Source organism: Eumetopias jubatus, unplaced genomic scaffold (genome assembly GCF_037043125.1).
Source record: "Eumetopias jubatus isolate StellerSeaLion01/CBP00866 unplaced genomic scaffold, mEumJub1_p1.0 scaffold_15, whole genome shotgun sequence".
Lineage (NCBI taxonomy): Eukaryota > Metazoa > Chordata > Mammalia > Carnivora > Otariidae > Eumetopias > Eumetopias jubatus.
The window spans coordinates 84,269,226-84,526,197 of NW_028274821.1; the positions used below are offsets into that span (position 1 = coordinate 84,269,226).

At 50.3% G+C, this 256,972-nt stretch overlaps 2 protein-coding genes and 2 pseudogenes across 4 annotated transcripts; 1 reads left to right on the forward strand and 3 right to left on the reverse strand.

Annotated features, from left to right (window-relative positions):
* Positions 1–43,976: 43,976 nt before the first annotated feature.
* LOC114212912 (heterogeneous nuclear ribonucleoprotein D-like pseudogene) lies at positions 43,977–95,762 on the reverse strand (annotated as a pseudogene).
* On the forward strand, positions 95,368–179,510 carry NEK6 (NIMA related kinase 6). Of its 3 annotated transcripts, none has more exons than XM_028107727.2 (10): positions 95,368–95,476; positions 134,325–134,442; positions 144,532–144,672; positions 145,802–145,864; positions 150,785–150,895; positions 155,066–155,174; positions 155,497–155,604; positions 166,511–166,605; positions 174,608–174,721; positions 177,896–179,510. In XM_028107727.2, exons 2-10 carry the CDS (start codon positions 134,353–134,355, stop codon positions 178,004–178,006), a joined length of 942 nt encoding a protein of 313 aa, XP_027963528.1. In that variant the 5' UTR covers positions 95,368–95,476; positions 134,325–134,352; the 3' UTR covers positions 178,007–179,510. The 3 variants fall into 3 exon arrangements, with proteins under 3 accessions (XP_027963528.1, XP_027963526.1, XP_027963527.1); XM_028107725.2 differs by lacking the exon at positions 95,368–95,476 and adding an exon at positions 98,299–98,332; XM_028107726.2 differs by lacking the exon at positions 95,368–95,476 and adding an exon at positions 130,943–130,959.
* On the reverse strand, positions 165,165–165,813 carry LOC114212764 (large ribosomal subunit protein uL15 pseudogene; annotated as a pseudogene).
* Positions 179,511–180,549: 1,039 nt separating the features above from the next.
* On the reverse strand, positions 180,550–241,085 carry PSMB7 (proteasome 20S subunit beta 7). Its single transcript, XM_028107729.2, has 8 exons — positions 240,977–241,085; positions 240,441–240,534; positions 239,539–239,636; positions 237,730–237,870; positions 230,117–230,232; positions 209,631–209,689; positions 183,736–183,887; positions 180,550–180,832 (listed from the first exon to the last, which is right to left on the reverse strand). Exons 1-8 carry the CDS (start codon positions 241,036–241,038, stop codon positions 180,721–180,723), a joined length of 834 nt encoding a protein of 277 aa, XP_027963530.1. The 5' UTR covers positions 241,039–241,085; the 3' UTR covers positions 180,550–180,720.
* Between the last annotated feature and the right edge of the window lie 15,887 nt (positions 241,086–256,972).

Below are 256,972 nucleotides of genomic sequence, written 5' to 3' on the forward strand. Positions count from 1 at the left end.
AAAAAGCAAGGTTCTAAGTACTCTGTTAGGTCCTTGGGTACCAAGTTAGGCTGGGCAGAGGTAGTTACTGCCCACATAGATCTTACGAGGGGTACAAACCATTTAACAGGTAATGACAATGATAAATGTTACAACAAGGGAAGGACAGGGTCCTATTAAGTGTGTTGGGGGCCAATTGGACCAGGCTTTGGGAGTCGGGGTGGAGGGATCAGGAATGACTTCCTGGAGCAAGCTAAGTGTTAGCCATGAGAAAGAGGAGGGGTATCTGGGAGATCGATACAGGCAGACAGAATAGCATGTGCAAAAGCCCAGGGGCAAGAGAGAAGAGCAAGGCCTAGGGGTTCAGGGTGATCGGAGTTTCCAGGTGAGCTGGAGCTGTAAGCATAGCCCAGAGCAGGTAGCAACGTTACCACTGTTCATGTTAAGGGGCTTGACCTTTGTCCAAAAGGAAATGGATGGGGGAAAGCAGTGAAAAGCTCCGAGGGGGGAGAGATGTAATCAGCGTGGCCTTCTGGAATTATTGGCATTCCATTCACTCCTTCTCACCAGGCTCCATCAGCAGAGCGTATCTACAGAAGAAAACTGGATTATCAACAACCAGTGAGAAGGGCAATTAAAGCCCCTACTGTGTGCAGAGCTCAGGGCTAGCAGCTGCTGGGTAACACACAGATAACTCCGACCCCGGCCCTGTCCTCTGAAAGCCCTCGGCCGTTGTGTGTTTGGGGGTGTGGGGTGGTGGGAGATCGACACAAAGAACGGGAATGTGAGGTGGATTCCGGGAGATTCAGGGAGAGCAGCCTGAAGAGAGCTCGAAATAAAAGGGGCCGAGGGAGGGATCCCATGTAGACTGGAGGTTTTGAGAGGCCTCTGTGAAGAGGAGGATGGCTGGAGGCTGGTACGAGGTCAGAGAAGAAGGGCATGGGCATTCCAGAAGGAATGGCTGAGGGTGCCCTGGGAGAGCGGTGCCTAGACCAGCATGACCCGTTAGGGAGTAAGAGGGCGGACCCAGCTCTGTCTTCAACACTACTGACCCCCAGAGCCTGACACCGTGTTGGCATATTCCATAAATGTTCGTCGAGTGACTGTTGATAGTAAGGCGGTGCTATGGACTGAATGTTTGTGTCCTCTCAACATCCACATGTTGAACCCCTAAGCCCCAGGTGTGGTATTTGGAGGTGGGGCCTTTGGGAGTTGATTAGGATTATATGAGGTCATGAGTGCGAGGCCCTCCTGATGAGATTCGTGCTCTTCTAAGGAGACCCCAGCGAGCTTGCAGTCTCTTTCTCTCCCCTAGTCACTCGAGGACACAGGAGGAAGGGCCAACTATAAGCCAGGAAGGGAGCTCTCGCCAGGAACCGAATCAACGGACACCTTGGTCCCAGCCTCCAGAACCGCAAGAAAAGAAATTTCTGTGTGGCCGCCTGAGCTGGCTGAGACGGGTGGAGTCTGAGTGTGAAGGGTTAGTTCTGCTGGCGGTCATGGCTTATTTTCAGCAGGCATCTTCCTTAGATGCAAACACTTCTCTTTGGTTGGTAAATAGTTGCTGGCCCAAATCCCTGCACAGCAACCCCTCCCCGCTCTGATACCAGCCCACCCTGGCTCTTCCCTGGAACTGCTGGATGTCTCCATTCGCCAGCAATTAAGAGGTGAATGTCCTGAATACCAGAGGACCTTGGGACTGTGCTCCAGGCCAATACCCCTGATAGGATCACAGGACCCCATTGTGATATTTGGAATCTCACTCCTGGCCACCAGTAACAGAGGCCACCTCTAGGAGACTCAAGTCCAAGACAGGGAGAGTTGGAGGGCCCGCTGGCTCCCTGAGGGCAAGGGTTGGGTGCACACAGAACCAGGCCCTGACATGTCCAATAGCCAGTCCAGGAAATGCTCTCTGTCTCATGCCCCACTCCCCTCTTCGCTTCTGTCTGCTTTCCTCCTGCTGACGCCTGGTCTTCTCTTCTCCTGGGTCATGGCAGGGCACGGCCCACAAGGATCTTAGGTTTATATCCAAAGAGCCTGACCTTTCATTTCAGCTCCAGGTCCAAAATCCCAGGCAAGGCCTCTGATTGATCCAACTTGAGTCATTTGCCCACACCTGGACCAATCAACTGTGGCTCAGAGAAGGGTCGTGTGATTCACATGGCTGCTCATGCCAGAATCCTGTGGATGGAGTGCACCCATGTGCATGTGTTTTGGGTATGGGAGATTAAGGACTTTCCAGAAAAGGGGAAGAGGCTGGGCGGCTAAATAGTAAGTGTCCACTACACTACATTAAGGAATGTGGGCTTTGTAAACAGGCCATGGGAAGCCGGGGAAGGTTTTGGAGAAACAGCATGATTGGAGTTAGGAGAGATTATGCCCCTAGTGACTCGGAGGAAGAAAGAAGGAGACAGGGAGACCAGTGGAGGCCACCACAGTTCTCCAGGAGGGAAGGGATGGGGACTGGCATTCAGGGTAATAAAGCAGGCAGAAGAGGTTCAGGATGCGGACACATAGTGTGGAATGAATGGCAGGAAGAATTGGGACGGATCCGGTCTGTGGTCCTGGCGATGTGGGGTCCATTCATTAGTGTGGAGGGTGATGCGAATGAAGTCTTCACGTTTGGAATCCACCTGAGTCCCTTCCCAGGGTGGCTGAAGAGAGGAGAGGGCCTGAGAGCAATTTTCTTTTCTTTTCAGAGCAGTTGGTATGATTCTGTTAATCTACCAAAGGGATCCCGAGCCTGATGTTTGCACAGCCACCTTTGCCAAGAGGCTCAAGGAATTTCTCAAAGGATGGACAATCTTCTATATCAGGGCTCTGCAAACTATGCCTGTCTTGTAAATATAGTTTATTTGAACACAACCCACTCGTTCATGTATTGTTTTGCCTGCAAAGCCTAAAATATTTACCATTTTGCCCTCTGCAGGGGAAGTTTTCTGATTCCTGTTCCATATCAAGTTGACTCTAGCTCCTTCTCTCTGCCATTGTCACCCAGCCCCAGAAACCAAGGACTGCCAATCTCCTCTTCTGCAGAGGGGGAGGGGACTCAGACAGCCTCTGAGATTAACAGATTAAAATCTCCGTTTTTAATTCAAAAGTGTGAGTCCTGGTTTACCTGGGCCCACCTGTCAGGTCCAAAGTCATTACCAGGTCAGATCCTCGGAGGCCTGGTGAGTTCTCATGCAAATAGGATGCCCGGGTGTTCCCAGCTGTCCCAGCATCCTGGCAGCACCGGGATCAGACTGTTCCCCGGGCTTCCACTTCCTTTGGAGGGGGGATGCCAAGCAATTCGCGGGAAGGCTGAGGCTGGTTATTAAATTGCAGGATGAGAGAGCAGAGAGGAAATTCTGACAATCCAACCACGAGGGGCTGACCAGGAAGGGAGGGGCAGCAGGAGATCTCAGCGCGAACACCCTGGGAGCGCTACCCAGCTCAGTCAGGACGGAAGGAGAAGCATAATTAAGAAGGATCCAGAGGAGCATGACAGGGTAGGAATGCAGGTTTGAGGGTTTGAAGGCTGGGGAAAAGTCAAAGCTTGTGAAAGGTATTTAGAACACGCCGAAGGTGCTCCAGGGGTGTGTCTGGAGAGAGAGACACAGGATAGAGGCTTGGTGTGAGTGTAATACTAACCAAAGACAGAACATTCTGGTTTTCTTCCTGCCCCCTCACAAAGGAGAACACTCTTCAGAAAGGAGAAGGAAGAGCTAGTCTTCATGGGAGTGGCTGCTATGTAGCAGGTGCAAATCAGGCATTAGGCAGTCTTCTGTTATTTTAAGCTTTTTTGTTGTGGTTGAGGGAACATACACAGGATAAGAAGCGTACCACTCAGCGACTTTTCACCCACATAACCTGCACCTCCCTGTCCCCCCTTCCAGGCACCGCCACCCTCCAAGGGCAGCCACTGGCCTGACTTCTAACACCGCACGTCGGTTCGGGTCCTTGTTGAACCTCCTACAAGTGGGATCACAAAGTATGTTCGCCTTTGTGTCAGGCTTCTTCTGCTCGATATTCTGCGACTCACGCGTGCTGGTGCGCGTGGTTGTGGTCTGTTCATTTTCATTGCTGTTTTGCGCACGCGCCATGTGTGTATCCACTCTATTCTTTTCTTTCTTTCTTTTCCCTCTACGCTACAGTCCACGTTCAATCAGGGTTAGTTAGGTTTCTTGAGTAAGAAGAGGTATATAAGAGAATGTCTTTGCATGAAACAAAACTGTGTGTGTGTACGTGTGTACATATATCAAGAGAGAGAGACAAGGAGAGAGAGAATCCATTCTATTCTGATGAACATTTGTGTAGTTTCCATTTTGGGGCCGTTATGAATAGCTCTGCAATGAACATTCTATAATTGTGCTTTGATGGATGTGTGTACGCATTTCTGCCGTATATACTTAGGAGTAGAATTGTTGGTCATAGGGTAGGTATAGGTTTAGCTCTAGTTGATACTGATTAGGAAAAATTCTCATTCACATTTTATTAACAAGAGGATGAAGACTCAGAGAGAAGAAGTGATTTCCCCAGGTTCCCGGGCTCCGAAACCTCCGCTGTGTCCTCGAACAGTAACAGCCTTTGGAGAAGTCTCCAGTGCTGTGCCACAGGGCTCTGCGTTGTTAACCAACATTTTCAGACAGTTGAATAAACTGGTCAAAGACACCCAACAAACCGATCCTTCCTGACTTGAAGCTGGGAGGGATGCTGTGAGTGTTGGGACTTTAAAAAGTGTCGTGGGCTTCACTTTAAGAGGAATTGCCAGTCACACCAGGTGGGGCCCGGGCAATGGCAAGATCAAGGCTGGGGAAGGGGTGGCAGATGTTAGACCCAGGCCAGGATCCAAGGGTGGAGTCCAGGGACCAGGCCCGTGTAGATGCTGTGAAAATGAACATGAGGAGGAGGTAGGACCGAGTGGGACCAGGCGCTGGAAATTCAGGAGAGGCAACAAGAGGTGGTGGACACTGGGAACAGGCTGGGTGGTGGGCTTGCTTCCAGTTTCTGAGGGTGTTTGGCTACCAGAGTGATTCTAGTGTCCGGTGTTCGCCTGTCTGACCAGGCTCTGCAGAACCTTCCAGGTAGCCCATGTACAAGGGTCTGCAAAAGGGTTGGTGAACGGACCTATGTGGTGTGTGATCTCTGAGTGTGTGCATCCAGGGGTGGATAGATGTATGTGAGCAGGTGTGGACAGACCCAAGGGTGGCCAGCTTTCACATCCGTATGATCTCCTCCCTTTGAGTGTGCTGGCACTTCTGGCTTACTTCTAACCAACAGAACATGGCAGAGGTGATGCGATGTCACTCCTGGGATTAGGTACCATACACACAACACATGCACACTCACCGCTTTGGCTGGCTAGCACACACTAGAGAAATTCTCCTTGCTGGCTCGATGAGGTAAGCGGCCATGCTGAGGATGACCACGGGACAAGGAACCGCAAGCAGCCTTCAGCCCACAGCCAGCAAAAAGCCTCCGTCCTGGGCCAAAAAGAGATTCGTTCTGCCAACAACCTGAATGAGTGGGGGGGGGATGGGCCCCCCGGTTGAGGCTCCAGGTAAGAACGCAGCCCTGCAGCTGCCTTGATAACAGTGTTGTGAGACCCAGAGCAGAGGACCCAACTCCTGACCCAGGGACACTGGGAGGTAATAAATATGTGTTGCTTTAAGCCACTGTTGGTGGTCATTTGTTACACAGCAAAAGAGCAACAACACGGCTGGGGCGCGCGTGCGCGCGTGTGTGTGTGTGTGTGTGTGAGCACGTGTCTGGGTATGTGGCTGTGTGTGTGTGTGTTTGAGCACGTGTCTGGGTGTGTGGCTGTTTGCGTGCGTGTGTGTGTGTGTGTGTTTGAGCATGTGTCTGGGTGTGACTGTGTGTGTGTGTTTGAGCACATGTCTGGGTGTGTGGCTGTTTGGGTGTGTGTGTGTGTATGTGAGCACATGTCTGGGTGTGTGGCTGTATGTGTGTGTGTGTGAGCACGTGTCTGGGTGTGTGGCTGGGGGTGTGTGTGTGAGCATGTGTCTGGGTGTGTGGCTGTTTGGGGGGGTGTGTGCGTGCATGTGTCTGGGTGAGTGGCTGTGTGTGTGTGTGTTGGCATGGCAAAGGGGTCTGCATGTGTGTGCTAGTTCATGTATGTATCTATAAGTGAGTAAGTGTGTGTGTGTGCACACGTGTGTGCAGTGCCCCTCCCCCACCCGCTTTTATTACTTCCTCCCTGGGTTTGATGTTGTGGGTGAATAAAATTTAAAGAGCTCTAAATTTTTTTAGAAGAGCCCTAAAGGGAGCGGAGCTTTCTGTGCGTGAGTCATTACCAGGAACACCTGTGAACTGTTGATTTTAATTGGGCCACAGCTGTCAGGTTGCAGAGCGGGAGGAATCGGTCCCTCGGCTTGTCTGTCCCCAGCCCCCACCTTCTGTCAGCTCTTTGGGCCGGCAGCAGGGGCAGGAGGGCAGGAGGGCCCTGTGAACCCCGGTCTGGCTCGGGTCCTCGATCTTCCCAGGAGACAGAGGGAAGGGGCTCAATGCTTTTGGGAGGGGAGCCGGGCCTGGGTCTAGCCTCAGGCTTTGGCTTCATGCCCCACCGCAGGCCTCGGGCCTCCCGTCCATCTGTCTCCGATTTCCCTGTGCCAGGAATCACTTACCTGAGACCTGGGCCTCCCACCCCTTCCCGAGGGTGTGGCACACACACACACACACACACACACACACACACACACACACACTTACACATGAATACTCACATATACAAACTCACACTTTAGGAATAACAATAGCAAACACAGACATCACGTAGCACGTGCCAGGCGCTCTCCTAGGTCTGTATCAGTGATCTCACCACAACCTGTGAGATGGGTACGAGGGATCCCCATTTCACCCATGAGGAAACTAAGGCACAGTGGGGTTAAGTAACTTGCCCAAGGTCTCACGGTGAGTAATGCACAGTCACCAGTGACCTGCGTGTGCACACACACACACACACACACACACACAGGGGCACACGTCTGCATCCTCCAGTTACACTCCATGTGCTCACACTTGCAGTTACTCATGCACATTTAACAAGAACAAATACTTGCCCCCCTCCCAGTCGGTGCTCCCGTGCTCTGGCAGAATCTCACACAAGCACACACACAAGTACACAGGCAAAGGTGCACCTTCAAGCACAGAGGTGAGTCAACCACCTACAGCCACTCGCCTTCAAACACAAATACACCACGTCCCCCTCTTGAACAGCCTCACAGCAGATACCCAGCTGCTCGAGCTAACCCCAAGCACGATGAACTATGTATGCCCACACGTGATCACGATCTCCAAACTCTCTACTGGCTGACATCTTACAATTCTTAACACAGACCATGCAAATTCTCTGTGGATCCGCACCCCATCAACCCACTTGCTGAGGGCAGAGGCGGTGTTTGCTCTTCGTGGGCCCATGGTTTGCGGCCCACAGAGGCCCACGGTGGGGCCGAGTGAGCTTTTGTGGCTCTCACAACTGCCGGTCTACAGGGGCCGGAAAGGACAGTGCCCCTCGGCCCCAGAGATGGCTGAGCCTGTCCACTGTCCACCACCCATCCAGCCCTATATCTACACCCGTGCCAGTGAGATAGGACCTCTTTTCCAACGCCACAAACGTGACATGTGACATTCATGGGAGCCGCTCGCCCACTTCCCAGCACGGGCAGGCGCTGGCTGAAATGCCCACCCTTCCTCTCCCACTCAGGAAGTCCGACAGAAAGCCGGAGAGCAGGACCGATGTCATCACGGAGATGACACCACACCATCAGGCATGTAACTTATCATTAGTGCTGTCCCCGGACCTCCAAGGCCTTCACAACCCCAGAGTCACCCTGAACCTCAATCTTTAAACAGAATGACCACCCTCATCCCATGATTAGCGGGACCTAGTCCCCTTACTGCCATGCCCCTAAAGGTCACCTTGTCATTTTCTTTATTCAGGGAAAGGGGTTGTCTCAAGGCCACACCGCGACCTGTTCCGCTGATGCCCGGCTCCCTTTCGGGCCACCACTCTCCAGGCTGTGGGCACAGCACGGCACCCTGGTGCTGCCATCCTCCATCCTCATTCCCCGAAGAACTACCTACTCAGCGTGTTCTTGAGAACAACAGCGAGTAGCTTTGCATGGAAGTGAGGGATGGTCCCTGCCCGCCGGCATCGGACCCTCCCACGGCAGGGGATTGCTCACGACGATGCTCTCTCCAGCCTCCTGGGCCACAGCAGTCCCCTCTCTGGACTCTTCTCTTCCAGGACCCCTCCCTCCCTCTCAGCACCCACAGGCAGCCAGGAACTCCCTCCTGCAGGGCAGAGCCACTGACTCTTCACTGCCTGACCCAACTGGCCCGCGAGGGTGTTTTCTTGAATCACGCCACGGAGAAATGCTGAGCGAAGTCACCTGGCCGAGGCCGCACCTCACCTGACCGAGGCCGCGCCGGGGGCTGGAGGAGAAACTGGGGCATGAACCCACACCCCGACCTGCAGGGAGGGCAAGCAGGTCTGTGTCCAGAAGGAAAATTCATGCCACCCTAGAGAGAAGGGTTCACCTCTCCCTCTCCGCTGATGGTCCACTCACTTGCTGCATTCGGCACACCCTCAGAGAGTCCTCTGTGCGGGGACAGGGGGCCAGAGAAGAACCAGAAGCCGGAAGCTGGTGGGCCCGCAGCGCACAGCCCACCTCAGGGCCACGAGGCACGGAAGAGACAGAGCTGCAGGGACCCAGAAGGCTTCACAGACGTGTGCTGACCGAGCAGGGAGGAGTCCTGCAAAGATCCTGGCACTTGTCCTAAAGCCCCTTTTTCCTCTCCTGCTCAAGAAATCGCATGAGAAGGCAAGTGAGGAGAAACTCACCATCCTGGGCACAAATGTCTTGGGATCCCTGAGGCCATCACTCTCTCCAAAGCCTGCTTGTCCTCTGTTGCCCCATTTCTGTGCAGAATTTTGGGGTAATGCCCGATACCACCTTTCACATGGCTTAGTGGGCATAACTCCAGGCTCTCTCCCACCCTCCCCTCTTCTGCCCCAGTGGAGGCAGAGTGACTGTTCTGATCGATTCCTGTCGGTAGAATGAACTGGGCTTTGTGCTTGTCTTTAACCTCCGGGAGCAAGCAGCCCGCAGGGAGTGGGAATTCTGGTCTGCTCCTGTAGGCCACCAGAACCTTCTAGGCAGGCTCCCCAGTTCAGCACTTCCCAGGGGACACATGGGCCTTATTTTGGGGTTCAAGGGCCAATTTGGTTCCCACCCAAAGCTACGCCCCCTCACCTGGCCTTCAGCAGGGGCTAAGGTGACATTTGACCTTCATCAGCCTTGGCCCTATTTCTTCAATTGGTCAGAACTCAGATGGAGAAGAGAGTGGCCCTTTATTGGACTTCATCAAGAACTCCAGCAAGAGGCACCACCGTCCACGCTTCACTTAAGTAAAAAGTCATCACCTCCGCGTCCCACATTTAACCAATGCCTATCAACGCTTTCTCTCAGACCTCACCACTGCAGTCCATCACCACGCCCTACCCTTGTCTAGAGCTCCACTACGACCCGAGCAATCACAGCCTCCTCACTGGTCTCCCCGCTGCCCCCTGTCCTCGCCTCTCCTGGCCACGTGACAGGTGCCCAGAGCGCACCTCTGTCCCATGTACTCACTTACTACTTGAGGAAACATCCACATTCTATTTAGAGAGGACCATTCCTCATGTCTCCCCCTTTTTTTTCTCACTCTCCCTCTGGACAGGGAGTCTATTTTTATTTCATTGCATGGAATTTGTCTTTTGAAATAATTAACCACCTTCTTGCAGCAATTTTTCTTCACCCAGGAATGCAAAATCACATAACACATTGGAATATTTTTTAACACCCACTTTAAATTATGCAGTTGCTGTGTTGTGATAAATATGTAGATCAGGGGAAGTTGGGGTAATATGTTCCAAGCCTGAAGCTGGACTCCATCCATCCCAGTCCACAGAGGAGGTCGGCTGGGGGTGGGCAGGGGGCGTCAGCCACTTCCTGGGGTGGCCAAAAGCAAGAACTTTTCCTTCCTGAGACCCAGATCACAGGCCATTCAGCCGGTCGACTGATCCCCTTCTCCGGGGCAGCTGCTTTATGGTCCTCACCTCACCTCGGGCTCCCAATAACCTCGGGATGGGGACTCCACAGATGTGCAGACTGAGGCTTGAGGTGGCCAGGCCAATTGCCCAGGGACGCATGGCCAGGAAGGGGGCTCTCAGCACTGCTGCACGGTCCAGAAAGGTTCCTAGGTGAGATGACCATTTTAGACTCCAGGACGACGGTTGCGTATCTTTATCTTTCTCCTCAGACCTCTAGCTCCCTTCCTCCCTCCTCCTGCTCTTTTCCCACCACCTCACCTTCTCGTTTCACTAAGAGCCTGAGACAACCTGAAGACTGCTACCTCTTTGGATTGGACGTGTTGGGAAATGGTCAGCGACCAGCTGTCTCGATAAGAAGGCCCTGATTTGTAGCACCTGCCAATTTCCATGGTGTAAATGTTCCCACTATAGCTTATTTCAAGCAGCTGTTGGTTTAATAACCAGCTCACCAAAAAACGTCTTAAATGTAACCATCTGCTCTTCCGAGTCGGGACCAGGGCACCACAGGGCTGGATGACATGCCCCAGGCCCCCCACCCTGTGTTCACTGGTGTATTCACTTGCTCTCCACCTTCCCTGCCCCTTGGTGAGGCCGGGGCCTGCATGGGAATGCCCCAGAACCCTCCCCTCTCACCAGCAAGGATCTGACCTCTGCAGTTACTTCCTCGCCTTCCTGGACCGTCAATATCTCCCTCCACTCACTCTGTCACGTTATCACACTCACATGTTTGATATCCCCCGGAAGAAACCTTCCCATGACTCTTCATCCCCTCCAGACACCAGCCGATCCATCTGATCTCCTTTGGAGCAAAACTTCTTGTAAGAGCTGGCTGGAGCTGTGCTCCCCATTCCCTCTCCCACCCATTCCTCAGCCTGCTGGGTCAGACCTTCGCCCCTACCACTCCTGAGGACACTCTGGTCAAGGCACCAAAGTTTAGGAACTGTGGCTGCTGGATCCTTGGCCTCTGCCTTCTGGAAGGGCTTGGAAGCAGCTGTAAGTCTATCTGCTACACCTGCCAAGCGTTTGCCCCTGCTTTCCCCCCACTTAGAGTGCACTTGCCCAGATTTTTGCTTGACTCAATCCCCTCCTTCCTCCAGGTGTCCGCTTCAATGTCATTTCCCTAACCACCTGATCTAAAAAAAGTGTCCCTCTCTCCATCTGTGTCCTTTTCTCGGCTTTACTTCTGTCCACAGCTCTTATCACCACCCAGCATGTTCATATTTAGTGATGTATTTGTTTATTGTATATGGCAGAATGGAAGCTCCGGGAGAACACAGGCTTCGTATTTGGGTCACTGATGTATTTCCAGTGCCTAGAACACGTAGTAGGTGCTCAGGAAATATTTGCTACCTGAGGGAATCGATGAAAGCACGGACAAAACAGCGGAGCTAAAATTCAAACCCAGATTTGTTTGACTTCAAAGCCTGTGCGCCTCCCTCTGCTGCATGGTCCGCCGCGTGGCCTGTTTCCATGAGCCAGAGGCCTCAGGGGGCCACTTCTAAGATTTGTTTGTTCTGTCATGGTCTTGTTAGGTTTTTTTTTTTTTCCTTTCCTTTTGGGTACGTGTAGTTAGAGACCTGTTTCTCTCTCGCGCCTAAAAATCTCCATGGCACTGCATGGCCTTTAGGAAAAATCTGAAATCTCGAGCCTGGGATGCCCAGCCCCCCATCTTCTGATGTTGACTCCTTCTCTAGTCTGGCCCCACGACCCCCATCAGGCAGCCCACAGCCGCCAAGCACCTGCAACTCCCCACACATGCCTCGGGCTGCCCTTACATAGTACCTCAGAATGGATGGATGGCTTGGTCAACAGAGATTTAGTTTCTTACAGTTCAGGCAGCTAGAAGTCCAAGATCATGGTGTTGGCAATGTTATAGGAAGGATCTGTTCTCTCTCCTTGGTGGGTAAACGGCCATCTTCTACCTCTGTCTTCACATTGCCTTCCCTCTACAAGGGGCTGTGTCCTAATTTCCTCGTTTTATAAGGACACAAGTCATATTGGATTAAGGTCTACTCATAGGACCTCATTTTACCTTAATTACCCCCTTGAAGACCCTACCTCCAAATACAGTTGCATTCTCAGGTACTGGGGGTGAGGACCTTAATATGAATTCCTGGGGGACCCAATTTAACCCCTAATACCTTGCCTGGCTGACTCAGCTCTATGTTACTCTCCTCCCCCAATTCCCCACCCCACAGGGTGCATTGACCACCCTTCCGTGCACTCCCACGGTCCCTTGCACTGCCCACCCTGCCCCCACAGGTCATGTTGGGTTGGAATAGATTTTCTGTCTCCATCGCCCCTTATCAGACCTCGAGGTCCTTGGGTTCAGCTAATAGACCCACTTAGGAGGCATCTTTGGCTCTAGCACACGGTGGGTATTTAGGATAGGTCTCAGTCTGAAGTGGAGGGAGGGAGGGAATAAACGGTTGGTTTCTTTTTAAGATTTTATTTATTTGACAAAGGGAGCACAAGCAGGGGGAGCAGCAGGCAGAGGGAGGGGGAGAAGCACGTTCTCCACTGAGCAAGGAGCCCAATGCTGGGCTCTATCCCAGGACCCTGGGATTATGACCTGAGCCAAAGGCAGACGCTCAACTGACTGAGCCACCCAGGCGCCCCAAGAAACAGGTTTTTGAGGAATTTTTTCCTGTTGCTAAAATCTCTCTGCTTCTAACTATCTCCTGAAACAATACCCTGTAGCAGATGAAGTGACAAACGGCCAAAGACTACATCTTACCTGATATATGGCCAGGGGGGAGAGTTTCGTCTGGCTTCCTCTAGAGGCAACTATGTTTTGAGAAACTGAGGTCACTGAGATCCCATGGATCCAATTCTGACTGCTTCACTAACTGGCTTTGTGAGCCTGGGTTGCAGCTCACTTCACCACTGTGAGCATCAGGTCCCTAATAAACGGGCATCATACCTCCTGACCTGTTATGCGAATCAGAGAAAACAATGGGTGGTTAAGTGTTTTGAAAATTTTCAGCTCTGTTCAGATGAAGGGATTATATAGTTACGTTGTTGCTATTGAATTCTAGATGGTGACATAGAAATTATTTCCCTTGAGTATCGGAGATATTGCTGTTAAATAATAGAACTTTCCTGATTTGGGATAATTGGAGGAGAGGGTGCTGGTGAATTAGTGATAAGTCTGAATTACAGAGCATTGCAAAATTTTTATTACTTTTAAATTAATGCGAATGAATGACTAACCCCGTATTGTCAAGAAAAGGTCCCTTAGGAGAGTTGCTTTAATAAACAGATAAGAATCACGGGTAATTAAGCACTCACTGTAAACAAGGGGTTTCAACCTGAGTGGTTTTAGAAGTACTGGGGAGCTTTTTCTTCAAAAAGCTAACCATCTTCCCAGTACCGCTTGTGTGCTTGGCAAATCTTTTCATAATCCCTTGCCTGGGCCAGATTATAAAAAAATCTGAGTAAGCAGGATTGTGAGTCACCGAAGCATGGATATTCCCAAAACGACAGGCTGGGAATGCTGCTCAGTGGCAGGTGCCAGCAACCAGCAACCTCGTGAATTGCCCAGGATCCCTCAAGCCTACAGATGGCTAAAGAGCTGGCACCCTGTCCAACAGCTGCACCCCCACCACACACATATGCACAACCTTACACTACCATTTCTCATTTGCACATGTTCTTATGTCCCCAATCACATGCGTACTCCATAAAAGTCACCCACAATCACATGACATGCCCATCCCTACACTCAGATATACATACACATAATCTTATGTGTGTGTGTGTGTGTGTGTGGAAAGACACACACACACACACACACACACACGCACAGATCCACCAAAGCAAAGACAACCACAAAGGCTGAACATGCCCCTTAGGATCCCAAACCTAGGTAAGAGATAAAGGATCCCAGGGGACTGAGGGCATGCTCCATGCATGTCTTCCTCCCAGAGATTAGAGTACTCCAGATGAGCTCCAAATACAGGTGATCACTCTGCTTCTGAAGAGAAGACAGCAGCTTGATACATGATTCTCTACTCTCCAGCCTGTCAGAGAGGAAGGCAGAGCATCCCTGGAAAAGAGTGGTGGAAACAAAACTCAGGAAGTCAAGAACAATAATAAGAACTGATAGGTAGGGCGCCTGGGTGGCTCAGTTGGTTAAGCGACTGCCTTCGGCTCAGGTCATGATCCTGGAGTCCCCGGATCGAGTCCCACATCGGGCTCCCTGCTCAGCAGGGAGTCTGCTTCTCCCTCTGACCCTCTTCCCTCTCATGCTCTCTATCTCTCATTCTCTCTCTCTCAAATACATAAATAAAATCTTTTAAAAAAAAAAGAACTGATAGGTATTAGGCACTTGCCGTGTGCATCTGTGCTAAGATCTTAATGCATTTTTATTTTGCTCCTTGCAACAATCTCATGAGGAAGGGAATATTACTATCACCATTTTGCAGATGAGGAAGCTGAGGGTAGGGAGCCTAAGTGATCTGCCTGAAGTGCCAGTAGGTGCTGAGCCAGGATTCAAACCCAGGGTTGCATCTGCTCAAATAGATATTAACCAAACTCTGTATGGGATTCAGAAGAGGTGGACTTGAACCAAACAAGAATTGATAAGGACAGGGAATAGGGGGTAGGAGGTTGAGGGGCAGGTGTTATACTGAATAGAAAAAGAAAAAGAAGGAAACTCTCTGGTATCCTGGGAGGCACAAAAGCCCATGGGAGTAGGAGACCTCCATGACAGCCCCCAATAGTGAGGAGTCTGCAGCTCACTTTACTGGAAAGGATACATGGTGATTGGTGTTGCCCCTTTGAGAAACTCAGAGTCAGATGTCTGAAGTAATAATAGCTACCAATTAATGGAGCACTTATTGAGACATTACTAATCATTTTAGAAGCAACATCTCTTTTGGTCCTCCCAATAACCCTATGGAGGAGGTGCAGTTACGAACTTCATTTTATAGATGAGAAAACTGTGGCTCAGAGAAATTGCCAAAGTCATAGCTAGTGAGTAACAGAGCTAGGACTCAAACCCAGGTCTGGCTGAGTCCAAATCCTATGCTCTTTTCCTGCTGTGTGTGCACTTGACTCGTCCTGCTGGATGTTGTGCTGAGAATCAAGGTTTTGACTACATCCCTGACTGCAGTAATGGGTAGGAACTAAGAGATTCAGGAGCCTAGGCATTTTTTTTTCCTAAAGATTACCAGGACTGGAAAAGAAGAAGAGTAGGCAAGGATTTTTCAAGTGTTGATCTCCAAGAACTCTGAGAATGTTACAGAGGTCAATGACGTGGAGCCAAGGGGAGAGAACAGCAGAGTATAATTTTTTTTTTATCAGAACCGTGGATAGCAGCCAAGCAGGCAAGGGTGGGGAGCTGTCCTGGGTACTAGTGCTAACAGCTGGGAAAACAGGACATTTACCAAGTCCACTATGTGCCAGGCACCATTCCAATGCTGTGCATATGTCATCTCATTTAGTACTCCCAATGGACTTGAAATGTAGATGTCATTTCCCCCATTTTGCAGGTGCAAAGACTGAAGATCAGTGATGGAGAGCATCTTGTCCACATGTGCACAGCAAGGAACAGAACTGGGATTTGAATCTACAATGATCTGCCTAGTGATCTAGTCCCTCTTTCATGCTGCTTCCACAGATCTCAGAGACCTCCTATTTCCCATTCTCACAGGGTGGGGATTCCATCCCGAATCTCTCTAGGGAAATCATCAAACCCAGGTGACCTTGGGCCTATGCTGGTGAGGGGGTGATTTGGGTCTTTTTGTGCTGGGAGCAGGATACCTGGGAAGTGGAGTGTCCCATTCACTCCCAGTCACCCCTGTCTTTCAATCAGAGCCAAGGTTTTGGTCAGGGGGAGATGGTGGCAGCCCTAGTTGATAAAGAAGATGAGGTGCAGGTCACCTAAGAGAGAGGCACAGAGATCTCCACCCACAGGCTCAGCTCTCCCATCCCAGAGCCCTTTCAGACTAGCAGAGGTTGAGACTGCATTAGCACCCTCCTGCAGTGGATGCTGCCCCATTGGCATCTAGCACCTCCTGCTCCCTGAGTACCACTGCTGAGCCCTGCCATGTTCTGTGGGAAAGATAAGGCTGAGGATCTGGGCTGAGTTCTGCTTTAGAAGAGTTTCAAATTATGAGCTATAGAATTGAGATTATTTCCCCTGGAAAATATGGAGCCCCCTAAAAAACCACCATCCATTTTTGGAGACTTTAGGAAGAGCCAGGCATGGTGTTTGGTCATTTCCATATATTTGCTCATTAAATCTCTACAGTCTTATAACGAACTACCTTGAGTCAGTTACAATCATCCCCTTTCTTACAGGTGATGAAACTAAGGCCCAGAGAGGGAAAGAGACTTGTCCGAGGTCACAGAGCTGGTTCTGGGGCAGAACCAGGATGAAAATTCTGGTCTGTGTAACCCGTAGTCCTTCACTCACCCTCTAATGGAAAGGGGTCATTGACCCCCTGTGGGCCAAGGGGCCCAGCTCAGAAGGAGGCTGAGCTGGAGGCTGGGCAGAGGGAGCTGCAGAGTTTGTCTCATTAGGAGTGTAATCACCACAGTTACAGCCATAAACCCCACTCACAGGGAAATTACTTGGGACATACAAATTAATGGAATTTTCTAGAATTCTTATATTTATTTAAGACTGTCTACATGGACATGTAGGTAGGGAGTCTCTGGACTCTCAGGGAGGGGGCTGAAGCTGGGTGTGGCATGAAGCAAAGCAAAGAGGTGCCTTTGAGGTCACTCCACAGATGGAAGACCCACTCCCACACAGAGAGTCAAGCCTCGGTCTCTGAGGTCCCTTTCCGTAGGCCCCTCAGCCCCACTAACTCTCTCTTACCCACCTCTCTTCACCCCCACCCCCACCCTCACCTGGATAACAGCACAGGCCTCCTGGGCTGCTTCCCCAACCATCCCAGAGGACTCTTTCTCCTTGTGGCTAGCTCTGGGCAGATCATTCTCTTGCTTTACAAAGTCACCCCTGCAAAGACTGTTTGCTCACTTGTAAAATGGGACTAGTAATACCCACCCAGAAGTGTCATTAGCTTGACTCATGAGTATGAGACGTGGCCATTAAATCGTCTGAGCAAGTCCGGGGCTGCCAGGCAGCCCTAGGACAGTGAGCCAGTGCTCTGGGTCCGAGAACATTCACGGCTACGCTCTGTGGTCTGGTGGCCACAGAAGGGAGGCCTGAATTACTGGCCGCTCTGGCAGCTGCCCAAGGCCTTTGTAGTTCTGAGCTCACCTCCACCCCCCAAGGGAGTCCCAGCCTTCCAGTGCACAAAACATCCTCTCATCAAGACTTTTGATCACTCTGCAATCCTTTTCATTCCCCTTCAGTCATGATGAATCAATCGCAAGTCCCCGAAGGTGTTATTCTCTCTCACTTCTGGGACTTGGCACATGCAGCCCTCTGGCTAAAGCTCTCCTCTGCTCTGACTCACCTGCTAATGCCCATTCCACCTTCAGGTTAAGAACTCAGCTTAGATACCTCTTCCTTCAGGGAGCTTTCCTTGACTTTCAGCCTGGGTAGGTATTGCTGCTCTGTGTTCCCAGGGACCCCACGTGCATTGGGGTGTGGAGTGTCTTTGGGGGGATGAATGGAAGGTGAGGCAGGAGGGTTAGGGGTCATTATCTCCATAATCCACACCTGTGGCTGGAGAGGGAGTTGCAAGCAGCAGGAGCTGTGGGTTGGGGCTGGGGAGCGCCACTGTGGCGGCCACCTGGAAGTTTCCCTGAGTTCAGCCTCTCCCAGGTGGGGCCCAGGTGTGGTGCTTTGTGATGCTGGCCCCAAGGGTGGCTCTGCTTACCCCGTAGATGGAAGCAGGAGGCATGAACCTGTCCCCAGAGGATCTGAGCCACCAACTGGCAGGGCTCCATGCGGCACTGCCCAACCCCCAAGCACTTATCTGCCAAGAGGGGGTGGGGCAGGCAAGGAGGGGTGGGAAGTCTATGCCAGAACCTAGCTAAGTCTTAGACTCAGCTCTGTGCAAACTCATGTCAGCTCAGTGTGTGTGACTGCACGTGATCTACATTAAAATACGTGGCTGGGGCACCTGCGTGGCTCAGTGGGTTAAGCGTCTGCCTTCAGCTCAGGTCATGATCTCAGGGTCCTGGGGTTGAGCCCCATGTAGGGGCTCCCTGCTCAGCAGAAAGTCTGCTTCTCCCTCTCCCTCTGTCCCTCCCACTCCCCGCATTGTGCTCTCTCGCACACACCCGAGTGCTCTCTCTCTCTCTGAAATAAATAAATAAATAAAATCTTCAAAAAAATGTGTGGCTGTGAGTCTGCTGGTATCTGACTATATGTTTGTATGTGTATGTGTGTCTTTGTGCACAAGTATGCCATATGTGGGGACCCATGTGCATCCGTGTGCCTATAGGTGTGAATCAAGGTGTCAGTACATGTGATCTATGTGAATTCACGAGTATGTGATGTACGCAGTTGTGTTAGCCAATAGTCTAATGATTATGCACTCTGGTTTCAGACTTTAACTCACTGACATTCAAATTCTGGTTCAGCCTCTTCCTAGCTCTGTGACCTTGGGAAGTGAAGCGAGAATTTTCTGAGCTTTATTTTCATCATCTGTAAAATGGGGATGAAATTTATTATGCCCATATTGGTTGATTTTTACAAAGTGATTAAGTAAAGCAGTGAATGTAAAGTACTTAGCGCCATGCCTGGATCATAGGAAACTGGCAATTATTATTTGTTTTATGTGTGTCTATGGGTATGTGGTTGTCTCTGCATTTATGTGTACATCTAAGCAGGTGTTTATGGGTGAGCCAGTGCTCTGGCTCACTGTTGTGTGTTTATGTGTATGTCAGCATGGTTGAGTGTCTAAATTGCAGCTTAAAAAAAACTTTCTATGATCCTCTGGAAGCTCAGGTGGCAGGGCCATCACTAGGAGAGAGATTTATGCTCCTACCATGATTTAAAACCTCCTACCCTGACCCTTGGTCTTTGAAAAGAGATGATCGTTCTTTCAAAAAAATCAAAATTTGAGTTATCTGGAACTCACACACACATACTGAACCCCCATACCTAGGTTACTTGTATACACATGTGTGCACAAACATGTATTAGCATCCATGATCGTCCATGGTTTGCCTGTATATCCCAGCCCACAGCCCAGGAGCCAAGGTAAGCAGAGTTAGTGGTCACCGGAAAAAGAAAGCTGAGACATAAGAGAAGTCATCTGGGGCCCCTGGCCATCTTGGGATCTCTGCCTGACCAGCACTACTTGCTCAAAGCACATTTCTTGCAGAACTTCTGGGATATGTTGAAGTTGCAGAAGAATAGACCTCAGTAGATAATGATTTTAAAGAAACAGAAGAATGTATGAGCGAGCGAACAGCCACCATCAGGCCAGGAGACACCTTAATGGTATCAGGGACAATAAATCAGTGGTAAAATGCCCAATGCTGGTTCAAAAGTAAAGATTGACCTGGTGTGCATTCTTGACTTATCTTTGCAGGATCTAAACCCCTCTGAGCACTCAGGTGCCAGACTGAATAAAGCCAGAGACCTGACCTGGACTCTGTCACCTTCAGATGACTTTTGCCCCAATTCCATGCTGACTTCCCTGTTTGAGGAGCCATGGCTTTGGCAAATATCCCCAGTGTTCTCCTTTACTTGTTGCAAGTAAAACCCTCCCTTTTCCTGTTCTTTGGTTTGGTTGTGTCTTTTGGCTCAACACCCACCAGGAGAACCCAGCTCCGGGTGAAACCTATGCAAGGCAGACAACCTAGTACTTCTTGTCTGAGTGACCCCATCTTGACCTTGGAAATGAGTGGAAGTCTCTGCAAGCCAAAAAATTCCTGAGCGTGACAGCTGCAGAGGGGCAGGCCTTGAGTTCTGCCTCTAACTCATTACTGTGTGTCCCTTACAGCAGAGAACACAAACCTGGAGCTGGTCAGATGTGGGTTCAAGCCCCGCTCCCCCACTGGCCCCCAGACAGGATTGCACCTGGCTGTAGTTTCTCTGAGTCCCTTTCCTGGGCATGACCCCAACCCCAGTGAGGGGGTAGTTAGAGGCTGCAATTAGAAGACTCAAACGGGGGCACCTGGGTGGCTCAGTGGGTTAAGCATCTGCCTTCAGCTCAGATCATGATCTCAGGGTCCTGGGATCAAGCCCTGCATCAGGCTCCCTGCTCAGTGGTGAGTCTTCTTGTCCCTCTGCCCCTCCCCCTGCTCATGCTCTCTCTCTCTCTCTCTCTCTCTCAAATAAATAAATAAATAATCTTAAAAAAAAGAAGACTCAAACCTAGTCCTACCTCAGGAAGCCCTGCATCCCAAATAGGCCATCCCAGTGGGTGTGACGCAGCCAGGAAGTTGTGGGGGATCACCGGGGGCTCAGGAAGAGTAGAGTCCAGCTGGCCCAGGGACCAGGCCAACTGTGCTACTTACAAGGCAGACTAGGGAAATGGATAACAAAATGGAGAGTAAGTGCTTAGCAGTTTTATGTCCGTTGAATCTAATAATTTTTTAAATAGGTCTTGTATCTGTACACCAATATTCGTAACAGCATTATTCACAATAGCCAAAGGGGGGAAACAACCCAAATGTCCATTGATGCGTGAATGGACAAAGAAAATGTGGTATATACACATAATGGAATATTATTCAGCCTTAAAAAGGAAAGAAATTCTGACACCCGCCTTAACATGGATGTACCTTGAGGACATTGTGCTGAGTGAAATAAGCCAGACACAAGAAGAAAAATACCGTAGGATTCTACTTATGTGAGGCACCTAGAATAGTCAGATTCATAGAGACAGAAACAGAATGGTGGTTGCCAGGGACTGAGGGAGAGGGAATGGGGAGTTGTTGTTTAATGGGGACAGAGTTTCAGTTTTGCAAGAGGAGAAAAGTTCTGGAGATGGAAGGTGGTGTTATTTGCACAACATAGTCATACGTGTGAATGAACTTGAGCACAACTGTACACTCAAAAAGGGTTAAAATGGTGAATTTTACATTGTGTAGATTTTGCCACAATAAGAAAAATGGAGTTTGAGTTTGCCTTTTTTTTTTTTAAGTCAGATCTATTGGAGCTAATGTACACACAGTAAAACCCACCCTTTTGACTGTATCGTTCTGTGAATTTTAACAAATATGTATAATCCTGTAACTACCACAACAATCAAGATATGGAACATTTCCTTCATCCCCAAAATTTCCTCCATGCTCCTTTGTCATCAGTGCCCATCTCCCCAAAACCCCACCCTGGAAACCACTGATGGGTTTTCTATCACTCTAGTTTGTTTTTTCCAGAATGTCATATAGATGGGATCGTACAGAATACAGCCTTTTGAGCTTGGCTCCTTTCACTTCGCATAATGAATCTGAAATTCATCCATGCTGTGAGTGTCAGTGGTTCTTCTCTGTTTGTTGCAGACTAGTATTCCAATGCATAGATGTACCACAGTTGACTTATCTAGTCATCATTGAGGGGCATTGGAGTTGTGTCCAGTTTGGTATGATTATAAATAAAACCACTGTAAATATGCTCATACAGGTTTTGTGTGGACGTATGTTTTCATTTCTCTTGGGTGCATACCGGGGAGTAGGGATTGTCAGGTCCCGTGGTAAGTGGATATTTAACTTTACAAAGAAACAGTTATTTCCCAAGTTGGTTATTCCTCACTTTGTTTTCTAATTTTGGTGTGTTTTGTTTTTTTTTTTGTAATGGCTCATATTTCTTGTATTTTACAAAAGCATCTCTCCATGATGGGCTGGAAGGGAAAAACCCCAACTTGATTCTATCCCACAGTTAGTTGGAGGAGCTTTCCTCTGGAAGGATTCAGTCGATGGAGTACTTGGGGTAAAGGTTTCTTGGCAGAGAGAACAGCATGTGCAAAGGCCCAGGGGAAGGAGGGGGTGAAGCACACCCAGAGAACTGGGAGCATGGGGTGGGGGAGGGGGCAGAGAGTGAGCCATGAGTCTGGGAATGGGGTCAGGGACCAGATGGTGTAAGATGGGCGGCTGAGTTGGCACTTTATCTGGAGTGGGGGGTATGAGAGTCATTGAAGGATCTTAAGCAGGAGAGGAAAACGATTTGATTTACATTTCAAAAAAAGTTCCTCTGGCTGGGAGTAGCAGCTCCCTGGAGGCAGGGAGCTACTGGGCAGGCATCCAGGCCAAAGATGAAGAGACCAGGACAAGGACTGAGGTGCTGGCAGTGGTGGGGTTTAGGAGGTAAGATGGGTAGGATTTGGGGGCGGGCTAGATGTGGGTGGAGAGTGAGGCTTTGAGAGAAGCGAGGGGCCCCAGTTCCCCTGGCCTGGGTCAGATGCCCCTGTACAGGAGTCAGTGGTACAGAAGGGGAGCCTGTTGGGGGGTTAGGAGTCAGGCAGGAGCCTGGAGACCGCCCAGCTCATTGGCTGTAGGGCCTGCCTCCAGGAGTGCCTCCCCCCACCCCAGCCCGATCTCGACCCAATTCAGCTGTCACTCAGGCAGGCCAGGCCTTGAAAGGCTCCCAAAGAGCTGATGATTTGTGCAGGCCTGGCTGGCCCATTGTCCGGCTGGGATTTGGTCTTTGCCAAGACTAACAAAGAGCTCAGCAAAGAGCTGGCTCTGGGCTTGAAGTGAGGGGTAGGGAAGGAGGCGGGAGGGGGAGAGAAAGGGGGAGGAGCTCGCCTCAGGCCTAGGCCAGGACCAGCGTGTTGCTTTCAGCCTTCTTCTCAGGCCTGTGTGGGTCCATGGCTGTTTGAGCTTCTGTGCACAGGGCGGTTAAGTGTACATGTGAACACGTGTGCATTGTGCATCTTTGTGTGTGCGTGCACCCTCATGCCCTGTGTGTGGGCATCACCATATGTGCACAGATGTCAGATATACTCTGTCCCTCTAGACTTGCTCCCCACTCTGCTTCATGCCCCCAAGAACCCTGACCCTGGGAGCACATCAGCCAGACTCCTGTCTGGCTTTTTGTTGGGTTCGGCCAATGGGAAGCCTGGCCAGCAGATCGGGGGGCAGTGGGCTGGACAGGTTGGCTCCTTCCCCACCAAGCTGCGGCTCAGCTGTAGTTGTGGTCGGAGGATCTGAACGCCGCAATTTCTTTTGGGCAGTCCTCTGCAAAGCTACAGCTCTCACCAACTCCCGCATGCCCCTGTCCCCTGACCCTTTAGGCCAGGGTTGGCAACCTGGCTCCCTGCTATTGTTAGCCCCCAGGTGCATCATTATTGCTCCGGTTTCCCTTTACCCTACCCTCACCTTTGTGAATGGCCCCTTTATTACATTTTGCTGGTTTTGTTTGAGTGTGCCACCTGCCTCTTGCTGAGATTCTGACTGAGACGACAGGTACATACAGCTGGGTAGTGTGCGCACGCGCATACTGCATCTCTTAGCGTGTACCTGGAAGGACCTGCGTGCACATTTCTATGTAGTTGTGCACACATGTACATGTGCTTTGTACATGTGGGCATCCTTATGTGTGCACATGTTACCATTTATGAATGGGGACACATGGCAGCTATGTCCATGGGGGTATGCTCACACGTGTAGTTTTTACTGTGTTTCTGTATGTTCATGGGTGTGTTCAGTCGTTTTGGGTGGCACTGATTGTGAGTGTCTATGAGTGTGTGCTGGCAGAGGCACAACAGGGAGGAGGCCTGATAGTTGCAGGTGCAGGCTCCTCCTACAGACTCCCAGGCAGCCAAGGATCCAGAGTGGCTCCTCCCAGCCTCCCCCTGGGGCCTCTTAAGAAGCTTTGTCTTTCCAGAGAGACCTGCTCCTGGGAGTTCAGCTTGTTTTGTTTAACAAACATCACGGGGGGGGGGGGGGGGGCCTCGCTGCCTCCATCATCACCCTTTGGGAAGTCCCCCTTTTTAGTGTCAGGCTAGGGGGAAGTGACCTCTTTTGGCTGCAGCCTCAGTACCGCAAGTTACATGTAGCATCAGACAAGGCTCAGAGGGCAAGACCCAGGCTTACTGAAAGGGTTAATATCCTTATCCCATAAAGGGTTTGTGCAAGAAAAACATGAAACCCAGAAATTATAAAGCAAATGATAAACAGATCCAACTCTATAAAAATAAAATTTTTGTGCAATGAAAGGGATCAAAGAAATTTAAAAGACAAACAAGTTGACTGGAAATAAGTATCTAAAATTTATATTATAGACAAAGAGTAATGTCTATGACATATAAAAAATTGCTGCAAACCAATAAGAAAATAACAGCAATCCAATGGTAAAATGGGCTAGAAAGAAATATTACCAATGGCCAGTAAATGATGAAGAAAACTTAAGCTCACTAATAACAATGAAAATTAAAACATGTGAGGAAACCACATTTTGCCCAACAGATTTACTAGACTAAAAAGCAATAGATAATCAATGATGGTGTGGGTGTGGGGAAATGACCACACTCATGTATCTATCAAAATATAAAGTATATGTATTCTACATCCCAGCAATTCCACTTGTAAAAATCCATCCTACAAAATTACTAGCACATACATGCAAAAATATATTTGTAAGTTTATTCCCTAAAGCACTACAGTCATGCAGAAATATTTAGAAACAACTTAAATGTCTTTCAGAAGAATTATGGTTGAATAAAATGTGGTATATAAGATATATACTCTGGAATACCGTAGCACTGTTGAAAAAGTAGATCTATACTGCTGACATAGAATCTGTATTTTCTAATATAAAAAGTAAAATTTAAAACAATATGTATTAGATAATCCCTCTTGTGTTTCTGAACAATTCTGTGTGTAAACTGGCTTAGTGGTTTGAAAATTATCAATGCACTTTTTTAAAAAATTCTTTTTAAAGATTTATTTATTTGAGAGACAGAGAGAGAGAGAGTGAGCGAGAGAGCACCGGGGGCTGGGAGGGACAGAGGGAGACGGAGAGGGAGAGAGAATCCCAAGCAGACTTGGTGCTGAGCATGGAGCCAGACACGGGGCTTGATGAGGAGCTCGATCTCATGACCCTGAGATCAGGACCTGAGCCGAAACCAATAGTCAGATGCTTAACCAACTGCGCCACCCAAGCACCCCGCTCTTTAAAAACATTTCTGATCTTGGCAATGGTTGGTCAGGGAACATCCATCTGCCTTGGGGGAATTAGGAATGCTCCAGAAGAAATAAAAAGAGAAAGACAAATTCAGCTTCAGACATTCAAAAATAGGATTTCACAACCACACAGTAGTCAACTTCCTGTCATTCCTATTTATCTATTAAAGATAGAGCCACATGGCTAGAGCCGGGAGGAGCAATGTGACATTGGGGAAGGCTTGCCTCAGAGATGGAGGCGGGAGAGAAAGGCAGGGAAGAGATGAGGGTCCCAGTTCCTATCTTTTGGGATCTGGTTTGGAGGAGGGGTGTCAGTTAGTTAAAGGTGTTTGTTAAAGGATGTTACCACTAATAACAAAGAGGCTATGGCTTCCACTCCCCATTTTTTGCCTCAGAAAGAGATTACTTGAGGATGCTGCTACAAAACTTGAGCTATGGTAGCCAGCCTCCAAGATGACTGTTCACCTTCTTGGGTAGTCCCTGTTGGGAGACAGTTCTCCTGGAGCTAGTTATGGACTGAATTGTGTGCCTCCAAAATTCGTATGTTAGAGCCCCAACCTCCAATGTGACTATATTTGGATATAGGGCTTTTTGGGAGTTAATTTAGGTTAAAGGAGGTCGTCAGGGTGGGGCCCTAATCCCGTAGGACCAATGGCCTTATAAGAGATTTCCCTCTCTCCTCCTCTCTCCTTCTCTCTCTCTCTGCTATGTGAGGACACAGTGGAAGGTCGCCTTCTGCAAGCCAATGGGAGAACTCTCACCAGCTACCAAATTGGCCAACACCTTGATCTTGGACTTTCCAGTCTCTGAAACTGTGAGAAATCAAGTTCTGTTGTTTAAGTCACCCAGTCTATGATATTGTGTGATGGCAGCCCCAGCTGACTAAGACAGAGATCTCACATTTTGGCATGATTTGTGAGCAAGGCACTGTCTTTTGTTCTGGGCTCCATTGTCATGGATGTTTGTGTGGCAAACCCCCTGGAAGATAGACATAGTGTCCCCCTGCAGGGTGAAGAGCAGGCATGCTACTGCCCATGATAAGAGAGTTGGGTCCCCTAATCAGAGTGGCTCTCCTATAACACAACCCAGTGCATGTGCAGGTGATTTCTAGCCCTCTTCATGCTAATCTGTGGCCATTGGGGCCCTGTTATTATAATTCTGGCTATTGCTATTGCTGTGAGTAACAAACTTCTGCTCTGTCACATGTTTTCTGCCAGCAAGAAGCAGAGGCAAGCCAACTTCTTAGCATGCAATTAGGGTAAAAATCTCAAACCCTGCACAGTTCTACATAGTCCTTCCCTATACTGAACCAAGGCTGACCCTTTTGGCCAGTAGAATACCATGGAAGTGATGCTATGTAAGTTCAAGACCAAGTCATAAAAGGCAATATAGCTTCTGCCTGGTTCTCCTGGGGTGCTCACTCTTGGATCCCAGGTCCCATGCTGTGAGGAAACTCCAGATGCCTTGAGGAGAGGCCCACATAAAGAGGAACTGACAGGTCTCACCAGCTTGTCAGAAATTTGAGTTAACCAACTTGCAAGTGGACCCTCCAGCCCCAGTCCAACCTTCAGATGAGTGCAGCCCCTCAACATCTTACTGAAAACTCAGGATCACTAAGCAGGAATTCCCAGCCCAGCCTGCCCCTCGATTCCTGACTCAGAGAAACTGTGAAAGATATTAAATGATTACTGTCATCTTAAGCCATTGCATTTGGAATGATATATTGCACAGAATAGATAACTAATACATAGGACACGGGCCTCATCCCCTCAGTGCCAGGTGATCCAGCAGAGGGGAAACTCAGGGCTTTCCTGAGCTCCCAGGTAGTGTGGACGTTGGGGTAAAAGCCAGCAGACCTGCCACAGGGCCTCTGAGCCTCAGTGTCCCCAACTATAAAAGGGGGGATGCAAATAATAGCCCCTTCCTAGGAATGTGGGAAACATTCAGTGAGATAATCACGTAAAGCACTCAACTTTAACTTTTTTATATAACAAACTCTATTACATGCACGTATTGCTTTTGTTTAATTATTTTGAGAGATTAAAAATTCAGAGAAGTCAAAAGAATAGCATAATAATCACTCAAAATCACCAGCCAGATTAACAACAAATAACTTTTTTGTCATGTCTGCTTCAATTCTTTTAAAACTCTGCTGTTAAATATACGCATGTGTTCTCCTTTGAGAAGTGAACCCAAACATTGAAGGTGAAGCTGAGAGCCTCCTGGCTGGTCCCCAAGTCCCACTTCTGCCTCCTTTCCCTCGGTGGGACTCAGCAGGACTGCAGCGTGCTTACTTCTGGCCAGCCTTTCTCCCAGCATTGGGTGGTGGGTGACCACATCTGCGGAAGCCCAGAGAGTCAGCCACGCCACCACCGTTGGCGCAGATACAGAGAGATGCCTGGGGAGCAAGGCAGCAGGAGGTAAGAGGAAGAGAACAGGAAGTATGGGCAAGAGAAACCCGAAGAAGGAGGCCCCACCAGCTGCCCAGAGAGGCAGGGAGTTAGAAGCTGGGCCAGGCTTGCCATGGGCTATGGGGGCTGCTATGGCTTCCTGACATTGGGTTAGTCACTGTCACCTGCACAGTTAGCCCCACCTCCCAGTGTCAGCATTAGAGTCACAGATTCACACAGAGTGTCACCTGCAGAGTCAGCCCCATCATCCTACGTCAAGCCAACACACACAGTGTCACCTGCCCATAGTGAAGCTCCCTATGAACAGCCACACTCGTGCATGGTGTCACCTGCACAGTCACCTGCCACCTGCCAGTCTCCAGCTCGGTCGCACACAAGCCCACAGAGTCACCTGCCTACAATAAGCCACACACAGTGATTTGTTGTCCCTCTATCAGTTGTGCCGTGGGGTGTGATGTCACATGCAATGTCACATGACACATGCAGACCCCTCCTCCCCCGGAGCCCTGCCCACAGGTCTCCCGGCACATTGTGTGCTGTTGGGGCCTAGGCTGTCTGGCTCAGTGGCCTGGGCCCTGGCCCTGCCTCTGCCAGCAGGACCACCATTCACCGTCCAACTCCAGGAGCTGGGGAGGCCGGGGTGCTGCGGAAGCAGAGCAAATCCAGAGAAAAGGCTTTGTTCTTTGTGGGCAGGTCATTAGGGGGAGCCGGAGCCCCTCTGCCAGCCCCTCCCCTCCAACAAAGGAACAAAACAGCAGCTATTTTTAGATTCTTGTCAAACTCTCCCTCAGACCCTGGGGTGGGGAGTCCCGTGAGAGAGGCATTTGTGAGGGCTCTAATGAGCGGCGGCAGACTCTCCAGGCAGCTGGCCCCCATCTCCGCCAGGGGAGGACCGAGCCCCGGATGCTCCTCAGACAAAGAGAAGACCAAGACAATGAGAACAATGCCCAGGCTCCCGGACGCTGAGCATCCCCCACTCTGGAAGGCAGTCCCATTGGATGCAGGGCATGGGCGTCCGGACACTCCCTCCCCTGCCGAACCCACTGGCACCTCCCAGGCCCTGTTTCCCAAAGAAGTCTACCTGGGATGAGAAGCTTGCCTGGGATGGGCTCTTCCTACTACACAAACCTCATGCAGTGGGAAACGTGGGAATCATCTAGATCTAAGAATGAATCCCAGCTCTGCCCCCTACAGCTATGTGGCCTCAGGTCTCAGTTTCCTTTCCTGTAAAATGGGGATTAATTCTCACCTCCCAGGATTACCGTGAAGAGTCCAGAGATAAGAACTGGGTTCATAGTAGGTCCTCGGTCAGCCCAGGAGCCCTAAGCTCCTCGCAGAGCAAGGACTTTGTCTTGTTCAGCACTAAGCAGGAGAGCACAGCACTCTGCTTGGCACACATTAGGTGCTCACTAAACTTTGTTGAAAAGGTTACGAAGAGTCTTTACCAGTCTTCCACCTTATAGGCTTGCCCCAACTTTCCAAGCCCCTCTCCCAATGTCCTCTCAAAAAGAAATTTGCCCTGCTAGGACCAAGCCACTGGTCAGCAGGTGAGTCAGCCTCCTGGACTTGGAGCCCTGTACTGCAATGACAGAGTCTGGCCACTAGGGGGCGCAGTCTCTTAAGGTTTCAGCACCAGCCCCGAGTCCTTCCCGCCACTCAGGGGCCTGCAGGGCTGGAGACGGTACCACCCACCAGGTGGGGTACCTGTCCTCTCCCTCAGGTGGAGATTGTGGGGCCATTCTCCTAAAACACTGAAGAAGCATTACCACCAAGCCTGTCATCTCACAATGCTTAGAAAGAAATGTTTCTTCCTTTGGGTCTGCCCTGCTCCTCCCGCTTGCCAGTGCCCTGTCCTCAGAGCCTATGGGGACCCATTGCTCCCCAGTGCTTGCCCCACGAGACTTCAGGATTCCTTGTTCTATCACCATCCCCTCCTCAGCCAGAGAAGCCCAGGCCATCAGGTCCTCCAGTTGATCTGTTTCCCACCCCATTTAAAGATGGGAAAGCTGAGGTCCACAGAACAGAATCCCTGTCTCAAGGGTACACAGTGAGGAGGTAGCTGGGTCCAGACCAAAACGTAGGTCTTCTTTTTCGACTTGTGCCACCTCACCCATGAATTCTTTTCCTATTGTTTCAGGGGAAGGAGACAAAGGAGAAGGAAGATGATCTTTGAGGCCTTCTTATTCTGTTCCAGATCTTTGGCTTTACACTATATCTGCATTATTCCATTGAATCCTCCACCAACCCCTTGAATAAAAAGTTCTTATTTGTATTTATGGATGAGGAAAGTGAGGCCTGATAAGTTCGCCTGGGTTTCACAGCTAAGCAAAACAGCGCTGGTGTTTGTCCCAGGACTGATCCCCAAACCCACATTCTTTCTGTTGCATTAGGTTGAACCATATAAAATTGCCATTCCCATAGGTCAAAGTTTTTCAAATATCTGGAATGCTTAAGCTTAATGTTATGCCGGGGAGACTCCCTTATCCTAAAGGAAGGAGCCATTAATTGGAACATTCTGATGGTGGGGTAAGAGGAGAATCTCTTTGGGAGCAAAACCTCTCGAGGAGATGACTGCTGCTGGAGAGATTGCCCTGCCCCCAACCCCAAAGCCCACCTCAGGACAGTGGCCAGATGGCTCTAGAGACCCAAGTTCAGTGACCTCTGGCCACAGAGGGGTCATGCACCCTGGATAGGAGGAGATTTGGGGTAGGATCTTGAAGGGGGAATATGGCTTCTCTGGCCATGTCAGGGAGGCCCCTCAGAAGAGAGACATACCGACATGGTATAAATTTAGAATGTCACAGAATGCCACAGAATATCATGGCTAGAATGCCATAGAATGCTGTTGAATGTCTAGGAATGTTGTGAAATGCTCTGGAATGTCAATGTCACAGGATATCGTGAATTCTTGTAAATGTCATAGATTGTTGTAAATGTCAAGAGATGTCACAGAATGCTGTAGATGGTTGTAAATGTCATTGAATGTCAAGGACCAACCTTCCATGTCATCGAATGCTGTAGATGGCTGTAAATGTCATGGCATGACTTAGAACGTCATCCTCAACTGTGGTTGGCGGTTATAGAGATGTCCGCATCACAGAATGTCATGGAGAGTTTGAGCCAGCTGGCAAGGACTTTGGGGATTGTCCAGGTTCAGCTGCTCATTTTGCAGGTGGGAAAACTGAGGTCCAGAGAGGGGAAAGGGCCTTGTCTCCTAGAGCTCACCCAGATAGTCATTGGCAGTTTCAGAATCGACATCTGGGTCTCTGGACTCCCAGCCCAAGCAGCCTCCCCTTGGCTGAGGCTCGTGGGGACTAATTAACCCTGTGATGGAAACAGTGGTGCCCAGTGGGTATTCAGCAAAACTCTTGAATCTGGCTGGCACTAGCCTGTCAGGATGGGGAATTAACTCCACAAGTGGGGCATTCTGGGCTGGAAAACGAAAAAATGAGTTCTTTGCTAAACTTTGCTAAAATCAACAATGGCCCTTGCTCTGCAGCAGAGAGAGGGTGGGTGTGTTGGGGGAGCCCCCAGAGGCCTCTCCCCGACCCTGTGCCAGAAAGATGCCTCCAGGCTGTCCCAGGAGCCTCTCCTTGTGGAGCCAGGGGCTCAGAGGTGACCACTCTGGTGGACAACACTTGGTGGAGGCCTTGGGGCTGGGGAGGCTCGGTGTGGGTCTGAGAGGCGGGACAACAAGAGGGGGACCTCAGAAGGAGAATATCTGATGTCACACTGGGTCTTTACAGCCAGATGTGAGGCAGGAAAGATGCCACTTTAGTTCAACTGATTGCAGCACCTGGGATGGAAGTTAGCAGAAAGAATCCAGAGTCCTTCTTGGCAGGTTTATGGAACTGGGAGCAAGATGGCGAGATGAAACCGTCTGTAGGAGGTGCTTTTCCCTTGCCTCTGCATCCGACAGGGGACTCTACCCAAAATAAGATGCTCTCTGCTTCCCTCCATTTGTCCCTAAGCCTTTCCCTTCCTCTCTCCCCCAACACACTTCTCCTCTCATGTAAAGATTCCCGGAACTAGCCCTCCCCTCCTGTCTCCTGGTGCTATGAACCACCCTACAGGTCCTCTGACCCACATGAATGAGCCGAGCCCTGGAGCGCCCTGCCCTGTAAGGGCAAGTGAAACAGGGAGAATTCCAGGACTCTGCCCACATCCTCACTGATACACAGTCCCCTTCTCCTGGATACTGGGCTAGAGACCTTTCTGGGCGCAAAGCCCAGGGCCATCCCAGGGTGTCCCCAGCCTTGAGGGGAGAGTTGGCAGCGGTGGCAAGCCAGCTTGCCAGAGAAGATCCCTCTGGCAGGCCTCGGAGCTGGTCCGGGCTGACCACAGCCACCATCTCAGCTGGACAGGGGAACCTTTGCCCCTCTAGGCTGGGCTGGCAGTGACTCTGAACATTAGCAAAGCTTTCCCTTCTCCCTGAGAATTTGCTCCCTGCAGCTGTAAAAATAACGAGGTCCCAGCAGAGCCTGGTGGCAGAGCTGAGTTCAGGACAGGGCACAATGAAAGAATGTGCAGGAGGAGAAGGGGGTGGAGGGGCTCAGGCAGGGACAGGCCATGGTGACTGGAGGGTCTGGGGGGAGTTCAGGGCCATGGAGGACCACAGGGGGAGCAGTGGGGTTAGCCTCACCCTTGTCCATATTAATGAAGATTTTCCAGTGGTGCACAGGCACGTGTGTTGCTAGAGATTATGCTTCCATGTGTGGACACGTGTGCCTGGGTATTGTGCTTGCCCCTGGGTATGCACGCACCATCCGCCTGTTGGGAGTGTATGGATGTGTGTGAATCTAGATATGTTTCTATGTGGATGGGTGTGATTGTGTGGGTATATATGTGCGTATCTTAACATGAATATGGTGGTCTCAGCATCAGCTGAAGGAAGATTCAGTTTAAAAGACAAGGAGAGTAGGGTTTAAGAGCTGTACCCAGACTCAGGAAGATCTGGATTCAAATCCTGCCAGTGGCACCTTGGGCAGGTGATTCAGCTTCTTTCAGTTTTTCTATCTGTAAAATGGGGACAATATTAGTCTCTACCTTCCCAGGGTTATCATGAATTTCTAGGGAATATAAAAGGGCTTTGTGAACTGTAAAAGGCAGGCCAGGATTTGGGAAAAGACAGGTGTGACAGGATTGCTGCAAGACCTGAGGATAAATATGGTAATGATATGCAAATTGTGCATGAGACCTGTGTCCGGAATAAAAGAATAACAGAAGAAAGTGCCAGGTCCCCTGTGTACATGTTGGGGATAGTATTTATTGATGTGCCAATGTCAGGTACATTCCCTACCCTTGACCCTGCTCTCCAACCACCATTTGTCAACCTGGTTCCCAGACCCCAAGGTTGAAGAATCAGAAGAATGGGTATAGAGGATGGGAGCAGAGAGAAGGAAGGAACGGTGAGAGATTGTCACCTCTAGACAATTCTAGACTAGAATTCTAGTCTGGATTCCTTTATTGTTCTTAAAATTCAGGTAAAGGCTGGATTTTTTTTTTTTTTTTTTTTTTTTTTTTTTTTTAGTTTATTAAGTAATCTCTGCACCAAATGTGGGACTTAAACTCATGACCCCGAGGTCAAGGGTCACATGCTCTTCTGACTAAGTCAGCCAAGCGCCCTTGGAATTCTTTTTAATTCCCTATTTAATGGCTGTATTCTGTGTCTTTGAATCTATCTGAATCTATGCTGAGACTGGACCATTGGGGGCTACCGCCTATAGTCTGATCAGCTGTGTCCAAGGAAGCTGGTCCACCACTGGACAGGAGAGCAGTCTGGAGAAAAGAGCCATTGTGAGCTGGGCAGATCCCTCCAAAAGGCATCTTCCAACGAGGGGCACTGCTGACCTTCGACGCCAAGGCTCCCTCCCTCAGCAGGTGCTTCTCTGTCCTCCAGGGAGGCAGATGGAAAGGCTGAAGAGGATCTCGGGGCCCAGGAGTAGGGCCACTTGGGACTCCCAACCTCAAACTGGGCATGGCTCATCTGCATAGGTCTCTGCCTCAGAGCTTATATTCTAGTAGAGGAGATGGAAGCCGTAACTCCACAGTGCATTGTAAGAATAACAATAAAGGCATTGCTAGGCAAGGGTGGAGGGGAGAGTGTGGGCTAATTCACCTCTAATTCACCTCGGCAGAGAAGGGGAGCCACAGAGGTGGTGATATTCAACTTGAGTCTTAAGAGCAGAGCTGGAGAGTGCCAAGCGGACCCGGTGGAGAATTGTGTTCCAGGATTCAGGAGATGCTTGTGCAGAGGAGACGGTGTGTGAGGAGTCTCAGAAGTAAGGGAGAAGGCCAGGGTGATGAAGTGTGGGATGTGAGAGGGAGAATCCAGGGCAGAAGAGGCAGAGGAGATGCACAGGGGACAGAACATCAGAAGCTACATCAGGGAGGCCTTTAATTCTGGGGTAAAGAGAGAGGACTTATCTTGTAGCAATGAGAAGCCTTGGAACCATGTGCAAGGTTTTAGCCAGGGAATAATGGGATCAAGATGGCATTATTTTTTTAAGAGCTGATTTTTTAAAAAAAGAAAAATTACTCAGCCTACTGGGTGGTGGCTGGGACTCGGGAGGAAAGATTGGAAGAGGGAAGCGCCGTAGGTGATGAGATAGTAGCTACGGTCCATCAAACTTTAAGCGCATTATTTCATCTTACCTTATCCACAACCCAAGGTAAGATCAGCATCTCCATTTTACGGATGGAAAAACCAGGACTCAGGAGACAATGTGAATTTCCTCAGGTCACACAGCCTGCAAGCTCCTGGATAAGATTCCAACTTACCTGGAAGATTCTAGGTAAGAATCTGGGAGATTCCAGCCCAGCCCTGGCTGATGCCAGAGCCCTCCTTCTCGGTCTCCACTACTGGATCCAGGCGGCCTGGGTTCGAATCCTAGCCTCACCACAGCACAGGACAGCTGCCGTAATGGGGCAATGGATGTGAGAGGTCTGGGCCTCAGTGTCCTCATCTGTAAAGTGGGACTAATAATAGCATCCACCTCATGGGGTTGTGAGGACAGAGTGCTTGGCAAGGCGCCTGCAGGCAACACACTCTCACTATGGCAGTGTCCTGGCAAAGCACGCGTCACCCACCATAGAACCACAGAGGAACCATCGGTTGAACAGAGAGGCCTGGGCAAGGAAAGCAGCCCAGGGGTGGAGAGAAATGGGGGACGTGGGAGATGTGGGTGGTGGAATGGGTGGCACCTGGGAGGGGGAGGATGAGGAAGGAAGCGCAAAGACGTGTCCTTACTCTGTCCGGGTGGGGGCGGGGCCTGGGAGGGTGGCAGTTCTGCCCACTCATTTGGGGAACCTGGAAGCTGAGCAGCTTTGGGGAGGATAATGAGTCTGTGGCTCCTGTGACCCCCCACCCCCCAACTCCAACCTCCAGGCCCCAGCAGGCTCTGCAGCCTGGGAGGAGACCCAGGGGCTTCCTCCCGACCTTGACCCTCCCTCAGATAAAGGCCTACTCTGAGCTGAGTCTCCGGGGATGCCTGACAGAATCTAGGGAGCTGGCCAGGTCTCACCAAGGCCAGCCAGAGGCTGGTGTCCCCGCTGGAGGCCGGCTCCTCGGTCCAGCCTCAGAGACTCTCCCAGGTCACTGCTGGACTCTCGGGAGAAATCCGTACTGACGGCACCTATAACTACCCTGCCAGGAAAATACTTTGCTTGTGTTTGTAGGTATGGATGGAGGCGGTACACAGCTTCCATGCCCACCCTCCCAACACCCCGGAGCTCCTGTCGGTGTAGACATGAGGAGTAGAGAAGCCAGTGCCTGAGGGGGAGGCCCTGGGTGAGTGTTCCATGAACATGGGTCACTGTGAGCTGCTGGGGGTGAGGATGTGCCTGTGAGAACCACACAACCAAGATGAGGGCTGGTTGGGACTGGGGACAGGTGGCACGGGCTTGGCATGGTGACTGTATGTGCTTTATTCTTTTCTCCCGCTAAAATAAAATCGGCTTTAAAGAACTAAAAGTAATAGTTATTGAAATGATTCATTGGAAACAAAATGTTCACTGTGTAAGATTCAGACAATACAGAAAGGTAAAAGGAAACAAAGGTTAGGGAAAAAAACCACCTTTTTATTATAAAATAAAACATAGAGACAGAAGCCACAGCAAGACAAATGCACAGCTTAATGAATTATAATAAACACCATTGTGACCACCACCTGGTTCAAGACAGAGAACTTGGCCAGCTTCCCTAATGCCTCCCTGCACCCCGCTGGGCCACAACTGCTTCCTTACACCCCAAAATAACCACTATCCTTATTTTTATGTCAATCACTCCTTTGCATTTCTCTGTGGTTTTATCACCCAAGTGGAAACACTTAGACACCATAGTTCAGTTGGCCATCAAAAAAAAATTTCCTATGTCATTTAAGTGCTTTTAATCAGGAGTCCGCTTGAGATTCTCTTTCCAGTTCCCTCTGCCCCTTCCCCCACCCCCAGAGCTGTCTCTCTCTCTCTCTCTCTCTCTCTAAAATAGATAAATAAGTCTTTGAAAAAAAATAAGTGCTTTTAATCTATAGGTTCCCCTCCTGCCTGTTCTTTTCCTTAAAATCTGGCTGTTTGGCCTGTAGAGTTTCCCACAGTCTGGATTTTGTCCAGTGCAGTTCAATTTGTCCTTTGTCTTCTGCAATTCATGCAAATTGGCTTTATTTTTAATGGCTGTATCATAATTTGTAACCAATGCCTTCTGATTGCCCAGCTTGTTTTTTCAGATTGCTCTAATAAACACCACTAAGATGAACACATCCTTGAATCCACCCCTTTGCCTGCTTGTGGATACTTCGCTCTGACGGGGCATGGTTGGGAACCCCGGTCTCTCCTTGGGGTCAGCCTATCCAGCCTTTGAGTGTTGTATCAGCAGCCTCAGCCCACCAGCAGGCAGGGCTGCAACCTGTCAAATCTGGAGCCTGGAGCTCCATGTCCTCACACCCTTTGCCCCACTCCCCATCTGAGTTTGATTCACTCTGTGCCACCTGGAGACCCTCTCCATGTGGTCCAGCTGCTAGCCCTTCCCCACCAGCCCATGTTGCTGAAGGCCCAGCAGCTTTCCGAATGGGCCTACCCAAAATACAACATGTGTATTTTTCTTAGTATGTGGTTGAGGTATTTACATATTGAAAAAATGCAACATAGCCATGCTATTTGTGGCCCACACCATATCCGCCTCACCCACCTCTAAGTTCAGCTGCAGCTATGGTGGCCACTTAGGGATTTTCCAAGGCAGCTGGGAAGTCTCAGGGAGTTAACAGTCCTGTGGTCAGCTTCTGCCAATAGGGGGAGGGGAGCCAGAGGACAAATGTCTCTGTCCACTGTCCTTTCGAGAGACAAGTTTCAGGTGCATTCCACACATTTCCTTAGAGATTTCCCAGCAGACTGCCTGTCGCTTGCCCAGTCCAACACACATCCTTCCCTGGCATTTCCTCCCCCTGTCTCCCTCCCCCTTCTCCCTTGCTCCAGTTTTGTGATATTACCTCACCATGAAACTCTTGGTTCCCAAGTCCTCGACTCGGGCTCTATTTTGGAGGGGACACAAACTAAGATATTAGAGTCATATTTTGTGAAGTCACAGCCTGGTGACTGAGCTAATGAGAATTCTCCAGAAGTGGTCAGCTTGAGAACCCCCACCAAAGGAACCAACACTCACTGGACCTCTACAGTGAAGATGGTCGCCTGTGCTTGAGAAACACACTACAAATTAGGAACACCTTCTTCCAGCCTGAACAGATTCGAACCTTCTGGAAAGAAGAAAACATAGCACTATGTTTAATTTGCCTGCTCCCAGGCAATGGCACATAAAATGGCCATGTGGAGACCCAAACTAGCAGAGAGAGACCAAGGTAAAGTGCCTGTGAATCCACCAGGAATAAGTCACCCAAGAAAAGTTACCTTACATGAGGCTCAGTGAAGTTTGTCTTTTTTTGTGTGATTTTTCTATTACTTTCTTCATTTCAGTTTTGAACTAAGGTTTTTTTTTAAAGTTCCTTTGACAAAAAAAGAATTATCTTTAAGCCTAAAAGAGTTCATTTGATCAATAAAACTCTCTAAAAAAATCAATGGAAAAATGGACCAAAGACCTGAAAAATAAATCACAGTACAATAAAGACAAATGGTCAACAGGAAATGAAAACATGTTCTTCCTTTCTAGTAAACAAAAAATGCAAATTATAATGACAAAATACTACCTTTTGCCTATCAAGCTGGTAAAGATTTTAAGATGTTCAAAATGCCTAGGGGCACCCGGGTAGCTCAGTCGGTTGAGCGTCTGACTCTCTATTTTGACTCAGGTCATGATCTCAGGGTCATGGGATCGAGGCCACATCGGGCCTCATGCTCAGCATGGAGTCTGCCTGGGAATCTCTCTCTCTCTCTCCCTCTGTCCCTTACCCCACTCACACTCTCTCTCTCTTTCTTTTTCTCTCTCAAATAAATAAATAAATAAAATCTTTAAAAAAAATAATAATTTTTTTAAAATGACTGGACAGTGGGACAGACTACTATTTACTCCCTCAAACACCTCCTTTCTTTCTGCCATTGTAGCAGAGTTTTAGGTGGGCACGTGGACACACAGCTACAGACTACATTTCCCAGGCTCCTTTGCAGCTAGGTGTGGCCATGTCACTAAGTTCTTGCCAATGGAAGTGCTAGAAGGGATGTATTTAATTTTAGTTTCATTTGTTGTCCTAGTCAGGGTGCCAGGGTCACAGTGGAGAAGAGATGGCACGCTCAAATTGGGTAAATTAAGGAGAGCTAAATATAAGGACAATTGCAAAGGTACTGACAGAATGTAATAAAGAATTTGGCTGGCCTTTGTCCTTGCTTCCTGGGAGGTGACCACCAAATCCTTGGAATTTTCTGGGTAATAAGAGTGTCTTTGTTATTCATGATAGGCCCCTCAGACCACACCTGATGGTTTATGCTAATTAGGTGACTTGTGGTAGACCCCAAGAAAGTGTATACTAACGAGATGACTCAGAATGGAGACTGACCATTCCAGCAAGTTAAGCCATATGATTAGAGGGTTGGGGCTTTGAGTCACATGACAAAGAAGTATCCATTAGCCAGCAAGGACCTTTTCAATTGAACTTAATGGAGGTCCATATAATTCTTTGTCACTCACCCTTCCCAGTGCCTGAATTTGGTTGTGATTTCCTGTCTCTGAGACCTACTTCATCCTCACTCTGTCTCAGGTGGGCTTCAGGTTGAAAACATTAGATTCTCACTTCCCCCCACCACACACCTTGACTCATGGTTTGCAAGATGCTCTAATGTTCACCACATCTTCTCTGAATCTGACTCCCCAATTACCTGGGTTCTTGTTTGGGTAGATCATGCCTCATAACAAATTCTAACACTTCCCTTTCAGAATGAGTTACTTCCAAACTGTTCTTTTCTCATCCTTAGCATAGTCTGGGTGCTGTTTTTTTTTTACAAGGTGCATCTCTGGCAGCTAAGGGAAATTTGGTTCATGTGAACAATGGTGGCAGGATGGGAAGTGGCAGGATCCAGGCACCTACAGGGAAATGCAGACTAATTTTCAGCACCAAGGAGAGCTCTGTGGAAGCTGTACTCCAGGAGGATGTGCTGACAAAACCCTTTTAACCCTGAGAAGCTCATGAATACCCCTATAGGTCACAGCCACAGGGAAGAATTGTATATCCCTGGGGCATAAGATTGTCTCATTTTTTTATGCTAAGTGTATAACGAACTGGTGGTGGCTGTCCAAAGTACTCTATTGGAGAGAACTGTAAAAACTTGTATAGGTTCAGCAGGACATTGTTCTGAGATTGATTAATGATGTCTGCCACAGGTGGAAAATCAGTAAGCCATGAGATGTTTGCTATTTGCCAATTCCAGTCTAGCCCTTAGGATACATACAGAAATTGTATATATGTTTTTCCATATCTATCTTTTTCTTTTAGGTTTACTCTTTGTTGTTTTGTGTGTGTGGGGGGGTTGTTTTTTAATGAAGGTTTTCCTGCCATGAGATTATGAAAATATTCTTTTACTTTTTCTTCTAAAACTTTTATAATTATTTTCAAAATCCCATGTGTTTCATTAGTCCATTCAAATCTTTCCTCATCAATACCATAATGTTTTAATAACTATAACTTTGTATTTGGATAGCTTATAGTTAAAGTCTCCATTGTTCTCTTTATAAAGTTTCTTGGCTGTCCATGTACATGTTTCCTCCTCCAAGGAACTTTAGAATCAGCTGGAAAAATTCCATTAGAATCTTTTTTTAGGGGTGCCTGGGTGGCTCAGTTGGTTAAGTGTCTACCTTTGGCTCAGGTCATTATACCAGAGTCCTGGGATCGAGCCCTGCATTAGGCTCCTTGCTCAGTGGGGAGCCTGCTTCTCCCTCTCCCTCTGCTGCTCCCTCTGCTTGTGTTCTCTGTCTCTCTGTTAAATAAATAAGTAAAATCTTAAAAAAAAGATTTTTGTTTTAAAGAGGGAGATATGGGGAAAGGGCAGAGGGAGAGGGAAAAAGAATCTTAAGCAGGCTCTATGCCCAGCATGGGGCCCAATGGGGGGCTCAATCTCACAACCCTGAAATCATGGCCTGAGATGAAATCCAAAATCAGACGCTTAACTGACTGAGCCACCAAGGCACCCCAAAATTCCATTAGAATTTTAATTGGGATTGCATTGGATTTACAAACTGATTTGGGGAAATTTTTTTTTTTAAGATTTTATTTTTTTATTTGACAGAGAAAGACAGCAAGAGAGGGAACACAAGCAGGGGGAGTGGGAGAGGGAGAAGCAGGCTTCCCGCGGAGCAGGGAGCCCGATGCGGGGCTCAATCCCAGGACCCTGGGATCATGACCTGAGCTGAAGGCAGACGCCTAACGACTGAGCCACCCAGGCACCCCGGGGAAAATGGATTTTTTTTGTGTGTGATATAAAGTCTTCCCCTTTCGGGATGCTGTGTGTCTTTCTTTAAGTCTTCCTTTATTTACATCAATAAAATTGTGTACTTTTCTTCATAGATGCTAACACATTTCTTGATAAGTTTATTCCTGGGCACTTTATATTTTTTGATACTATCATGAGTGGGATTTTCCCTCTGAAATGTTGTAATTGGTTAGTACCAATGGCTCAGAAAGCTATTGATTTTTGTATGTTGTTCTTATAATTGCCTCTTTACTAAATTCTCTTATTAGTTTATAATAGTTTTTCATAGTTTTCCTCTTGGATTTTCTACTTTTATTATCTTCAAAGAGGTTTAGGTTTTTTTTTAAGATTTATTTATTTATTTTACAGGGGGGAGGGGCAGAGGGAGAGGGAGAGAGAATCTTAAGCAGACTCTATGCTGAGTATAGAACCTGACATGGGGTTCAATCTCATGACCCTGAGATCATGACCTGAGCTGAAACCAAGAGTCAGGTGCTTAACTTACTGCACCAGCCAGGCGCCCCTAAAGAGGGATAGTCTTAATTTCTTCTGAATATTTGAAAGATATTTTCACCAGGTAGATAATTCCAAGTTGATAGCTATTTTTCTTTCAAAACTTTAATGATGACATTCTAAGGGCTACTGGCTTATGTAGTTTTGGGGAGAAGTCTGCCATAGTCCCATATTTGTTCTTTGGTAATGTAACATGCTTTTTATCTCTGGCTGCCTATAAGATTTATGGTTTCTCTAGTCATCTTTAATTTTCAGCAGTTTGAATATGATGTAACTCTCTCTTTTAAAAAATTGTTATCTTCCTTCCTGTGTTCTAAGCTTCTTGGATATGTGGTTTGGTGTCTTTTATTAATTTTGGGAAATTCTCAGTTGTTATCACTTCAAATATTTTTTTTGACCTGGTTTTTCTCTCTCTTTTACTTCTGGGATTTCAGTTATATATATATTAAATAATTTGATATTGTCCCTCAACTTCAGGTCTTAAGTTAGTCCTTTTGCCACTTTCTGAAAGATGTAAGAATATCACAGCAAAGGGGCGCCTGGGTGGCTCAGCTGTTAAGTGTCTGCTTTTGGCTCAGGTTATGATCCCAGGGTCCTGGGATCGAGCCCTGCGTTGGGCTCCCTGCTCGGCGGGAAGCATGCTTCTCCCTCCGCTATTCCCCCTGCTTGTGTTCCCTCTCTTGCTGTCAAATAAATAAATAAAATCTTTAAAAAAAAGAATATCACAGCAATTTAACTCTATTTACCACTTCATGATCTTTTTGGTATTGTCGTCATATATTTTACTTTTACATAATTTATAAGTTCGCAACACATTTGCCTCATTGTTCTTATAAGCAGTTTTTTGTCTTATGTTGATCTATTTTCTTCATTCTTCATTCTTTCCTGCAGTTCCATGCACCCCTCTGGGCTCATTTTTCTAATCTGAGAAAGCTTTCTTTAGACTGAAGATTTTTCTTCAGGGGTTCTTATAGTGCAAATGTTCTGGCAATGAATTTTTCAACTTTTACTTATTTTAAATGTCAGTTTTAAAGACTACTTTTTTGTGTATAGCATTCTATGTTGACAGGCTTTTTTTTTTCTTTCTACACTTTAAAGATTTCATTCCATTGCCCTCTGGCTTCTGTGGTTGCTATTGAAAAGTCAGCTGTCTTACTATAATTCTTTGATGGAAATGTGGTAATGTGTCTCTTCCCCTTCTGTGCCTCTTTCCTTAAGATGATCTCTATGCCCTTAGATGTGTTTCCTTGTTTTAATCTCCTTGTAGTTTACTGAACTTCCTGTATTTAAGGGTTACTGCCTTTCCAGTTTTGAAAAGTTCTCAGGCATTATCTCTCCAAATATCTTTTCTGCCTCATTTCTTCTTTTCTCTCCTTCTTAAACTACAGTTACACAATTATAATAGACAAAAGGGAGAGAGACTCCCTGTTTCCATTGTATCTCAGATGTCTTTGTCTCTTTTCTGTGTATTGCATTCGTTCCCTCTCTCCATGCTTCTATCTAAATATTTTCTTCTGACCTATTTTCTACTTCACTAATTACCTCTTCAGCTGTGTCTAAACTGCTGTTGAGCCCATTTAATGAGTTTTTAATTTCAATTTTCATATTTTTATTTTAATTTTTTATTTATTTGAGAGAGAGGGTGTGTGAGCAAAGGGAGGTGCAGAGGGAGAGGGACAAGCAGACTCTATACTGAGCATGTGGGGCTTGATCTCATGACCCCAAGATCATGACCTAAGCTGAAATCAAGAATCAGATGCTCAACCGACTGAGCCACCTAGATGCCCCCATATTTTTATTTTAGAATGCTCATTTGATTATTTTTATAAATTTCAGTTATCTTGAAATTCTTCATCTTTTCATTCATCTTGTCCATTTTTTCAATGATTTAGTTAAAATGTTAATCATAGCTTAATAATTCCTTGTCTTATAATTTCAGTATCTCATCAGTCTATGGGTTTTCTTCTATTGTTTATTTTTTCCTATTGATTATTGGCCACATTTCCCTGCCCCTGTACATGTTTAGCAATTTTTTAAAAATGTTATGACACATACTATGTATAAAAGAATCATAGATACTCAAGATGAAGGTTTACCCATTCCTCTGTTAGACAAATAAGATGGTAGCTGATCAGTTCAATACCATGAGGACTTGAGTTGGATGAGGGCTGAGTAGCACTTTTAAATAAGTCTCAGCCTATCTCTGATTTATTCATGTTTTTTGGATATGGCCCTTCTAGGCTTTTGATTGAGAGACTGGAAGGTTTCTGTCTCCTCATCCCTAAGTGACTGAGAGATCCCATTCCTCTCTTTGGAGGTTTGACCTCTTGATGGAGAAAGCACCAGTGCTGAGGTCATCTCCTCTCTCTAGTGGGACCATGTACTGTGAAACTACAGATTTCACATCATGTTTTAGAAGTTTCTGGTCCAGCCAGTCAGCCTCCCACACAGCCCAGACCTCAACAACTCTTCTGTGGGGACACTGCATTGTGAACTTCTACAATTTCCACCCATTACACTGGTCCTACAAGACCAGCAAAAGCTTTGCTGTGTTCTCTTTGCTTCAGTAGCACCTCTCAGCTTGAGGCAAACAAGATCCTCAGGCTAAACCTAGAAATGGGAGATGCTCCCAAGGCTGATCACCAACTCCTCTAGGAAAGGTTCCTCCTGCTCTGGATTTTAGCTCATCTACTCCTCATTACCACAGCTCTGTGATGGTTTTAATAATATGATTTTGCAATTTATCTCTTTTTTCCCCTAGTTAATGTAGTGAGGGCCTGACCTGCCATAACCGCTATATCCTACTCAGAAAGAGAAATCTCCTTTTTTTTCACATAAGGAAGCATTTATTTGAGGTTTAACATGAAATCCTACAAATAAAATTTGTATAAACACAAATCCACATCGAGTCATAACACAGATAGCAAAAGACAAAGTAAAAACAAAGAAAACTAATTGGCGGCTATATACAGTTCGACACAGTTGTGTCTTGTACACTAGAAAGTCTTTTACAAAATAATCATCTTAGATCAACAGAAGACCAATCTTCAATGTCGTCCTGCAAGATGGGCTAACTTTAGCAATCTCCTCCTGTTTTCTCCAACATCCTCCTTTAGTATGGCTGGTAATTGTTTTGGTGATTGCCACCCCCTCGAGACGCCTTGCCGTAAGCGCTCTGTTGCCCACTGTAGTCTGCACATCCCTGTCCATATCCATACTTCCCATAGTTATACCCAGTATAATCATAGCCGCCATAGCCACTATAGTTTTGATCACCACCATAGGCGCTATTGTAATTTCCATATCCTTGATCATAATAGTTATTAAATCCTTGGTTCCAGTTTTGGCCCTGACCTCGTCCACGACCCCTCGTACCACCTCGTCCACCAGCTGCAGCACCTCTTCCTCCTTTTTGTTGTTGCTGTTGCTGCCTGTATACCTCTTTGGGTTGTGCAACTTTGATTTCACACTTCCCAGAACCAATTTGATGATATCTGCTTTCTAACAATTTCTTTACTGGCTCTTCGTCTGTATATGTAATAAAACAAAATCGTCTTCTTTCATTTGTTTTTGTATCCATGGGAAGTTCAATATTTTCAATCTCTCCAAAGCCTCCAAAATATTCTTAAATTTGTTCTTCAGAAGTATCTGGGCTCAATCCACCCACAAAAACCTTTTTGGGGGGTTCTTTCCCTTTTAAAGCTTTGGCCCTTTTGGGGTCTATCAATTTGCCATCCAATTTGTGTTCTTTCAGTTCCAAAACCTTATCAACACTAGCAGCATCTTTGAAAAGCACAAATCCAAATCCTCTTGATCTTCCAGTCACTGGATCTGTTTTTATTGTACAGTCTACAACTTCCCCAAATCGAGACAAATACTCAGTCAGATCTTTCTTGCTTGTATCCCAGCTCAAGCCTCCAATAAACATTTTACCGTCATCCTGCTGATTCTTGCTCGCGTTAAGCTTGGATCCCTCTGCGAATTCCTCTATGTTGCTGCCCTTGTTCATGTCCTCCATGGTGGCAGAGTTGTCGGCCGAGGGGTGCTGGCGCGCAGCCCGGGTCGCCGCAGGAGCGGCGGCGGAGCGTTGTATGGAGCTGGATTTAAAATGGCGGCGGAAGACGAGAAATCTCCTTCTTTAAACACATATTTAAACTTGCACTTTATATGTCTAGAGATCCTCAGAATCTATATCCTCTTCTTGAACTAGTTAAAAAAAAACACTCTCGCACCCCACCCCCATTTCTGAATACATTACACATTGAGATCACCTGGAGTGTGAGTTCCTGCGTTGTTACTGCTGTCATTGCTGTTGGATTATGCATTCAAAATTTGACTTAACAACAAAGTTTTACTGTTTTGTTTTGTTTTTTTAAATCACTATTTCCCATACCCCATGTCTTTTTTGGTCTTGTATTCATTTTCTTTTTCTTTTATGACAGTACATTCTTGAGTAATTCTTTTAGAGAATCTGTGAATAATATATTCGTTCAGAGAGACTCTGTCCAAAATATCTTTGATCCCGCCCCCACTCACTCTTGAAGGCCAGTTGAGTTATGCACAGGATCTTAGGATAAAACAATTTTCTCCAGAAACTTGAAGCTCTTTTTCCATTGTTTTCCAGTGTTGCCAAATAGAAATCATTTGCAAATCTGAATCTTATTCCTCTGAGAATAAGCAGTGCCATCCCCTCTCTATCTTTTAAGACTTTTCCTTCTGAAATTTTACCACTGTGTGTCAGGAATGAATCTTTCTCCCTCTATTTATGTTGCTTAGCATTTGATTGATCCTCTCAACTTTAAGACTCTTGACTGCTTTCAGTTTTGGGAAAAGTTCTCCTATTGATTGATTGATTATCTTTCTCTCCCCATCTCTGCTTATGAAACTCCCGACTAGAAAAATGTTGAAATTTCTGTATCTAGTTTCTATATCATTTAACTACTTTTTCATTCTCCATATCTCTCAGTCATTTTACACCACAGTCTTTTTTTTTTTTTAAAGATTTTATTTATTTATTTGACAGAGAGAGTGAGAGAGCACAAGCAGGGGGAGCAGTAGAAGGAGATGGAGAAGCAGGCTTCCTGCCAAGCAAGGAGCCCAATGAGGGGCTCGATCCCAGGACCCTGGGATCATGACCTGAGCCGAAGGCAGATGCTCAACCATCTGAGCCACCCAGGCGCCCCTTACACCACAGTCTTAAGAGAATCCCTCAGCTTTTTTTTTTTTAAGATTTATTTTTTTATTTTGGAGAGAGGGAGAGAGAGAGAGATCATACTCACGAGTGGGGGGAGTGGCAGAGGGAGACAATCCTCAAGCAGATTCCCTGATGAGCACAGAGCCCACCACAGGGCTTGATCTCATGACCCATGAGATCATTACCTGAGCTGAAACCAAGAGTCAGACATTTAATCAACTGAGCCACCCAACGGAGCCACCCAGCCAACTGCCCCATCCCTCAGCTTATTTTTTTTTTTAAGATTTTATTTTTTTATTTGACAGAGAGAGAGGTAGCAAAAACAGGAACACAAGCAGGGGGAGTGGGAGAGGGAGACGCAGGCTTCCTGCTGAGCAGGGAGCCCAATGCAGGGCTCGATCCCAGGATGCTGGGATCATGACCTGAGCCAAAGGCAGACGCTTAACCAGCTGAGCCACCCAGGCGCCCCTCCCTCAGCTTATTTTTAACTCACTAATTCATTATTTCAAAAACAATTTAGAAATATTTCAACACAAAATATATTTAAAAGCATAAAGACTAAATAATATAGCAAACACACTAGTACACACTACCCAGCTTTAACATTTTGCCATATTTGCTTTATATTTCTATTTTTAAGCAATTAAATATTGTCAATAAAGTTGAAGCTCTTTGTGTTCTCTTCCCAATTCCATTCCCCTTCTTTTCTGTCCATAGGTAACAACTATGTTGAATTTGGTCTTTATGATTTTTAAATTAACTTTTTATTAAGGTATTATTTGTATACTATATAATTCACATATTTTTAAGTGTGCCATTTGATGAATTTTGGTATTTGTATGAAATTGTGTAACCACCATCACAGTCAAGATATAAAAGAATTCCATCACCCAAAAAAATTTTCACGTGCCCTTTGGCAGTTGATCACCTGCTTCTACCCTGGCCCTAGACAACAACCTCTTTCTGTCCTATAGATTTGCCTTTTTTAGAATTACATATATGGGATCAGATGTGCATATTCTTTTATGTTTGGTTTATTTCACTTAGCATATTTTTGAGATTCAGCCATGTTTTTGCATGCATTATCAATGTTTAATTACTTTTTATTGCTGAGTAGTATTCCCAAGTATGAATATACAACAATTCATTTATCCATTCACCAGTTGATGAACATTGGAATTGCTTCCAGTTTGGGGCTATTCTGAATAATGCAACTATGAACATTCGTGTTCAGATCTTTGGGTGGACATATGTTTTAATTTCTCTTGGGTAAATACATGAAAGTAAAATTGCTACATTACAGGGTAAGTATGTTCTTAACTTTATGTTAACATACTGTTTTCCAATTGGCTGTGCTGTTTTGCATGTCCACCAGCAACCTATGAGAGTTCCAGTTTCTCCATATCCTTGCCAACACTTGGTATTGCCAGTCTTTTAAACTTCAGTGTATGGTGGTTCATCATTATTATTTTACTTTGTATTTCTCTAGTGACTAATAAAGCTGGGGATCTTTAATGTGATTATTGCATTCATATATTTCCTTTTTGGAATTTCTGTTCGAATCTTTTCCCCATTATTATTGGATTGTTTGTCTTATTATCACATTGTAACAGTTCTCTATGTATTTTAGATATACATTTTCCAATTTTAATGTAAATTTTCTTGAAATATAACCATCAATGTTATACTGAATGCATAGAAAAGGTGTATACTGTTGTTTTCATGTTTTGACTTTATATAATAGATATTGTACCAATCTATCATTCTGCAATTGCGTTTTAGTCACTCAGCATTATATTTTTAAAATTGATCCCTGTGGATACATGTAGCTGTAGGTAATTTATTTTACCTGTTGCATAAGATTCTGTAATGTGACCAACCCACAATTTTTTTTATCCATTCTCCGTTAGCTTATGGGTTGTTTCCAATTTTTTCTAAATGCATCAAACAATTCTGCAGTGAACACTCACATAATTCCTTACACACATGAAAATTTTGTCGGGGCTTACACCTAGACGTGGCATAGGGGCTGCGTGTCTTTAAATTTATTCCAACTTTCCCTTTAGCTATATTTTGTACTATTCAGCCAACCTACTGAGTTTTAAATTTGAACAATTATTTTAAATTTTCAAGATCTCTTAGTGATTCATTTTAGTAACAGCCTGTTCTCAATTTATGGGTATGATAGCTTCTCCAATCTCCCTAGGGATGGTAATTATACTACTTTAAAGTCTTCTTTTTGTTTGTGTTTGCCCCCTTAAGTCTATTCCCTTGAGTTTAAGGTCTTCTGTTGGTTAAATTTGATTCCCCTCTTTCACAGTGTTGATTTTCCTGAAATGCTTTGGCATTCTTGGTTTTCTGCAGTGATTTGCTCTATCTGCCTGTCTCTGAAGGATGGTTTTGACCACAAGAGTTTGTCTCTGTTAATCACTGTGGAGGAGTGTTGTCAGTGGTATATTCCAGTGATGGAAGCTGGTCTTCTTCCCACTTCCCAGTGTGTCACTAGATTCCCCAGGGCATGTCCTTGACTCTTAGACCTAATATGTCCACTCATTGCTCTGGCTTATGGGTAAACTCCCCTGCCATTAGCTGCTCAGCATGAGCAATGAGGGGTGGGGAGGGGGAGTTGGTCAGGAATAGGCCAGCCTGGCTGCTTCAAATTCAGCTTCTCAATCGCTCACTCTCATGACTGCACTGGTCCCCTGCTGCTCTGGGTATCCTGTGGTCCTGTTGACTCTGAGCTTGGAGCTCAGCCCCATCTTGCACAGTGATGTTTTCCTTGTGTGTTTTGGGCTATGGGCTCCTCTGTCAATTCAGACCTGACTACTTTCCATCTTTCAGGAATTCCACAAAGTTTCTGATCCACTGAGAACTTTCTTGTTTTCTACAACTGTTACAATAGTTTATACACTTACATCAATACATATATATTTTTTGTTATAACTGGAGATTTGGGGAGAGAGGACTGGACCCAGTCTGTCATTTTTTTCCAATCTCCCATGCTTCTTAACATCTTTCAATTCTGTCTTCCTTGGATCTCTCTGACCTTGGGTCTCCATGGGTCTCTCTGTGTCTGTCTTTGGCTGTGGTTCTGTGTCTATGTCTGTCTGTGGCTCCATTTCTATTCACGTCTTCCTCTATCCCTGGTTTCTCTAAGCCTCTGTTCCTCATCATTCCCTATTCTTGGTGGCTGCTCCCCATCAGTGGGAGGCTCTGGCCCCCGTGGCTGGCTGGCTCTGGAGCAGTTTGTGGGTGGGGGAGCCCCAGATTGCTGCAACGTGGAACAAGGATTTCCAACACATGCTCCCTCTGGCAGCCTGCCACCACAGCTCACTGCCTGCCAACATCACACTTCAACTTAAAGAGGGAAAACTGCCAGACCAATGTTTTAGCTACAGCCCTGTGTCAGGGTTGCATGGGGAATCTCACAGCAGCCCCTGCCAGAAGCTTGAGCTGTGAGGGGATTGGGGAAGGGGCTCAGGGCTGCCTGGTGTTGGTGGGGGGTCCTGGCTGCCACCCTCCCTGGCCTCACTGGTTCTGAGTACCAGAAAGTTGCTTGGAACCTACTCTGGGTTCTTCCCTTCCTAATCCACTCCTGGGCAGGTAGGTAACCAGTGGTCCTGCTTCCTCTCTCCATTGTCTCTCCCTGCCCCATGCCACCCACAGTGTGACTGCCTCCTCCACCTCTGGACAAAGTAGCCCTGGGCTGGGAGTTGAGGGAATGGTCTGGGACTTTGGAAAAGTCAGTGGAATCACTCTGGTTTTACTGGTCAGGAGTCAGGAAATGTTAGAGATCAGTGTAGAAGTGCCCACCTTCACCAATGAAGAGACAGCCATTCCTTTCAATGCAAAAGTTCCATTCTTTTCTAGGAATTACCCCTGCCAGCATAAAAGTGCCCATCCTTGCTAATGTAGACATGCCCATCTATAGAAGCGCTTCTTCTAGCAAATGTAGGGCTTCCTATTCATGTGAGTATAGAGCGCCCCATATGTACCTGTGTGAAGCACCCTTCCCTGCCAATATAGACTCACCAGTTTTTCTTTCAAGATAATCATACCCATTCCTGTCCCTGGGGACATTCCCAGCCCAACCACTGCAGATGCTTTCGTTCTAATGGACGTAGAAGCACCCACAGCTGTAAGTAAGCTCCATTCCTGTCAATATAGAAGTGACCTCTTGCTAACTCCCACCAGGACCCAATTTAGATGTCTCTTCTTCCAGGCAGCCTTTCCATTCTTCTAGTGAGGTTGCATCCTCCCTGCATGTGCAGAGGCCCTCAATCAAGGCAAAGGGGAAATACGCTCATCTCTAGTAGAAGAGAACTTATGGTCAGTGCAGTGCTTATTATTTCTTTCAGTGTGGATTTCCTCAGTATGCCAGCAGGGATAAGCCCATTCCAGACTTGGGGCAATGCCTCCTTTTAGGAGTACAAGTGGCTCTTAGAGCTGCAAGTACAAAACGTGTAAGTGAAAAAGCATAGATGTTCCTATTCTAACTACTGTAGAAACAACCATATTTGAGAATACAGAGGTTCCCAATCCCACCAGTGTAGAAGTGCCCATCAATATGGAAGCATACACTGGTGGGGGTTGGGGGGGGCTCCCAGCCTGCCAACATGGATGCACCCATCAGCTATCAGAGGCGAGCAGGTCCCTTGAGACACCTGGCAGACCCAGAAGTTATCAATGAAGAAAGGTAGCATGAAGAGGTGGGGTGGGGAGTTGGAGCCACTTGATCAAACCGACAGCCTGGTGAAGTGCTAGCTGCCAATATAAACAGATAAGCATTAATAATCACTCTTTCTTAAAAGCCCCACTTGCATGTCCCATTTTCCTGAGGATGCCACCTGCACAGCTGCTCCTAATCAAGGACCATTTAATTCGTTCCCAGATCATTGTCTGCATTAATTGTCTTAAACAAACTGAAGTTCATCTCACCTTATTCCCCAAGGGCCTGGAGGGTTTCTAATTACCTGTAGGTGGTTCTCCACACAGCCCAGCTTCATTAAAGATCACAATATGTTCCTCTAATAGGTTTCCCATTAAAATCCAATGGGTTCCCATCAAAATGAGTTATGTCCCAGAAAAAAAAATCCACTAAAATATATTTTAATTAAAGTGAATTAAGTATTGCATATGTCTGTTTCTGCCAACAGGTTGCACTTGAGACTGATGGTGGCAGAAAGCAGAGGAGAGAGGTGGGAAAGAGGAGGAGGGGGAGGGGAGGGGGCAGGAAGGTTCACTCATGAGTGAAGAGTTTTGGAAGCAGACAGTGCCTTCACTGCTCCTGACTTTAGACAAGTTACCTCGCCTCTTTGAGCTTTAGTTTCCTGGTGTCTAAAATGGAGATAATAATCTCTAACTTCCAGTTTATTTTTGCTATGATTAGAGACAAAACATATAAATAAAATGCTTCACACATAAAAAGTCCTCAATAGATGTCACTGTTATTATATAATATTATAAATAAATATTGTATTCATCAGCTGTGCTGTGTAACAAACAAATTCCCCAAATCTCAAAGACTTATGACAACAAATCTTTATTTCTCACCAAGACAGCAAGTTAGTACTGCCTCACATGACTTCTTGTTCTGGAACCCAGGCTGAAGAAATAGCCCCTTCTCTGGGACAGGTTGTTTTCATGGCAGAGGACAGAAGTGCAAGAGATCAAGCTGAACCATGCCACTGTGTTCAAAGCTTGTGCTAGACATTTGGATGTCATGTTGCTCACTTTCCAGTGGTCAGAGCGATTCACGCTGCCAAGCCTGGCAGTGGTGCTGAAAACTAGACCCCTGCCTACCAGGAGGTAGGGCAACGGTGTGGCTGTATGATCCTCTTACAAGGAAGGGAATGAAGAATTGTCAACAACAGAAGAATTTGCCACAGTCCTATCACTAGGTGTCACAGCAGTGTTTCCCAAGCTTGCCTGACAATAAAAATCTTCTAGGGATCAAAATATAGAGAGCTGAATCCTAATTCAGAGCTACTAAACCAGGTCCCCTAAGGGAGGATCCTGGAAATCTGTATTTTTAAACAAATGTCAGATGATCATCTTTATTATCAGGAACATTTGAAAAATGGTTTTTATAGAATAATGGATAATATCATAGGCTTGAATCAGACAGATCTGAGATTGTAAACTGTCTCCACCATGTATTAGTCGTGTAATCATGGGAAAGTTTTTTTTTTTTAAGATTTTATTTATTTATTTGACAGAGAGAGGCACAGTGAGAGAGGGAACACAAGCAGGGGGAGGGGCAGAGGGAGAAGCAGGCTCCCTGTTGAGCAAGGAGCCCAATGCGGGACTCGATCCCAGGACCCTGGGATCATGACCTGAGCTGAAGGCAGACGCTTAATTTACTGAGCCACCCAGGTGCCCAATGGGAAAGTTTTTTAACTGCTCTGAACTTCAATTTCTTTATTTGTGAAATAGGGTGATGGCAAATAGCACAATGTCTGGTCTAGTACAGGCCTTTGATAAATATTAGCTCTTCTTATTTTTAAAATAACAATAACAATGATGTTGATACTGAATGTAAAGTGCCCAGCTCAATGAGTTGCAAATGGTAATTTTGAGAACAATAGTATTACATTATAATAATGATAATAATCAGATACATAATATAAATATGTAATAATATACTTGGAAGGATTCAATAAGAATAGCTATCTACAGCCACAAACACTGCCTAATGCTCTGAACTCCTTAGTATGAGTCCTTTCACCATCTTGAAATTCGTAATAATTTTTGAGCAAGGGGCTCTGCATTTACATTTTGCTGTGGGTTTTGCCCTCTACTCCTACCAAGACTCTCGAGGTGGGCAGCTCCCCAGTGGAGTGAAAAAGCTTAGGGTAAAAAATGGCAGAATAACACCCACAATAAGCTTCCCTCACATCAACTCAGTCCTTTCCCAGCTGCCCCCCCACCACCTTGGTAAATGGCGCCACCATCCGTTTTTCAGACCAACCATCTTGCCAGGATCCTTGATGATCCTTGATCCTTGTTTCTCATCCCCTACATTCACCCAGCCACCTCCGAAATATGTTTTGACTCAATCTCCCTTCTCTTCTGCTTGAGCCCCACTTGACTCTTGCTGGACATATGTAACTGGTCTCCCTAATCTTGGGGGTGGGTGGGTAATCTGATCACAGCGTCCCTCAGCTTGAAAGCTTCTAATGGCTTCTACCTACTACTCCCGGTCAACTCTCATTTTCTTCTCACTCTCCCACCAGACTGAATGACCCTCAGTCCTTCCACCTCTGGGGTCTTGGCACAGGCTGTTCCCCTGCCTGGAACCTTCTCCCTACCCCCACCCCACGCCCCTTCCTCCATGCTTCCTGCAGCCCTCAACTTACAGATCCTTCCCCTGGGCAGCCTTCCTTGATGCTTCCTCCCCACTGGGGGTTAGATGCTCCTTCTTTGAGCTCCCCAGGTCCATGTGCCCCCATTCACCCCATCCAGACCTTCTCTGCCTGTGTCCATGCCCAAGTCCTCTGTCTAACTCCAGTTTCCCAGAGGGAAGGGAAAAGCAGTGTCTGTCTTGTTCTCTGTTGCAACTCCGGTGCGGGGCACATAGCCAGAGCTCATTAACTGCTTGCTGAATGAATGAATGAATGAATGAAACCTCCCTCACCTTTGCTGCTAGTCTAGCCCTGCCCTCAGGTTAGAGTTCTGAGAAATGGGCTATCCCCTTGATGGAGGCCTCACTATTATGGTCCCCTGGGGGCACAAACACAGGCCCATGGCCCAAGGAATGGTGTCTCTCCTGGCTCCTTTAAAGGGATAGTGATACTTTGGGTGTATTGCCCTGACCCCCCTGCCCCCAAGATCTCTCCGGGCCACCTGTCCGGGCACCCATCAGCTACTCCTCATCCCCATTTACTGGTTGGCTGTGCTGGATGGAGTCGGCTCTCTTCCCAGCTTGGTCTCTTCCCAGGGACATTTGTTGGTAGTTTGAAATCAGCCATGGTGGGAATACTTACACCATGGACATTGGCAAATGCTACAGATTAGGGCTTTGCTGCTGTTGTTGATAAGGGGACTGGTTTACAGCACACCTGCCGATTCTAGGCTGACAGTAGCCCTGGCAGTCCCGGGGCTTGCTCAGACTCCTCGGGCTTTACCATCCAGATGCTGGCCCCAGCTTGCCTGGCTGCCTCCCTGTCTCCCCTTCCCTCCCCTGAGCACAGTTTCAGGTTCTCTATGATCATGTCTTTTCTCTGCCATTTTACAGAGAAAATTGAACATGTGGCTCAAATACAGCTAGTTGACCCCACTTTACGTTTCATTTCGAATAACCAGCCAAAAAGGCAGCCCAGCATTGCTGACCCCCCAGTGCTAAGCTGCAAGAGAGAGAAGCTGATTGGCTCAGCTTGAGTCAGCGTCCCCCCTTGGTGTCGTCAGCGGGGCAGAGAGGTGGGGTACTCGTAGGGCCTGTGGGGCCCCACCCTGGGGGAAGGGCAGGTCTCAGAAAAAGGATCCGGAGGCTGGAGGACCACAGAGGGGGCCTGCCACACCTGCCTGCCCAGCGGGACCCTCTCAGATGCAGCTTGAATGCCCTGTCCCTATGGCCATTGTCATTTGGATGACTGGCTGATCTCTGCATTCCAGCCCATGCTGCTTCCTTCCTCCAAGTCTCAGCTTCCTCCTCCGTGAAATGGTGGCAACCTTCAAAGCAGGGCTGTTGTAAGAGCCTCCATGAGATCACGTGGGCAGAGTGCCCAAGCTGGCCACCTGCTGTGTCACCACTACACGTCTGACTTCCCTAAAGTCCCCAAAGTTCCCCTGCTCCTCACCGGCCACCACCCTCCTCCCCCCTTGTCCTATCACCACCATGCTTCCCCACTGCCGCTGTGGCCCCTGGGTGCCTGTGGTCACACCCACTCAGACGCCCCCATCACACCGCCACACACATCTCACTAACATGGGACACGCACCAGAGTGCCTGTGATGGGCGTTGAAACCACGAACTTGACCACTCTCTTGGTCACTGAGGCTCCTGGTCAGCCTGGCTGAGCGGCCTGTGGCCCAGCCTCTCCCCCAGGGCCCCGCCTGATATCAGGTTGGGCACACCAGACCGCAAAGGGAGGGAGGCAGGAACTCACCAGGGCCTAAAAGATGTCAAATGCCCCAGGTATCTTTTAGGGTCTCCTGGGACACCCCCTACATCCTGTGAACAGAAGCAGATGTTGTTATGTTTCTTGTTGTTAGTGTTATTATTTGCCCACCCACCGAGCAAACATCCGTACCGCCTGCTCTCTTCTGACTGGGGGCTGGGTGCTGGGGGTTCAGAGACACAGCCGACGTGGGTCCTGAACTTGGGAACCTCAGTCCATGACCTGAGGCTGTCCAGGTCTCACCAGCCTATGGGTGCAAAGAGATCACACCCAACACCCCAGGCCCAGGCCCACCTCTGTGCCCAGAACTCCAATCCACCACATACTCCCCACCTGCCACAGGATAGATTCCGTTGTCCTCGAGTGGGGCCTCCTGTGGGCCCGTGAATCTGACTGGGCTGCATCCGCTTCTGTTGGTCTCTGCCCCTCAATTTGTGTGGTGGACCTCTCGGGGCCTGCTGGGCACCATGGTTGTCCTCTGTTCCACCCAGATCCTGCCTTGGCCTTGGCCCGGCTTCAGACTCTTACTGAGGGCTCCAATGCTTGGGGCCCAGGCAGCTCCTGGGTCTGTGACAAAGCACTGTAGGATCAGTCCGGAAGTCCCTGCAGTAGAGGTGTCTAGGCCCAGTTGGGATGCATATGTTGATGAAGCTCTTCTTTTACAAAGGGGGAGATTATCTTTTTTTTTTAAAGTAAGCTGTACGCCCAACATGGGGCTTGAACTCACAACCCCAAGATCAAGAATCACATATTCTACCGACTGAACCAGCCAGGCACCCCAGTGAAGGTGTTCTTTTAGTTCAAAACCACGTGATGGCTTTCTCCCTTGGGTGTGGCACGTACCTCCCAAGGACAGTGGAATGAGGGGACTTTCAGTTTCCAGCCACTGCCTCAAATCTGGGACTCTCTTTTGTGCTCAGGCCCTGTTGCCTACTCTGAATCCACATTTTCTAACAATTAATTCTCCCTAGGAGGCCATGCAGTCCCTCCCCGCACCCTGGCTTCCATTGGCCATTCTCAGGGGCAGGTAACAGAGCACCTGGCAGAATGGCCTGTGTTACCAACGGGGCAGCCCGCAGTAGGTGGGGCCATCTTCAGGTCCGTGCCTCCGTGATAGGCTGGAGTAGTAGTATTGGTCAGCAGTTGTTTACCGGCCTTCTCTCTCCTGGGCTGAACATACATCCCAGCCTGCTATGTTGGGCCCAGCCTGTGGCTTCCTTTAGCTATGGGAATGTAGCAGGCATGACTTGAGCCAAGGCCTGAAAAGTGCTTGTGCCTGTTGGTTTGGCCTTGAGCTCCTGTGATCTGCCAAGGGAAGACCTCTTCCTGGTTGCCGGGAGGACCCTTCTGCCTGGGCCCCAGAATAAACACAGGTAGAACAGACTGGAATCCAATCCACAGCCTGAAGCAGAGTGGCCCAGCCCAGCCCGGCCTAAATTAGCTGAACCACAGTCAACCTGCTGACCCGGGACCTGAGAGCATGCGAAGACATGCCTGTCGTCAGTCACTGGGTTTAGTGGCACTGTTAATAGCAATAGCTGATTAGTGCAGGAGCTCTCGGGGGCTCACTTTGTCCCCAGGCCTTAGATGGGTGCTGCAAGGTGGCAGCCATATAGACAGGCAGGCGAAGGGGACAGCTTTTCTCCATGTAGCTTTTTGTTTTCGATCAAAAGGGACATCTTTTTCCAGAAGCCTCCTTCTCCATAAACATCTCCTCCAGTCTCATGGGCAGAGTCTTGTCACCCGGGCCCTAACTGATCACTGGCAAGAAGGATGGAACCACTGTGATTTGTTCACATTAGTGAACGTTTCCTCCCTCCTTGTGGTGGGGAAGGGGTTCCATGAATCATAGGGGCACCCATTGGTCAACTGAAATGTGAGTTCCATCTGCATGGAAGGAAGCGGGCCATAGCACTTGAGTGGGAACCCACAAGGCGGCCACAGACTCTTGCTGCCCCGGGAAACCAACAATCAAATGTAGTATTTCTTACTGCAGGTATCAAATGCATAAATGTTAAAACAGCACTGTGATTCTTATTTCTCTGTGATTCTAGTAGGTCCTCTCTGAGTTTGCAAACTTCAGGCAGTGGTGGATGGCCAGATTTTTAGTAGCAGGCCCAGTAAAAAAAATTCAAGCAGAACTCAAACTATAAGACAGGTCAAGAGAGAAATACTCTGGTTTATGGGAGATATGCATGCATGGCAGTGGGAATGGGAAGGATGGTGAGGAGCTCCAAGCCCCCTTTTTTGGCCTCCTTCTTCACTCCCATCCACCCAGGACCCCTGAGATATTGTCAAAGAGCACAGGGTTCCACCAAAGTCAGCTAGGAAATCATTATACAAAGAAAATAGAACTAACATTTATTGACTGTCTCCTATATCCTAGGCAATTGTGTTAACATTTGTGTCTTGAATTCAACAACATCCTTTATGCCCACTTTAAAGAGAAATGAAGTCATTGCTTAAGTTACATACAGTAAGTTGTGGAGCCAGAATTAGAAGTCAGATGTTGGCCTCCCAAACCAGTGTTTGGTGTTAGACACAGAGCAGTGTCCCATTCCCCACCCTCCACCATAGGGGAGGAGGGGGCAGACCTCGGGACGGTGGCCCAGGTTGGCAGGTGGGGGTGGTGTTTGGAAAGAGCACCCGTTCTGGAGTTAGTGTGGTGACTTTTGGAGAGGCCTGGGTTTGAGTCCCAGCTGTGACCCCAGCTCTATGACCCAGGCAAATCTCTTGACCGCTCTCCGTCTCACTTTGTTCATCTGCAAAACAAGATATTGGGTCCTCGCAGCTTTGACATCCTAAGACCTAAATTTAGCCCACCCAGGTGGCCCGGATTGACACCTGCTGGCCATGTCCTCCCCATCAATGAGACAGAAACTGCATCGAAGGGCCTGAGCCTCCACGGCAGGAAATGGAACCGAGCCCTCTGCACCCCCACCCGCCCCCATGCGCTGCACCATCTGACCTGATTAAAACCAGGCCGGAGAGGCCTGCCAGTGACTCAGCCCCTTGCCTGATCTGATTGTCAAAGTCAATTCCTAGAAGTTGAAAGTCACTTCTCCTCTGCAGCCATTGGTACCACCTCCCACCACGAGACAAGTTCTAATTCTGTCCTTCTATCACAGAGCCGTGGCCAAGGCAGACAGTGAGGGCACAAGGGGATTTTGGGGGAAAGTCTGAGTTGGAAGTCTGGAGGCCGGGTAGTGCTGGATGGCATGAGAGGCGCAGGGGCCCGGCCTCTTCAGGGGAAGAAACGGGATGTATGAAGCAGACAGGGGGACAAGGCCTCAGCTCTGCTACGGAATGACAAGCTGTGTGATCATGGGCACACTGTGTAACCTCTCTTTGCCTCAGTTGTGTGAAAAAGCAGGAAAACCCTCCTTCCCAATTTCACTTCTCAGAGGTAACCCCGGCTGATGGTTCAGAGTGTGTCTTTGCATACTCTTGTCTTCAAGCGACCCTGGGCGCCTGCCTGGCTCAGTCCTTAGGCGTCTGCCTTCGGCTCAGGTCATGATCCCAGGGATCAAGCCCTGCTGGGGCTCCCTGCTCAGCCGGGAGCCTGCTTCTCCCTTTCCCTCTGCCACTCCCCCTGCTTGCGTTCCCTCTCTCGCTGTGTCTCTGTCAAATAAATAAATAAAATCTTAAAAAAAAAAAAAAAAGATGCAAACCCAGAAGGCGGAGAAAGATAAAAATAGAGAGATGGAAAGGCTGGGGATGGCATCGGTCAGCGTCACCACGGCAGTGAGCTCGTACTGTCCGCGGTTGCTGCGGAGAACCGGTGCTTGAAGCCCTTTCTATCGCGCTCGCTGGCCTCCAGGAGAGCACAAGCTCAGCGAGAGCAGGAACGTGTCCTGTCTTGCCCCAGCCGCAGCCCCTGGAACCGGGTCTGACACGCGGAGGGGCAGCAGGTGGAAAAGCTGGAGACGCGGCGGCCGCCCCCTGACAAAGCAAGTCAGCGCTAAGTAACCACAGGCCGGGCTGCAAGGGCGCCCCACGCCATGCACCCACCTCCCAGGCGTAAAATGAGCACTGCGGCGGCTTCAACTCCATCTTACAAAATCTCCCTTAAAGTGTTGCGCCCAGGCTATCCCAGAGCTCCGCAGGAAAGGGAATTCTGGGAAATGTAGTTTCTGTTCCGGTTAACACGGGGCAGAGCCAGCCCAGCTCGGATGATCGCGATCCCTTCAGAATACATTGTGACAGAGCGAGAGAGTTAACATAAGCTCTGGGACAGGGCGAGCAGGGCTAAAGACAGTGAAGGGACACTGCCCTCTGCCCCAGGTGAATAGGAAGTGCTTCTGCCCCCCCTTCTGTGGTGGGGGGTGGGGAGGGATGGAAGATAACATCCTGCAGATCAGTAGGCGCTTAGTTAAGAGCCAGAGGCTGCAGTGATCAGGCCCAGCGGTGAGACTGAGGCTACCACTTAGGGAAGTTGTGCTAATTCACCGTCTGCTATGACCTTTCCGGTTTTACAGGGGCTCTGAGGCTGAACGGAATGGGGATCTGATAGGAACCAGCACTCCTGCATTCTTTACCTCCTTGAGGGTGGCTCTAATCTCTGATAGCCTCCCAGGTGTGGTGTGGCTCTGATTTACTATCTTGGCTGGGATGGGGGCAGTTTTAGGGGCCTCCACCCCAGCTTCCCCCTGAGGAAGCCTTTTACACCACTGGGTTAGGAACCAAACTGAGGCTTCTGCCAGCTGTGGGGTATATCCATCCTAGTGACCCGCTCAGGGACTGGAGAAATGACCATGGGTGGGTCTGTGGGTCCACGAGGCCCACCGTAAGATGCGCTCTGGCCAGCGCTCCATTTTTTGCCTGTGTACACCAAGCATAGCACGTTGGTGAGTTCTCTGGTCTGACATAATATGTCCATTCTAACAAGTCCACCTCTCTGAGCCTCGGGTCCCTCCCCCCCATGCTTGGCCAAGGCAGTTTTGTCATCTTCCCCACACTTACTATAGACTGACTTCGTATCGAAGCCGTTGGAAGCCATTCCAACAGCACTAGGAGATGAGCTCATGTTCTGAGTCATAGCAGAGTGCTCCCCAGATCAATAATTTCCCCATTAAGCCTTAGATCCTCCCTGCCCTGATATAGAACCTTCAAGACCCACTCCCAAGGGGTGTTCTCCTAGTTCCTGCCAGGACACAGCCAGGCCCTGCACCTCTTTTGGTAGAGAATCCATTTCCTCCTACTAAAGAAACAATACTAACCCTTTCAGACCACGCTGAGACTTGATTTTAGCCATCGGTCTGGATGGCAAGTAGGAGAAGCAGGGGCTGTGGTAAAGAAGTCCTCATCGTCTCGGGGGGCATCCAGCTCAGATGAGGCCTTTGCATGGTCTCCACCCAGGGGAAGCTCTGGCAAGGATGAGGGGCCACTCTGACCAGTCCAGAGGCTCAGGTTTATCAAGCAGATGCACACGAATATTCCCATTCCAGGTTCCAGAGCCTTGGCCTTTCTCTGTCAGCTCTCCAACTTCAACATAGAAGGCTCGCTAGGGCTGAGAATTTCGCCTCCTGTGTGCCTTCTCTACTCTTTCAATCAGATCTTGGGTCTGATGTTTGGCTCAGCCTGCCCCCCAGCTTTGGGAATGAAAGGTCCAGTTAAGTGCTGTCCCAGCAGGCTTCTGGCGTTCACACTGGCCCCTGAGTTGACCGTAGGCTGACCTAAGCCTGTCATTTTCTTCCTTCGAGGGTTTCATGGCAGTTAACCCCACTTGAACAACTCTGCCATCCTTTGAGTTACCATTGGCCCCCTGCTCCTCATCTCTCAAGTGCTATAGAGCCCCTAGATAAACCCGGGCATTCTCTTCCCCCTGCGCCGCTTCCAGATCAAGTCAGGGGAGGGTCTCAGCACTCGAGGGGCTAGCACCGCTCCACTCCCACCAGGAATGTGGTCCTTGATTCAGTTCCAGAAGCCCATCCCGAGAGTCTCCTTCCTAGGACCATTTGTATTAGCAAGTCTTGGGTTGGGCTCTCCCGGAAGCAGATCCTGAGACAAGGATGGAGTGTAAGCAGCTGGTTTGCTTTAAAGCTGATCTCAGGAAATAGCAACAGGGAATGGCGAAGGGACACGGAGAAGGGAAGTCTGTCGTGTGTGTATTAATGAGCAAATTCCCACTGTGGGCCACTGAGGCTCAGTCTCAATGGGGAAATGACAGGCTAGAATACGCCCAAGAGACATCTGACCTGAGGGGCAAGGAAGGTGGGTATTTATCCTTCCCATTCGTATGCACCCTTGGCTAAATGCTGCTCCTGGATGAGTTAACCGCCCAGGGCTTCTGGCCCATGCTAACCAACTCCACAGCAGGATGAAGAAGTACTCAGGCAAAAAAAAAAAAAAAAAAATCACAGGAGCTTGCATCTGACGCCATCAGCCCAAATGGGAAAAGTGAGTGGCAAGGGACTATGGGTGGGACGGTGGTTGCTGCAGCTGAGCTGGTCTTTGAGAATTAAGGCTATACACGCATTCCAATTACTAAAGAACAAAAATAGCTAAATTACTGAGAGCACACGACGTTAAAGCTCTTTATACGCTATTAACTCATTTCATCGCCATACTAACACTGTAACGTGACTACTAGTAAGATCCCCATGTTACCGATGAGGAAACTGAGACACAAAAATTTGAAGCCAAGATCCTTGCCCGAGATCCTACAGCTAGTAAATCACTCTACTTCAAGCTCCACAGAAGTCACAACCGTGCTGGGTTTTGTTCAACACTGTACATGTTAGGGCGCCTGGGTGGCTCAGTTGGTTAGGCGACTGCCTTCGGCTCAGGTCATGATCCCGGAGTCCCGGGATCGAGTCCCGCATCGGGCTCCCTGCTCGGCGAGGAGCCTGCTTCTCCCTCTGGCCCTCCCCCGTCTCATGTACTCTCTCTCTCTCATTCTCGCTCTCTCAAATAAATAAATAAATCTTTAAAAAAAACCGATGTACATGTTAATATTTCATATACACTTGCTATATTAAGTAAGTGATGGGTTAATTTCATATGTATGAGCAGTGAATTCTTTGAGAGCAGGAATCGGATCCTTTGGCCTCAGTGTTCGGGGCACCCGACCCATAGTTGGCACTCACTGGGAGCTTATGGAATACATGAGTGAATGATGGACCCCACCACACCCCCTCTCCCCCCAACTTCTCAGAAGAGTCTCCTCCCCTCGCCTGCCTGAGCGTCTCCCCAGCCCAACCCAAAAGGCCTCCGTTCCTCCAAGCCAGGCACCCAGGGAGGTACTCCAGGGCTAGAGGCAGGAGGTGAGGAGCCTTTCTCTCCAGCCTCAGCAGCAATGTGCTCATCAGTCCCAACTGGTCTGATCCAACTTGAGCTGTGCCCAGACTCCCTGTTTGATCACCCCAAGTGGAATCTCAGCTTCTCTGCCCTTTGGGGCTCCGTGTGGGGGCACACCCCTTGACTCTAGGTTTGGGGCTAATTTCAGCCAATTGCAAGTGGTCTGAGCTGGTTTAGGACAAATGCAACCAGCTAGGACCAGCTCCAAAAGGTCTAAATCAGCTGCTTCATTTTCTGTAGCTCAGAATTCCGCTGATCCAGCCTGGCTAACGTAGGCCGCCCTGGGGTGTGGTGGACAGGTCTGATCAGGGAGCCCCAGGGGGCTGGATGTAGCCTGAACCAGTCCAAACCTGTTTGCTGGTCCCATCCGGTTTGCTCTGGTCATAGTGTGAGCTTTGGAAGTGTATTGAAGTGTATTGGGGGGCCCCATACATTTTTGCTTGGAAAAAGAAACAAAGTGTTTGGAAATCAATGGATGGAATGATGGCTAAGAGGCTTCCGGCCTGCTCTCTGCGGTGTCAAGTGCGAAGGAAAGGCCAGTGTTGACTTCTGTCCAATTTTTTAAATGAATTTTTAGAGCTTCAATTTTAATCCTCAGTTTTTATCTTTTACTTGAATTTGAAATTTTTAGACCTTGATTTTTCAGAGCAGTTGTGGGTTTAAAAAGGAGCAGAAAGTACAGAGTTCTCATATAATCCCCCCACTCACTACACTATTATTAACATCTTGTTACTGTGGTACATTTGCTACACTCGATGAGCCCATGTCAATGCACTATTGTTATCAACTGAAGTCCAGAGTTCACTACGTTAGGACTCACTCTTTGTGATGTGCATGCTGTGGGTTTTGGCAAATGTGTAATGACATGCATTCACCATTACAGAATCATGCAGTATGGCTTCAAAATCCTCTGAGCTGAGTCTGGTCAACCCTCCCTCTCCTCCCCACCCCAAACCCTGGGCAACCACTGATCTTGTTTACTGTCTTCACCATTTTGCCTTTTCCAGAACATCATACAGCTGGAATCGTACTGTATATAGCCTTTTCAGACTGGCTTCTTTCATGTAGCAATACGCATTAAAGTTCCTCCATGTCTTTTCATAGCCTGAAAGCTCATTTCTTTTTTTTTTTTCATGGTAAAATATAAATAACATAAAAAGCTTCCATTTTAAGTGCGGTTAAGCATACAGTTTGGTGATCTTAAGTACATTTACATTGTTGGGCAACCAACACTGCCACTCATCTCTAGAACTGTTTGACTCTCCCAAACTGAAACTCCACACCCATTAAACATTACTTCCCATTCCTATAGTTCATTTCTTTTTATCACTGAATAACAGTGCACTGTCTGGTTATACCACAGTTCGTGCATCCATTCCCCTCCCGAAGGACATCTTGGTTGCTTCCAAGTTTGGACAATCATGAACAAAGCTGCTATAAACTTTTTTGTGGACCTAAGTTTTCAATTCGCCTGGGTAAATACCAAGGAGTGTGATCGCTGCCTCTCTGTCTGGCTTGATTTCATGAACGTTAGTGAATACCTGGGGGATGGGGGATGGGGACAGCCAGTCCCAACGCTGTACAGATCTTATCTTATTTAATTGCCCCAATATTCCTGGAAATGGGCACTGTCATCTCTGATTTACAGATGAGCAAACCAAGGCTCAAGGACGTGAAAAAAAACTTTAGAGAAACACGCAAGACGGGGGGAGATGGGGCAAAGAGACAATTTCTAGTTTTCTTTTTCATTCAGCTTTACCTCGCTCCTTTTTTCCTTGTGACAAAGCAAACACATTTGTTTTCCGATCTGATCGTTGTTAGAGGAGTAACCTTTCTTTCCCAGTTATTCTCTGCTTAATTAGAATAGCTCTATGGCTCAGAAAGCCAAGGACCTGCGTTGGCTAATAAAGGCACCTCCTTCCCCCCAAAACACACACACACACACACACACACACACACACACACACACACGCTCCCTTGTGAAGCCTTTCTCAGGCAGCCACTGTTTGGACTCGCTTCAAAGCAACAACTCTTGGCTGTGAAAAACTAAACATCTTCAAGCGGATGGATCCCTTTCTCTTTTAGGCCCCTTCTCCCCTGGTGTCCCATGACTGTGGGGTCCCTGGGGAGACGGGAGGGGGTCGGAATGCAGGGAGCCACCCTAGGCAGCAACCTCCGTGGGTGGCTCTCAATGTGGTCAGCAGCGGACAAGAGAACCCAGGTTCGTGGGGTCATGTCGCTCTGTATCCAGTGGAAAACTCCACCAGGGAAAGGACCTGGCCCACCCATGCTCACGGCTCGGCTTCCAGGCCCCGTCCATACCCCCCAAATGGCCTCCCTTCCTTCCCCACACCTTGCCCGTTGCCTCCATCCCCAAGCCCCCTTAAGTACCAATAATGGAAGTGCTTACTAGGCCCCGCAACTATTCACCCTTATCTTTTATTTATAGCTGACAAAGCTCCAAGCAGGAAAAATATAATCACACTTTAAATAATGGAAGTTGTAGGTATTACGGCTACACGGGCAGTTACTGGAGGTGCGGCGATGTGTCCCTGCAGACTGGCCGGGGCGCATGCCGACTGCATTTTTAATTTTTAAAACATATTTCTTCCCAAATTATTCTGCGTTACAGAGGAGCCACATTTATGGGGGTGATAAATTACTGTAATAAAGTGCCTCTTCCTCAAATATATAGGACGAAGCCACGCTGAGCACAGCCCAGCACAGGCGGCCCCGAGAGAGCGGCAAGAAGTCCCACCGCCTCGCTCCTCGCTTTAATTATTTGGCCAATGTGTCCTACATTTTTAATACAGTCACAAGTTTCCTTTAAGCAAAGAATTCGAACCGACCACAAATTTGTATTTGTGTGGGCCCATGTGTGTAAGGGCATGCGCACGGGTGCAAATAAGCATGTACCGTGCGTGTGTGTGCATCTGTCTGTGAACACGCATGTGTGTCGATGCCTGCTCCCATGTGAAAACGTGTGTGTATGTGTGGTGGCCTTTGCACGTCCAGATGCATGCAAATCTCTGAGTGTGTAGACCATGCACATTTGTGCACACTTACATGCATTTAGCTAAACACATTTTTGTGTAGGCTTGTCTTTGTGTGCACATGGCATTCGTGGGTTTGTGCGTGCTAGAGCACACTAGCGTGGAAGTATGTTTACAGGCTTTTGTTTTTTTTTTTTTTTTTGGTGCCGATCTGCCTTCTCTGCCCAGACCCTCATGTGCATTTGACTCCTTTCTTCTGCATCAAACCAACTGCCCTCCCGCCTTCCCTCCTTCTGCAAACAGCAAAGCACGGAAGCTAAACCACAGGCTCTGAGGTCAGACTGCCTGGACCAAGATCTCAGCTCTGCTTCTTATTACCTATACCGCTTTGGGTGAGACTCTTGGTGCCTCACTTTCCCCATCTGGAAAACGGAGTTCGTATTAAGAGTATCAGTCCCTCCTAGGGCTGCTAGGAAGATGAATGGGCTTAATATGTGCAAAGCAGCTCAAGTGAAGTGAGCACAAGTGTTAACTATTGCTCTTCCTTCCTTCCTGCCGGACACAACACAGGCTGCTAGAAGCTTCCTTGGAAAGTTACACACCGGAGAGAGCCAAGGGTGGGGAACCACGACTGGATGAGGAAGTGGCTTAACCCAGCACTTACCTCCTCTTGCCCCAGCCCACCTGATGGAGGCTGAGGGCTCAATAGTGCCCCCACCAGGAGCCTGCATCCATCTACACAAGTTAACAGGCTCTTGAGGGCAAGGCTGTGTCCCCCTCATCTAACAAGGGGCCAGTAGAGTGGGTACCATGAATATTTGCCATCTGGACAAACGCATGAACAGGTGAATGGGAGGGGACATGGGAAGGGTGACGGGAGCAGGTGGCTTCTCTGGGAGGCGATAATCTAGGGAAGCAGGGGTGAGGGACTGGGAAGGTATGACAGGGAAGGGAGAAAAATCCAATAAGGGGTACCCATGAGCAGGTTACTCGCTGGGCACCTGGGCCTCAGTCCCGCCGGGGATCCACTGAGCCACAGTGTGCAATGTGCCTAGAGTCGCCCTCCACAGCGACTGGCAAGCTGGAGTGTTTGGTCGCTGTCCGCAATCCATCAGTGGGTGAGGGCTGCCCTTGCGGACATTCCAGCGCTGGCATTTCTGGGTGCCCTGTGGGAAATTGGCTTCTGTGGTACCAGAGAAAGTTCCAGGCAGGGATGTGGAGACGTGGGGGCTAGGGGTGGGACCAGGGGTATTCCCTCCCCCTGCAGCCAGGACAGTCACTGCAGAGCAGGGGACCTCAGGGGTGGACTGAGGGGACATGGGCAATGCATGAACAGTACTACTCCGGGTAAGCATTGCGTGTATGGACTCATGGATGGACAGAAGGGTGGACAGGGGGTCGAACAGTTGAGGAGACGAGAAGCTGGTCAGTGGGGTGACCCTACCGCCCACATCTTCCCCTGCTTCGCCTCACTGGGGAAGACTTCTGAACTGTCAAATCTAGAAGAGCAAGAGGGGAGGCAGCAAAGGGTCATGCTGGGGCCTTGCCATGGACTTCCCACCCCAAAGACTGATGTCAGGACTGCCTCTGACTGAGGTTCTGCGTCCTACACTTGTCCTGCATGCAAGCAGGCCTGCCCTTCACAGACACTTCTCCCACAGGACCAGCTGGCACCCAAGAAGGAAAACAAACCAGGGAGCTAATTCTTCAGCCTCCTCTGTACTACTGCTGGCCCCCAAACTCCCCCAAATCTACTAACTCCTGGTTCCTTCCCCTTCCCCACAAGCATCCTTCTGCCTCTTGACTTTGCACGTGTGCTGTTCCCTCTGCCTGGAATGCCCCTCCACTCTGATCAACTTGGAAAATTCCTTTAGGAATCCACAGGGCTCTGCTCCAAATGCCACATCCTACACAAAGCCTCTGGTCAAAAGGAATGGCTCCTTCCCTTCTGCTCCCTTGAGATTTCCTGCAGACCCCAAATGTTACACTTCCCGGCATCCTTCTGGGGTTCTGAAGGTGCTGACTCCTCTGAGGCCACCAGCTTTGGGATCCTCAGGACCAAAGACCATCCCCAGGTCACAGCTGCCTCTCCGATGCCCAGCCCAGAGCCTGGCATGGATGCAGGGCCTCTGTTTCCTCATCTGGAACACGGGAGCACCTATCTCATCACGTTGTTGTGAGGATTAGAAATTTAATGTTTCAGTAGATGTACTTAAAGCCATGCCTGGCACCAGGTAAACGCTAGAGTGCGGGTCAGGGAGAGGGAGACTTAGAAGATCCAGGTGAAGGCAGAAATAGAACCGCCAGGGCACCTGGGTGGCTCAGCCGTTAAGCGTCTGCCTTCGGCTCAGGTCGTGATCCTGGGGTCCTGGGATCGAGCCCCGTATCGGGCTCCCTGCTCGGTGGGAAGCCTGCTTCTCCTCTCCCACTCCCCCTGCTTGTGTTCCCTCTCTCGCTGTGTCTCTCTCTCTGTCAAATAAATAAATAAAATATTAAAAAAAAAATAGAACCGCCACGTACCAGCCGCTGCAGGGAGCCCACCACTGCTCTCCATCACCCCATCTTACAGATGAGGACACTGAGGCTCCAGAGGGGTCACACAGCTAGAAAGGGGCAGAGCTGGGATTCGGGTGAGTCTATTTGGCCACAGTCCTGTGCTGTCGCCAGAACTGCCCTGCTCTGGCTCTCAGTCTCTCTCCCTTCCTCCCTCATGCCCTCCTCACCCCAGTGGGGCTATGAGGGGCTTATGAGGGGCTAGTGAGGGTAGGGGGTAAAATGTGGGCATTGATTTCTGACAGATCTGGGTTCAAATCCTAGCTTTCCAGTCCCCAGCTATGTGACCATGTAGAGCCCATGACATCCTTTCTCTTCGCCTCAGTTTCCCCACTGTCTCCTGAGGATTCGGGAGACCCTCTCCAAAAGCAGATTTGTAGGATGCCGGAAAAAAAAAAAGTTTCAGGGCTCCTCACTTGCACAGGTCCTTTCTAAATAGAAAATTACTTTCATAAGTAAATCTGTACTTGTGATTCTGTTTTTCTTAAAGACAGACCTACAAAGTAGAAGCTTCTGCCCCCCACCCCCAACTCAATCTGCCCAAGACTCTGTCTCTGGTTCTTCCAGCCGGACAACAGGGGAGTGTGGCAACACATCCATCCCCACCCCACTTTCTGCCCGGAGGTCGAGGCCTGCCCAGTGACTGGTCCCAGAGCCCCAGTGGGGACCCAGGGCTTGGAAGGTGAAGGGACTGGGACGTCATCCAGTAAGTTAGCGTCAGAGCTGGGCTTGAACCCATGTCTTCCAGCATTGAGACTGGGCTCGGTTTGCTGCAGGGAAGGGGGGCAGGACCTGGCCCTCACCCATAAGTGCTTTGGGTGGTGACTCAGAAAAATGGCCTGATGCCTTTTCAGGGGCCCAGAGGGGCAGGGGCACTGTGGGTGGGGGTGTCCAGGGATCACTGCTAAAAAAATAGCAGCTTCCTCTGAAACGCCTCTGTGGTCTGTGCAGGGGAAGGAAGTGGAGGCCCAGAAACGGGAGGGGGCAGAGGCGTGAGAGCTGCCGGCATCTCAAATACCAAGCTGGGGCAGCCCCCGCCCACCCAGACCCAACAGTCGGCCCCAGTCAGGCCACAGCGTTGAGGCCTAAGGAGCCCAGGCCCACTCTTGGCCCGGTCCCTTCGCCTGCACCAAAGTACTCCCCACACCCTGACCGCATCGGGCCTTTCCCTTTCCCTGGAATACTTCCCCCCACTTTCTCCTCTAAGACACAACGCCAGTGTCACCTCTTCTGGGAAGCCTTCCCTGACCACCCCCTGGATAGACATGTGTACACGCACGCACACACGGGCAGGATCAGGAACCCACAGAACCTTCTGGTAAACAGTAGTATTCGCTGTGACGCTGGCCTTTACCGAGCGCTTCAGTGTTTAGAGTGCAGGTGCTCTGCGTGGAGGATCTCATTGAATTCTTGCAAAAACATGATGCTGAGGTCATCAATAGCTTCGTTTGGCTCAGGGATGACCAACTTCCTTAAGGTCCCGTGGTCAGAAAATGACCGGGAGTGTAACCCAGGTCTGACTCCACAGCATGGTCATTTAACCAGGTGCCATCCTCTTAGACTAGGAGGCTGTACAATACACCTGCCCCGAGGAGGCTTAGGGAAGCTTAATTTTTAGCCTTGCCCTTGCCTGCTCCCTGGAGCAGCTGGGAGCTATAGAGTGCTCTAAAGGGAGAGAGAAACCAGGTTGTGATGAGGAAGCATTTCTGTGTACACATAGCGGTAAACTGTGTGAAGAGATCTTAGAAGTATCTCCAAGGCTTCCCTACTGTGTTGGGTTTTCTTTAACCCCACTTGGGTTTTCTGTTTACAGATCCGCCCCTCAACCCCACTTCCCACCCCCTCAACTGGGAGCTCTTCAGGGGCAGAGAGTGAACCTGGTTTCTTGGTCCACTGGGGACTACTTGGTACACAGGAGGCCAGGACAGATTATAACAAATCTGTTAAATGAGGGAATGAAGGGAGGAAGGTATGAATGCATCCATGCATGAATGAAGAATGAATGAAGGAAGGAAGGAAGGAAGGAATGAAGATGGGTCCCTCCAATGCCATCAGTAAGTATGAGAGGCACAATTCCAGCTTAGAAATTCAAGGCCGATCTCCCGGTGTGCCAGCCTGTGTAGATGACTGGCCATTTGGAGAGAGTCTGGCCCAGGTTGGCATCTGGCAGGGAGCCCCAGGAGCCCTCCTGCCGCCCCGTGCTCTGCAGGGACAGCACTCCAGCCCCTCAGGTCTGGGCCCGGAGCCCTCAGCAGCGCCCACGGCTCTTTCTGCAGCTGCAGCAGGTCAAGAGCCTCTGACGTGAAGGAGGAAGTGAGAGCTCTGTGTGGGTGAGTCATCAAGGGCCCTGGCAGGGAGCGGCGCACCAGGCGTGGCAGGGAGCGGGGGAGAGCCTGGCAGGAAGAGGCGCAGGAATGAGGAGGAAGAGAGCTGGGAGGCCACGGGACGTGCTGGTCCCTCAGCAGACACTGGGGGCTTCCGCTGGAGAGAGCGTGCCGAGATGCCAAGCTCAGTCGGGTCTCTGAGCAGCCAGATGGAGAAGTCCCGGAGGCCACCATCGGGGCGGTCACCTGGCAGTTAGGATGGCCAACGGCAGGCGAGGCGGCGGGCAGGGAGGGCACGGGCTCTGGATCTCCACCTCCCGACTGGGAGCCCCAGCCCTGCCCCTCGCTAACTGGGGGACTGCAGGCGAATGGCTTCTCCTCTCCAGATGCCCTACTTCCGCTTCTGTCAAGTGGGGTGAGGGTTCCTAACCTGTACATTAACACAGGGAAGAGCTCCTGGTCCAAGGAATGCCACAACAAACAGTGACTATTGGACCAGGCGGGGTCTCGGCAGGAACACCGAAACGCTAGGTTTCTAAGGGAGGGAAGTTAATCCAGGGGCTGGCTAGAAGGATTAGAAGAGCTGAGAAACCCAGTGGGGGATGAGGCTGCAACCCAGAGATCAGCAACAGCAGGAAGCTGGTGGCATCCCCAAGCCTGGAGGCCGACAGGAGGAGGTGACTTAACAGAGGGGAGATGGAAGGAGAAGGAAGGGCAACTCCACATCACAGCAGGGGTGGGTTGTGTGGATCACAGAGGTAAAGAAAGAGTCTTGAGGGGGCAGACAGAGAAGGAAAGGGTGGGAGTGAGTGCCACAGAGTCGGCACAGACTCAGTCATATTCTGCTTCCTGGTGGTGCCATCTTCATTTATCTGCTCTACCTCTCAGAGCTTCAATTCCTCACCTATAAAACAGAAATAAGAATAACGCATAATAGTAGCAAACACTTATCCAACTTTCAATTCTCACACAGCCCTGTGAAGCAGGGACTACTCTCACTTTTATGCCCATTTTACATATGCAAAACTGAGGCACCCCTGGTATATGGCATAGCAGATTTGACCCGGCCTGTTGGGCCCCCAAGCCCTGCTCTTTACCACCACACTCTCTTCCCCAATCTGCCGTCCGTGGCTCTCTCCCCAGCCGGCCTCACCCCGTCCAAGGCCTCTCGGCTTCAGAGAATTTTTACCCAGCGCCTCCAACCCAGACTGATAATCAGCATCTGCTCCCAACAGTAGGGCCTGACAGCAGACTTCCCACTTGTCTCCCAGGCCCAGGGTCCCTGGAGTCACACTGAGGGGGTGTGAGCCCTGGTTCTGCCATTTTCCAGCTGCAGAGCCTGAGAGAAGCCACTTCCCTTCCGAAAGCCTCGGTTCCTCGACTACAGCACAAAGGCCTTGTCCTGAGTTCGCTGGGCTGCGGTGGGGACAGCATGAAGCCACCCTCAGGGGGCATGAGGCACCGGGAAAGGTGTGTGTGTATGTGCAGTCCATTCAACTCTTACCAAAACTTCGTCATATCCACAGTCCCGGGGACAGTGCCAAGTCTTTCTTTGCTTTTCCCGAGTTCTCAGCGCCTGCAGAGTGCGACGTGGGGAAGTGCGGGGCATTGGCCATTTGCTTTCATATGCGGCTGCCCAGCTCCTGCAAACCGCTCTTCCCAGGCTCCTTTGCCAACTGGCTTCTCGCTGGGCTGGGCCAATGGGAAGTGTTGGGAGGGGATTGGGGGTGGGAGAAGCCAGGCTATTTCTCCCCCTCTCCCTCTGCTTAGTGGGGGCAGGGTGTCATTTTTCCAGCACTGACTACTGTCTTCTTGTCTTCGCTTCTGCGGAGCCACCCGTTCCTCGGTGGTCCAGCCCCGCGGTGGCTCCGGCCGTGATTCAGCCACCCCCAGACAGAATCGTCACCGCCTCCGTGGGTCACTCGAGCCTGGAGTGGCTGTGCCCTAAGTAGACTGTCTTACCATCTGCTGTTTGGCTTTTCAGCCCTGTCCTCTCCTGTATGACCGATCCCCCATATTAAACGTCCTCTGTTCGAAATACCTAGAGTGCTTTCTGCTGCTCACACTGGCCCTGACTTTTGCGGGAGACATCTAGGACTTTCCTTTCCTTGGAATCTCCTCCCTCTTCCCCAAACCCAGAGTTCTTGCCCTGGGTGGTTGGGGTCAGAATCCAAGCCCTGTGGGCACATCACACCAGGGCTGGACCGGGCTCTAGCACCTTCGAGCTCTTTTTTTTTTTTTAAGATTCCATTTATTTTTGAGAGAGAGCATGTACAAGCAGGGGAAGCAGCAGGCAGATGGAGAGGGAGAAGCAGACTCCCCGCTCAACAGGGAGCCCTATTTGGGGCTCGATCCCAGGACCCCGGGGTCATGACCTGAGCTGAAGGCAGATGCTTAATGACTGAGCCACCCAGGCGCCCCTCCTTCAAGCTCTTTGCAGTGAAACTGCTCCCCGCAAACAGAACTTTCTAGTGCTAACTCTGCCCTTTGCAGCAAAGATGGAGTGTACCGTGATGCTTTGGTGCTGTCTCGTTACTATGCTGCACAAAGGCTTGTCTGCCCCACAGCTGGGAGGAACTGCCAGGAGTTGGCATGGAGAAAGCAGTGAGCACCCCATCCTGCCCCCCACCCCCTGCAGGGGGCCTGGACCGAGAAAGCATTCAGAAAGTGTATCTTTTCCTCCAGCTTCAGGATCATCCCTGGGACTCAGGTCAAAGCCTTGAATTTTCAAACCAGCCCTGAGGGGAATGAAGGCTCCTCCATGATAGGACAGCCACCCAGGGCCCCACTTGATAAGGAGCAAAGAAGCCAGGACAGATTCCTTGGAGTGAGTAGAGAGGTGTCGTCCTGCCTCCCCACCAGTGCCCCTGACCTGTTGGGGGCTGCTCCCAGAGGTCCCCTGGCCATGATCCCCCTACTCCCTTCTCCCATTCCAGAGCCCTGGGTCGAGGTCACCCCAGGCCAGCCCCCTGCCTCCAGGCCACAGGAGGGCCTGGTCAGATGGGAGGCTCCAGCAGGTCCCCTAGGCCCTTCCTGGGTGTACCCCATCTCAGGCTCTGGGTTCCTGGCTTCCCCTATTACTTCTCCTACTCACCTAGGGGCCAAGGTAAATCCTAGGATTTCTGGGCTCTCAATTTCCTCATATTATACATGTGCTTTAGGGGTGTTTACACAGGCCCCCACAAAGGTAGGAGGAGGCTAATAACCCTTCCCGTCCAACCTCACCCTCCATGGTACAGGTGGGGAAACAGGGGCTCAGAGTGCAGACTTACTGGAAGCATGCAGAGTCCTTGGCAGGTTTGTGTGGCACGATGGGGTGAAGCATGTGATGAGCTGGACCAGGTCCCCAGGGACACGTGTCCTACACCAGCACTTGCATGAGCATCCATACTTCACGTGCCCTCACCCGTACCAGAGGCCACATGTGTCTACAAACCATCGCACCGCCACAGAGACCACAGGCTCAGCAACCGGGGGCTCACACACGCATAAGCACATGCACTCATTTGTACCCACAGTGGGCGGACACAAGCACCCCCCAATGTGCCCACATACATGGATTTATACTCACATGCACACTCATCAGGATACTCACAGAGCCGCGCAACCCACACGTGGTCCCACGGAATCCCACCCATGTGCATAATCTCACATATATGCCATCTGCACCATGTCCCACAACGTGCATGCAGGCGAACGGCTAACACACACACACACACACACACACACACACACACACACACACACACACACAGCAGCTCACCAAGGTGCCCCCAAACACCTGGACTCCCATGCACCTCCACGGCTCAGAGCAGCATCCAGACAACCCTCCAGTATCACTCCCCCAATGACTGGGACTGTGGGGCCGACCACCCGGCTCACTCATGCTGCTACCCACTCACACGCACGGGCACACGCGCCTGCACACAGAACCTCCCCCGGCCGGCCTCCTTCACCGGCTCCCACAGCATGTGTGCTGACCCCTCTTGGTGAGACCCTCCTCACAGAACCCAGAGCCACCTGGCTGCTGTTGGGACGAAGAAAGTACCCTGTCCACTCCCCTCAGCCTTGTCCCCTAAACTGGAAGGCCTGGGCCCTGGGGGAGGGGAGAGGGCTGCCCAGAGCTCAAAGTCCAGGGGCCACAGTCTTATTTGCAGGCCTGGGGGCGGAAGTTGCGCAACCATTGTCCCAGGCGGTCAGGGTGACTCCAGCATATTGTCTGTATTTCCCCTTGGCTATAGGCCCAGGCCCAGCCAGCTGAACTATTCCTCTGGCAGAGGAAGGGAGCTTGGCTCCTCTCTCCCTGGCCTTGGGAGCTGGTGGCCAAAGAGCACTCCACCGGTCCCCAGCTATGGGTGCCACCGCCTAAGGCAGAGGTGCACAGAACTTAGAAGCCAACGTCTCCTTTCCCCAAGGGGAAGCTGAAGCCCAGGGAAGGCAGGGGGGGCCTGCCCAGGGTCACCCAGCAAGCTGGAGGCCCAGGGGGGCTTGCATCCAGGCTCAGTTTTCTTTCTACACCTGAGAAGGTCACAGTGAGGCCCCGTCGTTCAAACACAGCTGAGCAGAAGTACTCGGGGTAGAGGAGGAGGGGACCCAAGAGTCTGTGAGTACTGACCACCTTCACCCCGCAGTCCTCACCATAACTAAGTGAAGCAGAGAACCAGTTTGCCCTATCACGGACTCATGGAGCTAACCACATTCACCTCGACTTAAAGAGATGTCTTTAAATTTGTAAAGTCTTTAACAAAATGCAGGAGATGAATTGGCAAGGCCTTCGAAGGACCCAGGGAAGCCAGGGTCGGGGCCCCTCAGCCTCCCCCACCTCTGGGATCTGCAGCTCAGACTGGGTGCAGCGCACTCTCCCCGGAGTCTTCATTCCAGTTGCCTCCAGCGGCTACATCAGGGAGGTGGGGTACAGACAATGGGCGCATTCCTGAAAATCCCAGACCTCTTCTAAAGCTATAAAAACCATCCCATGCCTGGCGGCCTATTTTCTCTTGCTTTCCGTTCTCCCCCGCCTCCCCCACTCTCCCCTTTCCTTTCTTCCCGCTGCCTGCCTGCCTTTCTCAGTTCATGCAGCTGAAGTTCACTGGGCAGGTGCCGGTGGGGCGATGTGGTCACCCTTGTGAGGCCAGAGTTAAAGTTGGGTGCGACCGCGGCCTGGGGGAGGGGCGGTCAGAGGACAGATGTATGCAGGGGATGGAGTAGTTGCATCATCCACCGTGGATTAAAGGAGGCAGATTTCTCACTGACAAGGGAGGCATGGATTCCGAAAGGAGGACACTGAAGAACCCCGTGGTGCTGGGCTGAAATTGGAGCTGTCAGCGAGAATGCGTGGTTTAAAGTGTGTGTGTGTGTGTGTGTGTGTGTGTGTGTGTGTGTGTGTGTGTGTGTTTTCTCCAGCTCTGCTCATCAAGAAGGTCCGGGAGCAGCAACACACTGGTAGCAACAAGCACACCTAGCACCGAGATCTTATTTTCAAGATAGCATCCTCTCCCTAGACAGATACCAAGCTATATGGAGGAATGGCTGGCTCCCAGGCGGGACCAGAGAAAGTACAAGATGAGCCTGGTGTCACAAAGTGAAGGCATGCCCAGAGAATGAAGGGACGTGTCAAAAGGACACAAGAGCAGCAGGGGCTTCTTTTGGCCAAACCTGGTGTAATTCAAATCAACATAAAAGAGCGGTGGATCATAGCCCATCAGATAAACTAGGAATCCATGGGTCCACACTGCTATGAACAAACAAATGAATAAATGAGAAGAGAATGCTTTTCCTTACGGTAGAATGCCAAATAACAAGGGAAGAAAAAAACCACCTCTTGGCAACTGTGATGATGATGGTGATTTCAGGTAGGTGACAACGAGGGATGCTAAAACCAGGGGCGTAAGTGATATAGGGAGTGGAATTTTTACGTAGCGCTGAAGTATCTCCACCTGGAAGCTCATGCGTACAAAAGTGGCACAAGACCTTGACGATGGAGAAACCCGGTCAAATGGCGAGTTAATTGAAGTTAACACCACACATGTCAACAAGCTGATATTGAGTGGCACCTGAGAGGGGCAGGGAGAGAGCACAGCGCCTCTCCTGTGATGTCCCTGTCCCCAAAATGCACGATCCTGGCATAATTACCAGGAAACACGGATAAACCCAAATCGAGCAACCTTCTGCAAAATGACTGCCCTGTTCTCTTTAAAACATTAAGAGTGTGAAGCTCAAGGCAGGACAGAGCAACTGAAGAGGCAAGACGCGGGATACGGGGCTGTGTCACTTTCTGTCAGTGACATCATGGCAGCAACAGGTGAAACGTGAATGGGGTGTCTGATTGCAGGGCAAATGGAGTTCTTCACACCGTTCTTGCATATTTTCTGCAATTTGAAGGATCTTAAAGTTATTTTTTAATCCCATGCAACACAACTTTGTGGAAGTGTTAAAGGAGACTACTGTTGTGTATCTGTAAGAGATGGGGGAAGCAGAGGGTTGTCTGATGACACATCTCCTGGTATAGGGCTTGGGGTTAATCGGGCGGCACCGAATATAAGTGAGCAAACAAAAAGAAGATGAATAATCCCAGGAGAAACAGAAACACAGGGGCACCTGGGTGGCTCAGTCGGCTAAGCGTCTGCCTTTGGCTCAGGTCTGATCCCAGGGTCCTGGGATTGAGCCCCACATTGGGCTCCCTGCTCAGTGGGGAGCCTGCTTCTCCCTCTCCTCCCTGCTCGTGCTGTCTCTTGCTATCTCTCTCTCTCTCCTCTCTCTCAAATACATAAATAAAATATTTAAAAATTTAAAAAAAAGAAAGTAAATGTAATGATAGTACTCCATGTGTCTGGGCTGTCTATAACATTTACATTGTCACAAAATAAACCCTGAATATTTATCTAATCCAAAAGTATGATATGATCATCTAAGGAAGATTTTACCAGGAGAAGCACGAAAGGGTAGTTATTGTACAGGAAGGAAACTCTTCTTTTCTAAAGTAGGAAGGCAGCAGATTAAATCTAAAACTGAAAATCAATAAATAAAAGGGAATGGGGCGCCTGGCTGGCTCAGTCTTAAACAAACAAGCAGAAAGTATAAAAAAAAAAAGGGGGGGATGGAAGAACTCATTATTATGATTTGCATCCTGCCTTTTTAAAGATGATTGTATATATTATGCATTAAATCCCTTTGTATATACATTGATATTTTATACATTTTATTCAATAAAGAGTTTTTCAACAATAAATAATGAATTTAAATAAAATTTTAAAAAAACAGCATGAGCATGTTATTTGGGAGCACAAAAGTAAATGACAAAGAAACTGCTGTGTCTTGTTGAAAGCAGTTGTCTCTGGTGGCTGGGAATTGAGGGCAAAGAGATTAGATAGGACGCTCCATTGTAAGTCTTGCAGAACAGAGGGCATGTACAGTTTTAATAAAAATTCAAATCAAAACTGAAAAATATAATTAAAAGAAATGCATTCTGAGCAAAGCAACAAATTTGGACAATTTGTGGAGTTGCCTATTTAGCAAAATCTGCAAAAGAATCCCCCAAATGCTGAAGTGCTGAGAAGACAGAATGGGGCTTTTTAAGGGATTTGTAAAAAAATCAGTCTAAAATGAAAATTTCCCTTGCGATACAGTGAAAGAAAATATTCATAGGATATTATTTTAAAAGAAGAACAAATGCACTAGAAGAGTACATGTCTTCGCTTTGGTCAAGTTGGCCTTTGGAGGTGTGGTGGTTTCCTCTGCACCTAGACCCTCTCCAAGATGCAGGTCATTCTCGCCCCAGTCCAACCCCAGTCCAGTCCCAGTCCCACCAGCAGCGTCCCTGGAGAGGACTCACGCTCCTCACATCAGCCCTGTGTGGTGTAAATTTATAGCCCCATTTTACAGATGAGAAAATGAAAGCTTGGGAAAGTGAAAATGAAAGGAATTGACTTTGCCCAGAGCCTCATAGTCAAAAAGTAGCCTAACTGGACTTGGCACAAAGGGTGGTGAACCCCAAGGCCAAGTTTCTCTCCTTGGTTCCTTGTCCCTTGGCTCTCCCACCTGCTGACGCCAGACTTAATTGGAGCCTCGCTGGTCCCTGAGATGGGCTGGGAGGTGTCATTAGAGCATGAGATGCTGGAAGCTCCCGCCATGTGTCATTATGTCTAATTACACGAGCTCAGGCTTCTGCGTGGGCTGGTGGAGCCAGAGCCTCTCCATGCCCAAATGGCCAGGGAACTTCTTCAGCTGAGTCGTGAGGCAGGGGTTACCAAAGGCCCCCTCAACAGCCTTGGTAGCGAGGTCCATGTTCCCTGCATCTGCTGGAGAAAGCCAAGCTCCAGGCTCCTCCCTGAGGCTATGGGGAAGGCCTTGGTGGGGAGGTGTATCTATCCATGTCTCTCTGGACATTCTCTACCAGACTCCCACCTGGGCAGGGAATGGAGCAAAAGCTGTCTTCAGGGCACCTGGGTGGCTCAGTCGGTTAGGCATCTGCCTTCGGCTTGGGTCACGATCCCAGGGTCCTGGGATCGAGTCCCAAATCAGGCTCCCTGCTCAGAGGAGAGCCTGCTTCTCCCTCTCCCTCTGCCCCTCCCCACTGCTCATGCTCTCTCTCTCTCCCTCAAATAAATGAATAAAAATCTTCAAAAAAAAAAAAAAAAGAAGATGTCTACAGAAGGAGCAGAGCCCCCATTGTCCTCATCCCATCTCTAAACAGACAGACAAATGTAGGTGCAGAGACACATGCTCCACGGAACCATGGCTTTGGAATTCATATCTGAGCCCTTGAGTAGAGAGCTGCTTATGCTTTCATCGACTCCACTGTGTGTTCACTTTGGGGGAAGGGCAAAGGAGAAGGAATATGGAGTGGGGAGAAGACGGAGTCCCTCCTCTCTGGGCAGGGATGACCAGTGGAAACCGGATTTGTTCATTTAATAAACAGAGTTTATTACTGAGTTGCTTCTGGGTGCCAGACACTGTTCTAGGCACTGGCATTATAAATAAAGTCCCTGGTCTTAAGGACTTTACTTCCATGGGGTAAGAGACAATAAACATGTAAATAAATATAGAACATGCCAGATGGTGACAAGTTTGAAGACGCAGGGGGAGGGACAACACCTGTCCCAGGTGATGATCTGGCTAGAGAAACCGACAAGCCCCTCTCCCTTGACCTGCCCAGACCCAAAGTCTAAATGGAGAAACACCTTGTGGGGTAGAACAAAGGAGCCCAACACCCCAGTCGCCTCCTCCTCCTCTTCTGCCTCCTCTCCTCCTCTAATATTGCTTTCCTTGAAAAAAAACTACATATTTAAAATGTACAGGAATCATAGAAAATTACCTGACAAACACTCACGTCCCAACTACCCGGTCAAAACTCCCTTATTAGTCAGGAAAGGTTAGGTTATGCAAACAATCCCCAAACCTCAGGAGCTTTAAATAACAAAGGTCTGTTTTTCTCTCATTCTCTATATCCAGTGAGGCTTGACTGGAGAGAGCCGTATTTATTGTCTCCTGTCTCCCAGTACCCCAGGCTGATGGCTGCTCCCTCATTTTATGATGCTGTGATCTCAACACGAGACTTCAGGGCTCACCATGCAGGGAAGGGAGCACGAAGACTCACACATTCGCTCTTAGATGTTTCCATTTGGAAGTGGCATATGTCACTTCTGCTCATGTTTCATTGCCTAGAGCAAGTCGTATGTCCCTGTACAACTCCAAAGGGTCAGTGAAGTGTGATCATCTCATGTGCTCTGAAGATGAAGAGAACGGAAACGTTGGTGAGCATTGTTAATATCTACCACTCTTTCCATCCCATTTCCATCTGTCCCTCACTCCCAGGGATAAGCCCCATCTGGAGGTTGTTGTGTATCATTCTCATCTATGGATTTTGTTTTAACTTTTAACTTTTAATATACCTGTATGCATCAGCAAATAACAGGTGGAAAGAAATCACAAAGAAAATTAGAAAATATTTTGAACTGAATGACAGTGAAAACATAACATAGCAAAGTGTGTGATGCAGCTAAAGCAGCATAATAGAGGAAAAGTTATAGTATTAACAAGGAATATATGCGAAAAGAAGAAAGTTCCAAAATCAATGATCTCAGTTTTGATCTTAAGAAACTAGACAGAGCAGGGCAAATTTAAATCAAAGCACGGAGCCCTGGGTGTTATACGCAAACAATGAATCATGGAACACTACATCAAAAACTAATGATGTACCGTATGGTGACTAACATAATTAAAAATAAAAAAATCAAATCAAAGCAAGCAGAAAGAAGGAAATAGTAAAGATAAGAGTAGAAAGCAGTGAATAGAAAGCAGAAAAACAATAGAGAAAAATAAATGAAACCATAAACTGGCTCTTTGAAAATGTCAAGAAAATTGATAAACCTCTAGCCAGACAGGGGTGCCTGGGTGGCTCAGTCAGTTAAGCGCCAGACTTGGTTTTGACTCAGGTCATAATCTCGGGGTCATGAGATCGAGCCCCGAATAGGGCTCTGTGCTCAGCACAGAGTTTGCTCAATATATTTTCTCTCCCTCCCCCTCCCACTGTATTTTCAAGATTCAGCAAACCCTACACTTAGAAGGGATACGTTTATCATATGTAAAGTATATGTCAATAAACCTGACATTCAAATAGCTCAGAGAAGGAGCACCTGGCTGCCTCAGTCAGTAGAGGATGTGTGACTCTTGATCTTGGGGTTTTAAGTTTAAGAGTTTGCTTAAAAAATAAAATCTTTAGGAGTGCCTGAGTGACTCAGTTTGGTTTTGGTGCAGGTCATGATCTCAGGGTCGTGGGATTGAGCCCCGTGTCAGGCTCTATGCTCAGTGAGGAGTCTCCCTGGGATTCTCTCTCTCCCTTTCCTTCTCCCTCTACCCCTCGCTGCTCCCCACCCCCGCAAATAAGTAAAAATCTTAAAAAAAAATAAAAAATAAAATAAAATCTTTCTTTTTTATTTTTGTTTCTTAAAACATTTTTAAAAAGATTTTTATTGATTTATTTGAGAAAGAGTGAGAGTGAAAGAGATCACAGAGGGAGAGGGAGAAGCAGATTTGCCGCTGAGCAGGGAGCCTGAAGCGGGGTTTGATCCCAGGACTCCAAGACCATGAGCTGAGCTGAAGGCAGCCACTTAACTGACTGAGCCACCCAGGTGCCCCTCTTTCTTTATTTTTTAGAGAGAGAGTGCATGCAAGGGGGTAGGAAGGGGCAGAGAGAGAGGGAGAGAATCTCAAGCAAGCTCTATGCTCAGAGAGGAGCCAATGTGAGGCTTGATCTCATCACCCTAAGATCATGACCTGAGCTGAAATCAAGGGTTGGATGTTTAACCAACTGAGCCCCTCAGGCACCCCAAAAATAAACTCTTTAAAAAACAAAAACAAAGAAAACATAAATAATTCAGAGAAAAAGAATACACATATATGTATATTTGTGCACACCCAAACATGCCTCCCACATGGCTATGTATATATGTATGTATGTGTCAGACATCTATATCTGTATCATGTGTTTATATAGTGGGATAAGACATTGATAAAGCAAACATGGTAAAATGTTAACATTTGGGAATCTTGGGGTGCCTGGGTGGCTCAGTCAGTTAAGGGTCTGTCTTCGGCTCAGGTCATGATCTCCGGGTCCTGGGATCAAGCCCCATGTTGGGCTCCCTGCTCAGCAGGGAGCCTGCTTCTCCCTCTGCCTGCTGTTTCCCCTGCTTGTGATCTCTCTCTCTCTCTGTCAAATAAATAAATCTTTAAAAAAAATTAAAAACAAAAAACTGAGCCTGGCAATTCTTCTCTTTCTTCCCTCTCTCCGTGTTTTCTCTCCATAGTTTGTCTTCTCTCCAGTAAGTATTTCTTGGCTGTTCCCAAGCAATTCCTGCTCCCAATTCCCTATCTCTGCCTCTTTTTACCAAATGTTTTTATTCTGTATCAGCCCATGAACTGGACTGCCTAAGGAAGGATTCTCCAGGGTGGTGGTGGGCACAGAAGCGACAGAGCAAATGCAGAATTCTCTCTTCCATGGAGGAGGCTGTGGACACCAAGGCCAGGTTCAGGGTGCACAGCTGAGACACCCAGGGCATGAAATGGGATGAGGTGTGCATGGTCAGGGTGCGGAAGTGCAGGTCGGCACCCAAGAGTGACTTCTTCCTTACACTTTTCTTTTATTGCAGTGAAATACATACAGCATAAAATTCACCACTGAAACTATTTTAAAGTCTACAATTCAGTGGTTTTTACTACATTCACAAGGTGTGGAACAATCACTACTATCTAGTTCCAGAACATTTTCATCATTCCAAAAGGAAGGCCCCTTCTCCCACTGCCATGGCCCCTGGCAACCACTGATCTGCTTTTTGCCTCTATGGATTTGCCTCTTCTGGACATCAAGACAGTGTGTGGCCATTTGTGACTGGCTTCTTTCATTTAGCAGAATGTTTTCAAGGTTCAACCATCTTGTAGCAGGTGTCAGTATTTCCTTCCTTTTTATGGCCATAGAATATTCTGTCGGATGGATGTACCACATTTTGTTTTATCCACTCAACTGTTGATGGACCTTTTGGCTTTTGTGACCAGAGCCACTGTGGACACCGGTTTTCAGTTCTTTGGGGTGTATACCTGGGAGTGGAATTGTTGGGTCATATGCTAATTCTATGTTTAACGTATTGACAAACCATTTCCTTACACTTTGCACCGTGGGCGTCTTGATTGCTTTATCCTAGTCCAGCCCTGGTGCACACTCACCCATTCATGACTTTCTTCCCCATGTCACCACCATCCGCATCCACATTAGCAGCTTTGAAGCAGATGGTTGACTTTGGGGGCCAGGAGGGATGTCCCATGAAGCTGGAGCACACGGGGAATGCCAGCAGCTATGGGGCTGGAGAAGTCGGTAGATATCAGAACACCAGGTTGTCATTCTCAGGAGCTGGGACTTCACATTGCTGGTTGCAGGGAACCCAGAGAAGAGAAACCACTGGGGAAACTCTATGTGAGCTGAAGGAAAGGTCACAAACTCTGCCTTAAGATATGAGTTCACAGGGAAAGGGGCGGGTGACGTCACTCTAATCCTGTTCTGTCCCAGCTCCATGTGGGAGTCAGGGTGAGGTACTCCCACTGTGTGGATCTCAGTTTCTCAGACTGGAAAATGGGCATAATATGCTTCTCCTGTGAGTTTTAGGTGAGATGCTGGTGGTGAGCAGGTTTTGTGATCTGTGAAGCTCAGGGTAGAAGCTTCCACTTGAAATGCCTGCTCCGGTAGCTTCCAGAACGTGGTAGAACTTCAGGAAGACGACTATTTGACTCTGTGGAGGCATCTGAGAAGTTGTGTGTGGTTTGGAATTCTATCCAGGGAGACCCATTTACAGTACAAATGGGGGAGCAGGCTACTTCAATGAACCCAGCAGTGAATCCCCAGGTGTGACTTTTGTGTTCAATAAATTGGAATTTTCATATATCAGGTTTGCAGCTCAGCCAAATTCTGAAAAGTTTGTCCAAACCACATGGCGGTGGAGGTGGCAGGACTCTGCTTTCTGTTTTTCGGAGTACAGGGACTTTCTCCCAAGCAAAATCTCATCTAAAAGAAGCCCAGGGCCTCCCACATGGGCTTCAAAGGAGAGAGTTCTGGACAGAGGAGGAAAGAAGAGACTGTGCTTTCCCCACCCACGAGCCTGAAGGTCAAACCAGGTTATGTCAGGGAAGGGGATGTGGTGATCTGACCTGGGGAATTTGTAGATTACCGAGCCTGGCAGGGAAGGAGCCCAGGGACTTTCTCTGGAAGGACAGGGATATTTTCAGCTCCCAGTCAATCCCCATTTGTAGAGGAAACTTCAGCCCCATGCCAGGCACTTGGTACTAATTACCCCATTTAGTTTTCCCAAACACCCCTTGACTGACAAAGCCAGCAAGAGTCAGAAAGGTAAAGTGGCTTGCCAAGGTCATAGGGTAAGTTAAACACTGGCGTCAGGATTTGAAGCCAGATCTCATGGCTCAAGGCTTGGGGCTGGTTCCACCAAGCTACCTTGAAGTCCCCTTGAGAGCAACAAAGAGTTGGACACGTGGGTGGCATCTGGGACAGAAAGGATCTTCTAAGTAGTCAGTGCAAATGTGACCCTGTGGGAGGGTCATTTGTGTCTTGTCTCTCTGGTTCATCCTGGAAAGCCCCACATCTTTTGTAGAACTGCTTCCTAGAATCCTTATCTAGAATTTATGCCAAGGGCAGCCAAAGGCCAGGCTTGACCTAGAGGCTTGTAAAGGGGTGCTCAGGGCAAAGGGTCAGTCCCACTTCTGTGGCCCTCCTGGCCTGGAGCCACGGCCAGTGCGGGGAGTGAGTCTGGGCTCATCAGCTCCCCACGATCCTGAGCATGGGTCTGGAAGGCTGGGGAGAATCCCCAAAGCTGAGCCTGCCCTCGCCCAAGCAAGATGGCTTGGGATTCAGAGACTGCACGGCAAAGAGCAGGCACTTTAGGCTGAGACCAGGGTTCAAATCTCAGGCCCATCACTTACTTAGCCAAGTTTCTTTCCCTCTCTGTGCTTTGGTTTCTCCATCTGTAAAGTGGGACCAATACTTGTCAGACAGAAGGCGTGAGCCGCTATGAGAACACACAGGGTGTGGGAGCCCATAGGATGCACCTTCTATCAAAAATGGGGGCTATTCAGTGTTCTGGTGCCCTTCCAGCTCCTAGCAGTCACCTCCAAGGATCAACACTTGTACCCAAAGTGCGAGCATGGCTGCTTGGGCCCGGTGTGACTCTGGGGGGATACCGTGATGACCCGTCAGGGGCCCTGCCCTCCAGGAACCTGCTGTTTAGGGAGGAGGCAGAACCATGCCAGCCAGTGGGAGAAGGGCTGCAGCAGAGGGATGTGCAGGGACCCCGGGATAGAGAAGGATGACCCTGTCTGGGGCCAGGGAAGACGTCACAGAGGGAAAGGCTAGGGGAGAATCTAAATGTTTAAAAACCTGCTTGTCACAGTAACTGGCCAATCAGAAGGGACACTGGTTGTAAATAATCCATAGGACCCATCAGCGTGATTATTAATGCCCTGGGAAGGGGCATTTGACTTGGATCCCGACAGATGAGTAAGAGTTCTTCAGGCAGGTGGGAGAAAGGGCACTCCAGGCAGATGGAACAGCATGTGCAAAGGCCTTATGACCAGAAAAAGCAGGGTATGCTTAGAACGGTATGGCTGGAGGACAGGAGATGTACAAGGGAGAGGGTGGAAAAGAGAGGGTCTTAAATACCAAGCTAAGTTTGGGTGACATGGCCGGGACACCTCTGATGTGGCATTCCACACGGGTGACTCTGACACGTGGGCACTCCAGTGAGAGCTTCCAGGGTCTGAATACTACTCCCACTCCGGGCCTATGACACCTCCTTGGGACAGTGGGGTGGCTTGGGGTCTGGGTACAGGCTCCTTTCTCTGGGAGAGGGGCCAGCAAGGGCAGGCCAGGAGAAGAGCTCCTTCAAGGGCTTCTAGAGAGTCTACTGGACATGGAAATTAAGACAGACACTTAGTTGTACGGGTGGGACCAACACGGGGGGAGGTAGAAATATTGGTGACCCAGGCTTTCTCCCAGAGTAGCGTCAAGCCTTCTTGTCTGCTCAGGAAAAACTCAGGGATGTTTGGGGATTAAGGGGCCTGGTTCCAGCCAAGCTCTGTTGCTTATGCGCTGTGTGATCTTGAGGAAGGTGCCAACCCTCTCTGGGCCTTAGGGTCCTTGTATGTAGCATGGGGGAGCTTGTTCATTCCTCTCTTGGAAATTAAGGGTGTGCCAAGCTGATCCTCTCCTGCCAGTCACTCTACCAGGTCTCGTGGGAAACGTACAGGGTTTGGACTCAGGCAGAGCTGAGTTTGAGTCTCTGCTTTGGGATACACTGGGTGTTTGACTTTGAGCAGGTGTTAAGCTCTGGGCCTTCATTTTCTCATCAAGAGAATGTCGACTGATTGGTGAGGTCAACACTGTATGGAACAAATAAGAAGACTCTGGGGTACAGGAGATAAGACAATAGAAGTTCTCCCCTCCCCGACTTCCAAGGGTGTCTTGTGCTTGCAAGCCTGCTGGGCCGGCCACAGGGCCTTGGCTGAAGCTGGAGGTCAGCAGGGAGTGAGGAGGAAAGCCATATTACTTACTGGCCTCCCAGGGCCCTCTTGAGCATGCAAGGGGGTGCTGTTAGTAATATGCAACCGCAACCGTAAGCCAAGGTTCCCCCCCCCCACCACCACCGCAAAAAGCAGAATCCATGACCCCCTGGTGACTAGAGGCCATGCAGAAAGCAAGGACAGAGGTGAAGAGAGAGACCTCCACGGAGCTCTGAGAAGCAAACCCTAGAGAGGGAGCCTTCTATCTCCTCTGGCGCTGGCTTTAGGAAGTTTTCCTGCAGGACAGGCTGATGAGGTTTGTCTCCATCTCGGGTGTTCCAGAAGGGCTTTGGTCAAGAGCTGCTTTGCCTTGCAGCAGTTTGGGAATTGGATTTGGGTCAGATAATCTTTTTTTAATCCCATGCATTTGCTTGCTGGTTGCTTGCTTTATTTTTTTTCTTGGATGTGACTCCCTGCTGAGATGGGTCCTGGGCTGGGTTCTGCGGGTAAAGGGGCTTTCCTCCACCTGGAAAGCAATAGTTGCTCAGTAAATATTCATTCCCTGCTGTGGTCACCAACAACACCTCTGACCGGGACTCTGTTCATGGCTGTCTGGAGCCCCCAGACTAACCAATTCCTTCACTCCCTGAAAGTGGTCTGAGCCCTCCCGGCGTTCCCCCATCCCCACAGCAGAATTCTTAACCCAGAGCACAGGAACTCCTCCGAGAGCCGGCAGGATTGGCTTCCTGTCAGCTTCCTTTCTCCTCCTCCCCAGTGGGGGCTGGGCTGGGGCGCAGCTGGCCCGGTGGGGGGGCTCTCCCCAGACTGCTTCTCAGCACAGCCCCTCAACCGTCACACCCGGGTCTGCATTCCTCCATCCTTAATGCCTCCTCTGGGAACACAGGCTTTCAGAAACCTGAGAAGACCAGCCAGCCGGTGCAGGCCAGAGGGAGGTGGGCCCAGACTGGCGGGGGTGGGGAGGGGGGAGGGACTTGGCTCGGCCTTCGCTGGAAACAGAAACCTCAGGCCTTCCCCTCCACTTTCAGCTGCTCTGGGCTTCCAGGCCAGAGAGCAAAGAGCTCTGCTGTTGCTAAAATCCACTTGGGGAAAAGGGGGCTGGAGAAAAGGAGTCATGGTAGTTTGTGAAGATAGAGGACTTTTGCCACTTCTACCTGCTGCAAAGGTTTCCACACTGGGGACCCTTCGTTGCCCCTTTAGGCTTCCAGAACAACAGGGCAGACTTCTAGCAGGACCAAAAACAACCAGAGAGGTGAAGCTATGAGCCCAGGATCACACAGCCAGGAAGTGGAGGGGTTGGGGTTCAAATCCAAGTTGGTTCCACAACACCACATTGACTCCAAGTACACATGTCCCAGGGACAATTGGCAGTATGGCCTTCCTGCCACCTCTGTCCCTGGTTAACACGGGCCATTCTTTCCTTCGGGGATGCATTCATTCAGTCCCTGTGAGCTCCCACCCCCACCTCCACTAAGAACCCACTTGGAATCTTAAAACTGTGATTCATTTAGGCCTGAAACGATCATTAGGTATTGATTTGTGCAATTCCTTCTCCTTATGGATGGCATAATGGAGACTCAGAAAAGGGCCATGACTTGCTCATGTCAGACCCAGACCTCCTTGGACACAGCCTGTTTCAGTGGAAAGAGTGTAGAAAGAAAAGGAAAGGAAAGGAAAGGAAAGAAAAAAGGAGGAAGGAAAAGAAAGAAAGAGAGAGGAAGGAAGGAAGGAAGGAAGGAAGGAAGGAAGGAAGGAAGGAAGGAAGGAAGGAGGGAGGGAAGGAAGGAAGGAAGGAAGGAAGGAAGGAAGGAAGGAAGGAAGGAAGGAAGGAGGGAGGAAGAGAGGGAGGGAGGAAGAGAGGGAGGGTCTGACCAGGGTTGAATCCTGATTCTGCCATCTACTTTCTGGGTGACCTTGGCCAGTAGATGTTACTTTTTGGGGGGACCTCACTCTTCTTGCCTATTAAACAGGGATCCTGACACCTTCATTGAGGGGTTGCTGGAAAGACGAAAGCAAGTCCTAGGTATGGGTGCAATGGCATAGTTCCTAGCACACGGTAGGTGCTCAGTACAGACTGGCTGCCTTCCTTCTTCCCTAGCACAGGAAAATTGAATCTTAAAGCACTGAGACCAGGACCCCCCTTCAGAGAACCTGGGGAGGGGGATAGATTGGGCCAGTGATGTGCTAGCCAGGTTTGCACTGGCTGGCGGGTGCTGATCCTTAAGAGCTGGTGGTTAAATATTTGGGAATTGCGAAGGCTTTTGTTGGTAGCTTTATATCAGCCATGGTGGGAGTACGTTACACCATGGAAATTGGCAAACACCACAAATCAGGGATTTTTTTTTTTTTTAATAAAAGCATATAGTATGGGATTTGCCAGAAGTGGGAAGTGACTCATGATAGCATTATGCTTATTGTACAGATGAGAGTCTGGGGCTAGCTGTGCCAGCTCAATACATCTGCATATCTATTATAAATTGCAGCTTCACTATTTTGCCCCTGGCTGCATGACCTTGGGCAAGTCACTTCACCTCTCTGAGCCTTTTTTGGTCAGGCATAGAAACTGAGGTCAACAGTTTGCTGCATGGGTATCTGTAAAAGGGTGTAACACCAGCACCCACTTCACGGGCTTGTTGGGATCCTGAAATGAAATGGCACATGTAAAATGTAAAGCTCTAGGTTTTGAGTCTGATCAACAATTGATATTAATATTATTTTCAGCCAGGTGATGACTTGGTCTCCTCACCTAATCATGAACTGGTGAAAAGATATCATCACCTCCAATTGCTCTGAGGAAACGGAGACCCTGGTTCATGGCCATATGGCTAGTAGGTGGGAAGCAAGGCTTTGAACCTTGATCTGATTGGCTCCAAGGCTGGGTTTCTGCCAAGCCCCTGGGCCTCAGCCCAGCTCTGGGGGGCTAGTGCGGGGGACAGGTGGTGCTATTTGGCCCCTGGCTTTGGGCAGAAGGCATGGGGTCAACACGGTTGCCTACCCCAAGGGTCTGCCAGAGCAACTCGACTCAGAGCACAAAGCCTGCGGTTTTGAGCCAAGCAGTGCCCACACATGCCTCTTTCTTCAGGGGTTTTGGAATCCCCAGACTCACTGCCTCTCCTCTGGTGTGGGTCTGCTACCCGTGCATCCTGCCTCGGGGAATCACCCCAAAACAGCAATGGCTACCCCAGAACCAGGTCCCTCTGAATATTATAGAATGAGGGAAAATGGATTTTCTTTCCCAACCAAAAGGTTGATCCCTTGCTGCTCCCATTCCTGGTACGGAGGGCTGGTTTGAGGAGGTGGGTAGGGAGTAGCAGTGCCCAGACTCTGACAAGCATCTTCTCGAATAAACGTTATCAACCCTTTTCTGATTCCCTGCCCCTGCCTTCTTCCTCCTTGCTCCCATTCTCGTTTGCCAGTCTCCGGGCTCCATCTGGTCCCTCCTCCTCTCCTCGCCCCCAGGACAAGCCTGGCATGTCTTGATGCCTAGAAAAATTACACCTGTTCCCAGAAAACTGGGGGCAGGGCTGAGAAATGCAACAACCAAATACCCATCTCCTCCTTTGGAGCACTCCTTTCACATCTTGATGGATGCATGGTGTCATCGGCCCTAAATCCAGAGGGCCCTTTACCTCCATCTGCTCTGAGAGCAGCCAGCACTACCAGACAAGCAGGGGAGGCCTCGGGCCCAGAGGAGGCTCACCTTAGCCACATGCTCTAGGAGTTTCAGAAGGGCAATCGGGGCCTCTCCCGTGGCCCCCAAAGCCAAGTGGATGCCTGGATGCCTGGGGGAGAAAGATGGCCAGCCTGGGACCCAGCTGACTGAGTTCCGAGCAGAGAGAGCTGGAACGCAGATTGTGGAACCACCAGATGCTTCCTTAAATTTTGTTTTAGACAAACTGGTTAACCTCTGCGTGCATCCATTTTCTTATCTGTAAACGTGCTCATCGGGGACATTGATGCCTACATCACACAGTGCCTGACTCAGTCCCCGGCAGAGGTGATGATTGATTTCTTCACCTGGCCCGTAACTGTTCCATTTGACATGAATAACGGGGTGGCCTTATCATCGATTGTCTGATCTAAGTCACTTTAGAGAATCAAAGGGGGCACTGTTATTAATGATGCTGGGATGCTTGGTGCTCATCACGAGTCAGTGGCACTTGAATTTGTTCGTGGAAACAGCAGCAGGTACTGGAGGGTGCTGGAGGGAACTGCAGGGAGATGCAGGGGTGTGGCCACATCACCGGGTGCATCTCTGCTTCTGGCTGGGCTGACTTTGAACCAATTCCATCTGTCATTGAGAGTAGGACTGAAAATCCCCAGTGGCCTTCCATGCCTTCATTTAAGATGGTTCGCTTATGCTGTGTCCACATTCCGGGGCCTCTTCTGGGTGAAGGGTCTACCATGACAAGCCTGCAGCACACCCAGAGTTGGTGACTGTCACTGCCAAAGATGGAAGGAGATAACTGTAACAGCCCCTATCACAGGATCAGCAAAGCATAAAAAGCTTACAAGATGCTTCCCTCTGGGCAGGAAGAGCCATGATACCCTGCACCTAATGTACGGTTCCTTACAGTGGCATCTTAGCCTCCCCAGACCTTCTGGCCAGGGAGCGTGGCGTTTCACTCCTCACTAAGCCTTTTCAGGAACACAATCTCCTGCGACCATCACAATCCTGCAGAGAGGCCGACTGCCCCCATTTTACAGATGAGCACACTGAGGCCCAGAAGGAAGAAGTAGATTGCCTGAACTTGCACGGCTGAGTTTTCAAGTCTCAAAAGAACCCAGGGCTGGCTTCCTTCCTACAGATACCTGGAGCTGGGGAAAAAATGAGCCCCAAAGCCACACCTCACAAATGAATTTGGGGGCCACTAGAGAAATTGCTCTTCTTTGTACCGCCAGTATTTTCTGTTTTGCTTATCTCTCAACCAGACTGTAAGTCCCCAAGAGCCAGAGCCATGGCTGAAACTTTTATCTCCCACAGTGTTTAGACTGGCACACAGAGCAAGTGCCAACATAATGGGGATTAAGTGCAAATATTTTAGAATACTATACAATCATAAAAAAGCAAGTAGCTCTTAACGAAGTGATAGGAAGCAGTCTCCAAGGAGTGAAGAAAATACAAGGTATAGAGCAGTGTGGACCAATTACCATCATTTGTACAAAAAATGAGAAAACACACACACACGTACATATATACGCACCCACACAAAACACACTGTCTGGGAACAGAGTGTGTTTGGCAATGCTCGTTCCAGGGGAACAAAGAGAAAAGAAGGGGAAAGGAAGGAGGTAGCTGGAGCGATAAGGAAGAAAGGAAACTTTTCCCCACGTATCCTTCTGGCACCTTTTGAATTTTGAGCTGTGTGTATCAGCTCTTCAAAAAATAAATTCAATTAATGTTTTAAAACTTAAAATAGCTCAAAATGAGGTATGCTGTTTAAAAAAGTGAACCGTATGATGGCATGGAGGGGAGGGAGGCTCCCTGAGTTCCTGGTCCTCGCCAAAATGGTTAGTTGCTTTCCCAGCATTCATTGGGCAATGGGAAACCCTAGAAGGTCAAAGTTGACAGGACTTTTGGAGATCCACCCCTCACTTTGCCAGCTGGGAAACTGGCCCAGAGTCACATAGGGAGAACACGGCAGAGCTGGGGCGGGAGAGAGGGAGTCCTGACACACAGCCCTGACTCCTTCCCCAGCCAGCTGGGTTTGCTGCTCTTGGAAGGCTCCATAAACTCTTGCTTGGATACACAGCCATCAGGATGTGGAGAAGGCCTCTCAGACAAGAGGCCCCCATTTTGTATTGAATATAATGTAAAAACTGAAACGCCCAATACAGTGACCTTTGCACACATCCAGGGTGACCCTAAAGTTGATCACTTGAACCAAGATACTTTTGGACTGAAAAGGGATGCTGTTAATAACAATCTTGCCCCGACAATAAGCAGAAATGAGACTTCCTGGGAAAACAGAGAGTGCCCCCCCCCCCACAAAAGTCCCCATCATCGGGAAGCTGGCAAGAAGACTTTTTGTCCAAAGGGCCTGGTCTGATTCTAGTCTTTCATGCCTCCTCTCGTCCCCCACTGCTCCCTCCCCAAATACTGAAGACAATGGCAAACCCGGGCTCAAATCCTAGCTGTGTTCAAACCATTTTACTACTCTGAGCCTCAGCTTCTTCATCTGTAAAACAGAAAGCATGACCGCCATTTCAAGGGATGCTGGGAGAATGAAATGCCTCATGCAGAGCTGGGTGCAGAGAAGGTGCCGGCAATCATAGCTTCTCTTATCCCAATGCAGAGAAATAATGAAACAACACAGGCTTAATCCTGAAACTCTTGGGGGTGAACAGAGAGAGCCTTTCTCCCAGACTAGATTCACAAATGCCACTGTGGGAGGAAGTGTCAGGCAGCGAGCTCAAGGAGATGTTGATTATAATTCTGGGAGTCATTTTGCGAAGCACCTCTTCACGGTGACTCATTTGGGGACTTGCTGAAAAATCCTTTGAGTTAAAAACAAAAGTTGAATGGGGCTCAGGTTGCACCCTTTCCCCTCTACCCCGTACCCTGGCCAGGGTAGTGGGGGTAGTGCAGGGAATTCAGAGGGTCTCGGCTGAATTAGACCTGATTTTTTCCCCGCAGCGTACCACCTGGGGCTGGGACCCAGGCCAGAGGGAAGAAAGTGGGCGAGGAGGAGAAAGGCCAGGAAAACAGTGAATGCTCCACCCTGCCAGCTCCTGAATTATAGTCCAAGAGGGCAGGAAGGGGGGGGACACGAGCCTTCTTTATCCCCCTAACACTCAGCATTCATGTCTGCTCGCCCGTAGTCAGACCCATCTCTGTTGATTGCAGAGATGTGTACTGTGTGGCCTGGGGCACTTTGCTTGACCTCTCTGAGCCTCAGTTTCCTAACTGGAAAATGAGGATATTAGGAGTAGCTGTTAAAAAGGCGGCTCCATGAGGCTGGGGTAGGGCTTTGCAAACTGCAGTGGTCCCAGCGCTTCTCTTCCTGGTGGTCTGGCACTACTCTCAGTTTCCTTCAAAGGGGAATTTCAGGTTCTTGCTCTGTAGCCTACCAGGACTGTTCTTGGAACCAGGGGCCTGTCCTACATACAGAAGACCTCTCATCACTTCCCCTCTGTTCAAATGTCACCTCATCAGAGAGGCCTTCTTCCAGCACCCTCTATGAAAAATCACCCCTGGGCTCGCCTATCCCTTTCCTGTTTTATTTTCTCCACCAAACTTATTAATCTCAACCATGCCAGATATTTGCAATTGCTTCCCCACACGCCCCACCCCCAGATTGAAGCCCCAAGGGAGTCAGGGCTATATCTGGTTCACAACCATATCCCAGTGCCTAGAATATTGCGTGACCCATATAAAGTGCTCAGAGATGTGTGTCGGGTGATTGAATGGAGAAACTAATGTTTTCTGCATTGATATGGTCAAGATCACTGATCTGCTAGTAACACTGCAACACACTGTCTCAGAACTTCTATTTATTTCTATTACTTTTTGCAATGCTTATTTCTTATAGTTACCTCTTCAATCTATCTGATATTTATTGCGATGCATATCATGTGAAGTGGGATTGTAAGCAGGTCCCCAACTAAACCGCTAACCAATGTGCCGAATGACCCATTCTGTCCCCGTTGGTTTGTGGAAGGGCTGGGACTGGGCTGGGTCCTCTGGGCCAGCTGCTTCCCCACCTGTCCCCTCTTATAGTAGCAGCCCAGAGCTATGCTGTTCATGAGGTAGGACTGCCTAGATTAGGCACACGGGCACTGGAATTAGACAGTCTGTGGTCCAGCTACCTACTCAACTACTTACCAACTGGGTGACTTTGAGCAAGAGAGTGTTTCTCTCAGCTTCTGTGCTAAGCCTCATTTGTCCCATCTGTAAAATGGGCATGAATGTAGCATGATGCCTCCTGCAGAGAATGGCTGGCTGTGCAGTTGTGAGCCTGGCACACGGTGGGTATTCAACTGGTGTCATTACTGTTATCTATCACAGCCAGGCGGAGTGCTGGGCTAACCTCTCTGTGCCCGGCGCAGTGTTGTGACCAAGCTGGACAGCCGGCAGGCGGTCAGTGTCAGTCCCTGGTTCCAGTATTCCTGGGGAAACACAGCACAGTTTTGCCTGTGGAGGAGAAGTAGCCCGTGTGGAAACAGGAACTGTATGAGCCAGGCACGTCCCTTCTTGGGGGAGGGGGGGTGCGGGTTCCCTTAGAAAGTGAGGCAGGGAACTGAGCTGCAGCTTTTAGGGCCCCATGGAGACTCTGTCTCCTTAGAGGGGGCATTAAGCATTCATTAATAGAGCCTTCCAGAAACCTCTGCACATTGACTCTTACAACCTTGGGGTCCACAGGAATAGGGGAGCTCCAGATGAGGAGACACTGGCACTTTGAGGGCAGGGAGCAGCATTCACCCTATGGAGATACCCTTGGAGCCTACTTCTGAATGTGTGCCCGCACACAGTAAGCACTAGTTGACTGGCCAGTATGACCGCGGCCGTGAAGGGAGCAATGTTAGTAGATGGGTCCCCAAGGATGCAGGGGAGGGGCACACAAGTTCGCTGACTTCGGACCCTAATCCTAAGTGTCTAGAACCCGAGAAGGGGTGGAGGGGAGTCAGCTGGGTCTGAATCACTATGAAAGTTTGGGTCTCAGTTTCCCCATCCTTGAAATGGGGGGGTGGGGCTCGGCTGGGCTAAGCACCCGCGGTCCCAGAGGCTCCGGGGCGCGGAGGGGTCCGAGCGCCGTGCGGTAGCCGCGGGGCGCCCCCCGGGCCAGCGTGGCGGCAGCCCGCACGAGCGCAGGGGGCGGCGCGGCCCCGCGGTGGGGAGGGGCGGGAGCGCGCGCGGGCCCGCGCAGGCGGCGGCGGAACCGAGCGGACGGGCGTGCGGCCGCGGCGCCGCCGACTCGTGTGGGACGCGCCGCCGACTCGTGTGGGACCCTCCGCTCCGGCCGGCCGCCCGCCGGGCCGCGCGCCGCTCCTCCCGCCGGCAGCCGAGCCGCCCGCGCGCCGGTGAGTGGCCTGGGGCCGGGGCCCCGGCAGGATCGGGCCCTGGAAGGGGCGGGGGCCGGGCGGCGGGGCCGTCACCCAGAGCCGGGCCGAGGGGGTGCGCGTGCCCGCGCGCGCGGCCGCGAATCGGTGGGGGACAGCGGGCGGGGGTGTACGTGGGAGGCCGGGGCGCGAGTGAACCAGCGAGTCTCAGCGTGTCGGCGGCCGTGCGTCCGAGCGTGCGTGGGCGGCGTGTGTCTGTGTGTCCCCTGGGGTGTGCGCCCGAGTGTGTGCGTGCCGTGGCGGGCATGGTGCGTGTGCACGTCGGAGGGTCTGGGTTGCGTGGTTTGCGGTGAATGAGTGCGGGGGACACGGGCATGGCTCCCTTGTAGCCATTTATTGTTTACTGTTTGCCAGGGAGTGTGCCAAGCACTTCACGTGGGATCCCATTTTTGTGAAGGAGTTGTCTGGGTTCAGGGAGTATGTATGCGCACGTGGGTGAGTGTTCACAAGTGGTTTCCGTGTGCATTTGTGAGCCTTCGAGGACAAAAGTGTACGAATACGAAAGAGTATTTTGTGTCCGGGAGTGTGTGAGCGTGTTTATTATGGAGGCTGAGGGTCCCCCCTTGCACCCATCAGGCATCTTGATGGCCCGGATGCCAGGAAGCCCATGGAGAGAAGCAGGCCGGGGGTGGGCACCCGGTGGGTGCTGGGCCTTGTGTGGTGACTGAGAACAGAGGTCAGACCCGCAGAGCGAGGCTGGGCCTGGCAGAGGGGGAGGCCTCCGAGCCAGGCCTTGGTGGGGCCCAGTGGCAGGACCCTGCGTCCGGCTCCAGGATGCTCAGGCTGGGCTGGGGCTTTGGTGGGCCTGGCAGAGCTACTTGGCCTGGTACTAGAGGACTTGTGTTCAGTTCTTCCTAAATACCCCTCTAGGTCTCTTGGCTTTGTTCTCCCCCCTCTCTGACCCTGGCAGATTATAACTTCCCCCTGAGGCCTTGGTGCGGGGGTGGCTCGGTCCTGACCCTGGGAAGGCCAGGGGCCCCAGGACACTTGTCTGTGTATCTGAGGGTCTCTCTCTCTCTGCCCGCTCTGCTAAGTAGATATTCATCTGATTTATTCATTTGTTAAGCCTGGGCTCCAAGCATGAGCCCCCAAGACAGTAACAAATTGATCACAGCAGGCTTGGGACACTGGTTTCCAAGGTCTGTCCTGCAGCTTTGATGGACGGTTTTTGGGGGGCTTTATAAATGTTGAAAATCTCGGCCGTCAAAAGTCTTAATTGCTTTAAGGCCAACTTTAGAAACACCGAGCTCCCTCGTTTCCTCTGAGTTTTCAAAACTCAGCTTGCCTTTCTGAGGGGAAAATGTCGTGCGCAGGCAAATCTTGGAGGCACATTTAAAAAATCGTGGTGTTAATGGAAGAAGAATTTCATTGAAAAGGATGCAGAGCCGGCTGGAAGCGCCTGTTCCCAATGTAGCAGCTTACCGACTGAACTTTGGACGTCTTCTTTTAGCAAACGAAACCTGGAAGAAACAAAAAAGATCCACACTCTTTTTCTTTTTTGTCCTAAAAAAATGAGAGAGAAAAAAACACCTTCTGGGTTTGCTGGAAATGCTGCCTCTCCTTCTCCCCTCAAGGCCAGGCCCTCCCTCCATCCCCCACCCCCAAATAAAATATGCCTGTGGGGAGCTGTGGATGAGTCACTCCCTGGCAGAGAGCCCCACGGGCAAACATTTGGGAAGGTTCTTGCCTAACTTCCCAGAAGAAAAGGCCCAGGATTTAAAATGGTCCCTGTGGTTTGTCAGCCTCTGCCGTCCCGTCTGCTTCGGAAATGACTAAAAAGTAGTTTCTGTCTTCAGAAAATAAAGTCTCAGAGTGAAGCAGTGGCCCAGGTTGGTCTGGGCTTTGGGCCATTCAGATTGTTCGGGTTGCAAGAATCAAAGCTCCTGGCTTTGCCAGGTGGCATTTCCAGTGGCCCTGAGCAAGGAGGGAGCAGGGAAAGGGGACAGGAAAGCATGTTTAGGGAGCACCTACTGTGCAGAGAGACAGAGAGGTCCAGCCTGTGTCCTGGGACTGCTGAGAGGAGTTTGAGGCAGAATCCTGTCACCTGCTTGACTTCAAGCCTGTCCTCTGCATAGGGGCGTGACACTTGTCTTCTGAAGGTGCACAGACCAGGGGCTCCGTGCCTTCACACACATCTACTCCTTTAATCTTCCCCGTGAGGTAGGGGGTTGTCATCTCCATTTTACAGATGACATAACTGAGGCTCAACGAGATGAAATGCCAGGCATAGCTTTGTGAAAGTAGCACCACAGCCGATGGCCACCACTTATCGAGGACATACTGTGTGCCACGCACGGCACCAGAAGCTTTAAGGGCCTTAATTCACTCAGTGCACTCAGCAACAGGCAGACGGGAACTCTCCTGACGCCCATTTTACAGGTGAGGAAACTGGGGACACGGAGAGATGAAATCATGTGTTGGGGCTCACAGACTGCTGTGCGGTTTACCCTGGGGTTGAACTCAGGCTTGTCTGAGCGGAGCCTGCCGTCTGCCCACTGGAGCTGGAAAGTCATGGTCACTGTATTCCGAGTCCTTGTGCGGCTGGGGTCCTCACCAGGCTCCCGGCTTCCGGGAGAGGCCTTCCTGAAGGCGCTGCCCTCCTTCCTTGTCCACTCCTGTGGAGGACCCACGCCCAGGGCCAGGACTGCCCGACAGAAAGGGTTCGCAGTTCACATTTTTTTCTTTCCTCATGAAGTGCCAAAGATTGGTTTCAGAAAGGAAGTGTCAAAACAATTGTCAAAAAGAGAAGAATATCCCCTTCCTCTTCTCGGGTCAGACCAAGCAAGGGAGTCAGAGGGGGGAGAGTGGAAGACCCTGGTGAGTCATCCAAGATGAAATGCGGGTTGGCATCTCCAGGCTGGTGTGGGGAGGAAGTCCGCTGGGGCATTGCCCTCAGGAAGAGCCCAGTGTGTTCCGACCCCTGGTGATGGCGACTAACCTCCAGGGCCCTGACTCCCCGTTCTGAATATCTGACAACAGGATCATTTCTGCCTGGGCTTCTTGTCCCTTGCCCTTTTAGCCCCGTGCCTGTCTCTCTGACTCGTTCATTTCCATTCTTATCACGGGTTTCTACAATGCGGTTCTTGAAAGGAACATGGTGTGTGAGGAGTGTGTGAGGACCGGGTTTGGGGGTGTGCGGGGCCCCTGCAAGGGTCCTTTGATGTTGGAAGGAAAAGGTATTCCTTCTCCCTTCGGAGTATGCTCTGTGAATTGATGAACATTTGCAAATTGCTTTGAGATGCGTTAATTTAAGGTGTGAAATAATAGATCTTGTGCAAAGGCTCAACCGCATTTCTGGCATTGATGGATTTCTCTCCCGTCTGGCCTGTGATTTGGGGAGGTAAAAAGAGTCCTTGTTTCTCCATGTTTATCTTTATTTATTTATTTATTTATTTATTTATTTTTGCTGATGTCATTCTTCGGAAGCGGTCCTTTCCTCGGCTGTCACTTTGGATGGTTGCCAGAATGCTGGCGACCAGAACGTGCAGCTTTAGGGAGCAGGGGTGCTCCTGGAGTATGTGTGGGGAGGTCATCTGGGGTGCTCTCCCCCTGGGTGTCTGTGAAATTGCTTCACAACGAGTGGGTGCTAGATGACCAGGATTGGCCAAAGATCCTCAGTGGACTTTTTTGGTATTTGGCCATCTTATATCTGACTCTTGCTTGGGTAGTGACAGGATGGCCTTTGGGGAAAATGTTTATTTTTTATCTTTTTAGCCATTTATTTATTTATTTATTTTAAGTGAGCCCATTGCCCACTGTGGGGCTTGAACCCATGACCCCGAGATCAAGAGTCAGATGCTCCACCGACTGAGCCAGCCAGGTGCCCCGAAAATGTTTTATTTTATAAAAAGAAAAAATCAGGTCGGTTAGTGGCTGGCTTCACCCATTCCTGTCTGAGCTGGGTGACATACTCACAGCCCCTTCCTTTGGCCCAAACTGAATTAAAGCAACAGCCTTCTCAGACTCCGCTTCCAGACAGGAGCGGACATTGGGGCAGATCAGTTGGTGGTGTAATTTCCTGTGACGTTCAATTTGGGAACTTGACCGTGGAGTGTGATCTAGCATTTTGACATCTGTCCCTCTGACAGACTTGCTTGTATGGAAGCAGACCCACATACACAGCCTCTGCTGCGTTCTCTCCAATTCTGGATTTTTCCACAGACGACTCCTGCTCGGGTGGTCTGGTGGCAAAGGCCCAGTCTTCTGGCCAGGCCTCTTGGCCTTCCCAGCGGGGTCACCGCACCCCAAACCCAACCGGCCTCCTTGGCTGGGCTCTGGGGGACAGACGAGTGAGGGGCCTGCAGAACCGAAAGGTGATGCAGCCAGGATCTGAAATGCATTCAGTTCCAAGGGCCTTCATCCACATGGAGCCTCTCTTTCTTTCTCTTCAACATCTGCGTGATGGTGACCTCATAGAAAAGAAAAAGGGGCTTTATGTAGGAATTCCATAGAGTGTGAAGGAATTTCTGCGAGGGAAGGGGGAGGGAAGCTGCCATTGAGAGCCTGCCGCCCTGCATTTCCTCGAGTTGTTTAAGCCTCACACTTCAAAATTAGGCTGGGGGAGGGGCAGTGCTTGACCTTGGCGAAGGGAGCTGGCGCCTTAGAGGAGAACTCCCCAAAGTGCCCAAGTTGCAGTTGAGGGAACAGGGTGAGTCCCTTGCTGCAGGTGAGTGGCAGCGTTAGAGTTTGTCCACGACCTGTCTCCCCAGGCCAGCCCTCTCTTGTTCCTTGTCCCCAAAGTCTTTGAAACTGGGAGTTGTCAGGAAGAGATCTGCAAAGGGGCAGCAGTTACCCTGCAAATGACCTTCAGCTCTGTTGAGTCCATGCTGCCCCTGAGAAATCCAGTAGGCTCACCATCCAGAGAAGAGCCACACGCCCATTTTACAGAATGGAAACTGAGGCCCAAGGAGGGGAAGGCGCCAGCCCACATTCACATTAAGAACTTGAGCTTTGGCACCAAATGGAGGGAGGTGGGGCGTCCCAGAGCAAGTCATTCACCTCTCCGAGCCAGTTTCCCCATCTGGAAAACAGACAATATTAGGACCTCAAATGTATGAGGGAAGAACTACAGGAGATAGTGGATATGAAACCCTCCGCACATGGGTCGCACCCTGGAAGTGCTTGATGCTCACTGCCTGAGATTTTATGGGAGGTGAAGAAATTGTGATTCATCTCTTTAAGGACCTTCCCAGGGTCACTGGGCCAGGAAGGTTGTTTCCCTGTCGAGAGCATTTTCAGCGCCCCTGCGTATTGAGGCCCGAATTGGGCCGAAAAGCAGGGTCAGGATCTCTTCCAGGTGCCACTGAAGCGCTGCCCTGTGATCATGACCCTCAAAATAGCCCCGGGGAAGAGACATGGCAGTTTGGTAAAACGAGGCGGAACTTAAGTCAGGGCACTCTGGGCGGCTCAGGAAAACGTTTGGAAGTCAGTATCTTGTGCTCCTCTTGGAGTTAGAGGGTCTCGGGAGGCCCCGAGAGCGGTGTCAGCCACAGTGTGTTATTAAGCAAGGCAGATGTTTTGTTAATTATTTACACAGCGTCGGGCCCCATCAGAGGTCTGTGCTGACAGAAGCGGCTGTCGCAGACCTGGGCCTGGGGGCAGGTAGTTCTCGGTGAAAAGCGAGCAAGCGGAATCCTCCTGGAGGGTCTGAACAGCGAGGCCTGGGGGCGTCCCTGCACGTTTGTGTGGGGTTCTGGCCGGTTGGCTTGTTGTCCCTGAGGGAGAGGCGAGGTCCCACGGAAGCGGCTGCCCTTCCAGGGGCCACTTCTGTGGGCATTTGGCCAGGTCTTCCCACCTGAGACCCCACCATGGTGTGTGTGGTGAGTGGGGAGCATCAGCGGGCGCTGGAGGCAACTTTGAACCCAGCACCTCTACTCCCTCACCTGGAAAATGGGCCAGTAGCCCCAGGCTCGAGGCCCTTGATTCTTGGACACTATTTGGGGGCTGGGGTGATTTGCCTTAGAAACCCAACTTTAGGCCTAGAATTGTCAAAAGGAAGGGGCCTGGGATGAAAGCATTCCCTGGAAGGTCACCGAGGGTGAAGGATGCTGGCTGGGGCAGGGCAGACCTAACCCTGTCTTCCCACAGCACTAACCCCGTTATGTGTTTTCTAGAAGGAGGGTTTGCATGGGAGTCATTTTAAGAAAAGTTTCTTATATGAAATATCCATAATCTGTAAGTCTGTGGAGACAGAAAGCAGGTTGGTGTTTACCAGGGGCTGAGGGAGGAGGCATGAGGAGCAACCGCTCAATGGGTGTGGGGTTTCCTTTGGAGTGATGAAACTGTTTCGGGACCAGAGAGGTGGTGAATGTGCTAAACGACACCGCATTGTTCACTTTAAAATGGTTAATTTTATGTCATGTGGAAAAATTTTTTTCAAGGTTCTGATGCTTAAAAATACAAGGCACGAAGTCCTCTCATTTTACAGATGGGGAGACTGAGGCCCAGGGAGGTAGTGACCAGCTTCCAAGGTTGTGGCTGATCAGAACACTTCCCCACCTGTCAGGCCAAGGCTCTGGTCATGGTGCGTGGGCCTGGACTGTGTGCAAAGAGTCGGATGCCGAAACACAGACCCATTCATAGTTGTGTGGGTGGAGGGGACTTTGGTTAACCAGATCCACCCGCACTGGCTGGTATGTGGCCGTCCGTTCACTCATTCGTTGGAGAAATATCTCCCAGCGTTGTGGGTCAGGTGTTATTCTGGGAGCTGGCCCGGAGACCCTCTGACGGCCCCACTCCACACCTCTAACCACCTGGTGAGGCCAGGAGTTGTGTCGTAAACCCCTGCGGGTGCTTGCAGTTGGCAGCTCCTGGGACTTGCTCCCTGGGGTAGCAGCAGGGCTTTCCAGGAGGGAGGGGCTTCTGAGCAGGCTGGGTGTTAGGAGGTCTGGAGGTCTGAGAGGGCTGGGGTGAAGGGCCGGTGGACCGCAGGGTGAGTGGGTGGGTGGGGCTGCGGGGTGAGGCGTTGGGGGCGAGGCTGGGGTCCTAGGCTGTGGGCAGCCCCCCAGCAGTGTGAAGCCAGAAATTTCTGCCCCTTCCTCAGCTTTTGACCCCTTCGGTGGATTCTTTGTACCAGGCACCTACTGTGTATTACATTCCGTTCTAACCCTTCACGTGGATTAGCTCCCTTCATCCCCCAGCAATTCTCCGATGCAGGTATCCTTATGCCCATTTTATGGACAAAGAAACAGACACAGAGACTCTAGGATGTATGGTGCTTAATTAATTGCTGCAGCATCGGGGTCTGGTCAGTAGGGTCGGGGGACAGAGGCTGCCATCTGGAAATGCCTGTCGTATGGGCTGTGAGTTGGTGCCCAGGCGCAGGGCCTGGGAGAGGGTCTCCCAGGCAGCTGAAGGAACAGCCCCTACCAAGGAGCAAGTGGTGGGAGAAGAGGCCGCCCAGGCCTGCGGGGATCTGGGGGAGATTTGGTCTTTCTCTCTCTCTCTCTCTCTCTTTTTTTTAAAGATTTTGTTTATTTAATTGACAGAGAGAGACGCAGCGAGAGCAGGAACACAAGCAGGGGGAGTGGGAGAGGGAGAAGCAGGCTTCAACACGAGGAGGGGCAGAGGGAGAGGGGGAAGCAGGCTTCCCGCGGAGCAGGGAGCCCGATGCGGGGCTCGATCCCAGGACCCTGGGATCATGACCTGAGCCGAAGGCAGACGCTTAACGACTGAGCCACCCAGGCGCCCCAGATTTGGTCTTTCTTACAAGAGCAGAGGGGCTCCTGCTACCTCCGCACCCCACTTCTAAAGGATCTTTCTCTTGCTCACTCCACTCCAGCCATGTGGCCTCCTTACTGTTCCTCAAGCATATACTCCCCAGTGTCCCCTCTTCCTGAAATCCTTTCCCCCCTCAGTGTTCCCATGACTTGCCCCCAGCCTTCATTCAGGACACCACAAAAATCACTTCTCCAGAGAGGCCCTGTTAACCCCCCATCCTATTGAAATCAGTCCCTCACTCCATCACTCCCCATTCCCTGACTTGGCCTTACTTTTCTTCAGGACCCTTCCCCATTCCTGATTCCGTATGTTATCTCCCTCCCGGACTAGAACGGAAGCGCTCTGTGAGGATAAGACTTGGTCCGCAGACCACCACCGGGTCCCCGGTGCTCAGCACGGTGCCTGGCACATAGCAGGTGCTTAGTTAATACTTAGTGAATGAACGGAAGGTTTCAAGTGGGCAAGTGGCAGGATCCTTGAGGAATGTCTCTGTGGACTTACTGAATCGGTTAGCAAACGTTGCCTGTCCCAGTGGGCAGTGAAAGGCTGAGTTGTGCCCAACTGACCCGCCTCTATCCAGAGGAGGTTTCCTAGATAAAAGCTCAAATTATTCCAGGGGAGGAGCCTACACTTATAGAAGGGCTTATACCTCCGAGCGTTATCAAGGTCTTTTCGTTTGCTTCTTTCCTGTGGAGGGGGCTCCTGATGCCTGTGTGGCAGTGGCTTTGGGTTGGAATGGGTGGGTGTGTGTCTTTAAGCTACACTTTCTGTCAGGTATACTATTTTTTTTAGAGGGCGAATCTTTTGAGGGTTGCTTAGGGAAAGGGAGGTGTTTAACTCTCCCAAGTGACTCCAGAGACTACCCCACCCAGAAAATGGGGAGTTGTGGGTTGAAAGGGGCAGGGATTCCCTAGCTGGTGTGGCCTTGGCAGGCCACCAGGGTGGGTGCCCAGATGGCAGGACCATTGGGGACCACATGGCAGACAGACGGGGAGCCGGGGGCAGGGAGCCCACCCATACGTTTGGCGGGTCCTGCGGAGTCCAGCCGGATTTAGTTACACCAGGATCTCAAGTGTGAACTTGGTGTGCCTGAGTCAGTGTGTGTGCATTTCCTTTGTTCATCTCCCCCAGGAATTTTAGCGGCCTTTTGTGTTTGTTTTAAATGCCAGCCTCCTCAGCTCACCCAAGAGGAAATGAGGAATGGATTTTTGTCTGTGCAGAGGCTGAGGACAAGGGTGAGAGCTGCCCACTCTTGATGGTGACAGCACAGCATTTGGGAACTATGCGAAGAACATACTTTTACTCCAAGCTAACAACTTTTGTTTGCACATGCTTCTATGACATCCCAGGCCTTCCGATATCACCCATCTATCGGTTAGGCACGTGATGACCACAGTTTCCAAACTCTCAAAAGGGCAGTGGTCTGTAAAAGCATTTTAGTGACATTTGGGGACAGGAGAGGCTGTTTGGAAGATGCTTGTTTGGTTGCTAGTATATAAGATGTTCTGGATGCTCGAATGGCTTATGGGCGGCATCTTTGAAATTGCACAGTGCTGAAAATTCTGGGACATATGGTCACTGTGATGTGCTAATGTTAGCAATCGAGATATTTAATTACCCAGAAAAACCCCTTTGCCTATCCACTACGGGTTACTGGAGAGCCTTTATTTCTCAGGAGGAAGGTCTCACACTGTGTAATCCGGACCAGCAGACAGGGAGTCATTATCCCTCATTAATTTATTAGCTAATTAAGTGATTTATTTGGTCACGCATTTATTCCTTCCATTGCTGTTCACTGGCAACATTTGCTGGGTCCTACTCTGTGCCTGGACTGGTGCTGGACACTGGGGATGGAATGAAACAGAAGAGCAGGTATTACTGAATCCCCACTGGGTGCCAGCCCATCGGGTGCTGCTGTGGGCTACAGGTGAATTCATTTCCCTGTGCACATTTACTGAGCACCTACTATGCGTAGGCCCATGGAGATGCCAAATGAAAATGACACAGTACTTGTGGTTTGAACTCTCCCTGCATTTTGATGGCATCTTTTGGTCCCGGCCCTCTGCGTGCTGTGGCAAACCCAGCCAGCCACCGTTCACAGGCCCTGGAATGAACCAGAAACAATCCAGATGCCCCAGGAACCGACGTGAGAACAAGGCATCCCCTTCACACGTTGCGTCTCAGCTCCGCGTCTTGCCGCCACCCAGCATTTTGAGACAGAATGTGAGATCTCGTGGTTGGCTAAATACATAAATATTTTATGTTTCGATATTCTGAAAGCGAAGCCCAAATGCGCAGAACTGCAGCACATCAGTGCTATAGATCATATGTTATAATAATCTGATGACATGTTGTTTAAATATTTATGGACTGATGCGCCATGACAATGGGGGAAGAGAGTAGTCTTGGAGCAGAGTCGGGGCAGATGCTAGAAAGGAGGGAGCAGACCCACGCGATCCTGGGAAGTGCCACACGACGCTCAGGTTTTGGATTTGAGGTTTTGGGGTTTCGGGACAATAGCAACGGGCCATGCCCTTGACCGATGTCATTTCATCTCATCCTCACATCCATCCTGCGAGGATGTGACTCTTAATGATCCCAAGTGACAGAGGGGACACTGAGGCCCAGGGCAGGTTAGATCTGCCCTAGACCCCACAGCTGGGATGGCCCAGGGTCAAACCCGGGTCGGCTGCCTTCTGAGCTCGTATTCACAGTGTGTTCTGCTCGATCCGTGACCAGTCCTATTGGAAAAGCTGCCGCTGCCACCTGGTACTAACTGGACTTTGTAAATCACAGAAAGAAAGGCGGCATCTGTGAAATGTCGGGCAGGCATAGAAACCACAGGAACAAGTCTCTAACCCAGGACCACGCCACATGCCTGGCACGCGGTGGGGGCTCTGGAAGTGACACTTCCGCCCCTCGGCCATTCTTTTCGCTGCTGGTTTTGTGGTTGTTCGGGGAGCTGTCTGCAGACTGTCCCTGAGTTAGTACCCAGGCCCCCCGCCTTTCCGTGTGCCTTCCCTCCTCCCTGCCGTGCGACACCGCAGAGCTCAGACGTGGTAGCCCCCCAGCCTCCGACAGCCCTGCAAGGAAGCCCTTGTGTCTCCGCCTTACAGATGAGGGACTCCTGCCCACTCCCACTCCCTCCGTGTGGGGAGCCGTTCCTTCCACGCTCTCCCAGAGGCTCTGCTGGGTCAGCCTCCCCCCGTTGGCTGTGCCACCGCCGCCGTCAGTCCTGCCTGTTTCATCACTGCTCAGTGTCCGACCGATCGGCACGTCCCGAGCACGGGGAATGGGGCCTGGTCCACGAGATGACAGTAAGTGAGCAGCGGTAGGAATTCAAAAAAGAAGCTCCGTGGACAGGGGTGAGGGGAGGGCTGAGTTCTGAGAAGCTTTTCGGCCAGTGACTGTCTCAGACCGCATGGTGCCTTCTAGTTCTGCAGAGGCCTAGGGATGTCCCTTGGGGCCTCCAAGCCAGGGGATGGGGGTCAGAAGGTCATATAAACAGAAAGTAGGGCCGGCTATGTGATTTGTGCGTCCCAGCACAAAGTAAAAATGCAGGTCCCCTTGTTTAAAAAGAGGAGAAAAGCTTTTTCCTTTGCCATCTCTTTCTACCTGTCGTGGTGGTTTTTCTTAGCGATTAAATGCCATGCTGCCTTGGGCACAGGGACACTCACGGGGTGAGTGCAGACCCGCGCAGTTATCCCGTGGCGCACCTGCCCCTGTGGCTGCACCCAGGCCCCCGCCAAGGGTGGAGGGTGGCAGAGGTCACTGGGGTAGGGGGTCAGGAGCAGGACCACCTATGAGCTCAGGCTCCAAGCGCCCAGCACATGCATCATTGTCCCACCGGACTTCACTTAGTTGGCACAAATTCAAAGATGAAGTGAAGGCTTTAAGACAGTGGACACAGAGCATGAAGCCCCAAGCACTGGGCTCCCTCCGGAGGGCAGGGCAGGGTGAGACGAAGCCACTGGTCACATGCCCGTGAAGCTGGCCCTGATGGGAGGGCTGTAGCCTCTTCCCACCAGTGCGCACATTGCAGAGAGCTTGGGGCCAGATCTTACTTGGGGGAAGAGCTCTGCTGTGAGGTACTCTCTGCAGACCACCAGCCTGGGCTGTGAATGCAGTGGTTGACCAGCTGGTCTCCCTCCTCACCCCAGGCCTGTCTTGCCAAGGACACACCGTGGATGTGGGTCTCCTTGGAAATGCCCCCTGCCGCCCGATTTCATTCTTCATGTAGTTGCCTGATGTTATTGCATCGACAAACCAATCTCTTCTGACTTCTTGTCCTTGGGTGACTAGGGTCAGAAATCAAATGATGAGGTTGCTGACCCGCTCACTCGGGAAGAACGCTAAGCAGGTGGTGCCCTGGGGATCAGAGAGGGTGGGAAGCTCAGATTTCGCCAGCCTTCCCACGCTGTTCCTAGCTCTGAACTGGGGCCGGGGGCGGGGGGCTGGCAGCCACAGGATGTGGACATCTGTTACTCTCGAAAACATGAATGAGGGAGACTCAGGAAAGTTAACTATTATTTAGCACCTACTGTGTGCCAGCGATGTGGCCAAGTGCTTTATCCGGGTTGCCTTTGTCAATCCCCACAACAACTTTGGACTGGCCCCATTTTTCAGATGAGGATAACTGAGGTTCAGAGATTGAAGCCGCCAGCCCAAAGCTATAAGCCACATGGTTTGGAAACTGAAATTTGAACCCGGGCCTCGCCCAAAGCCAGTGCTGGGACCACCGCCTGGCTGAGTCTTCTGCCTCCACTATCCGTTGCACGTGCATGGGGACGGGACAGGAGCCAGACCTTAGCTGCTGCTGCTTGTCGGCCCCTGCCTCAGAGCAAACACCCTCCTTGGCAGGGAGCAGGTCCCGAGGCTCTAGCTGCAGCTCCCCCCACCCCTCCTCAGACCAGCCAGCCCTGTGGCCGGTCTCAGGCCGAGATATAGAGGGAGGAGGTGGTGGGTTAACCTGGACACCCTGCAGGCCAGCCACGCCCCTTACCTTCTGCTCATCACTCTCCTTGGCTTGTTGCTTCCCACTGGGGGACTCACTTTTCTCCCTTGCAAAGCGAGGGGGAAATCTCAGTTCCTGTCTCTGGGGGAGTTTTCATGACCCAGTGAGGGAAGCACGCGCTTAGCAGCCATTCAGCAATAGGTACCTGTTATTGTACAGACAACGACACTGTGTGGGGTGAGGACTGCAGCTTGGTGGCACCTGTGGCGCTCAGGTGCTCCTCTCCACACTCAGCTCAGAGCTGCCCCCTGGGACTCTTCCCTTGCTTGCTTTGTTTGGTCATTCATTGATCCAGCAGAGCCAGGCACGGTTCTAAGAGGCATAATGAACAGAAGAGGCAAAACGGAGCTGGCCTTCTGGCTGGGGAGAGCTGGCGTAAACAAGACAGGAGTAAAGTATGTCCGGTGTTGCTGGTCTGAGTATTGGAGACAGATGCAGGGGAGTTGGGGTGTGGGGGTCCCTCCTGGGGTGATACTCCCACAGCCTCCTGAGAGTTCACATGATGCCTGTTCTAGATCCCAGCTCCTCGGGTAGGGGGGTGGCTGGGTTGGCACCGTGGGGCTTGCTTTGCCTCAATTGTCTTTGACAAAGTGGTTTTCCCAACTGGATTGTGGGAATCTTCCCTCAGGCTCTCCCAAGACTTTGAACTGCTCCTTCTCAGGGCTGCTGGTTACCAGGGCCAACCTGGGCAGGTCCTGGCCACGTATTCTTGCACTGACTCCTCCTGGTGACCCTGTGAGTCAGGTTCTTTAGTCCCATTTTACAAACAAGGAAAGCGAGGCTGAGTGAAGCTGAGTTGGTAGCCCAAGGGCACACAGTGAGTCTGTGACTGAGTCAGGATTTGAACCCAGGCCTTTGGCTTCCAGAGCACACACCCCCTAAACCATTCTGTCCTAGTGTGGATGGACGTTTTTGTGTTTCCAGCATCAAAAGAAGCCATGTGTCCTGCTCAAAGGAGCAGATGCTCAGCAAGCACCTACTGTGTGTCGGGGCAGTGCTGGGCGCTGCAGGGGGGTGTGGTGGAGAGGAATGCTCAGATTGGTCTGGAGGTCTTTCCTCCAGGGCTGTGAGGGGGTAGGGTTAGCTCCATGGCAGGGAGCAGGGTGCCCAGAGAGTTTCCACAGCTTGCAAGATCACACAGCCCCGGACAGCCTGTCATCAACCACGGCTATCTCAGGCCAGCTTCACCATCCACCCTCATTTTGTCCTTGGACCACCCGAAGCCCAAAGAACAATTCAGTGGCTCGACTTCAGATTGGAGAGGGGGGGGAGCCCTTTGCGTAACTTTGGAAATGGACGCCATATCCACAGTGAAATTGCTTTAGAGATGCCACTGATTCTCAGCGGTGAGGGCCTGTGGGCATGGGACTGGAGAAGGGACTGGCCAAGGGTTCCTCCCCGGACTGACACCAGGGCGTTAGGGTTTCCTGACATGGGGACGGGGGGGAGGCGGCGCACAGACAAGCTGTTTAAAATAAAATGTTTCCAGAATTGTCCCATCCTACCATCAGCAAACAGTCCTTAAGCAGCAAGGAAACTGCGTGTTCCTTGTTCACAAAATGGTGAGCTGGCCATCAGACCTATTTATTTAAACCCAGAGTCGATGAGGCTAAAGACTTCAGCTCTGAGCGGGCACGCTGCCTCGCTGTAGCAGGGGAGCCTAATCTTCAGGGTTTTCTTCCCATTTACGGGTTTTTGTTGTTGTTGTATATTTGTAAAATGAGGCTTCTGCTGGCAAAAGCAGGTTTTAGCGAGTGCGGCAGCTCTTTCAAAACCTAATAAGGCCCCAAAGGAGGGTGTGTTCCGGCAACACTTTTCTTCTCCCTCCGGGGGCGGCCCGATTTGGCTTGCCTCCTGCACTTTGGGCACCGTGGACCATCCGTCTTGCTTCCCATTAACAGAATTACCGCCATCACTTCTGCAGGGACGAGATGGGCCCCTTGGAACTGCCTTGGGGACAGAGGCAGAAGTCGCCACGCAGTTTTGCTTAGAGGGGAAAGGAAGGAAAAAGAGAAAAACCAAACTCTCACAAATGGATGGTTCTTTGGATCTGAAGGGCCTGGGCCCTGGAGGAAAGGGGCCTCGGGGCGGGTCCAGCCCTGCTTCCTGCTCACAGCCCCAGGCGGGACGTGCCTGACACCTTTCACAGGAGAGCGGACCACACAGGCGATGGGGCCTGGGGTCAGCAATCTGGGATTCTACCTGGAGACCCCTGTGTCAGGGAGCAAAGAAGGTGGGGCTGCAGGTTAGAAAGAATGTTTCTGCTTTTGCTTGAACTGCGTCAGGATGTCGGGAGGGATTTCCCGATGGGCAGCTGGGGGGTGGCGTGGGGTGGGCCCAGTCTCTCTGTCCTCATAGGTAAGGGAGGGACCATGAGCTCTCTGCCCTTTGAGTCTCCTTGGTTGGCCCTCGATACCTGGTTTTGGGGGGAGGCCAAGGCCACAGAAGCCATAGGATCGGCCTAACAGCAGGATGGAAAGCGGGAAGAATCCCAAAGCAACACTGACTTCCAGCAGTGCACTGTTGAAGCACCCCCTCACTCCCCAGTGGCCCAGTCCTGGGGTATGTCCCAAGGGGAAAGTCCTGAGTCTAGACCTTCCACCTTGCCAGGGCTAGAGGCTCCCCACCCCATGCCCAGCACCTCCTTCACCAGTGCCAGTGCTCTTAATAGGGTTATTCTTTGTGTAGAATTACCCGCTATCTTTTTAAAAACAGCTCCTCCTCTTATTGCTATGAGTACTTTTTCATCAGAGTGTCCATCAGGGGTTTACACATGCTAGCATCAGCTAGGCTTCACCTTGAAACAGCTCCATTTTATAAGTGAATCCCAGGCTCAGAGAAGTAAAATGACTTATCCAGGGCCATACAGCAACGCTTTGAACCCAGATCCGTCTCCCCTGGAAGCCCCTGCACTGGTACCTGTAAGGTTCCACTGGAGAGAGCCAGGTGGAGAGGGCGTGCCGGTGGAGCACTGGGAGGTGAGAAGCAGGAGTTGCAGGACCCCACAAGAGGCTTTCTGGAGCTGACATGGTTGGTGACAGGTGTCACCTGGGATTGGGGTCAGGCAGGTAAGGTGGCCTTGGACGCTGAGCTCTGGGAGTGATGACTTGATCTGGAAGCTTTGAAGGCTGACACGGGAAGGGCCGTGTTTCTGGTGGCTTGTATGGAAAATGGTTCGGTGAGGGTGGTGGTGAGACTGGGAGGCTGGTGAGGAGGCGCCTGTGTGGACGTGTCATGGTGTGAACTGTCTTGGAGCCTCTCAGCGGCCTGAGGCCACAGTTTCACCAGAAAGGACCTTTGGCTCCACACCCCAGCCCCCAACTCTCCCACCCCCACCCCAGCCCTTCCTGCTGGGCGTCTGGCAGGAGGCCCCTCACCTCTGAACCCCAGCCTCCCTCACAGCTTTCTTGTGAAAGGCAAGGCCCACACGCCTACGACTTGCTGGGGACAACGTGAGAATAAATGATAAAATATGTAAAGCTCGCAGCGCTGCTTCGGGAAGGGGGGAGGGTGCCATGGATGTGTTGTTTTCCCTGAATCCGATTTCTGCTTGTCCTTTCTGCCCTCCCTATCAGAGAAGCTGTTTTGATTGCTGGGGACGAGAGAAGTCGGGGTTAATGGGAGTGCATCAGCCGAGGCCTGGCCTGTTCAAGGGGTCTGTCGCCAAATACCTTCATTTCCCAATTTCCAGGCCATCTCACGAATCTGCAGGAGCCCTGGTTCTGACGCACTTCCCAGGGATTGAATTATGTTGTCACTGTGATTGAGTTCTGATTCTCCCTTGATCGACTGATCGATTGAGCTGGCCAAGTCAGAGGCAAAGCCGTGAAAGTGACCAGCTCTGAGTTCTAATGTATGTCTCTGTGTGTTGGGGGGTGGGCTGGGATCAGAGTTTCCCCTGCCCACCAGGAGTCGGCCCGTCTGGCAGCTGACGTTGGCCATGCCGTGAGGGGGTGGCTCACAGCCTCGGGTTTGGTGTGTGGTGGTGTGGCGCCATGGGTGTGCCCCCCCGGATAAGCTGGCTGTTCCCAGGATCTGTCCAGGCCAAGTTTTCCACGGAGGCAAGATTCTCAGGAGGGTGAGCCTAGGCTAGCCCAGGAACTGCTTTGCACCCTCCCATAGAGCCAGGTGGTTCTAAAGCAGATGGGGTTCTGCCCGGCATTAACAGGCTCAGCCCCCTGCCCACCACAGGGCCTAGCACCTGCTGGGGATGCAGCCCGGATATTTTTGTGTTGAATGGACGGATGAGGGTAAGGAGATAAACGTGTTCCATACTGGCTGGGGGACTTCATGTATCTGGGGTCTCATTTTTACCCTCACCAGAACCCATATTTCGGCTGGGGATGCTGGGATTCAGAGAGGTGAGGACTGTGGCCGAGACATTCAGCAGACAAGGCTTGGGGCTGGTCTGCCCATGTGTGTGACCTTCCACTCCCGTTACAGCTCTGGGCCCTTGGCCTGGTCTTTCCTTCCAGATGCTGAGCTCCCCCAGGGCTGGACGTGGCCTGCCCAGACCAGGTCTGCGCTCCTGCTCCCGCCCCAGGGCCGATCCCTCCTCTAGAGCCCCCCCTCCCCTCAGTGCTGGGCCGAGATGGGGGTGGGGGGTGCTCCCTGTGTGCCGGGCACTTGGCCTACACAACCTTATTGAACAAGCGAGCCTTTAGGTAGGTCTTCTCCCCATGTCCACATCATGAAAGCGAGGCTCAGAGAGATGAGTGAAACTTGGCCAGGGTTTCCCAGCGAATAAGGGAAGGAGCCCAGATTCAGATTCAGGAAGGCCAGTCACCTCCTGGCTGGAGAGCAGGTGGCTGGGACCCGTTATCAGCAGGGGCATAATGTTGGAGCCAGAGCTTTGCCATGCAGAAAAAGCAGGGAGTCTGCCAGAGTTGGGAGGCCCCTTGGTTCCCCAGGAAACGGGCTAGATTGGGCCCCAAACCCACTCAGTCCCCGTGTGGCCACCCCAGCCCGTCCCTTTCTGGCTTCCGTTGCTCCCGGGTGGTGGGAGGACAGGGGAGGACCCGAGTTCCCCAAGTGCCGAGCACGTGCTAAGCAGTTTGCTACACAGTCTGAACTAATTGTCGCAGTGACCATGGGAAGCCGGATCTGCTTATCTGCACAGGCCGCTCAGCTCCATTTCCCTCCTAGCACTTATTGCTGTCCAATGTCTGTATCCACCTCCCCACCACTCGACACCTCTGGGGGGTGGGCAGGACCTCCTCCGCCTTGCGCCTCAGACAGCGCTGGGCTCTGTGGGCCTTTCGAGAAAGGTCTGATGATTGACGACGGGGTGAAGAGGAAACTGAGGCAGCAGGCAGAGCCCCGGGCCCGTCCAGTGCCAGCACGGGGCCTCGCTCACAGACTGGCTCTCAGCCCGGAGCTCCAGGTGCGCCTGTCTGTGTCCCCGAAGGTTCACACTGCCCAAAGAAACTTCTAGTCTGCGCCTGTGGCTTTGGATCAGCTCTGAAAAAGCGTGTCCTGTGACTGCTCAAGGAATCTGGGCCTTTCGCCCAGAAAAGAGTGTGTTTCCTGGCTTCCTGAGAACTGGGGCCCACCCTGCCCCTGGCCTGAGTGTACAGAATGGGAGGGAGGGAGAGATGGACTCCGGCCCGGAAAGCGACAGCATCAGACCTTACCATCCGTCTGAGGTTGGCTGCCGTGTGCCCGAGACTGTCCCAGCGAGGCCGCCCCGGCTCGGCCATTAACCCTAGTGCTCCAGGCAAAAGTTTCTCCGGTGTCTGGGGCTTCCTCTGAGGGGGGATCAGCGCTCCCGAGTTACTGGAAAAGGAGCCTTCCTCACGCTCAGGCAGAGTTTTGTCCCCTGGACGGCTCTCCCAGCACACCTCACTGGTTACCATGTGGCAGACGTGGGGGCGACACGGGGCTGACCTTCATGTGCCCAGGGCCACGGGCTTCCGGTGGGTGCACCTGGCATCTGGCCGTTCCCTCCAAGGCCGGGCACGGGTTTACGAGGTGTCTTTGAAGAGAGCCAGAGTCACCAGGCCCGTGATGTCTGTACATCGAGTCATTTCACGATTTGGTTTCCTTTTCAAGAGAAGGGTCTGCGCTTCTCTCTCCTTGCCCTGCTGTTCCCTTGTATTTTCCTTTCCTGGTGACCCTCCCTCATTGACTGGCCTGGAAGGCGTCCTCCCTGGGGCAGGGAGATCATCCAGCCCTCGGAGGGTATTAGCTGCAATTGCCCACAGGTTAACTAGAATAGACTGGGCACATTTCTGAGAGGGAGAAAACCTTTTTCGTACACCTAGGAGCGTGGGGGAGGCCAGCCTCATTTCTCCTCGGCCAGGACTGGGGAAAACAAACAAACAAACAAACAAACAAAAAACCAAATCACCCAGCAGAGCACGGTAGCTTGAGTTTGCTGGTTCCCGAATGCCAGACCCCGGCCAGGCCCAGGGCTATGTGAAACCCTTACCCGTCCATGGTGAAATGAGAAAATTTAAGGACAGGCCTTTCTTACATCAGGTGTCCTCTTTTATGCAGAATGGTGATAAGAGATGGAAATTTTACTGTAGATGCCAGAAAAAGTTGGCGGCCTTATATCCATCTTCGGAATTTAGGGGAAACATTACAGGCCTGTGAAATCTCCAGACCTGGGAACCGCTGGTTTACTTCCTCTGCAGCATGAGAAGCACAAGTTGAGCCTGGAGCCTTCGATGAAGCCTGCAGTGCCTGGGGAACCCGGGGCGCTGGGGGCGTGTGCGCGCCGGCCACGCCCCGGGTGGGGTGGGAGCGTGTTGTTTCCACAAACCAGGTGGCTTACGACAGCGGTTTATTCTCTCAAGCTCCTGGAGCCACAAGTCTAAAATCAAGGTGTTGGCAGGGTCGGTTCTGGAGGCTCCGAGGGAGGGCGTGCTTCACGTCTCTCTCCTTGTTTCTGGCGGCCGCCGGCAAGGCTTGGCGTCCCTCAGTTTGTAAACGCAGGACTCCAGTCTCAGCCTCTGTCATCACATGGCCTTCTCCCCGTGTGTCTTCTCTTCTTATGAAGACACCAGTCATTAGATTCGGGTCCCCCGAATCCTGCGTGATCTCCTCTTCACTTGATTACATCTGCGGAGAGCCGATTCCCAAATAAGGCCACAGTCCCAGGTTCCAAATAGACATGAGCTTTGTGGGGACTCGGGGACAGCGACCTGGGCGGGGGAGGAACGCCTGTCTGCATCAGGCATGGCCAAGTGTTAGTACTTTGGAGTGTCTGCAGCTGTTTGAGTTAAAACAGGGTTCCCAAGAGGGACTGCTGTGGCCGCCTGGGATTGCAGGGCACTGGTGGCCCCAAGGTCCCTGCTGACATTCCTGCTGAAGGAGACAGATGCACACAAGGACCCAGGTCCAGGGTGGGAGAGCCTTCATCCCAGCCAGGGCCAGGTCGTGTGACTCAGGGGAGGTGACCTAGCCACCCTACACTCTGACTCCAGTCTTTGCTCTGCATCCTAGACTTGTTTATATATCCTTTAATGCAGGTGCCAGAGATGAGGGGATTAGCCCACTTGAGCATTTTGAAAGACAGGCCATCAGCATTTAGTCTTTTGGTGGCACTGGCTAGGACTCCTCAGAACCCAGAGAGAGCCCCTCAGTGCTCAACACCAGCCACCAGCCCTGGCTGCGCTCCTGCCTGGAGTGTGCCCCTCCCGGTAATGACAGGCCCCGCAGTTCTGGGCAGTACCGCCGGCGCAGCCTCCGCCTGCCTGTGTGGCAGGAAGGAAGGATCTAGGCTCTTCTCTTCCTCCAGGGACCCTTATCTATTTTGGCAAAAAGGCTCTGTGGTCAGATGTTTCTGGGTTAGCATCCCAGCCCTGACACCTCCTAGCCAGTGATCTTGCTCAAGCAAGTCGCAGGGCCTCTCTGAGCCCGGCAGCTCCCCTCCTGTGAAATCGGAGTAGTGATTCTAGCCTGGAAAGATGAGGGGACGGCTGTGGGGCTTAGAGGTTGTCACGCGCTTTTGTGAATCCTTCCAGTGCCTAGCACGGAGCCTGGCACACAATAGGTGCTCAATAAATACAAGCCAGTTAAGCGAGGGTATCTTGGAGCCTGGAATGTAAACTTCACAGCACTCATGAGACAGGGTCCCAGCGTAGTCCCTCGAGAGGGAGGTGGTATAGGCATTTCCTTCCTTCTGTGTGTCGACAGTTACCTGAGCTGACCAGGGCAGGCGTGGGGAGGTCAAGTGCGGTGCAGGTAGCTTTGGAACTGCATCTGAGGCTCTGATTCCTCCCATGATGCATTCAGTAAAATTAGACCTGGGCTTGGCACCGTGGGCGGCAGAGTGGTGTGTAGAAGAACACAGGAAGGGGTGTCTGGCTTGGCAGCCCTTACCAGCCCTGTGTGCAGATGCTCACCGCCCCTCGTCATGCTGCCAAAACTCCCTCTCTGCCGTAGACCTGAGGCCACTGCTGTCGTTTGGGCCTCTGCCCCACAAGTGATGCTGGGTGTGCCAGCCTTCAGGCCTCTGCACCCCCTGTACCCTCTGCCTGGCATGTCCTCGCCCTGCTCCTCTGCTCAGAGCGGCTTCCTCTTCTGAGACAGGCCAGACGCTTGCACATTGCTTTCGCTGTGTTTCCACACCCTGGGCGTACAAAGCAGTGATCACACTGGGTTGTAAGTTCTGCTCTGAGACTCCTATCGCTAAACGAGCCCCATTGAGGACAGAGGCTGGTCTGCGTATGTGTTTGAAAATTGACTGAACAGACGATTGAATGTCCTTGGACACATCACTTCTCTGCTTCGGTCCTTGGTTTCCTGTCTCTGAGATACAGGATGTGGACCGGTGGGTTACCTGGGGCCTTTCCGAAGTCTCTGGTGAGACATGCACTTTTAAATGAGTGGCTTCAGAGTTCCTCCTGCTCCCAGGAACAGAGCAGGAACGTGGCAACAACTGCACACGTGTGCCAAATGGCCATGCTATACCCAGAGCATATGCACAGAGCATGGGGGATTTTCTGGGTGCTCAGCGCAACGCTCCCAGTTAATGGATTCTGGTGTCTTTGGAAAGGCAGCACCGAGGCAGCCTCAATGGTTATTTTAACTGTAGTCGGGCCAACCCTTCCCCACCTGTCCCTCTGTGGGAATTCTCCCCAGGCCAGTGGAGGGAAGAATGTTTGCACCTGCCCGCCCCCCCCCCCCCAACACACACACACACACACACAGCGCTCTCTCTCTGTGCTTCGTGTCTGGCCAGGGCTCCTCCTGAGGATGCATACAGCAGGTTCTGCTGGGGTCTGTCCCCCACTTTCTATGCTCCAGGCTGCTGCCAGATTTCAAACCTTCCCAGCTGGGCAGACTTGCCCCTCTCTGAGCCTTAGTCTACTGATCTGCAAAATGGAGACAGTAATTCCTCATGGGAACGAACAAGTGGACCCAAGTATTGGGCACAGTGTGTGGCCTGGGGCAGGGGCACATGATACGGTGGCTGTTCTTCTTGGCATGAGTAGTCCTTACTCTAGAGATGGGGGTGAAACCGATCAGCAGCCTGCTTGCTTAAGCCAAAAAAATGTCTGTTGCCTGAAGAATTTTGTTTTGGAAGACAGGTTTTGGGTCAGAACCTTATTCCCTTAGGAATTTCACGGTTGAGCATGCAGGCATATTTTATAAGCTTGGTGGCCACCCAAGCCTTAGAGCCTTCCACGTGGATGTTCCCAGGTCAGGCTTTTCGGGAATCTCTTACACAGCTGGGCTGCCTGTCGCGTCGGTAGCATCGTTTCCACAGAGCGGTCTCTGTCTGGCTATGAATAGATGTTTTTTCCCCTCTTTCTTGGACGCCTGAATAGCAGTCTCCCTCCTGCGGTCCCAGAGGCCGACCTGCGTGGAAAACTCTAAAATGGACATCAGAGCGGGGCCGTCCACTCCTGCTCGGACTCCCGGCACCCAGCGAGGCTCAAAGAGGTGGGTCGATGGCCGCGGTGACCTGGGAGCCTCCCGAGGCCCCAGGCTGTGGCTATCAAGGCTGCTGAGCCAACAGAAGAAGTCAGGGGTCACAGAAAAGACAACAGTGCAGAGTGGTAGCCGAGATTGAGGAGGATGGCCCAGTGTCTCCAGAAACAGGCCTGCTGGCAAGCCAAGCCCCAGATGCAAAGCCCCTGAAAGTAGGATGGTCGCTGGAGATGAGCACACAGCAGGCTAGAGGGCCTTGTGGTTGGGAGTGTGGGCTCTGGAACTCGCTACCTAGCTCCACATCCCAGCCCTTCCACCAGCACAGCGGGCCTGATCTTCTTATGCCTCAGTTTACCCCTTCTGTAAGTAGAGATGGTAAAGTACTGTGAGGGGTGGGATGATTGACATCACTTAAGTGCATTAGAACAAGGCTTGGCAAATAAATAAGGGTAAACTGAGGCCCAGAGAGGGCAAAGGACCTGTCTGTGGTCACCCAGCAAGTCACTCGGGCAGCCAGGCTGAAGCTCATGACTTCTAGTCTCGTGGACATGTCCCTCCTCCCCCTTCACCCTCAGTCAGATTTTTTCAACTCTGCCTTCTGCAAAGCAAATCGCGTGACCCTTCAGCCCGCAAAAATTCAGACTGCACAGAATTTCGGAAACCTCTTTGGGCTGGCTGGGGGCCTTGCTGCAATTCCATTCGGCTGCGAGTTCTTTTTTCTCCCTTTTTTTTTTTTTCCTTTTAAAGCTCCAGAGGGTTTCTCCTTTCCTGTCTCCCCAAATAGAAAAATTAAGCTTTTGGTAAAGGAGTTTGAAGACTTAGATCCCTACTGTGTGTCCCTGACCCAACCCGCTCCCCACTCCCCAGCCTGTTTCCCCATCTGTGAAATGGAAAAGTTCCCTCCCTTGACAGGTGGACAGCTCCCACCTGTCAGCCTGTGAGGGCTCCGGGGACAGGCGAGCCAGGAGGTGCCACCCTGGTGCCACCAGGTTGACGGTCGTGTGAGCACTGACTAAGTAAAAGCTGGTGACGCATCCTTCTAGGAAGTGAGGTAAAATCCACCAGAAATGCCACCCACTTCCGCCCACCTCCTAGTTTCAAAGGGTACTTGAATCATCTGAGTTGCTTGCGTTTTTCTCGGTCTCCTATTTCAGCAAAGTGCTCCCCAGCCCCTTCGGGTTGAGCCCATGGTGGCCAGGAGCATCCCATCTGTGAGCCTCCAGGGTGTCAGAACTGAGGGGCTTGGTGGCTTCCTGATCTCTGCTGGGGACCCCAGCCATGGGCCCTGGATGCCGCCAGCCTGGGGTCAGCCCTCTGAACTTAACTCTCCTCATCTGTGAAATGGGTGGATGAGCCCTGCCCAGCAGGGTAGGATAGCAAGCCCAGCATGCCTGGATCGGGGTCCTGCCCCTTCTCATTCCCCTCGTCCTTCCCACCCACAAGGCGCTGGCTTACCTGGGACCCAGCTGGGGCATGGGGGGTGCTGATATGCCTGAGTCCTCTCTGTCTGTGGACAACAGGGGGATACTTGGCCAAGCCAAGAAGCCCGGAGACAGATGCTGGCCCGTGAGGACCAACAGTATGCTTACTGCAGCCCTCCCAGCCTTTTGAGGGGGAACCTGGGGCCCAGAAGGGGAGGGCTTGGAGCAAGGAGGCTGTGGTGCCAAGACTAACATCCAAGCTGCTAGACTGGAGGATGTTGCTTCACCCCCTAGTCCTCCTGCCCGCTGTGTGTGTGCTCACTCTGAGGTCAGCCTGGCACCATCAGGGGCCCAGTCCGCCTGGGCCTGGGAATTCAGAGATGGGTGCCATGGTGGGCGCAGAGCAGGAGGTAGGGCTTCAGGGCTGAGCCCTACCTTGCTACCCCCTGACAGGGGCCTTGGATAAGTAATGCCCACCCTGAGCCCCCATCTCAAAAATGCTGCTCTGCCTGCCTCTGAAAGTTGTCATGCGGCTTCGTGAGATGGTATAGGTAGAAACTCCTCTCCAGATACTCAAGAACTGTCCAGATGGGAAGAACTTGATATTTGTCACCTGCTGGGACATTTATGTATCCCTTTCTCTCAGATAGTGTCAGGCACCGAGTAGGTGCTGGCCCATACGAGCCGGTGGCGGCGGGGGGACAAGTGAGTGTTGAATGAATAGGTGACAAAAGTTATTATTTGTGAAGCACCTGATACATATCAGGCCCCACACAGGGAATTTTCCATAAGGTGCTCTGAGCCTACAGTGGCCCTGGGAATTCAGGTGTGTCCCCGTTTTACAGATAAGGAAACCGAGGCTCAAAATGTGAAATAACTTACCTAAGGTCACACGGCCAGTGGTTGAGGAAGTTAGGATTCACACCTGACTCCCATGTTCATATGTCCCCCAGTGGCTCACTGGGTGCCCCCCTCCCCGGGGATGCTGGTAAGTCTTTAACAAACGGTTCCCTGGGAGGAGGTGCAGGGAGGGACTTGTCCAAAGCCCTGACTTGGTAGTATTTGCCAAATTCCATGGTGTAAATCTTCCTCCCGTTTTTTGATTTCAAGCAACCAAAGTGATACCAACTGTCTCACAAAATCCCTGAGAATGTAGCAAGTGGCCCTCTGAGCCAGTAACGGCTCCAGTGCAGCCCCCCCACCCCACACCCCCACCCCTACCCGCTGCCAACCCTTTGCAAGCCCAAGGAAGGCCACGGCGTTAGCCGTGGCCCCGGCCCGGGACAGCAGCCCGGAACCAGGCAAATGGCTTGGTGGGGATACGTGTGCCTCCAGACACATCCCCAGCCCTGTCCCACTGGCGTCTCTGGAGCGTTCCTGGGTTCTCCGTGTCACACAGAGACTTGGGCAGGACGGATGAGACCTGGAGATACCCATGCGGTACGGCGCCTGGAATATTAAGGCCTGCCAGTCCCGCCGTGTGCGATATTCCTGCCAGGCCTGGAGTGGAGCCCTGTAAACGCCAGGATATAATGGACAATAAAAGTCGCCGGAAAATAGTGAGTCTCCTAGGACCACTGGCGTCCCTGCCACACGAAGCCTGCTGGAACCACGAGCCCTGTGATCATGAGGCACGATCATCATGTAAATATATAGGGTCTCTCACCAGCCACGGGCCAAGATTTATTTTATTGAGACAGCTGGGGGAGGGGGACAGCTCAGGTTCATTGTCCTGGTAACTTGGTGAAATGCTTTGCCGTCACTTCCCAGCTTCCGAGAGAATGCAGCGGAGGCCAGTGTGGCCTCTCCCACCCTTCTGAAAGGGGGGATCCCCCAGAGGCCATGGGTGCCTCCCTGCCACATCCGCAGGCCCAAGGGCCTGGTTGGCCCTGAGACAGGGGGCCCCGGCCTTATTGTGAACAGTCAGTTTGTAGAGTGGGCTGCCAGAAATATTTGCTGTTGAATGAGCACTGTTTTTACGATGATAATGGTAATCATTGAGCTCTTGTGTGTACCTGGGTCCTGATAGTCCTAGGCTGGCATTTTGCCTGCAAGTCCCTGCCCAACAATCCTAAGAGGTGGGTCCTACCTGGCCCCCTGTTTACAGAAGAGGGAACGGCAAAGAGGTGACTTCGGGACTGGCCTTGAGCTCGTGTGGTCCGGCGGAGGCAATGCAGGACTTGAACTTTGGGCTCTCTGACTCCAGAGCCTACCAGAGCCTGTGCTGGGCTGCCTCCACCTCCTTACTGCCTGGCCGTCTGGTCCCAGGGGGACCCAGAGCCACCACCTTCCCAAAGCCCCCTTGATTAGCTCAAGTTAGAAGCAATGGCCCCTTTTGTGATTTTGCAACAGAGAAGCACTTTGCTCTGGTCCCCCCTCCTCCACCACATTTGCTTTTTCCCCCGAGGGCAGGAACCCAGTGTGTGCACTGCAGAGGATGTCCAGGTGAGCAAGGACTCAGGCCTGTGTTTTCATCCAGGGGCTGCCTGCCTCCAGCTGGTACTCCTCCGGCAAGTCACAGGCCTCTGAGCCTCAGTCTCCTCAACTGTCAAATGGACGCACTGTCTGCCTCGCAGTGTTGCTTCATGAGTGCACAAGCTGCCAATGCTTCTGAGGGATCTGGCCCAGGCCCCGGCACATAGGGGTACTCTATGAGGGACCCCCCACATACGTATGTCGCCTCGGTGGTTGCTTGTCTGGGAGCCGGGGAGGCCTCTGAGCCACGCCCCCATATGCTGTGGCTTGTTGTGAAGGGGGTGGGTGGTGTTCAGGGGGCTTCTGAAAGTCTTCTAAAGCCAGACAGAGTGTCCCCTCTGTAATTCCAGACCCAGAAGATCTGGTTTTCTTCCCAGGAATGCGCACATGATTAGATACGGGATCTCTGAGCTCAGCTGTGGGGCACCAGCAAGTTCTGCGTCAGCCGCCTACAAAAGGTCAGCGCAGAAAGAGCCGCTCTTCCCCCAGCCCCCGTGGGTGCTGTGGCGCTGACCCACTGTGCTGTAGGTGGGGAAACTGAGGTCCAGACACACGCTCTCATTTCCCCAGGGTCACGTGGTCCTGTGAGAGTCCCTGAGGGGCCCTGAGGACTCCCTCCCCCCCCTCCAGCGACCACACCACACGCCGCAGCTCAGAGCAGAAATCCTACAGCAGTTACAAATGGCCTTGCACTTCCCAGGCCCTGCTTGGGTCCGTGAGGGTCCTGGGGGACACAACGCAGGAAGATACAGGCACCGCCCTGGTGGGGCCCCAGAAGCTGTGCTTGCCTGCTGGCCAGTCACTCCGCCCCAGGGGGCAGGACTGGCTGGAGAAGTGGAACGCGGCCTCGTGGACATGGTGCTGGAGGCGCGTGCTGGTTCGGGAGGCCCCGAGGGTCCTGCAGCAGACGGAGGGGTGGGGATGCCTGTCTGTGGCCCTCTGCGCTGCTCTGGCCTCTCGTCCACGTCCGGACAGCCAGGCAGTGACCAGCAGTGACCGTGAGTGCTGGAGGGCCTGGAGGCTGACCAGAGCTGACTTAGACTTCTGGAAGTTTCTTGCCCCCCCTCAGGCCGAGGAGGAAGTGGAAGGCTCCCTGGGGTTGGCTCGCCGGCGTGAATCTGTTTTCCCTGGGTGCTGTGCTGCGTCCCAAGGGGCAGGAGCCCACGAGCCCCTAGAGGCAGGTCTCTGCCCTGAAGAGAATTCCTCTCCAACAGGCAGGAGCCCAGAAGCAGAAGAAAAACAAGGTTTAGACAGAAGGCACCCAACTCGGACGCCTGACCCAGCTGGTCGGGAGCTTCCTCTGTGAGTCAAGGCTGATGACACCCACCTAGCTGGGTCATAAAGGACCGTCCTCGAGGCGTGCTGCACGCACCAGGGCCTGGGTGGGGAGTCCACCCCGCAGGCCCGGGGAAGGCTGGCCTGGGCCCAGCAGCGGCCACCCAGGGGGCCAGCACCTGGCATATGCCTGACAGTTGGCCCCGGCCGGCAGGGAAGGTATGCTGGCAGGTGGCCGAGCCGCGGTGCCAGGATCTGGCTCGGTGTGTCCTCTGGGGCCTCAGCTGCCATATGCCTGTGTCAGTCCCAGCGCTCGGGCTGCAGATGGGGCACTGAGGGGAGGGGGCTGTTCGCCTAGGGTAGAGGTGGCTCTTGTTTTGGAGGAGGCGGCAGGTGTTGGCCATGGGACTGCTTTTCGGAGACCGAGGGCTGGGGCCAGCCTGGAGCCTTCCCCGTGCCCAGGTCCGCGGGTCTCCCTGGCTTTGATCCTGCTGTGTCATCCGCCAGAGTTCTGTTCCCCTCTGCTCCTAAACCTGCCCGTCCACGTAGGCCATCTCAGCCTCTACCTGTTGTAAGAAGCTGTCCGGGACCTTGCCTGGCCCGAAGTGAGAATCCGTCAGTCCTTTTCCTGTGGGCACATTTCATGTTCTTTTCTGGTTTCTGGATCTGTCTCTGTGTTCGGGGGTTCTCTCCTGGGGAGATGAGAAGAGCAAGAGGGGTTTTGTCTGCGTCATCTCAGGCTTAGTGGCCATCAGCCCAGGCCCTGCACGGAGAGCAGCTGGGAAGACCTATGGAAGGAAGGGAAGGTAGGAAGATGCTGAGTCCTAGTTCCTGGATGTGGTCTTGTTGGGAGAGTATGGGGCCTGAATGAGGATGTAATAATAATCAACAGCAACTCCACTGGTTGGGTGTCCGTTATGTGCCAGGCCTACGGCTACATACTTTTGATTCATGAGATGTCACAGCCCCGACTAGCAGCCCAGGGTGGTAACACGAGGCTCAGGAGCTGGGACATGGCAGAGCCAGGACTCGAACCCACAGCGGTCGCCTACCACAGCTCTCATCTGTCAGGCAACAAATATCTGCGGCTCAGCTTACAAAGGAAGAGACTAGAAAGGGTTAGGCTTTTAAAGGGACAGCAAGAACTTTTATACTTCTTAGCATTTGCTGGGGCCCCAGTAGGGATGGACGGGGATAGAGTACAAGGGACACGGGAAGGACACCGTGCCACTCCCAAAGCCCAGGCTGGCTTAATCCTGCCATCTGTTGTCAGGGTACCTGCTTCCGGGTTGGGGGCAAGCGGTTCATAAAGAGCCTGAACAGCAAACCCCTTTGCCTGAGCAGCGTGGGGTATGGGATGGGTTAAGGAGGCTGGGTCCTGGCCAAATGCTGCCACGGCTGTGCTCACGGCCCTAGCAAGTCTCTAATCCTCCAGCCTCAGTTTCCTGGAAGGTAGAATGGGGGAGCAGGACTGGGCAAACCCAGAGTGGATTCTGATGGCATTCCACGCCTGCTGGTGTGGGGCACACCTATGTTTTCTCCTAGACTGGTGGCTGCTGCCGTCAGATTCCCGTCCCTGGTGAGCATAGGGCTCCCTGGTGGCTGTGACAAGTTCCAGTCACCACAGAGTTGACAGTGGAGCTATTTTTGGGGCAGCGCGTGGTGGGGGAGTTTCCTTTTGGCAGTGACTGGGGATGGGAGTCTTGGGCAGGGGAAGTCTCGTACCGAGACAGGGCTGGCCCCTCTTCCTTCAGCCGCCCTGGCACACGGAGGCCACCCAGGTTCCCAGAGGCCCCTGCACCGCACATCCACCCTCTACCCCGAGCTGAGCAGCCCTTCTCCCGAGCCTCTCAGGAGCCACTTTGCAAGGTACTGACCTTTGTCCTGCCTCTGGCTGCGAGGAACCCCTCACTCTTTCCTGCCACCACCTTCGCCCTGAGGGTGTGCCGGCGAGTGGCCGGGAGACCAGTGAGAGAAGCTTCTGGAGCCTGGGCTCCTGGGGCACCTGACCTGGCTGAGCCTCTGCCGCCGCTGCCCCCTCGATCGTCTGCCTGGTGGGAGTTGCCAGCGGGTCAGTGCCGTCAGCCTGGCATGACATTTGTCGCTGCCCAGGTCGGGGGGTGCGGGCCATTGCCAACAACGGGTTTCACACTGAGTGATCACGGGCTTCGCCAGAACTCCTGAGGTTATGAGGGAAGCAGAAAAGGCAATTTTTTTTTTCCCCTTCTGGGATGAATCTTAGCTGCCTGGGCTCGTTTCGGATGTCTGAGCAGCGAGCTCTCCACGGAAGACTCTCCCACCAGGCGTAGCTATGTCCAGGATTATGGTCGTTCATCCTCCTGGGGCCTGGGGCGAACTTTTTACCAACCCTGAAGCTGGGGGCTGTTACACTGGCTTTCCTCCTTCCGTTACTGGTTGTCAGGGCTCTAGCCATGGTCTGAGGCAGGATATGGGGGTAGAGGAATTTCTCCCTGAAACTGCCCGTTCCTTGTGGCCCCGGAATGAGCTGGCCTGGGGGCCCCCAGGCTTCTCCTTCCCGGCCTCTGGTGTTTACAAGACTGGGTCAGCAGCCTTCTACCTGGCCTTCCCTTTGAGGCCTGCTGGGGCCACAGAGCCGAGTAGTTTGGTCTCTACCTTCAAGGAAATCTCCAGCTGGGGAGAGACAAACAAGAGCAGGCAGTGACAACACGGGAACAAACACTGTGGAGCCAGGGAGTCACTGACTGGGGGCGTCCAGGAAGACCACGTGGAGGAGGTCCCCCAGGTTGGGCTCTGAAGGAGGAGCCAGGTTTGCCTGGAGGCACGTCATTCCGGGGAGGGGGAGTAGAGTCTGCTAAGGCCTTGAGGAGAGAATGAGTTCATTTATCTGAGGGGTAGGGCTCCTCCGCATGGTGGGACTGACTAAAGGGTCTGAAGCTCCTAGCGGAGTGAGATGCCAGCTTCCTCTGGCTTCAGTCTCCAAGGCTTGCCCCAAGCACATGAGATTAAAACCCAGACTTTGGAGAGAGTTAGATCTGGGTTCAAACACAGGGCTTACCATCTACTCGAGCCAGGGGCTTGGTGGGTCACTTGTCTGTGCCTCGGTTTCTTCTTCTGTAAAATGGGGTCATGGCAGACATCCCGGCAGGGGTGTGCCAAGGCGCTGCATTTAAGTCCTTCGCACAGAGGAAGTGCTGGGTATCTTCCTCTTCCAAGTGGGTGGGATGAAGCATGGCCTTCACCGGGTCCTGGAGCCAGACACCTTCCCGACAGAAACCAATGGCCTCATTGCTCCTTTACCTAAAAGATGAGATGTTTACAGCTTCTCCATTTTTTTTTCTTCCAGAATTGAGTTTTATTATCCGAGCAGGAGGAAATGAAAGGTGCTTAGGAACCTTCTCAGTTTTAAAAAAGGCTGTGGGAGGGGCGCCTGGGTGGCTCAGTCGTTAAGCATCTGCCTTGGGCTCGGGTCATGATCCCAGGGTCCTGGGATCGAGCCCCGCATCGGGCTCCCTGCTCTGCAGGAAGGCTGCTTTCTCCCTCTCCCACTCCCCCTGCTTGTGTTCCGTCTCTAGCTGTGTCTCTCTCTGTCAAATAAATAAATAAAATCTTTAAAAAAAATAAAATAATAAAATAAAAAAGGCTCTGGGCAGCCGTGCAGTGGGAGGGGGGGTGTGTTTTGAATGGCTTGGTGATTTCTGCCCGAGCTGAGACCGTGGGAACCCTGCGACATGAGGGTGCGCGTTCCTTGCTTGGGGCTCCAGGCGCAGGGGAGGAACCACCGGCCCTCTACCCCTGACTGATCAGAAGTGTATGCAGTCAGCTCCCCCTGCCAGGCCCCGGGCGAGACATTGACGGTTTAGAGATGACCGCAGAGATGGGCTCCTGCTCAGAAGGCCCGCGGAGGAGGAAGAGGGGATGATCTAGGAAGCAGTTGGTGCCCAAACAGTGGGCTTCAGGAAGAACCCCACTGTGCGGACACCAGCAGATGGGGGAGGGGGGAGCCTGGGTACTGCCCGACTGCCCCCGCATGCCCACTCTTTGGGGTCTGTTTCTCCTTTATGGAGGGAGACAGCCCAGGTGGGACTTGCCCAGGACCCCACAGGAAGCGTCGAGCCTGAGCAGGACCCAGGATCCGGTCCTGATGTATGTGTGCGACTTTGCCCGTGACAGTCCGAGGATCCCCGCAAGGGTGTGTGGTTGGGAAGGGGAGGGCCCTCCGCTCAGGGGCCTGGGGTGGGGTGGAGGAGTTGGGAAATGCAGGAGGGCAGGCCCATGCCGGCTGGGCAGAACTTGGAGTGCCTTGTGCAGGCACATGGGCCTTGTCCTGGGCAGCTTTGGGCAGGGAGCGGCAGATTGGGATTCGTGCCCACCCTGTGAAGAGGCCCTGGAAGGACGGGGCTGCTCCTGGTCCCGTGTCTTAGAGAAGACAGGCTCCTGCTGGTCCTGAAGCTGAGGAATCTGAGCAGCCTGTGTGGCTTCGGGGGTGGGGAGTGAGGGGAAGTAGGCCCAGCCCGGAAACCAGACACCATCTGTGGCTCATCCCCTATGGCTCCCAGGCCCCCATGACTCTGGCCTGAGATCCGGCTGCTGCTTGTCCAGTGATGAATGGGTAACGTCTGCTTATCCTCAGACCAGAAGAGAAGTGGGGCCTGGGTGGGGGGAGGACCCAGCAGCCAGAGCCAAACCTCTGGGCCCGAATTCATTCATTCATTCACTCTTCCAAGGCAGTATGGACCAGGGGAGTCCGACAGACTTGGTTTCAAGTGGCAGTTCTGCCCGTGGCCTGCTGTGTGACCTTGGGCCTGTCCCTTAGCCAGTCTGAACGCCTGTACTCTCTTCTAGCCTTGTGGATCATAGCAGCCCCCACCTACAGTGGCCACCAGCGAACAAGGCCTGCCCAGCCCCTGGCGCGAGCCTGCTGCGTACGCGGTATGTCCTGCTTGAGGGCTGGTACCCTGCCCTCCCCACCAGCCCGTCTGCACCGGCAGGACATTCCTTCCAGCCGCAGGCCCTTGTACTGGGACATGAAATCGGTGGAGTTTCTTTGGTTTGCTCACAGCCTTGCTGGTCCAGGAAGCAGGTTTAAATGGCAGCGTTCTCTGATGGGTAGACTCTGGCAAGTCCCGTTTCTCCTCAGGGCCTCTTGCCTCACCTGCGGAATGGGACTGATGGCACCTCTTGGGCTGCTGGGGAGGCCCTCCAATCACTCAGCTCAGGGAAAGCGCTTGATGTGAATGTCGTGTGAGGCCGAAGCTGGTGCAGCCTTGACCCCGCCAGTAGCCGGGCACCAGGAGCCGCGGCGTCTCCTTGCCGGGCCTCAGATCTCCACACACGAGGGGGCCGGAAGGGGTGCGTTGGGCAGGGCTGGCCTGCGGCCCCTGTCCTAGGCTTCTGCCACCAGGGGCCTGCTGGCCAAACGGAAATAGCCCCTGGTGCCCACACCTGGTGCCAGTATTGGGTCACTCACTCAGGGAGGAGAGAGAACCGCAGGGGGAGGGCATCAAGTCACCGAGCTAGTTTCCTGCTTTGGGAAAACAACCCAGAAAGCTGTTCACTGCCCTGGAAGGACTGAGAAGGGGCCTTCCTCAGGCAAACTGGCCCAGGCTGCAGCGTCCGGTGGAGGCAGGGGCGGCGGCACGCCTGCCTTGGTTGACAGGTTGACGGAGCGACAGTGTGGCCGGGCTCAAAGCCTGCGGTCACCGCACGCGGACGTGCGCGCACACACCTGGGAGAGGGCAGGCAGGACACGCCGTTTCCACCTCAGGGTTGAGAACAAAGTGAGACCTGAACAAATACTTGCCCCCCCACACAATATGAACGCACCACCACCACGAGACCCGCAACATACAGAGCCTCGTGTCCATAGACCCCCCCAAACCTGCCCCAAGCCAGGTCCTTGCCCTGAGCCTTCCTGGGGTCTTGAGTCGTTTTTCAGGGAGAGGGTAGGGGCCTCCGTGGGCTGCCAGCCTCCACGAGGTGTGTCATTTGGCAGTAGGGAAAGGGGGGACACGACTCCTCTAGATGAAGTTTCCAGAAATTGGGAGGCAAGGGCCAGGGGACAGAAAGGCCACTGGAGAAACCTCCTTGCCCAGCCCAGCCCAGGAGCGAGTCCCTTCCAGCGAGTGCTCGGGTGAAACCCAAGCCCCGCATTAGTAGGAGCTTCGCCTGAAGTGTCAGGGGGCTTTGCAAAGAAAGGTAGCCATAGTTCACATTAGCGATGAAGGCATTTGTTCCAGAGTGGTCCCAAAGAGGACATGCATTGAGGCAGATGGAGCGTGATCCGGGGGCCAACAGCCCGGGCTCTGTCACTTACCAGCTGTGTGACCCTGGGCAAGTCCCCACTCTGAGCACCAGTCCCCGTGTCTGCCGCTCGTCCACCCAGTGAGGGTGAGTGCTAATGACAGAGTCTCCAAGGACCTTCACTTGTGTCAGGCTCTGCTGTAAGGAGTGTTCATCTGTAAACACATTCAGTCCTTTCAGTGACCCTAAAAGGAACATCTATATTAGCCCCGTTTTCCAGATGAGGAAACTGAGTCACTGCATGGTTAAATGAAGCCAGGCCAGGATTTGAACCGAAGCACCTGGCTCCCCAGCAGGCCTCGCTGAACCCTTAGGCACATCCTGATGTGGTCCCTGGGCACCTGATGGACATGCATGCATGGGGAACCCAGGCTGGGAGCCGCACTGTGCACCCGCAGTGCCTCAGAAACGCAGGGCCCTTGCTCCCCACAGAAGAAAGGCCCTCTTTTAGGTGGCCCTCAGTGTGGCCTCTGCCCGGGTCTCACATTCCATGCATTTTTGGCCCCTGACTTGGGCTTGGCAGCCTGGGCCTCATTGTTCTTTGACTTGGCAGGAGCCACCAGGCACAGGCTGCTAGCTCCCTGTGCTACCCGGGGATGCGCATGTGTGCTAAAGGGCTTTCCCTGCGCTCTGTCAGTCTGAATCTCTGCCTTGGTCTTTCTGCATCCACATCCACTAAGAAGCAGTTTGGGGCAGGAATCTCTAGTAAAGGGGTTGGGCTTCCATGGAGGTATAGACAGACAGAATGCAAAGTCTCTGAAAATGCAGCACCCCTGGAGAGCAAGAGGCAGGGACTACCTTGGACCCAGGAGGGGCTTTGGAGTCATTGAGAGCAAATCTAGCCCCATGACCTTGAGCTTCCCCTCTCTGAGCCTGTTTCCTCATCTATAAAATGGGTCTACCAAGAGCCCCAGGATGCATGGGAAAGATCTGGCCCACTGGAAATGTTCAGAGAACCTTCATTGCCTTCCTCCCAACCATCCCCCCTTCCCTTTCTGCCTCCCTCCCTCCCCCCCTCCCCCCACCACGCTCCTTCCGTCCTCCCGCCTCCTCATCTCCGCCCTTCCTCTCCCCTCCTCCTTCCCCTCCCTGCCTCCTTCCCCTTTGCAGTGTCCCTCTCTGACACTCAGGAGCCTGTGACTTGCAGAATCCTCCTTGGCTGCTGCTTTCCTGGAACAAAGGCCCCTCTTCCTCACTGGGGAGGACATGGTGCTGCCCTTCCATTAGGTTCTGGATAGAACAGCTCTTAGGAACAGTCATTTACCAAAGCTCCAGGGCATCGGCAGAAAAGGTACCATGGACAGCAGAGCTGCATCACCGTCGTGCCGTCCCAAAGGGCACGGACTCTGGGGGCTCCTGTCCTTGGGGCCCTTGCGGTGGGTAATGGCCCCTTGTGGCCCTCCATCCTTGGGATCACCCCTGCCCACTCCCTGTTTTTGAGGGAAGGGGCTTGTTCAGTGGGGAGATGACGTAGGAAGTTCTCCACCTTGTGTATAAGGAAAGGAAGATGAGGAATTGCCACTGAGAGCCTGTGAGGAGTGCAGGGAGGTGGTTTTGGGCAAAGATGCCACCAGGGGTTTGAGTCCTGGCTCCACTGCCACGGATCCGGGCAAATCTCTTAACCTCCTTGTGCCTCGGTTTTCTGTTCTGTAAAATGGGACAATAATAGCCCCTATCCCTTGAGAGACAGGGTCTGTTAAATGAGATGGGCTAAGAGGTGAAGTGTACAGAGCGAGGCCTAGCATAAGCAGAGCACACAACTGTTGACTTATCATTATCATTACTGTTATTTCTGATGAGACCAGGGACCCCTCGGCAGTGCTCCTGGAGCCCTGTGTGAGGTCTGGGGTGGGCTCCTGAGTGTGTAGTCTGCTGCTTCTGGGCGCAGATGTTGGGAGGGTGCCGCTAATACCGCACAGGGCAAGTGGGGATGACCTTGGCAGACACCTGCTAAGCCTCTGCCCAGTGTGACTTGCCCAGGCTCCCAGCTGCTGAGTGACAGGGCCAAGATGCAAACCCAGGCCCACTGGCCCCAAAAGGCTGGGTGGGGTCGGATGCAGGGAGGGAGATGTAGAGATGCACATGCCGTGGTCAGCAGTCCACGTGAAGTCTGTTGGCAGGTGGGCAGGGGGGCAGGTGCACGTGTGGGCCTGGCCTCTGGGCCATTCTGGCGCTTACAGAGATAAAGACAGAACCTTCTTGCTGAAGACAGTTCTTCTCCAACCTTTCCCTGGAGGTCTCCCTAAGGGCAGAGGATGGTGAACATGTCACCCCGAGGGGTCTGGGCGTGCAGCCCGCAGCAGCTGCTGAGCCTGCAGGAGTCTCCGGTTTTATCTTAAAATGCATGCGCATTTTACATTCTGTTCCCTCCGAATCCGGTTCATCGGCACACACGTTTCCCCCCTGAGTAACAGTGCTGCCTCGGGAAGCCGCTCGTGTTTGTGTGTTTATCCTGGGGCTTTTCCTATCAGTCCTCACTGTGTCACCCTGGGGGTGTGCGCTCCGGTGTGGGAGCTCAGGCACAGATGGTGGCGAGACGCTGAGGGGGTCGTGGTCCCATGTGCATTTCAGGACGCCTCGGTGGCACACACGGAGGAGGGCTGGTGAGCAGGGCACGGGCACTGGGGGGCCCAGGTGGGAGGGGAGTCCCACACTGAGACAGAGTCGGGGGGGGGTGGGGGGAGAGGGCTCAGAAGTACGGACACTACCCCCACAGCGCCCTCCTCCTGCGGCCGATTCAAGACAAGAGAAAAAAGAGAGCAAAAAATCTCTACATAAAATGCCATGTTTGGGGGTCGAACCTGGCTCAGTGTTGGCAGCTTCACAGCCAGGGGATAGCACGGGCCGTGTTTGGCAGGACACGGCCCTCGCCCTGCACGACTCCCCGCTGCGGAGGGCTCCCCTGCGAGCCTGAGTCCGGTCTGTCTGCTCCACGTGGCCTCGCTCCTAGGGAGGCACAACTGGAGAGTCAAGCTCAGTGGGTCATTTAGGGCTTGGTGGACATGCTTGGATAGCTCAAAAGGCATCGCAGACATCCCTGAGCCTGGGAGGGCTGGATGCTCACCCCCCGGAGCTGGAAAAATCTACAGTGGGGAGGAAGGAAGAGATTCCTTTCCCACCGCCCGGACACCGCTGTGTTAACGAGGGCGGGTGTTGACTTGGGAGCTGTGTGCAACGGAGCTTCCTGAGCCACTGGACCAGGGGAGGGCTCTCAGTGTGGGGTTTGGCTGGCGGGTGTAGATGACCAGGTTAAAGACAGAGACGCAGAGTCCGTCTAGAGAGAAAGTGATGTCTCGGGTTGGTTCTCCAGACGCTGACCCCGAGAGTGAGAAAACCGTAAAGGAGTGGGGGAGGCCGACGAGCAGGGCTGTGATCTCGGGCCCGCTGGCTCCACCCAGGGCTCCGGAGTGTGAGTCACACCTCGGACTGCCCGAGTGTCCTGACACAGGCAAGGGCACTTTCATACTGGACCCCTTGGTCATTGATTAAGGGCTGTCCAGGGGGCCACCAATTCCTAGGGACTCTGGGCTCTGGCTCCGGAGGGCATAGACAGAGCCACAGCAACAGCCTGGGCTGGTCCTGAGGGGCGGGCTCTGTTTGGAGTGTGTGGAGTCCGGGGCACAGCCGGGGCAGGGGCTGGCAGAAGTAGCACAGCCAGATTCGGGGACCCTCCCCACATGCCTGCGCTACGACAGGGACCTGCCTCCCGTGCATCAGGCCCTGTCATTCTCCGCAGTGCTGTGGGAGCCCCGGCCTGGCCCTGGGCATAGAAGCTGCTACAGAAATGCTTGTGGCCGCAGGAAAGGCTTTCCTCCCAAGGGGGAGGGCTTTTCCCCTTGCGTCCAGGAGGGTCGTGGTGGCCAGGTGCCGGCTCTCACCTCCGCTGTACCTCGCTATGCCTTGGGCCGTGCTCCAGAGGCAGCCCTCCACTAGGGAGGCCGGCAGAGGCTGCCTGTGACACCAGGCGAAGTGGTGTTGGGAGTACTTCTTAGATGACATTTAGCTCAGGCCCAGGGAACATAGTGGGTGCTTTATCAGGGACTGCTGCTGTGGTTACCATGACAACTGGTGGCTGGCATTCTTGACTCTCCTAGGGGCCTCTGACGTGGCAGCCCAAACCCTAGGGGGTATAGGGGACTGCTCCCTTTGGTGCAGAGGGCTCTGTGCCTGCCTGGAGGTCTACACAGCGCTGTGAGGGGAACCCATGGCCTTGGCCTTCCCCGGGTTTGGTGCACCAGGGCCCAGCAAGGATGGAAATGTTGGGCCCTTCCTGAAGCTGCTGCATGCAGGCTGACACAGGGTCTCTCTCCTGACCACCCAGGCGGTCAATCTGGGTTTTTGTGGGAGTGACTACGGGGGACAGGGCTTTGTAACTGCCCCTGGGAGGCGTGGAGGAAAGTAATGTGGAAAGGACAAGGCTTTGGAGCCTAGCTCCTGTGGAGCGGAATCCAGCACCTCCTTTGTTGGCTGGGGGGGCCGCCTTTAGACTTTTCCCTGCGCAGAGCCCGTTTCCCCCTCTATCCAGTGGGGATGATCCTCGCAACCTTGTCGGACAGGGAAATGGAGGGAAGGTGTGTCCTGTGGGGAATGGAGTCCTAGCCCTGTGGCTTCTGAGCTGGGTGATTGCTCTGTACCCCCGCTGGAAGATGGGGTCAACAGAAGTGCCTCGTCCAGCCTGGTGACGTGGAGGGGAGAAGGTGAACGGGCGTGTGTGTAAGAAAGCCCGCGTTTTCTTTTGCAGCCCGTGCCCCGGGAGGCTGGCATGCAGGATGGCCGGACAGCCCAGCCACATGGCCCACGGAGGAAGCCCGAACAGCCTCTGCCACAGCCCAGGGCCTGCACACCCCCCGGACCCACAGGTGAGCCCTTTGTCTTTGCAGAGCACTGGGGACTCAGCAGGGAGCTGGGTCCCTGAGGCTGCTTCGTCCCAGCCACTGGAGGAAGCCCTCCCCGCCCCCTCACCCCCCACGGAGTCACTTCTTGAATGCTTTCAGGGGTGGGAGTGGGGCTCACTACCAACCTGGTCAGCCCTGGTTTCACTCAGCAGCACTCGGAGAAGCCTTCTCAGTGCCAGACTCCAGGATTTCCGTGTGAATGGAACAGCTCTTTGTCTGCAGGATCAGGGCTGGTTAGAAAGGCCATGTGAGAGGAGAGAGGAGAGAGTGAGGGGCTCCGGGGGGCACGGGCAGCCTGTGCATGTGGTCACAAAGTGCTCCCTTACTCTCAGCTGAAGCTGGCTTCCCTTTTTGGTTTTAGCTGCGTCCTGGCCCTCTTCAGCCTCTTATCCAGAACCCGCAGAGCCTCAGGACACTGGTTTCCTTACACCTGCCTCTCTCTGTGCAGATCCTTAGAGAGCCAGGCAGCCTCCTGCAGCTTTTCTAAAGGTGGCTTCTGGGGTTCCCAGCTGCCTGCATACTCTGTGCCTTTGCATATGCTGTTCCCTGGGCCTGGGACTCCTCGTCCAGGCTTCCGTCCAAATGCTGCTCCTTCTAGGGAGCCTCCCTGTCCCACCCCACTCCCCCCACTGTGTGGCCCAGGCACTGGGCTCTGGCCATGGCATCCCGCTGGGGAACTGGTTCCCGAGTCTGCCTCCCTTCCTAAACAGAAGATGTGGGGGTGGGGCTTTACCGGTCCCATCATCCCAGGCCAGGCCCAGAGGAGCCCCTCAATGCCAGGGGAGTCAGTGAACTGCAGATACATGTAATACACCCCGACGTGGCTGTGTGTGAGACAGACGCAGGTCCACTCTTAAGAAAGCACAGAGCCTCATGGGAGAAAAAGGTAGGAAACAGGGCAGAAGAAACTCAGGGGCCCATGGAGCTCCAGAAGGCACATGAGCCAAACAGGATGGCCAGAGAGGCCTTGTTTAGGAACTGGCATGCAGAGGCCTGGAGGGGGCAGGCTGGGCAGGTCACCTGGGCCAGGTGCTGCAGGGCCTTATGGACAGCCTGGTATGATGCAAAGTCATGTCCAGGGTTGGCTTTGTCCCCAAAGCTATGAGACCCGAATCAAGGGGAGCCTCAGAGACAGCCACCTTCTCGAGCCCCAGAAGGCTTGTCGCAGCCTCTAAGTGCCTACTTCCTGTTGGAGGACATCAGGTGGACTCTGCTGTTTGACCTGCTTGGCCAGGGCTTCCATGTGCAGTTGTGCGGGTGTGTACTGCACAAAGGTGCCTGGCCAAGGAGGCCGATGAGTCTGAGATCAGTCTCCTACACCTGAGTTCTCATCAAGCCATGCTCCCTGTGTGGGGCTCCATCAGCCCAAGGGAAGGAGCAATTTTATAGATTCACGAAGAGGTGAGACATGTGAACTAGTAGACATGGTGTCTACTAGTGTGTGTGTGTGTGCGTGTGCATGCACACGCGTGTGTCTGCACGCACATGCGCGCACACACACACATAGAGTCCTAGGGCATCTGCACTATTTGTACTCTCCACTCCCGTTACTGGATGGGACACGGGCCCATTTCCCAGGTGGAATTTGGGGAGGCAGATCCCAGAAAGCCCCAAGGCCCGTGGCCACTGCTGGTGCCGAGTCCACCAGGACAGCTCACTGATGGCTGGGGGCAGTGGGGCCTCCTCGGGTAATGTAGCAATTTGTCATATTAAGTCATTCACTAACAATTGAGTCCCCCTTGATTAATCTCCCAGAATTAGCCAGTTGCATTTTGAGCAATTAGGGTTAATTACAGCCTCATTTGGCAGAAGAGAGAGCCCCGTAATTATTTCACGAACAAGGCGAGGCGGCTGCGGTGTCCGGGCGTCTGGTCACACGTGTTGGAGTGGATGAGACACGATCACTCATCGTTGGGCAGTGGCCGTCGGCAAAGGGGCCTCCGTCCCGCCAGCGTCTGGCCGGGGATGCCAGCCGTGTAGACACCAGCGCTGCCCCAGGTCAGGGCGGGAATGAGGCCAGGCAGGCGCATCCTCTCTCCTCCGCTCATGAAGCGCTGGTATTTAAACACCACCTGGGGAGACATCGCGGCCCAAATCTTGCCCTTTTCGGGACATAGAAACACCTGAAATTGACAGCAGACCCATATTCCTTGATGGCAGGAGGCCCTGCCGTTGCCCTGAAATCATCCTTAGGAGAAGGAGCCAGGGCCCGCGATGGCGAGAATACTGTGCCCTAGACCAGGCAGGGCTCCGATCCCGACTCCAGCCCTCACCAGCCAGGCAACGACGGGTAAATGAGCTGAGCCTCCGCTTCCTCATCTGTAAAATGGGGCTGTGAAGACTAAGTGAGATGGAATACTTTAAACCCCCAGCATGGCATCTGACATCATGGGTATTAAGGAAATGTGTGTCACGGATTTCATTCTTCTCTTTTAACCTTCATTTTTGTGTTCATGGCTCAGGAGCCCAGAGGTGAAATACCCGCAGTGTAGAAGGAACAACTTAGCAACCACTCCAACTGGTTTTGTTAAGTTTCTGTGCCCCAAGGCTAGTGGTTTGTCATTTCAGGGAGCTTTCTAGCTGTGAGAGCTGTTCTCTTATTAAAATACGTTTGCTGAACGAGGTGGAGTCACATGTGAAATTATTGAGGTTTCAAATGAATGAATGAATGCATGCATGCAATCGAGAGAAAGAGTTCTAATGCCCCCATGCTTTATGATTTTACCAGTTTGCTGCTAAGTGTTTTCATCAGGAATGAAACAGAGCTGACCCATTAAGAACCACGTGAATTTCCAAGAAGGAGAAAGGTGCTGTTGTCTGAGAAAGCCCTGGTTAATGTGTCTTCCATCTGGAAAGTCTTTGCAAACCTGCTTGGGGCGTGCCAAGTTCAATTATATTGGGCCCTATTCAGAGAAAGAGGAATGCGCCTTGCTTTCCAGGGGGTGGGACGGCTGCTTCCAGATCTGAATCACACAGGCCAAAATCTTTATGAAAATCTTCCCAAAGCAATGTTGATAGTTAGGTAAGATTTAATGACCAAATATAAACAGCTATTAAAATTCAAGAAGTGTTTGCTGACGTGTTGTAAATTCAGCAAATGCTTGTCTCGTTTCTGCCTTGGGTCCACTGAGGAGCCCCACGCAGAAGTAGGTATAGACCGTGTGCGAGGTGGAAGGCCCCACGGAGGGACGGGCGGACGCTGAGGGAGCCCAGAGGGTGGGGTGGGACAGGGAAAGTTCTAGAGAGATGACAGGTGGGCTGGCCATGATTTAGGGCAGGACAGGGAGAGGAGGGTGTCCCAGGAAGAGGAAGGAGCCAGGCCTGAAGGTGCAGGACTCGTCAGGTTAGGCAAGTGTTTAACTACCAGTGTTTGGATGGGAGAACGGCTGGTGCTTATGAAAGGCTGCGTTATCTGGAACTGAGTCTATAGTGAGTGATGGGTGAGCCCATTTGTGGTTTTAGGTGGACAAGGGAGCTTGCGTTTTAGAAAGATCACTGGTTGCTGGTGCTCAAGGCACAGGTGGGGTGCAAATAGGAGGAGACGAGGAGGCCACTGCCTTCCCCCAGGTGAGATGGTGCCGTGGTCTTAAACAAGGCTGGGCATGGGGACAGAAGATTCCAGAGACTTGCAGGAAGAAAACCAACTGCACTTGGTAACTGAAGGGATGAGGGAGAGCCGAGTAGAGGATGTATCCGGACTTCTGGCGGCATGGCTGGTGCTCTTTACGGCTTTCACCTTTCAAGTCTTGGCTTGCTAGTCATTGGAGTTGGTTCCAGATTCTCTTACGTATGTTTAAGCTCAGCTTCCTCTGAGCTCAGCGGGAATTGTCCTGAGGGACCCACTGCAATTGAGGCGATCCTGTGCTTTGTTATCAGGTGCCTCCTGTGTTTTGGGCATCTTGCTCACTATTCCCATGTGCTGATGGCCCTGGGAGCTGAGTGTAGACTTCCAGGTTGGGACAGTCATGGCGGTGGTCATGCCAACAGTGCAATACCTGGCACTTAACCTCATCCCATCCTCCTACCAACTGGGAACTAGGTCTTATTCAGAACTCGATGCTGCAGGGGAGGAAACCAAGATAAATACCGCATATGTTTTGCTCTTGAGGGGCAGAGCTAGGAGTCTCTCCACGTCCTGTGGCCCCACAGCACCCCTTCCTGCCATCAGGTCTGCAAGAGGGAAGATGAGCTTTGGGTTTGAAATTAGCCAGATTGTGGAGACCTGAGCAGGGTCGCCCTCGTAAAGAGCCTGACAATATGGACTCTCTGTAAACCCTGCCCTTCTTTTGTGTAACACAGATTTAAAACACATCACTGTATACACATACACCGAATCCATTAGAACTCCCCACACACGGTGTCAGATGTCTTTAAAGGTGAAATTCGTTTACAGGAAATGTCATTCTGATCAAGTGTGCTTTTTAAAATCACAGAAACAGTTGCTTTAAAATTAATGATGCATTGCAAATATCAGGGAAAAAAGGACCCATTCAGTGTAAAGATGATTAAAATTCAGGTCAGAACTCTGACTTAGTCAGGCTAAATTTTTTAATGAGATTTCAGAAAATTAATTGGGCGGATGCATTTTTATTCTTTTAACATGTAATTTTATGCTCCTGTTTTTTTTTTTAAAGGGGGATTTGTCGATGGCTGAGGCTTATTGTGGTTCAAACATTTTAAACTCAAATTAGCACAGGGTGGGAGGTGTTTGTGGCCTAATTTGATCTGACTTGGAGAAGAGAGCCTGGGTTTCTCGGAGCTTTCTGGGGTGGTTCACCAGCACCCCCCACATGTCCAGCCTTGACCTGAGAAGCCTGGCAGAATTTCTTGGTGGGGGGGTGGGATTGGGGATAGGGGTGACTTGGGGACCTTGGCCCTCTCCTTGGTCCCTCATTCTGCCAAGCCTCTGCTGTCCAGGGAGTTGCTCCCCAAGGCTCCTCCTCTCGCTGAGATGGCCTCCCCACCCACCGGGGCAGTGCGGACCCCCTCCTTCACCCCACTGTGGCTGGCAGCAGAGTGGGGTCAGCATCCCTCCCGCCGCCTCCCAGCTTCTCCACCCACCTGCTCCTCCTCGGGGGGAGAACTGAGGGGCTCCCACCCTGGAGAAGGGGGCTGAGGAGTCAGAAATGGCTTCCAGCAGCATTTGCCCTGCAAGTGGCCCACAGCATAGCCCTAGACGGGGAGGCGAGGTGAGCCTGTTGTCTAGCGCAGTCCCTTGGCAAACAGTCCTGGATGACCTGTGCAGAGGAGAGTGACGTCAGAAGGCTACAGGGGCTTTACTGCAGTCAGGTGACGGGTCGATGACCTCTCTGAACCTCCGCTTCCTCATCTGTAAAATGGGGCTGTGAAGACTAAGCGAGATGGAATATGTCAAACCCCCAACATGGCATCTGACGTCATGGGTGTCATCGGTCTTACTCTTTGACTTCAAAGTTCATTTTATTTTTCACAGCCAAAGAGCCCAGAGCTGGCAAGAGCCCCAGTGCAGACCCTCAGTGGGGTGGGGATGGTGGGGTTGGTGGTACAGCCGCTGAGAACTCCCTGCCTCGGCTCGTCCCCAGCCCCCTGGGAGGTAGGTGCAGCCCCAGTCCTCGCTCAGCAGACTGAGCGACGCCGACACCCCTAATGACAGTAACACCATATAGCGTCTCCCAGGTGCCTTCATTCAGTAACTTACTTACCCCCCAGCAGCCCTCGGGAGGAGGCCCTGTGATCACCTTAATTGTACATGTGAGGAAACTGAGGCCCAGAGTGCTTGTCCACAACCCCCAGCCAGCACGTGGCAGATCTGGGATTTGAACCCAGGCCTCTGCAGCCCCGTGTCAGTGTCTCAGCTGAGGGAGCTGGAGCGGCGGTCACCCCTCCGCTCCCCCCCGGACTGATGCTAATTTTCCTAGGAGCTGGCATGGGGTTCCAGACAGAACAGGGGCCAGTGAGGACTATGAGATGAGCAGTTTTCAGAAAGGCCATCAGGATTACTGCCTTTGAGCCGGCGTCGTGTGAGCTGCTTCGGGCCAGCCTCGAGTTTGCCCGGCAGCTCAGAGCTCCCGGGACCCTTGGCACCAGCATCACATCCTGGAATCCTCAGAGAAATCCCAGGGCTGATATTGCTAACGTCCCCCTGTTGTGGACAGACTCACTCGGCTGCAGGGGCCAGAGTGGAGCTCGCTGAGGGCTGACCCGGGAGGGGAGGAAGCCCTTGGAGGTGGCAGTGGAGAGAGGCCTGGCCTTAGGGACCAGAACTCCGTTCACCTTTTCCTCTTGCACTCACAACCCCTGAATTACTTCGGAGTCTGGGCCCTCCTGGCTCAGGCACTGTGCCTTGTGTCCTGTGCTGCCCCCTGCCTGAACAGAGGGCATCGAGGGGGACAGGACCCCATGCCGACCCCTGTGAGGGTGCTGGTGTCCCCAAGCCTGCCCAGGCTGTCCCCCTCCCACGTGGTGCTGCTGCCAGAGGAACCTGCCCCCCCACCCCCACCCCAGGAGCTCATTCCTCTAATTAGGTCGAATGGGTTGTGACAGGAAATGCAAATCTGGGTCATCGCATATGCAGAAGTGCCACTGAAGTCTCAGGATGCCAGCTGGGATGTCGCCCCCCATCCTCCGCCCATCCTCGGGAGCAGCGTGGCCTTTGGGGGCACATCTCTGGGGTGGACAAGGGACTTCAGCCACTAGTGACGGTGAAAAACCAGTGTCTGCACAGCAGGGACCCTAGGAGAGCACGTCCTCCAAACGCTTCACTGTCCCGGGGGGGAAACTGAGGCCCTGAGAGGGGAGGGGCCCTTGCCCAGGGCGCCTCTCAGCACAGCTGGCTTGAGATCGGCAGGGAGTTCAGGTCTCAGCTCCCCACGGACCAGCTGTGCGACTGTGCCTCAGTTCCCTTCCTTGTGATGTGGGATGAAAAGCCTTGCTTTACAAGGCTGTTAGGAGATTGCAGTCGCAAAACCCGTGTAAGCAGGTGACTGCTGCATGGTGGGCGCCTACTAGCCCACGGGCGTGCTGTCAGCTTCACCGGCATGTGCGATCCCTGCAGGTGTGAGAAGTCACCTTCTGAGGGGGTGGGATTTCGGCTGCACTCGGAAGGGACAGTGGCTGCATCCCAAAGGGCCACAGCACACCAGGCTGTTGGGAGCACGTTCCTTCGTGTCATTTGACAAACAAGTCCCGAGCTCCTGCTCGGGGCAGGTCAGAGCCCCCGCTCAGGGGACACGGAGGGGAAAAGGCAGGGGCGTGCTTTTGGAGAGGCCCATGTTTGGGGGGGGCGGGGTCTCAGGTGCCTGAAAGACAGAAGCTAGCTGAATCAGAAAGCATAGACCTGGCTAGTCATGGGGTCTTGAAGGAAAAGCGGAGGAAGAATCTGAGTTGGGAGACCACCTGGTAGAACTCAATGGGTGGAGACTCCAGAGTCCCCAGTCCCGGGTTCAGATCCCTCCCATTACTCACTGTGAGGTTTGGAGCCGGTCACTGCCTCCCCTCCGAGCCTCAGTTTCCTGAAATATGGGGATAATGGTGATGCCTACTCACAGGGTCATGGGAAGCGTTCTGCACGGTGCCCGGCACACAGTAAGTGCTCAATAAATGCTCGCTCTTCTTACATGGGTGCTTAGTATATAGGGAGGTTAATTGCCGTTACTAAGGAACTTACTTGACAGACGCTGGTATGCGGTGGATGAGAATGTGGTCTTCCTTCTCCACCAGCCCTCCCTCCTGCTCAGCCCCCAGTAGGGAGCGGCTTCAAGTCCCTCCCCAGGGGATGTAATTATGCCTCAAGACTTCAGAGTCAAGGTTGGCCTGACCGTTACCTTGCTGAGGGAAGGAGGCAGCAGGCTGTGAGGCTCAGACTTCCATCGCTCACTCCTGGCAGGGGGGTTTCCTTGGCCCAGGGCTGGGTCTGGGCAGGTTCAGAAAGGCCGAGAGTGGGAGTGAGGAGCAGCTGCTCAGGGCCCCTTCTCCTCCTCCAAACCCCGCCTGTCAGTCATAAGGACCACTGAGCACCTACTGTATGTGTGGTGGGGGGGGGGAAGCTCAGCAATCTCACGTGATCCTTACAGCGACCATATGAAACAAGCACGCTTCTATACCTCTCTGCCTTGCAGACAGGAAAATGGGGCAGAGTGGCTTGGGTAACTGCCCCAGATCACCAGCCAGGGACCCAGGAAATACGCATAAGGAAATATATATAAGGATGCTTATTGCAACATTATTTATAGTGACAACAGATGGGAAACAAGCTTACTGTGGCATATAGTCTGGGGTTATTTAAATCCCTGTCAATTGACAATGTCCATCAGTTACTGAGAGGGGGAAAAGCAAGTTTCAGAGTAATGTGTTCACACAATTCTGGGTGTTTAAAAAGGACGCCATCTCCATAGATGTGAATATTTACTCACTCAACAAATGTTTATTGAGTACCTGCCACATACCAGATACCATGTTGCCGGGCGTACCTGCCGGTGGTCGGGAGACGGACAGGTAACGAAGTAAAATAGGGAATTTGGAATGCTGGACGGTTAGCAATGAAGAAGGAAGACGAGCCGGAAGTGTGGGAGGGACAGAAACGGTGAGGCTTCAAGGGACGTTCCAGGCGGCAGGCCCGGTGAGAGCAAAAGAGGTTGGTCGGTGTGGAAGGAGCAAAGTGCGCGGGAGAAAGTAATAAAGCAGCAGGATCGCAGAGGTGCGAGGAGCCTGGGTGGGCGGATCACGTGGGGTCTTAAAGGCTTCGTAGGTGGTCATGGGTGAGGACTTTAGTTACTGGGTTTTTAACTTTACTGAACCTTACCGTGATGGCGCGTGTTTTCCCTCATCTTTGCCTGTCTCACGGTTTAAACTGAACAAAGAAGGAAAACATGGAAGTTGATTAAAAACAGACATCCTGAATAGGATGCCAGTCACACAGGGCTCCCCAGGCTCCTGCCAGGGCTTCTTTGTCTGCAGGTTGGTATTCGGGTGAGGGAGAGTTCCAGAACGCAGCCCAATAAAATACCTCATCTTTCAGCCCCGTGCGTGCTTCCGGCCCAAGTCTGGAAGAGGCCTTTTCACATTGGGAAATTCACATTATCCCTTCCTGCTTCAGTGGGGCCCTCGGTGTTTCTCGTCCCACCGCCACTTCCCCCAATGAACTCCGCAGATGTTTCTGTACCCATACTACACGCAAGACCCTGTCCTCGCACCAGCACCCAGCCCGGAGGGTCCCCAGCGGCAGCGATCCCCTGCCCCGGTGTGGGGGGTGGGGGCTGTAGCAGGAGGAGGGCCCGCTTTGCCGGGCTGACGCGGGGCAGACCAGAGCCGTGGCCTCCTCCCCACCTCCCCGACGTTCCAGGGCCCGAGTGGGCACCCCTTCCTCTCCTTCTTCCCAGAGCACACTGCACGTGTGTTGTGGGGACGGTAAGGGGGTACCTCACCGGGCAGCTCCGTCCCGGGGCAGGCCCTACTCTCCGTGGTGGGTTTCAGTGTTGGCCCCTGGAGAGTCAGCGTGAAGTGTCTGGATTCCTCATGTCACCGTGAAGGGGGCTGTTTATCCAAACAAGGGCTCAGAATGGTAAGGCTGCAGATGGATGCTCAGTTTTCTCAAGTTCGAGATGGGAGCCCCAGGAGGGGAAGTTGCCACACCTGACGATGACTTGCAGGGGGAGGGTTGGGGCCAGGAAGACCCAGCAGGGCCTCCCCCTCACTGTGTGACCTTGACGGGTCACTTCAGCCCTTAATTGCACCTGCTCTATTTGCTGGCTCCGACCTTGGCATAAGGGATTCAGAAGTGAGCAAGGTGGGCAAGGCCCTGGCCCCGGGGAGCCACCTTTCTGGGAGTAGGAGATAGAAACAAGCAGACTAACAAACGATCAGGTAATGAGGGATGGTGGAAACCCGGGGCGTCGGTTTCCCATCTGCAGAGTTGGGGTGTTGTGGCGTGGAGTCTCTGACAGTGAGGTTGGCAGTCACAGTCCCTCCTTCACCTTGGAGGAGCGCGCTGGAGTTGCCAGGTTCTGGAAGGGGCCACATCCTGGCCCCTCACTGCAGCCTGGCTGGCCACTGATGTCCTCTGTCCCCCTTCTCCAGAGGCACCCAAACACCCTGTCTTTTCGCTGCTCACTGGCCGACTTCCAGATCGAGAAGAAGATCGGCCGAGGACAGTTCAGCGAGGTGTACAAGGCCACCTGCCTGCTAGACAGGAAGACGGTGGCTCTGAAGAAGGTGCAGGTGAGCCAGCTCCCCCGTGGGGTCAGAGCCTTCTGTGTCTAAACACTGTGGCCCCGGGCCAGTTCCTGCCGCTTCCTTCTCCACCCCTTCCTCTGCAATCAGGACCCAGCTCTCTGGGCCGTGGGAAGGATTAGGTGGGTCCTGATGACAAAAGCTCATGCAGGCCATAAAGGAAAAGGAAAATGAGCATGCATTGAACACCACTGTATACTGGGTCGTGCCTGGAGAACGGTCCTGTGGGTGAGGGTGGTCACCCCATTTGTCAGATCAGGAAAGCTGCAGAGGCATGAGTATCTATCTCACTGGGCCCACCGAATGAGCTGAGGGGGAGCTCAGACTTAGACCTGCACCCACTCACCCTGGGCCCTGCACTTGCTGGTCGCCTCTGGGCTTGAGAGCCTTTTCTGGCCTCCGTGTTCCTCCTAAACGAAGGAAGGGGCTCAAGCAGGTGAGTCATCAGCCGCAGAGTCCAGCCAGGAAGCGTTTCAGTGAGAGCCACTGGGCCCATTTAAACGGGGCTTTGCCTCAGGAAGTAGCTTTAAATCCTCCCGCAGAGCTTCCCGAGACCTCAGTTTGCTCATTTGTCCTTTTAAGAGTGAGATGAACAGCCTGGGCTGAGGAGGCCAGGGAGAGAGAAGGTGCAGACGCAGCCACGGGTGGGGAGCCAGGCAGCGGACCCGCACGATGGTTTCCTTGCTGGTCTGCAAACCGCACGGGCGGGTCCAGGTCGCTGGAGGAGAGACGGGCCCCTCTGCTGGGCCCCATTTGTCTTGCAAGGAGGGGCTCGCCTGGCTTTCTTTGCCCTGCCTTTTTTTTTTTTTTCCCAAGATTTTATTTATTTATTTGACAGAGAGAGATACAGCGAGAGAGGGAACACGAGCAGGGGGAGCGGGAGAGGGAGAAGCAGGCTTCCCACGGAGCGGGGAGCCCTATGCGGGGCTCGATCCCACGACCCTGGGATCATGACCCGAGCCGAAGGCAGACGCCTAACGAATGAGCCACACAGGCGCCCCTTTGTCCTGCCTTTTTGTGCCATGATGGGTTTTGGGAGTTCCGGTCCTTGTGGCTCCCGGTGGGGGCTCTGGGAGCTGGGTTTTAACCACTCTTTCTCTTTTTCCTCTCACCCAAGATATTTGAGATGATGGACGCCAAAGCCAGGCAGGACTGCGTCAAGGAGATTGGCCTCCTGAAGGTGAGCGCCCTGGACTGAGCAGGAGCCCCCCGCTTCCTTGAGGTGGCCTTCACAGCCCGTAGCCTGTTAGATTCAGAAACAACAGCCTTTTGAGGGCAGTGGCTCATTTGTTTTCTCGTGGTTGGGTGGGCGTGGACCCCACCTCACGTCCGCCCGGCCCTCATGGCACCCCCAGACTGCCTGTCCTGGCCCCACGTTGATTGTGTTTACGGACAGCAGTGCCTGGCACCAAAGTCCTTCCCCTGAGGGCACCAAGTCACTGCCACCCAGGAGATGCTCCACTCATCTGGGTGACTCAGCAAGGCCAGCCTGGGACGCTGAGAGGATGCACAGCCAGGTATGCGGCCCAGGTTCCTGGTGCCCAAGGGACCCGGGTTGTCATCCTGTTGGGCTCTTCCCAGGCCTCCCCAAAGAGGAGGCAGGCTGCACAACTGGAGGGGGCTTGCACAAAGGACAGACCTACCAGGGCACCTTGGGGTGGGCGATGGTCTTTCCTTCCCCCTCCCTGCCAGCTTCCGCACCAGTCTTCCCAGAGTCAGAGACAACAGACCTTTCTGGACTAGGTTCAGCCCCAGCCTCGGGCCGCTCCCTCCTGGAGATCCCTCCCTGTTCCCCAGGCTTGGGATTCTGGCTGGGGTCTCAGAGGTGATGGAGGAGGGGGAATGGTATGGGTTTCGGAGGCCCAGGAGCCTGAGTTCAAATCCTCATGTCTTCATTTACAAGCCGTGTGACCTTAAGCTAGTGACTGAGCCTCCCGGAGCCTCCGTTTGCCCATCTGCTTGGTGGTGAGAGTACCTGCCACATGGGATACGGGCAGTTAGAGAAGATTAAATAGTATCTGAAGAGATGAAATAGTACCTGGCACAGTAAGAGAGCCCAGCAGGCACTCACTCGGTGTTCGCCCTTTCCATGAGGCAGAGGGCTGGCTCTGCAGCTTCCGGCACAGTGAGGCTGCTGGTGGCGAGGACACAGACCCCTACCGCAGGATTCCAGATGAGCGGTTTGCACTGCCAGGTCCGCCCTGGGCTCTCAGGCCCGGTGCCCTCCGAGGCAGTGAGGAGCAGGCCAGCAGCCCGGCCTGGGGCACTGTGGGAGTGAGGCTGGCCGACCCGGGCCCAGGTCGGAGAAGCCCCACAGAGGCCAGGGTCCCGTCCCAGAATCTGGAAGGCTGACAGGAGCCTGCTGCAGGGGTCCTGATGGTGTGCAATTAGGGGGGCCAGGTGGTGGCGGCCTCGGACGCCACACTCGGGAGGTAGGACTTGAATGTGGGAACAACAGGGGAGCCCCTGAAGGGGCTGAGAGCAGGGGCGATGGGGTCCCATGTGACTCGTGAGCACTTGCTGGGAGGGGACCCTGGCCACGAGGGCTCACAGGGAGGATTATCAGGAAGTGTCCTCAACTCTAACCATCATAGGTCCAAAAATTCCCTTCAAATAACATTTTTAAAATTTTATGGGATGGTCAACTTTGGGCCCCAGATGTGATCTCAGGACTCCCGATTACCCAGCCCTGCGGACTGGCTGTCCCAGTCACCCACCCTCTCTCCCCTCTGGTGGCCAAGAACGCACGTGTGCCGATCACAGTGTGTGCACGTTCCGAGCCAGCTTGTTCCTGGGCTCTGGGCTCCAGTGAAGGGGGCCAGGCCTGGTGTGACCTGGGCCTGCCAGCGGGGGGGTGCACTCTGTCCCTTCCTCGGGCTGCTGTGTAGCCACGTGCCGTTGACCATGGCTTGAGAGGTGGGCACACTCCTCACTCTCTAGCTGTGTGGTGTGGGCCAGCTGTTGACCGCTCGGGGCTTCTGTTTCCTCGTCCGTAAAAGGGGGTGACGATATCAGTCCTGGCCTCAGCTGTCGGGGGGATTCGTGAGGAGTTGGGTTGGAAGGGCTCAGTGTCGCATCTGGCGTGTGGTACGTGCTCGTCACGGGCAGCCCTTGTCGTCACGGTTATAACGTCTGCCGCTCGACGCCAGCCCTTACCCAGCTCCCCAGCCTGCCCACGGGAGGTCAGCAGGTTGTTCCCCAGGCACGAGGTGTTTCCGGCAAAACACAGGGAAACACAGTTCTCGGAGGGGTCACGAGGCGACACCGTTTCACATCATTCACGCCAGGACCCAAACCCCAAAACCTCCCCATGCAGAGGCCACCAGACGTGGGGCAGGGAGGTGGGCCCTGTCGGAAGACAGGCAGAGATCCTGTATTCACACGGTCAGCACAGCCGTGAGCACCCCTGAGCCCTGGACTCAAGGACGGCGCAGCCAGCAGGGGAGACACGTCCTAGACAGACTGCTGTAGCAGGTCCCAGAGGGGCCACAAGTGGGACAGAGATTCGAAGAGGGAACCTGAGCCCATTACTGTCACCTCTGCCTTCCTTCCCTCCGGCCATCGTCCAGCCCCCGGCAGCCACCACCACCGTCAGGCCTGGCCTGAAGCTGCAGGGACAGCTCCACTCTGTGGAGCTCTGGACTGTGGGAGAGAGGGATGTTTGTGGATCGTGAGGACACAGGAGAGCGGGAGGCTGGCCGAGGCCGCCAGGGGAAGCTGCACTGGAGATGAGTCTAGAGGTGTGGCTTCCCCAAACCCCAGATCCACGAAGCCAAAGCAGCCACCCCTCCCCCACTCACAAACCGCAGAACCCAACCGCTCCGCATCTTTGGAGCACTTCTTACATTTTGGCCCAAGTGTGTCCACTTTAAGACACACCCGAGGGGCACGTGGGTGGCTCAGTTGGTTAAGCATCTGAGTCTCGGTCTCAGCTCAGGTTGTGAGATCGAACCCTGAATGGGGCACTGTGCTTGAGATTCTCTCTCCCTCTCCCTCTGCCCCTCCTGCTTGTGTGTGTGCACGCTCGCTCCCTCTCTCTCTCTTGCTCAAATAAACAAATCTTAAAAAAAAAAAAAAAAGACACACCTGGGCTCACCAACAGACTACAGGCTGAGAAGGGGACTCTGGGTGGACAGCGGTCTGTGGTTACTAGACTGGCTCGGGGGCCAGCCTGGTCCCAGAGTCAACCCCTTCCCTCGCCAGGCTTTGGGGGTTTCCCCCAGCTGACTTTTTTGCCCCCGTCTGTGCCTTTGTACCCTGGCCAGATATTCGAGGGAGCCTTTGCTTCGCCTCTCCTCCTCAGAGTTGCCCTAAGAGCAGGGAGAGAAGCCTCCCCCTCTTCTCCCCAGGAGCCCGCACCTGGAGGGAACAGCCCCCTCGACTGAAGCTTTAATTCCCACCCAAACCCCCTCCAATTTTTCCAAGTCATCTGCAAAACAGTGATGCCCAGCCTGCTGGTGACCTTGGCCGGTCTCTGGGAGCTCTCCCTGAGAAGGGTGTGAGGTTTCCCGGGGAAGTCGTGAGGTGAGGTCCAGGGAGGAGGGTGAAAGGCGGCGGAGGACTTGTGTTTATAACAACAACAACGCTGACACTTCATAACGTGCATTCACGACTGTAAAGCATCTTCAACTTTATGAAGTGCCGGCATTCCATTTGCTTCGATATCTTGTAAATGAAAAATATATTTGGAACGTGACTTGGGCTGAGGGCAGCTGGTGTGATGAGCAGTGTTAGCTCCAGGGAGACCTCAAAACAAAATGTGGGCTAGGTGATTTTTTTGACAAAGGCACCAAAACAATTCAGTGGACGAAAGAAAGACTTTCAATTCCAGATGCTGGGAACACTGGACGTCCAAATGGACGGAAGTGAGCCTTGACCCCTACCTCACACTGAACATAAAGATGTATTTGAAATGGATCATAGACCTAAACGTAGAAGCTGAAACTAGAATAATAACGTTTGCTGGGCAGCCCAGCAGGACAGCCCTTCGAGATGGGCTGGTGCTGGCGGGGGCCGGGGGGGGGGGGAGCGGTGGAAGCCAGTGAACCCACACCGGGGCCAGGGGCTGGCCCAGAGCAGGGGCCTGAGGACTTGGGCAGGTAGGGTGGAGCTGAAGGAGACACGTGGCCAGTGACAGGCCATCTGTGGCTCCTGGGGGTCTGATTGAGGGGTGCCTGCCATCCAGAGCAGGCTTGGGGAAAAGAATAAATGGGGGAAGGCATAGCCACGTGATCTCTGCCAAGGTCCCCCCTCATTTTAGAATCCAGAGACGGGCATAGGTCGGCACAGCATAAACACACATCCCCCTCAGAGTAACTTCCAGGCCTTCTAGAAAGTGTGCACTAGAGTGACCTCTGCTTGTCGGCTGACGCGCGCCCCTGTGGACTTGGCCGACCAAGCTCTGGCAGAATGTTTGAATCCCCTCTGCTTTCCCAGACCCTGGAATCGTTTTGGTGGAAACAGTCTGCATTATAAGCAGTTGCCAGGGTCTGTCCCCTCTCAGCCAGGCGGGGGCTGACTTCCAGCCGGTGGGGTGCTGTCCCTCCTGGCAAACACACGCGCCATGGTGGTCGGGCCAGAGGCCGGGCTTTGGCGCCGAGCAGAGCCCTCAGGGCGGCTTTCGTGCCAGAAATGCTTGGGGTCTTTCCAGATTTCACAAGGATGTGTCAAATTGAGGGCGGGGAAGAAGAGGGAGATGGACACACTGGGGAGCCCCAGCTGCAGGCCAGCTGAGCACAGCACCAGAGTGGCGGGGGCCCGGCCCTACCCTCGAGGGTCACGGGTGGTGAGGGAGGGCAGGAGCAGGGTCGTGTCCCACGGAGTCTCAGCTCAGGGCAGTCTCCACATTAGACATTTCAGAGGTCTCGGCCCATCCAGTGTGCCCTTCAACACATTACGCCCATTGTACAGATGAGGACACTGAGACCCAGAGATGCAGAAGGGCTTTCCCAGTGTGGCCCAGACCTGCCTGACTCCCAGGTGACACTGCCCTCTGCAGTGTTAGCCCACTAACAGGGGACAGCTGGGAGCCAGCACGGCGCGGGTGTGGGGCTGAACTGTCCCTCACTGGTTCTGCCTCCCTGTCTTTCTCTTTGGACAGCAACTGAACCATCCCAACATCATCAAGTATTTGGACTCGTTTATTGAGGACAACGAGCTGAACATTGTACTGGAGCTGGCCGATGCGGGGGATCTCTCGCAGATGATCAAGGTGAGTGTGCCTGGCAGGCAGGCCAGTTCTGGGGGGGGTGGTGCGAGGACCCAGGGAACCCAGGGTCAGGCAGCCCCTCAGCCTGGCGAGTGCCCCCTCGAGCTCCAGCCCCATTTTCTGGGAGAGGTCCAGCCATGGACAGAAAGCACCCCTCTGGCGTCCCCAGCGCCCCAGACTGCCCACAGTCTGTCACTTCTGCCTCACAGAAGGAACGGGGACAGAACCCTGTGTTAGGTCAGAACCCCAGCTCACAGAATCTGGGAAAATGTGTCGTGCATCCAACTTCCCAAAGGAAAAACTGATCCCAGAAAGGCTAAGAGACTTACCCAAGGATACCCAGTAACCTGGGGGACAGAGCCGTATCTGTGTGGCCCAGCTCTGTTTCCCGGCCTGGGACCCTCCAGAGATCGGCAACCCGAAAGATCTCCCTGGGGCCCCTCCAGCACTTGAGGGATCCCTTCATTCCCATGGAACGGCCAAGACCGGGTGTCTCTGAGAGGCTGAGTGACTTGCCAGGGCTGGCTCTTGCTCTCCAGCCCCCATACCACTCTGCCCCCAGTGCCCCTCCTCCTGGGGCCCAGGACCAGGCCCCCACTATGAGTCTGGACTCAGGAACCGTCACAGCTCCACTGATGGAGCACCTACTCTGAGCCACAACCACGTTGAGCACACATATCTCTCACTAAGTGCACACTGTCCTCAGAGAGCAAAGCTCAGAGAGGTTTAGTCACCAGCCTGAGGCTGCACAGCCTCTGTGTGGCCTCCTAAGCCCAAGACCCTGCTCCCCTGTTGGCTTGACCAGTCTGCATGCTGGCCGTTGTGGGCCCCCACTGCCTCCCTCCCCCAGCCCAGTGTGTCTGCTTCTGAGCGAGGCCAGCTACGCTGGAGCCCCCACCTTGCTCCCAGCAACACTTGCAAACGGGGCCAGACGTGGATTCTCTGTCTTTTCCACCAGGCACTGGGGATTGAGCAATTGCTCTGCGCTTGCTCTTCTGAAATTTGGCTCCTAGGAATTGGGGCGTCGTTGGGAAGCGGCATTACTTGAGCTGTTATCACCTGCTTTTATTTTTTCGTTGACATATTAATGTGTTTGCAGGGACGTTAATCTCCACACAGATCCCTGGTGGGAACAGATGTGCTCTATCATGTCTCAGCTCCTCCTTCTCCCCCAACCCCCACTGCCATTCTCCATCATGTTGTTCTCCTGCCGAACATGCTCGCAACCCACACGCCCTGTGCGCCAGCCCCCGGTGCTGAGACCTCAGCGTGGGTGCTGCCCGCAGGGAGCTCGCCTTCTAACAGGAGGGCAGACCCATAAAGGGACAGTCACAAGCCAGTGCGAGTGAGCCAAGCTCAGGGCCTGTGGGAGCCCAGGAAGGCTTCCTGGAGGAGGTGACACCTGAGCTGAGACCTACAAGTAGAGAGCAGCAGTCTAAGGGCAGAAAAGCTTGTGCAAGAGCCCAGTGGGATGAACAGTCCAGGGTCCACAAAGCCCTGGTCAAGGTGGAGGCAGGGGTTGAGCGGGAGGCGAGGTAGGTCACCTAGGGCCTTACTGTCCAGCCCCAGGATTTGAGACCTTGCCCCAAGGTCGGCAAGGAGCTTCCTAGGACTCATGGTGGGGAGTAGGCATGGTCAGCACTGTGTTCTAGAAGAAAGGCGAGATGCTCAGTAGAGTAGGGATGGGGGGTGGGAATGGAGGCAGTGCACAGGAGGTGGAGGGGAGCCAGAGGAAGGGCCCTGGAGTGTGGCCCACAGCGAGGGTGCTGCCCCCTAAAGCCCCCGCAGAACCCAGACTCCTTGCAGCCTCTCAGTCCACAGAGTGGGGACTGGGGTTAAACAGTGGGGTGTAGGGGAAACTGGGCAAATCAGACCCCTTGCCCACAAAGCTCTGCTTCCATCTCTGTCCTGGGGATGCATTGGATACTGTGGGAGCCGCGGGGCTGGGTGCAGGCTCCTTCCAGGGAAAAGAGAGGAGGGAGACGCATGAGTGTCCAGCACCTTGTGCCTGGCCTGGGGTGCGGTGCCCCCTTCTGTGCACTTCCCTGGCCTCCTCGGGGCCCACACCAGCCCAGGGCTCAAGTCGGTCATTCACCCACGGGGTTTCTGGGGCAGATGCCGGCTTCCTGGCGCCATCTCAGGAGCCCTGTTCTCCTGGCACGGTGCCCCCGCTCCCACGGTCATGGGGCCCTTGCCCCCTCCTGCCTCCCCCTCTTCCCTCTGCGGAGCTCCAGGCCCTTCACCTGCAGGGCCTGGCTGGGTGCTGCCCCCAGCAAGTGGGAGAGGCAGGGCAGGGCAGAAGAGAGACCCTCGGTCTACAGTCAGACACCCCTGCTCAACCCTCCTCCCTTGGGCCGGTCCCTATGCCTCAGTTTCCCCATCTGTAATATACTTACCCAATGCCTGGGGCTTGGTAGGAGCTCAGCTTCCCTGGCCTTCCTAACTCTCCGGCTGCCTCTGGGCTTGAGGGGGATATGGGGGCCTTGCTAGGGCCCCGGGCTGCCGCTGCACCATGGTCACCCCACTGGGCTAGCCTGGAGGCTGCTGAGCAGTAGACCCTGCATCCCAGGGACCTGCTGCCTCAGGCCAACCAGTGCCACCACCGCCACGGTGCCAGGGTTATTTATGATGGACAGTGAAGCTGAGAGTTGCCGCCACCCCAAAACCCACCAGAGACTCTCTGCCTTCCCGCTAAATGTCACACGGCGCTTACAGGACGTGACATTTAGAAAATCACCATTCACAGCCAAGCTTAAAAGCTATAATGAGGATTAACCAACATCACAGCGTAAATAACACTGCAGCCCAGCCCACCACGGAGGCCTGGGGTGGCAGGGGGGGAGGGGGGAGTGGGGTCCCGTGCTAGCGGTCTGGGCTGTAGCCTCGCTCATCCGTGAGGTCCCTCTCCCAGAATGGAGCCTCCGGGAGAGCCTCATGGGGCTTTCCTGCCAGGCCACGGGCTTCCAGCTAGGACTGTTCCATTCTTGGAGGTGCCCGGATCCAGTCCCAGCTCTGGCGCTCCAGCGGGGTGACCTTGGGCAAGTTCCTGAACCTCTCTGAGCTCAGTCGCTCATCTGGTGGTTACTGGCGTCATTAGAAGTTAATTAGGGTTAAGAGCTTGGCCTCTATAGGTGGAAGGCCCAGGGTTGTTCGGGCTGTGACTGCCCCTTACCGGCTCCTGAGTGGCCCTTGGTTTCCTCATCTGTAAGATGTGTGCCGTCACCCTGCTGAGGGCCCAGCAAGGTGGCTGCACGAGGCCGGTGCTCGGCAGATGCTACCCCAGGTCCCGTGTTCCACCGCACACTCCCTTCCCCAGGCCAGGCGTGCGTCCTGGGTCGGCCCCTGTCTTCCGTGCACAGAGTGGCTGCCCGGACCAGTGGACCCACAGCTTCGCCCCTGGCTGCTTTGGAAACGATGGTTGTTCTGAGGCAAAAGCCTCTGGACAACGACCTCGGGTCCTCAAGGTTCCCAGGCTCGGGCCCGGCACACAGGAGACTCCCCGGAAGGGACGTGGACGATGACCTGTTCTTGGTTTGCTCCTTCCAGGGCCTTTGTTTACTTAACAGCGCACTCAGTGCAGCTTGGGTGGTTTTGGGGGTTTGGTTTGGTTTTCTGGAGCATTATATATGTTTTTTCGGGCAATGAAGTCGATTAATGGCCTGTCGAAACTGGGGGTCCACTGAAGAATGTCAGGCCATTTCCTCAAGGTCCCTGCTGCCTTTGTGAACGATCGCGTGCCCTGAGATTTGCTGGTTCCTAGGGACGGGGCAGCTTTGACTTCACCGCCGGGCATCGGGTGCCCGCGGTGTGGGCCGGGCTGGGGCTCAGGGGCGGAGCCGTGGGAGGAGATGGGCGGGTGTCCAGAAAATGCCCGAGGAAGTGTGATTGCGAGCAGCCTTCAGGGTGCAGTCCGCAGAGCCATCCGGGACACGCACTCAGGGCCCAGCCTGCCCCAGCCTCCGGGAGGTCAGCGCGGGGCCTGGGGCAGACGGGGGACCTTGGAGGGCCGTTTGGGCTGAAGGACAGATGGGAACACGGCCCCCTTTGTCCCAAACTTGCTGTTGGTTCAGCCCACCTACCCACCCCGTGCCAGGTGCCGGCTACCACTGGGGTCAGGACAGGGGCCCTGCCCTGCAGCCCGTCACCCAGGCCTGTGTGTCTTCCCCCTGACAGTACTTTAAGAAGCAGAAACGGCTCATCCCCGAGAGGACGGTGTGGAAGTACTTTGCCCAGCTGTGCAGCGCCGTGGAACACATGCACTCGCGCCGAGTGATGCACCGAGGTACGTGCCGGGCCCTCCCCGGGCTTCGGGGCCTGGAGCCAGCGGGAGGCCAGGTGCCCCTGGGGCCCTGGGATGCCACGTTGCCTCCGCTCTCTCTGGCTCCGGGGACATCCACGAGGACGTCAAACCACATCGTGCTGCCCAGCCAGGTGGCTGTCGTGCATCTTGCCCGTCCTGAAGGGGCGTCAGTCCAGCTCAGGGCCTCACACACATGCTCACTCTCAGACACCCTGAGGACCGGCAAGGTGCTCGGTGCTGCCTGTCCCACCCCACCCTCCTGACTTCCTAGCCCCACACCAACTGCCTTCTCCTTCCTTGGCAGACATCAAGCCCGCCAATGTGTTCATCACGGCCACAGGTGTCGTGAAGCTTGGTGACCTTGGCCTGGGTCGCTTCTTCAGCTCCGAGACCACCGCAGCCCACTCCCTAGGTAAGGAGGCCTGTCCAGACGTCCCAGCAGCTGCTGGAGGTCCTGGGTGACCGCGTGGGGAGAGGCGGACATTCTCCGCACAGAGCCTTTGGTTCGTTAATGCAGGCGAATGCCTTCCTGAGTCCCAGACTTTACTTACCTCTTCACGATAGTGACCCAGAGGGGGTAAACTGAGGCCCTGGGAAGCCTTGGATGGGGCTCCACTGCATCCTTACACTGCTCCACGCCCCTTCCGGAAAGGATGGCGGAGCCCATTTTGTGCAGTTCTGTTGTCGTACAAGGCGGCCGTCGGTCTTTCTCGCTGCTCTGTCATGTTCCCCTGCCTGGGACTCGGTCTGCTGCTCCTGGTGGGGAACATTGGAGCTATTTCCAGTTTTTGGCTTTTAAACAGGCAGTTTTGAAGCTGCAGGGACGAGGTTCTCACCCAGTAGGAGGGGACAGAGTGCAGGGGAGCTTGTGGGGCATGGAACAGGGAAGCGGTGAGCTGGAGGGCAGGGCACGCAGGGGCGCACAGGGGCGCTGCGGGTGGGGGGGCCTTAAGCGCCCGAGCTTGGCGGGCTGGCACCGTTCAGGAATACCCGAGGGCTGGACTTGGGAACACACTTGGGCACGTGTGGGTTTCAGGTTACCTGAAGCGATGCCCAGTTCAGAATCCATACACAGGGTATGTAACTGGGTGTGACTCATGGAATGGTGGAGAATGAGGAGTTTGCATTTGATTAGAATATAGAAACCAGCAGAGCCCCCAGTGGAACGTGGAAGTAGGGTCCCCCGTGCGTGACAACAGGGCATGTCAGCATTTAACCAGGGCCGGGCAGGAAGGACTCAGATATGACAGGGGCGGCCTGCTCCCTGCCCCCGGCCCGTTCCCGGCTCTCTGACGGCCTCCCTCGGAAACCACTCCGCCCTCCGCGGCCCCAGCCCACAGGTCCCCACGCTCTCCCCGAGTGCCTGCTGCATGCCGTGAGTACAAACAGCCGCTTCTGGTGACAGCGGAGGTGCTTTCTGGAAGACACACTTTCCTGGTGGAATCTGTCACTGTTCGTACAGGTCCCCAGGGCTTGGAGGCTCTCGGGGTGAAGCATACAATCAGGAGAAATGCGCTAACTGGGAATCGACGGCTCCAAGCCGTTTGCTGGAGTGAGCGAGTGTGTGTGCGTGCGTGTGCCCGAGTGCGTGTGCATGAGTGTGTGCACAGGAATGTGCGTGTGTCTGAGTGTGGGGGGCGGGGTTTGAAAGGACGCACAGGACCTGCCCTCCCCTGAGCTGACGACACTGTACTCGCACCTCCAGTAGCTGCGAGGGTCCATCGGATCCTTTGTGCGAACGAGGGATCTGGAACCCGGGGAGCTCTAGTGATTCACGTGAGTTACAGAGCGGCAGAGCCAGGACTTGAACCCGGGCCACTTCTCCGGAGCCCAGACTTCTCTAGAAGATGGCGGCTGGGCCTTGGAGGCTGGTTCTGGCTCTCCCTCTGCAGCCCCCAGTCGGCTGTGCTGTGAGGAAGCCTTGGCTTCCCCAGTCCCCTCAGACCCTTCCTTAGGAAAATCAAAGTGTTTCGGTGAGTTTGGGACTGTGTACTGCTCTGGTTTAAGGGCTTTACAAGGTCAGAAATTCAAGGGCAACTGTCAAAGAGAAGAGTTCAAGCCACTGGCTCCGTCCCCTGTCAGTCAGGCCCCTCCACCAAGGAGGCTGCGGCGCTCGTCAGAGCCGGTTAGGATCACAGCATCAGGAACGGGCAGAAATACGGGCTCGTCCGACAGCGTGAGTTGATCGACTCGGACTGGTGCACTTATTATATTAATGAGAAGGAATTGGAACTTGGGAAAAGGCTGCTCGCTAGGCTGGGCTCTTCCCGAGGCCTCCGAGGAGCAGCCGGGCTGAGTGATGGATGGAAGGAGCCCTCCTGGGGGGCCTTGTGCCCATGTCCAGGAGACGCCCCGAGCTGACGCAGTGAGGCCCTGCGCCCAGGACCAGCTCTCAGGACCGCGGGCCAGGCTCCACCACAGGTACAGGGCAGAGCTGAAACCCAGGACCCGAGTCCCCCAGATGCAGGGGGAAAGGGCCCCTCTCCACTGTGAGGGTCTGCAAACAGTCTTCTGCACACATTTGGTCGGGCAAGAGATTGAACTAATTGCCTTTGTATTGAGACTCTGTAAGGACTCGGGCTCAGGGCTCCTTTGCACCCTGTGCGTGGCCATGAATTATGCATCCACCACATCTGCGCACCTACTATGTGGGGATGCTATGGGGGCAGCCACGTTGCCCTGGCAACCACCTCCTCTCCTGAGACCCAGGCCGCTGACCCCCCCTTCCCCCCCACAAGGTTTATGCAAATCCCATCCCCTCCTGCCTCTCCCTCCCCCAGCCCCCTCCCCGTCTCTGTATTTGCTAACACGAGGCTGGCATGAAAGGGCATTAGTCATGCCATGGCCGGGCTGACAGGTGCGGTACCCAGCGGTGGCAGGGCGGCTGCCTCAGTGTCAGGAATAGGAGCCGTAATTAGAGCGCGGAACAGAATGAGCGTCAGACGAATTACCAGGCAGCAGATCATATTTGTCAGGAAGGATTGCATACATAAAAATTAAGTGACAGTACACGCCGGCGTAATGAAAGAAAAATGAAAGATTTGCCTATACACAGCTCACAAGCTACAAGCAAGTGTCTCGCTCCGAGCAATGGCAGCAGCTGCAAGACAAATGGTAGGGCTGGGAGAGCAGGCCCTGCTTGTTTGGGAGCAGAGGCAGGGCGGCCGCAGGCTGGGCTCAGGGGTGGGCAGTGCCGGGCCTCACCCTGCCTTTCGGGGGCTGGGGAACAGGTCTGATCGGGGGCAGCCCCTGTCGAGTACAGCGGTCAGAGCACGCTGGCTTCCCCAGGCCGTCAGCCCCTGGCCTGACCACGGGGCGTAACTTCCTTCCTTCTCCCTTCCCCGAGCTGACCGCCCTGGCCCTGGGCTGGGCGCTAGGGACGAGATTATGCAGCCTTCCGTGCTTTCAGGAGGCCCCCAGACTGGTCGGGGGACAGGGACAGTCAATCCCAGGGTGGCCTGGTAAGGGGGTGGGCAGAACTGTCTCCTGAGGGCCCACTGTGTACACGTGAGGTGCTGGGCTCCCCATCTCTAAACTGTGCCCTGCCGAGCCCAGGACCCGCTGAGGGCCTGGGGCTGCGTCTGCCCCTCCCAGGGCTGCCCTTGACTTCGGTTTTCTGTGGTCACTGACCTCACCAAAGAGGTGACTTGGCAAAGAAGACAAGGCTTAAAGGATGTTGGGAAAACATTTTGCTTCTTAAAAAGTCATCCCAACAAGGTTTCTTTTCTTTTCTTTTTTTTTTAAGATTTTATTTATTTATTTGACAGAGACACAGCGAGAGAGGGAACACAAGCAGGGGGAGTGGGAGAGGGAGAAGCAGGCTTCCCGCCGAGCAGGGAGCCCGATGCGGGGCTCGATCCCAGGACCCTGGGATCATGACCTGAGCTGAAGGCAGACTCTTAATGACTGAGCCACCCAGGCGCCCCTCCAACAAGGTTTCTGATCTCCATTAGACAGATGAGGACGCTGAGGCTCAGAGGGAGAGATTCCACATCCCCGTGGCCACCTGGCTGGCGGGGACGAGAGCCCCTTGGGGTGTCAGCTCCCCTCCGGGCACAGTCACAGCGTGCTGGGAGGTGGGCTTGGGTCCTGATGAGCTCGCCGGGGGCCCAGCCATTCAGGGGGGACAGGGAGCCCATCTACCCTCCCAGCAGGGGCCGCCTGGGACTCGGGGGAGGATGGAGCCTCCTCGGAGTGTGCCCATGCTCGGCACTGGGTGGGCCCTGGGGAACATTTGCTGAGTGGGCACACGGTCCTCACTGCCAAGCGCCCCAGGAGATCCATCAGTGGGGGCACAGAGCGCCATGCACATGTGTTCCCTGGGCCCACGCCTGCCCATCCCAGAGGCCCAGGACGCTGGGGAAACTTTGGCCCAGAAAACCTGCTTCAGCAGGTAGATCCAGGTTCTGAACGCAGACCTGGTGGAGGTCCTGGGAGGTCGCACCTGGCTGGCGAGGGGCACCTGGCTTGTCTGCCACACTAATGGCATTTTTAGGGCACAAACTGTTCCTAGGTGAGCTGACGCCAGAGAGGGAAGGAGAGGGTCTCCAGGGGCCAGCACAGGAAGAATGGACCCTGGCTAGGAAACAAACCACAGCTCACCTGTGTGTCCACTCATCCACTTAGCAGGACTCGTGCCAGGCCCCAGGCCACTCCCCAGGAAGGCCCCTGCTCTCTGGAACTTACGGTCTGAGGGGGGGAATCCATTTAGAGTCTTCACCGCCAGCCTAGCACAGTTCTAAGAATCATGTCGCAGGTACTCTGGCGACTAGTGCTGCGGCCTCCCTGGGGGTGGGGATCACCCCAGTCACTTAACAGAGGAGGAAGCCCCAGGTGCTGCGAAATGAGCACCTTTGCCGTGCGATGCCCTGCAAGACGCTCCAGCCAGAGCCACGAGGTGGTGAGGGGCGTGGCCATGCACCTTCCCATCCAAGGACCCCCGCTCCCGGCCTTCTTCGGAGAGACACTGATATGTGCATGACGGGGTGGTGCACAAAGTTGGAGCGTTGTGTGACCCGATGTTCACCTCTGCTGGAGACCCTTGTGGGAACTAGACATAGCCAGATATTTGTACAGATGTAACAATCTGAAATTAAGCCCACGCTGAGCACAGTGCAGTGTTTTCTCAAGGGCGAGGCTTCCCCCTGAGGGCTGTGTGTAGCCCCGCATGGAGGTGGCTGGTGGTTTGAGGAGGACCCGCCCGTGCGTGGTGACACAGGCGACCCTGGTAGGGGTGTGTGTGTGTCTGTGTGTGTGTCTGTGTCTGTGTGTCTGTGTCTGCCCGAAGAGCCAGTGTTGGGGCGGGGGGAGCAGGGCCAGTCTGGGGAGGCCTCGCATGCCCAGCTGAGGACCCGGGCTTCTCCTTGGGGGATGAGCGGCCAGTTTGGCGTGGGTGGCAGAGGAAGGGTTCGGGGGGAGGGCAGGACGGGGAGTTTGGGACAGTCAGTGGTCCAAGCCAGTGAGATGGGGGCAGCAGCTGGGGGCGGAGAGGAGGGGAGCCCCCTCAAGATGGGGGGCCTGGTTGGACGTCGGGGGTGGGGAGTTTCATAGGACAGATCACAGATAAAAGTGCAGATCCCTGGGCCCAGCCCAGAAGAAGCTGCTCAGGTTCCAGAATCTGGTTTTGGCTCCCTCCTGCGTTGTTCCCCTTCTCCCGCTGCCACCTCAGCGCCCCCTGTCCACAGCTCACCTCTCCCCCGGTAGCTCTGCGGGGCCTTCTCAGAGCCCTTCCCCCCTGCACATGTGGGCTCAGCACTGTCCCCGTTTTCCAGGGAGGGAAACCAAGGCTCCAAAGGGTGAAGGGGAGGACTCTGGGGACGCTCCAGTGCAAGCCCTCTGTTGCACCAGCGGGGAAACTGAGGCTGGGAGAGAATTTCAGTGCTCTCCTGCTGAGTGGTGCAAGTCTGCGTGCCCCGCCTGTGCCCCGCCTGTGCCGCTCAGATTGCACACCGGGTCCTAGCCCCCAGGCACACCTGGGGTGGGGGGTGTCGGGCCGGGACCCCACGTTTCTCTAGCCATTTTTAAAACCGCCATGTGGGCAAGAAGTGCCGCCCACAGACGCCAGCCTCCCCTTCATGTGAAATCTCTACCTTTTTCATATCTAATGAACACGTTTCAAACACGGCGAGCATCTCCAGACGCAGCAAGGTTTGTTTTGACAGGAGTGGCGCGTCTCTGGGATGCGGCCCCTTTAATCAGCCTCCGCTTTGAGGTCCCACGTCCTCTTCTGATATCCACCCGGTTTGAAATCCGGGAGTTCTAGGCAAAGACAGTGCCGGGAAGGTCGGGGATTGTTAGGCTTCTGTTTCATATGCCAGCTCCGTCCCCCACTGCGGGGAGTGAGGTGGGGGCCGGCCTGGGAACTGGCGGGCCAAGGATCCAGTGGGGAGGCTGCAAGAAGGGGCTCGGCCCGCCTGAGCGTCTCCAGAGTCTGTGCTGCTGCTTTGCCTGGCAGCGCCCCGGGGCCCCTGGGGCAGCACTAGGGCCACAGCCGGGTGAGGGCTTCAGGGGGCCCCTCCTCTTGTCAGCCTCGCCCACTCTTCCCTAGAATCGCTGCTCCCCTGGGCCTTGGGGATACATCCTCCAGGGCCCGCTGCAACTTGGGATGTCTTTGAAGTGTCTCATTTTATCTTGAAAACTCATGCAAGTTGTGCATTATGCTTCATAGTGTTTGAGTATCTGTTGTCGGGCTGGAAAGCAGGTTTTACAGACAGATTCCCAGGGGTAGGTGGCAGAATGCCGAGCACCCCAACTCTAAGGCTCACAGACAGGGTCCAGGGGCCTGGAGAATCTGCCTGGGGGTGGGGACACGGGGACCCAGTGCCTGGCGTGGACAGGCCGGCCAGGTTTCCCTCAGTTAACGCTTCGTCCGTTCATTTGTGCCACAGGTGTCTGAGCTCTAAAGCTGTTGGCAGGGGGCGACTGGGGGAGGCTTTACCCAGCTCCGCAGACTGTGACATGCATCAGCCTCTTCGGGGAGCTCACGAGAGAGGCGGTGTCCGAGTCCCAGCCCTGGAGATGCTGAGCCCACAGGTCTGGGGGTGGGCCAGGGTCCAGATTTGCAACAGGCTCGTCCAAGTGATTCAGCTGCAGCTCCCGAGTCAGTCTAGCCTTTCTCTGTGTCCTTCTGGACACTTCCGGGGACTGACAACTCACTCCTTCCTGATGGGCCCACTCCTGGGAGGGCCCAGCACAGCGTCAAGGCTCAGTCAACGTGGGATGCAGAAGGACGGATAAACGGATGGACAGGTGGATGGATGGACAGACTGATGGATGGATAGATAAGCAGACGACAGATGGGTGATGATGGGTGGGTGGATGGATGGATGGATGGACGGATGGATAGCTAGATAGAGGGATGGATGGATGGTACCTGCAGCACTGGCATCTTAGGAGAAGGTCCCCAGCACCTTTGGGTGTTTGCCTTTCCCTTGCACTGTGGAAATGGGAGTAAAAGCAGAAAGAGCCATGGAGGTGTTGATGTTTGGGGGGAGCATGGAGGAGAAGGGGTGGTGGTGTTCCTTGACCCTTCTTTCCCCGCGTTCCCAAAGGCTTTCACCACACACAGGCCTGAGGAGGGATCTGGAGCCCCAGCAGAGGGAGAAAGTGGTAACAGAACAGAGGGATAAACCAAATGTCCAGGCCTCACTGAGCAGCCAGCTCCTCCTAGCCAGGGGGAGGGCGGCGGGGGGCAGCTGAACTGGACCACAAAGGAGCCCCCTTGGAGGCAAGGGGATCAGCAGGTGCAAAGATACAGAGGTGAACTGAAGAGCAGGTGGGGTTGGGCTGGGGTAGCCATGTGAGGGACTCGAGCAGCGGCCAGGCACTCGCCACCTTCTGGTGGGCCTGGCCACTCCACAGGTCATCTGTCCCCGAGTTCCTCCTCGAGAGGCCCAGGTGGGTCTCAAATGAACAGAGGACAAGACTGAGGGTGGCGAGAGGTGTCAGGGCCAGCCTGTGCTCCTAGTCCCGAGGGGCTGGGCCGGAGGGTAGGGGTGCAGGGTAGCCAGCGGCAGGCACTGCTGTCCCTTGCTGAGGATGGGACCTCTGACCTCCATCCGCAGCATCCTGGGTACCAGAGTCACATACAGTGTGGTCGAGAGCTGCTGAGAGCTGTTCGGATTCCATCCTGTGGTTTCCATGTAACAGGTCATCCATTTCATACTTGCCCGTTTATTTTGCTGCCTCATGACCAGAATATTCAAGGAGTTGCTCCTTGAAGGTGCAGTTTGTTTACAGAATCCCACATGGATTCATATGTTGACTGACAGCTCTTTCAGCTGGATAGCAGCCTGCTGATAGGATGACACATCCTTCCAGCATGTATTTAAGTGATGGCTGCCGTCCTTGTTGGGGATTATTGCCATCAAAGGGTGGTTGGTGTCCACATAGAGCAACAATCAGGGAGTCCCTCTGGGGGTAGCACATTCAGTAGACGGTGCGCTAGGCTGCAAGAAAATGGTGTTAACAGCGGTAAGATGCGTACAGATTCATCGACTCAGTGAGTAGGTGGTTAGAAGGTGCCCCCTGTGACCTGGTCCTAGGCAGGGCACTGGGACCCTTTGGTAAACAAGGTCCTGCCCCAGGGAGGTCAAGCCCAGAGCAGGCCTTCCCACCTCCGTTCACAGCCTCTACAGGTTGGCCGTAAACCCTTCCCACCCGTCTCTAATGAGATGAGACGCACAGGAAGGTAATAAAGCTTTCAAACAGCTAAACTTTTCAATGCAAAGGACTGTCCTTGAGTTTGAGATTATAAGTTTTTCCACTTATGCTGGTGTTCAACTGTCTTCTCTTTTTAAAAGAATAGTGACACCATTAAATGGTAGTTGGGGTTTTGTACTTTTAAAACACCCTGACTTGGGCCCCTGCTTTGGGGTGCCTGTTGTTTCCCAGCTCACTGAAAGGCCTGTTCTCCCCCAGGGGCCCATGCGTTTCGTGGTGCAGGACCTCCCTCCTTCCTAGGTCATAAACCGCATCTCGGACTCAGCCTCTGCCGAGCTGGACTCCGGCTCCTGACTTTGGCTGGACCAGCAGCAACTGCCATCACATTCGTATGGTCTCCGCAGGCTGGTGAAAATGCTGTCTGTGTAGCAGCCTTCAAAGTCTGATCTAAAAGTATCCAGAACAATCATCCTCCAAATAGACTGAGCTCAGAGTCTCAGACCACAGATCAGTTTACAAATCCAGACTCTGGGCCCCTCCTCAGCCCTGCCAAAGCAGCCCCTCTGCTGCAATGTGCATGCCTCTGGTGATGGGGAGCTCACCTCCTCTCAGGAAATCCTCTCCTCTCTGTATAGTTCCAAATCATCAAAAGTGTGCCCCCTCTGCTTTTTAACTGAGATGGGACATACATACACGTCCTGTTCTTGATAAAAATGGGATCAGATAGTGTGTGCTCTTCCGTACCCGGCTTTCACTCAGCATCACGCCTGTGAGATGGATCCATTTGGTGGCATGCATGTATCCGAGGTTTGTTCTTGTTTGTTGCTGCGTAGTATTCCATCGTGTGAAGAGGCCCCTTCTACTGTTGTTTCCAGTTTCTGGCTATTATGAGTAAAGCCCTTTTGCACATTCTTGATCACGTCTCTTGATGGACAGAAGCGCTCGGTTTTCTCACGCATTTCCCTGGGAGCGGACCTGCCAGGTTATGGTGTCGGCCATGTTTTTGGCTGTAGTAGATGCTGTGGTGCATGGTTTTCCAGGGTGGGGGTTCCATTTTTTGTCCCCATCAGCAACGCATGAAGGTTCCAGTTTCTCCACACGTCCCTGAGTTGGTTGATAGCAGTCTTTTTAACTTTAACCATTCAGGTGGATGGGTGGTAGTAACTCAGTGTGCTTTTAATTTGCCCTGGTGACTAATGAGAAGATCATTTCATGTGTTTCCTGGCCACTTGGATATTCCTCTTTTGTGAAGTGCCCTTTTAAGTCTTCTGCAAATTTGCGGGGGGGGGGGGGGTTGGGTTTGTCTTTTTTTTTTTTTTTGAGAAAAGCACTTGTTAGCATTTAATGAACCCCCCAAACGTGGCTTCAAGCTGCTAGAATGCAGGCACCCCCAACACCTTTAATCTTCTCCTCTGCTCTTCTACTGAAGAATTTGGCCTTCACGATGACAGGCTGTTTTGGGAGTCTTCCCTTTCCCAAAACTTTGTAGTAGCCCGATCGCACCACATCAATGATAGGAGCAGCTCCAGTCTTGTTTTTGGCGGCATTTACCCGTGTCTGCTCACTGACCAAGGTCCACAGTTTATCAAGGTTGACGGTTGGGCAGAAGCTCTGGTTCCTCTTTAAGTGGTAACGTCTCATACCAGCTTTTCCAAAGTAACCTGGGTGATATTTGTCGAAGTTGATCCTGTGGTGATGCATGCCACCAGCATTACCCCGGCCTCCTGAGTGCTTCCGGTGCTTGCCGATGTGGCCGTGGCCGTGACTCACGTGGCCTTGAAGTTTCTGGGTCTTCCTCTGTCTGGATGGCATGTCGGCAGCCCAGGTGGAAAAGCTGTCTTTTACTTAATGATTTACAGAAGTTTTAAAGTCTATCTTGAGTTTGGGGCCATTGTTGGGCATATGTATGGAGACTACTTTCTCCCAGCCTGTGGCTTGCCTCTCGATTCTCTGAACGGGTCTTTTGGGAAACTAAAGTTCCTAATTTTAATGAAGCCCCAATATATCAGTCTTTTCGTTTATGGTTACTATCTTTTCTGTCCTTGGTTTGATGTAAGAAATCTTGGCTAACCCCAAGTCTGGACATGCCGGTCGGTGGCGGCTAAGAGCTCACTCTCTCGAGCCCAAAGATCTGGTTTTGAACCTCAGTCCTGCCGCTTTCCTGAGCCTCCGTTTCCCCATCTGTAAAGGGGGGGGGGTATGCCTCGCTGGGGGACTGTTAGGAACACGGATGAGCTAACACATGTGATGCGCTTCGCTCAGCGTTAACAGGGCTTGGTTTTTTTCCACTGTTGAGAGCCTTATCTGGACTCTTCTAGGATTCAAGCACCCACCTGGAAGGACAGTTGATCATTTGCTTCCCAGAGCCTGGCCACTGCACCCCACTCCCCTGGACACTTGGCAGAAACATGTATCCCCAGCTGCCCAGCCCCCAGACCAAGTCTCAGGTCTGGGGCCGGCCCTGTCCCCGGGGGCTTTTCGTGCCCTCCCCAGTGTGGGAGCTCCAGTCTGGCCTAGCCCTCTCCTCTGACTGAGCCGGGGAGAGGAGGAGAGGGAGCCCGAGGCCCGATCTCCCCAACGCCCATGCCTTCCCCTCCCCCTCACATCCTTCTCTGCACAGAGCATAAGCACCCACCCACCCCCCTCCTGTGTTTCAGTGGGGACGCCTTACTACATGTCCCCGGAGAGGATCCACGAGAACGGCTACAACTTCAAGTCTGACATCTGGTCTCTGGGCTGCCTGCTGTATGAGGTGAGTGTCCGGCCCACAGCTCAGCGGCTTTCGGCGGGGTGTGCTTGGCAGGGGCCCAGCCCGGATGGGACTCACCCCACCAGCTCCAGGTGGGACCGCGGGAATGGGCGACGCCCAGCCACCTGTGGCACCAGCTCCATCTGGGTCCTGGCCTTCACCCCGCTCGGCCCAATGTCTGCCTGATTAACGTCGGGCTGGAGGAGCTTGTTAGAGGCGTGGCCGGTGGCAGACTGGGTCCTGTGTCACTCGTGGGCAGCTCCGATCTGCAAAGGGAGACGGATGAGAAACAGGGTCCAGTCCGCCTGCATGACGGAGGGGGCACAGACAGGGGGTCTGGCTGCCCCAGTTTCCCTGCTAACCAGGGTGCTCTCGTCCACTGTTGGTCATTCACCCGTACGTCAGGCCTCATGCAGGGCCCTGGGGACGGAGGAGTCAGCTCTGGCCCGTGCTTCTGACACGCTCCTCACAGAGGGTGTCCGCGCTCTTCCAGGCTCAGCCACACGGGCCTCACTAAAGACCACTGTCCCCTCCCCTGAGCTGTGAAATGGAGCCATCAGATGGCCATTTCTGGCCAGTCTGGATGGAGGGACGGGCATATTTCTAAGTCTTGGCAGGCTCAGACAGGCGACGACAGGAGCATGTTGTGACCGGCCCCCCGGAGGTCTGGGAGCACAAGCCATTCCTAAGCTATGACACTGCTGCAGCCGCCAGGGGAGGGAGGGAGGCCTGAGCCCTCCAGTATCTTTGAGCTGGCGGCCCCAACCTCCAGCACCCTGGCCTGGACCACCTAGTTCTGGACAGCTCTGGGATTCTGCCCACCTTGCTGAGCCTGCCTCCCCGTCTGTAAAATGGGAATAGTCCCCATCCCACACCGTCCCCGTCTGGATAAATGGAAGAACAGACATGAAAGGCTTTGAAAAATCCTCCGAGGGCCATGAGACACCAAGCGCAGTTTGCTTTTAAAATTGGAATCTTGATTATTTTTCTGCTTTCCCTGGAGCTGACTTGAGCACGTGTGGGGTCTGGTTTGGAGCAGATAAGCTAAAGAGACTTATTCTCAAGCTGACGTGGCCCAACTGTTAGGGCAGCGATGCCCAAGATAGTGCCAAGGCCCGCCCCCCCCGGGGGGCGTTTGGGGGTCACAGAGACCGGCTTCTTTGCTTCCTTGGGACTGTGGACTCTGGGAATGGAGCTCACAGTCCTCGGGTATAAACTGAAGGAATAAGCTGCCCACTGCCGACCCACATAGGGCCCGCGGTGGCTCCTGTGGCCAGGGTCTTTGGTGGTATGTCCCCCGCCCCCTGCATTACTGTGTGAGCCTTTGAGGTCAAAATGGATCCCTTTGCAAGGTTTAAAGTTCGCAGCATCTCTGTTGTGAGTAAGAGCAGACATTTCATTTTAAAGAAGTGGCCTAGTGATCACAGAGGAAGCCAGGTGGCATCTGTGGCTGGGACCCCCTTCTCCTGGAGGTTAGCAGTGTGGACGGCCCCCACTGTCATCTTGAAGTGAGTCAGGCCCTGACAGTCAAGAGATGGGGCGCAGACCTGCTTTCTGGGACCCCGCAGGACATCTGTTGTGGGAGGAATTCTTTGAATGGCCACCAAACGGGGGCAGCCAGGCTGAGGCGGTGCCCAGCTGGTGGCCGCAGTGGGTCGGGGAGTGCGGGGCGGTTCCTGGCCCCCTCGGGTGGAAGAGGGCTGCGTTGTGTCTCCTTCCCCTGTCCCTCTCTCTCTGCACGGACCGGCTGGTGTGGGGTTTGGGAGTGCGGAGTGGTGGGGGTAGGTGATGAGCTAGGGAAGGACAGTGGGTGCGGGAGGGAATCTGGAGGGAAATCAGCATCTTTGGCAACAAGAGAAAAGAGATGAAAGTCAGCACGTTCTCAGCAAGGATGACAGGAAAGAAACCTGCTTGTAGTCGGTGTCCCACGTGGCTGCACATTTGTAACGGCCCCAGAGGGCTGGTTTGGTTTCGTTTTGCTGAGAAGGAATTAAAACCAGGTGGGCAAACCTCCAGAGTCACACAGAAGCTCTGGTACTGGGGTCTGTCACCCAAGATGAATCAATGACTTCGGGGTCTCTCCAGCTGTCTCTCCAAGTCCAGGTGAACACCACGGCCACCAGGGCTGCTAAGGCCAGTGACAAAGCCAAGCCCAGGTCATACGCCACCCCAGCCCTCCCCAGGCTCAGTGCTCCAGCTTCAACAGCCCTGCCCACCTGCCCAGGCCTGGGGTCTGAGGAGGGGATTCCATCCCCCTACTACCTGGGCACCGTCCACCTGGGTGTCAGTCCTCAAGGGGAGGGAATGCCGCTCCTGGTCTCCCCAGGCCCAAGCAGATGCCCTCAGCGTGGCAGGGGTTAGGGGGTGGGTGCGATTTTGAATCGCACTGTGTGCACACGCAAGCACACAGCTAACTCGCACGGCTGCAGTAATTCGGGTGAGTGCGGGCCCACTTTGGTCGGAAGGACCTGAGTTCAAGGCTCCGCTTCCTCCCTCACCCCATAAAAGGCCCTGGGGGCCAGTCAGCATCTCCCTCCGGGAGCTTCCCTTGCCCCAGTGCGCACAAACACGAGCGGAGTCTGGCTCAGAGAAGGCCCTCCGACAATGGCAAGCAGGTCACTGACACCCAGCCACTACCCCCTGGCTGCCGGGTATCTGCCGCCTACCTCTGGCAGCGAGGCCCCTACAACCGGCCCCATTTCCCTTTTTGCTCTGGCCAGCGGGAAGCCGAAATGCACCTTGGTCTCCTTTTCTGTGGAGGACTCGGCTCTGTCCTCCTGTCCTCCTGGATGTTGTCTCCGGGCCAGATGGCTGGTTCATCTTATTTTTCCATTCCGGGTTTGCGGTTTCCGGAAGCCGCTTCCTGCCCGGGTGAACCCTGAGGATCTCCAAACACAGACACGCGGGCCTTGTAGGGTGTGAGACCTGCGTGTGACGGGTGGCTTTGCTCCCCTCCCGGGGGCCAGAGGATGGCAGCTAGCTCTCCGTGCTCGTGCCAAGCCTGTGGCACAGAGCCACCCTGCTCCCTGCCCGAGCCTTTGTCTCAGCTCCCGGAGGCAGATGCCCGCCTGGGGCCCGCAGTGCCCGGTTCGACGGTCCCGGGGAGGCCATCCTCTGCATCTCGTCTGTGGCACCAAGCACGTGTCTCAACCAGGCAGTGTCTGCGCTCGTGGCTTCCGAGCATCAGGCTCTGGTTCAGCCAAGCTGATATATTTGTTGGCAGCGTGTGGGGCCCTGCGGCTCGCAGCCAGGGAGGGACGTCCTGGCCGTGGGAAGTCGGTGAAATCCGTCAGGTCCTTCGGGCACGGTCGTCCTCGGGGCCAGTGGGCACGGATCACCACCCGAGGCCCTGGGCCTCCCACAGAAGAGGGCTCGCGTGGCCCTCAGAGGATGTCAGGCAGCAGGGGCTCTGTGGCGGGCCACCACCCCTCTCCCCGCTGCCCCAGCCCTGCGGGGAGCGGATGTTTCCCCAGCAGACAGGGAGGGAGATGCATCTGGGCCCAGGGCTTAGTAATTGGGAGGAAGCATCCCGCAGACACGACTGGAGCTCCCGCTACACAGCCTGTGGTGTGTTCCAGAAGCGCTGCCAGCCTGAAGAGCTGTCACAGAGGCTCCCCACCCACACACCCCCTCCAGACCACCTCCGCCGATTCAGTGCAGCCCGGGGGGGGGGGACCCATCTGAGCCAGGGTGGCCTGAAGTGACGGCGCGGAGCCAGAGAAAACCTGCCCCCTGTGCACAGGCCTGCCCTTCCCCGAGCCCTGGCCTGGGCCTGAAGTCTCAGAAGCCCCCTGTGTCTCCTCTGGCTGCTCTAACAGGTTATCACAAAGTTGACTGCTTTGTACAACATAAAATTATTCGCTTACGGTTCTGAGGGCCAGAAGTCCAGAATCCATTTCAGCAGACAAAAGGCAAGGCCTTGGTGGGGCTGGTTCCTTCTGCAGGTCCTAGGGAGAATCCACTTCGGGGCCTCTTCCGTGGAAAATGGAGAGGCTCGTGACACCCTCCTCACACCACTCGGAACACACGTCCTGCTCTCGCGTAGTCAGGCCCCTTGGCCTCCCTCTTACAGGGACACTTGCGATTACATTTAAGACCCACCTGGACCACCCAGAATTGTTTCCCACCAGGGGTCCTTAAATGGATCACACCTGCTGAATCCTTTTTGCCATTGAAGGTAACACATTCACAGGCGTCACGGATGAAGATGCTGGCATCTCTGGGGGCCTTTCTTCAGCCCACCATACCCCCTATCACCTGGGCAGCCAGGCATCCACTGAGGACCTCCTGAGCTCACCTGGAGATGCTGATGTTGACCCATGGCTAGTGAGGAGCTGCCACAAAGCACTTCACCTGGCTCGTGCCCCTGGGGGGCGGCGCCCGCTGGGACCTGTCTCGAAGAGGTCAGCATGAGGAGGAACAGGCCAGACGGCTCAGCAGCTGGGAGCGGCACTGCCCTGGACGTTGGGGTGAATCACGAGAATCACACGAGGCCAGTCCCAGCCTCGTTATAAGGGAGGAAACCGGCTCAGGGAGGTGGAGAGACTCCCCAGGGTCACAAAGCAAGGCAGTGACCAAGATGGGCACTGGTCCCCAGGCTGCCTGGCAGGTCCCACTCCCCTGTGGACAAGAGCTAGGCCCTGGGCAGCCGCAGGGCAGGACTCCACACTGGGGTAAGTGCGACTGCGGTGGAGAAGGGGACCGTGGGCCTCGGCCCAGAGCCCCTGGGAGATGAAAGCCAGGCCGTGAGGAGCCCCAAGTGACTACAGTGCCCCCCCGCCCCTCCGGTAGCAGGAGCCTCCAGCGGAGACACCAGTGTTAGAAGGCCCGGGGCTTTGTTTTCATTACCCAGCACGCCCTGCAGAGGCGCCCGGCCCACAGCGCGGGCTCGACAGAATTTATTTATTTACACGTGAGCTCAGCTCTGAGCACAAAGCTGAAGGAACTGGCTCATCCAATGCCAGCCCCAGGATCCTCGGCAGGTGACCTTCCACAGCAGCCTCGGGAGACTGAGAGCCAGCAAGAAAGCAGCAGGGGAACCAGACTAAGGATCACCTGCCCCTTGTACAGAATCCTGTTTGGAATTCTGGCTGGACCCAGAGAAGAGTCTGGGTGCCCTTTGGCTTGTGGGGGAACAGGGCTGCAGACTACTGGTGACTGGCCTCTGGGTGCAGCCTTCACTCCAGGATGTGCTCAGGAGATACTAGGTGACAAGATGAGTGTCTGAGGCCCTGACAGGGCAGGAGTCAAAGGCAGTTGCTGTCACCTCTGAAGTCAGAGTCCCCTTCTCCCTCTGACATCTCAGATCACACACCAGTTTTTCTGAGCCCTCCCGGCGGGGGTGAGTGGCCACACTCTCCCACTTCCTGGCTGTGTGTCATCCCCATAATGCCAGAGAGGAAAAGTTCTGCATCTGAGGAGCGGGGCTGAGCGCCACGGCTCTTGCAGCTCTGACAAGGCCAACGGGATCAGCCCCAAATGGCGAGTTCGCCGCCACATCGACCAGGCAGAAGTGGGTGGTCGCCTGGTCGCCGGTGCCAGGATCTCCGCATTCAGGGTAATTGTTCTAATCCCAGCACCTCGAGCAGCCCCAGAGGTTCCTTCACAACCCAGTGCCCTGATCTGGGTGGAAGGCCAGAAGCTGGAATCTGCTTTCGTGGATGGAGAAGGTACTATTGGCAGGAAGCCCTCTGCTGACCCTGTTCAGGACAGTGTGGGAGCGTCCCGCAAGGGAGGGAGGGATGCTCTGAAGGAGATGCTGGCTTGGGGCTCACCCCCCACCGTTTTCTGGAGCCCTTTTGGAACCCTAAAGAGCAAGGTTTGTGTAAATCAGAACGGCTTGTTAAAAGGATTAGCCAGTCTCCCAGGTCCAACACATGAAAAACCAGAACCTGTGTCAGTGGGCCAACATTTTAAATGTTCTTTCTACTGTGAACAGAAACACTTTCCAGGAAAATCCATCTTAATCATCCAGCCACGACTCGGAGGGCACCCAGCTCACCCCAAGTGACCGCCCCAGAGCCTCAGCTGCTCTCTGCTGTGGCAACAGATGTCCTTTTGAAACTGCCCAATTAACCCTTTGCACCCAAGGCTCTCATTTTAACTACTGGAAATGCATCACCCGAGCAATGCCATTTTGCACACTCGGTTGAGCCGCCCCCTCCCCCCCACCCCCCGCCCCGGTCAGGCTGGCGGAGCCCGCGGTGGGCATGGCCTCCACAAGCTCCTCCTTCCCGGCCAAGTGCCAGGTCACTCGCCGCAGCCCTCCTCCAGGGGCTTGGCGCCCCTAGTCACAGGAGGAGAGGCGAGGAGGAGCGGTGAAGCTGGCACCGAACGCCCCCCTGAAAGCACTCGGCATGGCGCAGGCGCCTGGGCCCGCAGGTGCTTCCCCGGGTGGACTCCTGGGCCGGGGCCAGAGGAAACCAGTCTCCAGGCCACACCGTGCTGTCTCCCCAAAGGCCTTCTGTAAACCCATGGACGCCACCTGGGCTCGGAAGCTCCCTGGGCCCTCCTGACGGAGACAGGCCCTGCTCCTGGGGCCACCAGACCTGTCCACAGGGGCGAACAGAGGACAGGGACAGACCGGGAACACTAAAGCCAGGGTCATCCGCAGACCCAACACCCATGGCTTTCTCCCTGCCCTGCGTTAGGGCTCACTGGCCTGCCCTCCGGGGCCCGAGGACAAGTGGGGATTGCTCAGGTAGCCCGGGAGCCCTGGACAAGCAGTGTGTGTGGAGTGGCCTTGGCAGCCTGGCTCCTCGAAGGGAACCGAGGCCAAACAGACAGCCAGGCGCAATTACCCGACGGCACTTCATTAGCAGGGGGCGTTGGGCCGTCTTGGCGGCAGACAACAGTGAGCGGGAGTGACAAGCAGCACTTGAATGCCATTACGGATTAATCAGCAGATGGGGCCGGCGGGCACTGTGCTGGGCTGCGGCGCAGCCTGCCCGAGGCTCAGCCCGCCGGACGCAGCTGCCCCGAGCTCCCGTGAACCTCCGAGCAGTGCCCTGAGGGATGGGCCGGGGAGTCCAGATACCCTCCAGAAAGGGGAATCCCGGCAGCTCCCCGACTGGGGGAGACCCTCCCCGCCTCGCCCAACCACCATCACAGTCCTCTCGCTTCCCAGTGCCCCCGGGTAGAGCCAGCGCCACTGGCCTCATCGGGGTGGTGACAGCCCGGCTTGTGGCGCCTCCCGTGCCGGCCGAGCCCAGAGCACTGCAGGTGGAACCTTTTCCGTCTTTCAGACTAACACAGCCGAGGCCAGACACACAGCAAGAGAGTGCAGAAGTGGGATTCAGGCAGGCTGCAGCACCACACACGTGCTGCTCCTCAGCCCCGGAGCTTCAGGCCCCCTCCCTGACGTCTGGGCATCCGGTTTCTACAGAGAGCCCGAGCTGCTGCCCCGAACTCCAGGCCCTCAGACAGCAGCTCTGTGATGGGCTAGTGACAACAGCCAGAATGAAAAGCAAAAATGAAAGGCCTCACCTCCCCACCCCACCCCTCAAAATGCTAGTCCTTGGGTAAGTAATTTCCTCGGTGCATTACTTAGACACCCTCCCATGGGTGCCTTCGGAATTGCTTCTTAGAAATCTAAGACAATGCACCACAGAGAGCTTGCTGGGCCCAGGCACGAGTCCCAGTGAGCAGAGCCTGTTCCCCCATCTGCTGTGTGCACACGACCAGAATCCGTCCCGGAGGGCTGGGGCGTGAGGTGGGTGTGCCTGCACGCGGCTGGCCCTCCGTATTCAGCTCCCACCCCCGCCCCCCGTTGCCTTTAAAGTTTTGTCACTGAAGCCTCGTTGTCATTTAATTCGCTTTTAGGACAAAAATCATGTTAAAACTGCTACTGTGCTGTATCCCAGCTCCCACAGGGTTTTCAGGAAATCCTGCTGGACAGTCTCCACCAAGGACCAGAGAAGGACACCACCCCAATCTGGAGTGGTCCCTTTTGCCCCTGGACCTCAAGGCTGCAGACTCATGTTTCTCATCCCCCCTTCCCTTGCAGATGGCAGCTCTCCAGAGCCCCTTCTATGGAGATAAAATGAATCTCTTCTCCCTCTGCCAGAAGATAGAGCAATGTGACTACCCACCTCTCCCTGGAGAACATTACTCTGAGAAGGTGAGTTTGCCGCCCCCAGGCCTGGGGAGCTTAATGGCCGGCATTGGCTTGAGAGGAGAGACATTTCCAAAATGCCATGGCTGTGGGCTTGAACTTGGGTGTGCTTAACTGGGTGGAGAAGGGAAGATTTGTGGGAAAGTGACCCAGGGTTCAGGGGGGGAGGGAAGTAGATGAATGTTACTGAAGAGGTCTCAGACACCAGCGTGGGCCCCCAGCGGCAGGACGTGTCCCGCCCACTGGCCCAGAAGCCAGCAGAAGCTGGTCAGTGAGGCCCCGTTGGCTCACTTCTGCCCCTTTGGCTCCCAACCCGGTGCTTGAGTGTGAGGCCAGCCACTGCAGGTCCCAGACAAGGGCCCCATGTGGTGGCAGACGGGGAGGCAGGAGGTGGCGGGGCCTTGGCTTGCCCCACCCCCAGCCGGCTGCCACTTGATCCTGTGACAGGAAACCCCGGCAAGCGGACTGGGCTCCTTGCTGTCCCGGACCTAAGTCACACCTTGGGCTCTTACTTGCAACATTCTGCTCTGGGTGCAAGGGTTCTGGACACAGACGGACATGTCTGGCATTGGGTCCGTGCCAGGAATGAGCTGTGTCTTCCTCAGTGCCGTCTTCTGGAAAATAGGGCTAATATTTCACCTCTGTGAATAAAATGCGCAGACGAAATGACGGGTTTACCACACAGCATGACTAAGGGTGCAGACAGATGTGTACATTTAATATAATCCCTTCCCTGTTCTTGGGTGAGTCAGTGAACTTTTCGGAGCCTCAGTCTCCTCATCTGTAATAACATGGGGATAATCCTAGAGGCTGCCTCCCAGGGTCAGTGTAAGGATTAGGTCATGCATGTGACATGCTCAGCTTAGCACCAGGCTGACATTGACCCCAAGGCCACCAAAAGAAGCCACCAGCTGTAACAAAGGGCATGGCTCCGAGTAAATGCTCTGTGCCAACCATCAGTGTTCTGTCAAGGGCCACCCTAGAGGATGTGGAGGGGACTCCGAGACCTCCCTGGGCCCACCCTGCAGGACCACAGGCTACTGTGGCAGGCTAACAGCGCACATTTGTGACCCACCATTGAGTCCTCCCTTACCTCCATTTTACCAAGGAAACTGACACACAGATACGTTAACGTAACTTGCCCAAAGTCACGTAACTCACAAGTGGCGAAGGCAGGATTTGAACCCAGAGATCCTGCACCCAGCCCCTGTGCTATCCTGTTTCTTGATGGCACACCTCAGTAGCCAGTGGTCCAGCTGCGCTGAGGCGCCCCTGTGCAGCTTGCAGCAGTCCCAATCCTGAAGACTCTGAAGGCTCTGGAAGGAGCAGCCGTTGTCCACCAGGGGCTTGGGCTGCAGAGACCGGGTCTCCCAGTGTGTCCTCACGCTGTGTCCAGCCAGGCCAACCAAAAGGGTCATCAGCCACCCTTCTCTTGGCAGCCTTCATACTTACCGCCACGCTCACTGGCTTTGCAGACTCCCAGAGGACGGAGAGTGAGGGTCGGGAGGACACATTCCTAGAGGGTTGATCAGGGCACGCTCTGTCATGGCTTTTGCCTCAGCGGCTTACAAAGTTCTTCTATGTCTCCTCAAAGGAAGTACTTATGCTCTGGAGTGGAAGTTGGCAGGAAAGGTCAAGCTAATAGATTTCTTAACCACTTAATTGCTGCATTTAGTTTTTCTTTTTCACCTTTTTAAATTTGAAAATCTGTTACTATTTACAAGCAGCACAGACTTGGAACTTGGAGCAAATCAAAACTTCTCTGTGCCCGTTTCCTACCTATAAATGGCAACTGTAATCTCTGCCTAATAGAAGCTGAAATGAAATGAATCTGCATAAAGCCCTCAGCCCCCTTCTCTCTCGTCAGTCACTCCAACTCTGTGACCTCGTACTCCCCAGAGCATCCGGCTTTCACCAGTTACGTTCAGCGTTTCTAGGCTGTGTGTTAGGAAGTGAGAGGTGCTTCTTAGCACTGGAGTTGCTCAGCACACCTCACTTTTGAAGTTTACATCACCTCTTAGAAAGGGGTATAAAAGACACTTTATTGTTTTTCTCTTGGTTTCCGAAGTTTTCAGACATCCTCTTACTGCCAACTGCGCAGTCTACTCACTGAGTAATTGGGAGTCACAATGACTTTACCTTCATCCATTTTTCTTGGGTACATGAACTTGTCCAACTGCCTTCCCCTGAATACTGTAAGGTTCCAGAAGTATTATCATCTCATCACGGGCAACCTCAAGACTCCAGGAGTGTTCAGGCCAGCCACAGGCCCAGCGGCAGCTGCCTGTCCAGGGGCTTCCCAGTGCTTATAAAGCAGTGGAATCCCAAAAAGGCAGCACACAGGTTGGAGGGAAGCTCACAATGCCTGACCCAGGGAAACCTCATTTGCAGCCTGAAGCACCTCAGGTGTGAAACACGGAGCGTGGACAGTAGCCCCAGGGCCCCCACCTGACCCCTCCACCCTCCCCAGACTCCCTGAGCATGGCCACCGAGTCCACATGAGCCCTCTCATTCAGGACCAACCCTCTCTCTGCTGCTGCCCACCCCCCCAACCCTGCAGGGCCAGCCAGCCCCTCCAGCACCAGGTACTTAAATGAAAAAATTGCAGTGAGCCCAGTGATGCAAGTGAAGATGTAGGCTTTTTAAGGTCATTATTTTAATTACCATTAAAATAATTGGCACTCTGGCTATCAGAAGAACGGAGGCGATCAGAGGCTCAAGGCGCCCCTCCCCCAGCCCGAGGCGGGAGCAGCCTTCAGTGTCTGTATAATTAAAAGCTCCGTCTTTCATGCGCACAATAAAGAGGCCAGGGGGTGGGCAGACTGCAGCCCTGCTGCATGTTAATGCATTTATTATGATCAATAAGCCCTCGCCTTGAGTTTTGTCCTCTGGTTTGGGTATCTGCATGACTGACAGTGCGCGTGCGCACACACACACACGTGTGGGCAGCTGGAAGTTCACAACTGTTTGGACAGAGCCACACAACAGGGTCTCACGGTGTGGCCTTGGGGCCACACCAGCCTAGCACTGGTGCCAACTGTGACTGCCCACCCGTCGCTCACCTGCGTGCCGCGCCCCCCTCGGTAGCTGTGAGGGCTGAGTTTGTGCAGGCCAAGCGCGGGCGCGGGGCCTCCACGAGGCTGTCTCCTGAAAAATAACATGCCGTTCTCGCCCTTACAGTTACGAGAACTGGTCAGCATGTGCATCTACCCCGACCCCAACCAGAGACCCGACATCGGATATGTGCACCAGGTTGCCAAACAGATGCACGTGTGGACTTCCAGCACCTGAACGTGGACGCAGCACGCCTTCTCAGAGCCGCACCACTTTGCCTTACTTGAGTCTTCTCTCCGAAGTGGCCGCCTGGTAGCCTAGATCATCAACTAAGACAAGAGGGTTTGGCGGGTTCCCCAGAGGGTACCCCGGGCTTCACAGCAGGTGCTGAATGCAGGGGGAGGGGCACTGGTCACAGGGTCACTGGTGGTCACATTCGAAAGTCCTTTCTTTAAACTGTTTGTGGACAGTCTCAGCTGGCTTGTTACCAAGGGTGAGCGGTTCGGCGAGCCACCGACATACCCCTTATATCTGGATTGTAATGTGAATCTTTAGGATAATTCCTTCAGTGACCTGTCAGGTTTATAAGAACAGGAGAATTACAGGAGACTGTGTGACTTGTCGTGAGCCTTTCAAATTGGTTATAGCAAGTTCAGTTTAGCTCTTAGAATCTTTTCAAAAAAATCAAGCTGTGTGCTTGCTCTGTTGTAAAAGGATAAAATGGAAATAATTTTTTTTAAGTAGAGTGGAGATTTTCCTAATATTTTTATGTATGTTTATAACGTGATGAATGACGAGGAGAACCCAGCATCTGGCACAGAGTTTCAGAAGGCAACCGGTGTTTCGTGAGCCAGGGGTGTTTTCTGTGCAGTCCCGCTCAGCCCTCCCCTCCCGAGCACCTGCTCCGTCCCAGGCATCTCAGGCCCTCCCTCCACCACCTGCTGGAAGGCCGGCAGTTCATTTAACAGTCAGTGTTAGGCATTCTCCTCTGTGGGAAGGAAGCACAGGATACCAAAAACAGAAATATAAACCATGCCCTCAGGCCATCCTCTGTACAAGTTCTGGTTCTGCAACTGCCTACCATGACCCTAGGCGACTCTCTCAGCCTCTCTGAGCCTTAGTTTCCTCATCTGTAAAATGGGACTAAGAGTATCTACCTTCAGCCTTGCTGGCAGAATTGGAAATAGGCAAGTGACCTAGCACATTGCAGATGATCCAAAAATGGTAGCCACTCACCCACCCCTTCACAAAACTGAAGTCCATGGACCACGTAAGTCAAGAATTAACGTACAACTACATTATATGCATACGAAACCAGAACTATGTTCATTTATTTCTTGTTCCCAAATAGGATTAACTGTGAAGACTAATTTATAAATGTGAACTTAAGGAAAACTCAAGCTCTGAAGGAAATAGTTTGAATTCTGCTTTTCTACTCAAGTTAATCCTCAAATGGTCTAAGTTGTCACCCATCGACTTGGTGACAGTTCAGCCCTCCAGATAGAGACATGCCCGCCCAGTCAGTCAGCGTTCCGGTCAGGTGCTCTGATTGCTGCCAACTTGCTGACCAGGGGCCCAGGCCTCCCTGGGGATAAAGGACTTGGGCTGGGCCCCTGCTCTGTTTCCACGTGTGAACTCTGTTCTACTGTAACCCTGTCGGGTTTGAGACATTTTCTTCAGATGCAATCTTTGCTTTGTACTTGTTCTCCATGTTTGAAATAAAATGGGGTAAGAGGGGTCACTTCTGTGAGTGAGCGAGTATAATTCACAGATAACTCTAAAAACAGCTTCATGTGAGAGCACAATTTCCCCAGTCACCTTTAAAAGCACAATTTCTCAGGCCCCAGACATTCTGAGTAATCTTGGAATTTTTTTAAGCTCCCCAGATAATTTTGATAATCGTCGGCCAGGACACTGCCCTAAATAATTCCATTGTTCTCCCTACCCTACTCCTTGCAATTTAACAAGGGCAGCTGCCCCAAGAGTGGGTTCAGTCTGGAAGATCATGGTGCTGGGACTCTTTCCCATGTACCCCAGCCATGCTATCTCTGGGGGAGAGTCAAGGCCCTATCTCCTGCCTAGCACTTGCCGCTAGAAGTTTTTCTGATTCCACACAGATTTTTTTGCACATATTCTGCTTACGGCTCTCAGAGCCTCTATTGTGTCACCCGTGGCAGAATCAGCCACAGACGTGGATGAACTTGCTCTCGGCACGCCACTCATGTTCAACACCATGAGAGCAACTCTGCTCACCAGGACCCTCTGGAGGCGTGAAATTTCAGCCATTCACCAGGCCTGAGTGCTTGTGAAATGATGGTATCCTAATTACCACAAACAGTAAAGCCCCAAAGCATTCCTGCGACTTCTGTGAAACTGGCCAACGAGCAGTTCACCCAGTTTTATGCAGGTATGGCGAAGCCAACTGTCCACCTACCTGTTTTTTCTTGGTATTCAGAACTGATGTCTCTACTTGTTTCCTACTTGGCTGCTGAGGTAAAAGGCTGCGCTGCCTTCACTCTAAAAAAGCAAAACAAAACAAGAAAACCTGGGACCACCCCAAACACAGAGAAAAAGTTAGCACAAGGGGTGGGTAGAAAGGTTCATCTGACTTCCGTGACAGATGAGGCCTCACCTGCTTTTAGGAGGAGGGTTACGTTGCTCTTAACACCTGTGTGAATGCAGACGGGCACTGGGGGACGGATTAATATCCTGAAGGGGGGGAGGGGCAGGTCAATGAGCCTTACTGGCCAAAGAACCACACAACCTCCAGACCTCAGCCATTCAATCCGATTTTCATTTTTTTATTGGGTCTCATTCAGCAGACACTGCGCCAAATGAAGGTCTTATGGGGGAGCCGCCACTGCTCCCCACCCCCCATCTCGTAGAGCACTAATCAGCCCATGAGGGTGATTCCCATCCTGCTCAAAGCCCAGGTACTCCACGGACACCATTCAGGAAGTGTCCATTGTTTGAACTGTTTCTTCCAGCACCTCGATTTCCAGGGTGGTGACTTTTTCAGTGAGGACTGCAGTGGTCCCTTTCTCACACCTGTACCGGCCAAACCTAGTGGGAGAAAAAAGCAGAGTTAGGATCCCCTCAAGGGGCCCAACAGAGGCCTGGAGAGAGGGACAAGTACTCAGGCAAGGCAGCAAGCAGGACTGGACTCAGAGCCTGGCTCTCCTGATTCCCAGCTCTGTAACCTTGGGGGGACTCAACTGCCCCAAGGCTCACTCTCCCCAGTGCTGCAGAGCTACAAAATAGGGACACCTGGTAGATGTGCACCCTAAAAGCACTCAGATAGAGCACCTGGCACTTAATGGGCCCTCACATTTCCTTCTCCACCTCACCCTCCCCAGAAGATGCTGGAAAGCACTTGGTCATTTGCCTTCGAGCTTCAACTCCCCAAAAGCATCCTTCAGTATCAGCAGGAAGTGGACCCTTTCGTTAGGCTGTCATCACCCTTCTCTTGTGTAGAAACAAGGACGACTTAATTGTTACCTTAAACATTAAAAACATGTGGAAGCAAAAACAGTATAAAAATGACCCGAAGCCGGACTCTGGGCTTGTCACTCTAAACTACACTCTTGAGCCTTGAGAAGGGTTAGCTGCTCCCTGCGGCGGTGCAGTGGGTCCCCACCAGGTCACGCCCCACACCTTCTCTCGGAGTGACTCTTGACAGTGGTTTCTCTGAGCACAAGCAGTCTGTAAGAGCCACATCTGAGCTGCTAATTCTCGCACTGGGGCCAGGAATTACAATATCATCAAACAGCAGTACAAATCCAACTGTTCCTCTGGTCTTTCCCCAGCTGGGACATTATTTCTGTCAATCTGGCGCGGACTAACAGAAGGCTGTTAGCTATCCCGTGACCACGTGCTCCTTGAAAATCAGCCCCTCAAATGGGCACTGGTGCTCAAACAGGGAGCAGGAAGCAGGAAATAGTGGGCGACGTCCGAGTTCTGCAGAAATCCAGGAGTTCGTGCAGCAAACGGCTGGCCTCATTTCCGCTCAGCCATCGGTCCCCACCACACTCAGCAGCAGCACCTTCTCAAGGTGTGCCCCACCCCTCCCCTGCAGGTGGGACGATCTGGCTCCTTCCCCCCGGACTGGACCCTTGACAGCTTTGTCATCTTGGAGCCCGATGCCCCAAGCGACTCCTGTGTGCCCGACTCGTCTGAACCGCCACATCTGGAGGAGGCTCAGACACACAAGAGCCTCACCACCCTGGTGACGGGCGCCTGGTGCTGGCAGGCAGGGAGGGCTTCTCCAAAGCAGGGCTGCGGCAGGCTGGCAGCAGAGCAGCCAACAGGAAGGTGCAGGGCTGGGTTCACACCCGCCCAGGCCGAATCTCTGCCCCCAGCCTGACTGCCCACTCTGGGAAAGGTTCCCCTACCCCAGGCAGCGCCCCACCAGTCAGCCTCTGGCAGGAAAGAGGACGGTGAGATTGCAGAGCGTGCAGTGTTGCCGCAGGGCCCAGCGCACGCCTGCCACGGGCCGAGCCCCTCTCATACCAGCTCACTGAATCTTCACAACTAGCCAACAGGGTCGTTTTGTGTCTCTTCTTGTGGGTTTATAGTCTCTTTTACAGATGAGTGACAATGTCCCAAAGAATTAAGATGTGCTACTGCTGAGCACAGGTTCCTCGTCCTACATAAATACTACTTTTCAGTGGCTCAAACGTGGCTTCCAGAATCCTCACCCAGGACTCTGTTCTGTCTGGATGGAGTGTAACCATGTCCTCCTCCCTGAACTCTCAGCTCCTGCAGCATCTTGCATATAATGGGGAACCCAGGCGTCAGGGAGCTGGCTTGGCAAAGCCTGCTCCCCCAGCAAAGCCCCAGGCCTGAAAGGTGGTTTCCTTTCCAGCTCAAAGCCCAGGTACTCCACGGGTTGTTCACCTACCTAGCTCCATCATTCCAAAGACTAGGAGACTGATGGGCCCAAAGTCACCATGCGAGGCAATGACCTCTCCCCAACCCCTGAGCCAGAACTCTTTGCTGCTGAACTACCCTACCTGCTGCGAGCACACTGAGTTCCCACAGTGCTGAGTGCGGTGCTGGTTCTCAATGTCCTACTCTTTCCTTGGAATTACTCCTGATTTGGAATTTGGGTATATGCAGTGAGAGTTAAAGGAAGCCTTCCAGAAGGCGATGTGCTTGCTACACTCTGGCCTCGCTATGGGGCTGCATGGGAAGTGGTGGAGTTTGTAAATCCTGCTGTGCCACATTCACATGAGTGCAGCTGGAAGCAGAGCTCGGGAGCCCTATCTTGAGCTGTCAGGCCCGCAGAAGAGGTCAGGAGCCAGAGGCTGGTCAGGAACAAGAGGATGGCCAAACAGCTGGACAACCATGCAAGACTGCAAATGAGCAGCTCATCTGTACACACCAGTCACCAGGGCTGTAAACCTTCCAGTTCTAGTCAGCAAACTGGCTAGAACCCTGTTCCCCCTCTGAGTCTGGGCCACGCCACTGAAACACAGGGCCTGCTCCGCATATGCCCCAGGTGGAACAGCACGGCTCCCTGGAGAGCAGGAGACACCAGGGAGCACCCCAGGCTAACTTTCAAGACTCCTAACCCCTAGTTTATAACTGCTTAGGACTCCTAGACCACTCTGAGAAAAGCTACGGGCTGGTTTCCCTGAAAAATGCTTCTTGCGGGATGTCATACGGAATTCAGGGGATTCTTTAAGAGACTAGAGAAAGAATAGCAGGTGATTCGAATCTCTATTGGGCCCTGCTCTACCTCTCCCATCAACATTTTACAAGTAAAATCACTCTTCTATACCTGACAGCAACCCAAATCATAAAGCAAATAAGGACTCGAAGGTCTGTGTGTAAGGCCGCCTTGGGGACACTAGCCTTACTTCACCGGGTAACAATCAAGAAAACCTTGTCTAAATGCCACGGAGAGATCAGGAGTGGCCGCAGCAATCAGGGGACACAGGCAGAATTTCATCTCCTTCACTTACCTAGTCCCCTTCTTGTTGGGCACGGAGTACGGGCGGAGGAAGTCCAGCTTGCTCTTGCTGATGACACAGAGATCAATGTTACTTCCAGATCCCAGGTCGTTGAAGATGCCAGCTGCAATGGCTTCACTCACCAGCTTCTTGGCTTCCTCCTCCTGAGAAAGAGAATGGCAATGATCACGTCCACAGTTGCTGGGAGGGTGGCTCTTGACATCCACAAAGTGCTGTCACGAGCAGTGCGCAGAATCACCGATGAGGTAGACGTTTTCAATGCCCGTTTGACAGATGAAGAAAAGGTCTCAAAGTACCAGAACGACCTGCCGAAGGTTCCTCAGCTAATAAGTGCAGGAACCAGGTCTTTTAAACCCTTTCTGCATGCACCCCTTCTTTCAAAACACTGCTTCACATCAGATAATCACTGAATGACTGAGGACTCTGGGCCGACAGGGAGCAATTTATCATCTAAAACAGGGACCAGTAAACTTTTCTTGTAAAGGGCCGGGTACTAAATATTTTGGGCTTTGTAGATACACTGTCTCTGTCATAACTACTCAACTCAGTCACAGTAGCACAAAACAGCCACAGACAACATATAAGCACATGAGTGTGGCTGTATGCCAAAAAAACTTTATTAACATAGGTGGAGAGACAACGGGTTATAGTTTGCTAATCCCTGATCAAAAATGTTCAGTAATGGTTGGAACCTGCTTTCAGGTAACATAATGAAGAAGTCATATCAGGGAGAAAAACTAACACCAAAACAATACAGTTCTAGCAAAATGGTGGCAAAGCCAAGGATGGGACCTCTTGTCCAAGAGAATCTATTGCCTTCTACTAAAGAGCCTACATGTTCACTTACAGTGATTCCTTCCTTTGAATCATTCTCTCCTCTACTTCTCCTTTTAGAAGCAAGTCTAAGTCACCAACGGGTACTTGTGAAAAGGTGGATTCATTCATTTCTGATTCAAGAAGGCCTTTCATATGTCGGGTCCTGTGCTAGGAGGCAGAGCTACAGAGAGGGATGAGGCCCCAAGGTCTCTGCCCTGTAGGGGTTTAGAGTCCAGTAGGGGTATCAGCCCCACGTAACTACAATGCAGTGTGAGAAGGAGCTGTGGAAACACTGGCAGGCTCAGCGACGCTTCAGGGAGGGGGCTGCAAGGCAGGCCATGCACCAGGCATGCACAAAGCAGGGCAGTAAAACCGAAAGCAGGTAGCAGAGGCAGCAAGGTGGGACCTGGGGAGCACCACGTACAAGCTCTTTAGGCAACAAGGAAAAAAAATGAACCATTCTCCCAAGGAAGAGAGTGCTGCCCTTATGCTGCCCCTTCCCCATTCGCCAGCGCTTTAGGAGTCCACAAATATGCAAGCTGAACTAAAGAGCTCATCTAAGTACCACTCTTTGAGAAACATGACTACCCGCCCCAAAGTCCAGCCTGAGATCATCAAAGGGCAGATCTGCTGACTTTCTGTTGTGAGAAGATCTGAGCCACTCAGGGTTCCTGCTCCTCTGCCTGCCCTAAGCCACGAAGTGGGATTCCAGTGACATGAGCGCCCTCTACAGACTCAGAGAAGGATCGAGAAGGCTCTGCTGGAAGTGGGATCCTCAGCAACCCAGCAGTAGGAGCTAGGGGGTTAGTCTGATCTTTAACTTACCAGATGTTTTCACTTTCTGAGTGGCACCTGCGTTGGGCCAGTGGAGCTGGTTATTCTCTTGTGCATATACAGCCCCGTGAGAACTCATTCAAACAGGATCCTCCAATCAAGAATTCTCTCCTGGGGCGCCCAAGGGGCCAAAAGCCGGTGAAGGTGGAAGCAAAGAAACCATCTGAGAGGAGATGGCTGCTACCATACAGACAAAACCCAACCGTAATTTAACGGACGCAGCCTCACTCTAACTTGTTTCTCTTATTAAAAGAGTCTAGATTTGCACACACACACACGCATGCATGTAGGGCAGCCCCTTATTCCCCTGCTCCTCACCGACCCTCTCCTCTTCCTTTCCCTTCTCTGTTTGATGATTTTCTTTGCTTTGACATCACTGCTGCCGGTGCCTTGAGCCAGCCAACAGTACCTAGTAAACGTCACAAACCCTGCTGGCTGCACTTAGGACCGCAGATTGAAATTTCCCAAATCACTCTATGTTTGGGGACGGAGATGGGAGAAGACTCCGAGGAAACGGAGATATACACACGATCTCAGACATGCATATCTAATATCCGTCAGTGAAACTGGGCACACAGATACCGACAGTGCACAGATCACAGGCGAACCTTCCTCTATTTTGCAAATATTCTGTAATGTGAATAGATGAACTTATAAAAATTAAAAATGTGCAAAATTTTGTATTATGTATAGCTTGATTTATTCATAAAATTATCATTATGTGCTGTTAAGTGTAAAAGGCTTTTAAAAGTTGGGAAAAGACCTTTTAAATTCCTTTCCTCCCCACCGATTCCTTAAGGAAGAAAATCTGACAAGTCTCTGATCTTTTTTCCAGTCTTACCCTCATCTCATATACACAGGACTCGATGTTATGAAACTGAATGAACCTTACTGAGCACCTACCGCAATATGCCAAGTACTGAGTCAGGCATATTGATGATCATTTTTACCTCTGCCCTCAACCATCTTCTGAAGTTAGTACTGTCAGAAACTATAGCTGAGAGAGTGAATGACTTGCCCAAGGTCACCAAGCTAGTAAACAGCAGGTCCACTGGGCTCCAGAGCCAGAATGCCACAGCACCATACCAGCTCACAAGTAACCTGTCTCAGCTAGGGGCTCCTTAGTGAGTTGGGGACAGTGGACCTCAGTTCCCTGATTCAGGGTATGTCACTCCTCAGTCACCTAGGATCTTCAGAACCTGGGCAAGTGGATGGTGGTTGCCAATTAGTCTTTGGGCCAACGGGCGGTTCCTCCAACTGTCATTTCCGTAACAGAGGTGGGGGGAGCACGGTGTTTCCCAAATTGCTCAGAGACACCACTTAAACATTTCTACAATGTAATATGGCAGAGATCAATATTAAAAACCCATGTCTTGGGACGCCTGCGTGGTTCAGTCGGTTAAGTGTACGACTCGATTTCAGCTCAGGTCATGATATCAGGGTCATGATATCAGGGTCATGAGATCAAGCCCTGCGCCGGGCTCTGCACTCAACAGGGAGTCTGCCTGAGATTCTCTCTCCTTCTCCCTCTGCTCCTCTCCCCACCCCCTGCTAGCACTCTCTCTCTCTCTCAAATAAATAAATCTCGGGGCGCCTGGGTGGCTCAGTTGGTTAAGCGACTGCCTTCGGCTCAGGTCATGATCCTGGAGTCCCGGGTTCGAGTCCCGCGTCGGGCTCCCTGCTCAGCGGGGAGTCTGCTTCTCCCTCTGACCCTCTTCCCTCTTGTGCTCTCTATCTCTCATCTCTATCAAATAAATAAATAAAATCTTTAAAAAAATAAATAAATAAATAAATAAATCTTAAAAACAAAACAAAACCCATGTCTTATTTCGCATATCCCCCACCCCTAGCAAAAACCCTCAGAGGGCAATGGTGAAAATTTACCAAGGCTCTACTGTCTACCCATTACTTACATAGTTAATGTCTTCAACAAATATTTAGAGACACCTACTATGTTCTAGGAAACGCTTCGTATGCCAAACACTATCTTTTACCAGCGTATTTCCACACTCAGAGAATTCTAGACTCATATGCAAATATGCTGCTGGGCATATTCATACTGTGTTTTCTTTATAGTGGAGTTTCACAATTAAACAACTCTTGTCTTTAACACGTTCTCCCAAATATTTAAGAAAACCATCAAGAAGAACCACCAACTGAATGCAAGAGATGGGGAAAACACCACATTTTTATCTGTCTCTGGCCCACAATAAATGCAGAAAGCATTGTTCCTTCCTTTAGGATTCCTTCTTCCTAGGGAAATTGCACCTCCCTTTTCTGGAAGCTGCGGGGTGACCCAAGTTCTGAGCCGCATCTGCCCGGGGACAGCTGCTACTGAGGGGCTCTGATGAGGGCCCTGCAGAGCCCGGGGCCCCAGCTGAGCAGACCCAGGTGCCATGCTGTTGCCCGCTGCCAGGCCGGCGTCCTCCCCCGGCCAGCTGCTATGGATTTACGCTGCGAGTCACAAGGGAGCTTGGATTCAGTGTGCACACGGACCAGCAGGACTCATCTTGGCTATCAGAAAAATGGCCCTCTGGCCCAATGGCTGCTTCCTTTTACCTTGAGACACTCAGCCAAAATATCACCACCTGGTGGTTAAGTTAATCTGGCAGATGTGGAGGCAGACTGGGTCTGAATCCCATTTCCTACTTACTGCTGTGCAACCTTGGGCCAGTCACTTCACCTCTCCGAATTCACTCTCCTCCCTTGTAGTACAGCGATGATAAATTGGGATTTCCCAAAGGACTGCTGCAAGAATTAGCAATAAGGTATAGAAAGCACCTATTATAGTGCCTGGCACAGAGTTGTTGCTTAATAAAAGGTAACTTATTTAAGAAAGCAAGCCAAAGGGCTTCTGGAAGCACTGAGACAAAATTTATCTCAAAGCAGTGACTGCCCGTACCCAACCCCAGGCCAGGAGGAGAAGGTCCAGATAAACCTGCTGACAAATCTGCACACAGTTCTGTCAAGAAGTTCCTATAATAATTAATCCAAGCAAAAAGCACACTCCCTAAAAGTTCAGAGAATATAAAAGGAGCACTTCCTGCTTTATGGTTACAAAGACCAAACTAACTGGGAATATCCGTCCCCTGGGCCACCCCTGCTTCTTAAATGAGATTACAATAAGAGTGATGTACTGGAGTACACGTCAGCTGTGACAAGCAGCACTTTATAGAGCTATCTGTTTGTCTCCATCACTGCATCGCACAATGTGTCCCTGGACTCCAATGTGCAGCTCCATTTACCGCTACATGACAAATGGGCAGCACTTGTAAAAGGCACAAAGAGGTCCACGTCGGCCATGTAATGGTCACCACAGCTGTACCCGAGTGCTTGAGGGGACAAAACAGACCCCCAAGTTCATTAAACTGACCAGTAATGGATCTTTCAAAAAGTGCCTTAGGAATCATACAGAAAAGGCTAAAATAAATAACTCAGCATGGAAGGCTAATCTGAAATGGTGTTTGATAAATTATTTATAACACAGGCGATTGTCTGCATTTAATATTGGAGCTACTAGTAGCATCTTTAAAAGATGATTTATGTGTTGTAATGCTATTAAACTTTATATTGGCCCAGTGCTAGCTATAAAGTCTGCTGAGATTTAGAGAATGAGTTTTAAACTGTCACTGCAGCATCATAGGAGATGGAGACTGTATTAAATCTTTACTTTAAACCTGTTATCTAGAGAGTTGCATTTTGTAGACACTCACAAACTGATAGATTACCTCGGCATCCACTATGGTGCAGGTCCAAAATAGTACTGCAAAGAAACTTTTCCACATTATTCTTGTCTACAGCTACAATTGAATTTCTCTTCTCACTTAAGTGATTTTTAGATGGGGAATGTCACCAGAGTAAAATGTAGGTGTCCCAGCCAATGGGCACTCTGGATAGTTCAGCATCAAATTAATACTCTTTCAATAAACCCTCTACGTTCTACCATTCAGTTATGCATTCTAAATAGCGTTTTACTTACATTAGGGGCAGGCAAAACATTAAATATGCATTTGATGGAAAACCTAACATACTATTTTAGAGACAGCTTTGGAATGTGAAAATGTGTGTGTATGGCAAGTCATTTAAAACAAATGACTTGTATCTAAAATTTTTTAAAGAAATTAAAAAGAAATAAAATTGGTTATTGGCTGGAAAATATAGCCCATGTATGCAGCAAGGCGCTGGCATTAAAGGAGCTGAAAAAAGAAGAAAACAGCCTTTTTCATGAAGGACAGAGCTCCCCTGGCTCTACTGTCCTCTGGGGCACTGCAGATGCATCCCTCTGCCTTCCGTCCCACCGTCATGCTGGGAGTCAGGGGACAATGGCTCTCGGCCCTCTGCTCCAGGGAAAGAGAGATGGGGGCGGCACCATAGCCGGACCCTCTCACAGCTCCCATCAGTTTTCCTAGTTGCTATGAAATCTGTAAGGATTATTTAGTTCACAATGGTTTGCTCCTTTACTAAAAACTAAGAGTTTTAGCCAACGAGAACAGAAGCAGTCCAAACTCATCTTGAAAACCCTGCATTATCTTTTGTCACTTTGATCTGAAATAGCAAAAAAATGCTATTGCTCTGATGATCTGCAGCAGAGCAGGTTAGAAGTCTGGGTGTGACAAAGAGTTTGGGCTCTAACAAGAGGACCCAAACCACCCCAACTCCCTTCTTGTACCCCAGGCAGCTAGCACGCGGCTTGGCGTGGATGTCAACAAATGAAAACATGAACCATCAACCTCAAATGCATTCCTGGCTTTGCCAAATTGAAAGGTGAAATGAGTTACAAGATGGATCATACCAAAAGGGGTAGCTCCAAAAGTGCACCAGCCCCAACTGCGGACCAGGGACCCAGAGCACTCCAAGACAGGTAAACGCCTGTGAGGAAGAGGTTTAAACACAGTGTCCCGTAGTGGCCTGTGGACACGCTGAGGTTCTGCCTACGCCACTGATGCGGCCTGAAGGAGTCATTCGTGGCTGATGGTTGAATAAAATTTAAAGAGCTCAAAAAAGTGTTTAAAACACTCCCCCCGCAAGCAGAATGCTTCCTGCACTCTGTAACAGACACGATGTATCCCATGTGTGGCCACGTATTTTACAGTGAGAAAGGTTAATTTAGTATTTTTTCAGAATGGGCTGTGTGACAATAGCGAAGGTGTCTGAGTTTTGGTTTTGGCTTGAGCAGTCTGGGTAAACACGGCCTGCCGGTGTGAACACCTGGGAACTGTGAGGTGTAACTGAGGTGCAGCTGGTGCTCAGTGTGCCCAGAGTGGGGAATGAAGTAGTAACTGTGTCTTTAAGGTCTAGAGGGCGCTGCCACTTCCATCCCCTATAGCTTCTGGCACCCAGGATCTGAGCGATGCAAATAAAAACGGGCAAACCTGCTGCACATGCAGGAGTGATCTACGGGGTTTTCAGAAGGGACAGGAGAGGGTATTCACGGTCAAGAAATTGCCAACCACACCACTGCCAACTTGGCCTGTGCCAGATCACAGAAAGATGCAAAAGCCTGATCGTAACTCAGGGCCAGGAGAGGAGATGGCTGAGGTTGCAGAGCCACGATGGGCCAGAAACAGCTGCCACAGAAAAAGAAAAGAGCAGCACAGCTGGGGCACTGATGGACACAGCGCTGAGCTCCGGGGGCCGCAGGCTGCCCGCTGGGAGAACAGAGACAATGCCTCTGTCCAGGGGCTGTTAAGAGGAGTAAGGGGACAGGTATGTCCCTGACACATGGACTTTACAAACAGAATTGTGAGCAAGTTCTATGGCAGAAGGAAAGTGGCCAGGGTGTGAGAGAACAGGGGACACCCAACCACATCCTCTGGGTCTGTGCCAAATGCTTATGTTACTTATTTAATCCTCCTCACCGCCTGTGAGCAGAGGAAACAGAGGCTCTAGAACGGCTGGCTGATGCACTGAGGGTGCACAGCTGGGTCTGAGTGGGAGTTGGGGATCAGTGCCGGGGTAGGGCCCTGTCTCACCGAAGCCCATCTTCGTATCCTGCCACGGGAAAACCGGTGGTGGGTAAGAGGTCTTGCTGGATTCTGAGACACTGAAGGGAAGGAAAAACACCTAGGCTTCCAGAGGGAAAAGGACCAAGAGAGACAGGAACATATTGCTTTCCGCAAGAAGAAGAAATCAGCGTTCGCAGCATATGTGTATACAAATATATATTTCCAAGGCTGCAGTGAATCAAATATAATCAGAGAAAAAAACAGGACTAGGTTTAAAGAAAGAGTAAGAAATATGCTCAACAATCCTCCAAATGAAAACCAAGCTGCCCCAGGTAGTAATAAGATCTTCATAATATTTCTCTCTCTCAAGCGGTCAGTGATAACTCTGCCAATAAATTCCTGGAGGTGAAACAGAGGGGGGAAAGTAAAGTAAATGTGTTCCTTGGGTCACAACACAGATGAAAAAGAAGAGCTACACTCACATCTGGAGGACAGAAAGCAGGGCAGAGGGCAGGGCACATGTGGGAAGGTTATTGTGGGCACTAGGTTACACTGCACGATCCTGCTTCTACAGCCTCACAAGGATTAGAAAGGACTAGAAGGAGATCCATGGAAGTACAGAGCACCTTTGTTTGAGGGAGTTTAAAGACCACATATGAAGCAAGTTTCACATGATACAAAACCCCTGAAAGAAATGTACAGGGCAGCTTAGTTCAGCAAACATGTACTAATGCTCTGATCTTAAGGTGCTCTGCAGACACTGCTAATCGCTGGGAATAAGGTCTGAACAAAGAACTTGCCCCAAAGTGTGTGGAGTCCAGAAGGGAAACAGGAAGAAAAGCTCACTACAATGTGGTAAGAGGTCTTAAGAGGCAGGCCTGATGGTAGAACTAGAGGGGTACAGAGATCTCATGGGGCACAGGTGATGAAGACGAGGCTGAATCTTGACATACAAGTATATGGCAGCCAAGCCAAGGGGCAGAAGTGATGGAAGGAGTAAAACCGTGACAACGGGAAGGAGAAAGGTGCAGCTGAATGAACCTCATCAGCCATACAGGGAGCCCTGCATGGGAGCAAGTGGAGAATTTTAAGCTGGCGAATGAGGGAGTTAGATTTGTGCTTTATGAAACTGTAACCTGGAGGCAGGAGAGGAGTAAAGGCCCAAGGCAGACGAGAGGACAGCAGGGGATTACAATGTTCCCAGGGAGACGGTGGAGGGCCAGCAGGGGCGGGCAGGAGGACCATCAACAGGACTGGGAGGCCCGTGCGGCAAGAAGGGAGCGAGGGTCAGGTGGTAGTGCAGGAGACGGGAAGTGGAGGGTGCTGCCTGGACGGCCAGCATCAGTCCCAGGCACTGACCCAACTCTCAACAAACCCAGCCATCACAGAAAGGCCTTTTATAACTTCTTGGCAGCTGTTTTTCTGGTAGGTTGATAGGAGGCAATGATTAACTTAATTACTCGTTCCAGACACTGGTAAGCTTCTGCGGTAGGCACTCTAACGGGTGTCACCGAAAAGGGACAAGACAAAGGCAGAGCAGAGCCAGTGGAAGCTGCTGTTTTGGAAAAACCCAAAACATCTGCCAACTTGTAAATGCCCTTTCATTGGTGTCAGGGGCTCTCAACCTATGCCTGTCTGCCTCTGGAGTGTGGTAGAAAGAATGTAAGGGGTTGGTTAACTATGGGGGCAAGAGCCAAAAGAATGTAAAGATGTTCTAAGGGAAAATCGTGGTCATGAGGGTTTTGGCCATTGCAAAGTAAAGTTATGAGAAAGTAGAAGTGAACAGACCTAAGTAAAGCAGACAAGCAGAGAGCAGATGGGGGGAGAGGGGGAAAGAGGGGAGCGGAGATCGTGAGGTGCTACCAACTCGGACACTTCTCCATGAGGCCTCTGGCTGGTCACCTCTTCCTGGGATCCCAGGCACACACACAGCCTTCAGATGCCCCCTCAGTTACTTAAGGTTCTTATGAAGAAGGGGGGTGCCTCCCAAAGGGGCATAAAGAAACTTCTGGAGTTGATGGATATACTCACAATATGCCTGCAGTGGTAGGGCTAGGGGGAGGAGGGAGGAGGCAGCAGAAGCAAAAGAATTGAAGAGAATGAAGACCTAGGAGATCCAAGTCCTGTTACTTAGGAACTATGTGACCCTGGTGGTAAAGTCAACATTTTTAAGTCCCAATTTCCTCATCTGCAGAAGAGGCCTGAAACCATCTAGCACTGGGGTAGTCATGAGGATTCAACAAAGCCCTCTATGCACCACAGAAACTGCTAGCACAGTGCTGGTATGCGGGAAATCCATGATGGGTGCTAACCTGATCCAATTCTCCCCTCTCTCTCATGTTCACAAACATCATTACCAAAAGACTAACTCTTGCAGAACCACCAACACAAGGGGCAACTGATCATAACTCAGTACTGTTTTTTCAACCCTCAATTCAAAGCAAATCAATTATAAGAGTAGCCCCTGTACTAAAAATGAAATTCAAAATGATGCCATAAAACCCTGTGTTCACATTGAACACGTTCCATACAGAATTTACTGCCATGCCAATAAGAACTGTACTAAGTGGCACATTTTCACTTATTATATTTCATTAGAAATTATATCCTACAAGGCAGAAAAAGAACTTAGGTTACTGTGTGCAGGCCCTGTGCCAAGTACATTCTTCCACTTCTTCCACTCACTATTCCAAATAACCCTTAAAGGTAGGAATGACCCGTATGTCCATTTTACAAATCCAGGAAACAAAGGCTCAGAGAGGGAAAATGACTAACCCAAAGGCACATGGCCAACAACTGGAAAGTCTGAGATTCCACAGAGTTCTGTCTGACTCAAAAGCCCACGGTTTTTTGTTTTATCACTCAAGACAACAGAACCTCCATACAACTAGTTTCCAAAATCACTAATGATGCTCATCTAGTCCTTAGGTGTAACTGATGAACCCACTCATGGGTTTACCTTTTTAAAGTAGTTGACCTCTAAAATTCTTCAAATTTGCAAATATACCGCTTACATAATGCTACTCAATCATTCCATCAATTCATCATGCTTGTTAACATTTGGTAAAACTAAGAACATCCTGATGGATCTCTCTGATGTAGAATGTACACTCATTAAACCCCAAAGCAATAGCCCATCAATTCACTGCATCAGTACCACATTCAAATGTCTGCATTTCCCTACAATACATGGATAAAACCTCTCAGCAAACAGGATGAGTCAAATTGTTTTTCGACCACCCTGTATATCAATAAAAAAGATACCACTTAACTGAATTTTCCCATCAGGCCATTTGTTGATTGTAAATCTTAACTAAAACTGACCAAGAAAGGCAAGTGCGCTTTAATTTTCTTCTACATTTTGGGGCAAGAAGTACTCAGATGATAAGAGAACTTTTGTTAAGCCTGAGTGCAATTTACTAACAATCGTCTCAAGTACTGACTTAAGCCTACGTTGCGAATGAGGTTTAAGTTTTATAAATTGGGGCTACAGGGGTTACACCAGAGGCAAAAATCAATCTTCACGCCCAGACCTCTTCAAAGCCCATGCATGCACTTTCCATCATGCCCTGTTTATGCTGCTGTCACCCCAATTCATCTGAGTTAAAAGAAACCAATGTATTTGTCAAGGAATCAAAGTTAAATGTGCCCTTAAATCTTTTCGATCTCCTGGTATCGTCACAGTTCCAAGTTTAGAAAAACTAGATTACGACATGATGACAGGGTGACAACCATTCCAGGTGTGACTGGGCTCTGCACACTGGCTGCTGCAGAGAGTTTCCAAAATCTGTACTACTCGGTGGAATTTTAAAATGTCATTTTAGCACAACTTCGTATCATTTTCTTATTTTTGTTCCTACACCATTTCAGGGTTAGGGGAGTGTAGTATAAATTACCTCACAGAAACCCCCAAGTAACATTATCTGTTAAGGTTAAAACTTTAACTCCCTTCCTGAGGTATGCTGCTGGGGTCTCATTACAGCAGGTAAGCTCACATTCCACCATGCACAACACACTTAAGTACCAGCATCTCCCAATTACAATGCAACGGAAATCTCAAAGGACATCTGAAAAGTCTACACAACTCCTGCACCCACTGCCCAAACACAACCACCTCTAATGGAACGTGGCAGCTTTCTAAACTAAATATTCACACGCAGGGACAGGGATGCTAAGCTCGGCCTTATCCCACACTGAAGAGTGGATGCTAATTAAAAGGCCACTCCGACTCAGGAAATGACCACCCAGACAACTCTGGACACCGTCTGGAGTTTCGTTTTCCTATTTCCCAATATGTTCAGCTGTCCAAACTTCCAGGGTTACATACTGAGAAAAAGAGCAGGAGCTCCCCCCCGACCCCCGCTCCGCACCTCTGTACATGATGCGATGCCCCCTGGTCTCCCCTTCTCTGCAGCCTCCCTGTCCCACCCCTCCCTCAAACCCTAGGACAAAAAAAAATTCAAGGGAGGAGTCACATGCGCTTTGAGGCCATGTGAAAGTCCCCAGATTCCATAACTCCCCTCTGTGTTACCTCTGCGCCCCCCAACAGATGTACCTTCTTGTGCTTTTCACACTGCACTTTCAATAGGTGCTGGTAGGCCGATCCACCCCACTAAGTCGTACATGTCACCAAGGGAGGGACCATGGCTCGTAACCAGGCACAGACCTTGGCACCCAGTTGGAGATCAGTACAACTTAGGTGAATGGAACAGAAGACCACCCTTCACATCTCTGACTGATACCACCTCTCAACAGTTTATAAAGGCTCTCATGGAGGCTCAAAGGGGATATAAAAGATGTTCTTCTGGTGATGTAGGTACCAAGAAACTTCTGGTTTCTTCGCCCACTGCCCTTCTGCCTTTGCCAATTTTGATGTTTTTGAGAAAGCACCATTTTTTAAAGCCTTTATAACAGCAGAAGGTATCCAGGCTATGTTCCTTCTGACCATAATCATTTGGCTATTTTTGGAACAGTTTTTACTTCAGCTAGCAAAATCTAGACGAGGCTGTGATGCAAAAAAGAAAAAAAAACCTGTCATAATTGTAGTAATGGCTTTGAAATATCTCATCCAAGCCAACTTTATTCTCACGCCTCTTAAAAATTGCTAATCCCTTCAAATATTGGCAGTTCCATTTATTCAGATCTTCTGATACATCATATTTGCTGACTTTTCCCCCCCTTGAGTTGATACAGATCTATGAAAACTGTGAAACAAAACTTCTCTGCCTGTGCAAATTACAGGGGCATTATTAAATTACCATATGTTCTAGATCAGAAGGTAAAAATAGTACAGCAGCCCAGGAAAACTTCCCAGCCCATGAAACCTGACAGTTATTGAAATACAGATCAAATGCTCAAGTTCCCCCTTTTCTTGTAGCAGTGGTCCCATTTAACATTTAAATATCTTACATAAGTTTACCATTTTTGTTTTATGTTCATTTACAGGTAGAACATAAACGACCACGGGCACCACATTTAAATATTTAGCCCCAAGTGGTATTTTACACTTAATTTTTCCACAGAGTTATTTCATTTTAAAAAAAGAAAAAACTTCCCTACAATTCTTAATCACACTTGAGCATGTATTAGCCAATATGTAACGTGTGGCTGCTGTGCACACCCACATGCCCACCACCTCCCCCTTTCTGATATCACACCCCACGCAAGTATAATAAACCATGTTAATATTTCATACCACTGTGAAATATGCTGGAGTATCAATTCAACATCTGCTGTCTTTAGGGTCCGGGAGTCCCGCAGAGACACTTTCAATTTGTAATTGAGTTCTATGCTGAATTAATCAGCAGTTTATCTTTTTTACTAAAATAACGTCTTCACCACTAACCCAGATTTACATTAACAATTTATGCCAAATTACCTGCCAAGGCAAAACTTATAAGATCCTAAGCTACCATCCAATAACACTCAGTCCTATATTTCATTTCTTATATTTCTCTAACCTCTATACAAGAAAGTGGAAATCCATTGTTTAAAAGCTGCCAGCCTCTAACCAAAGACGACCTCCTGGATTCCTGACACAGAGCCTTACTTCTGACAGTGAAATTCAGCGGCCAGGGCGGGGGGGGGGGGGGGGTCCTGAAAGCCACTGTTCAATAAGCGGTTATAATTCAAAATTTTTACAAAATAAGAGTTCCAGGATGGAATGAAATCAGTGAATAATAAAAGTGTATCTTTTATTTTTCCCAAGGAGCTGTGGCAGGCAGTCCTATCTTGGCCTGGCATGCTTGAGTAGCAGAAAAAGGCAACACAGATAAAGGGGACATTTTTAGTGTCTTAAATTATGTCCCTGAGACCCTTACCACTATGACCAAGGTGGTAAGAGATGGATAAAGAAGTTCATTTTCTCTTTGATATCATGATGTAGAATATTATATTATTAACAAAACTAACTTCCTTTTAATTCTACCCATATAGTTGAAAGTCACCAAACATTTATTTCTACTTAACACTGGAATCTAGCTCTTGCCTCTCTCTGATTAAAGAGTTGCTGGTCACAAAGAAGTTACATCTTGCCTGCTCGATCTTTGCCACAGGTGCAGCAAACAATGTACTTTGTGAAATATTTCTCCTACATGGTGTATTTCCCCCTGTCTTTCTCAGTTACAGGAAATATGTAAAGTGAAAACATTTCAAATGGGAACACCTGCTCCAAAGAAATGCATCATAAATAATTACCTATCTACCACAGAGTAAAATAATCCCTCCTTTTCAATCTACTTTGCCCATAGCTGTATAAGGAATTTCCACCATCATACAGAATGGCCTCCTGCAATACTGCCTCTGGATCGCAGCACCAAGTATACTGTAATGCCTCGCATTCAGCTGGTACCCAATAAGTACCTGCTGATTGATAACATATTGACTTTACAAGAAAATGAAATTCAGTGTGTACATAGCATAATGTGAAAAAAATTTTGCACAGAAAGATTTTTGGCAGAAAAATCAACAAAGAATTGCCCAAGCCAGTAACTCTGGCAGTGTAGCGCCTGTAGTACCCCTGGCGTGCCGTGGAGATCTGGCGGTAGAGGACTTCGAATTTTACACAGGGTCACTTCCCTCAGATCTGCTGACACTTGAATTCTAGAGGCCTGGCCCCCAGAGGAATCCACTCCTAGCTCACTGGAGATTTTGGTAAACTATACCTTTCTTGCCGGGTCTCCTCCCATCTAACCCCCTTTTACTTCCTGAAACTAAATGGGAAGAATTAAGACACTTTCTAAAATTTTCTTTGCCCCTTCCCCAAAATACCCCACTTTGAATTTCAACTTGTATCAGAGGCAGAATAAAATGGCAAGGGTGGAAACAATAGCCAGCCAACACCATTAACTGAGGGTCTGAAGACAGAGAGATATGGAAGACACACGACTCAGCCAGACGGACACTGAAGTGGCATTCCTAAGTCAGGAAGATGAAGGAATCCTACAGAACCAGAGAGAAAGAAGCAATTACTTGTGAAATTCCAAACTCTGTATAGAGGGAGCAAAGTCCTGCTCTTGAATTATCAGGAGAAAGACCAAAGAAAACTCCCATCTGCCTTAGAAAACATCACAAAAGGAAAAGATCCAAGGGAATAAACCTTAACTTAATAAAACTTAACTAAAAATTAGGAAAAGTCCTTTCCTGCCTCTCCAAAGTTGGCTCACTAGTGGACTCCAACTTAGGAGAACAAACTCACTTTGTAAATGGGGGACAACTCAAAATATTGCGTCTGGTGAAAAACTCTAACCATCAACAGGGTCTTCTCATCATCATCTATTCTAAAGGTTAAAAGTGATTCTCCGAATCACCCATGGAATCATAACGCCAACCTCAGTATCTGTTCACTTCTCAAATTAACTGTTTAATGCCACTGGAAATCACTACTTAAGAATAATCCTACACTGGGGGGGGGGGGGGCGGCGCCTGGGTGGCTCAGTCGGTTAAGCGGCTGCCTTCGGCTCAGGTCATAATCCCAGGGTCCTGGGATCGAGCCCCGCATCGGGCTCCCTGCTCGGCGGGGAGCCTGCTTCTCCCTCTCCCTCTGCCTGCCTCTCTGCCTACTTGCTCTCTCTCTGTATCTCTCTGCCAAATAAATAAATAAAATCTTTAAAAATAATAATAATAATAATCCTACACTGTGCCCCCGGGATTATAATTTTGGGTTCTGACATCTTAAAAAAAAAAAACAAAAAAAACTAATGCTGGGGCACATGGGTGGCTCAGTCGGTTAAGTGTCCAATTCTTGATTTCAGCTCAGGTCATGATCTCGGGGTCGTGGGATCGAGCTAAGCACAGAGTCTGCTTGTCCCTCTCCCTCTGCTCCTCCCCCGGCTCACGCTCCCTCTCTCACTCTCTCTCAAATAAACAAATAAAATCTTAAAAAAAAACCCTACTGCTTTACATTAAATACAATCAGACAGAAAATTACTGAGGAAAAGTAGTACATTTTTTTGATCCAACAATAAAGACGCAACTTACTACATCTAATGCACATCTAGTGACCCGGTCACTTTGGAAACCAGACCTTCAAAAAGTTAAACACAGAGTTACCATATGACCCAGCAATCCCAATCCAAGGGACTGACAAGAGAAATGACAATGCATGTCCACACAAAAACTTGTACACAAATGTTCACAGCATCATTATTCATAATAGTGAAAACAATCCAAATGTCCATCAACTAATGAATGGGTAAATAAAAGGTGGTATGTCCACACAATGGAATATTATTAAAGCATAAAAAGGAATGAAGTAACAATACATGCTACAACATGGATGAAATATTATGAAAATATTATACATTAAAGGAGCTAGTCACCAAAGACCACTTTTGCTATGATTCCTATTAGGTGAAATGTCCAGAAAAGGCAAATCTATCGAGACAAAGGGAAACAAGTTGTTGCCCAGAGCTAGGAAGGTTGAGGGTAGATGGGGAGTGACTGCTAATGAGTATGGGGTTTCTTCTGAGGGTGATGAGAATGTCCTAAAATTGACTGTGGTGATAGTTGTGCAACTCTGAGAATATACTAAAAACCACTGAGCTGCACCCTTAGAGTAGCTGAGTTGTATGGATATAAATTATATCTTGATGAAGCTACTATTTAAAAAAAGGCAACCAACATTTTTAGACTAGAGGAGTCAAAACATCCTGTGACATGTCACAAGTCAAAGAACTCACTTTCTAATAGTATTTTTTCAAAGCTAGAGATCACAGTAAGCACAAATGTCAGCACAGACCCTCAAAAAACCATTTAATAATAAAGAATTTTGGCTCTAACTATATTTTTCCCAGACATACAAAGATACCTAAACAGATGTAGCAACCAGACAAACATAACCTTAAAATCTAAAAATTAGGAAAAGTGCGTCAAGTTCAGCTCATTAAGCTGACACCCATTAAAGCGCAACAAGAAAAACAGCCTTAAACACTGTCAATATCCACACAGACAGAAAAACCATTGTTTATGAGAGCTATCGAAGGTCAGGTTTTTTGTTTGTTGTGTTTTGTTTTGTTTTGTTTTTTCTTTGCATTTACTTAAAACTCCGTTTGATGCCAAGAGGGTTCAAGTCACACAGGAAGGTGCTTCGGCTCAACACTGATAGTCCTCCTTGATCTCCATTGTCTGCTGTGTGGGTTCCGCCAGCAACCCTCCCAGCGAGTGGTCACCTTCCTATGGAGTCATTAAACCTCTGAATGTCAGCTGGTGGGATTAGCCAGCAGCTTCCACACCTGAGCCCCCGTGGCAGGGACAGAGGCATTTGGATCAGATCACTAATGAATACAGAATTCATATGCCGCTTGTCAGGGCTCCTGAGCTCAGAGTCGCACAGATGCAACCTAAATAAGACGGAGGACAGAACAATTGTTGACGAAGATTAAAAAGTTTTGGCAGTTGGGGGAAAAAAAAGAGCACCTCATTATTCAAATATGATAGGGTTGCTTATTTTTTTTATTTTTGTTCAAGTTATTCATGATTTGCCTCAAATGGACAAATGCCATTCACCAATACTTAAGGAGTTCTTGGTCTCATTACTAAATTTGAAGAGGTCTATGCCATCTCAACATCAGCTATAGAGAAAACAGCTCTCCTGTGAATATCTGAAAACTTTGAGGGGGGAACCAATCAAAAGGTATTTGGGGTGAAGGAGGGTTAAAAGGAAAAAGTCTGATGAATTCAAAGAGAAGAAAACAATATTTTTCATAGCCAAGTGACTTTTTTGTATCTCCCAGTATCTCTGTGTATTTCTAACTTCTTGTGTTTTTCTATTCCTGGGCTCCTTGCAATCACTGGGCTCACCGACAAGGTGTGTGCACCTGTGCTGACGTTTGTTTGGCTTCCGGCCGTCTTCACGAGACCTCATCAGACAAAAGGAACAGCCCGGGCAGCCCAGACCTCAGCTCACCTGGAATAAGAGTCTTGCCCACTCTATTGTCAGAGAACTGGGGGCCTAGCAAAGAGGCAGAGTGGCACAGTGATGGATCACACCGGAGGGCTTTAAAGCCAGACCAAGCAGGAGGCAAACAGTGCCTCCATCACTGGCAAGCTGTGTGCACACCTGGGGCGAGGTATTTATCTGACCTCCCCACAGCCTCCTGTTCTTCTCCACAAAATGGGGCTAACAAAGTACAGGCCCCACACAGTTACTGAAGAGTAAAGGAGAGAATGCCGAGAAAGCTACAGAGTCCGGCGCAATGCACCAGCACTCAACAAGCACCGGCTACCACGATTACTGTATCTTCAATACCTCCTCCCCCATCCCAGCAAAAAAGCAAACACTTCCATGGCCTCTGGTATGTGTCCAACAAGGCTTCCTCTACTGTTATTATGACCTCTACATAAGTCTGTCCCGGATTTTAAGCTTTCGGATGGAAAAGAAGAGTCCTACCTGTATGATGCTATAATCTCCAAGCCTGACACAAGTACAAATGGTCGTATTAGTCATTGCTATGGGATGTTTGTATCCTGCTACTGAAGAACTGAAAAACAGATGCAGCTGCCATATTTTAGAACCAATTTTGTGTGAGCCACCATATAAGGTGTTTTACAGACCACATCTAATCCTGACAGCAACCTCCAGGCAGGTCTCTAGATCCCCATCTTCTAGACAAACAGTCTGGGGCCATGGCTTGGCCTGAGTCATGCCACGAGGACAGTGGAAACAGACTCACAGCCCGATCCTCTAGCTCCTAAGCTCCATTCCCCTTCCACCTGACCACACTGAACCCATGCTCTGTATTCTCCTTCGGGACCAGTCTCCATGCCGAGCTGAACAAATTCTTCTTTTTAATCAAAATACTGCAGCTCTCGTACACTACGGTCTGTCTCACAAAGCACAAATGAATCTGTAACTTCAGTGTCTTGCTACTACCAGACATAAAAACAAAAAAACCCCACTACAGTTACTTCTAAGATTTGCTGTCAGGACACTACATTGGTATGAATTCTTTCATTATTTAAAGTGGATCTATAGCTGCCTGCGATGACAGATTAATTCTGTTTCTTCGGTAGCTAGGTGTTTGGCATCACGTCTGTGAGGTAACCACAAGCCTTCAGGGTGAGAGCTGCTCACATCTTTAGCAATCTATAAGGGCTTCTCTAGAGGCCAGCACTTGCTGAGCGATGAAATAGGACTCCATAAATCAGACGGCTGAAGTGGCACTTGTATACGTCACCATCTATCTTCGTGGCTCCTCTCTGAAGGGTAGAGGGTAAGAGCTCACCCCTCGGTATTGTGACCAGAGAAAGGACCGTCACAGTTGGCACTAAGCATGTGCTACTTACAACTGAAGACACACTAAGGCTAGGAGAAAAAAAAAGACCCTGCTGGTGTTAGCACGCCTCAGGCAGTGGGAGAAGCTTCGGCAACTCATCTTCAAAAGGCAGGGAGCCAGAGCTCTAGAAACCTGCAAAAACTGGCTAAGCCTGCAGTCTTCATTTCTTTAAGTTGAGCATCTTCAAAGTCTAGAATTCTAACTGTAGGGCACAGCAGCTGCCACTGCAGATCTGATCCTCTCTGCTTTTGGCAGCTCTCAACTTGAGATTCTAGCAAAAGAATTTTTCAAGTTGCTATTATTGCCTGTCATGGATTTCTAAATATTGTGCACTATCTGCTGTGGCATGGCTCTCATGGGACGCCAGAGCATGCCAAATGCATAACAGAATGAAAAACAGTTTCTATTCTTCAAATAAATGCTAATTTTTTTTAACTGTGCTCACACGATGTGTTTGGTGACCAACTTCAATAGTACAGAATATGTATCAGAGAGGGGGGAAAAAAGCTGATTGTCTTTTCCAGCAGCATTCAGCTGCTACTTTCATTAAGCTTGTTTAATTAGATTCCAGATGCTAATTTGCAAGTCGATACCAGAGGGTGCAGGACAGTTTGCCTTTGAATCGTTTCCCTGTGATGTGAGGGTCCTGCCGCACACCACTACCCTTCAGCGGCCCTCGCACGCTATTCTGACAATTAGTGCAAAGAGGGGACAGTATTGATCTTGACAGACAAAATATTAATCTTCTACCCGTTTTAATGAATTATAATCTTTGAGAGTTTAAATTTCTCACTGGGCCAAATGAAAACATTCCTTCTTACAAAGAAACGGGATGGAAGGAAGACTAACCTAAGTTATCTGGTGGATTCCCTCAATTCCCTCCCTGCCCTAAAATCAAATCTGTTTTTATGTGAGCAATTTTAGTGATTTTCGAGATACCCTCATAAAGCAAACACCGTATTTCCAGGTATTTTGGTCAAATTCCTTATACTTAAGTGGAAAATGGACTCAAAAGGCCACAGTGTGGTTACACTAGTTTCCTGTCTAGCTAGCCTGTGGGTAATAACCAGGATCAGGGGCTTAATTCTTATACCAGCTTTAACAATAGGGGGAAAAAAAATCTGGGGGAATGGCTCTGTGCAATCCAGCTTCACCAAAAAAAAAAAAAAACAAAAAACCCTCTAATATAACTGACCCCTTGTCATTAGGTCAACTCACACATTTCAAAATCCACTCTTCTGCTAACACATAGCAAATAAGCAACTTTGCTGATAAAAATAAAGCGGGAGATTTATCAGAGGTAATACAGTTTTTTATGCCTTCAATTCTATCACAGCTGAGTATCATCAAAGGAGGGTTAATCTGGGAACGACTAAGTAAAGTTGCTTTTGACACCTTTTTATCCAATCGCTCAACAAATACTGGTTGACTCCGTCGTACGCAGCAGTTAGCCTGCTAGGGGTAAGGGAAGAGGAAGAAGGCGGCAGCACAGTTCCTGCCCTAGGAGGACTTCCAGGCTAACAGTAAGGAGGGAAACAACAAAATGAAAATTCCAAGACCACTGAAGCAGTGCCAGGTCATAACCGGGTGAGCATTTGTAAAGACTGTAAGGTCTCTTAAACTCACATGGTTAGCTGGCAGGTTCTCTGCAAACCTGAACCAGGGCTTTTACCTGAGGCAAGTCATTGGCTCAGATAACCTGAAACAGCAGAGGCCTGTCTTAGCCATTCATGAATCCCAGCTGGGTTTCACTGTTCTGCTTTTTGGCCTATAATTTCCCAATGAGCATTTGCCCTTTGCTCCATCTTTGTGTTGCCTGTGTACTTAATGGGGTGTTTGCTCTGTTGACTCTGCCCCAATGCAGTATATTACTTGAGAAGTGTAGTAATTATCTTCCTCTGTTATCTCAGAAAAACGTTCAGCACTTTCCAAATCGGAAGAAGAGAAAGTCCCCTCCATTTCCCAGGTGGTTTTTGATGACTCAGATTTTGCTTTATAAAGCGCAGGGTTATCCTGTCTCAACTCAACAAACACATACTGAACATGAGCTGAAGAACAGAGATGATTTCATGGCCTCTGCGCACAAGGGTCTCCCTCTATCAAGGGCAAGTGAGGAAGATGCCCCCCAAAACATCCATAAAACAATGGGACACGTGTGTACAAGGACACAAATAAATGAAGAAGCAACTGAGGGCACTGCCGGCCAACACGGGCAGTGAGGATTCAATGCCAAGCAAGTACACCCTGTATCCAGCAGCAGCAAGCTGGCAAGAAGGGCTGTGGGGGAGTGGGATGTAGCCCTAGGTTTCCCAAAGTCTACTACTCATATTCCTGGGCTTGCACAAGATGGGTGATACATGAATACATTTTTTATTTATATTAATAGTGTGCACTCACTTTCATGTGTCTCAGGGGAAAAAAAAAAAACCAACACACCAAACCCAGGAATTCACAGATCTAAACTATATTTAAAAACTAAATTTAACTTAAAAAGTTGAACTGAAGTGATTGTAGGGAAGAAGAGAAAGGGAACTGATGAAAAAAATGAATTACAAATGCCAAGATCTATCTAACCGTAAAGATCCGTGCATTTTATTACATGTAAGTGCTATCTCAATTTATAAAATAGTGAATTAATTTTTTAAAAATTTCTCAAGAAAAATAATAGTACAGGTGTTACCTAGATATGGCAAAAACCTTAAATGTGATATGCAAAGGACAAGTTCAAGAAACAATACTATCCTAGCTTGTCCAGTAGAAATATGTGAACCACATACATAGTTTTAAATTTTCTAGTAGCTACATTTGAAAAAGTAAAAATAGGGGTGCCTGGGTGGCTCAGTCAGTTAAGTGTCTGCCTCTTGGTTTCAGCTCAGGTTGTGAGATCCAAGTCCCACGTCAGGCTCCACGCTCAGTGCGGAGTCTGCAAGAGATTCTCTCTCTCTCCTCTCCCTCGGCCCCTCCCCCTACTCGTGCTCACGCAAGCTCTCTCACAAGTGAATAAGTAGAATCTTAAAAATAAATAAATACAAGCGAAATTAAATTTTAATAATTTATTATTTAACCCAATACACTTAAAGTAGTACTGTTTCAATATGCAATGAATACACACATTAATGAAATATATACATATTTTCTGAAGATTTATTTATTTTAGAGAGAAAGCGAGCATGCATGCATGCATGTATGCCAATGGTGGGGAGGGGCAGAGGGAGAGGGAGAGAGAATCCCAAGCAGACTCCCCGCTGAGCACAGAGCCCAATGCAGGGCTCGATCTCACAACCCTAAGATCATGACCTGAGCCAAAACCAAGAACTGGACACTTAACCGACTATGCCACCCAAATGCCCCAATGAAATATATTTTTAAAATTTTTTGTACTAAGTCTTTAAAATCTGATGTACATTTTCTACTTACAGCACTCTCAAGTCAGACCAGACACACTTCAAATGCTCAATAGCTACATGTGGTTGCTGGCTACCACACTGGACTATGAAGCTAAAGATGATGAGAACACAGTAAAGGTTTTTAAGGAGACAGGGACTTTCATTCCAGAAAAACTGCAGTCTAGGAGCAACACTTCCAAGGCACAGGTTTGTGGGAGGGAGGGAGGCAGGAAGAAAGAAAGGAAGGAAAGAAAAGGAGGGGTGTACTATGAGCTACCTCTAATTGATTTGTTTTAACAATAAAGCCATGAGTTTGTTGAATGAGTCTGGACTAAAAATCACTGTTTGGCAAAGAATACGTAATTACGATAGCCTGAAACTGCCCCTTTCTTACGCAATTCTCTGTGAAGTGTGCAGAAGCTACTGTCCTGGCAATCCACGTAAGATGTAAGAGGCGGCAGTGCCCGCCTGGGTTTCTGTGTGAGACATGTCTAGAACCCTTTCTCATACTGGAAGGAAATAAGCAGATTCAGCCATCCAACCTGCAGTCTCAAAAGAGGTGAGAAAGAAAATTTCATGGAGGGCCTCTTGTCACAGAAAGACAGAAAGCCTTCCTGGAAAGAAGGAAAATAAAGTTGGGAAATCTGAAACCAAAATGTCTCCACAAGTTCTATGCAAATGCAGAGCCAGAAATGACACCTTGCCAAATTCTCTTTCACAACAAAGAATTCATTAAAACTCATCCTCTCAACTTCGCCGGCCAGTCTCAGCCTCCCATTGAAAGTGCATCATTTAATCTTCCCCTCAAAAAAGCAAGGTGGCCAGTCGTTAGTGGCGTGGTCTTTACAATAAATTCTTTTGGTCTCTATCAACAACCCTTCAGATTTTTTAAGTATTATCTCCTGACAGTTGTTATACTATTATTTGCCTTCTATTTACATTTAAAGTCACGTCACCGAAGAAGCAGGTACTACCTTCTTTATGATAGAGTGATTTTGTTCACTGTCAGTCTGCGTCAAGTTTCAACTTCCATGACCAAAACCAGTCACATGAAATTGTAAAATTAATTAATCAATCTGAAATGGGAATTTGGCCAGGCTATTTCAAGGTCTCACAGCTGATACAGAACATCAAGTGGTCTGAGTTGCATTTAAAATTGATCTAAGGAACACATTCTTCAGACTGATGATACCACAAATTTTATTGAAGGGATGATCACATTTCCCTTTATTCCCTCGAATCACATCAATATTAAATTCATGGCCTTTGAATCACTTCAAATCTAAACTCTGAATAATGTAAAATTACTTTAGCAGAGTGTTAAGTCACTTTTAATATACCTCTTGCTTTCAACTTTTTCTGCAATTCTCATTTTTCTCTAACATATGGAGGTTCCAATCAATTGGAAATAGACAAAGCTTTCAAGAAAATTTGAAAAGATTAATGTGGTTTAAAGGAGGGCCTGACATTACTGAGGCGATTTTCTAAACAAAAATCGTCAGTCTTTCTCCCCATACCTTCATTAGTTCTAATGGATTTGTGAAGCCTCGGGAACTTCTCTCCTTTAGTCTGAAGACCGGGAGACCTTTTTTTCTTTTTCTTTTTAAGTGACCTAGTAGATCTTATTTTTTATCTGTGCTTAAGAACCCCAAAAAGAAAATAATGCTGATATGGGAATAAATTTTCACATTGAGAAATGAGAACAGAATCCTAATCTCATTTATAGTTGATACTTGGACCTGTTTACTATTCTTAATTGGAGCAAGACACTATTATTTTTACTACAAAACACCTAGCTAAATTCTATCTTTATTTAGTCACAGGTTTTAATTCTGGCAGATGTCCAAGAAAGGAGAGCAATCTAGCCATCAGTGACCACGTCACTTATGTGTGCTAACCTCATGTACCAAGGGCAGAGAGGCTTCTGGCAGGAGACCCCTATCCTGGTTGGGCAGCATCCACAACCCTACATCCTCTGGCTCTCAGGGCAGTTGGCCCAAACCTAAAGGGCAGAGAGAGCTTCAGAGTTCCAACGACAGCTGGTGCTCTGAAGACAATGAGCTGGTGGAAGAACAAGAATGTTTAAATATGCAATCTCCTCCAAAGATGATTACGCATAAAGCATTGTCAAAAAGTAATTCCCAGAGACATCCTCTGGTATCTAAACAAAACAATCCTGCAAAGGCAGAAAGAGCAGATGCCTACATATTAAAGAATAGGGTAAACCACTCATAAACAGCCTATTGATTGTTGAAACAAGTTGATATGCACCATGACAAAATTAACAACTATCAAAAAACCAAGAGCAGATAATGAAGGCTGACTTCAGGACCTCTATGCCCACAAGCTGGCTGAGCAGCAGGGATAAAGCACAGCAGAGGAATAATGTGGTACCATGAAGTACCCAAGCATATTGAACGTTCCTTCAAAAGTGACAATGGAAGACCTGTGGGTTTGTTCCTGGAGATCTGGGGGTGGGGAGGTTGCTTAATGGGGGGTACCTCTATCACTAAAGCAGACAGGTGGAAGGCCATTCAGAAGGTACCACCCTCCCCTACCACCAAAGAAAACACAATAAAGGATCTCCTACAAATATATTTGAGACATTAGATCCGTCACCCTGAGAACAGTCCACTACACATACATACGATCTTGTCCCCATTTTCTTCCAGATGCAGAACAATCTACAGGGGCTTTTTAAGCGGCCCCATTTTCAGACCAGGTCTGTGTGACATGCAAAGACATACATAGTTTCTCTATTCTCGGTGAGAAAACAAAAAAACTCGTCGTTTTGAGATACTGTGACAGAGAACGCTGAGTGCACAAGCAAACATTCCACATTGCAGCAGCATCTACGGCCAATAAGATTCCCCAGACAGCCCAAAGGCCAGAACAAAAAGCTGAGCAGTGCTGGCTCCCCAAGCCTGGGGGAGGGCATGGCAGGGCCACTCCAAAATGAAGTTCCCCAACCAACCGGTCTTCTCAGCAAACGCAGTTACCTGTGCCAAAGAGGATTCCAACTAACAACAGTGCTGTACAAGCTTTGGAGGAATCGGCAATCAATTTATAAATGTCGGACACAGAGTTGGAAAAACATGTGACAGAAAATAAAACTGCAGGGACTTACATACCTCCATATCTGGCCTAAACTTATCTTCAAACACAGCCATTGCTGCCAAGGAGCCAGAACCTGAAAGAAAAAGATGCATCTTTAGTCTATTTATCGACTCCCAGCTTCTCCCTCTCAAGTTTACTTCAGGGCAGTAAAAATGGCAAAACACGCCCAGTGTCCCACTCGAACACAGTGTAAATATTAATCCTATGGGCCACATAAACCAGGTAAACAATGGCCCTCAAAAGCCTCAAGTCACACTTACCACTGTCTCGGGTAAGCCTGCAACTGGCCCTACGTTCACTACTGACAGGAGTAACTGTAAATTATTCACAATAAAATGCTGAAGCAGGAAAATGAGGTTATGGAGAATTTGTATTTTTTCAAAAAGTGAATGCCACATAATTTCATACATGCTATCCCGGGAGTCTTGTGCTCCACAACTGGGCCTTGGCAGGCTGCTGGGCACAGCGCTAAATACCACGCCAGTTAGAAAGGATAGATTGTTTTAATGAGCTGGCCCTGGCAGAGTCACCTTGACACTCAGGGAAGAAACTACAGCCCCAGCAATGGTAATAGGACTGCAAGCTGCAGCCACCACGTTATTCCAGCTTCAACTGTAAAACACTTTATTATGTGGCATTTATTTGGAGCTATTATTTTTAGTTCGTACTTTGAAGAGTAACAGCTGAGTAGACAAAATGACAGACAAAGAAACAAAAATTTATTACCACAATAGCAAATGGCTGAAAGGTTATGCTACATAGATATTAACAGACAGATTTCTCCCTACAAAAGTAGGATATAAAGGCGTTACAAATAAGTGTGGGCTCCCTTTGAATGGATGTAAAAGGCAGCTCAGCACTATTTGAAAATTTAAACTTGCTTTGTTCAGAAACCAGAGAATCTTCAGAAAACCATCATCTTGTCTTTACAGGGTCCTGGCAATATTTCAGGATACTCTACTTTTGGAGAGAGGATAGAGTTGCCCACAATTTTTTACTCCAATTAGAAGATTTTTTTGGCATTTATTACTTTTTAACTTGTTTTGCATAACACTATCTATTTAGCTGGGTCACAGAGAAAACCATATTTTCTATTTAAAATGATTTGTGTACATCGCTTGACCACCTCAATGGTTTTAGCAAAGGAAAAAGGCAGCGATTAAACAGTTTCAAATGAGGTGTCCTGCTGATTTTATCAAGTCTGCTGAATGTATAATGAAAAAGGAGAAGCTGACAGCCACGCTGTATTGAGAAAATACAGACTACCTTATCTGAACCATTTAAGGAGGTCCAATTATAGATCAAATTTAAAGGGTAGAAACAGCAGATTTACAGACACAAATCAATGAACATGGTAATCCCGATGAATATGACAGATACTCCTGTTATGGAATATTGCTGTGGTTGAGGATCATTACCTTCACAGCACCGGATACATCACATCTAAAGCAGTAGGAAGCGTCAAGTGTGGACCGGTATTACAAGCAATGACTATTCATTTAGGCTTGGGAGCAAAAGGCAACCCCATTTTCCCCTCTTACCATTTTTTTTTCCTTTAAAAAAAAGGGGGGAATCTAAAGAGATATTAAAAACTCTTTGGAAAGGAGATTGAACTTAAACAGCTATAAAACCAGTGTGCACCCAAATAAAACCAGCATGTAAGCGAGAGCAAATTCACCAAAGCCAGCCAAACCTTTGAATTTCGTTAATAAATGTGTCCCTGAAAATTTGAAAATAGAGTCAAAGTCCACCGATATTTCGTGAGTCACACATTTACTCTGAGATTCAGGGTACAAGAGGAAAAAGTAACCCAAGTTTCTGTTCTAAGGCACAGGTGAGAACTAGTCCCAGACTTAGTAAAAAACAAGCTGGTTCTGTGTGGAAAACAAAGGACAGCTGTCATGAAGAAACAAGAACATTGCAAATAAGGAAAGCTCAGAAAAAAATACTTCTAGATACAAAATGCTCCTATAGAGCGCCCAACAGCAGGCTTGCCTTATCCAATCTGGTCCAAGAATCTTCCTCTGGAGAGCCAAGGGTAAATGTACCAGAGGCCTGAAATAAACATTAAAAAAAGACAGGGGAAGGTGGGTAACCTAAGAGCTAACAACTTTGTGGAAAACTGTAATTATTTTAAAAGAGAAAACCAAGCTTACCATAAAAGACATTTTTCCTTAAAAATTAATAGCCCTGTTTTTTTCTCTAGGGCCATCCTTTCTTTTGCAGTTCACTGTAAATAAGTTAATTTTATTCTTATTTTTCCTGGGCACATATATTTCCTTCTGCTTAGCTTCATCCGATATTTTAAGGAATGAAAAATACTTTCCTCCCAATATAATTCTTCCTTTATCAAAAAGGACTCTTTTTCCTGCCTAGAAACAATGCTACAGACAAAATTTCTGTGGGGAAATTATGTACTAAATCTAAACTCTTGGAACAAAAAGTGTCTCTCCAGTGTGGGGATGCTTCCCACACTATCAGAGACTGATTTTTTTTTTTTTTTTAAAGAGCTGGAAGGTGCAGGCCAGGTAAACACAGAAAGGACACCGGAGTCTTCATTTACATTGTATTTCTGCTTCCCCTTTCCCACCCTCCCCCCAATACACACACTGCAACCTATACGGCACATGCACAGTGTTGAGAAGTTTTCTGGAAAGCAGAAGCTTGCTAAACTGCCTGATTCTGCTGCTCCTGAGATCAAAGATAAGCAGACTCCAAATAAACTTGAAAAGAAAGGGAAATTCAACATTAAAAACAATTTCTAAATCACTTGCAAATTAGCTCCTGCTCCCAGCTTTTCAGGAAAGGAGGACTCTGGCGCCCCCTTCTCAGACATAGGTGGAAGTGCTAGGAGATGGCGTAGCACTGACCTGTCAACAGGTTTCCAGGAAACCCTGAGAGTGTGTCTATTTTAACACTGAAACCAGAATTTCAAAAATGACTGCAATTGCCCAAAGTGGCCAAAGAACAAGATGCAAATCCTCATATAATTTCAAGGCAGTGCAACTGGGGGAAGGAACAAGAGTTGGCCATTAAAAAGAAACAAGGAAGGTAAACTTGACGAGACCAGTATTCTTTCTTTTTTTTTCCACTTAAAGCAAGGACCAAAATTTTATATGAAGAAACAACAAAATAAACTTCGAGAGATTCACTTAAAAGTAAAAAAGTAAACCTTGTCAAGATCCTTTTAAAACTTTCTTCGTCGGTGGTTGATTATTTTAATACCAACATGCTCTGTATTACTTTGCATTTGATTCCAGCAGTTGCGGTTCTCTAGCTTCCATTGTTTCATGAAATCCTGCATCTTTCTTCAGAATTTGGTTTTTTTAAATTTTTTATTGTTATGTTAATCACCATACATCATTAGTTTTTGATGTAATGTTCCATGATTCATTGTTTGTGCGTAACACCCAGGGCTCCACGCAGAACGTGCCCTCTTTAATACCCATCACCAGGCTAACCCATCCCCCCACACCCTCCCCTCTAGAACCCTGTTTGTTTTTCAGAGTCCATCGTCTCTCATGGTTCACCTCCCCCTTTGATTTCCCCCCCTCATTCTTCCCCTCCTGCTATCTTTTTTTTTTCTTAACATATATTGCATTATTTGTTTCAGAAGTACAGATCTGCGATTCAACAGTCTTGCACAATTCACAGCGCTCACCATAGCACATACCCTCCCCAATGTCTATCACCCAGCCACCCCATCCCTCCCACCCCCCACCACTCCAGCAACCGTCAGTTTGTTTCCTGAGATTAAGAATTCCTCATATCAGTGACGTCATATGATACATGACGAGACCAGTATTCTTTAATAATTTCCCTCAGGTTTCCTAGATTTTGTTTCAGTGCTATTTAAAACTGTATACAGTAAACCACCTAACTAATGCCACACTCGTATAGCAGCCATGAGACCCACAAAATGTTTAGATATTATATCCCATTTTTAAGCCAAAATAATGCCCTGAGACATTCCATGATTTCAGCATTGACTTAAACCAACCTGGCACTTTCGAACCCAAAACCAAGGCTAAAAGTCTTCTGAAGGAACATTTACCCTGATTCTCTATTCCAAAAACAAAGTCACCTTAGACAATTCATCAGCAGTCCCTGGTTTCCCATTAAGGAATAAATGAACAGAAAAACCGGGAGACAGTGTACAAGGGCCTCTGCTTAGACAGCAGGCATGTCAGGGGAAGGAAATGGATGTCAGAGGGAATATGCTTTCCACAAATGCAGGACGGGCTCTAGGAAGTAGGGGTGTGAGGCCTGCCCTCAAAAAGCTTATCTAATGGTAGGGAGGAGAAGGCAGCCAAGGAGGAAGAAACCAAAGCATTTTGTTGAGCACCCACGCTGTGCCATACATCATATTAGGCCATTTAGTCATCCCACTGAAGCGATACTTCTTGTCTAGCATTACAGAACTAAGAAGTGCCGAGCAGAAGTCCTACCTCAGGTGTGACTGGAGAGTTACTCTCTCATGCCACAATAGTTCAGAGCAGACATGCATGACCTTCCATGACCCAGTCTGTCTCCCTCGACCCCCTCCTCACACTTGACACCCCACCAACATAAAACTGACAGTAATTTCCTAAATTATACCATTTCAAGCCAGTCCCACCTCGGCACGGGCTACGCCCTTTGCTCCCTTGCCAGTCCACAGAACTCCTAGCCACCCTTCGAACCCCAGCTGAGAGATCACTTCTTCCCACAAGCCTTCCCTGACCAACCCCCACCACACGTTTATCACCCTCCTCTCTGCAACACGTCCATCCTTTCCTATCTGCAGTCTCGGGCACACAGCGAGCACTAAACAGAAGCTGCTGAAATAAGCTGGGCTGATTTCAGGACAACTGTCCAAATGAAGGAGCTGGGGAAAACTCTGAGCTGGCCCTGAAGGCGTGATGATAGCAGTAAATGCCTTGATAAAGTGGAAAAGAACATCCATTGCCTAATTTACCATATTGGGATGAATAGAAGACAAACTCAAGTGTACAGCAAGTTCAATGTTCAAAAAGGAAAAAAGGCTTTAAACCCACAAAACCATGTCCTATTATATGTCCTAGTCCGGTCCAAACCTCTGTGATACCACAGGAGTAAAATGCCCTCCGTGGGTTCCTGCATTTTACTACCACAACCTCGTCTCATCAGTAGTTTTCATGCAGCAGCTCCTTAGCAACCTCCACCAAGTGTGCCTTTTTCAGCCCACCCCCAGTTGCTGAGTAGCCAGTGTTGCTTTGGAACAAAGCTCTTTGAAAAAGAAAAACGAGGTGCAATCAGTGACCAGCATTTAGAAAGATGACAGTGCAGGACACAGTGGTGGCTACCTACCTATCCACCGGCTCACCTCCCGCACCCACTGTCCTTCCCTAGCTCGCTGCCCACCTCCTCCCCGCCCCACCACCCCGCACTCCCAAACCCCACACCAGCCGGTCCATGCAGAGAGACAGGGATGGGGGAAGGAGACACAACGCAGCCCTCTTCCACCCGAGCGGGCCAGGAACCGCCCCGCACTCTCCGACCCACTGCGGCCACCAGCTGGGCACCGCCTCAGCCTGGCTGCCCCCGTTTGGTGGCCATTCAAAGAATTCCTCCCACAGCAGATGCCCTGCAGGGTCCCAGAAAGCAGGTCTGCACCCTATCTCTGACTGTCAAGGCCTGACTCACTTCAAGATGACAGTGGGGGCCGTCCACGCTGCTAGCCTCCAGAAGGGGGTCCCAGGCAAAAATGCCACAAGCGGCCACAGCTCCAGCCAATCTTTTAAAATGAAGTATCTGCTCTTATTAATAGCAGCTCACCAGCTTAAGGGGAGGGGGAGACCAATTCCTATAAACAATATAAAATATAAGCCCTGAAACTCAGAAAAACATGTGTAGCATGTAGGACATTAACAACTAAAAAAAGTCACAGATGTGCCCATCTGGCAACAGAAAAAAGGACACAGGAGGAGCGCCTGGGTGGCTCAGTCGTTGGGCGTCTGCCTTCGGCTCAGGTCATGGTCCCTGGGTCCTGGGATCGAGCCCCGCATCGGGCTCCCTGTTCAGTGGGAAGCCTGCTTCTCCCTCTCCCATTCCCCCTGCTTATGTTCCCTATCTCACTGTCTCTCTGTCAAATAAATAAATAAAATCTTAAAAAAAAAAACCATTAAGTCAAAATATTATGCTTCTATCTGGGTGGTACTATTTTATTCGTATTTTCTTATTTTTCTTCAAAAGACCATGCATTACCTGCAATTTTTTATTTTTTATTTTTTTAAAGATCTTATTTATTTATTTGACAGAGAGAGACACAGCGAGAGAGGGAACACAAGCAGGGGGAGTGGGAGAGGGAGAAGCAGGCTTCCCGTGGAGCAGGGAGCCCGATGCGGGGCTCGATCCCAGGACCCCGGGATCATGACCTGAGCCTGAGGCAGACGCTTAACGACTGAGCCACCCAGGCGCCCCTACCTGCAATTTTTTAAAGCATAAACTTGGAGAGAGTAAGAATTTGACATGCTACAGGGATGAAAAAATTAAAACGAAAAAGCATAAGACCCAAGACCTGGCCAGCCATCACAGTGGTGCTGCTAATGGCAGCAGCACGAAGCTTATTCCTGAAATTTGTATACAGGGGCCTGAAGGTTAATCCATGCACAAGTCAATAGTTCCAAGGAACGACAGCAGTCAATCACCACAAACATACACACCATGTCCCTCTACCACTCACTGTCCTTAGGAGGGCTTCCTTAGGACGGTCTGAAAGGTAAAAGCATCTTAATAATGAAGTGCTTTGAGCAGATCGCCCCAAGCCAGATCCCACTTCTCCAGAAGTCTACGCTGTGGCACACAAATTACTAGAGAGACCACAATGAACACAGTACACACGGTGTTTAAGAAATGTTAAAGCAGGGGCGCCTGGGTAGCTCAGTCGTTAAGCGTCTGCCTTTGGCTCAGGTCCCGGGGTCCGGGGATCAAGCCCCGCATCGGGCCCCCTGCTCCATGGGGAGCCTGCGTCTCCCTCTCCCATTCCTTCTCTCACTGTGTCTCTCTCTGTCAAATAAATAAAATCTTAAAAAAAAAAAAAAGAAATGTCAAAGCAGAGTCCCATTGGTTTTGTCTGCTCTTCAGACATGGCAGGTCCGAGAAGTCCCATCTTACAAAAGGGAGACAGTCTCAGAGGTAAGGAATTTTCCCAGATCACATAATCAATGATTAGCAAATCTGAGACTGTGAACCCAGATCATTCTGAATTTTAAGCGTCTGATGTTCCTTCCATTCCACCGTGTTGCCTCTTAAGTAGCAAAGTCAAATGCTTGAAATCAAGATTAACAAGTAAGCGTGGAAACAGCTATATTTTCTTAGCTCCCCACCACAAAAAAAAAAAAAAAGCATGCTTTCTAAATTGCTTTTTCTTCAGATTTCAGGAGAATGATTAGCACACATCTGGGTATGGTTAATTTGTGTTGTTTTGCTCGGAAATTCAAATAAGAATGGGATTTTAGTTAAATGTTCTAAATTATTAAACAGATGTCATTCACTGTTTAGCAATACCACTCAACTATCTGTTCTGAGTATTTATTTTAAAATAGTCCCACATTCAAAAAAAATCTTTAAATAAAAAAGAACACTGAAATTAGTCTCCATTTTCTAAAACCCCTGAAGGTACTTCTGATCTTGGCTAGCTTATCAGCACTAGTAGTTCAGTTTCTTTTTTTTTTTTTTTAATTTTATTTATTTATTTGAGAGAGAGAGAATGGGAGAGAGCATGAGAGGGAAGAGGGTCAGAGGGAGCCCGATGCGGGACTCGATCCCGGGACTCCAGGATCATGACCTGAGCTGAAGGCAGTCGCTCAACCAACTGAGCCACCCAGGCGCCCAGTAGTTCAGTTTCAACTTAACTTTTTCGGAGAGAACCACTCAACTCAGGACAAAATCTGAAATGTATCAAAAAAATTTTACCATCTAAAATATCACTTTTACCTGTTCCATATATTCAAAAACACTGCATTAATATGGCTTGAGAACAGAAGAGTTTAAAAAAAAACATGAACTATGTTTTTATAGTGTTCACTCAAGTACCAAATCAAACTGAGCAATTCTAGAATCTGTGGTTTTAGACATGCTGAAGAAACAATAAAAGACTAAAATAATTTTCTAAAGCCCACTGCTCTAAGTCAAACTCCTAGAAGGAACTAAAAGCCAGCAGGTAGAAATCTTTTTCTAATAATGTCTCTGCTCACAAACTCCCAGACTTGAAAAGGGGAAAGAAAGCATTTATTGGGAGCCTTTTAGGTCCCAGGCCCTGAACTCAAGAGAGGTATTTCTTCATTCTAGACAAGGAAACGGAGGCTCAGCTAGGAAAGGCGGTACAGTCAGTAAGCAGTGAAGCCAGGAGTCAAACCCAGGCCTTGTGGCTACAGGCTTTAGAAGGGCAACTTCCCACTCATTCCTTCCAAGTGTGCCCAATTTATGAGTGTAGGCTCTGGGCACACACTGCTGTGCGGGTGGGGGCGCAATCCGTGGTCTTCCTCTGGCATACCACTGAGGTGCTCCGAGCCCCGCAAGCTGCCCCAGGAGGCACGACCACCTCAAGCACAAGGTGACCATCTGCCGGAAGCTGCACTACAGCCACCCGCTGCGCCAGCCTCAGCCTCCTCCCCACCCCCTACCCCCCCCCACCCCCGGTACAACGGGGACCATGACACTCACTGGGTGGCTGGGCAACCTGCAGGACATGACACACGGAAAGCGAAAAGCAGAATGTCTGGCACACAGTAAAAGCTCAATAAAAGCGGGCTATTGTAATTACTCTAAGACAAAGTCCTCGTCCTCCAGGAGCTATTTTATATCATCATTCTCAACAAGTTCCAGGGCTGGCAGTTTTAATGGAAACAGAGGGCTTCAAAATTTCTTTTCTCAAAGTCACTAAGTTCTGACAGGCAGCAGGAAATGGATTTCTATTGCTTTTCTCCAAATCAATTTAACCAGATCTTTTCAGGGAAAAAAGCTGCTCCTTCTGCTAAGGAGCGGTCCGTTTGAAGTACCCAAGGACCAGTTTGCCACTGGGGCCTGCCAAGGTGTGAGATGTATGCAGCGGTAAGAGAGTAACACACAGAATATCGAATCCATCAGTGTCAGCTCTCCCTGACAGAGTGCTTATTCACACTTGCTCATTGTTAGTCAACTGGCCACTCATCCTGGGTAAAATTTGGTGCTTTCCAGAAACCCATGGATTGGGATCATTTTTCACTCCGTTCCTGTCTATGAGGACTAGTCTCCTGGTGTTGGGGCCTGCTCTGGAGGCCAACACTGCCAATGTGTGAAGAGCTGATTTATGAATATAAAGCAACGTTGGTGCCAGGGGACCACGTTCAGCCACTAGAGAGCAGTGGAGCACCTCTCATCGCTTGGGGAAGACTCAGACACCGACTTGAAATGGTTTAATTGTATGCATGTATTTCATTACAAGTCCTGGCCAAAAGCTTCAAGGCGAGGCAGGCCAAGCAATCAGACAATCTTGCATGGGTTGCTGAAATCCAGATTTGCCCTTTGTCAGCATAAACAGTTTAATTTGATGTTTTCACTCCTGAGTAAGCAGTATTACATTTAAACCCCTCGTGAGGGGGAAGAATGCTTCCTTTTCATCAGCAAATGTACCTCAATGTCAAAGAGCCTACCTTTTATTCCCAATGAATAAAAAAAAAAATCATTCCATTTAATATGCTTAGAAATAGAACTTTAAAGCATCCAATGACATTCGCACTCAAAAACTAATTTCCAAAAAAAAATGCAGTTCCTTTTCTAAATATAGTCAAAAAGGAGTTAATTTTGCCCAAAGCAAATATTCTAAAACACCACTTGAAGAAAACAGGGATTTTTCTTATTTTTTTTTTAAGGATCTTACTTATTTGAGGGGCACCTGGGTGGCTTAGTCGTTAAGCGTCTGCCTTCGACTCAGGTCATGATCCTAGAGTCCTGGGATCGAGCCCCGCATCAGGCTCCCTGCTCGGCGGGAAGGCTGCTTCTACCTCTCCCACTCCCCCTGCTTGTGTTCCCTCTCTCGCTGTGTCTCTGTCAAATAAATAAATAAAATCTTTTTAAAAAAAAAAAAAGATTTTACTTATTTGAGAGAGAGAGACAGAGACAGAGCATGAGAGGGGGGAGGGGCTTCAGGAGAAGGAGAAGCAGACTCCCCGCGGGCTCGATCCCACAACCCTGAGGATCACAACCTGAGCCGAAGTCAGATGCCTAACCTCAAATGCCTACCCCACTGAGCCACCCAGGTGCCCTGGAGTCCTTCCTATAATTGCAACTGTAATGTCTCATCGACCTGACAGGTTATAAACACTTATTCTTAAGACTTAACAAATCAAAAAAGTAAAAGTTTTATTAATGTATTTTTAAGAAACTCCACAAGGTATGAGGACAGAAAAGTATTCTCCTTCCAACAAGAGTCACATAACCCTATGCTTAGGCGATAAGACAGAGGATGAGAATTACCTTAAAATAGGTCTCTCTTCATCGGTCACTAGGCTCCCCCAGGACCCCGACATTCAGCACTGTGAGCACAGGGCACACACTTCTCCCTCCTGCTGCAGGAGCTCAAGGCAGTCCGAACTGACAGGTCTTTCAAAGGCATCCTTTGCTCTGGTCCACATTTCAAAGTAACTTCCCAAATTGCAGTTTATTCCACTTTGCGGGCCTTTCTCAAGTTTTCATGCCCCTCAGAACCCTCAAGGACAAAGGACCACAGAGTTTAATAATTTATAAAACATACCCAGCCTTAATTATCAGTAAAGATTTATCTTGTCCACAGACCTGTGTGCAAACGATAGGAAATCCTACACACTGAGAAAAATGTGCAAAGCACTGGTACATAGATTTTTCTCACTGAATCCATCTGTGAACTAGCTGGTATTCTCTCCATTTTATAGACTGAAAAAAATTAAGTTCAGACAAGTGAAGGAACCTACCCAAAGTCACACAGCTAGTCACAGTAGTTATGGCTGACAGCAAATCCCTCGCTCTATGAACTCCACAGTGAGAAGTCTTCTGATGCATAAAATGACTTTCCACTTAGTCTGTCTAATAAGCAAGTCAAAATCGAACACTAGGTTCTAAGAGTACAAAAGGCACCTGTCTGTAGCAGGGCCAATTCTGGCCCAATTCTAGAACAAGAGCAGGTAGAGATGAATTAGTTAGCCTCCCTCTTTCTGCAGTGGGGTCTAAAGCAAAGAACTTAAAACTGAAAGGACTGCATTTAACTGTTCTAAAAAGTATGTCTGGCAAGGGCTTTTACCTGGTTGTAGACTAAGGACTGAACTCAAGTCAGAAAAGACTTCCTGGTAAAATCTCAGAGCAGAAAAAAAGAGGAAGAACAGCACCCTACACATTAATTCAATTTTACCCACAAGAGACATTAAATATTTTTTTACACGGAACCAAGAACAAAGTCACTCTAATCAGAACAGATTAAGAACTGGTGAGGGCTGGTTAGATTACATTCCCTGCAACACCATGATGAATTTTAGAAGTAAATATTTTCTCATTTTCTAACATAACGGCACCATCTATTGGCTTAGTACCACCTTCACAGCAACCAGGTTCAAGATGCATAATCCAACTATTGTGAATTTTTGGTTTCCGGTTGTTTCATTTCCTGGCATTCCACAGCAGAGTAAATGTTAAAATATAAAACCCATGCATTGCACATTTTAAATCTTCTGAAATGCATCATACTTAATCAGAGCAGGAAAAACTTCCAGGGAAGTCTTAGTACACAGAACTGCACACAGGGAATGTATTAGCACTAAAGTAATCAAAAAATCACGCATTAAGTATCTTCACTGTGCTACATACAAAGAATTTTTTAATGTATGGTTTCCCATGGGAGAGCTCCTCTAAGCCCCATTCTACAGAGGAAATCATTGCTCATGGTCAAAAGCTAATAAATGTTGGACTTAGATCTGAACCCAGTTAGACCCCAAAAACCAGCTCTTTTTACTATGCCACACTACCTGGAAAAATGATGTCACGAACAACTAATGTACAAAAAAGCACATGGTTTTTTACAGTGTGTTCTCACACAACATGACACTGCAGCGCCCCAAGAACCCTGGGACCTTCCCACGTCAAAAAAACACAAAAATTCTGTTTCGTTTTCAAAATGAGGGATTTGAGGTTCAGAAAAGTGAAGTGCCCAGCCCTGGTCAAGGAGGACTAGGAAGGAGCCAGGGCTCCCATCTTTTTCTAGGACTCTAGGTGATGCTTTGGGTGGTTACAGAAACCCCACTCTGAGTAGTCACTAGCTGTGTGGACAAAGCCCCCACCAGCATAGTGTCCCCTCCGTTGCAGAGCCCCTGACCCACAGAAAACAGGCTCTGAGCATCACTCTAGTATCGATGGAGACCCACAGTCATGGGGCCCACACTATTAGGAAAAAGAATTTCCAGCGATGCTAGAGCCATGAAGTCCACATGCCCTCTGAGAAGGCTTTTATGTAGGCCTATGGACCACATACAGTGATGCTGGGTTCACAGCTGATTTCAGAGTTGAAAATGACCGTGGAAGAAACATCTACCATCTTGTAGTTTGATCCAGAGCAGGAAAATTTGATCCAGAGCAGGAAAATTTGCAAAATCAAGTCTTGTGGAGATATCAAAATGTCTGCACAAAGGTTGCACTTTTAGTGTAAAAAATACGGAGAAAATGGCAGGTCTGAATTCCCTACCGATGTTCCAACTTAATTCCAAGACTCTTTTTTTGCCCACTAGGTGAGACATCCAGTATGTTTACTACTCTGTCCCAAATCTTTTTAATTGCTAGGAGGCTCTGTAAACTGGGGCTTAAGAGGTATATTCCCGTAACTAGGAAAACATACAGCCAGTTTATTTGGAGATCAAATTTTACCTGGATGGCCTTGGCAGTGACCCCAAGTCTTCCCTAATGATGCATACCAATGGTTATTCCTTAAGTTGGTATTCCTAAATTGTCCAAGGGCCTCATTTCCAGGAATGTCATGCTTGTAATTTGATTCATATTAATTCTTATGTGAATAAGTGGGCAAAAATAAAAATTTTATATACCTTGCCAATGCTGCTACAAGGAACACTGCCAAACTAATAGCAAAAGATGGTCCCCAAGCCTCTCCTGACACTACTTTAGTTTGCCTAATAAAGAAAAGCTGGCAAGTTAAAAGAATAAGCTAATTAATCTGAGAATTAAAAGAGCCCACATTTTGTCTATAAAACATACAACCAAAGCCCTTTTCCCTTTCTTAATAAAGAAAAATCAAAGAATCCTGCCTGGCTTTCAACAGTCACACTAATCAATCACCTGCAGTCTCTTGCAAATTACTCTCCTAAAAAAGAAATAATTAAATAAAACCTAAGGGGCCCTTTCTTCTTTTTAGAGAATGGACCAAATCAAATTTGGTCTGGACCACATGCAACACACCATTCACACCAATAACACAGCCGAAGGAGGGAAGTCAAGGAGGCCACCGTTCCCATACCAGCTCATGCACACCCTGGCTGTATGATCGCAGCACACCTCTGTGAGCCTCAATTTCCACATCTGTAAGATAGGGATGGTAGTACCCACCTTGCAATGTTGCAAAGATTAAATCAGCAAAGCATCTCACAACAGCTGCTGGATGAATGCTGCTATCATTATGGTCAACACCATGTCCACAAAAAAGGATTTAGGACAGAAGGTATCCAAGGGTCACACCACAAGGAATTTGATACATTCTTCTCCCCAGTAAATCCTGAGGCAGCCAAGCCCTCAGAGAGGAGGCTCCTGGACCCTGTGCTCAATGAGCTGTGCCAGCATGTTAAAGATGCACAAGACAGGTGTCTTCTATTCAATGTAAATTAAGAGTAGCCTTCAGGCACCTGGCCAGTCGCCAGTATGGGCCCATGGCAAGACAAAATGTAGACACCCTTGTCTTATGGGTAATTTGTAGCTTCCAGCTCTTACTGTCAAATCACTCAGAAAAACAAAGATTAATTACAAAATTTTGTTATTTCTCGTAATAAACTCAATTTAACTAAAACATGAGAATTTACATGAAATATTCATTTTCTCACTTACGCTACACTTAAAGAAAGCCGTAATCCCACAGTGAATGTTAATTCTCCATGGGAATGTTTCGTTTAGGAAGGGCTTCTATTCTATCTATAGCTTTAAATTTGGTTTACACGCTTACCCAGAATAACAAGTTTGAACTGCACCGGTCCACTGATATGTGCCTTTTTTTCAATATGGTACAGTACTATAAATGTATTTTCTCTTCTTTATGATTTTCTTAATAATGTTTTCTTCTTTTCAGCTTACTTTATTAAAAGAACACAGTATATAATACATAGGACACATAAAATATGCATCAACGGAATGTTTATGTTATCAGTAAGGCCTCTAGTCACCAGTAGGCTATTAGTACTTAAGTTTCTGGAGAGTCAAAAGTTACATGTGAATTTTTCGACAGTGCAGGGGTAATGCACCTCTTGCCCCTGCTATGCAAGGGTCAACTATAACATGAATTAAAACAAAATCCACCAAATGGCAATTGTGGATTGCCATTCAGCTCACTCTTCCCTCAAAAAAAAAAGGAACCAAGGAAAGGAGGGAGGGAGGGAGGGAGGGAGGGAGGGAGGGAGGGAAAGAAGGAAGAAAGCATCAACTGGAAGCCAGAAGAACTGCCTGGTTAGGAAGAAGGCAGCCCAGCACAGCCACTGCCCTAGGGAAAGATGCACGCAAGCCCTGCTCAAAAGTCCACAGTGGCTAAAAGAAACTTAAAAAATGAAAGACACAGAGCCAGGGCAATACAAAACCTGTACTTTATTTTACATTCTCTGGTAAAGCTCTTCACAGTGGACTTGGATTGGAAAAAATCAAAAAATAAAAATCGTGTTGTCTTGGATGGTAAAACTGTATAATTTTTAAGTTTTTCCTTTGATACTACAAAACTGTTTCAGTAAATACTATTTTTAATATGCAGGATAGAAAATCTGCACATAGGCAGTTGAAAATACGCAAAACAAATAAATGCCCTTTGGGAATTTGTATAAATATTTTCAGTATTCAGAAGCAAGGCTTAATAGCTTAATGAAGTAACATCTGTAAGATGAGAAAATCAAAGCAGCCGTGTTGTACAGGGGCTCACTTGCGCTGGAAGAGTTCAGATCCCAGCTTTGCCATTTACAGACAGAGCAAAAACAGGCAAGTTACTATAAATTTCTCTAACTTCAGGTTTCTCATCAATAAATAGCAACCACAGCATCCCTTACATAGAATTTTAAATGAAAATAATGTGACAGCACTAGCAGACTCTGGCAGAGACGCTCCATAATACGCTTTAAATCTGAAATAATATTTAGCTTTAAAGAAAAAAAACCCCTACCACATACGCAATGCTCTGTGCTAGTCTCTCTCAGCTAACCTGGGGTCCCCCAAATGGAACACAATCTAAACCAACTCTATTCCAAGGGTACTGTAATCTGTTAGGTCACCAAAAATAACCAGTAGCAAAGGTTTCTAAGGCTAAGTTTCAGATACTCTTTGACACAAGCAAGTCGGCAAACCAGAAAATTATTTCACCATCAAATATTCACCAAGTCACACAGGATTGAGAGACCGGAGGTAAGACAGATTCTATTCCCCGAGATCTCAAATGTTCACACACGCAGGAGGGACAAGAGCTGGGGCAAATGGGAGTGCAGACAAGGCGGGAATCCTGGAATCATGTTTCACACCCATGTCCCGGAGAGGGACCTGCTAACTCAGCCTGGGGCAGTCACGAGGGAATGGCTTCTGGGCTAGAGCCCAGCTGAGGAGCAGGAACACTTGGGGCAGCAAAGGCCTTTCTGTAGGAGCCTGCCCAGGGGAGGGTGAGAGGTACAAGTGCCACTGTTGCCACAAAGGCCTAGGGGAGGAACAGGAAACAAAACAGGAAAAGAGGCCTAGAGCCAACTGGAAGGGCAATGGCCCCAGGTGAAGGAGTTAACTGTGCCTCTGTAGTCAAGACTCCGGAAGGGACTGATACTGAAAAGTCAGAAGAGGACTCCTGGGATCTGGCCTAATGGCTGGCTCATCTCCAAGTGCTCTCTACAACAGGAGCCACCCCTATTGTCATGGGACCCAGCCACACCCGCAGTATTTCTGGCCAGACGCAATCTCCCTCTCTGCCTCCCCCATGCCAATCCTCCTTCCTACAGCCATAAGATTGCTCTAACAAGCAAATCTCATCCCATCCTTCTCTGGCATGAAAACTTTAGATGGGAACCTCAAGGACAAAATCCAAACAACTGGGCCTGTATCACTAGGACCCTCTCTAGCCTCGCTTTCTAGTCATACCTCTGCTCCACCCTCCAGAACGCCTTTGCTTCGGCTGCACCCCTGAATTGAACACTCCCCCCACCCAGTGCACTGGCCTCACCCAACCAACAAACTCCGGCCCTTCATTCAGTTCCTCAGCCACACCAGACCCTCATGCACATAGGGCCTGAAGTCGTTCCCTGGGGACAAGGAGCAGAACCCAGGAATTCCTGGCTAATTCCTACCTACCTTTCAAGTCTCAGCTTACATGTTCCCTCTCCCCATCTTTCACCCATCAGACTGGCACAAATACCCAGTGTTGGTAAGGTTGTTAAGAGAAAGGCATTCTCATATTCTCTTGGTAGAAATATAAGCTAGTACAATCTTTCTGGAGGGCAACGTGGCAATAGCTCTCAAAAAGCAGAATGCACTACGTGGCCCTCTGTCACTTTCTTGGGCTGACCAGTGGCAGTGTATATAGTATGACTTCCTTCCTATGTCTGGGGAATCCCAGCACTTTAGGAGTGAAGGACTGAGCTTCACCAATCACCCTCCCCTATAAGGAACGCTCTGGCAGTGGTGAAAGGGATGGCAGGAAGACTGGGTTCCTGAAACCGTCAGGGAGGCTGAGCAGGCCCCAGCACCAGGCCCCAGCACCCCCGCAGTGAGCCAGCTCCAGCTGGAGCAGGACCGCAGTCTGGAACACTGTACTCGCCTGCCATGGCCTACTCTGCAGCATGAGTTCCGACACTGCTCTGGGCCCCAAAGCCAGCGTTTGCCCTCCCAGCTATTCCGTGAGCCACCTACTAGCCTTTACAATACAGTCCTCTTTTCTTAAATCATTAATTCTACTGCTTTGCAACAGAGAATTCTGAACAACACACACACACACACACCCTAATCCTGATATTCCACTAGGAATTTATCTGAAGTCTGTACTTACCTAAGGAAACCAAGACACATTTGTTGCAAAAATTTGATAACCAAAATATCCATCACTAGAATGGGTCAGTAAATCATGATACAGCCATATAACGCATTTCTATGTAACTGTTATTACAATACAGATCTACATGTGCTGGTAAAGAACTTCTTCAAAACGAGTTAACAATAAAGGAAAAGTGTGCACAGTATGACTTCACTTGTGTATTTTTAATAGGCACAGACAGAGGTATGTGGTGTTTCATAAAACATTTTCTGGAAAAAACACAATGAACTTAAGAGTGGTTACTTTGGAGGTGGGATATGAAACACACTTATTTTTCATGTAATATTCCCACTTGAATGTTTTGTCATGTTTGTAAATTCATTAGAAAATGTTTTAATGTCACTTGCTCAGTAAGGACGTCCCAAACAGCCATTATCCACACAGTCCTTCCTGTTCCTCTCTCTTATTACTGTTCTTTTTCTCCAGGGCACTTAGCACAGTGCATTCTTCTGGACGAATGTGTACTTACTTTAATTCCTGTCTCCCACATGGGGCTGTAAGTTCTGAGGGCACGTGCTGTGCCGACCACTCTATTCCCAGCACCCAGCACAGTGCCTGGCCCACAGTGAATGCTAAACAAGTATTTGATAAATGAACGAAAAGTAACTTATGCTTCTTTTAAGACTCCGTTCATGTGAAGTGAAGTTTTTCCTGAAATCCTCCCATTTCGATGTAATTCTTTCTTCCCCTGGGCCTCCACTGGCCTTTGTACCTACTGCCCTTGTCAGTCTGTACATCTGGCTCCCTCACTACAGTGTGAGGGTATTGAGGGCAAGGATCCACGCATTCATCTCTATCTGTGGAGCCTGCCACAGTGCCTAGACACAGAAGGCAAGAAAGAGTTGATAAATAAATGAACAGATGAACAAACTAAAGCTCAAAATAATTATTTACTTGTGTATTAAAATCAAATGTTATGGATAGCTCCTCCTTAATCCGGTATTTTACAATAACAAAACTAGACTGTGTAGGGCAATGATTTCTAAACACAAGCGTGCTATGAACTCAAGGCTGTGGAACCAACACCCTGGGCTCACAGTAGACTTGGAACAGCAAGATTGCTGTTGGCCAGGAGAGAACACAATGTGGGGTGGCCTGATGGCCTGCTGTCAACAACTTTTCCTAAATTCAGGATTGTGCTCAAAAGGCAAATTACTACAGTTCAAAGGCAAAAGAAACCAATTCAATTTTCCCTTCTTAAAAATGAACCTGCTTTGGGACGCCTGGGTGGCTCAGTTGGTTAAGCATCTGCCTTCAGCTCAGGTCATGATCCCAGGGTCCTGGGATGGAGTCCCACATTGGGCTCCCTGCTCAGCGGGGAGCCTGTGTCTCCCTCTGCCTGCCACTCTCCCTGCTTGTGCACGCTCTCTCTCTCTCTCTCTGACAAATAAATAAGTTAAAAAAAAAAAAAGAACCTGCTTTGTAATGACATTAAATTTCCTGAATGTGATCATTTTATCAAGGTTATGTAAGAGAACATTATAAAGAATTTAGAGGTGGAAGGTAATGGTGTCTGCTCCTTCCTACTTACTCTCAAATGATTCCACACAAAAAACTAAGAATAAGAACAATAATAATGTATGAGCAAGCGAGAGCAAGAGTGGTAAAATGTTCACTGACAAATATGAGTAAAGAGCATATATGACTGTTCACTGCACATTATGGCTACTTTTCTGTTAGTGTAAAATTTTTTTCAGTTAAAAAAAAGAAATGAAACCACTAAATAGAAAAAGCTACTTCACCCTTCCCACCATTTAAAGGCATCAATCAGACAGGGAGAAATAAAAACAGTACTCTGATGGAGATAACAAATATATTTGAATAAAGCAGTTCAGAACAATTCTAAAATTACTTTAAGTATCTTCATTTTAAAATAATTACAAAGACTCATCCATATGGTATCTGGGGGTAAATCATTCTCCCCAACAAACAGGGAACATCTGTTGTATAAAAACCTTCTAAGAGGCTAGATGACACTATGGAACAGCAAGGTCTCAAACTGGCAATTTCCAAACTATTCAAGGCAGCAGTCTCCTAGCTCTTCAGAGCCAAGTTTACCAAGACAAAAAATGTAAGAGGTAAACAACAGCTGGAAAAATACCAGCTATACATGACCTGTTCAAATTTCTGTACCTAAACAATCTGACTCAGAAATTTAACATAAAAGTTAGAATTTGAAAATCCCCATTTTCTCCTTTTCTCGGTGGTCATTAAAAAAAAAAAACTCTTGGGGTGCCTGGATGGCTCAGTCGATTAAGCTCGGCTCAGGTCATGATCCCTGCTTCTCCCCCAGCCCCCTGCTCGCACACTCTCAAGCGTGCTCTCTCTCTCTCAAATAAATATTTTTTAAATAAATACTCTTGTCTAGCATTGAGAACTCAAGTACCAAGGTAAAAAGCTGGTCTGAAAAGAGTAACTACTATTACAGGCCAGGCAGAGGGCCAGATTCTTTATATACATTACTTCTAATTATTACAACCTGGCATATACAGTAAATACTACTGACACCATTCCACAGGTGAGGCAATCAAGGTTCAGAAAGGAATAAAATACCTTTAATCTCAGAAATTAAGAGGGGCCCCCGTCACTCTAGCATAAAAAAAAAAAAAAAAAAATTCAATGCACGTCCTATATGCATGTTCCTGCTATGAGGCCTCCACTCTAGTTTCCCTCCACTGAAACCTCACCTCAAGACCTACCTGGACCATCCTATTTAATATTATAATCTGCCTTCCACCCCAACACTCTGACGTCCCCTTAGCCTGCATTAATTTTTCTAACTTTTTGTTTTGAGATAATGGCAAATTCACATGCAGATGTAAGAAAGAATACATCGAGTTTCTGTATATCCAAGACCCAGTTTTCCCCAAAAGTAGTTATCTTACATAACTGTAGTACCGTATCACCTGCATTACTTTTCTCTCCTAGTATTTATCACTTTCTAACATTAATATATTTATAGTAGCTGTTGCTATTTTCTGTCTATTCTCACTATAATACAAACTCCTTGCAGGCAAGAATCTTTAAATTTTGTTCACTGCTGTTATCCCAAGCACCTACAAGAGGGCCTAATCCGTAGGAGGAAATCAATAAATATATGTAGAATGAATCAAAGCACTATATTGCCCTGGCTCCTCTAACAGGAAATAGACCAGCTCTTTAAGAGACCACCTTGGTAAATAAGAGGATTCTGAAACATCAGGGAAATTTTACACTCACCCATGGTGACATAAGGCAACTTATCAGTTGATCCATGAGGATAGATGCTGTAGAGGTGAGGTCCAGTAACATCTACTCCCCCCAAAACTAGGGCTGCACCAATGTAACCTTGATACCTGGTGATCAGAGTATGTATAAGAAAAAAAAATAAGTCTACATTGCATCACTGTAACTTAACCAAAAGCTGTTTGAGAAGTCAGACAACAAAAGGCTTTTCTTACACTGCTACTGTTTCATGAAGTGGTTACTATTTTGATGGGAACAAAATGCTGACCAGAAGGAACATAAGTTGGGACATCCACTATCAGCCCATAAAGACTCAATCCTGTGAGGCCCTCCAACATGCCTATTTCCTCAGTCATACAGCTTCCTTTAAAAGAGAATCGTTCGTAGGGCGCCTGGGTGGCATAGTCGGTTAAGTGTCCGACTCTTGGATTTGGCTCAGGTCATGATTTCAGGCTCATGAGATCAAACCCCACATCAGGCTCCAGTGCAGAATCCGCTTCAAATTCTCTCTCTCTCAAATAAATAAATAAATAAATAAATAAATAAATAAATAAATCTTTAGGGGTGTAAAAAAAGAGCGAGAACTGTTCTCACTTTAGAGAAAAGCAACCCAAAGACATTAAGTGCCAGCCCAATCTCTTACAACTGAGCTTGGCTTACTCCAAAATTTATCAGCACCCTTCCCATCACACCTCTCAGGGATCAACTAATCAACTACTTTCAAAGTGAACACTGAGGAGCTGCTAAACTCAAGCTGTTCAAATTCTCAACCTCACCTCACCATAGCCTCATAGGAAAATGGCTCATTTGTCAGTGAACCTTCTCTTTTAAATAAATTCACAAAATTATAATCATAGATGTGAGTTCTCATTGAGTAAAAGAAAAATATTTCAACATGCAGGGAAGTGAATGATGAAATAACTCCACAATAGCCTCTAAACACATTCCTACTGCCCACAGGATGAAGCAATGCCTCTTCAGGAACAGGGATGGGAATATATTCTCCACCCCACCCTACCTCTGTTTAATTGTGCATGTATTTGTTCTTTGGACCCCTCACCTAGGTGGTTTTCTACTTCTACAGATCGCTTTCCCTGTATTTGGTTCCATTTTTTACCATTAGAATTGCTATGCTAAATAAACAAGCTGGATTTAAAGTCCTCCACCACGAGCCTTTAGCTCTTTGGAAAGAAAAATGAAACCAACACATACTGAATTTGCCTAATGATATAATCATTAAAATTGATACAAATAAACACAAGAACCAATCAAAGTCCTAACTGTTGTAGACTGTCGAGACATAACTACTCATCAGGGAGCACTCTTGGTAACCAGAATAGTCAAGTCCAATTATCTCCCCCATCCCTGACTACCAAACTGCTCTTTCACAAAGAATATCCCAAGCGTGCCTGGCTGGCTCAGTCAGTAGGGCACGCAACTGTTGATCTTGGGATTGTGGTTTTGAGCCCCATGTTGGGTACAGAAATTACTTTAAAAAAATAAAATCAAAAGAAAGAAGGAAAGGAAAGGAAAGGAAAGGAAAGGAAAGGAAAGGAAAGGAAAGGAAAGGAAAGGAAAAGGAGGAAGGAAGGAAGGAAGGAAGGAAGGATCTTCCAGTTATAAGTGAAAAAGTAAAGAGCAGGAAAGGATTCTAGAAACAGTCTCAAAAGAAAACAGAGGCACAGAAAGAAAAAAAGAAACTGGTCCTAAGCCACATGAGGTAGTAGCGGGGTCAAGACTAGCTCACAGGGCTCTGGGATGAGCAGTGGGAATCACCAAACCCACCACTCCCACCCCAGTCCAGGACCTGACCCACTACACCAACTGCCTGCCAGACAGGCTGTTTAAATAAAATCAGTAATAATCAGCTAGTTTCCTTCCAAGCTAAAACATAACTTGTTTGATGCTTTTAAAAGAATCTAAGATATTTTGGAAGTTATTATATTCTTTAGATCCAGAAATTCTACTTCCAGGAATCAAATTCTAAGGATATAATCAGACAAATATGCAGAAATGGATGCACAAGGATGTTTACTCCAACACCATTTATGATGCCAAAAAAGTAGAAACAGAGAACTATTTAAATCAACTGACACAGCTATGCTCTACATCATCCAGATCACGGGATATTTTCTCATACACCACTGATGGTAGTGCAACTCAGTGCAACATTCTCAAGGGTGGGTTTGGCAATATGTATCAAAATGTTAAATGTGCATACCTTTGACTCAATAATTCCATTTCTAGGAATTTATTTTAGAATACAGCATGAGGAATTAATCACACAAGTACCTAAAGGTTCTATGTTCCAAAGGGTTCATGGGATACCTTATGATACCTTAAAACTAGCAATACTGTTAAAGTTCAAAACTGGTTAAATTATAGTACATCTAGAGAATGGAATACTGTGATACCACCAAAAATTGATATTGATCAGTGGTTCTTTAACTTTTAGAGGTCACAGACCCCTTTGAAAAACTGATTAACACTGTGGAACCCTGACTCATAACAAGTGCACATACGGGTTTTTTACTATGTCAGGAGGGTCACAGGTCTCCAGAACTCCTCCATGAGCTCAAGGTAGAAACTCTGGACACTGAGCTCTTCTACTAACAGGAACAACATTCACAATATACTATTATGTGAATAGGGTCAGTTACAAAACAACACACAGGATTCCACTGTTGTAAATACAAATGTGATAGTATAAAAGGTCTGGAAAAACAGGTCTCAAAGATTTACAATGTATGTGTCTAAGTAACAAAACAGGTGACATTTACTTCCTTCTTTTCACATTTCCACAGTGTTGGAAATTTTTATAATGATCACACATTACTTTTACAATAATTTTTTAAAAGGTGATTTTCATTTTGAAATGCTCCAAATGGAAACTATTCAACACACACTGGTAGATGAAAACATCAGGCTGTATTCCAGGATAGAATGTACAACTATGATCCCATTTTTACAGAAGAAACTATGTATTAGTAAATGGAAAAAAGCTTAAAAGGCATATAGTAACCTGCTAGAACCAACTGCTTATGGGTGGTAGGAACTCAGATAATTTTTGTATTTTTTTAGTTTATTCCTATCTTTTATCTTAGGTTTTACTGAGAACGTGTACTAGTAACAAAGAAGGATTCAACGAATGAGTGAGCCAACAACTTAAAAGACTAGAAGTATATACACCTGACCAAAACATGATTTTCCCTGAACTGAAAAATTTTCATTTTTTCTTTGGGCTTTTCAGTATTTCCCAAATTTTTTACAATGAATATACATTACTTTCATAGAAAATAAAAGCACAATTAACATAATAAATAAAGAGGCTCTACATTTTCAAGGAGTTTCTGGAATACAGAATAAGAGACCACAAAGATTTCTATTAGACTAGACTAGGAGGCTCATGCTCAGAGGGAACAAGTAACACATACATCTTCTACATCCAGCCTTCATAAAAGTAAAATAAAAGTACTGCTTACATAAAGCAAAAGATGTCCACTTCTGTTTATCAAACCCCCTTTTCTTACTGATTCACAGACATGGAAATGGATTATTTGGGGAAAAATGGAACAGTAAAAGCAAGATGAATACACCTTGTTCTCTTTTTCAGCCTCTGAATTTAGGGGGACCTAACTGTGCATTAGGCCCTGTACTGGGCATTATCTTAAGCCTTGCTTCTTTATTCATTTCCTCCTCAAAAGTCAGAGAGTCAGAAACTATTATCCTCAGGGCACCTGGGTGGCTCAGTCGGTTGAGCATCTGCCTTCAGCTCGGGTCATGATCCCAGGGTCCTGGGATCGAGCCCCGCATCGGGCTCCCAGCTCAGTGGGGAGCCTGCTTCTCCCTCTCCCTCTGCCCCTATCCTCTGCTTGTGCTCTCTCTCTCACACACACTTTCTCTCTCTCAAATAAATAAATAATATCTTTAAAAAAAAAAAGAAAGAAAGAAACTACTATCCTCATCTTATTGGGGAAGAAACTGAGGCTAAGGTAAGGTGAACTGCCCAAGGTCACACAACTCTAAGTGCTTTAGATGAGACCTGAACCAAACTTCTAAAGTTAAATCCTGGGACGCCCAGGTGGCTCAGTAGGTTAAGCATCTGCCTTCTGCTCAGGTCAAGATCCCTGGGTCCTGGGATCAAGCCCCCCGTCGGGCTCCCTGCTCAGTGGACAGTCTGCTTCTCTCTCGGCCCTTCACCACACTTGTGCTCGCTCTCCCTCCCTCTCTCAAATAAATAAATAAAATCTTTAAAAAAAGGGGGGGGGGAGTGAAATCCTATGCTTTTTTCCCCCTTATACCACGTTTACATTTTATGTAACTCAACAAAAATATCAGAAGACACATAATGAACCACAATCATCCTGGTTAAATTTTTAAAATGTTCCTCTCAGGGCGCCTGGGTGGCTCAGTCATTAAGCGTCTTGCCTTCTGCTCAGGTCATGATCCCAGAGTCCTGGGGATCGAGCCCCGCCCGTATCAGGCTCCCTGCTCCGCGGGAAGCCTGCTTCTCCCTCTCCCACTCCCCCTGCTTGTGTTCCCTCTCTCGCTGTGTCTGTCAAATCAATAAAATCTTTAAAAAAATAAAAATAAACAAAATGTTCCTCTCAAAACTGTGATAAAATTTAATTTTTATAAAGTATGTTAAACTAAAAATAATGAAACACTGAAAAAAGTGAATTTAGAATTCCTAAAACATTCTAAAGAGAGATTAACAGAAACACCTATGAGGTTTAGCTAGATGCTTTAAATGACATTGGAAGAAATGTTGAAAATTTGCTATTTAACACAATTGTACAAGTTTAAAAATTGTTTTAAATGTAATGCACCACAAAAACCACCAGAGGGAGCTTTAAATTTAAAATCAAACTCACAAATGTCTTCAGAAATCTTGACAACAGATGTGCTTTTAACAAGTTCGTACACTGTATTGGGAGAATTTGTTTGATACACAATAATTCTCCAGGATTAGGATGATGACCATGCACATAAATACATGGAAATCACCCACATAAGGGCTCAGTACAGCCAGAGCACGCATTAGGTAGATACCACTAGGCTTCCCGCCCATAGACTCCTCTAAGTCCTGGTCGTCTCGGTTGTAAAGTGGGAACTATGCTACAGACCTTGCTGCATAGCTACACTGCCTCATATCCACTTGCTGAGAGCCTAGGGCCATGCTAGATTCACAGATGAAGACCAGCAAGCTCACAGAAAGGCAAGAGCCAGGTCGGAAGGAAGTCAAACCAGGCAGGAACTGACAGGAGCACGTGCTCCCCCTTCTAAAGGCAACATCTGCCACTCAGTTCCAGAAGATTACTGCCACCTATTATCCCAACCTCTTTATGAATTTTTTCAAATGAAGCCAGGAAATAATTAATTAAAAAAAATTTTAAAGCCAGAAATCCAGATTTTTTTATTCCAATCTCCCAATTTATAATTATTGGCCACTATTTTTTAAAAAAACACTACGGAGCCCAAATACAATTTCTCTACAAGCTGAATATGGTTTGTGTGCCGCCACTTTACAATCCTGGCTTTCTATTCCTGCTTCCCTCTAATCTCACAGGCCTGGCTGCAGCTGCTGCTGCTTGGGGTGGAGATAAAATGTTTTCTCTAGATTGCTTAATGAATGATGAGGACCAGAATAATAAAGGTCTCCAATCAACTACAAAAAAAAAAAAGCACCATGAATATAGATTCTACAAATCTACAAAGAAGGAAAAGAAGAGAATCTGTTAAAGGTAATGCAGGTCCCAAAAGGAGAAACCAATATTCTAAGCCACCACTAAATGTCCAGGCTATTTCCTAGTTCTGCTCTAATACACTGCCCCTCTTCTCTCTACGAGGAGCAAATCAGAAAACAGACTTAGAATTTGAAAAAGAGGAGAACTACACCAATGTAAAGCGATGATCTGATTAAGGATGAAAGGGAGACCAAACTAAGAGCAAGCACTGTGGGTGGAAGCCAGCAGGGTGTGAAGGCCAGATCAGGCAAGCAACTACACCTCTGTAAACCTCAGCTTCACTTAAATATTGGAGATGTTGGGGTGCCTGGATGGCTCAGTCGGCTAAGTGGCTGCCTTTGGCTCAGGTCATAATCTCAGGGTCCTGGGATCAAGCCCCTCGTCGGGCTCCCTGCTCGGCAGACAGCCTGCTTCTCCCTCTCCCTCTGCCTGCCGCTCTGCCTACTTGTGCTCTCTCTCTGTCAAATGAATAAATAAAATCTTAAAAAAAAAAAAAAAAAAGACTTGGGAACCCTTAAAAAAAATATTGGAGATATTAACAGCCCCTATCTCAGAGGGGCCTATCAAAGGATAAAATGAGATCACGCATAAAGAACTAAGCACAGAGTCTGGCACAAAGAGAAAAATACATGTGCTTTAATATTAATGTTATTATATCCACTCACAGTCAACTACAAATACAATTTTTCATTTCACTGTTATTTTGCCCCTAAAAGAGGGAGGACAAAAAACAACTGTTTTTGTCTATGTGTGTTCAAAGATGAACCAAAGGTTCTGTCCAGTTCTAACTTTCTTACTATAAATAAAAAAAAATTTAATCCAGTAATGCCCTATGCTTCCAGAAATGACTGTTGGTCACATGTGATTTATTCATAGGGAGGGGAAAAAAAAAACAGAACCCGGGGCACCTGGGTGGCTCAGTCATTGAGTGTCTGCCTTTGGCTCAGGTCGTGATCCCAGGGTCCTGGGATGGAGCCCCGCATCGGGCTTCCTGCTCCGCGGGAAACCTGCTTCTCCCTCTCCCACTCTCTTGCTCTTGCTATCTCTCTCTCTGTCAAATAAATAAATAAAATCTTTAAAAAAAAAAAAACAAAACTAGATCCCCAAAACTCAAATACATCATCAAAAGCCTTCTGTTGTTAAAATGGTAACAACTGACTTCTAGAATAAAATGTGTATTTCTGAATACTTTTTCTCTAGCTTCCAGGATCCCCTCAGCTGAAAATCTAAGATAGGAGAAAAAGATACTACAGAAATCCCCATCCTGGAACAAACATAGTGATCCGAAGCAGCAGCTCCACCCCAACGTTTATAGCAGCAATGTCCACAGTACCCACACTATGGAAAGAACCCAGATGTCCATCGACAGATGACTGGATAAAAAAGATGTGGGATACAATGGGATATTACTCAGCCATCAAAAAAAAAAAAAAAAATCTTACCATTTGCAATGACGTGGATGGAACTAGAGGGTATTATGCTAAGTGAAATAAGTCAATCAGAAAGACAATTATGATTTCACTCACATGGAATGTAAGAAACAAAAGAGAGGATCATAGGGGAAGGGAGGGAAAACTAGAATAAGACAAAATCAGAGAGGAGGCAAACACCATTAGAGACTCTTAACTCTAGGAAATAAACGGAGGGTTGCTGGAATGGTGGTGGGTAGGGGGATGGGGCAACTGGGTGATGGGCATTAAGGAGGGCACAAGACGTAATATTATACCCAAGCACTGGGTGTCATATGCAACTGATGAATCACTGAACTCTACCTCTGAAACTAATAACACACTATAATTGAATTTAAATAAAATTACCAAAAAAAAAAAGAAAGAAACAAATCCCCACCTGGAACCTTACCTGAAAAGCATCTGTTTCAGCATCCGATTGGCTGTCACAACCCTGGGAAGGCGGCCAGTGGAGAGAGAGTGGAGCTCCAAATTGGAAGAAATGAGCTGGGTTGTCATGTCTGTGTCTGCAGCTGTCCCAGCACCACAGCAACTAAAAAATACAATCAGAAACTTAGCTGAAATTCAATTACCAAAGGGGTCAATTAGAAGTGGAGCTTCTTGGATAACTTCCACTAAGTTTAGGTACACAGAGAGATGTTTCTGAGTATATTCTGCACTGTAACTACCCTGTCTAACCAATCTTAAATAAACATAAAACTGAGAATATGCATCTAGTCCTATGTAATCATATTTTCTGTGGCCCAATAGAACATTTCAAATCATTAGCTTCTGTGCTTCTAACAGAGTCTGCATTTTACTAATCCTAAAAATATACTCAAGTTGTACCAAAGAGCAAGGCATGTTAAAAGCCTTGCAATTTAACATTTACCAAATATTTACTACCAGGTACCAGTCATGACAAAGTGCTGAGAATAAAGAAAATATGACACAATCCTAGCACTTGATTTCAAAGTTGAGTGAAGGAGACAAAAGTAGGCAAAAAGATCTAATACCTCGTATAATACAATATAGTAGCAGAGATACAAAACGCTATGGGAAACAGGAGGAGACAGCAATTAATTCTGATCTTAGAGAAGCGGTCTCACATGAGCTGGATTTGAAAGAATAAAACAACACCGTATAAACAAAAAGGAAAGGGTAATTCTAGGCAGAGGGACTGGCAAAAGCGAAGGTGAAAGAGCTTGGAGATGAGAGGAACAGGAACAGTCTGGGTGTAACTGGAACACAGGGGGATGGCAGCTAAATAAGGTGAAAAGGTAAATTTTTCTGACACTGGGCAAGATCTTAAATATCATGCTACAGAGTTCCAATTTTATTCTGAAAGCAGTGTGGAAATGTGAGAAGTCTTTTGAAATATTTTTAGGGCGCCTGGGTGGCTCAGCTGTTTAAGCAACTGCCTTCAGCTCAGGTCATGATCCTGGAGTCCCAGGATCGAGTCCCACATCGGGCTCCCTGCTTAGCGGGGAGTCTGTTTCTCCCTCTGACCTCTCCCCTCTCGTGCTCTCTCTCTCTCTCTCAAATAAATAAATAAATAATCTTAAAAAAAAAAGCATAATCATGTTAAAAAAAAAGAAATATTTTTAAAGAGGAAAGGAACACAATCAGATCTGTGTTTTGCAAACTCCAATATGGCAAAAGGGCAGATAATAAAGAGACCAAAGGGATGCCTGGGTGGCTCAGGTGGTTAAGCAACTGCCTTCGGCTCAGGTCATGATCCTGGAGTCCCGGGACCGAGTCCCGCATCGGGCTCCCTGCTTGGCGAGGGGCCTGCTTCTCCCTCTAACCCTCCCCGCTCTCATGTACTCTCTCTCTCTCTCTCTCTCTCTCAAAATAAATAAATAAATCTTAAAAAAAATAAAAAATAAAGAGACCAAAGGCAGAGAGATCATTTAAATGATAACTGCAATAGTCCAGATGAGAAACAAGAATGTGAACTAAGGCTTTAGCGGAGGGAATGGTTTCAAGAGGCACACAGAAAGCAGAACTGGAGACCAAGAGAATTAAAGACTAAAAGAATTAAAGCAAAGGAGAACTTGTGGATGACCAGCTTAGGTGACAGGCAGATGAAAATATCACTTAAGAGAGATAAAACAGAAAATACAAGTTAAACAACAGGTTTTAGTGATGAACAAAGTAAATTCCATTTTAACCCTGACATTTTTGAAAATATGAGCTGTTGAAACTAATTGATACTTACTAAATGTTAGGAGATATGAAGTGTATTTTTGAACAGTTCTTGTCCGCAACAACCATCCCTTCAGTTGCCCTTGTATCTGCTCCAAGAACTATGCCATCCTATTTTTAAAAAAACATACATTTAAAACAATTTCACATATATAAACCACAGCTCTCTACTCTAGTTTAGGAAAAACAATGTTGGCCATCCCGTGTTTTCCCCAAACCTCCACCCCGCACTGAAACTCCTACCAAAAATATTGTGCTATACTTTCAAAATTCAAGAAAAGCCTTGTTAATTAACGTTATAGGTTGAATGCCAAGTAGGTGGTAGGAATTATCATTCCTGTTTTCAAATGAGGCTCACAAATTTAGTGAATTCCTTACAAATCACAGACCTAATATGAGAAATGTCTGGATTAAAATGCAGAAATCCTCCCATTCGAAGAGCCACCTCGGTCGATTTCTTTTTAAAAGACATCACTCTTTAACAACAATAACCATTATTTCTCTGGACCCTTTCAACAATTCAAGGCAGGAGTTATTCGGTCCATTTGATGGACGGTGAAGTGTGGCTGTGAGAAGGAAAGTGACTTGCCCAAAGTTGGAAGCAGCATCAAAGTTAAATGGTTAGACCTGTCTGATCCGAAATCTTGTGTTTTCCCAGCATATATCCCCGGTTCCCAACGTAGTATCTCAAGACAGAAAAGTACTTATCTCCTGTCAAAAATTCTAAAAAGTGAGGAAAGAATGTAAACTGTTGATAAGCACACAAAACCTCCCGACAAATCCTGAAGGACCTTTCCCGACGTATTCTGAAACATGAACCCTTCCTGACAGAGCTCGGAGAAGTAAAAGGAGGCCAAGTGGCCTGGTTCCTGTAATCAGTTCAGTCACTGCTGCTCCTGGCCTGTGCCGGCTTACCTTATAGACCACCCCCGCGATGGTCGTGCCAGTTTTCCGGGCCGCTGGAAGCTTGTACCCTCTCTTCGCAAAATCGGCTTCCAAGACGGCATTTCTGAAAGAAAAGCAGAGAATGAAGCATGGAAGGGCAGGACCACATGGCGCGGCACTGGCACCAAGAGCGTCTAACAGGGAACTCGGGAAAAGAAAAGCTACTATTCGCTTTCAAGCCCATCCGTTCACTGAATCCCCCCAAGACCAGGACTACTGTCGCGTTTTTGGGCGTGCAGAGAGTCGGAGAGGGGCTGCATCTCGCCTCAGGAGACAGAGACGGAGACTGGTATGATGCGCTGGGCAAGGGGAAGGGCGGGCTCGGCCTCAAGAGAAACCCACTCTCAGGCCCTCATTCCCCTGAGTCACACGGGACGCGGGGCACAGGCCTCAGGCCCCGCCGTTCACCCTTCGTTTGGACTTCCCAGATCAGACCGCGGCCCAGCTCCGACCCCGGCACCGCACTCCCACTCCCGCCCGGAACCTGGCCCCGGGCATGGCCGCACCTGCGACAGTTATCAAAAGAGAAACCTCCAATCGGCCGCTCGTAGACTGACACAGCCGCCATCTTCCCGAGAAAGTATTTCCGCCGGAGCGCCGGCAGAAGTGAGCAAAGAGAGCCGAGCACTTCCGGCGCCTGCGGCGACCTGGGCTGAAGGGGCGGGGCAAACTCCGCGCCAGGGCCATTAATCTTAGAGTTATAGGCTCCTAGAGGAGCCCACACACGCTTGGAGTATTTCGCCCCAAGTGGCGCGGAGGAGTAACTAACGCCCGGAGCGGAGAAAGGACTTGTCCAAGTTGGTCGCATGGGAGACCAGACTCCTGTGCACCAGACCAGAACTGTTTCTGCTGTTAATTAGATTCCATGGGGATTAGGAGACAGACACGACCAAGTTCCAGGCACAGCCCCACCGCCTCCTTGCACTGAGCAAGTCCTCTCAACTCTCAATCTCTTTCCCCTGCCGCCAAATGGAGAGAAGAGCTGCCTCAAAAGGCTTCTGTGAAAAGAAGAAGATGAGAAGATGCTCAACATCACTAGTCATTAGGGAAATGCAAATCAAAACCACAATGCGATACCAGTGCACATCCACTAGGATGGCTATAATCAAAAAAGACAGGAAATAACAAGAGTTGGTGGTGACGTGGGGAACCTGGAACCCTCATACATGCCTGGTGGGAAACCATTTGGTAGTTCCCCAGAAAGTTAAACATAGACCCAGCAATTTGTCTCTAAAGTATATGCCCAAGAGAATCAAAAGCATATGTTCACAAAAACTTGTACATAGATATTCATAGCAGCATTATTCAGCATCACCAAATAATGGAAACAACCCAAATGTCCATCAGCTGATGAATGGATAAGCAAAATGTGGTACATCCATAGAACTGAATATTATTTGGCCATAAAAAGGAAGGCAGCATTGATACATGCTACAACAGAAGTGAACCTTGACAATATCGTGCTAAGTGAAAGACACCAGGCACACAAAAAAAACAAAAAACAGTATAGTATGGTTCCATTTCTCTGAAATCCATACTAGGCAAATCCATACAGTCAGAAACTAGATTCGTGGTTGCTAGGAAATCGGGGGAGGAAAAAATGGGGAGTGACCGATGGGCACGAAGTCTCTTTTTGAGGTGATGAAAATGTTCTGGAATTAGGCTGTGGTAATGGTTACATGACAATGTGAATAAACTAAAACCCACGGAACTGCACATTTTTAAATGGTGAACTTTATGTTAGGTTCATTTTATTTCCATTTGTAAAAGGCTGCTGTGAGAATTGAAAATTGTCCATGAAAAGCGTGTATCCCAGGCATATAGCAGCTTTTCAATAAATAGTTATTAATGTTAATACATTCATTACACAGCAAGGAAGCAACAGCCTCAGTAATGGTGGAATGAAGTTACAGAGTCTGTCACAACTGTGTGTTCAATAAATATTTGTCAAAAGTTAAATTCTCTTTCATTACTTTTCTGGGTCTTTCGTGCAGAATTAGGAAAGTAAAGCCTCACCTACCTGCTTCCACAGGAATCTACTGATGAAAAAGTCTGAGTGTCTCCTTTGGTGAATGTCAAAAGTAAGAAGATCTAGGCTCTGCTCTAGAGAAGTCCATTTCCTGATGACAGAGACTCTTGTCCATAAGACCTAGACAGGACAGGTCATAGTTTGATATGCCCTGGGCACTGTGGGGGTCAGCAAATAATCTGAGGATGAAGAACTTCTTCTATAACATCCATCAAACTCTCTCACTCCTGTACTGGGTTCAGCCCCAAAGGAATGAGCACAAGATGGACCGGATGTACTTCTTCTCCTCGTGTTAGGGGCTGAATTGTGCCACGCTAAAATTCTCATGTTGAAGGCACAACCCCAGTACCTCAGAATGTGACCTTATTTGGCGATAGGGCTTTACAGAGGCGATCGAGTTAAAATGAGGTCATTACGGTAGATCCTAATCCCGTATGACTATTGTCCTTATAAAAAGGGGAAATTTGCCGACAGACATTCACACAGCGAGAGCTATGTGGACATGAAGGCAGAGATGGGGTGATGCTTCTCCATGCCAAGGAACGCCAATGATTGGCAGCAAGCCGCCAGACCTACCAGGCGAGAGGCCTGGCACAGCCCTCAGAAGGAGCTAATCTTGCCAACACCTTGATTTCAGACTTTAGCCTCCAAAACCATGAAATTGTTGCGGGGAGAAGAGAAGCCCCCAGAAGCCTAGAGGCTCAGAAGGACAGAGCGCACTCATGGAATGAGAAGGCAGGAGGGACAGAATATGAGTGAGGGCTTGGGGTATGGAACAAACAAAACCAGACAAAAAACCCTGGGTGCGCATTGTTTTCAGGAAACAGTGATGAATCTGATGGCAGCCAAGGAAGCACAGCAGCCTGCAGCCCCCGGAGGGTGGGGGCAGGGCGCCTGTGTTTTGCCATAGCGTCTGGGTGGGAGCGGGAGGAGCCAGGGAAGGATGTGGAAATGATCAGTGATCTCGGTTTGTCCCCGGGCATTCCTCTTCTTACCTGGATCCCTTTAGGTATGGGTTTCACACCCAGACAACTGAAGAGGTGGCACTGCCGGTCTTCGAGCCTCCGGAGGTGGCCCAGCAGAGGGCGACAGAGAGCCTCCAGGCAGCCTGGGCCTGGACCTTCAGAAGCCCAGCCCAAAGCCAGGCAAACTCCACACAGCCTAGGACCGGTCCTCAGTACCTCCAGCTCAGTACCTGCAGCTCTAGGTCCCCGGTGCTCAGAGACCCCCTGCTTCAGCCTCCCTGTCCAACATGACTCCTTCTCCCTGGGACGGCAGCCCAGTCCAGAATGCCCTCCCCAGGGCCCGGACACAGTCCCACTTAATCCCCAGCGATGGTTTGCCCCAGGCAAACCTGACAGACCAGTAAACCCACCACCTCTGCTCTGGATTTGGCTGGGTGATCTCAGGGGAACCACCAAGCTCTCTGTGCCTCGGTTCCCTAATAATGGAGTAACAACTCACCTTCCCTGAGAGCACCCAATCTACTTTATATACAGGAGCTCATGATCATCTTAGGCACCTAAGATTGTGCCAACACCGGGAAAACAGACGATCAAGAGACAGACACGGTGCCTGCCCTCCGGAAGCTACCAGTCCCAAGAACCAGGCATCATTGCCCCACTTTACAGATGAAGCAACGGAGGCCCACAGAGGGAAAGTCAATGATTCAAGGTCACACAGCTGATAAGTGGCAGAGTTAAAATTCAAACCACATGCCTCTCAGCCCCAGACCAGTCACAGCACCACGTTGCCCTTCCCTGGCGCCCAAGAATTATGGCCCAGCTGAAACCCAAGTTCCCGCGTTCCCTGGGGCTTTGCCAGAGCAAAAGCAAGGTTTCCTCCTCAAGGACTCTCATCCAGCCCGGCTATTTCCCAGCTGTGTGATTGTAGGCGGTCTCTTCATCTGTCTGAATCTCAGTTTCCTGGTCTGTAAAATGAGAGAACATTACATTACATACAGTGTGTCCCTTACCTTGTGCATACTGAGTAAGGAGACACGCCATAAATGAAAGCACTTCATTCATTCATTCATTCTTTCATTCAGTATTTATTAAGCCCCTCCTCGGTACCAGGCTCTGGGGCCAGATCACAGCCTTAAGGGGCGCTGGTCTGGAAACTAACTTCAGTTCCCTGCCCTAAGTGCCCTAAGGGACATGTACCAGAGCACAGCCAGGAAAGAGCTCCCGAGAGGGTCTGAGGCAGCAGGGTGGGCACCCAGAGGACAGGAGTCAGCACCGAGACCAAGAGACCAGAGTGTGCCTTTCCACAGAGAATTCAGCTGTGCATGGCCCTCTGCATCGGGGAGGGGTTTTCCAAGGGCCTGGCAAGCTCCCTCCCCGCAACCTGTAGGCTGCTAGGAATCCAGCATGGGGTAGGTCTTAGAAGTTTCACTCCTGTCCTCTGTCAGGATGCACACACACACACATCCAGGGGTGCCCCCCACAAGGAGACTTGGCCAATTTCCCACTGCAGAGAAAGCAGCCCATGATGCTCCTGGTTGCTAAGGCAACTGGGCCCTTGTTTTTCCTTCCTCATAAATAAGCTATAAATAGACAGGGCAAACCTGGGCGCCTTCCTTTGCATGAATTAGCTGCTCCAGGCTTCGGGCGTTGCTGGCAGAGCACCCAGGGGCCGAGCCTCGCCACCCAGCCACAGAAACACAGCTTCGGTGGGAGGGCACAGTGGGGCACATGATCGTGTCTCAGTGTGGATCCCCACCACCGTCTCCAGACTCCCTGGGGCACTTAGCAGATTTGGGGGCAACAAGACCCACAGAATCCCAATTGCTGTAAGCAGGGCCTGGGATGGGTGTTTAACTACCTGTCTCCAGAAAAGGAGAGGAGCCCTGAGTTTAGTGACCCCAGCTGATGGTGAGCAGGAGTGGGGCTTTTTCCTACCTAGGGATTGGTGCAAGTCTCTGGGGAATCATGAGACTACCTCTCACTTCCACAACACGTTAGAATTTACCAGTCCTTTCTCTACCTGGTTTAACCATCATGACTGACACCCACAGGGAGCTGTCCACGTGCCAGGTGCTCTTTGAAGCACTGTACCTTCCACAACTCCATGAATCCTCCCAACCACCCTGGTCGTGCTGCTAGATTTCCAGCTCTCCGGTGGGGAACTGTCAGCTGGGAGACAGGAGGCGCCTGGCCCAAGGTCATGCAGATGGTTAGGGGAAACAGAATTTGAACCCAGGCCTGTCCTGTCCATTTGTTCTTAACCCTGGCCTCTCCTTTCAATGTGTCTGGTTCTCATAATAACCCATGAGGTAAGGAATCACAGGTGGGATGCCCTGAATGGGGAGGAACCAAAAGAGAAACTGAAACTCAGAAGGACTAGGGACACACAGTGAGGAGGAGTCAAGGCTGAGGCGTGGGTCCCTGGAGGGTGGGCTGCAGAAAGTGGGATTGTTTTCATTACAGAAAATTCAGGTAGACGTGAATACCTGGTTGGTGAGGGCAGGTCTCCTAGAGGAGGGGAAGCGGACACCAGATCTTTGAGGAAGACGGCAGGGAGAAGAGCTTTCCAGATAAAAGGACAGCCTGCACAAAGATGCGGAGGAACGGTAGGACTTGCCAGGTCTGCAGAAGAGCAGGTAGATGGGTGTGGCTGCAGGGCAGGGATGGGGTGGGAGAGGTGTGGGTAGTGAGCTGAGTGGGCTCCAATCATGAGGGACTTGTAGGCTGGCTCAGGAGCCTGGGCCTGTCCTGAGGGCATGGAAGGCTTGCAAGCAGAGAAGCAGCATGTCCTCTCTTGGGAGAAGGCCCACTTGACAAAGAGAGTTTGAGCAGAGAGTGTGGCCCAAACAAGGCATCTTGAAGGCTGCCGGACCACAGCTGATGGGTACTTTCCCCAGCTAAGCCTTGCGGTGTCCACCTCTGAATGTGGACACTGTATGTCTCCCAGGCACATCCTGCTCTGCATCTTCTCCATGGTTCTAGACCTGCCACACCTTTCCACAGCCAGGCAAATGCTAGCCCATTCATTCATTCTGTGTCTGGCACTGTGCCGAGCACAGGAACACAAAGACTCTGCCCTCAAGAAAAATGAATACGGAAATAAATAAGAAAGGTAAAAGACCAGAAGTTTCTGATAGGAGCTGCATGGGGTACAAAGAGATACAAAGAGAGAGAGAGGGCAGCTCCCCCAGGGGAGGAAAAGCGTCAGTAAGTCCTTTAGAGAAAACTTGCGATGGTAAACAAAACTCCGAAGATGAGTAGAGCTGGCTAGCTGGGGTGGCAGGAAGAAGAGAATGGGTGCTCCAGGCTGAGCAGACAGGTGCAGGCATGGAACAGCTCGGCGGGTAGGGAAGCACTAAATGACAGGAGTTGGGGGTAGGGGCGCTGGACACTCTTCAGGCACCAAGGCAGGCAGGACCTGGGAGCCCATCCTGGAGCATTAATCAGGGGGATGATGTGATCACATCATCAGCCTGGCAGCTGGTCAGTGGATGGATGGACAGGGAGAGACCAGAAGTAGGAGAGCAGAGAGGGAACTACAGCCATGGAGCAGGGAGGAGAGGAAGGTGGCCTGAACTTGGGTGATGGCAGTGACCGCACCAAGAAGGAAACAGTCTCAGGAGAGATCACAGAAGGTTGGATAGACGGGATGTGGTCAGAGGTCGGATGTGAAGAGCGGGGCTGAGAGGAGGTGTCGATGTTCTCCAGGACTCTGACTTGGGGGTCAGGATGGATGGTAGCAGGAAGGTCCATGTGGGTCCCTTTGGGACATCTTGCATCAGAGGTCGGGGTTGGGGAGAGGTGCAAGAGTTCTTGAGAAGGTTGTGCAAGTTCCAAGTGTGGATAAGATGTCACAGGAGGATGGGCAGAGGGCGAGAGGAGCCAAGAACAGAGGCCACGGACAGTAATTTATCAGTCAAGTCAAGATGAGGCACGTGCAAAGCGGGGAGAGACGGACAGGCAGGGAGGCAAGTGGAGACCAGGGGAGAATAATGTCCCAGCCGCCAAGGTGGGGTAGAGGGCTGGAGATGGAGGGAGAGTCCCAAGGACAGTCAAGCAAGAGGAAAAACTGAAACACATCCATGGGACCATTCTCACCGACTGCGCTGTTGTTCCTACCAAATCTAGCAAAGACATTTTTCCTGATAAGAATACTCACTGTTAGCAATGATGTGCCAACATGAGCACTTTTGTAGTTTGCCAACAGGAGTGTAGAGTGGTACAAGCTTTCTGAAAAGCCATTTGCCAAAATAGTTTAGAATCCTGTACAACACAGTGCCTAGAGTTCACACGCAATATTGTGTGCTTCAAGATTTGTTAGGAAGGTAGCTCTCGTGGTAAGTGTTCTTGGGATACACCTACCCATAAGAAAAAAAGCACACAAGGAAACTATTGGAGGTGACGGATACGTTCGTTACCTTGATTGTGCTGATAGCATCATGATGTATGCATCTACAAGTCCAAACTCATCCAACAGTGTATATTAAACCTATGCAATTTTTTTCTGGTGTATCAGTCATACCTCAGTAAAGCCGTTTTTTTTTTTTTTAAGTTCAAGATCCTTGAAAATGTTCAGAATATTTGACCCCCAAGTTCCCCTCCTCAGACTCGTACCCTCAAACAAACAGTGGTGTGTAAAGATGTTCATTGTGGCATTATTTGATTATACTGAATTTTATAATGTCTTATATGTCGGATATATGTTGGATAATGGATTACCCATATTGGATATTATAATGGATTCTATATATTATAATATATAGCAATATGGTAATGAGAATCTGGAAACTGCTTTAATGTCAACAGGTGAGTGGCTGAATATTTTATGACAGACTATAAGAGGCATTAAGAATGCGTTTTTTTTTAAAGACTTTATTTATTTATTTGACAGTGAGAGACACACAGCGAGAGATGGAACACAAGCAGGGGGGAGTGGGAGAGGGAGAAGCAGGCTTCCCGCGGAGCAGGGAGCTCCATGTGGGGCTCCATCCCAGGACCCTGGGATCATGACCTGAGCCGAAGGTAGACGCTTAACGACTGAGCCACCCAGGCGCCCCAAGAATGTGTTTTTCAGTGTATGTTTAATGACAGAAGAAAGAGAAGTGAGCAGAATGTATGTGGTTCCAAATTTATAATATATATGCATATATTATATGTTTAAAAAGAATCATATTACTAATAGTGATAGTTCCTCACTGGAATATCAGATCATTCTCATTTTCCTCTTTGTGCCTCCTACATTTTTTTTCAAATTCTCTACATAGTCATATTTTTCCCCAGCCTTTGTTTTGAAGTTTTTCAAAACTTCAGAAAGTTGCAAGAATAATACAATGAACCATTCCCCCACCTTCCCTCCCTCTCTCTCTGTCTCGCTGTCTCTCTCTCTGCTGAATCAATTGAAAGTTACACAATTTTACACAATGTTCCACCCCTAAATACTAGAGCATGAATCTCCTCAAAACAAGGACATTCTCCTATATATCACAACATCGTTGTGTGGATTCAGTATTGCTATCAAATATTCAGTCCACTTTCAAGTTTCCCCATTATGGGGGAAACCATTACGAGGGCACTTGACTGGTTCAATCAGTAGAGCGTGGGACTCTTGATCTTGGGGTCCTAAGTTCGAGCCCCACCTTGGGAATAGAGATTATTTAATAATCTTTAAAAATTAAAAAGAAACCCATCCATTATGATTTTTGTGATCCAGGAGCCAGTCAAGTTATCACACACTCATTGTCCCCCAGATATTTCAGCAGGATTCTCCTAAAAACAAGGGCATTCTCCTACAAAACCACAATACTTAGAAATACCATATGACCCAGTAATTCCACTGCTGGGTATTCACCTGAAGAAAACGAAAACACTAATTCAAAAAGATACATGCATCTCTATAGTCATTGCAGCATTATTTACAATCGCCAAGATACAGAGGCAGCCCAAGTGTCCATCAGTAGATGAGTGGATAAAGAAGATGTAGTATATATATTCAATGGAATATTACTCATCCATAAAAAAAAGAATGAAACCTTGCCGTTTATGACAACATGGATGGACCTAATAGGCATTATGCTAAGTGAAATAAGTTAGACAAGAAAGACAAATAGCATACGATTTCACTTATACGTGAAATCTAAAAAACAGAACAAACACAAACAAAAAACAGACTCTTAAATACAGAGAACAAAATGGCTGTTGCCGGAGGGGAGGGGTGTGGGGGGATAGGTTAAATAGGTGATGGGGATTAAGAAATACAAACTTACAGGGCGCCTGGGTGGCTCAGTTGGTTAAGCGACTGCTTTCGGCTCAGGTCATGATCCCGGAGTCCCGGGATCGAGTCCCGCATAGGGCTCCCTGCTCGGCAGGGAGTCTGCTTCTCCCTCTGACTCTCTTCCCTCTCGTGCTCTCTATCTCTCATTCTCTCCTATCTCAAATAAATAAATAAAATCTTAAAAAGAAAAAAAAAAGAAATACAAACTTACAGTTATAAAATAAATAAGTCATGGACATGAAAAGTCCAGCATAGAGAACAGAGTCAATAATATTATAACAGTATCATATAGTGACAGGTGGTGCTACAGTATCTTGGTGAGCATTGAGTTATGTATAGAATTGTCGCATCAATAGGTTGCACACCTAAAACTAATATTTGACGCTAAGGACATTGTATGCCATCTTAAAAATTCTCATCATGGGGCGCCTGGGTGGCTCAGATGATTAAGCGTCTGCCTTCGGCTCGGGTCATGATCCCAGGGTCCTGGGATCGAGTCCCGCATCGGGCTCCCTGCCCCTTGGGGAGCCTGCTTCTCCCTCTGCCTCCCTCTCTCTTTCTCTCTCTCTCTGTCTCTCATGAATAAATAAATAAAATCTTAAAAAAAATTCTCATCACAAGATAAAAAAGGGGGCACCTGGGTGGCTCAGTCATTAAAGCGTCTGCCTTCGGCTCAGGTCATGATCCCAGGGTCCTGACATCGAGCCCCACATCGGGCTCCCTGCTCCGCGGGAAGCCTGCCTCTCCCTCTCACGCTCCCCCTGCTTGTGTTCCCTCTCTCGCTGTGTCTCTCTCTGTCAAAGAGATAAATAAAATCTTTTTAAAAAAAGATAAAAAAAGATTTGTGACTACATAAGGTGATAGATGTTAATGAACTGTGGTAATCATTGCTCAATATATGCATATATCAAATCATTATGTTATATACCTTAAACTTGTACAATGTTATATGTTATTACAACTCAATAAGACTGGAAGAAAAAAACACATCCTTGAGAATATTAGATGTATTGTTATACACTCAAGTTAGATTTTTACTTTTCGCAATTTCTCGCCGAGTGGAAGTCACATTGTAGATAAAGGAGCAAGCAATTAAGAAGTTTAGAGACCAGTGGATTAGTCTCAACCTCCACAACAGAGCAGATAGCTTTGGATAGCTGGGGGCCCCAGTCTCATGTGGGACTGGGGATTGGCTTAGAGCCTGCAAATATAGCTGTGGTCCCGCTATGAGGTCAGGGGTCCCTTGGGACTGAGAGCAGGTCTTCTTTTCCTTCTATTTCAGCACCCAGAACAGCACTAGGCACCCTGTCAATGGGTATAAATACTTGATGAATTGCAAGCTAAGTACTCTAGTTATTCCTTGGGGAAAGGTACATATGTAGACATTTTTCGTATACTTGAAAGTTGCAGAGAGTGTGAGAAGCATTCTGAACACGGGCACACGTTAACTGTTAACACACCCATTAACAACAGGTGTGTTAATTTTCTTGACGTACATAATCATCCTGTTGTCCATAAAATGAAATCATCATGCTATACGCTTTAGATGTACACAGTTATACTTGTCAATTATTCCCTAATAAGGTTGGGGAGGAAGAAAAACAAAACCATAATGTCATTGTCACATTCAGATAACTTAATGAGGTTGCAATATAATTATCTAAAATTAATCCACACATTCAAATATCCCCAATCTCACCTTTATGATTTTTGTGATCTGGATCAGATCAGGGATCTCCATTGAATTGGTCCCTGTGACTCTCTGGCCTCCTTCAATCGGGAACAGTCTCTCATGTTCTTCAGCATGGACTTGTCTGATGATTTGGGGAGGTTTTCTGGCAGAAATTCCTCATAAGTGATGGTGTCCTTTCTCAGGGCACAGGAGATCCTGGCTTGTCCCGAGATTAGTGGTCCTAAGTTTAACCATTTGGGTAAAGTGGTATCCGTCAGATTTCTCCATTTGTAAAACGATTATTTTCTGTATATAATTAAAATGTTCATTTGTGGGTCATTCTTTGAGACTGAATGTGTAGCCTATTCCCAGCGGTGCTAGGACCTGCTGATGATTTTTCTCCAATCACTTATTACGGTGTTCACTGTGAGATGCCACTTTCTGTTTCCATCACTTCCTAGTTGACACTCTTCTTTTTTTAAGATTTATTTATTCATTTTTGAAAAAGAGAGAGAGCAGGGGGAGGGGCAGAGAGAGAGAGAATCTGAAGCAGACTCCCCACCAAGTGCAGAGCCCGACTGGGGGCTCCATCTCAGGACCCCGAGATCATGACCTGAGCCGCAACCAAGGGTCGGCCGCTCAACCGACGGAGCCGCCCAGGTGCCCTCCTAGTTGATGCTCTTCTGTTAGGAATCGTTTCCCCTTATCCTGTATCCTCTGTTTTTTCAAATTCTTTTTTTTTTTTCAAATTCAAGGACTTTTAAATTCTGTGTCATAACCTATTCATGTTATTCATCATTTTGATCTTCCATTGTCCCAAATTTGGCCATTGGAGCCCCTTCCAACTGACTCCCCACCAACTCGAGTCCCTCTCTGTTTTCTGGCACATGGAAGGATATTCATTATAATACAAAGACGAAGACAAACCTGTGTGTTCTTTCGCAACCTCACTGAGGAAAAGGTGGGAATAATGCTCTGATTTTAGGGAGGAATGTGTGCCTGCAGGAGGGTGTGCGTGCACACAACCCCAGGTTCTCCCCAGGCCTCTGCATTCCCCTCTTCTTCTTTACCCTACTTTTTTTCTTACCCTACTCTTCAGTGGTGTGCCTCCAGTAAAATAACCAGGTTTGAAGGATACAGCTGGGTGCGTTTTGATGAATGTGTAACTAGCACCCCAACAAGGCTATGAACACCCCCACCACCCCCAGAAAGCTCCCTCGTGCTACTTCCAGCCAATCCCTCATAGAGGCCATCACTTTCTAATGCCTGCACATTCTAGAACTTCATATAAATGGAATCGTGCAGTGAGTCCACCTCCTTTCTTTTAACTGCCAAATAAAATGGTGGTGAAAGGCTGGCAATCCCACCTTTGCACTCCCAAATATTTCTGAGGCTTTCCTGGGGAGAGAGAAAGAAGCAGGACCCTGCTGTCTCTCTGCAGGTTCTTTCTCCAAATCCCCACTCCCAGGCTGGTGGCCAGGGAAGGGGTCCCAGACCAGGCTCATTTCCCCACCCAGAAAAAGTCATCTTGGTGGCCCAGAAACGATGGCCTTGAAGTCCCCCTGGACATGGCAGGAGCCTGTCTACCCAGCCGCGAGGCTCAGACATTCTGATGGCCCCCCGAGCCCCAGACTGGGGGGACCCCCGGGGGCCTGAGGTCCTGTCCATCTGCCAGCAGGAGCAGTGAGTGGCACCAGGGGTCGGCCGGCCTCCCACATTTCTGCTGTCAATCTGCCCGCTGCCCTGGGTTGTTTACTGGAAGCTGGCCTCCCTGCCAGGGTTCAAAGCGCTGGCCCTGGGCACGTCTGCGGCAGGAAGCAGGCCGGGCGGTAATTGGCGGCACGGCTGTGCTGAGCGGGCAGCACCGACCCACTATCCTCCTCCAGCGGTCGCCTTTGAGGGGCTCCATATTGACCTTCCAGGCCTGCAGGGACTTCCTGCTAAATGCCAAGCCGGCACCAGCAACAAATTACTCATTCCCTGAGAAATCTATTAAAAGGTGACAGCAGTTTGGGGGCCGGGTGGCAGGGGGTCCCCCAGCCCTGGAGACCTAATGTCTTCTGTTCCCAAGGGCCACCAGCCGACTCCTGCTGAACTCAGAGGGAACTGAGCTAGAACTCTAAATTTCGGGGCCCAGGGAAGGAGAAGCTGCCATCCCTGAGGCCCATCGATGACTTCCTGAAGACAGCGGAGGCAGCCTCTGAGTCCCCCAGACCTCACTTCCAATCTGCTACTTCTACTCTGTGTGACCTTGGGCAAGCCACTTGGCTTCTCTGGGTCTCCCATACGCACAAAAGACATAAGAAGCCCAGCCCGCAGATTGGCAAAAGCAAATGAAGTGGCAGGTACATAACACATGCTCTGTGAGCGTTGCTGGATCAGAAGCAGACTATGTTTATTTCAGTTTCCAACCGAGAGAGGCATGAGCCCTGTGACCTGCAGGTGTATGCCCACATCCAAAGTAGGGCAGTGGCCAAGCCTCGAGATCAAGTGGAAAGGAGCTGCAGCTGGAGGACCTGGGGTTGGGGCAGGACACAGTAGCCTCTGATTTTCCCTGGTGAGGAGCTCTTACCCTCTCTAGCACGGCTCTGGCCGGTCAATGAACCCCTGGTTGGATGAGTGAAACTGACGAATGAATGTGGTAGGCTCAGTAACAGCCCCCCCAAATTTGCCACCACCTGAACCCCCCAGAACCTGTGAAAATGTCACCTTACATGGTAAAAGGAACTTTGCAGATGTGATAAAGTTAAGGATCTTGAAATGGGAAGATTATCCTGGATTATCCAGGTGGGTCCAGGGTATTCACAGGGTCCTTATAAGAGGGAGGCAGGAGGCTGGGATTTGAGGCCTGAAGGGGGAGGAGAGGAAGAGGTATCTACAGCAGACCTGGTGACATCCAGGCCTGGGCCTCAGAGTCACAGAACTCAGTCCGCTGGACCTGGTTGGGCCCAAACACCAATGTACTATTTTCATATGTCATGAGGTGCTCCTGCACCCAACTGACCTTATGACTTGGAGGAACAGAAATACCAGCTCATGACGCGTAGCTCAATCCCATAGTTACTGGATATCCCACGGTCATGTGCTCAGTCTCCACTAGGGTCCAGCAGGTTGCAGGAGCTAATTCTGTGCTACAGAGGTCATGGACTTCCTCCTAAGCCCTAGTTAAAATAAATAATTTTTTTAAAAGATTTTATTTATTTACCTGAGATAGAACAAGCGAGCGAGCGAGCAAGAGAGAGCATAAGTGGGGGGAGGGGCAGAGGGAGAAGGAGAAGCAGGCTCTCCACTGAGCAGGGAGCCCAACGCGGGGCCTGACCCCAGGACCCCGGGATCATGACCCAAGCCGAAGGCAGACGCTTAACCGACTGAGTCACCCAAGCACCCCCAAAAGAAACAATTTTTGTTTAACGGATACATTTGATTCGTTTGTCAAATTGCCCATTTCTTTAGCGATGGAAACATTTGTTAATTGATTTGTGGGGAACTGGCTTTGGAGAATTGGTTTTTAGCAAAACTGATCAGTGCTGACTTCAGAGACAACAGGATTCAGTAGACAAAGATGACCTCAAGAATTCTTTCCTGCTCTCGGTTTTGCTCTCTACTTGCTTGGCTTTGCTTTCACTTGACTTTTCCCTAAAGCATGGCAGAGATGAGCACCATTCTCCCAGGCTGGCTGCCCCACTTGGAAAAGCATGACTCTCCCAGCAGTTCTCATAGAAGACCCATAACCTGGGTCATGTGTCCATTCTACAATGAACCTCCTTGGCCAGGGACATGGAATAATAGTCTGACTGGATGAACCTAGGTTATTTGTCCACCTATGGGAGGCAGAATTCTAAAGGTTCCCTCCCCACCTGATTTCCATTGTTGGTTATTCAACTAAGCACTACACTAGGTACTACTTACTATATAATAGTAATTTTATGTGTCAACTCTTACCCAGATGTGGGGTAAAACATTATTTGGGATGTTTTTATAAAGATGTTGTGGGATGCGATTCACATTTAAAGCAGTGGACTTCAAATAAAGCAGATTTCCCTCTGTAGTGTGGTTGGGCCTCGTCAAATCAGGTGAAGGGCTTAATAGAACAAAAGACTGACCTCCTCAAAGCAAGAAGGAATTCTGTGAGTAGACTTCCTTTGGACTTGAATTACGACTCTTTCCTGGGTCACCAGCCTGCCAGCCTACCCTGCAGATCTTGGACTTACCAAGCCTCTATAATCCTCTACAAACCAATTCTTTAAAAAAAAAAAATTTGTCCTGGGGCGCCTGGGTGGCTCAGTCGTTGAGCGTCTGCCTTTGGCTCGGGTCATGGTCCCACGGTCCTGGGATCGAGCCCCACATCGGGCTCCCTGCTCTGCGGGAGGCCTGCTTCTCCCTCTCCCACTGCCCCTGCTTGTGTTCCCTCTCTCGCTGTGTCTCTCTCTGTCAAATAAAATCTTTAAAAAAAAAAAATTTGTCCTTCTGTCTCTTTCTCTCCATATTATACATATACATATCTCCAGTTGGTTCTGTTACCCTGATATGTAGATTTTGCAGATGTAATTAAGGTCATTAATTGACTAACCTTAAAATAAGATCACACTGGATTACCCAGGTGGCCCAGTGTAACCACAGGAGACCTTAAAAGCAGAAGAGGAAAGCAGAACAGCAGAAAGGAGATGGGACCAAAGAGGAAGGCAGAATAGGAGGACAAGGAAAGGGAAGCTGGCAAGACATGAAGCAGGAGAGGGACTCGTCCTGCTTTGCTGGAGGGGCCATGGGAAAAGCATAAGGACAGTGGCCAGCTGCTAGGACAAAGCCCAGCCTCTGAAGACAGCCAGCAAGGAAACGGGGACCTCAGTCCCACAACCACAGGAACAGAATCTGGCCAACACTCTGAATGGGCTTGCAAGTGATTGACCCACAGAACCTCCAGAAAAACATGCAGCCCAGCCAACACCTTGATTTTGGCCTTGGGAGACCCAAGGCAGAGGAGCCAGTTGAGCCAACCTAGACTTCCGACCTACAGAACCGTGAGGTTGCGGACTGGTGTTGTTTTGAGCCGTTACATTGGTGTAATTTGCTGTGGCAGCAATAAGAAAACAAATACCACCTATGGAGAATGGGGCGGGGTCAGCCCCTCCCAACACCACAGGGGCTAACCATGGAAGGGGGCTCCCCAAAACTCAGGTGCTGTTCCCAGAAGGAGCGGGAAAGGGGCCTGGACCAGGTCGACTGCAGTGTCCAACCTGAAAATGGGTTCCCAGTGGGCTGGTCCCCTGGCACTGCCAGCATCAGGGTCTGACCCGCGCTCAGACAACCAGGTGCCCGTGGCCGCGTCTCTGCTCCTGGCACTTCTCCAGCTCTGCCCCACCCTTCTCTCCAGTTTTCGGCTTCTCCAGTCCTCACCCCACTACTCAGATGTCCAGAAAGGTCGCCTGAGCCTGGCCAGCTCCCTGGGTCAAACAGAAGGCAGTTTCCACGTAAACCCTCCGCGATGGTGGAGCAGAATCGCTGGAGCGGGACAGGAGCAAGTACAAGGAGGAACAGCAGGTCCGCCAGGGCGGCAGGCGCCTGGCA

Coding starts and splice junctions, on each gene's coding strand:
- NEK6 (XM_028107727.2), top strand. CDS start 134,353: ATGGCCGGACAGCCCAGCCACATGGCCCACGGAGGAAGCCCGAACAGC. Junction 144,673..145,801: donor TGGCTCTGAAGAAGGTGCAG/GTGAGCCAGCTC, acceptor CTCTCACCCAAG/ATATTTGAGATGATGGACGC. Junction 150,896..155,065: donor ATCTCTCGCAGATGATCAAG/GTGAGTGTGCCT, acceptor TCCCCCTGACAG/TACTTTAAGAAGCAGAAACG.
- PSMB7 (XM_028107729.2), bottom strand. CDS start 241,038: ATGGCGGCTGTGTCAGTCTACGAGCGGCCGATTGGAGGTTTCTCTTTT. Junction 240,535..240,976: donor TCTTTTGATAACTGTCGCAG/GTGCGGCCATGC, acceptor CTTTTCTTTCAG/AAATGCCGTCTTGGAAGCCG. Junction 237,871..239,538: donor TTCATATCTCCTAACATTTA/GTAAGTATCAAT, acceptor TGTATTTTTTAG/TTGCTGTGGTGCTGGGACAG.